At 37.1% G+C, this 267,076-nt stretch overlaps 2 long non-coding RNA genes across 6 annotated transcripts in view; both read right to left on the reverse strand.

The window, feature by feature from the left end:
- The window catches only part of LOC135289604 (uncharacterized), an 11,560-nt gene extending 9,942 nt beyond the window's left edge, over positions 1-1,618 (reverse strand). Inside the window, exon 1 of the long non-coding RNA XR_010352373.1 lies at positions 1,379-1,618. This is a non-coding gene — a long non-coding RNA (uncharacterized LOC135289604). The remainder of the gene's footprint in view (positions 1-1,378) is intronic.
- Positions 1,619-18,072: 16,454 nt separating this feature from the next.
- LOC135289428 (uncharacterized) lies at positions 18,073-166,190 on the reverse strand. 5 transcript variants are annotated; one of them, XR_010352176.1, is made up of 9 exons: positions 166,061-166,190; positions 161,777-161,937; positions 160,461-160,658; positions 95,465-95,698; positions 92,772-92,912; positions 92,450-92,496; positions 92,215-92,342; positions 52,063-52,213; positions 18,073-21,745 (listed from the first exon to the last, which is right to left on the reverse strand). It is a non-coding gene; the product is annotated as an uncharacterized LOC135289428 (long non-coding RNA). The 5 variants fall into 5 exon arrangements; XR_010352174.1 differs by lacking the exon at positions 18,073-21,745 and having other exon boundaries at positions 47,752-52,213; positions 92,772-92,908; XR_010352173.1 differs by lacking the exon at positions 18,073-21,745 and having other exon boundaries at positions 47,754-52,213.
- Positions 166,191-267,076: the final 100,886 nt, after the last annotated feature.

The following is a 267,076-nucleotide window of genomic DNA, read 5'->3' on the forward strand; positions in this document are numbered from 1 at the left end:
CGTGATTTATCTTAACACTGTTCATGCCAAATTTAGCATCTTAAATTTAAATTGGCTATATGTCAATATTCTAGGTATTTCTCAAGTAATATTTAAGAACACCTAATTCTTTGACGCAGTCAACCATTTTGTTTTGTTTTCCCAGCATTCAAAAGGCAAACATATCTGGATAAACATTTTTGAAATTATATTGTTAAATCTGGGCATACAGTGAAAGTTCCCTGACTACCTCGCAAGATCATAGGATTTTAAACAAAGAGCATGTTTTAGAAAGGTACTTCAAGATACTGCTATGATAACAAATTTCTAGCAAGAAATATATTGCTATCAGTTTCTTTTCAGACTTTAACAATGTCAGGTAGTTTATATATCTTCCAGAGAAGACCACAAATCACTCTGAGTCTAAACTCGTTACAGTTAAATTGAATTCCCCCAAAGCTTTAAAAGAGAATCACAGGACATACAAATGACAGAGAGAAAGAAACAGATTAACACTCCCCATACATGTATTATACAACCCACACTGACACAGAAAACAGTACTTCCAGATGGATACAGATACCATACCATAAAGATATCACAATTAGTCATGATTAGCCAAAGTATGCTGTAAATCTGAGCTGCTCATGTCCCTCAAAGAAAACTTAAATGAATTTAATGTTTAAACCATTTAAAAAGAGCAAGACAAGGTATTTTTATTTCTGTGTTTGGGTGATGGTTAGTGAAGGATAATATACAAATACTGAAACTCTGGTACCAGCTATCAGCAGCATCTATGTTGAGATTTCTTCACTAATATCCAGCACTACAGTGAGTGTGAGCAGAATTGGTATGCTATTCCTGTCTGAATAGCTTGCTGCTCTGCCTCTTTCTCTCAGCATTTGCTTTACACGCTAAAGCATGAATATTTTGTGCAATAGTCTTGGTGAAAGCTAAGTTGAAGAGCTTAGAAGCTAAGTGCTAATGGAGTGTGGAAAATATGTGGTAATTTGTTCTCTATGTTCCTTGTTATAGGAAGGACACAGGCAAGCGGTCTACACAGAAGGCTATGAATGGATTATGTAAGGCAAAAGTTAGTGCTTTCCCTTACCTTTGCACCTTCTCAAAATAGTACGGCTGCAGAATGACTGGTGGCCAGCAACACTAAAAGTTAGAGGGCTATACAACCACAATAACAAAAAAAAAACAAAACGCCCACCAAAAGTTAATTAGAAAGCACTTGAAAAAATCAACTTGTTAATCAGATGGGACTAATGATGTTCATGCTGGGAGAGGAAGGGAAATAAGTTAAATAAGCCAGAAAGCTATAGGTCAGGCTGCTTATATTTGATTGCTAGAAAGTCCAGAAATGTTAATCAAGCAAATCATTCATACTTACCTGAAAGGCAATGAGGTAGAAGAAATTATTGCTAAAGTCTGGTAAAAACAAAGTGTTTAACTTTTTCATGCAGGAGAAGATAGCTGTCTCACTCTCCACAGGACTGACTTGTCACCTTGCCCCCAATCTCTTTTGTCATTTTTGGAGGAACAACAAGAAAAAAATGGTTCTACAGACACATGTAAATTAAGCCAGAACTTAGTTGTTTTAACTTTGGAACAAAATGTCTAGATATGTTAGAGAAAAATTTGAAATAAATGGGCAGGAGATCTTTCTCCTTTTTAATGCCTTTATTAAAAAGAATCAGCTCAGGTGGGAGAAATCGACGGGTTGCGCCCACGTTGCTCCCAGGCGTGGCACCCAGGCGTGGCACGGGGGAGGAGGGTGATGCAGCTTTGTCCGCTGGTCTGCAGGCAGAGCTGAGGATTCCGTCCCCACGGGAGAGTAGCAGATTCCTGGCTTTTTTGTCTAACACCCCGGGGCGTCTCTTTAATCAGCATCTTTTCAGGTTAGGGTGAGAAGCAAAAAGGATCCAAGGCTCCCATCCTTAGACGTCACGTAGGTCACTTGTTGACTCGTAATTTTAGGGGTTTTTCCTGTAAAAACTGTAAAACTGTAAAAATTCGGGGCGCAATGCATTTCTCATCTGCATACTGGCTCTGATGTCACTGCTATTCTCTTTGTACTTGGAGGGTCTGTCCTGGTGTCTGTCCCTGGCAAGCGGCCAGCATCAGGGGAACAATGGTTAATCACCAGCCATTAACAGGTAATTGAAGAGCTCCTCTTTAGTAGTGAAACTAAAGAGGTCTGACTGGTCTGACTTGTTTTTAACTCTGCAACTAAAAAAAATACAACTTTCTATTCATAACAAATTTATCAATGCCTTCATGTCAAAGGAATGGAATACAGAATTTATTAAGAATTTTCTGGAGCTCTGTCAGAAATAGTACAAATAAAATTTAATTTTATTTTGGGCCAGGCTGTGGGATTTCTGCTTTCTAAAGTTCTTTCAGATATGTTTTTGATTCTGTAATTATTAATATTCTTATCTACATGAATGCCCACACATTTTGAAATAAATCCTTTTTAGGAATAATTTTCAGGGATATATTGTTGTATTTTCCTTCTAAATTTTAAAATAGAACATTCTCTTTAATTGATGCTAATTTTTTTTATAAAAGCAAAAAATGAAAAGTAGTAAATTTATTTGCTTGCTTTCCTGGCTATCATTCGATATCCAACTTGATTTTAAAAGGATATCACAAGGAAGAGTGTGCTATGCCAGGGGGTTTTGTTCTCTTAATGGTCTCTTTTTGCATTCTATTGTTGCTACATCAGTTAAGCAACAGAGAATTCAATTAACCATTCAAATAACAAAATAGAATAGATATAAACTCTATACAGAGTATCATAGATATATATTCTACAAATATACACCAGTCTTAGTGCATTTTAAGAATTGTCTGACATATTTTTCCAGATATTTTCATATTTTTCTTACTCCTTACAGGAAATAATTATACATTCTTTCTGAGTATTACTTTGATTTAGTTTGAAAATTTGGTGCTTTTTTTTTTGTCATTTCTTTAAAAAATATTTTCACATGACCTTACTATCATTACCACAACCTTTGGGAGTGAGAAAAAAATTTCTTACAGAAAACCCAGGCAGACAGGTGACTTGAGTTTGTTTCTGTTCTGTGCATGACCCCAGTCAAGGAAGTGAAGACTGTGCACGGTATGTAACAATGCATTTGAGACACAGTTAGCTCTGCAATATGCATCTGAATGCACACTGCATGTCTACCACATTCTGACTGCACAGAATTTAATGGCAGCATGTGGAGACACGTAATTTTCAACAGGATAAAGAATAATTTTGTATTGCTGTTCCATTTGTGCACCAGTATTAATGCATTCCATCTATACTGGAGCTCTGATGACATGGGTTTGGGTGTTTTTTTTGTTGCAATACCAAATAGAAAAATATAGTCCAGAAAAGAAATCCTTTAGTGTAGTATTAGCTAGACAGAAAGAAAAATCAATAAAGAGAAACACTTTGAACTTAAGTTATAGCTGTATGTGACCTAGAGTGATCTATGAAATAATGGCATCTGCAGTCAAAGTTACGCTGTAACAATCTAAATGTTTTGGTTGGTCCTTTTTGCCAAGGACACTCCTTTAAGGACCACCACCTTAAAAAGTAACAGCCAAACTAGCAATAAAAATGTTGGTTTCAGTCACGCTGTTTTTGACAGGTGTGAAATATAAGGAGAGATATCAGGAAGGTGGAAAGCTTGGAACAGAGAGGAAACCATGTCAGTGATGTCTGTACCTAAGCAGTCAAAGGCTATGATTAACTATTGACAGGTATGCAAATATGAAGATTTGAGAGAAGATAGTAAAAAATGAGATAAAATAACTGAACCATACCTGAAGTAACAGGGCAGGAAAACATCAGATATTAAAGCAAAAATTGGAAGATATTCATATCTGAATATTCGAACATTTTTGAAAATTTACCTTATGTAATGGAGTATCATGAGAAGGGAAGGGGAAGGGGAAGGGGAAGGGGAAGGGGAAGGGGAACAACAGCATGATGAGGATAAAATCTGTGTATAAATATGACTGTTGATTTAGATAAAGTAGAAACTTTGTATGTTTAATGTAGAGAGGGAAGTGAACTGGCAATTAAAGAAAAGGCATTGAGCATAATAGGCTCTTCTACAAAGGGCTATATTCCAGCATGAGGAACAAAAATTAATTAAATTAATAAAAATTAATAAATTTATTAATTTATTAAATTAATAAAAACCATCAGGTATTCTTGTCTTCTACATGTAACACAGAAAACTAAGTTTCCTATTGCAATCCTGCAAAAACTGATCTCTGTACTTTATGAATGTGCATGTGCATATATATTTGTGATTATCACTTCAAGTATTTACAAAAAATGCAGCATGATGCTGGTAGAGATTTCCTGGCTAGTTTGCAGAAGCCCACCTGTGAGATCAGGGCTTAATCACAAAGTCTGCTATCTGTCCATTGCCATCCATGCCATGTCACCAGTATAAATAAGGGATTTATTAAAAGAGTTAACAAAAGAGTAAGTGCAGAACCCATCACATAAGTATTACCAGTAACCAAGGGTATGAACAGTGCAATTTTGTTCAGTCATGAACCCACAGTATATCTGAAAAAGTGTTTTCCTGGATTGGTTCCCTCAAGGCTACAAGGGCCACTATCTATGAAAATACATCCTGCAGTGATATGTTTCATACCATGTGGATTTCTATACAGTTATTTGTGGTGTATGACACAGTCTCATCTAGTTATTGTCAATGAGTTTGGCGATTGCAATTCTGCAGGACCAACTGCTGCACTCAGTCAAGGTTTGCTGTTCCTGGACTAAGAATAATATTAACTTCACTGACCCCATTATATATATCTCAGGTCACAAAATCCAGGGGGTGGAAAATGAGACTGAAATTCAATCAAACACACAACACAGAGGAAAAGGCTGCAACTTTTGATCCCATGAGGTACAACCTTTAAAATAGAGATGAAGTACAATGTATTAACTTATAGCAAATAATTAACAAATAATAAATTAGACTGCAAGATTCATATATCAAGTATTACCTCATAAAATAGATACCAAAGTATTTCTGCATTATTCCATTGGAACCAGAATTACTAATTCAATCTTTGTATAGTATGTTCATGTCTGAGTGACACTGGTGGCTTGTTAAGTGGTTGTGACATTAGCAAAGACCTTATTAAACCATCCAAATTAAAATGAAAGGGGTATGATATTGTCTTGGTTTGGAAACACAGGTGCATGCTAAGGAAGGCAAGAGCTTCTCCTGAACTGGAGAATATAAACTCTACACCCACTCTGAATTACTATAAATTTTAAATTAAGGGGCTCTCACGCAAAAAAAAAAAAAAAAATGGGAGCAGGAAATAACAGTTATTTACTAGGGAAGAAAATAAAAGGACAAAATAAACAATGCAGTAAACTAAAACAACACTGACAGAGTCAAAATACAACTTGACGCCCTCTTGGTCAGGGTGCTGGAAGCAGTCCAATTGGAAATGTGGCTGCAGTCCTCCTGGAGTGTCAGGTGTGGTTCTGCTGGAGCAGGGATCCTGTACAAAAGAGTGTAGTCTTCTTCTGAAGATCCAGTGGAAGAAGAGGCAGCTGCTGTTCCTCTGGGAAATCCAGTGGAGAAGCTGTGCTGGTATTCCAGAGACTCCAGATTGTATCTGGATAGAGTGCTTGGCTCTTCCCCCTGGGCGGGGCATCCCAGGATGGGATGCTCTAGCTGTTATCAGTCAGGCAGTGACATTCCAAGGCCTGTTGTCAGCAGATGGGGCCCTCCCCTCCACCCCAGAGGGAGGAGTGGGTGTGGAAGAGATAAGGAAAATTGCTCACTTAACAGAAGACAATTGCCATACAGATGGCAAATAGAATACATCTTGCCATGCAATCTGGGACAGATATTAGCCATGGAAAAAAGCAGTTTGAGCTCAGCATGAATGGACAGTAAACGGAAGGGATAGAGAGGAAAGTCAGGTCCAAGAACAGATTTCCTTAGCAAGACTGTGCCACTTGGTTGCTTCATCCAGAACAGGCGAGTTTTAAATTTTAAAACCTGGATGAAAAAGAAGTACCGTAATCTGGACACTCCAGTTAATAAAAGAGACAGAATATAGATTCAGACATTAAGAGCCTGATTATGCACTGTGGTCCTCCATGATGAGTATGTAAATAGGGAAAAAGATCACTTGGGTTTCTGGACCAAATGTAGAAATGTAGACCAAAGACAGGAGTTCCCAAAACCCTTTTCACAACACTCATAACTGAAAAGTGTCTACCATTGTCAACATCATGTTTTCTTACTGGAAACATACAATTTCTGGTAAATGAAAATCCCACCTCAAAGTTCAGGATGACAAAAAATTTTCCATTCTCAATTTTAGGTTCAGAAATATATAAATTTTAAAATCTTTTTAGACACTCCACAGACACATACAAATACATATAAATTTTATGTTTATGACAAAATGAGTTAATACAAAAAAAAAAAAATCCTATGATGGATTTTTCAAGCTCTGAGAAATGCACATTGAAATGTGTTACCTCAGGCAATGTTTCCTGTTCTTGGTCTGTACAGGCATTCTTTAAAACATGTGTTTAAAACTGGAAGGACTCACACAGAAAAGTAATATATTCATTCTGCATTTGATGGAGTCTGACATAAAAATACATCAAGATAAAAAAGTTCTAAACCTGCAAATTTTTATGTCCATTTACAAAATAAAGTTTAAAAAAAAAGTTGAAAAATGTCTATTTCCTAATTTTCTTCCGAAAAATCTTGTACTCTTAGATTTTAATAACAACTTTCAAAGCATGCACATTTATTTTTCAACCATTTTGGTCAGGACAAAATACAGACACCCAGACACAGGATAGGAATTAAATTTTATTTCAAATTTCCATGAAATAAAAATTCAAAATTTTCTAAGACTTTACCCATGAGAGAAAAGACATCAAAATAAACTTTCTCTTCTAACAGCTGTATAAAGTTCCAACTCCCATTTTTGGACATGGCATCTTTCTGGGAGAAAAACAAATATGGGAAAATTGTTTATTATTTTAGATTCCACTGGCAATAGCCATAATACTCAGAGTTTTCCAAGGAAAAATCCACAGCAGAATCTGCAGCACTTTTGACTTAACATTTTTCTCATAAATGTTACTGAAATGTAACAAAATTTTAAATTACAGTAGGATATAGGACAAATGTCTTTTAAAAGAGAAAAAAAAGAAAACCATAACCTAGAAAAAATGTGCTTTGGTATGTGTTAGAATGACTAGACCACGAGATAGGAAAACACAAGAATGTATTTAAGGAGAAAACAAAACCAATTTTAGTAAATTATATATGTAAACAGTACTACACTTAGAGACAGGGCTCTTGATTCAGAACGGGTATTCATTTGTTATCGATGCTGAAAAAAACACCAGTGTATAAGTATCAAACTGTGGTGGCCCAAATCCTGCTTCTCTCATTTCAGACTGGAAAATAGCCTGTGGGGCTGTTCTGAAGTCATGCTTGCAGCTATGTGTGTGCTCAGGTTCTCAGTTCTGACAGGTGGAAAATTTCTGTTTTCTCTAAAAATATCACCATATTTCTTTTTAAAAGATTAGAGATAAATCTCGTTTATGTCAAACAAAGCCCTTCTTACATAACAAATTAAAGGTTAAAGGGTATAAGTGAAGATTCAAAGTGATATGTATCTGAAAGGTCACTTCTTAGCAGACCTCGTATTTTTTAAATTGCTTGGGCACTGTGCATCATTATCTAGTATCATAAATACGTAAGACACAAATAATATTGAGAGACTAAAAATCATACAAATCAGTGTAAGAGCTCTTTACTTACCTGTGTAAGACCTGTGTAGACATTTGCCCTGTAAAAATGTCATAAATTGACCTCCTCATTTAAGCCTTCTCCACTTTTACTTCCAACTGGCATTTCTGTTTCCTTGCTTTGTCCTTTTGGAATGAAGAAAAACCGCTGGAATGAAACTGGGCTATGAATAGTAGTTACACTAGTATGAGAACTTGTTTCATGACTTTTATCTGAATAGGGAAAAAGAAGAAACTAGCATATGAGAGTGCAAACAAGGAAGAGCCATTCATCTTCTCCTGTCACCCTGATTTTCTCCTTCCACATTTTATATAAATCTAGAAGCACATTTTCATGAGAAGACATTTTAATTTTCACCAGAAGATACCTTTGCAAAGAAGAATATGTAAAATTATAAATTGTTGGGGCTTGTGTCTCTTCATTTTCAACAATTTTACCCTAAGAAAATTACATCAAGGAAAAAGCTAGTCATGGACTAGATAATTTTTTTTGAGCAAAAGCTTTTATAACAGAAGAGTCATAAGCTTTTATTAATTCCATTAATAAAACAGAAGAGAAGCTCGTATGCCTGAAAGCTTTTTAGGTCATCTTAACAGGCCTTTAAGTTAAAGGAAGGGTACTTTAAAAGAAACTTTGGGGGAACTCATATAATCCCTGACACACCCTGCAGATTTTGTTAAATCTGTTTTTTTCAATCTGATTCATTTATTCCCATTTACTTTCAATGTCCTAACACTGTTTATTTACATGTAAATGAACTTATGTTGTACAATGCAAAAGTAGTAAATGCAAACATAAGGAGGCACCTAAGTGCTTACACCTTTCTCACCTCTTTACTGTCCTGATTTATCAAGCCAATTCTTGATGATTTATTATCATAGGTGGCTAGAGTTTTCAGAATATAAATTGGTGTGATGCTCCAGTTTTACTGTTCCCTAAAAAAAATATCTACATCTAATGTTGAGATCAAGTTGCAGACATCTTCAATCCTCTAATCTGCTGCTGTAATCAGTCAGAGTCCCAGCAAGATACAAAAGGCTGTTTCATGTTTTGGTGATGTAATAATTAGCTTTTTGAAAACAGCTTTAAATAATCAGGTTATGGAGGTATCCAAAATCAAAATAAATTACAGTTACATGGTGGCACTTCAGCAGAATTCTAGTTTATTATTGTGATTCTACATTTTGCATACTGAAAGGTAGCCTTTCTTATGACAAAAAATGGAAAATCCATATTTCAAAAAACTCTCAGGCCAAATGCAGTGGTGTAAACCAATCTATATTTCCTTACAGATTAACTGGTATATTAAAGAACCAGAATGGAAAGGTTGGTTCCATGCAAAGGTTTTCACAGACGGACATTAGATATTTTCTAAAGAAATCAGGAGTGGAACTTCAATGAAAGAGGATTCCTACTGAAAAACAGGGAAGACAGAGGTTTTTGTTGAAAAAAAAAAAAGTTTAAATGAGTGAGAAAAGTAGATGCAGAAATATCTTTGGGGGTTGTGGAGGTGATAGGTGCTTTTTCTCTCCTTTGTGTGCACATCATCTCATATGCCCATGGTCACTCATTCGCTGATTTTTTATGTCAAATCCTAGTAAAATATCTTGGTTAGGCAATAGTTTAAGGAAAAGAATTATTCCCAAGAACATTAGTAGAATAGTGTGTCCCATTTATTCATGGTGGGATATGAAGATTTTCCAAGCCAGAGGAGGAAAGAGACTTAATTGAATTGTCATTCATTTTAGATTGGAAAAGATTGAAAAAGGTTGAAAAGGAAAAATATAAATATTACATAAGAATCTCTAAAAGCAAGACTGATTTATGAGAATGAAAATTGTCTGTTCATGACAAACATGGCCATTTAGGTATAGGAAATTTAAATTCATTGACAAAATGATGTGATAAACAGAGGACATGCAATAGAAATGCATGTTTTGCAAATTTCCAACATTTTTTCACTGTACTTCTATACAGAATGCGGGTCACTTTGGTATTACTTCTTTAGTTTTATCACCACACCTTGTAATGCAAGTCAGTGAAATCAATAAAAGAAAGTTTAACACAGAAAATCTAATCATTTCCATGGTAATGGGGAATATCTCAAAATTTAGGAACGATGTTCAGATATACAAAACATTTTTCACTCTCTTTATTGTCTCTCACACTTTTATAAACATGAAACTGAACCTGTAACTTAAAAGCTCTCACACTTTTTTTTTTCTTCTGCTATTCAGATATTTTGTATGCTTGAAGAAGGAGGAGTAATTAAGTTGGAACACATTATTTAGATGCCACTAGGTGGAAGAAATCAAAGTTTTCTAAAATAACAGCAACTTCTGAACAGATTTTTATCAATTCGTATCATTTCTTGGATTGCTGTTGAAGAAAGAAATGATATATCAATTAAAATATATCATTTTAACGGCACAAAGAGCAGTTGTTTCAGGATGCCACCCACCTATCACTCTCAAGCACAATGAGAATGTCAGTCATGTTGAAGTTTTGTCATGATAGCCTACTGAAATAACCCAAAATGTTCAATTCTTAATGTAATTCATAATCACCTGCTTCTTCTTTGAAACCAAACATCAAACAGTCTTGTAAAGATTTCATTTTACCATGCATCCTGGCAAAAACCAAGAGCAAACAAAGGCAGCTTTCTGAATGTTTTCCCTGCCTGATAATACACAGGAGTGTTTTATCCCTCAAATAGTTGGAGGAAATACTTCTGAAGCCATCTGCAGAAAACAAGGAGAATACACCTATGAAATAGCAACAACTTTTAAACTATTCTTTTATGCTTCAGTAGCTCTCCCCTCTCATTAAAAGTACAGCCAAATTCAAGTGTTACATTCTCTCCATCTAATCTTCCATCCTTTTCTTCTCTGTCTTCATTGTTATCCTAACAATGCTCACACATCTAAAATGACTGTTAGGGTTTTAGAGCAGTTTGTCGAGTTTTCAAGAAGGTTGTTGAATGGTGAGAGTTGGCAAACTACTTCAGATTGAGTAAAACCGTATTCTTCAAAGAGATGATAAATAATTTTAGGTCATACGACTATTCTTAAATTGGTTATACATGAGACATGGTGATAGCAATATATTTCAAAGCACTCATGAGAATAAAAGAACTCCAATACCACCTAGTGTTAGCTAGGTACACTGCCCTTCACTGAGCAAAATGGTGGAAATTAAGGCAACCACAATGTGGAGTCCTAAAAAGACATCCTGGGGCTGAAAGAGAGGCTTATGCAAAAAGGAGTGCCATACAAGAAGTTAATCAAAAATAGTTTCTAGACTGAAGCTGGCTAAGAGAAATGGTTACTGTGAAAAGTAGCCATTTCTCTGTAGTAGCCATTACCTCTGTAGTAGCAGCTACAGATGTAGCTTTTGGGAACCTTGCTAAAAAAATGTAAGGTTTTCTACCTTTTCAGTAGTGAGATAACGCTGAAGGACAAAATCTTACAGAAGGCTAAAAGTGAGATACAATTGCCTCATTATTTTGGGATCCAAAATCCCTAGGCTGAATTTTCCAGTTCCAGAGCAGCCTAGCTGTGCAACTGACCCAATGAATTCTTCTAATGCATCAATCCAGTTCATGCTACTCAAATGGAAATACTTTTAAAATAAACTGCTTGAAATTTTTATTTCTTCTTCTTCTTTCCTGCTTTTAAACTGAAGTCTTGGTGGGAAAATGGATTTTTCCATATTCTTTGAGATTACATAATATGCTCTATAGACAATCAGGGGTTTAAGATCTCCTGGAATAAAACTAAAATACCTAGTTCTTTCTGAATATATTTTTCTGATATTAGTTATAATAAATTAGCATTTTGTGAAGAGGTATGTGGAGTTCTTGCTAACCAAAAACTTCATATCCAAATCCATTTTCTAATTATATATCTTCTATTATTCTCTACTTACTGTTCCCTCTTGTAAACAAATACATTGCACAGTTTGCTAAAATATTAAAATTTAATATTTTAAACACTCTAGTCCTTTATAAAGAAACACATCCAGGAACAGAAGATGTCACAAAAACATTCTTACAGGCTGACTGGTCTGCAACACAAGATAATCTGTGATGACTGGTGCTGTTTTGTTGGTCAGATCTCACATTGTCAGTGTCTCTCTCCTGGCTTCTTCCACCTTTCTCTTTGTTTCTTCTAATTCAGGACATACTTTTCCTTTAAACTGGAATCATGTCCTAACGCAACCCATGTTTAAAACTTCCTTAATAGCATTGAATTTTCCATGTTTGACAGTTGATAACTTGGTTTTGGTTTTTTTTAACCCACATTTTCCTACCATAAAAGTAACAAGTGACATGAAAATCAAACAAGCTTATGTGAATATCTAGGAGGTTTCTGTACAGGAGTGCAAGTCTCCCATCCGAGATATTTTCCTTTCCTCGGGTGTCTGCTAAGGCTAATCTCTCTGTCCTACACTAATCCCAAAACATAAATTGTAGGACTGGCTTGGATTCTAGATTCTGTGAGAAAGGCCATGCTGTGAGAGAAACAATTTCAACATGGAGAACAGAGGACAGTCAGGAAAGCAAATCCAAATTAAATGTAGTATTAAAAAGCACATAAATATATTTAAAAAAAAATTAAAAAAAAATAAACAAAACAGAACAAAAAAAAAAAAAAAGCAAAAACTTTTAAAAAGGACCAGAACAGTGTGTTTTTCATATTGATTTTGGACAGCATAAGAAAAAACAATTCACTGTCACAGCTGAAGTTTTAGAAATTTGGAAAACTTCCGTGCTCTCAGGGTTAGGCAAACTCCAAGGTCAGTTGCCTGGGGACATCATAGACTTGTCTGTCCTTGATATTTTTAAAAACAGTACTAAGAAAAAACCCTAGGAATAAATGTGGTGTGGGCACAATTATTCTTTCCTTTGAGCATGTCTTGAGTTTATAAGACTGATGAAAGAATAATTATCAATCTGATAATACCTCAACAACCTGGCAGCCATACAGGGAAGATTAACATCTAGATGATTCAAGCTTCATTAGAAACTAATCAAAATCAAGCCAGTTCAAAGTTATTTTAAGCTAAATGATCAAGGTTAATGACCTGCATAAAATATTCATATTTTAATGTATTAACAGTTCTTTGGATGATTTTAAGCAATCCATTGTGGCTCTTATTGTTTTCCAGACTAACAAATTTGAAACAGTAATAGCCATTACTGTAACAGAGTAACATTCATTCTCTCTTTTTGTATTACTGGATCCTTTTAAGTCAACAATTTTATTTAAACAGCTAATTTAAGGTAATAAAAATATTACAGCACAGTTTTCTCCTCAAATAAACAAAATCTCTTAATGACAGTAAGAGGCCTTTGTATTATTTGTACCAAGGAAAAAACAAAATTAAGATAACAAAAATGCAACCTGACAGTCACCCACAGCAAACATTAAATTATATCTACCAGAGTACTTTCTTACAAGTGAGTGGAAAACTGGATGAGATTTTAAAATCATATTTTCAGGGCAAATAGTGGAAAAGCAAATTCAGGTTGAAGAATTGACAGACCTCTAAATCCAGTGTCTTTTTGCCATAACCTTTTGGTCTTCATCCCTGGTGTCTCCAGCTGCAGCAAAATCCCATGGGCAAGCAGGTCCCTTTGCAGCTCTGCCTTTTACCCTCTGAACTTACCCCTTCATTGCTGTGGAAATTCAGACCAAACTCACCAGCAGAATGGAGTAACAGCTGCCTGTGGCTGTTGATGTCTGGAGATGAAGATGGAACAGGCTTTCATTTCTGCCACCCTACCAGGTGGTTGATGGGGGTCACCATGTGTTCAAGTGCTACTGTGAAAATTGACAGCACTCTTCTGCCAGAGGCCTCACCTAATGTCACTTCAAACTCTTTCAAGGTCAAAATGAAAAATATAATTACGTGTATCTTGTACAGCTGTTTGTCACACTTGTTTCTCAGGTACCTGTACAAAATGGTTTGTGTATAAAGAATAATTTTAATGATTTTCCAAGTAGAAAACATTAGAATGTCCTTTTTCTGAAATTTGATATGATGCCTCTGTAAGAGCAACAAACTGACTAAATGAGCATTAACTTGTGCAGGTGAGTTTCTAATCTCCACAGATTTACCAGCTGTTACAGGGCAAGATGAAATACTAGATTAAGAAGGTGCATACATCAACTTCAAAGTTACGTCAGGGATTAAAAAAACAAAACATCAACAGAGAATGGAGAGGAGAGGAGAGGAGAGGAGAGGAGAGGAGAGGAGAGGAGAGGAGAGGAGAGGAGAGGAGAGGAGAGGAGAGGAGAGGAGAGGAGAGGAGAGGAGAGGAGAGGAGAGGAGAGGAGAGGAGAGGAGAGGAGAGGAGAGGAGAGGAGAGGAGAGGAGAGGAGAGGAGAGGAGAGGAGAGGAGAGGAGAGGAGAGGAGAGGAGAGGAGAGGAGAGGAGAGGAGAGGAGAGGAGAGGGACAAGAAAAGGGAAAATAAAATAATAAATAAAATAAAATAAAATAAAATAAAATAAAATAAAATAAAATAAAATAAAATAAAATAAAATAAAATAAAATAAAATAAAATAAAATAAAATAAAATAAGCAAGATTTCCACACAGTGGCCTTCTGCCTAGAAACCAGCAGTGAGATCCTGTGAAAAGCATCCTCCTCTCCAGTAAAGAAGGTGTTGAGAGTGAGGAAAATAATAAAATTTAACTTTTGTTCATTCCTTCCTAGCATAATTACAGTTTGCATTGAGACTAACACAACACCTCAACTGGTAGTTTTCTTTCATGGCACTACTACTGTTGATATTAGCATTACTAATATTGTCTATCTCATTGGTTGTAAGATAAACATGTAACTGTTAGAGAATATTTACTAGAAACTAACATGATCCATTTCCTATCTACTAAGCACTATATTTTCTAATGTGAATTTATAGACTAAAAGCTATGAGGAAACAGGTAAAGGAAATTTAGTGTACAATTATGAATTACAACCTTGAAAGAAAAAAGATAAAAAGGCAGGGAAAGAGTGGGATTATTCAAACGTCAGTGGCAATCACTATCCGCAAGAAACAAGAGTCAGGAAGGTTCAGAGGACCAATGCCCAGGGAAGAGAGCAGCTGAGCAACAGAGTGAAAGCTCTGCCAGGAGTCCTGTGGGTGAGTAGATTAAAGACCGCAAAGTAAAAGAATGTGCTCTGGAGAGAGCAAAGGGAGGTCTCATAGGGTCACAAATGCTAAGGCACCACAAGTACTGTGAAGCAGTGCAGCAGCAAAATATACACTTTTACCAAGAAGAAAACAAAGCAAAAACAAAATCTCCAGAAAGATCACAAGGCCACTTTTTTATGTTTCTGTAAGAAATTAGACAGAAACCACTTGAGATCACCACTAGAAAAAACAAATGAAAGGGTGAAAACAAAGTTATAGTAATTTTACAGGAGCTTTGCTCAAAGCCAGCACACCATAAGAAAATCTGTGATGTGCTCAGACACTCAAGGACATTAGCCCTTAACCCAAGTGCCAGCATCCCAGTGTACCACCTAGCAGCAAAGACAGAAGGCCAGATGAGAAAGTTCATTCATATCAAGGCTGTCTATCATTGACAGATAGAAATTAAACTGCTGGTTTTGGCCTGATCCATATCACTCTGAATGTCCTCCTTTTACCTGACAGAAGCTTGCCCTTCAACTTCATTGCTGCCAAATGGGATGACATTTAAATTTGATGTTTCTTGATGTTAGAGAAAAGGAAGGTACCCGAAGCAAGCTTTTCCAGGACAGTCTTTTACTTTGAATGTCTCTCATTACCAAGGAGAGATAAAAAGGGGTATCTTTGTGGCAGCTTACTGCATGCAAGTCACAGAAGAGGGAGGGCTTTCTTAGAGATGCTTTTGGTGTCAGTCAGTCATTTTTCCTGTTACCACAGTCTCTCCCATTCCACTTCCCTTCCCCTTCCTATCTACAAAACTGGTCATGGTTCATTCACTTTTTTATTCTGATATGAGCAATTAAAGAAAGTTTATACATAAATCTCAAAATAATGTACACCTGTCTGTGTTAAATCGATTTAAATCAATAAGTACACTGGGCTTGTTTTTTGTTGTTGTTTTTGCTGTTTCTTGGCCTTACATTTTGTTAGGGTGTTACCTGCAGAAAAGAAAGAGAAGTATCAGATAACCAGGAATAATTAGTGACCAACCCCTCACACACACAAAAAACACAAAAAAAAACCCCCAAAATCTGTACTTGCTATCACTGGCTTACTGCTTTTCTTCTTTGTTAAAGTTGATCTTCATTTTAAAGAGAAGATTAAGTAATTAAAAGAGTTTGTAGCTGATCTATTGCCAGGTTATCTCAAAATGAAGCAGGATGCTCCCTTGTGCTCCTTAAAGCCATCGACCTCATATCTAGCTCCTGTTCAGGGACTCAGCAGTGACCACTTATATGTGTTGAAGATCCTCATGTTCAATGTTTGTTGCTTATAAGTAAAAGACTAGGGAAATAACAGATGAACTATAAACACTTGAACTTTCTTTCCTTCCATTTTGCATTAAGATATATATTTTTGTTCAATAACGCAGATGTTAAAACCACAGTTAGTATGTTGCCTTTAAATTTACAGAAAATTGTGCAATTCCCAACAATTAGAAAGCAGTGGTGCTGTAACTATTTAAAGGTCTACACTCACAGCAGCTATTTTTTCCCTAGATTTAGAATGTTCTTTTAATAATTCTGAAATTATAACCATTACCAAGCAATCTCTTTGCTGAGGTGTAGCTATGATATTTTATGGAAAATCCCTTCCTAGGATTTTTCCCCTCCTGAGAGCTGAGGGCCTCAGGAAAGAAATTTAAACAATGGCTATCTGCTGCTGTGGAATGCCACAGGTGCATCATCCATTGGTCCATGTGGATTGTTTTCAGTCAGTGACCAATCACAGCCACCTGTGCCAAGGCTGTGAGCAGTCACAGGATTTTGTTATGCATTCTATTCTGTTCTTGTTCTTTGTAGCCTTCTGATCACTTTTCTCTTTCTGTTCTTTTAGTATAGTTTTAATGTAATATTTTAATATAATATATAACATAATAAATCAGCCTTCTGAGAAAAATGGAGTCAAGACTCGTGTCCCCACACTTGGAGAATCCACCGCAACACTGAGTAATAAACTTGGATTCTGTTTCATCTTTACACCAGAGTTATGTAAATTCAGACAATGAGACATTACACACTGATACTAGAAAAGACCTAATGCAACCATCATCAGAGCTGTTACTGATGATTTAATCACATTCCATACAAAATAGGAATATCAAAAAGTCCCAGAGTGTGATTCTGCTTCTTTTGGCCATAGTTATTCTTACACCAAAAGATCATGAAATATTAAGGAAGTGTTCACAAACTTGAGTGACCATAAGATGCAGAGCTGCTTTCCTAATGGTTAAACTGCTTAGGAGACTGCCAGAGCTAGGCTGGCATAATCAGACATTGATAAACTCAGTTCAGCAGAGCATACTGTTGGCTTTGCACAAGTACTAGACATGAAATTTCCTCAGAATTAAATATGTCTTCTTTTGGATCTGGAAATGCATCAAGCCATTCAGCATGCATGTTTCAAAATTCTGAATAATGATAGAGCAGAAGAACCAAACATCAGCAAATAAATTATCTAAACATGCAATGAAGCTCTATTAAAAATGAGCTGAAACTCCAAGGAAGGAAAAATATCACAAAAACCATATGAGAATATTAAATGTGTATTACTTCAGTGTATGTAATTCTCTCGCACCAATTCAATCACCAGATTTCAGAAATATCAAATTTATCTGAAGACAACTTATCCCACCTTTACATTCTTTTGTCTGCCTGCATATGAGCGGTGTTATAGAGGAAAAATTGAGAAAGGACTGTTAGGGCCTAACCCAGGGTTATATTTCTTTTCCATCTGCATAATTAGCATCCCTGATATACTCAGCAAAACCAGAAAGCCATTAAAATTAGATTATAAACAGTCCTGAAACCTCCCTGGTCAGAAAGTGAGTTTATATGACTCACTTGGTCCCTCAGCCAAAGCTGATTCTTGTTGTATGATCAGGCAATGTTGTATACACAGTTAGATTTCCTGATCTTACAGGTATTTTCCAGTCGAAACAATACTACAGCTCTGTGATCACTGTTTATATCTAGGACTGATGCAGGCTCATTGCACTGATTTATGTACCTTTATCTTTGCACACAGGCAAAGTGCAACAGCACAAACACCTACGCAGACAGAACATGAAACGGACTGCTTATAGACTTTGGTTTGGCATCTTGGTCCCAGGACATACAGGCTGTGAAAATTTAGATGAAATCTCTAATACCTTTCCTCTTTGTGTGGGCCTAGTGATAGGACCAGGCATGCCTGGGCATGTGGAGATTATTTCTCTCAATTCCCACCCAATCTCTTCAGATCTGCCCAACTGGAGAAGTAGTTAGAGTTTGCTCTGTGCAATACAATCCAGTATAAATATGGAATCCAGTAAAGACAAAGAAAGAACTTCATATTATTGCATATTACAAATACTACTTATTTATTTGTATAGATATGTTGGCAAGTGACTGCTTGCCCTTTCAATATGCATAATACATAAAATTAAATTGAAAATATTCTCCAGAATTTTTCTACACAGATTCTCCAGAATATAATTAATTTACCAAAGCTTCAAGAGCAATGGATTATTTTTTTCTTTTTCCATGATAAAACTTCCAAATATAATGGGGTGCTCAGGTCTTATGATAAAACTTATAACACAGATGACAGGAGTATGGCTAATAGATGTCCTTTGTTGTACAGGTGTTTTTATAAACTTAGCAGGCAACAGAATTTTTAAATGAAGTCAGTCCTGTTGATTCAGAATTCCATTTAATCACTCATGTTTTGTTTTTGGAATCCTTGTTCTAGCAAAGTATAGAGCTGTTGTCTCCCAGTCCTGTCCTGAATGTTAACCTCTTGTATTTTGAGACACAGCTACATATGAATCTTCCACCTTAACTAATAAAGTGACCTAAACTGGTGAAACCAAATATTTCATGTTCTCTGATAAATGTAATAACAGTTTGTGATGTACAGGCTCAAATACAGATTACATCTCCTTTGCCAAATTTACCTGTATATGTCTCAGCAAATTAGATGGATTGTTTTAATCATTCACAGTTTTACTCCATCTTACATCCAGGTCAGTATGAAACAAGCAGTGACAAGCTCACCTTTGCAGCACATGAGCTACTCACCAATAAATTAATACCCACACATTGCCAGAAGGGATGTGTAGGAAGAGCACCAACTGACTTGTTCAACATTTTTTATTTTCTCCATTGTAAGATATGAAGGAATCAGCTTGGTTCTGCACTGAAAATGTAAGAGTCATGTGTTTGAATGACCACTGAAAATGCAGTTTTGCAATCATAGAGTCATAACTGGGAATAAGTTGATCCAGAGTGAAATCTCGCTGTTGAATCAACAGCTGTTACTGGTTTGCAAAAAGACCCATTTATTTTGTTCTGTTCCAAAGGATTTTGTGGTCTTAATGACAAGTTTTGAGACCATATTGACTTATATAGGAGTGGGGACTAGAAACATAAATGCTGCCTATCAGCAGGTCAATCTGTACATTTGTCTCTTTGAACGAAGCCCTGGTCCCACTTATGGTAACAATGTGGAGATTGTCTGGAACTGTCTACATTTTTCTTTGGACGAGCACTACCTAACATCTGGAGCAATCCATTTTGTAATCGCTGAATAATTCACTTCCATATGGTGGTTCTGGGTTAATTGTTGGTCTGCTGATCCTAGAGGTCTCTTCCAACCTTAATGATTCTGTGATTCTACAAAAGGAATTTTTTCCTGTCAACAAGTATGAGTGGGAGAAAGGTGAAACAACATTGAAATATACTAGACAAAAACAATCTGATCAACTTCAGTTTTTTCAAAGTATCTGAGGTAACAGCCTGTACCATCCATTGGTGCACAGAAAGTTCACAGCCATTGTTTTATATGCATAAAATCATGATCTCTGAAACCACCTTCTCATCCACTGTGTTCAACCCCACTGAAATTAACTGGATTTTGTACATAATGATTTTTGAAAAAGGGAAAAAACCCAAGAATCCTGTGAAGCTCACTTAAACTCTTTTAGGTCCAAATTGAAAATCTTCCTTTAAAAGACATGGATGTCCTTAAACTTGACATGCCTGTATTACTGAATCAGAAGCTTATCATGTCAAGTTTATGGCACACCTTTAGGAAAAAGTAGTTCCGACAGCATTCTGAGTACTTCTGTATATACAGCTGAGTGAGACATTATATATAAAAAGCAGAAATAAAGTGTAAATAATATCTCATTTTGCACAGTGAAAAACTGAAGAGATTTAGATTAGTAAACAAATAGTCCATCCATTATTCTTGTGTGGATACAGAAAATGCACTGTGATTTTCCAAAAAGTAAAGAAGAAAGTGCTTTAGATGAAAATACCTGCATGTACACAGAAGATATTTATAAACTTTTCTTTAATTTTAAACAGTTTTGTCATATACATTTCCTTTTTTCTTCCTTTTCTGTTTTTAATATTTATAAATTTCATTGTTTTGTTGGCCTATATGTTATTTTAGAAAGAGAATGAGATATCCTGATGGTGATACTTGGAATTTTGCTTTGTGAAAAAGGTCAGGTCCAAGATGTTCATTTGTTACAGGAACCAAAATGCCACTGATAAAATTTTGCAAGATGTAATGTATTTATGTACCAAAGGTCATCACTCCAGAGAGTACAAATTGGTCCAGCTCTACCGAAATAGATAAATTTATATCAATGTTTATCATTTGCCTTACAGGAACTTAGTTGTCATGTCAGATGGTATAAAATGAAGTGGAAAGACAGTAGCTTTACTAATAACAGAATACTAGAAGAGACCAAAATGCAAGAGAACATCATAACCTTACCATAGTCCACAGACATTTGCCCTTGACTCCAGCAAGGAGCAATAGATCCCCCCACAGCCTGAGTTCTTACAGCACTTCTCTCACATTTTATAAAAACTATTTTTTTTTTGCACATAAATCACCTGTCTTTCAGATTTTGATTCAGTAGTGGAAAAAAGTCATTGCTCCTACTACAAGGTTGTATTGTTTAAGTTTTTTCCTTGTGGTAACACTGCAATAAACTAGTTGATTAAACTTTTGTTGTTCAAAGGAAAAAGTGAAAATTAACTGTTAACATCTAGAAATAAAGTGTGGTATGGACCAATACCTGTATTCCAGTTGCATGACAAGATGTTCCTTCACTTGGTTCAGAATGAAGAAGGTTAAGTCCCTAATCTTCAAGGAGAAGTCTTACCAACCTGCTCCAAACCCTTCAGGTGGTGATCTACCAGCTGTGACTATCCAAAGACAGATGAAACAGATTTTCTGCAGTACACCAGAAGAAGTGGACAAACTAGGCCACCTTCTAGAATACTGTGAAATGAATGCTGGGGGAAAATAAATATCTACTGGTTTATTTGCAATGGGTCTAACTAAGCTGGATCTATATGAGCACAGTTAATGGTTTCTTATATGAGAGAAGAGCATCAGATCAAGAAAACAGAAAAGACAATATTTCAACCAATAAACAATGGTTTCAGGCAGAAACTGCAAGCAGTCAAGCTGAGAAATTGTATCAGATTCCCTCTAGGATAAGAAATTTCTTCTTAACCCTGCAGAATTGTATGGAATCAATGAGTCTTACAATGTCAGGAAGTCTACTCTTCAAGCATCTTCTTCACTGAGCAATCTTCCTCAAGAGAGCTGCTCTAAGATTCTTGAATTTTTCTAAAAATGGATCTTCAAGACAGTTGCTTCTCTGGGGCATATTCTCTACTCTTGCAAATGATCAGAACCATTCTCATGAGTGGCTTTTGCCTGTGAGAAGAAAAAAAAATAAAAATAAATAAAGAAACATTTTCTTATCAGTCATGTTGTTCTCCAGAAAGCTGAGAATTACAGTCCCATACTCTTGAAAAGTTCTATTCATAATTAATAAATTCAAGTTTAAAAAGTGTAGAACACCTAGCATACTCCTTTAACTATTTACACAAGTCTTTTACCTCTGCATTCATTAAACATAGACAGTAAAATCAGACCAATTCATTAAACAATGTTCTGCCACCATTGCAATTTAAATAGGAACAAAACCAAATCAGGTGAACAGAAATGCCGTACAGTTGAACAGAAATTATCTTTAAAAAGAGATAAACATATCTCCCCACTTCTAACTAACTTCAAAGCATGATGTGCCAAGTACACACCCATCACATTCTATATTTTTTCCAAGACCACATGTTAGGATTAATCCTTTTCTGTATTCATTATAGCTGGAAGTATTTAACAAAGAAGTCTCAGCAGATAAGCCAGCAGGTAGACTGTATAAGTCTAGAATCGTTCTTATATTTCTTCCCACATCTGCTGCCTAAAATCATTACACTCAACAATGGTGCCACTAATATGGAACAGTTTTTGTCCTAAACCCTTAATAGCATTTATTTTACAAAAAGTAGATGCCTTTCTACCACTGGAAAACATGAAACACCAGTTTCTGCCCTTTCAACATTTTTCAGTCAGTAGCAGCTTCAGTGTCTCCAGCATTTCACCCATTCAAAATGGACTGAAGGAAGAGTGACATTTATAGAATATTGAATTGATAGTTTTAAATTTATTTCCCACTGACATTTAGTATATATTTTGAACAATGAGTGCCAATAATTCTTACATTTTTTTCCTTACTGGACACATCATATATTCACATTATGTAAATGTATTCCTTTTCCTCCAATGTAGGCGTCTGTGCGGAAAAAAAATGTTTTAAAATATGCAGCAGCATTGTCTGCTTAGGAAATGATCAGTGGTTTACTAACAAAGGGCTGCAGCCAGCCTGCTCTGATGGCTGGGATGGTTTGCCAGGATGAGCTGTGACTTGGGCCAGTCTATCTTGTATGGCAGAAAAAGGCATGCAGTATTCCAAAGCTGTGTTCCTGTGGAGCAGTGCAACACTGTGCTGATGGAAATGATGGCCTAGCCCCTCTGAAGCACAATGTTGTGGCAGATCAGGGCTGTACCTTATCTTCCAAGCCCTGCCTTTCTCCAAGGTAAATTAGCCTCATAGTAGCACTTTTTACTTTTAAGCTGACTGCAGGTACCTCCCTACACTTGTATGGCATGAGGATGCTCTGGCAGTTCCAAGTCTCTCCTATGATGGGAAGATTAAGTACAAACTCCTCTGAAACAGGGTGAATTGCTTTAGGAATCATGAACACTAATACAAATGATCAGGAAGTTAATTAAAAGTTGTAAAGGCTCAACTTTGTAGCTTGGTGTTTGGTGCAAGCAAACCTTTCCACCCCCTCCACCTTCAGTACTTACACAGCAATTTGACAGATATGCATTTATTATATGCTGAAATTTTTCAAGCACACCCAGAAGAGCAGACTGGTGTGGTAAGGGAAATGCATTAAAGATTTTAGAGCAGAACCGTTATATTATACATTTGTAACAGCTTGCTGGTAATGCTTATTCTGTTCTCTACACACACTGCATGCATCGTTATCTTGACATACAGTCACTAGCAGGCAAGAAGAAAGGACACTGTCAGTTGTCACATGCTATTTTTTGCTGAGACTGAATTGTTGCAGAAATAAAGTTTATTATGCACCAGAATTTGTTCCAGACACAGCCTTAAACATTCCAGTGAAATGTACACTTCAGGATTTACCTTTGCATATTAGACCCCCAACAACACAGTAAGGGTTAAAAATTTGGGGCAGTTAATCTAGTCACCAGATCTAATACCATTTGTGATAAATCCATTGCTTCTATTGCCACAAGGCTGGACAAGCTCCTTGGGCAAATCACAGAAGAGCTAGGCTGCCCTGGAGCCAGGACAGAGAGCTGCCAAAACAAATATTTCACAATTGCTGTAGGTAGATGTTGCAGCTGGATTGTTCATCAAAGAAGTGTTTGTTTCTTCTGCTGTTCTTAGATAACTGTGGAGATATTTGGCACCTCGGGGGTGGGGGTGGGGGTGGGGGTGGGGGGGTGTGTGTGGTCTGAGATATTATTGTTGGTGTAATTACAGTAGAAAAGTAAGACAACAAAATTAAAAGATTCAAGGCACCAGTTTCCTATGCAGAGAAAGTCAGTGTACATTTTGACACTGACAGTTTACGCCATCTTCTTATGCCATCATCCTTGTCCTTACAATAGGGTACTCTGTCAGATTCTGTTATCAGCTCTATGACTCAAGAAAACAAATTTCTTTAACAATGTCTTTTTTTTCAGAGAATTGAGAATATTTTTCAACTGAGGAAAATTTCCTCAAATTCTTAATAAAAAGTCACATGAATATACTGCTGTACATAGCATCTTAAGCAAAATAAAAACAGTATTTATCCAAATTTTTAACCACCTCCTATGAATTTGTCTGATGTTATTTTCATCCTTGTTCATGGTTTTACTTCATCCTGAAAACTTGAAGAGCTACATAGCTATAAGAAATATTGCCATTATGGTATCAAATGCCTGATAAAACTGACAATATTTTTAGGTTTGGTACCAAATTTCAAAATTACTTTTGCAGAGTTGAAAAAGAGCAGCTTCTTCAGCGAAATGCTTTGAAAAGCACATGAATGTTAGGAAACTCCCATAAGTGTCATCATTTACCTTCTAAGTATACCGGAACGTGATTTGTCTGTCATTGGAAACAAAATGTTAATTACTGCCAGTATAGGCCTGCCATCAAAAGATTTTCAAAGACTGTTAATGAGATCCACTGACTCAAATTATTTGATTCAGTGATCACTAGATACAACTGAAAGTGTTAGACTGAAAGAAGATATTATCACAGAAACTCTCATGGACTCTTGCCCAAATCCTTACCTTATTCAGTTTTGCATAGAGGCAGGTAATTTGGTTTACTGCATTTTTTACTGCATTTGCAGAATTTGAAAGGAAATTGATGTTTTTCTGAAACATAGATCAATTTCTTAGAACACTATTTCCCAGGGGAAAAAAAACACCCACAAACACAAAAGGTGGAAGAGGAGAAGAGTAAACAACTAAAAATAAAAATAAAAAGTTTGAATAATTTCTGTATGAATAATATGTTTTGCTGCTACCACGGTGAAATATTTTCTTGGTGAAAAAAAAAGGCAAAGCCCTGCTGAAATAGTACTGAAGATACTAATTTTTTCATTTGCTGAGACAAAGACTTTAGCACCTGATCTGTAGCGAAGATGGAGAGATCCCTGAACTCTAGTCCAGCAGAAAATACACATTTCAGCTAAGCTATTTAAGTGCACAATGTGGTTTCCAGTGGAAGATGGAACTACAAAACATGCATGCTAATTGTCACTAATTTGTTCCCATGACTTGTGCTACCTCTTCAAGTTGCTTAAGCAAAACCTGTTTTCATGTTCCACTCTTCGCTTCAGATAAGAGAAACAGGTTAAAGTTATAAAACTCCCTTACTATTTGTAAGGAATTGCTGAGCATTTTACTTAAGATTATTTGATGTGGTAAAATCTATGAGATGAAAAACATGTTAATGGAAATATAAAACAAAAAACATGTGAATGGCAATATAAAACAAAATATGAAACAAAACATGAAACAAAATATTGGGTATTCATGTAAAACTACCAAACTTGCACTTAACAAATTCAATTCTAAATTACTGGTTTATAATTATTTGTAACTTGATTAGATGCCCAAGAAAATAACAATTCTTAGGTTAAAAAAAAAGTCACATTTATTTTGAGGAAAGGTCTTCTAGACATAAAAAAGTAGAGATTTTCTCATTATCTCAGTTACAATTCCTGCACAGGTTCTATTTCTCACTACAGTTAGAGACTGATAAGGTTCTTATAAGTCTGAAAGAAAATCTAAGACTGCATATTTTTTTTTTGTGGAGCAATTCATTCTGTTGTTTTGATTGGCAGAGACTATAACGTAGATATTTCAGGCCTGGCTTTTGCCTTCTGTAGTTTCATACTGCCAATCTTTGAGTGGACTGAAAGAGCCATAAAGTTTTTAAGGGAATTCCACAGATGTATTAATATTTGAATTATATTATTTATACCTTACTTTTATGTCAACAACTATAAAATAATGGTTTGCACTCAGATCACCAGAGTTAAATACAAAGTTGTACCGATAACTTTCTATAAAGGAAGTAATATCCAAATGATACTAAAATTTAGATCCATTAAAAACATAAATTAAGTAACATATACAGTCATTTTATGAAGCTAGAATAAGCTACAATATTTTTATTTTGAAGAAAATGATAGCAAAGTTTAGACTCCAGTCAGCAGCTCAGATAAATGCTAATGGCTTGGATTTAGACTGGATCAAAAAGACTCCAACAGACAAAACAGGTCCATCAACTAATATGGACTACAGCTTTATGACATACAGCACAATATATTGATCAATATTTTTTCACATATTACATTAAAGACTTGCAACTTTCCTCCCATAAACTTTGTTTTCACAGCCACCATATTTATTGTAACTGGCTGCACCTATCCTCAAAAAGTTTGGAATATCTTGTTCAGATCTTTTAAGAATCTGATAGATGCTGAAGTCTGACAGGTATGAACTTTCTATAACTTCATACCCTAAGAAGGCCCTAATTTATACACTGATGCCAAGCAGGGTATGATTTTAATACCAGTACATTTTGTCTAACATGTCTGTTGGCCAATAACTTGGTTATCTCAGGCCATTCATATCCTTTCTTAACCAGCAACAAAGAGGGAAAAAGAAATTTAAGGGATTATAATAGGTGATGTAGAGTCACCTGTACAAAAAAAAAGTTGTGCTATTTCAGCATCACAGAGGAAGAAAAGGAGTACTTCAGTGCTGAAAGCAGGAAGAAGAAGGGAACAGGGGTTGCCAATGCATAAAGAATTGAGATCAGTAAGGGATTAATAGTCATGAGGTACAGGTGGAACAATTTATTTTTATTCTTAACCATAAGGTAGGAAGCGGCAATAATATCCTTACATTTGCTTCCTTTTCAATAATACTTGTTTGTTATTTATTGAGGAAGTAATATTTTTTGCAGCCTTCCTAGGGGATATGTTTTAGAAAACACCTATAAATCCTTTTTAAAATTGTATATTCATAACTAGAAATACACATTTTATTAATAGGTCAATAGTAAATACATTTATTTAGGCAAGATTCATTGGTGGACTTGGAAATTTTTTATCCTGGCTATTTAAATGATGGATCATTTTACCTCATATATACTGTAAGGATGGAAACGCCTTTTTTGTATATTATGCAGAAACCTATTTTATAATCTGAAATTATACAGTCAAATTTCTCATAATAAAAGTTAGTACTGTAAAATTATTTTGCACATGGCATGAGTTTTTTGAAGTGTTTTTTTTTGTTTGGTTGGCTTTTGGAGGTGGAGGGAGTGGGGTGGGAATTGTTTGTTGCTTGTTTTGAAGAAATGGGCATAAAGCAGCAGTGAATTTCTGTGTGTCATTTGGTTTCATATTTTTTGAAGCCATTTACACTATGTCTTTCTGTTTCATCTCCAAGACAAACCATTTCTGAAAGTCTATGAAAGAAAGACATTGATGTCAGAATCAGTCGTGCTCAATGCATTCTGAATAAGAACGCATTTGTGCTTAATTCACCTGTTTCTTACTTGCATCTCTTAAATGAGTTTTCTGTGTCAGGAAATCAATATGTTATACAGTTTGTTGTGCATCAGTTATGATGTGCTTTAATCACCCTTGTGATCACCCTAGCACTTGCTGCCACAGTCTGCTGGGAAGTTTGTCTCCCATCCTTTGGGCATAAGGAGTTTTGTTAAATTAGCTCCAGTAGAAAGTGCTAGAAATACACTGCAGATTTACCAAAAGCAGTAAGATAGACAACTTACACTTGGAGTTACTATAGGAGTTCATCCAAGAAAGGGGAAAATGTTTTGTTCTATGTAGTATGTTGTGGTATATAAAAGGTTAATTCAGTGAACTGCAGAAACACACTGCTTTTTCAATCTCTGATGAAACACAAAAATTATGAGAAAAGCACATGTTAATTTATTCATCATGTGGCACAATTCTTGATTCAGCTTAAATCTGAAAACACTGATGAAATATACCATTACAATCACAATGAAGCCCTTACAGTATTTTATATTAATTTAAAATTAAGATTTATCCCTGAAAGTGGGAGTAGAACAAAAAGTGCTTGTTTGCTAGATAAATACTCTAACAAGTTAGGCAACAGACAGAAAGAACTGAAATTCCAGTGTGTACATTGGACACAACAAATTGGACCGTGCTTCTTCCATTCTGAGGGTTTCTGTGTCCTGTCCTGTGCTCCAGTTAGGATCACAATCCTACCAGGTCCAACTGTGCACATTGTATTTTCCAGTGCTTGTCTGATTCCTGGCTCCAGAGCTGTCAACAGAATGATAGAAACAGAGCATATCCACCACTGACTGGATTCAGTATTCAGTTTCTGGACTTGGGTATTTGCACAGATACATGTTAGAAGCATAGTTGTTTAGTTCTAGGTCTCCTCATCCTTTTTTTAACTTTGTTTCTTTTAGGAGACAATAAGTATCCACAGGTAAGCATGATGTTGAACAAGTATTATCTCCAAATCTCGCTGTTCTTTAGTGAAAATATTTCTACCAGACCCCCCTTACTACTCCAGAAAAAAAAAAATCTTTATTCTGAAACTTTTGCTAGCCTCCTTAGCTTCACTGAACAGATGGAAACACTTATAAATAAATTGCATTTCCTAGTTCAGCAGCATTTTGGGAATGGAAGCTCTTCCACTGCTGTCCCCATGCAGCACTCTGTCTAATTAAGTCCCAATAATTTAGTTTCCTTAGTGTAATAGAGGCAGGAGAGGAGAAGGGAAGGGTGTTGAGGAAGGGGAGGAGAGGGAAGCTAAGATAAGGCAAGGGAGTAGTCTGTTATCAATATGAATTCATGATTTTTCATTTTCTTCTTACTCCATCCTGTTACTATTTGGGGGTTTTAATAGAAATTCCACATTAGTCTTGAATTTCTTCTGTAAGCTTAAGCCACCATTCCTTTTCTTGCTCTCTCACAACAAACTTTTTTCCCATGACTGGACAGGATTTGAGGACAAAAAGGTAGAAGAAAGGAAGGTCTGAGGCTGTTGGGCTGTGGGCACTAAGCAGGATAACATCCTACACCACCATGAATGAAGAATCAGCACAAAACAAGGGGAGAAAAAGAGTTTCATCATGCTCAATGCAGTTGTCATCCTTCACCCCCAAAATCAGAAGTACTTCTCCCCACTGGGGAATCTAGTGGGGGGGGGGGAATCTAGGTGCCAGGTCTCATTTTCAAAAAAAAAATTGTGCCACTCTTCCTGGACCCTTCAAAAATTTACAGGCCCATAGATTACGGTGACATCCAGAAATCTTGAACATGGCACACTGTGCTATGTAGGAAATATATCCTGAACGAAACCTCCAAAAAAGTTGTGCAAAGTTTAATTAGTTTGGGATTTTAATGAGAGTGCTTCTGTCTCCCTACTGCATTTTTTCCCCCTCTCAGAAAATCTCTCTCATTTTGCCATCCTGTGACAGACAATAGCTACCTGATACCAAAAAGCTGCAACCTGCACAATGTCCAGCTGCTCATATCTGCTTCGTTGTATTAACATCAGTTTCACATACCAATACATATCACCCTTATTGGAAGCGCTGTTGGATTCTAGAAAATCAGCAGAAAATCTCAGAAAAATTAACATCAAGGAGAAGTTAATTTTTCTGAGATTTTAAAAGAGATGTTAAAAGAGATCACTTTGGAAAAAATGCCACACATTGAAACTGGGTTTTTACTAGCCTCTTTGAGTTGTCAAACACTCCTGATTTTCCATGATCCTGAAAATTGACAAAATGGATGAATGTTTCAAATATGGAGGGCACAAATCAAGATCTGGCAATGCAGCAGAAATAGTTACAGAAACAGGAAAAGCTGCTTTGAAAAAGGGTCACATTTGAAGAATGTTCCGCTGTCTCATATTCTGCAGGATTAAGGAGAATTTGAGTCTTCACAGAAACCAGTCAAAAGATTGCTGTCACATCCTGAAATGGAAGCAATCATTCATTCGCAAGTTTTCCTTCTAGACCTCCTCTCAATGAAATTCAGATAATTATTTCCCTGGAGCAATGCTGAGCTGCCTCCGAGAGATTCCTCTTCCAAAAGTAGAGTTAAACCCTATTAGATTAGATTTTCTTTTTCATGTATTTATTTTATTTTCTCTTACTGCTGCTACTGTTGATCTCACACACTTGCAGCTAGGAGACAGGCATAAAGTACAGAGGTTTTGCTTCCCTGCAGAAAGGGAAAATTTGATGCTGCTTCCACATGGGCTTATTCAAGCAAACCCTGATTTCCTAGAGGGCAGAGGAGTGCAGCAAGGAGCAAGAGATGAGAGTTGATCAATCACTGCTGCTATTTCTGCATATGAAAAGAGCCAAGAAGCAGCCTTTCCAAGACATTAGCCCTACTAGTGTTCCAATAGCTTAAATTCAAACAAACTCAAAGGGTCAAGGGCAAAGAAAGCTCAATCTTCATACCTCCTGGGTTTCTGCATCTGCTAGACATCACTGTGTCAAAAGATAGTAGGGATGGCTCTGGGCTAGCTGAGATAGCTAGATCTGATAAGGAAGGTCCCACAATACTCCTTGAAGAATCAGAGCAAGTACCATATGTAACTGCTCCAGCTACATCTCTAAGAGAACCCAGAGTTGGGTATTTATGTATTTATTAAAGGACAGAAATGATGTCTTGGAAAGACCAGTAAAGGCAGAGAAAAAATGAATTTATTTTCAGTACATAATACATCAGAGATAACAATGATCTTAGTGGCAGTGTTTAAAGCAAATAAATATTTCAGCTATATCATGTTTCCAGCATAAAAAAAAGAAAAATCACAGTTTCATTTATGAAATGACTAGGAATCAGACAGACCTTAAGCCACTGCAAGCTTTGACAGCTCCTAATTCTTCCCCTTATTAATTTTTTTTAAAAATAAATTAAGATTTGTATCAGAACAATTGTTTTCGCTCATCTATGATAGTGTGGGAAGGTGTGGTGTGTTGACCCTGGGTAGGTGCTAAGTCCCCACTGAACTTGCTCTATCAGCCTCTCTTCCTCAGCTGCAAAGGGGAAAGAAAATACAAGGAAAGCAAGTGAAATTAAGGAGAGGAAGAGACCCCTTGCCAATTACCCTTACTTTCACTGTCATATGCAAAACATACTTAACTCAGAGAAATTACCTTAGTTTGTTACCAGTCATGTCAGAGTGGAATAATAGGAAATAAACCCAAATCTTAAAACATCCTCTCCCCCTCTTCTCCCTTCTTCCTGAATAAAACTTCACCTTCAGATTCTCTCTCTCTCTCCTCCCTTCACAGTGGTGCTGGGGTATGGGGAATGGTGGCTATAGTCAGTTCATCACATATTGTCTCTGATGCTCCTTCTTTCTCAGAGGTGGGACCACTCACATTCTTTTTCTGCTGAAGCACATGGTCCCTCCCAATGGAAACAATCCATCACAAGCTTTTCCCATGCTGGTCCTTAACCGGGGGTGCAGTTCTTCATTATCTGATTCAGCATGGATGCCTTCCACATGGTTCATCCCTCAGGAACAGCCTGGTCCAGCATGGGCTCCCCATGGGGTCACAAATTCTGCCAGTAAAACTGCCCCAACATGGGCTCCTCTCTTCACGGGGCCACAGGTTCTGCCAGGACCCTGCTCCAGTGTGGGGTCTCCACACAGTCACAGCCTCCTTCATGTAATCTCTTACTCCAGAAGGGGGTCCTCCATAGGCTGCGGGTGGTTATCTGCTCCACCTTGGACCTTCATGGGTTAAGGGGAAACATCCTGCCTCACCTTGGTCTTCTCCAGGGCTGCAGGGGAATCTCTGGTTCAGTGCCTGGAGCACCTCCTCTCTCTCCTTGACTGGCCTTGGTGTCTATTGGTCTGTTTTTCTCACATGTTCTCACTTCTCTTCTGGCTGTTTTCCACAGCAGTTTGTCTCCTTCTTCAACAGGCTATCCCAGAAGATGCTAGTGCTCTCAGAGATGTCTTTCTCACAGACGGGCTCTACCTTGCCAAGTGAAATATCTGTCTTGGAACCTTCTGGCACTGGCTCCATCTGATAAGAGTGAAGTTTCTAGAAGCTTGGCACAGAAGCCACCCCTGTAGTCCCCCGCCTCACAAAAAAATATTGCCATGTAAATCCACTGGGTAGTTCCCACATAGGACTATCCTCCTTTTTAATAAGGCTTGATTCTGAACTGCTCCTCCCAAATTGAACAGCCTTGCACTTCTACAAGGCTCTGCTCTTCAAGGGACAAAAATCCCTCCAAGCATTTATAACAAGCACTTTTCCCCCTGCCATTTTCTCAAGCCTTCAATATAACATAAGTTCTATTTGAAGAATTTGAAGAATTCCTTACATGTAGAGCCATGTCTTCACAATCACAAAGCATCTTGTGTGGGCTTCTCCATATAATGTAACAGGACAATGTAATCCATTTTGCAAAAAGGACGAGGAGATTGACCTTTGTCAGCATTGCACTTAGCACTGGGAAATAGAAAAAGCAGGTAGCAGGAAACAGTGGAAACACAAATGTGCACTGAGGATGTTTTCTTTAGGTTACTCAAATTTTTTTCTATAGTAGAAAACCAAAATATTTCTTTTTATTGTACTCCAGCCAATATGAAACTGAAAAATATTGAACTATTCAGATAAATCAATCTAAACTCAGGCAAACAAACTACCTCCCTCCCAGACATGAGTTATGCTCTCTTTATTCCTTCTCCTTCTCTCTATTTGGCTAACTGAGAAATCAATTTCAAGCAAAAAGACTTAACCTCCTGGCAAAGGTCTACACAAGACTCATTAAGATAAAGGAAATGTGAGAATATTTCTCTGTTTATGAGATAACATCACAATCATACAATACAATTGTGATACACGTATGTCTTCAGAACTCAGGAATGTTCAGCCCTTGTTACTGAAAGATGTCTAGAATTATTTTACCTCTTCATATCTATTCTTTATCTAAATACTACACAAGAAAAGAACACATTGTCATGGAAAGGAACCTGCTGTCACCACTGCTTGTCACTTCATCTCCGCTTCCACATTTTAATGAATGACCTTGGCTAAGTCTGTGCAATCCTTTGCAACAGCAAGCCTAAATTAAAAATGAAAAAACACAGCCAGGAGAGCTGCACAGAGGGAAAGAAACAGAAAGGGTAGGAATCCAAGTAGGTATTCCTAGTTATCTGAATTATTCTCATCCACATGCTTGGAGATTAACATTGTCTGGGGTCTTTTGACTTCAAGCCAACCTAAGCTGTCTCCAAAATTCCCAGCCAAAAGCATTTTGGTCAGGTTTGTCAAGAGTATCATAAAAGCCAGTGACTTCTTAACTGGTGATACACTAGAAGCAATGACTCAAAATTGAATGACTAATAGACCTGAATATGAAAAAAATCAATCAGACACTAGAGGAAGAATGAATGATGACAAGGAAAAATTTAATTGTCCAGGAATAAAATGAAACAAAACCACCTCAAGATTTAGCTCCTGAAAATTACAACCACAAAGGTGCACTCTTTTTCTAGCTTTGATGCTGAATATTGTTTCACTTTTGTAAACTATAATGTTTGTCATTAAAAAGAAATCCATAATATGCTGATTTTTTCATAGGCCATAGACATTTAGAAGTGTTCAATCCAAAAATGTTAAACATACAGTAAATGCTGTCCCAGGAACAGCAGAACCCCACTGCTTTGGTGAAATCAAAACTTTGTCCACAGCTTGTTAAAGACCATATTAACTGAGCAAGGAAAAAAGATATGTTCACTGGCACTAGCCCTGTCTGGAATGGTAAAAATGGTAGATTTATTCTTGACTTACAAAAAAGCATCAAGGCTCAGTCCATGCTCAGAGACAACAGCAAGGATCTAACACCAAGATATTTGATTTGTTTATTATCCTGCCTAGTACTGATGGACCTCCCTTCCCATCTATCCTTGGACTGCAATCTTGCAGTGGAGAATATGACTGTGTGACAATAGAGTGCACATCTATTTGAATGATCAAGGTTCTTTGGTTTACTTATTATTCTTGAGGTAAGTAAAATAGTCAAAGTCAACACCTATAGCTAACTAGCTTACTTGCACACCTGATAGAATGAAACAAAATGGCTATACATTACCTGACTACTACTTTTTTTGCAGAAAAGAAGAGCTGAATTTGCAGTCTAGGTTCCCCACAAAAAACCACAACAGTGAAGGAATTTAAAGTACCACAGTAACACAACATGAGGCTTGAAGGCTACTATCCTTAAAGATGAGGAATTTGGAATTTTGAGAAATCATAAGAAAAAAAAAAATTGCAGAAAGGCTATTTAAGTTTAAATCACTACCTAAGCAAATTCTCAAAAATCAAAAAATCAGGATTGTTTCACTACAAGCACATATTTTTTTATTTCAAATCCAGAGTCAAAGTCACAAACCCATTTCTGTCTGGTGTATAAACATGAGATGCAGTATGCATGTAGCAGAAAATTAATAAAGGTATAAGGAGCATTTTTGTAGATTCCATATTTAATTAAATAGACATTGCCAATGAAGTTGTCAAAATAACCTTTTCCAGTCATTTCTATTATTTAAGCATCTCTACCATATTAAGAAAATGAAAAGCATTAACTTCATGCATCTTTTTTATATTTAGAAACAACAAAAAAGATGAGTTAAAGCATTTAGCTTAATTTTAAAATGCCCATGTTTTAATTAAAGCACTTATAAAAAACCTAGTTTTAAATCATATTTTAAGGCACACTAGGACACATTTTTTGATTACCAGCTGCAATGCCTTTATCTGACATTTGGCACTGAAATTGTGTTCTTATTTCGTGCTATGAATGTTGTATGCTAACACCTCTCTCTGCAATGTGATTTAGCTGTATAGTAAATACCACATATTAGCTAGTTCAGAAAGAGCAATCTCCCTTTACCTTCCAGTGGCACCTGGAAGACTGACTGGAAAAATATTCCTTATCTTTTCCCAAGCCACAATGAACCTTTTTTGTCTAATGGGTCAAGTCAACATTCACAGAGCGGAAATAGCTGGAATTAAACACCTGAACAAATTAGAGCAAAACAACAAACTCCATTGTGCCTAACCCCAAAACACAATATTTCTGACTTTGTTCTATTTTTTGGTGGGGTTTTTTTTGTTACTTTGTTTTTGGTTTTGTTTATTTGAGGGAGGTCACCTAAATACAAATTTTAAAAGGTTATTTCCTAACTACAGAATCATCATAGAATCTTAAAATGGTTTGGGTTGAAATAGGACACTGGAAAACACCAAGTTTCAACCCACTTGCCAAGGGCAAGTAAACTTTCAATCAAACCAATTTGCTGAGAGCCCTATCCAACCTCGGTCTGATCACCTCCATGGATGGGACATCCACAGACTCTCAGGGTCCTGTGCCACTGTCTCAGCACTCCTACAGGAAAAAAAATGTTTTCTAGCATCTAATCCAAACCTAGTCACTTTCTATTTGAACATGTTACCCTTTGTCCTGTCACTACATCCTCATGTAAATAATTTTGCCCTATATTTCCTGTAAATTCCCTTCAGGTACTGGAAGACCACAACTGGGTCACCTTGAAACCTTCTTTTCTCCAGCGGAACAATGCTAATTCTCTCACCTTGTCCCCATAGGTGAGGTGTTCCATCCATCTGATCATCTTGGTGTCCCTCCTCTGGACTCACTCCAACAGCTCCATGTCCTCCCTGTGCTGGGTGCAGGTTCCAGGTGGGCTTTCAGCAGAGCAGAGCAGAGGGGCAGAATCCCCTCCCTCCCCTGCTGTCCACGCTGCTTTGGATGCAGCCCAGGACATGTTTGGCTTTCTGGGCTGGGAGTGCCCATGGCCAGCTTCTCATCTCAGCAGGGCTGCTCTCAATCTGTTCATCCCTCAACCTGTATTGATGTTAGGGATTGTCCTGACCTAGGTGCAGCACCTTGAACTTGATCTTGTGTCTTGGTTTAAGACATTTTAAGAAGAAATACTCTGGAATGACCTGCTTCCTCTCATAAGTTTAGCTGGTTTATTGCCTTTCCACCAATAAGAAATGAATATGAGTAAATATAAGTGAAAAAGTGAGAGTATACAAGGTGAAAAGCAACAGACAAACAAAATCATCATAAATATCTGCTGGGTACAAAATTGCTAAATCACAGGAACACCATAGGAACTGTGAAACACCCAGAATGGCGAGATACTGTGTGTGCTCAAAGGACATAGGGAAGATTATTTTAGTCTTCCCCTTACCCCCTTGGCGCTGTTATCTTCCCAGCAGCTGGAGCTCTCACTGATATTTTCTGGGGCAAGGGACTAGAACTCACAGTGGGACTTCCTCACATCAGGAGATGACAGGAGGAGTGGGCTGGAGCATCTCCAACTTGATGCTTTTCACACTTCAGCCAGGCCTGGTTGCAGGACTGCAGGAACTGTGGTGTGGCAGCACACAGTCATTCCCAAAGCTGCTTCAGCTCCTTAATTACCAATAATCCATGAAGTAAATGAGGGAAGGGACATGAAAGCAAACCAAAAAACAAGAGAGATAGAGACTCCACATGAGTCAAAAGTCTACGAGTCCACGCATGCTCTGCTTCCATATTCCAACTCAATAACCTGGGCAGCCCATGCCCCTGTTCCCAGCCACAGCACTCAGCCTTAAGGAGACAGAAACAATTTTGGCACAGATAGATATGAAATACAATGGCATTTTGGGTTACCCATGGCAGTCTTTTTAAACTGTGTAAGATTCTTATAGGCCTGCTTCTCAAGCCTGTCTAGATCCCATCTAGATGGCATCCCATGATGTCATCCCATCCTTCAGGTGTGTCAAGTGAGACAAACTTTATATGTCCGTCAAAGCCATGATTCCATTCCTGCACTTAGGAATCAGATTTCCAGTCTGCAAAACGAGGTCTAGCACCTGTAAAAGTAATTCTTCAGATATGAAAACTATTTGTCCTATCTATATTGTTTTTTCTCCATTAATAATGTGACATGGAATTTAAGCTAGCTCATTTTTCTTATAGATAGTTGATCTCAAACTTGCTGCTTCAGTTCTTTCTGCAGCTCAAGTATTGGAAGTATTGGAAGCTCAAGTCAAATTACTCATGATACACAAGACAAAATGAATTAGGTACTCCAGTCTGTAAGGTAGCTGAAAATAGGAACAGAGTGTTTGTAAATTGTCAGGTACTAAAAGGAATACAAAACCTGTTCATCTCTGATGCAATATTTCCATCCTCTCTCCCTGATTTAATTAAGTACTGTTTTAGTGTTCTCATTAACCTCTTGAGTCCTGATAACACACTTGCTCAATACTCAGCAAAGCCACAGGAGCCGGTAAAAAGTCCTGCTCCAAGAGCTCTTCATGTTCACTTAACGTCAGCATTTCCAGCTGCATGTAAGGAAACTGAAGAATTAGATGTTATCCTCAAAACTGAGGCAAGGCTTACAGACCTCTTTTCCTATGGGGCTATGAAAGTATGCCTTAAAAATGAAGTATAATATTGCTCAGCCACACTTCATCCTGCTAGCATTTCCTCAGTCCTTAGAGAATCCAAATCTTTGTTGAAGCAATTCCTATGTTCTCAGCTATTCTTCACAGTTTAGGCTATTCAACTGAAGCAGGTTGCTACCAACCTTTATTCTAAATGATCTGCCGTTTTTACTGTTCATCATATTTTTGCAGCTGGAAGAAAATAGATCCAAGTTTTTCAGCTCTGCCCCCATAATTGTTTCCCAAGAAACTCAGTCAGCAGTTCTGCATTTACAACTGCTCTCCATCTAACTGTTGAAACTGCATTTTTTTATAATACTGAACATTTTCATAATGATATAATATTTTCTGATAATTCTAAATACTTTAAGAATCTTTAGTATTCTTTACTTTGCCCTTGTACACATTTTCATTATCCTAATGTGTCATCTGGGACACCCATTGCCTGTTACTTTAATCACATCATGAACTACCTCCTTTGGTCAATATAATCCCAACTGTTTTGATCTGATTTTACAAGTAGTCTTAATATTATTACAGAGCTTGGAAAACACCGCTGTGCTCAGTGGAGCTGATTAAAGGATAAGCCATCCAACATATTAGCAGACCTGTTTTAATGTAATGGTTGTCATATTCTCTGAGATTAATTTAGAGATCCCAATCCATAATTGAAATTTGGGGTTATAACATTTATTTAATTCAGAAGCAAGATTTGAGGCAAAACTGGTGTCTATAAATGCTCTTACTTGTGATGTATTTCAATCTTTTCCTCTTTAAAGGAACTTTCACGGTGAAAACCTCTTGAGGAGTTTCCTCAGAGGCCATTTGAGGCTCTCATCAATGCAAGTCAGGAGGAATCTGTTCTGCATTCAGGGAGACAGAACACTGCCAATTTGACATGAAAAAATGAAAATTCTCCCTCTATGAAAGTCTTTTAAAAACACATTTAAAGAGTAAGATGTGGCATCAACCACTCATCCAAGGTAAAGCCAGAGAGCATTTCAATTGTGAACTTGCTGAACTGAGGCTTCTTATGTCACATGGGGAGAGATTTTACATACAATTTCTAGTCATGTCCCCACAAGCCCTGAAACAACCATAAAATTCAATGTGCTAATTAAGAGCTATGAGATTAAATAATAAAGAAAATGATATATCACTGCAAATGGATATTACTGCAAGTGCTGCATATGAGTGGTCTGCAATTCATCATGCAGAGCATGACTGCTTGCATATTGTCACTCTCTTTCTAATATATATTAAAATTAATACCTCTCATGAATTTTGGTGGCTCATCTCCATCTCCAGTTTGGAATGTGCAATGCTTTTCCACAGACCATTTCAAAAGTGACTGTCAGGGCCCGTTGCAGTCCTGTCCTGTTTTTCCCAAGTACCCACCCAAGGATGCTGCCCCAGGCACACTGAGGGATGGTCCTGGTGCCCTAGGGCAACCCTGACCTCACAGTTACTCTGGTTGGGTTGTGCTCACAGCTCCTCTGACCAGCAAGCCAGGAGCTGAGCTGCCATTGCTGGGTCCCCTACATGATCTACCTCTCTTGTCTTAGGCTTCTCTGCAAATTGCTTGGGACCTTCTGCCCTGCAGTCTGTCATCACAGCCTGTACTGGCTGGGTAAGAGTTGCTGGAAGTTGTCTGAACAAATCCTGTACTTTTCTCCATTCAAACTCCATAGTAAATCTTATCACCATGCCAAGAAGGCTAGAAAAGGTGTTAGACCACAGGGCTTTTTGTGAGTAGAAGGCAGGTTGCTCCAGTAAAAGGCCATGTGCCAATCTCCTTGTGCCTTCTCCAAGCACAAGACAAGATATTCTGACAGCAGGGGTCCACCAGACCATGCAACCTCGGTACTCTCTGGTGAAAAGCTCCATTTAGGAGGAAAGATGTAAGAGTTTTTATAATGTGCCCATATTATCTTTTTAATTACCCTATAAAAAGTGTGAGCAGTGAGTGAATAGCATGACACAAGTTATGCCAGGTTTACAGATGGATGCTTGGCTGGGTGTAGACAGTTGGAGCAAGATGGACCTGATGTAAAGATACTTTTTGGTTGGTTTTTTTTGGGTTTTTTTGGGTTTTTTTGTTTGTTTGGTTTTGGGTGTTTTTGGTTTTGTTTTTGGTTTTTTGGGGTTTTTTTTGTTTTGTTTTGTTTTGTTTTGTTTGTTGTTGTTGTTGTTGTTGTTGTTGTTTTGGGGGTTTTGGGTTTTTTTTTTTTTTTTGTTTGTTTTTTTGTTGTTGTTGTCCTTCATTCTCTGACCAAAGGGATAGCTTTTGGTCATTAAAATCTTCAGATGTGGTTTCAATTGGAAAACCTGACAACCTGCTAAGCACCCGTCAGGCCTTTCCTGCTACCAGTTCAGTCATCCTAAATGATGGAAATAGTCACTTTTGAATGAACAAAGTCACTTTTAAATGAACAAAGAAAACCTAGAGAACCAGTTCACAGCAGAACTTATCTGTAAAGGGGCTTCCCAAAAACTGTTGAGATTTAGGTCAAGGGAACTGGCAGATGAATTTTCAGAGGAATCATAACCTCCAGTTTTAAAAAGGGCATCCTCTGGAGCATACCCTCTAAAATTCTATTAGTGGTCCTCTTTAAAAAAAGGATGCTAGTTTTGGAGAAGGCAAGCAGGGCAAATTAGAAGGAGTGAAGGAGTAAACTTTGCAATATTTCCCAGTGTTATGGAGTGACTGCTAGAGTATTGGAGTTTCCCTACAAATTGACAGTCTAATTTATAAACCTTTGTTTCTATCAGTTAGCTCTTGCAGCTAAGCAGTTCAATGTGGAAGGAAGGTGGCATAGTAAAGCATTTCTCTCTTCAGAACTCTTCTTTAAGGCCTTTAAGATAACTTCATAAAATTACTCTTATAAGAAGGGGGAAAAGGTTGCAATATCTTAATGAATGGAGTCATTCTGCTGTAGATCAGCCGTGGAAATGAGAAACACAGTGTTTCAGAATTGAAAAGACAGAGACTTGAAAACTGTCTTAGAATACCTTGGAAGCTGCACAATAAAACCTCAAGCTTTCAAGTGCCTTAGGAAACCCTCCAGTGAAATATCATAGAAATTATTAATGTTGTTGATCTACTCACTTATATAGCCTTCTGCAAAGCTGACCTGTTGGTCAGATCTGAAAATTAACTTCCTGCTGAGTTGTCTGTGGGGATTTTTGAATGGCATGCTCTGCTAGGCCACTGAGAAAAGTATGTGACTTTCTTTTTTGATAGTAGTATCATTTCTCTGAGTTAATGGAAATGCACTTCTATAAAAAAATAGCAGCCAATGAATTGATTGCACTGGAGACATATTACATTTGTGTTTCCATAACATGGCTGACAATTGCCTAAAGCAAATCTCTTACTCCTCAAGCCATTTCTTTCTCTGTTTCACCATATCAGACAAAACTTACTAACCAGTAGGAGGAATTCTGGCAATTTACCATCTCCATTGGGCCAAAGATGTTGAGTTCAGTCAAAGATAGCTCTCACTTGGAGTGGTGATGAAAACCAATGACAAGACACAATGAATTTACAAATTGCCTACATACTTCCAGGTCAATCAGAGCATTCCTATTGAGAGTTGTCTTGCTGTTTCCTCTGTTGAACCTCTATGGTGTAGTTTCATACTCTCTTCTCGTGTTTTAATACTGGAATATTTGTTACCCTCATTTCATCCTTGTTACACGGTATTTTCTATAGGAACCCATTTCTTTTGTTGGACTTCAGTCTTGTGGTTTGAAGTATTTGGATCAAGCTTTTAAGTGTCTATCTGATGATTCTGTAACCTCAATTCAACAATGATAGCTGAGTTTGCAAGACACTAGTAAGTTATTCCTTTTCTTTTAAATAAGAATCAAATTCCTCTTGGAAATGTGCCTAAATTTGGGATCCATCTGGAGCTTCTTTTTTACAGTTTGATTTTTTCATCTCTTTCAAGCTGCAATTTTTTCCAGACTCCCTCTTCCTTTTGGGCAGTACTCAGAGCCCTCTCAAATTCTTCAAAAGCAGCTCTCCAGATTTTTCTTTCTGGTGTTTTAATTCCTCACCTTTTTCACTTGTATGTTCAGTCTGAGAACACAGCTGTGCTCTCTCCTACTTTTTCTTTTCTAGTGTTTCACGGACTTGCCAATTTTTCTCAGCAATTGCAATTCCATTGTATTGTCTTGGTCAATTAGACTCCTTGCATCACACAGCTGCATAACCAGCAGTTTAGTCTTCTCAGCCTCATGAGCCTCTGTACAATAGGTATCAGGGTTGGTGGGTTGGTGGGGGTTCATGGCCAATCAATAGATAACAATGATGATCCATCTACATCAAAGGTGTTACCAGGATCAAAAAGACCTGCCCTTGATATCAAGGCCACCACCACAAGGGAAATAAATGAGTTATAGGTGATTCCCTCCTAAAAGGTACAAAGGATTCCTTATGCTGGACAGACCCTCTTTTAAAGAAGGTTTTTTTGCCTTCCTGGGCCCTGTGTTATGGACATCACTAGGAAATTTCCTAGTCAGATTATAGCCCATGGATTATTATCATTGCTGCTCTTTCATGTGCATGACATTGAAGTCACAACATTTAGTCCAAGGATGATGAAAGAGTTTAGGACCTTGGGATAAGTGTACTTGGAGCATAGGTTATTGTTTCCTCTATCCTTCCCAGTTCTAGGCAATGACTTTGGAAGAAATAGGTGCTCCCCATTAATTTGGGGAGCTTTTGATAATAGGATGACCCACAGGCTTTCTGCCATAAGATTGGGTTCACCTTTCTCAGAAGGGGAAGAGGATTTTTATTCATGGGCTGGTGACTAGTTGACTTTTAAATGTACCTTCCAGTTCAAACTGATATAAGATTATATGATTTTATAACTTTTCAGTCTATTGGTAACACTGACTCTAGCAGGTGCTCTAACCCAAGTTAGAGCAAGTGCCATGGTAGTGGCCAGGGAAAGTGAGGTGTGATACAGCCCTAAAGTCTCCTGGACAGAGACTCCTCTTCACTATGCTCTCCACAGTGCAAAGACTTTGCACCGTTTTCTTTTACCACTTTTGCACCTTCTTCTTTGCTCCCACTTGTTCTCTGCTGAAAGGCTGTGAGGATAAAGTCCAGTGCTGCACCACTCTTTCTGGTTTGATTTTTAAACTTCCTACTGCAATGAAATCAGGAGTTCATCTTTCTAAAGTATTACTAGAAATGGCCTCACTTCTACAAAAAGCTGTTTATACACATATCATTCACACCATATCAGGCAAGTACCAATTGCAACTTTCCTGCACATGTGACATGCAAAGCAAGACTGAAATACCTGATTTGGATTCTTCTCTGATGAGGTTTGGACTTTTCATTAGGCAAGGTTTCTGAGTAAATGCAATGTTGGGTACTCATTGTTGCAAAGTAAGGTAGACATTTTCATGTAACATACATGACTACAGAAATGCAATACTTTCTATCTTTTCAAAGTTAATGTTAAGAGAGACTGGGATGAAGATTCCTTTGTCACTGCTTTTCTGGCTCCCAATCTCAAATGTATTTCAATGTGGAAGACAAACTGATACTTGAGGTGTTGATTGCAGAACACTGAAGCTCTTTTAGAGGTCACTGAAGCAGAAGAGCTGGCCCAGCTGCAGGCAGATGAGGAACTGCCTCATGCAGAGTTACTGAGGCACAGTAAAAAGAAAATCATGGGAGGCAATGTGATTGGAGGGGAGAGGAGGTACGAGACTACAAGAGCAAAATAGACCTGTCTTATTGCTTCCCAGAAAAAAGATAAAAGCATTTCCAGCACTAGAGAGCAAGACCTGAAACAGTCTGACACTAACCTGAGAAGACCCTGTAGCATTTTGCATCCTTCAGAGCAGCCCAGTGCCTACATGCTGAAATATGCAGTAGACCACTGTGCTCCATCACAGGGCAGAAATGATTCTGGGTGTTCAGCCACCTGCTCAAGATAACAAACCTTACAGAACTTCCCTTTTTGATCTGATGCCATGAAAATTTTTTTTCAGGTAACTGAATTAGTTTGGTGCAATACTTAAATGAACGTTTATGGTACTCTAAAGCAAGAAAGGCACTCTCCTGTCTTTTAAAACAGCAACTTTTGATTATAGATGTATACCTCTCAGGATTTTGAAATATTTAATGCATTTTATTCACAGTACCCTTGAATAGTAAGAATAATGGATTAGTCTTTTGTCTTCCAAATTCTTAAAATTTATACATTTGTTTTTAAATATCTTGATGAATGTTATGGGATAGAAAACTGAGAGTGCTGAAACCTATGGATGGCTCTAGACCAGCACCACCTTACCCAAGGGCTAACCATCTAACTGTATCTGAAATCCCTATAAGGCAATGGGTCACTAAATCAGTAAGTGCTATGGTTACAGAGAGGTAGATTTATCATTTACAAGATGGTTAATCTGTAGACTTACGAGAAAAAGAAAAAAGGGGAATGACTCCCTTGCATATTTTTGGGGCTTGGTGCTACATGTGATTCCCACTATGACTTTAGACAAATCATTATTTTTTGTCTAATTTTGTTTATGCGAAAATAAATCACTAAAAGGAAATTGAGATGTGACTTGTGAGAATCCCAAATGTTTCAAATTCTTTAGTGGAATTATGGTATGTCAGTTTGAACCATTACCTGTAGGTGAAAAGGGAATTAGGTAATGTATTTACAAAAGAATTACCTAAGAAAAACAATGGCTGTGGATCACCAATCAAATGATGACTTGAGTTGGGTTTTTTTTGTTAGTTTAATTTTATTATCCTAGACAGAAGTGGTCAGCTGCAAAGTTTTATGTTTGGGGGTTTTTCCTTTTCTATATGATCATACATTTCCTGGATAACTTTGTTAGAAAGTATTGCATTTCTGTAGTCATGTATGTTACATGAAAATGTCTACCTTACTTTGCAACAATGAGTACCCAACATTGCATTTACTCAGAAACCTTGCCTAATGAAAAGTCCAAACCTCATCAGAGAAGAATCCAAATCAGGTATTTCAGTCTTGCTTTGCATGTCACATGTGCAGGAAAGTTGCAATTGGTACTTGCCTGATATGGTGTGAATGATATGTGTATAAACAGCTTTTTGTAGAAGTGAGGCCATTTCTAGTAATACTTTAGAAAGATGAACTCCTGATTTCATTGCAGTAGGAAGTTTAAAAATCAAACCAGAAAGAGTGGTGCAGCACTGGACCTTATCCTCACAGCCTTTCAGCAGAGAACAAGTGGGAGCAAAGAAGAAGGTGCAAAAGTGGTAAAAGAAAACGGTGCAAAGTCTTTGCACTGTGGAGAGCATAGTGAAGAGGAGTCTCTGTCAAGGGAGACTTTAGGGCTGTATCACACCTCACTTTCCCTGGCCACTACCATGGCACTTGCTCACAGAGCCTTGGGTTAGAGCACCTGCTAGAGTCAGTGCTACTAAGGATCTGTTAATTCCATGAGGATGCTCATAAGCAGCAGTGCATGCTGTGTGATGGGAGCCAGAGGATGGTTTGGAGACAATTTGAAGCCCTTGCTCATGGGTTTGGACCAATTAATCCCTCTCAACCTATGGTTTATCTGGGTCTTGTGCTGTCACCATGCACAGAGCACAATTGCATGAGGGGCTTTCCACTGCCCCAACAAAGCATTCAGAAATCCAAGTACAGAAACATCAATGAAAAATCCTTCCAGGCCCCAATACATTCTGCAAGGAAGACACGTCTTCCTTGACACTCTGTGTGCAGGGGACAGGCATTTACCACACCAGAGAATTCCATTTCAAGTAATCCCACTGCCAATGACACCAACAACACTCCAGCTCTCAAAAATGCACATTAAATAAAAATTGCCAACTTGTGTTTCCAGCAATATCAAAGGCAAAGAAGAGGTACTTCTAGGTAATGGTGAACACCTCTGTCACAACCCTTCTCACATGGGTCTTGGGGCTGCAGCACAGTTTTTGCACCCAAGTTATCCCATGGCAATGATTTGGGGGGGAAGAGGGAAAGTAAGAAAGGACAGCTTTTTGAACTGCAGTTCGTGTAGGAAACAGCCACAGTTCAGAGCACCGCCATAGCCATGGCTCACTACAGCATCCCTTTGGCAATGTGGTTAACCTATGTTAACCACAGAGTCTTGGAGGATGATGAGGCAGGAATAACTCCAGAGTGCAGCTCTGTCACAAACTTCAGTCCTGGACATTCATGTGCAACACAGGACCTAGAGAGAATTGTGAGACATGAGTGAGAAAAGACTGATCTTTTCTTCCTAGCCTCAACATTTTCTACAGGAAGAGTGGCAGAACACCCTCTGTTTTCCATCACGTGTGTGCCCCAGCTCTGCAAATTACACAAAGAGCTGCTGCCCTCGGAGCCTCTCTAGGCATGAGGGTCTAATGTCAAGGCAGTGCTGCTGGGGGTTCTTGGGTACAAAAACACAGTAATTTCATCAGGGATATTAGCAAAATTTACAGTGTGGGATTGCAATTGTGTGCAAAGAGTGCTCTGGAGATGGAGAGGCATGTTTTTTTTTCTGTAATGTGAGAGGTAGAGGAAGAGGAGGGCATGCTGGTTAAGGATCATCCTGGTGTATAACCTCCAGACCAGAGTAGTCCTTCAGGCCTAGTCATAGGAAAGGGCATGCCCTGAGCATTGCAAACAGCTCCGTTTTTCCCATTGAAAGCTCTGAAGCAGGCACTGCTGAGAGTTATCTCCAGGATCCCCTTCTTCTGAGTCAGATGCTTTAGCTGACAGAGACTCTCCCTCTGGCACAGGGATGTCTCTCACAGAATGAGTGGGGTAAAAGAGTTCTGTAGAAGACAGGCCAAGCCTTTCACTGCTTCCCCTAGTCTGTCTCCATAGCCCATTCTGCTTTCAACAACTTACTCCTCAGGAGGAATCAAAGACAGGCATAGTGCTCGTGGGCAACACTTCTGAGCTGGTGATTGCAGCATAAATTCAGGCTCAGGCTAACTGTGCAAATTCTGAGGTTCAAGTTTCATGCTGATTTTCAGGGTTTCATGTTTTGAGTGAAGTTGTATAGGTGCCATTTTCTTTCCAGGTCAATTCTTTTCCCTTCTTCCTTCCTGCCTTCCTGCCTTTCTCCCTCTCTCCCTCACTTCATTCTGGGGCTTTATCTGACCCTGGGTCTCCTCACTATACTGATCTTAAAACCATTCACAGCCTTATCTCAGCCGGAGCTCAGTCTTTCCCTGTCTTTAAGAAGACACCAGTTTCCTGAGACTGGGGTTGCCCCAGCTGCCCCTCCGCTGCCCTGATGCCTTGTGGAACAGTGGGACAGTCCTGGCTGCCAGGTCCCCACCTGCCATTCCAGGGTGACCCCCCTACACTTCCAGTCCTCAAAAGCCCTGGCCCCAGCCACACCCTGGTAACCTACTAGGAAAAGTATCTTTTTGTAGAAAACTGTTTACATCTCTGCCTGAATTTTTTTATAAATTAGGTTAGGATGCATACTTAAACTTTCTTTATTACACAGGCAAGATTTCAGCAACATGAGGTTATGAAGAACTAAGACGTAAGCTTTCGTTTAGACATAGTTCTGTCTGGCATTCCTCACTTCACACACTGATCAGACCTTCCGTATGGAAACAGTAGTCTCAAAGTCCAGTTAGGTGATCTAAAACAGCAACTAAAAAACAACAATCAAAATGCTAAGTCATGTCAAAATCACTAGTGCCAAGTTTTTTCAAGAGGATGGCATTCTAAGCTGAAGCTAGTGACTGGTTTACTTGATTTTTTTCACTGTAATGAGGATTTCATCAGGTATCTGAAGAGTGACCTTGGACTGGGGAAATTCCTAGAAGTTCTTGGATTGTCTCTCTTCCATTTTCCTTGATCCCTTCAATGCTCATGCAAACACAGACCCAAACTGAAGTCAGTGCTCATTGGTAAGCTACAGTCAGGAGAAAGGAGAACTCATCAGGGACGTGGTTTGTTCATTGAGGGGATGACTCATTTACCTCAATCTACTAGCACAGATGTTTTAGCATACCTGTCATCCCTTAGGTGATCCATCTACCTCAAGGCCTTAGCTGACTGAAACTTTCATTTCTGTGATTTGTAGTTTTCTGGATAATATGCTTGGAAGCAAAACCGCATTAAAAAGAAATATATAAAATGCCTGCATCCCCACAGAAGTAATTTCTCAAATATGCTATTTTCATGGCCATTTATTATGAAAAACCATGATAAAATTACATGGACACTAGAATACTAATAACAAATCTAGGGGACGTGATATCAATAGATGTGTATTTTTATTAAAGTTTCATCTCAAGTCAGTAATTATTTAAACAAGGCTAGTGCTAGCTGATTTTCATCCCCTCAACCCACAAAATATTTCAAGTGCTTTATTATAGTGTACCTATAAATCTAACCTCAAGTAGTCAAATGAAAGGTGCTATGGGTGAGAGGGACTTTTAAACAAAAAGAAAACTGGAAATGCTATAGTTAATCTAGTTTGGGGCCTTTTTTTTCTTGATGTAAGTGAGAATGATACATAGTAATGGAGATAATGAAGCCTTTATCAGACTGAAGATGAGGAAACATGATGTAATTTTAGAACTTCCCACAAGCCTCTCAAAACTTGGAAACAAGGGACTCAGATATTCAATAAAATATTTTTCTAATATTTTTGAGAAACCATGTGTTTGGATGAATATGGACTTTCAAGTTTTATTCATGTTAAGCAGTCTGACCTTAACCAAAATATTTTACATCTCAGTTAAAAATGGTGGTTGGGAAACCTGGGCATTTAATGAGATACTTTGAAACCCAATGTAAAACCTCAGTTGTTGTCAGACTCAGTCAGAGAGAAGCAGAACAGGAAGGATTCATCCCCTGTAATACTCCTGGACATTTCAGAATTCCTGTGGGAAATCTCAGTAAAGACTCCAAGATTATTTTTGTTTGCAGGATTTCTAACCCTATCTATTTTGATCTTCATTCCTTTGCAGAAGAAGAGCTTATATGACTCCAAGGCCAAGGGTTGTGCTGCATGCATATAAACATTTGATATGCATACATATAAAACCTTCCATTCTAAAGCACATCAATACATGCTTTTGGAAGAAATGTGCAGAAGTGTGAACTTGCCCCGATGTACATATACACTATGTAGAAATACAATTAAAGTTTGTGAATCACTAGTTTTTAATAATCTGTTCAAACATCCATTCAAAGCCATCAAAAATTGCTTCACAGATGTCAAAACTATTTTTGAAAGTATTTTAAATTCATGTGCCTCCTTAGCAAAAATGGATTTCTGAGCACTGGATATCTAGAAAGACTCTGGTCTTTTAGAAATTCTAAACCACTTCTTGGATGACTAATGAGTTTCTGGATGTAGTCAGTAAATTTCTTTTTTCCTAAAGTAGTACTTAGCTTATTGAAGATCTTGATTCTGAGATATTAGAATTTCCAGTATAGGAGTTCTTGGAAAAATCAATTAAGATTAGGATCTCTTGCACCAAGGTATTCTTTGCCGGAGAAATACGCTGAGATATTTTAACAATCCTGACAAGAAATTAAATTTATTTGTTTGTTCATAGTGTAACTTATGTAGTTCAAGAAATAGAAACTTTCATAGAAGCACATAAATGTCAGTTTAAGCAGTCCCAGTTGATGAAGCTTTGTATTTCAAAAACATGCATAAATTCCAGTTATCCTAGGAAAAAATATTACAATATTTAAGCCATTGGGAATATCAGCAAAATATGGTGAAATATGTATTCATTGAAAATCAAAAACCTTTGTTTGGTAGACCGATTAGTTCTGAGTAGTTCACACTTTCCTTAAGCTTAAAGTGTACAAGAAACTCAGAGATAAGAATTTTTTTTCTATTTTAAAAAAGGTAGAAAGCTAAATATAAATGCCCATATGAAAACAGATGAGTCTTTCCAAGAAGACAGCATGGGCTATATTAGCATGAACAGACAAGTAATTGGAAGCTCTCCAGAAGGCTTGCCAAACATAACAAGCAAATCATGACAGCTTTCTCACTCTCAGTATTTCATTTGAAGGAGGTCATGTTTATATGACCTTCTCTTCAGTCCAACATAAAACTGTTCTTCATATAGCATCATGGAATAAAAGCTCCAATTTTTCACCTGTGTTGGTTTTCATTACTTTTACCTTTTTTATTATTATTATTTATTTCTATTAGGTACTCTCTATGTTAAAATTACAAATATTATTTACAGATGACATTTAACATATGCTCACATGGGATTTCTCAGTTGCAGAGTTGTATTTTGCAATGACTATCTGCCTATGCATAATTTTTTTCTTTTGTCTATCTTAATTGACATTATGTTGACCAAACCCATTTATATCAGGAAAGGAGAAAATAAATTTGAAATTATTCCCCAGTGTAAGGAATAACCTTTTGTGTTCTTGAGGTATGCAAAGTTCACAATGCAATTAACTATGATAAAATATATCTCCTGACATTCTTAGCTGTAAATTAAACACTTGTTAGTTTCCTACATGCAAATAAACTATATTTTTTCTGTCCCTCTCTACAGGATTAATTATAAACTTTTACAAAAAAATCCTATCCTCCCCACTTAACATGTCTGACAGTCCTTCCAAAGTCTGAGAGTATTTAAAATACTCTGGCCTTCAAACAGCATACACACAAATTGGTGAATGGCTGGGGAAATGAGCAGGCAGAAGCAGCAGACTGACAGTGGCAGGGAGGAAGTGGGAAGGATTTGAAAGGAAATGTGGAAAACATTCTCTCATAATACCCAGGTAGGGGGATGAATAAAACCACAGCTAGTGAATCAATTGTTCAAAACACAAATGTGTCATACCTGTCTAAATAAGGCAGTTAAATGAGAAGGTCCAATTCTGCAGAATGCAGACAAAGGATTAAGTTGAGGCTAAGAAGAAGAAAACTTGGTTAATCACTACATTTACTAATGATGAGCCTTTATCTTGCTGAGCCAAAGGCTTCATAGAGTTCCTAATGACTAGGATGTGTGTATAGAAGCAAGATTTAGACATTTTAGACTAGATGTAGGAGCATTTATTTGGGTTCTCAAGGCAATTTAACATGGCAGTTTAGATCAGCTCAAAGTAAAAAATCCCTTACAGTGACAACTTTTGCAAATCTAAGCAAAGTATTCTATTTTCTATTTATAAGCTCAAAGGAAACATGCGCCTGGCACTTTTCTAAAAATAAAAAAAGTAAATCTTATATTAACCTTTTATGTGTTCACAACCAGAAAGTTTGTTCAAAGCCAGCTTGGGAATCTCCCCAATTCTTTCCAGTATAGATACACTGCTGGAACAACACTCATTTTTAATGAGCTCGTTGGCTTTGAAGCAATCTTCTCTGCTGTTGGAATTTCATTTATAACAAAGATCTCATGTGATAGAAGAAATATTTAACTGAAGCCAGATAGCACAGTGAGTCTACCTACAGGCAATGAAAAATGCAGACACACAACAAATACACACAAGCCAACACACCCACGCCTGTGCAGACATCTATAGATTCCAGTCCTGATATACATTCCATGAGCAGGTTTATGCCTTAGTTATCTAAAATCTAAAGGGGGCAAGCATAATGCAGACATCACTTGCTTTTTTTGGTGGTTTGTTTTCTTAAAAAAAAATGACCCATGAAAACCAAATCATCAATAAATGTTTCAGCATAGGAAAGACATAAGGACATTTGAAATAACATTGGGGAAGCCATTCACAATGATCCTGAGAGAAACAAACCAACACCTTTGGAAGTTTTGCAGTATGTACTTCCAGACCAACTGGTCTACAGATTCAGAACTTTAAGGCAGGATGTATGTAGGCTACAGACAGGAAAGACAACAATTTGCCAGAAGGAGATAATAGATGGACAATATAGTCTAAGATTCAGAAGGATTAAATAAAAAAGCCTAAGCGGAATTTTAAAGCTACCTGTTTTCGGACCATCTTTACAGCACTATTTAAAAGTATTTATTCTACTATCTTAGAAAAGGAAAAGAAACAAAGTAGAGGAGTATCTGCAATATTACATGTCTTTAATTGCAATTAGTAAATTTTAATAATAATTTATCACATTTATTTCCCTCTCAATATTCCTCTGTCTCAATTGCTGCACTGGAAAACTTCCACTATTTTTAGTTTTTCAGTTTCTTTGGACTTAGATCACAAAGAGGAGAAAGGATGTACCAAGCAGCTGGAAAACTATTTCTGGACAAATAGTGTGAAAGCTGGGGACCTAGAACTTATTAGCATTTTGGAATAAGGCTGATGCAACACAAAACCCAAGCAAAACAGTTTCCTGAAGAAGAATCTGGGGGAAAAAAGGAACAGAATTGCCAGTACCATCCTGTGGTTGTTTTATATCCTGGCAGAAAGGCAAGGACTGGCTCATAAAAAAAGTGATTGTAAATTAAGTGCCTTTGCAGAAAGGACTGGTGATATGGGCACTGGAGAATTCCTCACAAGGAAGGGCTGTTAGCTTTTGCAGGTCTTCTTAGTGGTAGGGAATATTTATACTCAGACCTTCACTGAAAGAGTCCTTAGCTTACATTTGTCAACTCTATGCAGCATTCTTCAGAGAGAGATTAAAGTCTGCTGACTTGAGCACCATGAATGATTACTCAGTTCCAAAACACATGAATGCAGACATCCAAACAGAATCATCAGGAGAAGACGCTGTACCACCATCTGCAGGGAAATCTGAAAGGCAATCAGAAAAACATAACTAAAAAGAGATAAAGTTGGATTGGGAATAGCCATATACCGAGAAGTTTAAAAAATGAAGTAGAGTGATACAAAATAGAAGCTCAATATGGTGCTTCAACATTAAAGGATAATTTATTTTTGCTACAGGACAGTATGAAATTTTCAGATTACTTATTTTACCCATAGACATAGAACTGGAACAATTCTCCCTTTTTCCCTTTGTTGTTTCCCAGTTTGAATCACAGAACCAGAGATAAATTTGTGTGGAATGGGACCTTTGGGGCTCTAGTCTGACCCATTGCTGTGGTACCTACAGTCATATCAGATGTTTCAGGGCCTTGCTGGGTTGATTTTTGAGTGTTGCTAGGGTTGGAGACTCCACAGCCACTCTAGACACCTATTTATCAGTTTGGCCAGTCTCACACTGAAAAAAAAAATATATATTTTCCTTATATGTTATTGGAAATTCCCATGTCATGACCTGAGTCCATTGGTCTTTTTCCTATCACTATGCTTCTCATTCAAGTGAAATGACCATGTGCTTTTTTAGATAAGGAGACTGCACATCAGAACTAATTCTGCAGGGGCCAGAGGCTGCTGATCTGTTTTACTGCAGAAGCAAAATCTTGGTTGGGTTTTTTTAATCCCAAACACAGAAAATTAAAAGGAGGGCATGAAATTTCTGGAATAGATGTATTTCTTCTTAGAACTTTGAGCCCTGTGTGGTCACCTGAAGATATCTTCAGTGGTCATCTCTACTTTTGTACATCTATGAACTGGTGAATAACGAAAGCTGCTTGATAATGCCACTGCAAGGATTTCACTAAGAGCTTTTGATTGAGCAATGTTTAAAAATTCTGATTTGATTAAAGTACAGGAAAATGCCATATGAAAGGGTGTGGGTATCTTTTCTTCCTAACAGGTTCTTTACAGCAGACATGCTGACTGGCAATTTAATCCTGATAAATATGTTTACACAGCAAACCACTACAGCTTAAATAGCTCATTTTACAGACTGTGTTTGGAATCATGTAGAATGCATATAAGTGGTTTTAATAAAATTACAAAACCACAAAATAAACTGTCAACACAAATGCAATTTCAGAGGAGCAGTTTATCTCCTGGATTTGTGTTTTTCCACATGCAAAGCACAGGAGATAAAGCTTGCTGATATTGATCTCAAGGCCTGATCATAAAAAATTAAAAGTAATCTGTCAGAAAAGAAAAAAAGAATGTTTTCCATTTTGCTTAGAGAGCTCTTGAGTGCTTGTGTGAATGTAATTTACAGCATTAATAAAACCCTCTTGCAAATATTATTTTATTTTTATTGTTTCTTTTTATTCTCTGATTAAATAAAATACTCTGTAGTGCTTGGTTGACTTTTCAGCCCTTAGCTGTGCTGGAATATTTAACTTCAAGTATGCATATCGGTGTCACCAAGTCCAGGACACCGGTAACCCAGGTGGTTTGGAGCTACAGGAAAGGGGACTCCATGGAAGTTTCTCTTTTTCTTCATTGTCTTTTGAAACAGGAAGAAGGGGAAATAATTCTCCATAAGTGCAGTGACTGGGACTTGGGCAGGTCTCTGAGGTAACAGGATTTACTTATCTGGGGTTTGTTTTAACATTTCAGTTTGAGAAATGTCCATTTTTAAGACTTCTTTGTGCATGGTGAAAACAGCTGTCCAGAAGGTGATGTTGTTTCGAAGGAAAACAGGCAGATATGCCATGATCTTCAGGAGGTTAATGCCTATATTTTATGCCGTATGACCCACAATAATCAACTCAGAAAACACCAACACTGAAGTTGGAAAAAAATTGTAGCAAATTCCTGATTGTAAAATAGTCTTTTTCAGGACTGCAGGTGGGTTTCAAATACCTTCAGGGAAGATTCGCAAAAAGTCCTCACAGTATGGATACACACATCACTTGCACAATACATACGAACAGACCAAGGAGGGAGATACACCCTTTGCAAATAAAAGTATTCTGATGTTGCATTGATGGTTATGTAAACCTCTTTTCATGTGGTGGTAGAAATAAAATAGGAGCTCCTTGGGAAACTCCCATCCCTCAAAAGCCTACTCTGACCTCAAATACTTACCTTCGCTTTTGGTGTCACTCAAGGGTGGTAGAGTCTATATCCTCTTTGAGGGTAATTTGAAAAGCAGAGCTTTTGAAATTTCTCTGCTTCTTCTTTGCTTCCCATTCTGGACTTACATGATGACAGCTTTCTCTCCTGTTAATTTTATTTTTTCTTTCTTCTCCAGTAAAATATTTCCAAGCAGCCTAAGAAGTCAGTGTTCAGTCAGATGTCACATCTATTTAATAAGGATTAGTTGTCCCCTTGCCACAATAATGTTGCCTCCAGAAATTTGACTGTAATGGCAATTCTACCCACCTCTCTGAATATAGAAACTGTTCTTAACCCTTGTTGGTGATGTTTTATTTCAGAAAGATTATTCAAAATTATATTTATTCACCAGAGCACTGCAATCTATTGCTAATCCCTAGAAAAGCTGTGTAACTGTAGAGGTTCGCATTGCTGAAGGCATGATGGGCAGACCATGTAAAAGCAAGTCACACCTACAGTCATAGCTGGAAGCTGAAAATTGGTTGATTTGATATAGGTAGAGATTGGAAGCCTTTGAGAGAAATAGAAAAATGTCTGCAGTACAGAACTGATGGCTTGATGAGAATGTGTATCAGCTATTGGTGTAAATGCATTTCTACTCCTGCCACATCACACAACCAACAGACATAACTGCAGCACAGAACTGTGCAAAGCACAGGTAATTTGCTTTAATGAGCATTAAAAATTGCCTGAGATTCTCTACCCTGACTCAGGGAGTGTTCATCCCACCATGAGCATTAATGAATCATGTTAGCTGTGCTGAGTTATTCAGACTAGTGCATTTTTTCAGCCTGTTGCAGATGCAAAGCAACCTTACTGCTATGCTCATGTAAACTCTGTGTCTCAGTGATCATGTTCCAACTCCTCCAGGTAGGATAATTTGTTCCTGCTAGCTTTGCCTTTTCAGACTCTCAAAGTTATCTTTTTTTCTTTAAATTAAATTAAACTTAACTTTGCTAAGAATGATGAATTTGCCAGATAATACCTTTGGCTGCCAATATATAGCAGATATGGTGTAGAAACACAGCTGATTGAAGCTTTTTGGGGAGACAGCTTATTAAAAGTAGGTTACAATGCAATTCTGATCTCCAGCACTAATTAAAATTTGACCTATGGTGTGACAGGGTCAAATAATCAGCTGATATAAACCTGTTGGAGAGTTCTTGATGTGCAATCTGACGAGTGACAGGGGAATATTGCAGAGTAAATAAGCAAACATGATGGCATAGCCTGGATATTATTTCACTGCCTTTAAGACAAGGCCATTTAGGCCCAAGAACCTTACATTGATGTATGTAATGACTTCCATTACAAATTTTTGCTGTCTTTTCAATGGTTCACCATTATGGTTTACCTCTTGTTTTTTTTTTTTAATAAACAATTTATTAAAGCAAAACATCTAGCATATAAAACACTAGATATATATTACTGCTTCAAAAATTTATCACCAAAGTCTTATTACACCTATAAAGCACCACACAGTTCAAGATGAAGTTCTAAAACCCCAGAAAATGGCATCTCAATTGGTTGGTGATTCCAGCTAAACTGATCTGCTTCTGACTGTTTGTGACAGCATCATCCATATTATCCAGCATGGTTATTTGAACAAGATCTAGTCTAATTTGTCAGACATTCACAACTATTTTGCAAAGTCAAAGAAAAGCTGTAAAAAGTGCTCTAAGTCAGCATTCTGATTCACTGACTAGGGACAAAAAGAAGAATTGCAATTGAAGAAGCTGTCAGATCATTGTTGGAAATTTTTTTTTTGGCAAAGGACCAAATATAGCACAGTGGCCTCTATTTAGGAACAGTGTTGATGATCCATGTTTGTTTTTTTTGTGTATTTGTATTATACAGACACGGAGTTTTATTGTTATGGTAAAATACTTTAATACATTAATCACCACAAAAACTTGAAAGAAAGCACACACAATATAGTTAAAATCTGGTAGAACACCAACTTTCTACTGTCTTTAAAGTCATTACCCTGGACATCTGTATGATGTACATGAACATTGAGACAGCTTGCTTTGAGGGAGGAAGGATTATTAAATCTTTCCATGGAAATTAAATGCAGCTCAGAGATTTACTTTGAATGGAGGGGCTTTGGTGGCTGTTTATGACATCCTTATGAGACTTGTAGTGGCAGTGGGTGGGAGACATGTGCTACCCTAGAAACAACTAGACATCGACAGAGTTTATCACATATCCCAAGAATAGCTGTGCTTAACAAGCTGAAAGCCACCACCGTGCAGTCCTTATGTCTCTGTGACCATTTAACTTCCTGCAGTAACTTCTAGATTACTGGCAAATTTACTGGGGATCAGCCACGTCCCACTAACAAAATAAAATTTATGTTGCTAACTTCTGCTTCCATGCTAGCATTATAGTTAACCAGCTTCCCTTGAAACTGTGCCAAGCTAGTGTCTTCAAAATGCTGTAAAGATAGACCTCTAATACCTAACAGGCACGGAGCCAGACTAATTTGGATTTCAGATGGATTATTTGCTGGGAGCCGTGGTAAATCAATGCTTATTTTTCTTTCACAGTACACTTGTCCTGAGTCCATATGACTTGATGCCATATCTGTTTGGGTTTCCTGTGTTTTCTCTTGTACCCCACTGGTACCTGGCAAGAGCTGTCAGCTTGGAGCAGTCTTAACACAATTTTGGTGGTAACTGTGGACAAAGCATTTCAGTGACAAAGTAATTCACTCTTTTTCTTGCTCCTTCTCACAAAATTTAAGTGCTCAAGGACACCCTTAGGCTATCTGTCTGCTGGGGCTTGCTTAAGGACTAGCAAATTCAGAGTTTTTGCCCTAATTGCTCAGCTCACACTCACTCAAGTCTCTGCCTCAGATACACAAACACACACAATAATCTGTTTCCAGCCAGCATTCACTACTTAATGATTTTTAGTTGTAGTTGCTTTGCCTAGCTCAGTTTGTTTTGTTTGCATCATGCAGTAAGCTCTAGAAATTCAGAGTAGGGTAGGACAGCTCTTAATGGTGTCTTGTTCTTTCCCCTCAAGAACTTGCGATGTAAATAGACTTATTGGAGGACTGGGAGAAACGAGTAGCTGAGCAGAGATTTAAGGGATGTGTCTGAACTCATATATAAAGCATGTGTTTTACAGGAAAACAAAACCATTTCCCATTTCATCACCTGGTTTACCTACAAGCAGCTTATCTGCTGTCTTTCTACATGCACAGTGAAGCTCACATTATATGTGAATGCATTTTTAATTGTCATCTAAATTCCCAGGTGGCACAAACAAGATTATACATATAGAAATTACTACCATGACAGACATTCAGACATTTGCCTTTTAAATTTTTTCTGCTCTCTTCACAGCTGTATTTCCTATTGTCAGGTAAAGAAGCATCATAGTTTAAACCATAGTTACATCAAAATGCATTTCAGCACGTTGTATTAGCCTCTCACAAAAGTAATGTGGGTTGAACAAGTTAGGATGTTCCCCAAATTTAGCTATTCCCCATCATCAGCAATAGTGACTCCTAAATTATGGTAGTTTGGAAAAGACTTTGAAGTGTATGACTGTGTAGAGCATACAGGGATGTAGCAAAGTTTTACAGTTAAAATTAATACAAAGAATTGCTCTTTCCTATATTGCAAGTTTCCTGAGTAACCTCAGGCAAGTTAGACATAGTTTTGACATTTGACAAGATAGTCCTTGACTTTTCAGTGCATTCAACTGGGAAAAATACAAATATGTGCATGCAAACTTCTTCTCTAAAAACGTCAACAGACATACAAAATAATCATCCACAAATTTACTCAGTAATATGACTTTTTGGTCTCGAAAAAACTGGTCATAATTTTTGGTCTACTGAGTCCCAAGGCCACTATATTTGAGTAGAAGTATTTATTTTGAGGAAAGCCCACCGTGTCTAAACAACAATTGTAAGTCTTTCCTTGTCTCTTAAACTCAATTGTAGATGACAGATCCCTTCTTCTTACAAAGCTGAGTAGGACCCAATGTCCCCAAATAAGTGTTAAACCCACAACATGTCTTCTAGCACATGAAGAGCACTACTTTTCAGAGCCTGTTTTGAGGGCTTCATTTTCTGACAACTGACAGCAAAGCCAAATAAAACAGAGACTGTGTAAAAATAACCTCTCAAATGGCATGCTCAGCCCTTACTGTGAAGTTAAACTGAGAGTAAACATGCAAAATGTGGGGTTATTTCTTCTGCATAATATATTTTTTTCTGCCCTACCTATGAAGTCTCCTTCTAAGAGACAGATTACCTATGCAAAACAAGCAAATTGCTTGAGTCCTAGAGACCTCTGCCTTGACCTGAGAGATATTAGTGGAAAGGAAGCTGATTATACTAGAGTGACAGGAGTATTTCTCATATGTCAGACCCCAGGGTGCAGAGAAAAATTACGTCAGTACCTTGTACATGATTAATGTATTTCCCCACAGAGTCATGGTTACAATAGTTTGGTCAAAGCCTGTCTGCTTACTGAGAAGGGGGGACTCTGTCTCCTAATTATCACATTTAACATGCATCCCAGTATCCGAAATATCCCAACATTTTATAAAATTTAATGTAATTATTTCAGAATTGCATTGATGTGGACAATTAGAATCTTGAATGGAGAGGGTAAATTCAGTCTGAGGAGTGGGCTTGAATATCAGGTTCCCGGTAAGTGTCCAGCACAGCAGCTGCTCTTTGCAAAAAGAGCTGCATTTTCCAAGCTTCTTTCACAGATTATCATAACCACTTTACAGAATAGACAAATGGGGAGAAAAGATCTTCCTTCAGAAAGGTCTTAGCAGTTCAGCTCTCTTTCTAACTTCTTCCACAAAGACATATATTGGAATTTTTTTTCATCCTATGGGTTGGAAGTATGCAATTCTATTTCATTTGCAAATTCTTGCTCTCTATTTCTGGGTCAATTTTTTTAGGATACAACAGCAATAAAGAATAATTAGGTTTCTAAAAATGCCTACATTTTCCATTGGATTGTAAACACCAAATTTTACTGCAGTATTCCTGTAGCATTTGGGTGAGAATCTGAATTTCCAAACCTATTCATTTGAAACTGTCATTGTCACATATGAACTGTAGAGGAGAAGTACAAGTTTTACATTTCAAGTCTTTCCTGTCTTCTATATGGGACCTAATAAAATTCTTTTTTTCTACACAGCAACCCCTGAATGATAAACTACTAATTAATAACCTTTGTATAATTGCAAGATATAGATTAGAAAGAGATTATGGAAATATTTGTTGTAGCATATCTCTCTACTTCTGGAAAAAATGATAGTTATGAGAGTGCACAGTGAATATTTTTCCTGTTTTAACTTCTGTTCTTCAGAATGTAATGGATTTATCCATCCTTTAGAGTATTTTTCTTCTTATAAATAACTTATGGTTAGGGGGTTTCTCCCTCTCTCCCAGGTTACATATTGGTATTCATTCAAATTTCATAAAGAGCGATTTTCCCCTGTAAACCTCTACTAAATGACTCATGCAGAAATCAACATGTATTTCTTATCCTGTAGACCTTAACTAGAGAAGGAATCACTGAACATCATTACTACATTATGGAGAGCTCCAAACTTGCCTACAGCTTCTCCCAGTAGGAGAAAACAGTACTTAGATCTATAATTTGACTAAAAAAGAAGAAAAAAGGATATGAACCTAAACTGAAACCAAACATAAACTAAAACAAAACAGAAAATAAAAACCCTAAAATATTTTATAATTTTACATTAAGTTCTATTATATTAGATGAAATTATCTTTCTGTATAGTATGAAACTAAAAGTTTACATATATATTTTGTCCAGATTTTGAAAGGACTCGAAGTAGAAACAGCATTTTTAAGACTGCATGTTTACGCTGAGTCTTGAATCCATCAGTTAAAGACTTAAAACTAGACTTACAAAAATGGTGTAAACTCTTACTTACATAAGAGAACACAAAATCTAGCTTCCTTGTGATGAACTATAAAATACATTTGTTGCCTGGATTCAGTTTTTATGCTGTCAATATGATTTGAATGACAATAAGCGCAACAACTCTATTATGCAACATCACTTTAGCACAGAAACAAAATGAATTTGGGTTTGAAGAAATTACAACCATTCTTAATGTAACATGAGACATCAAAACTAAGCAAGGAATGGTGGAGGAGCTGAGGATGATATTAAATGCTTGAAATCTGTGATGCTTCATTGATCAAGTAGCTCATCCATGCATTTGAAAGAGCTAGACAGCAGTCTGGCCTTTCATACCTGTAGATACACAGTGTTTGTTTTGTGATGGTGCTCTGTATCACTACAGAATTGCTCTTGTAAGACTATAAGTCTTTGTAATAGAAGAGAAAAAAAAAAAAGAAATGCCTTCTTAATGTTGCTAGAATAGCATCATTTGACTATCAACACAATTAGACTAATACAACTTAGTGATAAATGCAAAAAGGAAAACATAAGCACTGAGTGACAGAGTGCCCAAGAAACTCCAGAGGTAAAGATTAAAAGAAAAGACTTGAGTGGAGAACATTTTGGTGCAGTGGAAGAAACAAAGGAGAAATTGGGAAAAATGCCATAAGCAGGCCTGAAGCACAATTTTGCATGAATTGCATCTGAAAAACATTTCTTTGAGACTTTTAAATTGTGAAGTCCAAGTTTTCAGTTATAATAAGGTCTGTCTAGGACATTTCACTCTGTTTTAAATATTCTTGAGGTAAGAGATTTGGCTAGTGCAAGATAAAATGTGCCCCTTAGGATCTGGGGAGAAAAGGTCAGGACCTAGGAAAGCAAAAGTCAGTCAAGGGATCATTGTAGCCTCAAAGTGTTGTTCTTCACCTCAACACCCCATCAGCACATCAGCATAGTATTCCCTCAGCAGCTCAGCGTAGAGTTTGGACCAGTCTTCTAAAGTGAACAAAGTCAACTCTTCTTCAAAACTGTCCTTGGGAAAGTTGGTTTACAAGGAGTAAAAAGAAGGCAAAAAAAGTTTCAGGAACTCCATGCTATATGAACCTTCTTTGAAATGGCAGAAGTTAAATTTGGAAATTGTCCTGGAGATAACATGGGAAAGTTCAAAGAGTCGTGTAATGGTTTGATTTGGAAGGGACCATAAACATAGAATTAAGTATCATAGAAAATTAAAGATTTTCTAAAGGAAGGGATCATATAGATCATCCAACTCCAACCTTCCTGCCAAGGGCAGAGACACCTTCTACTACATCATGCTCCTCAGAGCTCCATCCGACCTGGCCATGAACTTCTCCAGTGATGGGGCCATCCACAAGTTCTCCTGGCACTCTGTGCCAGGGCCTCATTACCCTCATCAGTAAATAAATTCTTCCTAATATCTAATCTAAACATACTCTCCTTCAGTTTGAAGTCATTCTTGATTGTCCAGTTACTACCTGCCCTTTTAAAAAATTTCTCTCCATCTTTCTTGTAGGCTCCCTTCAAGTACTGGAAGGCCTTAAAACAGATCACCCTCAAGCCTCCTTTAAGGCTTCCTAAACATAAGTGAATCCACCTAGCAGCTGGACTCATATTGTGTTTATCCTGTAAGTACCCCTTGATCTCAGTCTTGAAAGACCTTAGGCCTGAATGATGGGGCTGAAACAGGTTGAGGCCCAGAACACATTCTCTTTCCTTTTGGTCCATATTTTGGGTTATTGGTAGCTGTTATGCTCCACTGTAGGTGTGCAAAGAGCTTTTATCACAACATAACAAGTGTGACATATTCAAAATAATACATCATTCACATCTAAAATACGTGACAGGTCTGGGTTTGTTTTCTTTTGTCTCCCCAGTAAGAAGCACAGGCAGTAATTTCAGAGTGAAGTCACAGAAACTGCAGAGTTTATTTTCTGTTGTTGCTGAATTGCTCAGTTTTGTTTAAACCTTTGGGTTTGCTTGCAAAATTAGCCATGTCCTATCTACTCATTGGGAATGCATTTTTAGAGTGAATAAGGTGGTATGGATTGCAAAAGCTTAGTTGTCCAGAGAGTGATTATAATCTTTTGTGCATCGAGGGCTGCTCCAAAGCTATTCCAGAATGATAACTGCTGATAGCAAGTCAATCAAAGCTCTCTGTGACAAAAAATGGAAGTCTCATTCTGTTTCTTGGCAGAAATGTACCTCAGGAGTTACCCAGCAGTAGCAGAGCTTGCTTTCACCTGTGTGGCTCACAGACGTGTGATCAGCCTCTTGTTTCTGCAGACGGAGGAGTCTCTGTGGGTGTTCACAAGCCTTGAAAAGAAGCAGCCTTGCAATAAATGACTGGAGCTCTCCAGGCTGTCATTACTGTGCCCAGCACATTCACAGTCATAAAAGCTGAAAATGCAGCAGAGTAAAAGCAACAGCACAAGTGCACTATTTGCTAAGCTCTGAAAGCATACTTATGACTTGGTAGATGAAACAGCAAAAGGAGCTGAGTGTTTGTGTATTTGCGGAAAAGAACAAGGATGAAATTCCAAGTAAATGAAGTTCTGGGAATGAAAGGGGAGTAATGTCACTGTACTGAGGGACTGAATAATGGAATAATGAATTCTTTGATTGTTCACTTACCTGAATGGTCAGAAAATATTTCCTGAATTACAAGAATAGATTGCAAAAGCCACCTTTCATCATGGCACAATATGGATAGGGGTTGTTGTGCTTTTTCAGGCTGATATTCCCTAACTCAAAAAAAAAAAAGTGGTAGTCTTGAACATTTTAACTTGTCTTTTAACCAATATGTCTCTTAACCAACAGTGCTGTAATTGTACTCCATTACCAAAGCAGCTGAGAAAAACCTGCCCTGTGCATAATCACATGAAAGATCATTTTGGCATATCTTTTCAGTTTGTCATTTTTTAGAGTAACTGTAAAACAGATGTCATTTAGTAGTAACTAATTCAAATAGCTGGTAGCTACCAGGGGGAATAATTCTTTGAATTAGCCATTATAATGGATTCAGCACAAAGAAAGAAAAATTGGAATTTTCTTCATCAGCCACCACTCCAGGTGAGCTTTCAGAATAGATATTTGTATTGTCATTTTTCTACTTTGGGCTGGAGTACAGTTAATTTCCCCTATAGTAGCTAATATAGAGCTATGTTTGTATTTATGCTGAGAAAGGTCTTGATAATATTGAGATGTTTATGCTACTGTTGAGCCTCACATATCCAGCATCAAGGCCTTTGCTGCTTGTTGTGCTACCCTGTCAGTGGTTAGGCTGGAGCTACACCAGGAGCTGGGAGGGGACCAAGCTGGAACTGACCCAAGGGCTATCCCACACTGCTGAGCATCGTGCTCAGCACATGAAGCTGGGAGGATAAAAAGGAATGCTGGACATTTGGAGTCATGGCTTTTGTCTGCCCAAGGCACCATTAGGTGATGGAACCCTGCTCTTCTGGGTGGGGTTCAACACCTGCCTGCCCATCTCCAGCAGCCAATTAATTCTTTGTTTTGCTTTGCTTGTGTGTCAGGTGTTTACCTATTAAACTGTCTTTATCTCAGCCTGTGAGATTTTTCACTTTTATTTTTGAAGTCTCCCCCCCAGTCTTGCTGGTGGGAGCACGAGCAAGTGGCTGTGCTTCGTTGCCAGCTGGGATTAAACCACATCATAGATAACAGCAGCTTTGAACTGCTTACCACAGCTCCTTGTGCAACTAAAGCCACATTGGCAAAAAAAAATTGTTCCAAATAAGCAAGGGAATGACATAAATTTTTTGTGTAGTCATGCAATTTCAAAAGAGGGAAAAATTATCAAGATACATCTTTGGGGTGTCAGGAGCTTGGCCATCCTCTCCAGCTGCTTCAGCTGCTCTAAGCTGGGGGACCCCTGACCAGATGCTGGAGTGCAGCCCAGTGTCCCAAGGACATGAGCTGCGATTTTCCTGCTGGCAGGCTCAAATTGTAACAAAGATGCAGAGCAAATTGTCAGGTTGATTTACTGGCAAGCACATGTTCCCTGTCTGTGTCTCTGTGTATTTTGTCTCCATCTTCCCAATTCTTACTATCCCTTGTTGTATTTAAAAGGGGCTTGTCCAGATAACCTTTAAGAAGCAGGAATTCTCCTCCCAGGTACGCCTCCAGCTTCCTCCTGAAAGAGGAAAAAGTACTGATGTACTCCATTCTTTTAAGAATTTGGTTCACTATGTGAAAAATTAATTTAATTTGCTTCTGTAATTCTTCTAAGTATATCCTTAGCACTGATAATCCCCCTTTTCTCTGTCAGCTCTAGTCTTTACCTATCAAAAAACCCCAAACCCATGTGATAGAACTTCTGTTAAACTAAATAATTACGAAAGATATCAGTTACTACAGCCTACAATGTAAATGCAGAATAGACATAAAAAGTCTACTTTTGTTTGGAGACGGGATAAGGGGCAGTCTTCCAATAGAGTCTTGCAATTATATAAATGATCACTTGGCAAGGTGTAAGTGCAGATGGGTATTTGGTTTTAACTACTTTTATTTTTGTTCAAGTAAGCACATCTCCTTTTTTCTTGTTTTTTCCTTGTTAGCACAGACTATTTTTGTGGTTTGTTTCCATCAGTTGAAGCTATGGTGGCAAAAAATATAACCAATAAATAAAAAGGAAGAGCTTTATATCAATGAAGTCTGATGCTTTTTTTTGGCTGGAGTTGTCATCATGCTGCCACCCAAGTATAATTTTCTCCCAGTCCCAGTGATCTAATGCCAGGTGGAGAAGTTCTGTCTTCTCCCTTACATTATCCAAAAACTGTGCATCAGCAGAACTATGCCTAAAGGTTCATACATGGAGTCAAAAAATCTTATAAAGTTGTGAAAATAGTAAGGAAAGTAAAGGTTCTCCCTGTCACACAAAGTAAATATTTTTATTATGGAGCAAATTCAGTATTTTATATGTTTTGCAAGTCTACCCACTGAATCAGGAGAGAAATATTGAGGAAGGTTGCTTATTTCTAGATTAAAGAGATGAGGAGAATAACAAAAACAAATAGATAACATATTGATGTAATTTCCATAAATTTCCTACTACACATTCATCTCTCTCCAATTAGCAAATTGAGAGTGAAAATACAGGAAGGTGACATCTGCTTTCTTATTAAAAAAAAAAAAAGGCAAACCAAAAAAACCCAAAAAAAAACTATGTTCCAGCTAAAGCAGCATAGAAGTTTATTGACAATTGTAAAGGCCACAATATTCATGGAATTGAAAGTATATCATCAGTGTGCTCTGTGATACTTTCTTTAATTCAAGGGCACTTTCTAATGCAAAGTAAGCAGATATTCAAAAAAACAAATTCAAAAGTCCTTCAGATTCAATTTAGAAAGTTCTTTATCACATCTGGCAAAAATAAGTCTTAAGTCTTCATTTTTTTAAACAAAATACATAAATATAGAAGCACAAAGCTGTCTCAGAAGTCAAAACCAGCTTGGTGTAATCCTGTCATAGCATGGTAGCTGCACCTGAAATATTCTAAGCAATAATGAAATAAAGTTTGTCAGGGGAGATAACAAACCAATTTCAATAGCTGAGGAATTAATTAATTAATTAATTAGCAACTTTTAAGAATAGGAACTTTTGAGGAGTAATTAACTGTATAGTTGCACAAAGCAGAGAGAACCAGTTCTGCTGGTAGATGAACCTTAACTACAGCAAAGCACTTACATCCCAAAGTATCCCCTCTGTGGGAACCAGCTGTGATACTTAAAAATTGATATCCTAGCTTATGTCTCACAAACATACCCATGTAGACAAGCCCTGGGGTTACTTTAACAAAGCCAGAGTAAATTCTCTGTTAGAAAAAGGCCTAAAGCCTAAAAATGAAAGACCAGATTTTCAAGCATCCAGCTGCTCCTGTTGTAAAAACAAATGCTGGTTTTTTTCCAAATCCAGTCAATGAGAATTTCAAAGACTTACAATAACTTTGTGTTCTCTAAGCAGCATCTGGTCTCATCTGATCTACATTAATCTTAACAAATACATCGCTTTCACTTGCCTGTGCAGCATGAAGTTATGACAATTTTTGTAAAATGTCCACAGGCCATGTACGTATGAAAACTGAACAGTAATAATCATATTAAGGAAAAATAACTTTCTCTTTTTTTTAAATAAAAATGCAGGAAATACAAATAGTCTTGAACATTAAATAGCAAATACTTCATTCTTAGTGTATTGTATTTAACCTAGCAGATTACAACTATGATTGTTATATTTGACATTAGAAGACAACTGCTTAGAGCAGATTGAAATACTGGGAATGAAAATGGGAGATAAGAAAAACATTCTGTGGTGGTTTTTTTCCAAAGTTTGTTCACATTTTTGCTATCAATAGAACTACAGAAGAAATTATTAGAAGCCTTATATAAAAGTTATTACAACTATTTGTGCTCCAGTAGTAAATAGAAGTGCAATGCAAAAAGTTGAATAGAGAAAGCTTGATGAAAAAATTTTATGAAAAATCTCACTAATGAAAGAACCATATACTTAGTTTCAAGGAATAAAGAGCAACTGAATTGGGCTTCACTATCCTGAAGCAGGCACCAGAGGAAAATATTCTGATCTAATCTGTTTTATTCTAGTCTAGGGTAAATGATAAACTATTCAATTCTTAACACTGTAGAGATTCTAATTTATGGGGGGGTTTTTTCCTTTCTTTTTCTTTTTTTTTTTTTTTGAGTTTTTTTAAAGAAATTAAGTCTACAATTTCTGCTAACGATAAACAGTGTGTTCTTCAGTACTTTACTTCTAAAATGCAAACTAGTGACTTCCATAGGAATTTTCTTCTTTCATAATGAAAGTCTGAAAAGGAATCCCAGAAAAAAGAATTTCAGAGCATGATACCACCAGTTCTTCAAATCTTTCTAGTGCTCGTAGCAGGTACGTAACACTGCAATATATTAAGACTTTATATAGCTTGAAACAGTAACATATTTTAGATGGTTTTATCATTTTCTGGTTTATGACTAAGAATTACCACCATATAGATGAAAAAGAAGGACTTAAACTTTAATCTCAAACCAAATAACCCTGCCTTTCTACACTGCAACAGTCCACCCTACACAACTATCCAAAAATGAATAAATTAATTGTGTTGGGAAAATAGATTTTTCTCCATAATCTCATAAACTGCCACTGCACAGGGAATATACTTTTCCCTATTAAAAACATGATCATCCTTTATGATATTTAATGCAGCATAATGACAAAATTGAAGGCATAATTTAGAGATCATCTAGCCTATCTCTTTGCATAAGGCAAACTCAGCAATATTGATTTGATTCCTGACTGATGTTTGTCCAAGTTACAGTTAGAGAAACTCCACATCATCCTCAGACAATGTGAGTGCTTTGTTATTGGCCACTAGGAAGGCTGTCTTAATGCAAAATTTAGAGTTGTCTCTTTTTTCTATGGCTGATAAATTTTACTTTGTCACCCACGTGTATAGAAGACAGACCATTTTTTTTCTACTTGTAGTGATTTTTCTATCAGTCAAATATCTATTTTTCCACAGTTCTTTAGATGCGAAGCAAAATGTTCAGGTTCTCCTTCTAGGAAATATTTAGTGTACTTCTGAAAATTATTTCTCTCATTTGGTTTGTTGCTTTCTTGGAAAGCAATACTTAAAATTGAGTGGTTTTTATCATACTGCAGTTTACTAATTCAGCTGCCTGTAGAGTAAGTATTTGAGCCTAAGGAATGAAGACTCCAGAAAAGAAAAAAATTAGTGGCAGTCAAAAAATCTCATTGTGAGTGAAAGCAATTGTATTCATAAGAATGATGTTACACAACAATACTGCACACTACTTTCATGGAAAAATAGAGAAAATTTCATATTATTTCAATGCCTTATAGTTTTCTGCCTGCAGTTTTGCTTACAGTATCCACAGCTGGGGTGGAAGGAGTGGGAATATGTAGAGGATTCCATTATTACGCTGAAAATAGCAGTTCCAGTGAAAATGCCAAATATTTCCAGTAATCTGGTAATCTTCTCAACATCAAGCAGTCACTAATATGAACATAATTTCATTCATTATCTTTGCCTACAAGAAAACTGTCTATTTTTAATATGTGTATTGCCATCAGGACTATATTATTTTGACATCTAAAATACATTATATTAAAATATGTTTTTAATAATTCAGGCTGTGGAATAGGTATTCATTGACATTTTACTTTGTTCTTTAACTGTTTAAAAGAAAAATAGAAAATGGTAAAATAAAACAAGACAAAGAAGATAAAATGAAAATTTCTACTCACATCCCCCAGTATCAGGAAGCTTAACTGAAATTTGAATAATAAGAAATTAATTCAGTGAGAGATCCCAGATATTGTTTTCTTGTCATTAACAGAGAGCTCATGTGAAATACACTGACTTTGTTAGCTGTTTAAAAAACTAGGAGGCTCACCTATAGAAATCAAGAGTGAAGGCTAAAGGAAATAAAAGTATTTATTTAAATTCATTCAGTGTTGCAAGGTTCATACAGAAGTGATTGGACTGGAACGTCCTCAAAGTTGGCATTAATAGAGATCATGCTCAACAGGTTTTTTTGGGATTTTTTATTTCAATCTGAATGGGGATAAAATTAGAAAATTATGAATCCTGGCAGAAAGTATCTTCTACACTTATTTATTTTGTATTATTTCTTAGACCATGAAAACATTAAAGATCCTACTTCTGTATTTATTTTTTGCTACATTAGCATACAGAGCAACTGACATCAGACTTAAGAATGCTTCAGAAACTCAGTTGTGCTCTTCACTTGACAAGAAACATCAATTAATTATTTCTTCACTTGTCTGAATACAAAAACACACACAAACACATATTTCAATAAAACATAGTAATACTTCACATAGAGATTTTTGAGTCAGCTGTCTTGTAGCAGGTGATTTTGGTGTAGAGGTCTGTGGTAGATGTCTTCCTAGTAGCAGAAACATATAGGGATGAGTTGACAGTACAATTCTGTTTTGTCACTATTAAAAGAATATCCTCAAAATAGTGTCTAACCCTCATCATCACTCGATAACTTAACCCTTAAGAATGCCTAATAGTTGTTTACAGCATGTGTAGTATCTGCTGTCACTGTATTTGTGCTTCTTCAGTGGGATTTGTAAGGTTTGGGGGAAGAAATTAAACCCTTTCAGCAGCAATCAAGAAGTGATCATTATCTGCTGTCCACAGTAAACAGCAGAATGCACTCTTGCATGTGATGGTAGGAAAATGCCTATCAAGGAGACAATTTGTCACAGATACACATTACCCAATGCTAACATGTATAATTCATGTGCATAAGTCAGATGCTTGTCAAAATTTAGATGCGAAAACCAACCCAAAAAATATATAAGTTTCTTCCACTTTGATAGGATATGGAACAGTTAAGCTCCCTATACCATTTTAAGGACTTGCCTGTACAGAACGTCAATAATGTATTTAAGATTGTTTAGCTTTTGCAGCCATTTGCTGCACACCCAGACACGAAAATGGGGATAGCTTTATGCCTTCTGAATGGAAAGCACCATATATGTTAAATTAATTAAATTTATTCTCTGATCTGCTTGCAAAACAAAGAGAGAAAGGCAGAATAACACTAGCTGATGGCTACATTTAGCCATCCAAGTGGAAAATGAAGGAGACATTGAATTTATTTATGTTTAAATTCACCTGTGCAGTGCTTGATTAATTTGCCTAAGCATTAATTTGCCTAAGCAAAAGAAAGAAGTGCCAGTCCTTGTCATGATTGCAAAGGATTTTCACTACACAATTGTTCTGAAGTCTTCTCCAACATTAGTTCCAGGTGTTTAATTTAAAAAAAATGCAATGTCTCAGACAAAATTCAAAGGAATAATTTCATTGCCAAGCATAAATTTGGTCAATATGACCTTCAAGAGTTAAAATATTCAGCATGTTTGGAACATGCACACAGACTAATTTTATATAACTTATGGTTTTCTCTTCTCCACTCCCACTCTTTCCTGCTAATCACAGGAGCTGCTCTGCTAGGCAACAGTACAGAAAGGCATTACCATTAGATGTCAAATGCATCTCTGAGAAATTATTCTTCCCCACTGTTCATGTATTCTTCAGGAAATAGTTCAGTGAAAGTTCAACAAAACAGTGAATTCATTAAACAAACTCTGCTACTGTGACATGGTGTAAATCAGTTTGTTCAAATTCTGCCATGCTCCCTCCCTGTTCTAAAACAGCTTCTTAGCTTTATTAATAAAATCAAATGTATTTTTAAATTATGCTAATAATTTTATTAATTTTGTACTGAATATTATTTAAATAATATTTTTCTCTCTAATTTAAGATTTTTAAAAACTCTGAAGTATAAATGTTACAAAACTAGCTTTCTTATCGGCTATAACCCCACCAATGTCACTAAAAGCCCAATGACATCAAGACACTTTTACATTTAACCAGAATGTTAACCAGAATTAGAATGTATTAGGCATCTGAATTAGAGTGAAAAGTGACAAAAGTTAGCAAAAGAGGGAAACAACAACAGGATAATGAACTGAAAGGAAGAACTTAGGTACTGAAACCTTACAGGACTCTTGGTGCTCTTAGAAAGGGTGGAGTTTTTGCTAGCTGGTATTCTTCTGATAGCCAGCCTAGAATATGCCTGCAGAGGTAGTCTACAAGGTAAATGGAATTATAGCTAAGATCTCAAAAGCTTACTGTTTTGTGCTTTTACATGGGTATTTCTTAATGGAATACAGCCAATTAAACTTTATTGTCTCGTAAACCTCCAAGCCTATCTCCTTTTTATGAGTTCCTGATACTGCTTTCACAACTATTGCAAGTAATTTATAGTGACCCATGGCAAGGAAATTCAAACGGTGTATTGCCTTATATAACTAAGCAATTCCTCAATTATTGATTAATCAACTAATTATGCTATGAAAAATTCTTCTTTTGTTTATAAGAGATTTAGCCCAATGGTGTCTGGATTCACCACTCCGAGGAAATATGCAGGCTATATCTACATGTTTTAATCATTTCCTTCCAATCCTAATGCCACCTGAGAGTAAATATCTAATTCTAGGAACATTTACCTGTATAAAACTGTCTTTATTTTCATTAGATTGTAAGACAAACAGTTCTTGTTTATTTATGTTCTTCTAGGTTATTTTTACATTTTAGTTTTCAGTGGAGCTTTATCTTGAAAAGCCCACTCAACTGATCTCTATTCAGTATTGCTCTTCATTTCAATTTTACACTACGTCTCAGTGACAAATTGAGCAGTATTATCTAAAAAGCAAAATCTGGCCCATCATTATTTATTTCCTGAGATCTCCAAAAAGTTTATTTCATGTAGATATTTTGGGTTTTCTGCATTTATTCGCATTTCTCCAAGTACTTTTCCAAGAAAGTCTTTCAGGGAGCCTTATTCTAGAGTTAGTCTATTATATTTAGTGCAATTATCTGGTCTCCCCATGGGCAGGGGAGCCACTGCTCTCCTTCCTACATGATCTCACCACCTCACAAACTGAGGTATGGTTTAAGTTAGTTATTCCAGCCAACACAAATCTCAGTTGAAGATATGATGTTTCACCTGATATGTACACAACTCTCAACGCCATCCAAAGCCTGTGACTGTTAGACACTTGGCTGCAATGCTAAGAAAATTAACCATGTAAATAGATGGACGTGTAGCAAACCTTTTAATGAGTCTGAAATAAAGGTCAAATTTGCAGCATGCTTGAGCTAATGTTTTCATTTTATTTCAGAAAAATAACTTCGGAGATGTAATTGCATCTCTTCAAAAATCTCATTTTATATTAGATGAAATGTTGGAGGTTGAAATTTGTTTACTTTGTAGAGATTAGCAGAACCATAAATTTCATGTGCTTTTTGTTATTCATGAGACTAACTATCAAACAGCTATGTAAAGAAAGCACAATGCAGTGCTTATAATTTTGAGAAAGTGACCACTGCAACTCACAACTGCTAGACTGTTCCACTGTTTTTTATGGGTGACACAATCCAGATTCAGACCCAGCATGTATTATTCCTAACTCCTGCTGTTGGCAAGAAACCAATGAACTCAGAGCACTCAATTGCTACAAAATTCTGGAGCTTTGTGTACTACACAGTCATTCTTTTGTCCTTCAAAAGTAACAAAGTTCCAAATGCTACCTATAGAGAAAGAGCTATTGCAACTAGAAAGCTTTGGAAAATCTCGTTAATATACATTAATGAGACTATTTTCTCTTAAGGATACAGAGAGATTTATAAAGCATAGCCCAGATACATGGCACATATGGATTTTACAAGACAGTCCTGAAAGTTCATTGTTTTGACAACAAACAATATGAAGTATACAAATATGGATTGATCTCAGAACTCAGAAAAATTCCAGTGATTGGAATATATTTTAAGAAATTATTTGTCTTTGTTCAGATGCCACTGTTAAAAACATACCATTCTGAAACTGTCAATACAATTTATACCCTGCCTTTCCATACTGCTTCAAAAGGGATGTGTTATAATATCACAAGTATTTTGGCACTTTTACATAAATAAGCAAAAGGCGTGGTCTATCGAAGCAGATTGCAACTGAAGTACCCCACCAGAATACTTATTTAGATGAAACAAGACAAATAGTCCCAAGTGAGATGAGATTAAACAAAACCAAGTGCCAGGGCCTGCCCTTTGACCACAACAACCCTCGGCAGCACTACAGGCAGAGGACAGAGTGGCTGGACAGTGGCCAGGCAGAAGGGACCTGGGGGCACTCATTGATGATAGCTAAACATGAATCAGCAGAGTGGCCATGTGGCCAAGAAGGCCCATGGCAACCTGGCCTGTATCAGGAGTGTGACCAGAGCCAGGGAGGTGTCTTCTGCTTGCATTTGGCACTGGTGAGGCCACACATTGTCTAATTCTGGGCCCCTCAGTTTCGGAAGGATGTTGAGATGCTCAAACATGTCCAGAGGAGGGCAACAAGGCTGGTGAATGGTCTGGGGCACAGGTCCTACGAGGAGCAGCTGAGGGAGCTGGGGTTATTTAGACTGAACAAGGCTCAGGGGTGACCTTGTCAACCTCTATAACTCCCTGACAGGAGGGTACAGCCTTGTGGGGGGTCGGTCTCTTCTCCCAGCAACCAGCAAGTCTTAAGCTGTACCAGGGAGGTTTAGGCTGGACATTAGGAAAAATTCTTCAGAGAAAAGGTGATTTTGGGCATTGGAATAGGCTTTCCTGGGAGATGGTAGAGTCACTGTCCCTGGAGGTGTTTAAGGAAAGACTGGACATGGCTCTTAGTGCTGTGGTCTGGTTGACAAGGTGGTGTTTGGTCACAGATTGGACTCAATGATCTCAAAGGTCTATTCCAACCTAGTTGATTCTGTGATGCTCTGGAACTTCTTTTGTTGTCTCATGATTCATAGCCTGTTTTGTAGGCTATAAGTGAATTGCATGCATCACGTCAAAGCATGACTTGGCAAAAATTAGAACTCATGTCCATATTTTAAGAATAAGTGTAGGTTTTGCCTTAGTCCCACAGGTGACTAAAATAAAGACTATAAGTACTTACACATAGGGATAAATTTCAGATCATATCAAGACAACATTTCAGTGCTGTTTCAGTCTCAGGACAAGAAAGTGCATTAATTTCAGTTAAAACACAGAGCCAGTAAGAAATTATTTCAAAACAGTATTATTAGAATATCAAATTTGCAGTCACAGCAAAATATTGAGGCAAAAAAAATCAGAAAAATGCAATGCTTTCCTGCAGATATCTCTTTCAAGTGATTGAGCTCATGTTATATTCAACCCAAAAATTCTAAAAGCATTGATGCCATTGATTTTTCAGTTCAGATTCCCACTGGCTGGATCCACTTTAACATCCTGTTATCTTCTTCTATATTCATGAGCATGGTCCCCACCTATGTTTTTCTCAAAAGATGTTATTTCTCCAGTAGCACAAGGGCTAGTTACAATTATACACTAGCTAATAATCTCTTGGTTTTGGCCCTCTCTTCACAGGACCAAATTTGTTTCATTACATTTGATGGAAGAAAATGCATTTCATGGCACTGGAAATTACATAGAAAAAAACCTGGCTTTTTTCCCAGATCTCTGTCTTTTGTGAACAGTCAACCTGTTTATAACCATTGCCCACAAAGTCTTGCTACTGACCAAAGTGCCTTGAATTCAGGTTTTATATGAAGTTTAGCCGTATATAACATCACAGATCACTTTGGTTATGTGTCATTAGGACTGATCTGTAACACAGCAAGTCTACTGTACATTTGCAGTAAGTTTGGTGAGCAAGCCAGACTGTTTTCAGTTGACAAGTTGACAGATAGGAAAACTTTCACTAGCTGTCAGTTCACACGTGAATTGTCTCAATTTTCTCAAAAGATAGGGCTTTATTTGAGTTTGCATCTTGGTTTTCTTAGGTTCCTAAAAAGACAAGACTGATACAACAAGGAACAGAAATCCAACAGTCCCAGGGCCTGTACAAACAAACACATTTAGATCAAACAAGCAGTGCAGTCCTGCCATCTGTATCAACACAGTGTTTGTCAATTGCCAAAGGGTAAAACAGATTATGAAGACACTTATTCATGCTGGTGTAGTAGACATAAAGTCTTCACAGTGCATTACAAATTCACATAATGTTGCTTTTTCATTTGGACTTCTGATTGATCTGAGCTGTATGAAAAGTCCATCTGCATTTAACCAAAGAGATGCTGAGCAAATACAGAGCTGCAGATGCTGAAGAACACTAATTATTCCAGCTGAGAATGACATTAAGCTACATTCAATCATTTACTCCTCATTGACCCTTTTCCTGAAGGCAAAATATGCCAGAACTTTGTATATTTATTAGATTACTTATGTTAGGTCTGAAAGCAGCTAAGAATCCTTGAATATAAATGTTTACCTACAAAACCAGAAACTTTGCCCAAATACAGATGAGTGGACAAGGATGTATGCATTAGCTTCAATCATCTATAATCACACAAAATAGATTCTCTGAACATCAGGATAGAATAGAAATAAAGATCAAAACTACTAAAAATAAGTTTGAAAAATAAAAAAAAAATAATAAAAATTAAAAATAAATTTAAAAAAACCAAAACACCTGTGTATGCACATGTAATCTGTAGCAAGTCAAAGTCCTGAGCCACTGTTCTATTTTAATTAGAAAATTTTTAAGAATCAAAGGGGTTTACTTTGGAGTTTTGTTTCTTTTTGCAATGTTGTCATAAAATTAGATGCCTTATTTTATTACCTGTCCACAGGCATTTGATAACCTATTTCTGGATGGCTGCTCTTGAGATATATGTTAGTTTTTCTGGCAAAAATCAATGGTGATTTTAACATAAATTATGCTTAAGCTATGTAATGTGTTGTAAGATAAATCCATCATCTATTAAAATGTCTCTTTTATCTTCAGTGTCTTACATGTCAATGTAGTGATCATTGATCTTACCAGCCCAGCTTAGGAACTGCAGCTCTAGGTTTTGATAATCTGAGCTTCTTGAAACCTTTATTTTTACTCAAGTACTCAGAGAAATATGCCTTTCTGTGAATGCCCTGACCAGCTTCTACTGAAGAAAACAGGAATCTGTCCAGTGAATTTGTTTAGATTTGAAGCACATCCTGAGAATTTTTAAAAAACTTTTCACAAGACCTCTAAGTCAGTGTATAATGAGCAGAGCAGTTGTGTTTGTCTGTATAGTTAGCCAAGATTATAAAAAAAGAAAAAAATTAAATTATTCTTTAATACAGTTCTGATGATTCTCCATCCACAGACCCCTATTAAAATCAACAAGAAAACAAGCAAGTATGCATGTGGTAAAACTCACTTTAAAGATCATATATTATCTGCCTGTTTGTGTGCAGATATATTTTTCTATATTAATTTCACTGAAAACAAGATAAATAAGAATCTGGCCCCCAGAGTATTATGGAAACAATTAAAATCATTAAGAACTGGCATTTTATTTTAACATAAACCAGAGCCTGATATCAAGTAGGTTATGGCTAAGTAAAAGAAGAGACTCAAAAACATCCACATGCTTGCTACACATGCCACTAACACTAACCTATAGCACTGAGAAGGCAGGTTGAAGACAGTCCATGAGTAACAATAGGACTCCCATGCTAAAAAAGAGGCCAAGAAACTCCTATAAGACTCTCAGATACATAGCTGCTAAACCAGGTATCTGTCACAATCAGAAGCAAAACACATCCCAAGGGGTCTACTTCTGCATCAACCATGCCTCCTTATGCTTTGGGAGTAACCTTAAAAAAATATTTTAGAAATTAAGACCATTGTTTTTTTCATTGGCCTAAATAGAGACTTTTCATTTTGTGTAGCAGACTGGACTGTATTAATGAAAAATCTCATTTATTCTTTCACACCCACTACAGCTTTTGTTAAGAAAGTTCCAGGAATCCTGCAGTTGTTTATGAATAAGAAAAATGTTTGAATCATTGTTCAGAACTTCTGGAAATTATGTCTTATTTCTATTGTCACAGGAACATCCTGTGGTGAAAAGGATTCTCCATGCCAAAAAAGTTAACATTTACTGGTATGAAAGATAGATTTCACAAGTCAAGAAAAAAGAAAAATCCAAGAGGTTTTTTCATAGATAAAGAAAAATAAACCAAACCCAGCTGCAAAGATTTTAAGCAGACCAAATGTTAATATTTCACAAATTCTAATGCCACATTTTTGCAGAGATGGTAAATTAGCAGATGAACTTCTATTCAAAGATTCATTTTCACTTGCCAGAGCTTGAAATGTGAAATGTGAAAACACATTCTGAAACAGCCTCAACCTCTTTTTAATGTGTTCCTTTTTATGTACTTCTAGTAAAATTGAAGGAGAGTTTGATTCACTTCTCACAGAGAAGCTACAGCAGTTTTTGAAAGGACTATATATTGAAACCTGAACAGAGGTGGGTGCTGGTAGACATTTCACTTCTCAGGAAGTTCTCTGGATATGAAGTTATCATTATATTCAGCACAAAGAAACAGAACACTGGAAGGAGAGATGAGAGGTGTGAAGGTCTGAATGTGGAGAAGACAACTTTTAGGGTGTGCAGCCTGGAGGTGAGGAGAAGTCTGTGGGCTCCAGGGGTCTCAGACTGAGGAAATGAAACGGCTTATTTCTTGTCCTTGGGGAATACTGACAACTTCCATAATTCATTTTTTCAACTTTAAAAATAAGAACATGCTGATTATATTTTTAATATTTCCAAGATAGTTAGCAATTTTTCTTTTTCTAGACAAATATATTCAGATTTGCAAATCCCTTCAGATACCTTACAGCTGTTGATTCCTTTGATAAATAGAAAATAATTTCATAGGAACAGGAGGAGTTAGATAAGACAAATTCTTGTGTATTGTCTTAAAGCTGTTGCCTAGAAATGTTTGAGCACATATTTAATGTGACTAATTCTGTTTATATTAACAGAATTATATGCTGTAGAAAGGTTGAGCACCAAGTGAGTAAATATGGGACTAAACCTAAAAATGGCCAGAGAAAGTATTTTGCAGTGGGAAACTTGGACAGCCTTCTATAAAGCATGAGGGAGCAAAAGAGCAAAGAGAATTCAATACATTTCCTAATGTTTGAAAATTTACCCTTTTTATAGGATTTTCCTCAAAAGTGTTCCCACTCACTCCAGGGAAACATCTGCATTGAAAAACTTTCAATCATTCTAAGGGGATGGATGAAGAAATTTGTGGGTGAATTAAATTTCTCCTTGAAAGCTAAATCCACACAGGCATATAACCAGCTTATTTGCCTCATGAATTAATTCAGCATATAACTATATCTGAATTACATGTGCTCTGGTTACACAGATACTTTTAACAGCATCCATTTTCTTCCTCTTCCACTAGAAGTATGTGGTACATTAGAAGGTTGTGTCCTGATGTCTGTAGTATCAGAAAACAGTGTTCTGTCCTGTAGAAAGACAGAAAATAAAGTATCTAAAAAAAACAATGATCTCATACCGGATATGGAGCTGACTAGATCATTTATTACATCTAGGGGTATTGAGGTAGCAGAAACAACTATATGGTTTTCTGGATGTATACACAGCTAGAATCATGAAGAAGTTTCATGAAATTGAAGAAAACAGCTGCAAGAAAGAGATAAAGACCATTTGAATCTGATATTACATACCCACCATCACAGTGTGGCAAAATTTTATGAGGCTATTGAAAAAAATAAGTCATCAGTCGTATGGAGCAATGGCTCCATATCTACACTGGTCCCTCAAGAGACACCCTTGCCAGATCAAGCTTACAAGGAGAAGAACAGGTCTTGTTTTTTTGTTGAAACACTGTGGAGATAAACAGATTTAAAACAGAAGCATAATTGGCAAAATATATGTGAGGTAGTTGAAATGGACTGAAGCATCCCTGTTTACTCTGTCACATCAGTCTGCACTAATCTTCTCCATTTTAAATAAAAAAATCACTCAAATGCCCAGATCTTTGTGATCTCTGATATTTTGCCATTTCCAAAAAAAAAGCAGTTGCTATTCTCAAACAAAAAGTAAAGGACATCCTCCAGACTATCGAAGGAAAATAAGTACCTGGATTGCAGTGTAAAGACTATCTGTGCCTCTCCAACTCCAAACATTGTCCAGAAATTTTAACAAGGAGTGATGGTAACTTTGAATGACCACTAGTTAAATTAATTTATTTAAGACAACTTTTACAGTCCAGACAAGGCAAAAAGCATACTGAGGCAAAATATTAATAACAACATCATATACAGCTTAAAGACTCAATGTACGGGGTTTGGCTTCACTGTTCCTACAGCAAAATCATTTAATCTAAAGAAGATCTTCACACTCCCCCAAGTATGTCCCAATGTGTCACCCAGCATTACACTCCATATATTCGAAGTTTGATTTTTTACAGGATTTGAATACTGGGCTTTTTAAACATTGTTTGAAATGCTTGGCGGTATGTGAGGAAGTACATTAAAAAGTTTTTGCTCTTAAACTCCATCCTTCAGAGGTATTTATATTAAAAAAAAATTATTAAGAGGGTCCGTCTGAACTGAAGACAGAAGGAAAACTTCAATGAAAGGTCCAGGAAGGAGAAAATTACTTGGACAAGGACAGATTTGTCTGCAAAGTGTTAATAAGTTCCGGCTGTACCTGAATGTTAAACCTCTGGGGATGGCATCAAAATCAGTGCAAGTTCATGTTGCCTCATATCCTCTCACAGCTGTTACACAATGGACAATAATGATTTCTGAGATTATTGTCCTCAATGCCCTGATTTTCCCATTAATTTTCAAATACCTAGGCTGGTCTAACCTGGGATAGGCTCTGGGCTTTGTCACATCATCAGCTCTGATTCAGCTTGTGGGTCCGATCCAAACCCAAGAATTTTCCAGGTAACATCTGAGCAATGAAGAAGCTGAGTTATGTTTTTGCCAAGAAATATCTGAACTAAGGTATGAATCAAGATTTCTTGGTACTCAGATGAGGTCTATCAAGGTTCTGAACAGTTGAGAGGTGAAATACTCTGCACTTTTCTGCGAAAGCATATTCACTTTAGGAGAAAATAGTACAAATAAGGAGTCCTATGACAACTTTGTTCTCTGTGTCTTTTAAATCCATTTTTGCTGCTGGCTGCATAGCAAGACTCACAGCTCCATGACAACCTATAGTGTTCCACAATGGAAATATCCTCCCACTCCTCCCATGTATTTCTGGAAGCTTGGAGCAGTATGCAGGGTTCATTACTCTAAGAGGTCATGTCCAGCATCATATAAGAACCTTTCATCTTGCATCCTGACCTGATTCATCTTCAAGGTAAGCTCTTTTCTTTGCAGATCTTTCATCCTACTTTGCAGCTAGTGAAACAAACTTCAAAAGTTGGCACCCAAACAAAGAACAAACCTGCATCTGCCTTCCTTAATTACTTTATGTAACCTCAGCTTATGCAAACTCAGAAAAGCCAGTCATTCAATTCCACTTTCTCTAAAATCTGACCTCTCCTATCCTCAGCAGCCAGGGTCCTGAAAGTTCCTCCTGTAGATTTCCACCAGGTGTTTGTCACAGAGCAAGGAGTGAAGGATGTGGAGTTTCTGACTGAGACCCTGGTGTTGGTTAGGTAGCACAGAAAAATGGCAAGATCCCCACAAAGGATGTAACATTTCTGACTAACTTGACTGAGTTAAGCAAGACCTTGAGTTTCAGTCAGGTTATTCACACTGAGAACCTAAGCACTTAGAAGCAAAACCACCTCCTGTTACCTCTGTCCATAGGTTTATTACCACTGAAATTTATCCAATCATTGATTTTGACCAGTGGCCAGTTACAGTTTATGAAATTGGAAACATGCTTTGTTCCCCTTCTCACTGCTGAAGAACTGATTCAGTGCTGAAGGGTCTCTCTCAAAAAGTTATGTATACCAGCTTCACTGAGGAGGAGCTAAAAATTGCTATCTGGTGGAAAGTGGAGTAAATTACTCAGGGCAAACTATTTGCAAGCTATTTGCAGAACATTGGGAAGTCATAGCCATAAAAGGCAGGCATATGCACAGAGACAGATGGCAACGAGGCTGTCTTGGAGGGGAGGCAGTTAGAGTTTGGGTGTAAGAAATTAGGAAACCATTGATAGAAAAGCTTAAAAGTGGATAAGGGATTGATGGTTGTTTTTATAAACCATGTAAGGAAATCTTGAATAGCAGCATGCAGAAAGTAACATGAGAAACAGGTGTATACGAAAAAGTCAGAAAAGGAAAAATATTAGCTAATAAAAAGCCTTCTCCTAGCATTATATAAAAACGGTCTGCATTATACAGAAAAAAAAAGGTGTTAATATCACGGCAAGCTACAGAGAACCCCTGTTTAATCCCTCTCCATATATTTCTTATCATTCTCTATACTCTTCACAGGTGATGGGTTTCTGCAATAAAATAGTTTCATGGGTAGCTTGTTTTGAAATAACTAAAAGAAGTATCTGAATGTGACAGTAAATTCTAAAAATGGAGAGGAGATATTTGTAATTTGGTATGTAATATCCTTATTTTAGAGAAAGAAAAAAAAAAGGCATAGAGAAATAAAAATTAGTTTCTGCATTCCCATATTGAGTCCATGATATAAACTGGAAAAAATACTATCTCTTAAATTTTTGAAGGCATTTGGGGTGGCTGAATAAGATGACTACCAAAATCAGATATTTTTTCAGATTTACTATTCCTTAAGACATACACTGTTAAATAGTTTCTCCATTAATTCATTTTCATATCCATTTGGAGTGACTGTCTGGAAAAAAAGGAACCTTAGCAACCAGAAGTGTCTCTCTGGTATATAAAAGCCTTTTTCAATTAAAGAAACTAAGGCTTTGCATCTGGGTACTTACTTTAAAAGCTGGCATTGAAAAGATAATATAGGCCTGCCCAGTCCTCCCCTTTACAAAGTCCTATTATTTGACATACATCTAGTAGCATGTACATTTGAGGTTACAGTGTCCTTAACCAAGGCTTCCTGCAGTTTACACCAGACCATTATTCTGTACACAATGAGACATAACATTAAAAATGCATAGCACACCTTGCCCAAATTATCTCATTGTTCTGCCAGGACAGAAAACATGAGGCATGCATGCTTCATGAAAGCAACTGTCTTCCTTCTTCTGGTATTGGTATCCTTAGTTCCTTTGTATGTTAGTTTGTTTAAAATGAGGATTTCTTCAGAAACACAAAACAGTATTCTGGATGCACATAAAGATTCTTTGGTGAAACCTGAACTCATTTTTTCGTTTCTAAAAGAAAATCCTTTGTTTTCCATCCCCATATTCTAGTAGGGGTTTTAAAGACACAAAATAAACCTAAATATACCATCATAAATTACTGCCAGATGATGAATGCTTTTTGAATGGAGAGAGTGGAGCTAGTATCCTAATCCTATTGAAAGTCAATGAGCACTGAGAGTCAAATTCCAGTCTGAGCACTTTCTCCAAATCACACACAATTACCACTTCCTAGGTTTTTCTTTCTGTGCTGGAGTAAAATATCAGCATCATTTTTTTTCTTTTCTCCCAAGATAGACTTGTTTGTATTTTCCAGCCTACAACCACATTTAATCTTCAATTCAGATATCTTATGTTATTAGGTTGTCTTCTTATTACTTCTCCATCCCTATTGGCGTTCGTAGACTTTCCCCATTTATTATGTCCTGTGGGTTTCATTATCATGTAGTTTGCCCCAAGTGAGAAAATAAGCTTGTGCAAATGAATGGTATTTCTCTCCTTTTTTCAGCTCAGCTATGCTTATCCACACCAGTGGAGACTCTATCTGACTGTCCCTAGAAGATTGTTAATTGAAACCAGAAGTAAGCAATTGACTGCATTATCCGGTGCACAGAATCCCTACAATTATACTCTGATGATAATCTTTCAAATCCAACTCTCAATCCCCATAAAACGCTCATGCACTGTCTCCTGAGAAATACAGTGAATTAGTATTTTCTGCAAGAAGTTATTTTGGGATAAATTGATACAATTGTAATACATTTCAGTGAAGCTGTATCAGAAGACAGTTCAGCTTGGTCAATCATATGCTATTCTAAACTGCATGTATTAGTGAATCACATCAAAGGGATCCTTTGTTTTAAGACTATAAATCTTTCGATGTACAGGAAAATAGAATTTTGTTATAAAAATGAAGTCTATTTTACGCATGAGATAAATGCACAGCTGAATCTGGATTAAAAGAAATAAAAAATAAAAAATAAAAAATAAAAAAAAAATTTAAAAAACAGCACACACAAATGAATAAAGAAAAACATTTTGATTTTTGATGCCTTGTTCACAGATTAAATCCTACATATCCTACATGTATAAGAATTGTGGGATTTCTTCCCCTCATATGATTCCCTAGATAAGCAGTTTTATACTTGTACATGCATATATGAGGACGTACAACACTAATATGGACTGTGGGGGAAAAAAAAAAGCTGAGGAACAGCAAAGACTTTTATTTATGTAAATACAGCAGACTTCTAAATAAGTTGTGTGTAAATATATAGCTAAGATATAGATATAGATATAAATATAGATAGATATAGATATATAGATAAAAAAATAGTATGAGGCTGCTTAGGATTCATAGACTGTGGAAGAACAACACTATTACAGAAACTTTGTTTCATCAACTGAGATTAGCCTCTAGATATATGTGGGTATAGGGAAAAAATTGTTCCAAGAGAAATTTTTAGAAATAATAATATTTCGAAATCATTGGTATTTTCTTTTATGTTTTTAATTAACACATCAGATTTCCACTGTAGTTGATCACACATCTAAAATAGAAAAAAATGAAAAATATATATATTTGTATTAGTTATATTTTCCCAAGTTTAAAATAGTTCATGTTAGAGATGTGATAGATATGAATGTAGAAATACTAGATTTTATGAGTATATTTGCTGTAAAAATTTACAAATATTATTAGTGACTGAAATAAGAAATATTTTATGTTCATCCATGGCCAAAACAACACGGAAAGACAAAAAGTGAGTGAAGCCATTTTCCAGTAGTCTTTACTAAAATAAACATATTTCTTTACAGCTCTGAACTGTGGGCATGAATAAATATGTTACTCTAAAACAAGTCACTTTTTCACAGGTTTTATTTAGATGAGATTTACTAGTTTTCAAGTATAGAAAAGAAAATTCTTTTCATGAGGGATTTCCATAACGCACATAGGATGAGTATGTTTACAAATGGAATTCTGCAGTACAGTGTGGAAACTATGGCAAAGGGTTAGCCTGTGTAGGCCAAGAAACTGCCCCTCCCTCTTTCTCCACCTGAAAGAAACTTCATTTCTTCTGATCAAAAAAATGTCTCCATTTTGCACAGAATCCTGTTAAAATTTATGTCAGCATGGAGTGGGGAAACAGAAATTAAGACATCTGTTTTGCACGTAGGAGTGCAATTTTTGAGATGCAAGAACATCCACAAAAGTTCTGTCTACAGTAGTTTACCCTGCAACCACAATAAAGTCAACTAAATTTCTCAGCTAAATAGTAGACACTGTTTTCACAGTGTCTACTATTTAGGAAATTTATTTTGGAGTCTGGACGTTGTTACAAAGAATAAGTATTTCTGTGTCTAAATATAGCAGGTATGGCAATTTGTGATTGAGAATAAAAGCTAAAATAGAAGAAAGTTGAGAAATTACAATCCAAATATCACATGCAGTTAAACCCCACTTCTCAGAAAGATTAAATTGCCATTCATTTCAGGCAGAGTTGTGGTGGTTCATGGTCCTTGTTACAAAAATTGCAAAGCTGAATCTGTTGGAGTTTCCAGTTGAATTCATGGCTCTGAATTAAGTCTTACTTAATGCCAGTTGTTTTGAGATTATTTGAAATGTCATGAAAGTATTCTCCAATTTAGCAAAGAGACTGACTTCTGCCATTTCCTAACTGAAATGGCAGAACAGAACAAATTAATTTAAACTAAACCTCACCTAATGAAGTCAGTTCAGAAAAGATTTTCTGACTTGATAAGTTATAGCACTAAGGTTGCCACTGTCAATAAGATATAATGATAATGCTTCGGTAGGAAATGCAGAAAGCTGTATCAAAATTTCAGCACATCTCTTTGTCAATATCCTGACCAAAAAGCTTTGTAGTGGCTTGTCCATTGCAGCTGTGTCATTGCAAATTACAGGATGAGACTGTGCTCAGTTACTGATCAGCCAGCAAAAACACAAGTGTTTTACTGTCTGTCAGCAGGTTAAAAGGATTCTGTTACTTAGGCAGCTTTTTAAGCAATTCAGTTGTCAAATAACTCATCTGGTTTTATTCCCTGGCAGTGTTGCGCTGAATTAATTTGCCTACTGCTTTTTGCTCAACATGTTGTTTGCAGGATTACAGCATGCACATCACACAGTATTTGGGCCTTTGCCTGTGAGGCAATGCATGTGGATACAAAAGACAAAATTCAAAACAAAGTGAAGCACAGGTTTTGCAGTAAAACTGACACCAATTAAGTTATTGCTCTCAATAGCAATCATGTTGTCTAACCATTTCCCTCATAGTGTAAGACAGAGAAATTTACTGTAAACAGCTACACAACTATTTCTGGGTCTGCATATGCAGATGTAAGGGATTGCAGAGAGTTCACAATGAGATGGAAAAATTAGGATATGGATACATAAAGAGGGAGACAAAATTTCAGTAGAGATAGATTGAAAATACAGATAACTGTGAAAGGCTGAGATGTGCAATGAATATTTTTTTCAAATTATCATGATTTTGTCAGTGCTTTTCATGCAAGGAAAAGCCTTCCAACTAAAATCACCAATGGTTGCCGCTGAGCTTTGGGCAACCAAGAGGGGCAGAATTTAAACTGTAAAGAACATACCAAAAATAAAACAAAATAAAAAAGCAAACAAAACAAAATAAACCAAAACAAAACAAAAAAAAAACCACCCAAAGAAACAAAAACACGAAACTAAACAACCCAAAAAAAACCTCAGCCCAAATAAACAAGGAAACCAATGAGGCAGACACCAGATGTCTATAACTTCTTTCCATCTTCACCAAATACAAATTACTAACTACCACTGAAAGAAATTATAAGGGTCCTAAATATATACAGGAGAAGCATTCACGTAGTGTAGAAATTAAGTCTGCATGTGCTTCTCTTTAAAAAGTTCATAAAGTTAAAGGTCACTAATTTACTGAATTAGTATAGAATTCAAGGTTCTTGAGACTTTATGACTTTCTCTAAACACATTCACATCACTGCTTTAGGTCTTGATTTTGAGTGAAACTGAAACCAACAAAATAATTTGTCTGGGGATTAATGAAAATACTTTCTACATAAGAGTCAACAAGTAAATATAAATATTTTTTAATAGAAAAGGACATAGGAAATCATTCCCATTGGACTGTGTCACATTGTGACTACTAACCTAATTCCCATTTATACAAGCCAGTAAGTCATTTATGCAAGCATCTTAATCCCTTTGAAACTAAAAGGAATTTTGATTTAGTAGACACAGCTCTTTATGTTCTCAAGACTATTTCTTGTCTTCTTGCTGAATCTCTCCCCAATCATCACTTCTTTTTTTCAGATTCCAAAAAATCAACCCTTGACTTGCTGTCTTGAAAATTCAGTAATGTCTATAAGACATTATAAGAAAGTCTAAATCTATAAGAAATCAATAAAATCACTTTCTACATTTAGCCCATATTTGTTATGGGCTAAAGACCTTTACCTGAACTTCATAATCCATCTTGCACATTGATTCTTCTTCTCTTGATCAGAAATACTGAAACAAGAGAAGCTTAAGAGAAAGGACATCAGAACCAGTAGAACATAACAGTTTAGAAAAAGCAGAATCCTATTTCCTCCCTTCTCCAAACTGTGACATTCCCAAAGTCAAATTTGACCGTATTTTGGCTTTTTTTAATGCATCCTTCAAAAGCTGTCATGAAAAATAAGTCATAAGCTCATTGCTATAGTAAAATGCATAATTAAAAATAGGAAAATTAAAGAAATAGAGAAATTAACCACAACTCCTAAACCAAGTATTCAACCTTGTGCTTACATAAATAGTTACCCGGAGAACAGAATTACCTGTGTAATTTAAGTTATACTCTTATGAAAGGAATTTTCTGAATCAGATTCCTGACATATATCAATATGTCGTCTTAGAACTAGAAACAGAAACCAAAGTTGGTGAGGTCCTTTAAATATCTTTTACCTAAGCCTTTTTTCACACTCTCTTAAGGTGCTGAAAAATTTATGTTGCAAAATATGATTGTAATTCTATCCTGCATGATGTCACAGAAATTAGGTGACATAGGCTTTTTTTTTGTTTTTTTTTAACAGTTTGAAATATTCAGAGAAAACTTTTGGTATTTTTATCCTAGTTGTCATACTAAGTTTAGGAGGTAATATTTTCTCAAGTTAATTGGCAGCAATGATCATCAAACATAAAACACAGTGCAAGTGCCTGAAGCATTATCTGGGACTTAGACTCACCTATTCCCTTATCCCAAAGTTATTCATTGTTTCCCCTTATCTGTCATGTGTCAGAGAAGACCTAGCATTTTTTGAATGAAACAGTAAAAATTCTTTCCAGGGACATGGCAAATACATAACGCTCTGTTTGACTTGTAATAATTAACCAATACATTTGTTTCAGCTTTTAACAAACTTAATTTTTTCAAATTTAAAAATCTGAATTGCGAGGTATAGAAAAACAAATTAACTTTTATGACAGGATTCAAATCACTATCGAGTCTTGGATTCATGTCAAAGTGAGATTCAAGTGGGCATCAGTCTTTCCTCCCTGCATGTTACCCTTTGGTGGAAGGGAGGCTGTGTTTTTTTGGGCAAGAAAAGAGCTGAGAAGTTAATCCTAGGACAGCACAAGGTCTGCCTTTTTTGGATAGCTGGTAATGTCCCAAAACTGCCTAACTCCTACAGTACTAGAGAGCCATAATGCAGTCAGTCTATGATGGGTTCCTGAAAATAGGACACTGTTTAACTTGAAGATTTATTTTTAAAGGATACAGGCAGTTATTTGGATAGACAGGTAAACTGAAGTACCATAAGATAATGTCAAATATGCCTTTACTTGTGCCATTGTTGGCTCAGAGCAAAAAAAGTCAAGATTACCCCACCCTGTAGACCCCACCATTCTTACCTAAGACCAACACAGGTCAAAAAAAATCTTCCTATTACTGTAAAATGACAAACACAGTAAAGATAGAGGCAGAATGCCTTCAGTTGCATTGTCTTTAGAGCAATTTGGATGCAGCAAACCCAAGTTACAGAAAAATTGCAGCTCACAGCTGTCATGCTATGCAATCTAGTAGGAAGAAAAGAGAATCATTATTACTAGTATCCCAAAAGTATCTCCAGTACTCTGGAGATACCATTTCTTGGCACAGAAATGCTAACTGCTCCCCACCAGCAACAGTTCCTTGCCATCATTAATACTAACCAATTATCAAGCTAGAAATGGGTTCAGTACAACACCAAACAAAAAAATCAGGGCAGCATTTAGTCTTCTCCCAGGCCTGTGTTTCATCAGACACTGTAAATAATATGAAAGTGGTACTGAAGTTCAAAAGGAATAGTTAATCTGAAATAATTTGCCTGTAATGAGCCCTCCCTTTCAAAAAGCTCTTAGATTTAGGCAGCCAAGTGGTGAGTCACCGGAAGCTGAGTGCCTTATTCCCTCAATTAATTTTTTTTTTCTTTATTTAAAACTTTAAAATGTTACGTGTTACCACCAGCTTTCAGCAAAGTTGTTTGTTTGTTTGTTTGTTCTTTACCATAGCTTACATTATTTTGTTTAATTAATTTCAAAACTATAATGGTTACATGTTTAGAAAGACATTTTGGCAGTCAATTTAACTAAAGAATAAAGGGAAAAAAAAGATTAAAAATTCCTAAATAAGTATAAAGTTAAACAGATGCAAATGGCACAAGTCCTGTTTATTAGCATAATAAAGTCATCATTACTTTAGCCACAAATGTTTTTTACCTAATAAAAATATACTATCTCAGAATAATTAAACAAATAATGTTTATTGTTCACATAGATAAGGTGAAATAAACAAATTAGTGGGTTTACAGAGAAAGTGCAGCTTCATTTATTGCCTAAGCAATGTTTTGTCATACATAATAATCCTAGCCTGGGTTGTATATTAAATTCTTTGTGATCTTTCTGCTTTTTATTTCTATGCATTACTAAAATGCAAGATTATCACTTCTTCTGTTTTGTATTAGATCTGAGCAGAAGAGAATACTAACAGGCCATATTATGTAAAAATTATGAACAAAAGTAGAAGTAAATAATGATATGACTTTTAAAAGTCATATAATTGGTTGTTAATAAAGTAGCTTCATGTGTTCTATACTCTAAACAATACAAAATTAGTATGAATAAATATTATGAGCTACCTAGATAATAAATAGAAACTGCTTTCTACTTCACTGCATGTCACTTTACTGTGATAAAGCTCAAGAGTTTGCACACAAACTTCTCATCCACTCGACAAATCTCAGGGGAAAAAAAAAAAAAAAAAAAAAACAAACCAAACCCAAAAAACCAAAAACCAACCAGCAACTCAAATCTCTTGATAAAGGTCATTTTGGAATGTGAGGTCATGTCACTAAATGTTAAATCTGAAGTAGCAAAGATCTTACAAAAGTATTCTGGTTTACTATTTCAGGTGAACACCCAAGAAAGGAAGCTATAGTGTTCCTGGGTCCTGTAGGAGGCCATAAAATTAAAAACTTCAGTTTATTTTTCCAACTTTCTTTTTAATTTAATAAGGGGAAGAATAGAAACTGTGATTTGTCCCCCCCAAAAATCCATAATTTACAAAGTTGTTTCAAATAGAAAAATCAAAAAATAGTAATAAATACACACAAAACTGTAATGTTGTAATGTTGACAGTCAGGTCCACCAATATCTGGTTTACTGTTTACACAGAGTAATGCAGACTCACCTGCAGTGGTATTTGAAGCTGCAGCAGTAGTGTGCAGGTGTGAAGGAAGTATAAGTGCCCCATTGTATCAAGGTGCCTAGGCTGGGGAAGCAGGTTTTTCCACAAGGATTTGATAGCCCCAGACGGAGAAAAGTGCTTTCACTGTTTACCTTTGTACTTGGTTTCCTAACTCAAGCCAATTTATTTCTTAGGATAACAGTTCATATAAATTATTTCAGCTTGGACATCCATATCCCAGCATACTTGAAATTAATCAATAGTTTTCTCAATCCATTTTGAAAGCATCATTCCACTCACTTTTACAATGAGACAATATATTTTAGCAAGGATAATAAAGTACACAGGTTTTCTTATGTCATGTAGATACCTAGTGTCTGTTTCTTGCATTTCCACACTTGAGTCAAAATCCTTTGTTTATTAAGATTCATGCTGCTGAGAAAAATAATTTCTTGTAATTATTAGGTATTTTTCTTTTAATCTTCAGAAGAGAGTTGAAATATACACGCATTTATGGGTGTATGTGTATCTAGGAATTAGAAAAGGAAAGGCAAAATATTTTGCAGTCCCTGTGTAAAAGTGATGAATGAATAGCTTACTTTATTTTTGCTTAAAGCATTATTTTGACATCTGCACTAATTATATCTCTATCCCTTGTAAAAACATCTTTTTCCAAAAAACCTAAACAGGCTGTCATTCTGATATACATTGGTTCCAAACCTGTTGCCACTGCTTTGCTGGGTTTCATCAAGGAAACAAAATATAACAGATAAAAATGGTTTCAGCTACTCATGGCTAGAAGAAATAATTTTCTGTGATTTTTCTGTTGTAATATAATTTCTATTGGAAAGAAAGTATTTGTTTTGAGGAGGCAAGTTTCTTTCATTTCTTTCTTATTTTCTTTGGGTCTACTTTCTTTCAAACCTACACACAGGATACTATTCAATGTAGAAATTTTGTTGGCATACATTCCTTGCTATTTATACAGCTTACAGAATGTGATCAAATTGGTGTTTATTCTGAATAAGAGTGGATGTATTCTTCATGTATGAGATTTTAGTGACTGCAAGTGCACACTTTGCTTCATCTTTTCCAGAGATGTAGAGTAATTTGCAAACTACTTCCATGTTAATAATCTTGTTTTGTAAGTTTCCCCCATTTCTGTTTATCAGACTGTATTGAAAAATATTACCTTCAAAAACCCAAATGGAAAAAGTTTTGTATTGGTAATTTATTTTCCACTTTGTAATATCTTAATATTGTCTTTTCATCTAAGCTCATCCCAATGTCAGCATTGTTTAGGGGGGTCAGCAGAGCAGTTCAGTAATACTGTACAATGGAAACATTAGTGTATTTCTGAACCAAAGTTCTCTGCATCAGTCCTCTAATGATAGAAGGGGAGAAATATGAGTTTTACTTTAAACTGTTTCTAATATCACTTTGGTCTTCCTTAGATCCACCAGAGCAAATCCTTCCTTGCCAGGTGCTTGAATCTTCAATAGAATCTAGTGTCCAAGACAATGGTGCTGTTATAAATTAATACGAAAATTAATTGAATGCCATCAGTGTCCAACTGTCTTTGAAATACAGCCTTTCCAGTATGTTGTATGGGTCTCTAGATTTCTAAACAAAATTTACAAGTTTCTGTTAAATCGTTTTGTCTAGACAATATCATATCATGGTTCCACATTCTAGGAACAGAAATAAGCCAATCTGATGGATCTTGAGGGAAATAGTTTCTTAAACATACACATTGAACACCAAAACTTAAATCTTACAAGTAGATTTTGCATAAAAATTTTCCATGGCAGAAAAAGAGTGTGAGCTATACAAAACAGTAGTATGAGAAAGACTTGAATCACCTCTATCCACTTTTTTTACTGCTTTAGGGTAAGTTACATTACATAATTTGGTTTTGCAGAAGGTCTTGTAAATGTTTAAGCCGTTTCTAGAAGTGGAATTATGTTAACTCTAAAACATCAGGTTTTATTATCATGCCTGAGGGGAATAGCAGTTCTTCTCAGCAGTATAAGTTGCCCCATCAAGCTTTTGCCACATTAAAAAGTTAGTTTGTCAACATATGTAGAAGTTTGAAACTACTCTTTCTATCAGAAATTAATTACCATGTACAAAAAAATAAAAACAAGGGAAAAAAAATCTATTTTCTTTTCATTTTAGATATAATTCATAAGCTGTTGTTAAAATGACAGGTCTGTGTTCCCTTGCTAAATCATCCACTAGGTAAACAAATGCTAAATCCTGTACCTAGGGAGGAACAAACCCCAGCACCAGCATATGGACTGGGGGTCACCCAGCTGGAAAGCAGCTTTGTAAAGGAAATGGGGTTTCTGATGGACAGAAATTCAAATATGAGCCAGCAATGTGTCCCTGTTGCAAAGACAGTTACCAATATTCTGGGATGCATCATGAGGCATGCATCCTGATATGCAGCCAGCAGCTTGAGGGAGGTGAACTTTCTCCTCTGCCAAGTCCTGGTGAGGCCACACTTGGAGTGACGGGTCCGGTTCTGATCTCCTGAGAACAGAGACATGAACATACTGGTCCAGTCAAGGTCCACAAAGATGCTGAAGGGACTAGGGTACCTCTCTCGAGAAGAGGCTGAGAGAGCTGGGACTGCTCACCTAGAGAATAGAAAGCCCAAGGGTATCTAGTTCACTGGTATAAGCACCTGATGAAAAAATGCAAAGAACATGAAATCAGACTTTCTTCTAAATGATGCTAAGTGACAGAACAGAAGGCAATGGACATAAATGGGAATTAAATTATAAATAAATAAATTATTTTTAAAGGCAAGAAAACCTGAGATTTTTTACTTTGTGATTGAACTCTGAAGCAGACAGCCCTACAAGGTTGGGGGGGGTCTACAGCCTCCAAAACCTGACTGGACATGGTCCCAATCATGTGATTTTGGTGATAATATTTTTGAAAAACATATGAATTTACCTGGAAAGAGTGAAAGTTTCAGACTGCTCTGCCAAGTACTGAGCAGCCTAAGAACCCAGGTTGTAGCCAAGAATCCTGTCTTAAAATTATGTCCTTAAAATGATGCAAAAACCTGTTGGGAAAAAAAATGCAAAGGCCTACCTAAAAAAAAAAAAAAAAGAAAAGAAAAGACAACACAAGGTACATATCAATATATAATTTTGCTATGGAGACAATGTGCTTTGTAGCTTATAGAGTGAGAACAAATATGTTTTCCAGGACATACAGCTACATTATAGGAGAGGAAGCATGCTCTTAGAGTTCTTTTCCTGCCTGGTTTGCAGAGCTGTACAACTTTTGAGAGCTTCCTCTATTTTTTTTTAAAAGTAAACCTCCAGACCCCTGAGGAAACATGGTGTACTTCCTACTAATTTGACTTTACACCACCAGAAAATGTCATTTGATATATCTTTGCTACATGATCTATATAACACTACTAATCTCTCAGGTCCCTGGGTAAAAAAAAGAAACTTTTAAGCATTATTTTATATAAATATATAAGGTACAACTCTTTTCTACTTTCAAAAAATACACTTCTTTTTCTGTAAAAATATGCAGTTTGTTCTATGTAAAGGCAGCAGGAAGATATGTTCTATGTTAGACTGCACTGGACTAACACATAGTGACAGCAAATATATAAAGTCCATTGATGTGAAATACACATTGAAGGCATTTTTGTCACTCAGAAATAAAAACATATAAAACTGGGAAAAGTTACATGCTAAAAAAATCTCACATTTTATTAATAGCTTATTATTAGCTTCCAAAACAAGACATCAGTTCTCATGAAAGTGACAACAACATCATTTGTTTCACTATGCCTCAGGTAAAAGTAGATGTAATCTGCCACATGCCTCTCAGGCTTGTGTTACAAACAAAGACATTTTGTTTTGTTAACTTTAGGGGTAATTTTTCTGGTTTGGAGTTGCTCTGCTTTTTCTTCCCAGAGAAAAATGAGGCAAAGCACGGTGAATGGAAATTTTCAGCTATAGATTTAGAAATTGATATAGCTAGAGTTTATAGACATCAAGTGCAAACTTGCATATCTTGGTCAGGTTTTCACAAAGCGTAAAGGGACATATATTACTACAGATTATAGGTGAAGATTTTGTAGCCCAGCTGCTAAGAGCTAACTCCTAGTCTTGTTCAAACTTCCAGAGGCTTCAAACAGCAGTTCTTGCTGGTTTTTGCATGGCCAATATGTTTTAAAAAGAGATTTTGGATTTTATGCCTTGCATGAGTATTTGACAATCTCATTTTAAGGGCTGAAGAAGGAGAAATCAGGACACTTTTTTCTTTTGCCCTCATGAGGGAAAATAAAATTCCACATGTGTGAAAATAAAACTCCACGTGTGAAAAAAAAAATTGGCTAGTTGTAACAGGATTACCCTTTATTGTTAATTTGGCCATGAAGTTTTCATGTGATTCTCTGAAGTTTTCAAACTGTAGCTGGACTCTCTAGGCATGTTTTGGTGTTCAAATTCACTTTAACGCCTTTGAGAATTTCCAATCTAGCTGCTCCTAATTTGTCAAACTACAAATATTTGTAGAGCTGGAGTCATATGACCCCAGAATAGTTGGAAATGACAGTAGAAGGTCATCTTATCAAACATTGTACTCAAGCAGGATTGATTACAGCTAGTTGGCTAGAGGCTTTTTCAGTTGGTTTCTGAGTATGTCTAAGGATGGACACTCTACAACCACTCTGGACAACCTGATACATTGAAAGTATTTTATAAAGAACTTGCAGATCAGTGGTGTCTGAAAAGAGAAGAAATTCTAAATATCACACGTAGAGTTTTTCCATCTGAAAAAATGGATGTTGGACTAAACTGTTGGACTAAACTGAACTGTGGTTCAGTTATGAAGTCTGCATGGAGAAATATAATCAGTCTGTTTGTTGTCACTAAACAGGGAAAGTTAACTATTAAAAAAGTTCTCCCTGTACCCTCTGTGACTCGCTGCCACCAGAAGCTGAAAGTTCTGAAAAAAACAAGTTTTACAAGTATGGATACCCTGGAGAAAATGCATAAAAACTGTTCTTCAAAGAATTTTTAAGCTGTTTTTCAGACACATTTTAACCATAGTATGTCAAATATATTTCACATAACTCAATTTCTTTAGATTCTTGAGATTACTCTAATTCCTTATTTGTCACTCATAGAGAGAAATAAAGATCCAAAATATCATGTTATAGATTTATTAATATAATTTTTCCAGTCTCCATTTCTACTGATGAAATAAACTATTAACTGTATAACCAAGACATCTCAAATAGGAAAGCTCAGTCATAGCTCCAGAGGGCAACCTTTGTGTACAATCAACAGATCAGTAAAGCTGTATGAAATCCTTTCAGTGAAGAATATGAACACAAAATCATGTTTGGGTATTTTTTTCAGAAAAAAAATCAAATAAGCCAGCAAACCTTTGACTTCTTTGAAAAATTTCTTCACTGTCTTGGGAAAAAGGAAAAAAACATTGCTTTATTTGAGTTTTTGTTTCAATTTTTTCTTTCAGTTGTGAGGCCAGAATTTTCCTTAGAAATATTCTCCACTGTAGTTCTAGAAGTGAGAGGCATAGGTTTCGCCAATGTAAAATATCTTGTCTTAGAAGGTAATATAGCCTACATTTTCATGTCTTTTCTAATTACTCACAGTTTGTCTTTCCTGGGAGGGTGCATCGTGTTAGAAAAATACTTTAATGAGAATGGTTTTTTACTTTATCATTAGAAAATCCTCATTGAAGAGAAGTGTTTGTAAATCCATCCTCTCTTTCTTATTCATGTCATTTAATGCATGTCGTTTTCTTCAAGGTAGCCAAAATTTATGAAGCAGCAGACATAGAAGTCCAGTTTGCCTGCAAAGCCTTTATTTGTAGTAGTGAAGTACCTGTCAAGAACATGTTTCTGGTCAGTCTCCCAAAATCAGAGGATCATCTTAAATATCCTTAGACAAGAAATTAGGATCTCCACAGAAACCTTGCATACCACAAACCACACAACCTCACATGTTGTGCATAAGGTGAGGTTATCCTTAAGTGTGGTTTATACTTTAGAGGAAGTAAAACTTCAGCTGAAGCATATTTACCACTTTCATATTTTACCTCTCTAAAATATATGTTTTTTCAGGTTGAAGGGCCACATTATTCTTTGCCAATGAAAATGAAACCTCTGAATTAGCAAAATTTTTTTATATTTTGGATTCTACCTTTAGGTATCAACAGTAAAACAAAACAATTATAAAATCAGTGAAGAATAAGCAGATTTTCCCCTCATAGGACTTCACACTCATCAATGTCTATCAGGACAGCAAAGTAATTGCTGCAGTTTTCTACCACTCCTTTGACAGCAGTGAGGCTATTAGTGTTATCCAGCTTGTACTGCAGGTCGAAGTATTTAGGTATTTTAGTGTCTGGTGGGTATTTTTAAGCAAAAATTGGAAGTTAAGAAGAATTTTTCACATTCTTTGGTACAGTCAGGTTTAGATGGTTGCTTGCAGGTTACCAATTCCCCAGCAGAACTAGAGGCCTTAAAGGAAAGATGTGTTTAGGGTAGAAAGGGATCAGCACTATATCCCAAGGTAGTAGAAGAGAAGCGATTACTGAAACTGTTGTAAGTATTATTTTAGTGCTGACACCACTGGAAAAGCAGACATCAATTTTTTTTTTTTTTTTTTTACATCTTTTTCCTTTGGTTTTTTCGGGTTTTTGTTTTGTTTTGTTTTGGGTTTTTTTGTTTTGGGGTGGTTTTTTGTTTGTTTGTTTGTTTGTTTGTTTTTGTTTGCAACCTGTGCATTTTTTAAATGACTGGTAGTTAGCAGAAATGCATAACCACACAAGATTACAAAGTTCTAGTTAGTGTTTTGGATTTCAAGGAATTCTGCACTGCCAGTCAGGGCAAGCCCCTGTAAACTTAAAAATGCTGGTAACTCTGCCTACTGCCGCATAGCTTCACATAAAAGTCTGAGATTTGCTCCAGAGCAAAACATAAGCTACAAACATTTTAGAATGCAAGATACTCTTGGCATGAACTTCAGTGGCAAGCAACTGAATCAGCTATGTTTTCCAGTGCTTCACTTGATCTCCAGTCTCACACTAGATTAAGCTACATAATATAACATTTATAGCTTAATACATTTTTGCCACTTTCCATTTATGATCACGTAGTGAAATTTTAGTGCTGCTGATTTCACTGTGGGAAGGGTGAACTGAGTTCAGATTAATGTTCCTATTTATCTGCAAAAAAAAAAAAAAAAAAAATTACTGCCCACAATTATTACCAGTAAGAAATACTGATGTTAAAAAATCAAATTCTAATGTAATCCTCCTATGTAAGAAGCCTCTCTTCATACAAAACACCCAGTAAAAATATTGTTCTTTTGCTTTAAAACGTGACACTTACAAAAGATAATCCATAATGGAACAGGAGATAATGAGATTTACTTCACCTAAAAAAGTGTCACATTACTTCCTGTTTCATAATGCTTTGGCAGATATAAAGCGTGTCTCTTTTATTGTGTAAAAAGTAAAGAAGAGAATATTGTACAATCTTTTCTTATGTTAAAATCTTAATGCCTTCAGTATTCTCAGTGAAAATCTTCTGGGCTATTTATTTATTTTTATAGTAAATAGGATTTTTTTATGTCTGTTCTGTTATCCAGACATAAACTAGCTTGGCTTAAAAAGCCGGATCTTTTTCTTAATACAGCTCTCTTTAAAAAAAATAAAAAGGAACCCAAACAATCTTAAAATGCTTAGATTCCTAGTTTTCTTCTTATATTTATTTTACTTTTCAGCCAGCCATCTGATTTAAAATACCCTCTTGAAAAATAAAAGGAAATTCACATTTGAATTAAATTTAAATTAACTCTCCTTTTGCTCTTAAAAATGAAGGACTAATGTAGGGGGTTTTTACATGGAAAATCCCTTTAAACTAGCAGACAGATAAGTGAATATTCATGAAGTTATTTGGTACATAGCACCCACCCTTTCCATTTCCGAAATATGGAGCCTGTACATTTTAGCACACGCACAACTCCATCAGCAGCTCCTGCAAATGGTACAAAGTCATAACCGCAAGCAAAAAGCAAGCCTTGGAAAAATATTTTATAAAGAGATCATTCACTGTCCACCCAAAGAAGAGAATTCTTATGATATTTTTAGTCACTAGGGGTAAAACGTCAGGTGGAACTGAATTAGACTAGAGCTCAATGGGACCCCAAATTCAAATTCTCTTTTTACCCTTTTACTAAAAGTCAAACATTCAAGATTATTTTAGATCAATTTGGTGCAGATGCATAATTTCTGTTAACTCAATTGTAATTCCTTTGGTAGATGTAGATTTTTGCAAACATTTTGCCATCCTCTCGCACCCATTTTTTTATATTATTGAACTTAACAGTTCCTTGTGAAATTTCACTTATGGGTTATTTTTATAAGCCTCTTTCTTCTATCATAGTGCAGGTCAAAGCATTCAGTTCAGAGTCCTTTTTTGTATGCTGGATTGTATCTGTATGAGAAAGGTACTGCTTCCTCTATGGAAAACAAAATGGATAGGTGCTGGGTCTCTTTTTTTTGAAAATCAGCTGTCTTTACTTAAGCAGGCCATTTCAGAAACACATACCCAAATTCTTTCATTCTTTGTCTTTGCAGCTCAGTATCTGAAGATCAAGTGGAATCTGTGAGTAGGAACTCTTTTAGATGACAGAGCACTGATGCTACTGTATCACTTCTTTTCTCTAAACAAACTGCTCCCAAAAACCAGGAAAAAATGCTACAACTCAACAAAAGAGGGCGAGTGTCCTTTTCAGGAAGTATTCCTACAAGCACAGGCATGGAGAGAAACTTTCTTACCAAATTATTTGTCCATAATCACTGGTTGCTACTTTAAAAATTTCACATGGCAGAGTCAGTAATATTTATTTCTTGAAAATATGTCTTAATAAGATGAAATATCCAAATGAGATTAAGGGTAATTAGGGGGAAAAATATTTTTAAAAAGAAGGGTTTCACTTGAAAAATCAATTAAAAAATGTCTTTCATATTGTGTTAATTTTTGAATTGATTTGCTTCTGAATCTGCCTTTCGGGGAAATGGACTCAAATCTGGACTCTCATTACAATGCAGTAGAACATGGGACCCCTATACTTTCTCTAAGTAATTATCCAAAATTACTAATGATATTCTCAGAACCATGAAGGTTTGCACTCTGCATAACAGCAGGTGGTGAGGAATTTTCTTTTGGGCTAAACACGACAGATTTTCTCTCCTTTAAACACAGATCAAAGACAGAAACCAAAGGAAGTACAAATAATGCTAGTCATGCTGGATAGGAAACATTATCTTTTCATAAGTCAGTCCCTGTTAATAATGGCTATCTCATACAACACTTACAAGGCAAAGTTGTCACACAATTTGCAAATTTGGGAACAGAATGTCGAGGAAGTCTCAGAGGAAATTTAATTAGCTGGACATCTCCCATAGCCTAGTTAGCTACAGCGCCATTAATCATTGCCATATACCTCATGACACTGCTTGTACATCTCCTGCCTTGCAGAATCCCTGGGGGGCATCTCCTAAGTCACACCCCATTGGCTCCTTCCCCTGTTCCTATGTTCCTGAGTCACCCCCTCCCATTTCCCTGATTGGTCCTTATCTTTGTACTGCCCTGAGACCAGGGTGAGCCCCTGGGTCCCTGGAGAGAGAAAGCTGGACTCTCCAGGTGTGTGTGCCGGGGACCCGAACACCTCACCGCGCGGCTGAATTAAACATCTGTGGATACCACACAGAGGCCCTTTTTGCTTCTTTACCTTGGACTTTACTAGCAGCTATTCAAGCTGAAACACTTCCTCTTTTGTGTGAAACATTAGTGTAAAGCAGAAGAATGAAGGAAATACCCTTAAACCTTCTGGCAGTGTGGAATGTTTTCATACTCAGTTTGGGAAGGGCTTGTGCAGTATATGGCTCTGAAATCCAGCAGCTTCACGCTTTGAAAGTTTACTAGATGTTCATGTTACCTTCTAAACAGAGCTAACAAGACACTCGTTAGAATGAAGACAAATTCAAAAGGATAAGAAATCAGGTCATGTTTGAGGGGAAACTGCCCTGTCTGTGAATATCTATAAAGCAAATGGACTGCTCAATATCACAATTTATATAATAAAAGACAACTGATTCCTCTTTTTACAACTGAAGATTTGCATTCCTGGTCCTCAGGTGAGCGCCTTAACCTACAGATATGCTCAGATTTTCCCATTTTTTTCATTCCTCTCCATAATGTGGTCATACAAGCTTACAGAGCTAGAACAGGATTTTTGAGGGTGAAAAATACAGTGATTTGACACAACATTAATTCTGCTGGGATATGAATCTCAGCTTTGCTTTCTTGCCATAGGATAAAATTACATGCAGTTTTGAGAGGCAAACAATTAAAAATGTATTATTTATTAGAAATTCAATAAAGAGGGCTATAGGCTCTAGATCACGAAAAGGAATGTTGCAGAAAGACTTTGACAGAATATTTTACAAGTGTTTGGGCTTTTGGAGAAAAAAGCCTAAGGTCTGGGGAACAGATTTATTAGACGACTATAAAGATTTCGCAACTCCTGCAAAGCCAAAATCCATTTTAAATCAGAACTACATGTAAGAGCTCTTTATGCCCTAATGTCATGTCAGACACAGGTCATACTCAAATCTATTTAATTAGCTTTGGAAATCTCTGCTTTTGGGGTTTTTTGTTGGTTTTTTTTTTTTTTTGTTTTTGTTTTTGTTTGGTTTTTTTTTTGCCTATACATAATGCAGCAGGGTCGAAGCTGTAGACCTCTGGCTGTTTTTAAGCTGCACACCTTTGTGTCAGAGACCTCAGCCGCTGTGGCAGGCTGATCACTGATCACTGCCTTCAAACTTCTGCTCCCTGAAACCTTCCTGCAAACTGTACAATGTGGGATGTGGCTTGGATGGGAAGGAGTGGTCAGGGTCATTGGAGTGGAAGCCTGACTTAACTGCAAACCAGATCTAGAAGAAAAGCATGATGCAAGCCCCCTTTTCTGATGGCCATTAAGTACAAAGGCAAATTATCACACCTCCAGGCTACCCCACCAGGAAAGGAAATTCTACCATAAACTGAGCTAGTTCTTGGAAGACAACTAGCTGCTGAGGTTGGAAGACACAGAGATGGGGCTGGTGTTTGGAGCAAAGTCATTCCAAGCAACATGAAGGAGTGCACTTATTGGGAGCTTTGAATGCTTGGCAGCTTGGCTGTCCCCAGTCTACCTTCAGCCCGGGGCAGTGTGCCAAGAGCTGCAGTCCCCAAGGAAAGTTTGGGGGCACAAAAGCTGTCAGCACCCAGCTGTGAGTGGCTTGATTGACTGTGCCCAGACACCCAAATCCTGTGTGACCCCACTTACTTGGAGCCAGACAGTCTGCTTTTAATCCTGACAGTAACAGAGTTGGCCATATTCTCAGGGAAGAAATCACAAAAATTTCAAAACATCCCTGATGGAACACAACCTTTACCTGCTTTTTGTTGAAAAAGTCTATGTTCATTTATTTTTACTGTCTCCAAAGTGGGAGGTCTGAGTCTTCTGCTAGTGAGATTGTAAGGTATGAAAGACTTTTATTTCCTGGCAAACCCACTATAGGGCAGGCGACACTTTAGCTGGCAACATTTTAGCTTATAACGAGGTTGAGTTTATTAGGCTCAATGGTGAAGTGGTCCATATATACATATGTTACATCTGCACAGACAAACTTATTCATTCTGGAGGGAAAAGAATATTAAATATATATGTGAATACAGATCCAGAATGAGGCTGACATTGTGTTCCAGAAATACATAGGTGTTAAGAAATATAAAATTTATATAAAGGAATAGAACTAAATATTCCAGGTGTTTATGATGTTTAATTCTCCAGAGCTGTTTAAGCTTCTAGAAAATTAACTGTGGTACTCTATCGCAGTTTTGTACCTTATTTTTGAACCTAGCAATGGCAAGAAAAATGCCATGGTATGTAAAGTCCATGGCATTCTTCCCAGTCCACTTCTACATATCCAAGGAAAACATGAAAGAGAAAACATAAAACTGGATTTTTAACCTTCAAATTATGCAGTCATAACTAGTATAAAGAATATACTTACTACTATCACACATTAGGATAATATGGATAAAGTAAGTTTAGGTTCATAGGGCTTCATTTGAATCAGTGCTGGGGTTTTCTTTCTTCTTTTTCTTGCCTGTCTGCTTGGCAAAGGATTACAGATTCTATATAAACACTGGCTTCAGTAGTGATTGAGCTAACATTTTATTGGCTAACACTCATTCAAACCTGATGCACCCACATGAATTTGACTATCCTTCACTGAAAGAAATCCATGAAGAGCAATAAGTTTGCAGCTGTCTTTAAGGTCCAGAGCTCAGCTATTTCAGCAGGTGTTAAGAATTTTTAGGAACTGACTACCGTCTTTATTTATTATTTCAATAGGACTACACATGATTTTGTGCTAACCACATTTGTCAGTACAAAAATCTTCTGAATTACACGCTAGATGAATAATGTATAAAAAAAGATACCCTGTTTCTAGCCTGAAAAATCTGTTTTAAAAATACTTCTGCTGTCTGCATGTATGTGTGCATGTATACAGGGAAGTTTTTGCATGTAAAATGTACTTTGAAACATCATACATTTATCATACTGCACTGATTAAACCCCTTTAGCATCAACTATTAGCTTGACAGAAAGTGCCTTGTCCTATGAGAGAAATATGTTGTAAAGTCCCTCATCAGTTGGTGGATTCTGATGTTCTAAATACATAATTTAAAAAATTATTTTTTTTCTCTTCTCTGTGGGAATCAGGAGAGACTAATTTAAAAAAACAGTGGGAGTGTCAATAAGGAGCTATCCCTGCCCTGAAAAAGAGGTGTTTTCTCCTGAATTCTGTCAAATAATTTATCTATCAAAGAAGTGATTGATTCTGTTAATTAAATACTCTGCAGGGTATCAGCAGGTTTGTTCTACATTGTCTTTTCTGCTTCTGTTTCAAAAGTGGTTTTTCCTCCTCCAAATTCTACATGATTGTGCTACATAGCAATGATGCAGTTGTGTGGGAAAGCTCAGGTATGGGTAGTAATGTCACAGCAACAAACACAAAGAGCTTTGCAGCACTGGAAAATTATCAATAACAGAAATAGTTGGTGGTGTTCTATTTTATAAAGCAACATTAGAAAACATAAAGTGAGCTTCCAGAACAAACAGCAGGATGCATAAGTTTCAGAATGGGAGGTTAGTAATGAGAGTAATTTGTTTAGCTATTCCTAAAATCTTAATCAGAGTTATATATCAGCACTGATAATGTAGATAATGTATTTACTTTCCCAGCATCTCTCCTTCTCAGAGGAGAAGCAAAGTTTCTTGGACACTGAGGACTCTAGAAGAAAGCAATCTTTGCTTCAAATCCTCATTACTTCCAGACTTATCATTGAAAATAATGAAAGGACAATCAGAACAATTTTTTTTTTTCTATCACTTATTCTCTGGGCTCTATCCTTTAAAAGTACTTTGACAAATATGTCAAAGTTGTGGTGTTTGAGTTTAGGAAGTCATAATTGGTGAATTCTCTCAGTAAATCTCCCTGGAGCAGGGGAGTTGCTCTTCTCCCTCCAGTTCTGGTTAACCACTGGAAGGAAGGAGCCCGTGGTTTCTGTTTCACAAGGCACTTGCCATTTGTAAGAATCTCAAGAGTAGGTGTGACCTCCTGAGAAGAATGTTAACTGAGCTTATATGCCAGGAGGATGTTTGCTACCCCTGCCTCAACCCCCTACTGTAAAAATAACAAGTAACAACATTTATCTTCTTTTGTCTTTTTTCTTTCTGTAAAGCTGAAGCCAATAAACCTCTCAGGACCTGACTGTTTCTTCATCGGCATGTGCTCTGTTCCAGAAACATGGTCCCCTGGAGACTTCCTAAAAAGCAAATACACGTCATCTGGCTGTTTACAAGCAGGCTGGACAGCCTAAAGATATTAATTCAATTCTGTAAGTTGTAACAGCTCATAATCCCTGGAGCCTGGCAAGGGATAAGTTATTGCTATCCTTAAATGTTTCCTAAGTAAACAGAAGTTTACAGCTATTTTCTCTTTCAAGGGGATCATCTGTAATATCTATCTAGACAGACTCATCTGAAAGGTTACGAAAACTATTTTACAGAGGGTTTATTGGATACCTTCAAAATATTTCCCGAATGCTAGTTTTCATATCAAAATTAATTTAAAAGTAAATAAATAAACATAAAAATTTATTATAAGAAATCTGTGGTAGTTACCAGCATTTCTCTAGGGGATAAGGCAGCAGTTTCTCTCTTCAAACTGACACAAAGTAACAAAGATATGATTATGGGTTTTGAGGCTGGCCCTCAAAAGAAAAAGAGTTACAAGATGAAAGCAGACCACTATTCGCAGCTATAACCAAAAAAATAGAGTAAATAAAGGCTTTTTCTCCTGACAATTGCTACTGATAAAAGAGACAGCAGGCACAGTCCTAACAAAAAATAAAAGTGGGGGGGGGGAGGAAGAGAGAAAAGAAGGGAAAAAAAAGGAAGGGGAAGGGGAAGGGGAAGGGGAAGGGGAAGGGGAAGGGGAAGGGGAAGGGGAAGGGGAAGGGGAAGGGGAAGGGGAAGGGGAAGGGGAAGGGGAAGGGGAAGGGGAAGGGGAAGGGATTGTAAAAAATAAAAGAAGAATAGAAAGGTATTTTTCTCTCTCTGAACAACACATTGGTTCCTATACTTTCTCAGGGGAGTTGGAAACACATGGAATCAATATTTTTTTAATCAGACACCACTTTCACTTTACAACAAGGTAGAGTGAGGTAGAAGAGACCTGCATTTCCCTTGTGAGCATGTTGACACTGACACACAATTTTCAGTGTTTGTAGCAGGAAATGTCACCAGTACCATTCAGAGATGGAAAGCAGACCTCAGAGACTGACTTGACAAGTGTTGTCTTCTTGCAGATTTTCACTATTTGTTCAACATGTTTTAATTAAACAAATTCTCCATAAAATGTTGATGGTAAATATCCTGAATTAAATTCTCCAAGAATCAGCAGCACTTTCCAGTTATGAAGGAAATTTTTCAGCCCAACTACATCTACAGTGGATGGAAATGGATTTTAAAATCAAACAAAGCCCATGAACAATTTAAAAGCAGGCTTTACAGTGACCCCTGCCTGGTCTGTTTTCAATAGATGCGCCTCATTAAAGGCCCAGATGACAGGTTTAGTTAGTAAAGTCAATACCTTCAGAGTTGCCCTCAAAATCTTTCTAAGACTTTAAGCTACCACCATTAGCAAAGTGTCTGAGATTCTCCCCTAAAAAATCAATACCAAAATGACCATCAGAGTTCTATGACTTACCATATTTTCTGGTGTCTTTGTCTGAATATGTATTTAATCTGTCTGTTATGGGTGTGCAATTTTATCACAAGTGGAAGACCAGCTTTCCTAGTTACTGCTAATGATATTGCTGTTTTTAATAAGTTCCTCAAATGACACATGTATGTACATACCTTGGTAATATGCTCAAATCTCAATAGTACAAACACAGCAAGTAAATTACTCAGAGATGCCTATTTTCCTGAAAGATGGGGAAAAATCCTCAAAGTATCAAAGCAAACCATGAAACATAAATCAAAATCATCACCCTCTCTGGAAAACAGCCCTCCTCACAAAAAGACTGCTCACTTCACTAAAACACAAACTGTGAGCAAAATAAATAAAACAAATAAAGTTTTTTGTTGTTTTGTTTTGTTTTGTTTTGTTTTGTTTTGTTTTGTTTTGTTTTAATAAATAAAGAAAGGAAAGAAAAGAAAATCCCTGGCCATATCCATGGGGTTGACATGTACACAGTGAACACGGGCAAGATTTACTAATTCTTCCGTCTAATGTTTTCTCTGGAGGAATTATCCTGGTTTTAAAAAATTAGGTAAATAACTTTCTTTCAAGTTTTCACATGCCATTCTCAATTCTAACATTTTTGTCTATTAAGCAAAATTACTAATATCATCTCTGTCTTTTTGTAAGTAAAGTCCTTGCTTAATTTACTATGTTAACTCTGACCTACCAGGCTTTAGACAACTCCAAACTATTTTGTTCTTCTTCAATAACTTGTTTATGCCTGGAAAGGCTTGATTATATTTTCTCTTGAACCTCAAAGTCCTGGTTTGGCACAAGCCACAGTGCTAGCGAGAACTATTGCAGTGATTTAAACCTACACACTGTCCCACCAAAGCCTTTTACCTCAGAACAGAGCAAAACACTGTTCCAAGTGACTCTTCAATACTGCTGTTGCTGTGCTTCTGAAATGCCCATGGTTAACAGGACATAATGAAAACACAGGTCAAGTTGCAAAAACTGTGGTATCTTCTCCTCAACCAGACTGAATTTTTTTTCCATACTGATGTACAGTTCAGTATAGTACAGAACTATACACTCTTTGGTGATAATGAAGCAGATTTTTATTTTCCCAGTACAGGGGGCATGAAAGTATCATGGAAAAAATGGCAGAGTTTTCAGAAATGAATGATGGTTTTCTAAGCTGAATTTAGAACTACTAAATGTGTATGACTAGAACATCTTCTTTCTTGATTTTTTTTTTTTCTCAACCACTGAACTGAGTAATTCCAGTCTCAGCTGGTGTCCTTCAAGACAGCTGTCAGCTATTTCCAACATCTTCTGAAGTCCTGACCCCTGCAGCTGTGTAACTGACTGTTCAGACTTCCCAGTGCTAAGGTTACAACTGCCTAAATACTGATAAGACACGAGCATGGAGAATAGCTGCTGAGTAATCCCGGGAAAAGTTCAAACACATAAATAGTCTTCAAAACAGAGAAACACACAGTAAGAACCTGTATAGATAAGGTCCCCATGCAGAAAAGCCTAGCTGATGTACTGCACAGCTGGAATTTCAGTGTGGGTTTCAATTGCACAGCTATTTTTTTTCATGTAATATATTGGTGTTGGAGCTTTTTCCTTTCATCAGTTCTAGTCTTATTCAAGAACATTCAATTAGAGATGTGAAAAACTATAATGTTCTCCAGAAAGCAAACTATCCTCTACTTGACTTCTAAATGAGCTCCTGCAGCCAATATAAAATTTTCTCTCTTGTATTTATAAAATCTGATTTCTTACCTGATTTACAGACAGCTGCACTGATTTCCAGAGTCAGGATACATACCTATTCTCCTTGCTTATGCACCTCTTTGCAGCAATTATGTTCTTCAGCACTGTGTAGAAGCCAGATTTTTGAATGAATAAACAATATCCTGTTGCTACTTTTGTCTACTCCATAAGGGAGCTGTTACCTCTTAAGAGGGCCAAAACTCCTTGGTGTGTTCTTGAATTCTCTCAGTAAAGGTAAAAGATTCATCTGAGTAAAGTTCTTCCATAATATGTGACTAGAATATCTTAAGGTATTCCACATTAGGATGCTGGTAATACTATCCGTAAATTTCTTATGCTTTAGAAAAATGCTGACAGTAGTAAAGTTTTCAGTGAGAAGACTGAATGTTTGATATGTCCTCAAATACAATTATTTATAAAGACATTGCTCCAGTCAAAGAAAATTTAGTTTTCAATCAAAGCAAATTAAAGAATCTGCTAGAAAATAAAGTACTTGGAAAAAAAGGTAATTTCTCTGACTGAATGAGAGAAATTAGGATGGCACATTACAAGTCTAGAATGTATGAAAAATAGGAAATTGGTACTGTAGAAAATGGAAGTTGGGCTTGAGCCCACTAAGGTTAAGAGTGAGAAAAGAGCAAAGCTTCACCATTCTTCTCCCTGTCTCTTGAATACTCCCCAAGTCTGCAGGGGACATGCTGTAGTGCAGTGATGAATCTAAGGCAAAGGATGAAGTGGGCTAAACTAGATCAGCAAACTTAATAACACACAGGCTTTCCTTCTGGGAAATCTCCAGCCACTTCATAAATCACCATATGAAACTGCAAACTGGCACTCTGGTATGGATTGTCCCGGGACCAGCAGAAGATAAGACATGAGAATGATACAGAAGCCCAAAAGATAAGGGGCTAGTGTGTAAGTATCACACACCAATAGCCAGCTGTCCAGCCAACAGAAGATTATTATCAAAAACACAGAGAGATTGATGGTAATAACAAGTTGTGAGAAAGAATAGGATGTAGGAGAAGGGACCAAGCATACGCAGGGCAGCACCTTCCTGAGACAAACACATTTGTGCAGGCTGGAGAGCTCATGAGTTGGATCTATGCTGGAACCAGAACTGTTGTTCTCTTTTTCTCTTTTTTGTATTTTTCTCTCTCCCCTTTTTTAATTCCTCTCTCTCTCTCTCTGCCTCTCTTACTTCTCACCCTAGTCCTTGATCCAAAACATACTGGTGTGTGATTATATTAGGATCAGGGACCAACATGCCAATTTCCATGCCAAGTGTGTTATTTACTAATAAAACTTTGCAAGCTTTTTCATACCCTCTGATTTTTGTCATTCATTTCAACCCTGAGCATCTCTGAACCTCAGGTGCTGGCTTCCCCTTAGGGGTGGGACACCACAGGTGTGGATGCAGCTTGTCACCTCATCTACATAAAAATGGCCTGTCAGGATTATTTCTTCCTCTCTTTTCATTTCAGTTGTTTAGCATCTAATCCTTATTACAGGATTATTTTTCTAATCCTCAGTAAATCACATATGGAAAAATAACAGCATGCTCTCCAGCTGACAGCACCTTTGCAAACTTTGAAATCCCCTTGACATGCTTGTTTACTCACTTCCTTCTTCAAATTACATTTCTCTTTCCCACCTATTTTGTGCCTATATCTGTGTGTTTATATGCATATGTGTGTACATATATATGTTTAAGCACACACCCATATATTTATACAACCCCTCCAGGGGTTATCCATTCCTGATGTAAGGTGAGGCTATTATGACTGTTAAAAAAAATCACCATTTCAGTTTAATGAGAAAGAAAATAAATAAGCCTTTTAAATACAACAGTCTGCCAGTTTCTTTCCACTGATGGAAAGTATATGGTACCTCACAGAGAATGAATTATCTCATGGCATTTTGAAAGCATTTTCATTTCACTAAAAGTGCAAATGTTTTCACTTGATACATCCTTTGTTTATACTTGATGTTCTTTAAATCCATGATTGATGCAAATGTTGCCATGGATGCTGTCACAAACTGGAGAACCAGAAGATGGCTGGTGTGGATCTTGTGTCAGTGCCTTTATTATTTTTCAGTTCTGTATTTCTCCCTTTAAGATGCTGTAAACTAACCAAATCGCTAAGAATACAATTAGTAAGATTATCACACTCTCAGTGATAGATTTAATCCATGAACTCATGCTTCACCTTAACCATTTGAAGATTTTGCCTAACCAGCTCATTGTCAAATCCTTTTGCTCTTCTTGTGCTTCATGCTCTATTTGTTTCAACAGATTGATGTCATATTCTACATCTGCAGTTACATTTGGAATGTGGATGCAGCAATGATCAATCTGTCCCTTTAAAAACCCATACACTCCAAGCTCTTTCAGGAGTAACAAATCTAAGGCAAATTAATTTTGTAGAGTCATTTTTGTGGTGGCTTGTAATTGTATGTTTAGTTCTTTAAATCCTTCCCGGGTGACTCTTGCCAGTTTATCTACCTGACCTGTAAGTTTGTATAGCATTTCTCTACTCTGATAGTTTGCTATAGGACCGAGCAAAGACTCTAGGGCCCACCCAATTTTCACTCTGCTAGAGGGTTCTTATCAAGTGTCTTGATTTTCATTGTCTAGAACTTCTCGTCTTGCTCTTATCTGCAGAAGTTCATGTTTTCCATTAAATGGGGACTTTTTCCAAATTGGACATAAAGTAGGGAGGCCTAAAGTAATTTCTTTTATTTTCCCATCTACAGGCAGATGTGTTGTCCAGGTACCATCACTTGTTGCCCATACAAATTGTCCTGGACTTCGGATTGTACTCTTAGTACATCCTACAATTATTTTGTAATCCACTTTACCTTGCCTATGTTTGATCCCTCTGCAGGCACAACCAGTTTGTAGGGCTATTACCAGGGGTGGCATCTGTTTTATCTCTATATCATCAGAAGTGCAGTCGTAAGTTTTATTACATGCCCACCAACTTACTTTGTCTGCCCTCATTCTGCTACTAGTGGCAGTGTTAGTTTCTGCTGGATCTGTTTCATTCTCAGAGCCTTCCCATTTAATACACCAAGGGGGTTTGCCATATATTGGAATTTTTGAAGTATGCTCACAGACTACACAAGGCTCTATCTGACATTTCTGATCTTTGGCCTCACACTTTCATACCAGAGTGGTTTCTGTAACATTCTCTGTAATCTTTTTATAGTGTCAAATAGCATCGCCATTTTGCAATGCCTCCCAACCATCCTAAAGGAGATTGTGCCATTATTTAGAATACAGTCTTGTTGGCTCATAGGTTTCATCCATGTTCCTATTTCCTTCCAGGTTTTCTTGACTACTTGTCTCAGCTCAGGTACCTGTTCACATGCAGTTGTTTTGTTCTTTTGTATTTCAGGTAGTTTTGATGTTACGATTCTTCAGTTTATTGGGTCTCCTGTTGCTTTCGGTATCGGCAGATAGGCAGTTATTCTGCTGGTGTTTTGCATTTTGGCAAAGTCTTTGACTAATCCAATAATTACATTCTCAGCCAAAATTGCATTAGAAACTTTTATCACCTGTGTTTCTGCTTGTACCTCTCTCTTCATTCTAGAATGAAGAGTGGTTAGTTGATCTTTTTGCATTTCACATCCTAAAAACCTCAATAACCATAAAATGAGCATTGGCACAATTACTGATAACATTCTTGAAGCAATTAAACACGTCTTGTCTGCAGCTTTGTTGGTTTCAGTTTACACAGTCCATGATCTGGGATGGATTTTCTTCACTCAGGTATAGTGAATCCAGGGGTCCACACCGGCTACTTTGACTGCTGTAAAGGTGGTCAACAGTACCTGATAGGGTCCAGTGCACTTTTCTTTAAGCGATTCTTTGTTCCAATTTTTAAGGTAGACCTCATCTCCCAGATGTATGTTGTGAACTAGATTCTTCTATTCCACATGAGGGCATTCTGAAGCCAAGCCAAAGTTTTCCCAAGAGATAGAACATAATTATATACTTCCTGCTTTCCCGTGACATGTACATTTGGGTTAGGCTCAGGAGATTCATATGGTTTCCCATACAATATCTCATAAGGACTGACTGACATCCCACTCCTAGGCTTTATCCAAATCTTCAACAGTGCTATTGGCAAAGCCTACGGCCACTGCAATTTGGCTTCTTCACATATTTTACTGATTTTCCTCTTTAGTGTCTGATTCATCCTCTTTATTTGTCCACTTGACAGGGGTCTCCATGGTGTGTGGACATCCCAAGTTACTCCCGGCAATCTACTTACTTCCCTTACTACTGTAGCTATAAAATGGGGCCCCCTGTCTGATGATACCCCTAGGGGTACCCCGAACCTGGGAATAATCTCTTGTACTAACCACTTAACTATTTCCTTTGCTTGGTTTCTGCGATAGGCAAGGGCTTTTGGCCATTCAGAAAATGTATCGACATCCACTGACAGATATTTGTATCCTTGAGTTCTTGGCAATTCTACAAAATCTACCTGCCAATACTCTCCTGACTCTATTCCTATGCTAATCCTTCCTACCTGTGCTTGCCGTCTAGCCACTGGCTTGCTTTTCAAGCAGATCTCACATTTTGGCATTACTGATTTTGCCATTGTTAACATCCATACCGAGATTAAACTTTGCTTAAGCAATTTTACCAATGCCTCTGCACCTCAATGACATTCATTATGTTTAGTTTGTAGAACTTGTCTCATTATTAAGGGGGATACTACTATCTGTCCTTGTGCAGTCACAAGGAATTCTGAATCCTTTTGTGCATTTAGCAAACATCCCAGTCGCTCTTCTTCCATATTTTTGTTCTGGAGGCAAATTGAATTGAGATACATTAATTTTTAAGGGTATCAATGCCATTGTTGTTTGCACTTCTTGAGCAACCTATCAGGCTGTCCAGTCTGCCTTTCAGTTTCCTTCACAAATTTTGGAGTTTTCTGATTGATGTGCTTTACAGTGTATAATTGCCACTTGTTCAGGTTTTTGTACTGTTTTTATCAATTGCAGGACTACATCTTGATGTTTAACATGTGTACCTTAAGAAGACAGTAGTCGTCTTTCTTTCCACAGTGCTCCGTGTACAAGTACCACTCTAAAAGCATACTTTGAGTCAGTCCATATGTTTATCCTTTTTCCTTCACTTAATTCTAGTGCTCTGGTTAAGGTAATCAGTTCTGCCATCTGGGTAGTATTTGGTGGTAATACTTTTGCCTCCACTACTGTACTGAGTGTTGTTACCACATATGCAGCATATCTGGCTCCGTACTCCACGAAGCTGCTTCCATCTAGCTGGACATCTTTAAGGTCTTCTCTTGCTGAATAGGTGTACTCTATTACTTCTACACAGTCACGCTCTAATGGGCTTCTTCAGTTGTAGTACCTAGAAACAAAGCTGGATTCAAAAGTTTAGATGTCTTTAATGTGACATCATCCTGCTCAATCAGGATTACCTGGAATTTCACCATCCTGCTTGGAGATAGCCAATGGCCCCCCTTCTCCTCTAAGACAGTGGTTATCATGTGTGGTATATACATATCTATGTGCCTTCCCATAGTGAGCTTCCTGGCTTTTTGTATCAGTATCACAGTGGCTGTGACTGCTCACAGACATGAAGGTATCTGGCACTTACATTGTCAAGTTGTTTGGAAAAATAGCCCACCGGCCTTTTCCAGCTTCCCAGACGTTGTGTCAGGACTCCCAGTGCTAGGCACAGCCTTTCATGTACAAACAGCTGAAAATCTTTAGACAGATCAGGTAACCCTAATGCTGGAGCAGTTGTCAGTGCTTCTTTTTAATTTCAGGAAGGCTTCTTTCTGTGGTTTGCCCCAGGTGAACGGCTGTGTCTTCTGGGCTTCGTACTGGAGTTTTGTAATCAGTCCATATTCCGTGATCCACAAGAAACACTACCCTGCCATCCCGGGGAAGACTTGCAGCTCGGGTAAATTCTGGGGCTCTGGAATAACACAAACAGCTTGGATACAGTTAGTACCTAGTTTTCATTGCCTTTGTGAAATTTCACATTCCAGATAGATCACAATCTGTTGGGCAATTTTTGCCTTTTCTCTGGATATTTTATAACCTCCCATTCCCAATGAATCTAAAATCTCAATTGTTACCTTTATGCAGTTGCTTTTTCTTCTGTAGCTATTAGTATATCAACTACATACTGCAACAACAGGTATTGGTCTCTCGGTACTTGCCCATTCTCAGGCCAAATCTCCAGCTCCTTCACCAGTTTGTTTCTGAATGGGGTCAGCGAGTTCTTTTATCCTTGTGGAAGCCATGTTCAGGTGAGCTGGATTTTTCTTCCATTCCCTGGATTTTCCCACTCAAAGGCAAACAGTTTCTTAATTTCTTTGTCAAGGGGTGTGCAGAAAAAGGCATATTTTAGATGAATTATGGTAAACCATTTTTATATCTCTTTTATGGATGTCAGCAATTTGCAGAGATTTGCTACCACTGGATAAATGTCCTTTATTTTTTCATTTATTGCTCTGAAATCCTGCGCTGATCTATACTCACCATTTTGTTTCTTCACTGGAAATATTGGTGTATTAAATTCTGATTCACATTCCTCTAGGATTTCGTATTTCAAGAATTTTTCAATAATCTTTACTATTCCTTGCCATGCTTGTGGTTTTATGGGATACTCTTTGACCCATACAGCCCTCACCCCTTCTTTTAATTCTACATGCATTAGATTTTCCTAATACATCTTTTCCCATACAGAGGGAATCACTGCATCTTCTATCCCCTAGGAATACAGGGGACTGGTTTTTCTTTGATCATTAAAATTTGTCCCATTTTTGATTCAGGTATTTTCATTACAAGTTCTCCATTCTCAAAGGTTAATACCACATCAAGTTTCGCCAGCAAATCCTTCCCTAAAAGCAGAATTGGACACTCAGGTACATATAAGAATTCATGCGTTAAAACCTTGTTCCCAAAACACAAATCTAAGGGTTGTAAGAATGGCTGATTTTCCTCCTTCCCTGTGGACCTAACTATTGTTATTTGCTTGTCCCCAGTTTGCCCTTGCAAACCATTTAGTACAGAATATGTGGCCCCCGTATCCACCATGAATTTTACTTCTTTATCCCCTAATTGAATGGTTACCACAGGTTCCTGTACTGATTCCGGTCCTAGTCACCAGTACCATCGCCTTGGCAACATTTTCCTGCTGGAACTTATTGCCCTGGTTAAACTGGTTGTTTGGGTTGCTTGGGCATTCTCTCTTCCAATGCCCCTCTTGCTTGCAATACATGCATTGATTTAGGTTTAACCCTTGCATGACTGGTCCTCCACAGTCCAGTCCACGACCACCTCTGCCACCTCCCCTGGGGTTCCCTTTTCCTTGTATTACTGCCAAAAGATTTTGCTGCTGCCTTTTACTAGGCTCCTTTTCCCCATTATTGTATACTTTCCAGGCTACCTCAAGTAGTTTATCCAGATTGCTTAATTATTCCCCTTCTAATTTTTGCAATTTCCTCCTGATATCATCCTGGGACTGCCCCAGGAATATGAGAGTGAGTTGAACCTTTGCTTGTTCTGTGTCTATTTGGAGATCTGTAAGCTTCCTTGCTGCCTCCTTAAACCTTTCCAAAAACGGAGTAGGGGATTCTTTCTTTTCTTGTCAGATCTCATACAGTTTAGACTAATTCATAGTTTGTCACAGCATTCTGACCTCCTATCTGGACCCACTTCTGATATTTCTTCAGCCTCTGCATATGCCCAGTGCATTAAGATCTCACCCTGGATCCTCAGTTGGAAAATTATCATCTAGAGTTCCGAGTCCATTTCTGGTGTCCTCCCTTACCCTCTCTTTGGCTGCCCTAAGTACCATCTCTTTCTCAGTAGAATCCATTAAAGTATCTAATATTACTTGTATATCATTCCAATCTGGATTCTGAGTTTTCATAACCGTTTTTACCACCCATGCCATCTTATCAGGATTTTCCCTATAAGTCCCAGACGATTGTTTCCAAATTACCAAATCTGCAGAACAAAAAGGCACTTTTACCCACACTGGCCCCTCCACTCCTACTCCTTGTTGCAAGGGAGCAAGGAGTCTGCTTTTGTCAGGTCTTTTCTAGCCAAGACCTCTGACTTCGAGTCCTGTGAGATACTGGTGTAGCTGATTCACCTCCACTATCATTATCTCCTTCACTTATATCCCCCCTCCTTCTCTGTATCACAGATTTTGATCATCTCCCGAGGAAAAGAGATCAGGCGATGGCGGGAGAGGAGGATAAAAAGAGAGGGGTGAAGAAGGAGTAGGCAAGATAGAATTAGGTGAAGTAGGAGCAGACGGTAGAATAGGGGCAGGTGAAGCAGGCAGGATAGGATTAGGTTCCCTTGGTTTTGTTGGATCTACCTGTAAATCAACATCCGTATAGTTTTTCCTATTCAGACTTTCTTTCAATGCCAAGTGTTCTAGACAACGTTTCTCTTTTACACAAACCTCACACTTATCACTTGCAGATGCTCTAACCACCATTAGTCCACATTCAGCCTGCCATTCTGCCTTACCTCGCAAATAGAAAAACAAATCGACATATGGAACTTTGTCACATTTTCCTTCTTGCTTACAAAATGACATCAACTGCAAAATGGTGTTACATTGCAAAGACCCATTCTTTGGCCACTTTTCCCCATTCTCCCGGACATATTCTGGCCGCCATGTATTACAATAATCAATCAACTTAGCCTTACCTAATTCTTCCCCAAAATTACCCTGGTTCCAATGTGCTAATAAGCACTCCAAAGGAGAAGTTCGCGGAGTGGAGGCATTGCTGCCCAAAATCCCTTTAAGCCTCTCCATGTTACAATGGCGATACACCACAAATGCCGAGCCTGCAATGCTTTCACCATTGTCTAATAGATGTTGCCTAGGCAATACAACCAGGAATTCCTTAGCCCGAACAAGCGTAGCTTTCGCTGCATCTTATTGGCAGACAACCAAACCAAAGTAAAAGCACCTTAACTCTCCCGGGGACACTGTGAGCAGCAGAGACAGTTGCTGCTGATGGGCTCCCCGAGAATCCCTTGGTGCCAGCTAGAGCATGATCAGGTCACAAACTCACTCAGCAGTACTCACAGGGTTCCATCTGGGTCACCAAAAATGTTAGCATTTAGGAACACATAATCACAGAATGATTATATGCAGGTGCTTTTATTGACGAGCTCTGGGTGTCAGGTGTACAGACCCAAATCTGACTCTGACATGGTTTTGAACTGAACAGGTTTTATATTCTGTTGTTATATAACTTACATATTAATTATTAAAGATACATTGTTCTGTTGTATACATTGATTTCATCCAAGCATGGGTTTCTTGTGATCCCCCCTCAAACCCTTGAACATAGTTTCTCGTGATTCTTCTTATGATTGAACAATAATTGTATCTAATTACTAAACAATCATCACATCTAACAATTATATCATTTATCATATACTGATTATGGAGGTGTAGTTTCACATGATCCAGCAAGAACAAGGCCTAACACTTCCCAGGGCTTACTTTTAACATTTTCCCAGGGCCTACTAAGCCTAGCTTTCTTTCTAACTGCCCAAACTTTCTATGATTTTAAAATCTTTTACTATCAGCATGACCATCAGAAAATTATGTTTGACTCCTTAAGAAAGAAAGACCATTGCACTGTACTCATAAGTTCAGAAAGCAAAAAGCAGCTCTTATACTTATTTGCTTGCATTATGGTCTCAGACAAGTGCAACCAAAACAGGCTTTCTGGATGATGAAAAAAAATCGGGTAACCAGGAAACCAGGCCAATCTAACCAAAGCAAAATATTCACTGAAATATTCAGCAAGAGGGCCATAGTAATGCTCTGATATGCCCCTCCCTGCTGTCCTCTTCCCCAAGGAAATAGTGGATTTAACATAGCTTTTGGCTCTTGAGGTTTTTCCACATTTTTTTTTGGTGAGAGGGAAGGGGTTAGTCAATGTATTAATGGATTCCAAAAAAAATCAGATTTTAATGATATTTAGCTCTTCAGCTGAAAACCACACTTCTTATCATCACTAAAATTACCTTGAAAAAAGTCCTTCTTTGTTGAGAAAACATACAATGAATAGAATTTTCCTGTGAATATTTGTACTTTGGAGTCCTTCCAAAAGGATAGTAGGTCTCATATGTTGTAAGTAGTCTTTGCTGTCATTTGAATGACTTTAGCTACTCTGTGGTGACCTGAGGAGGCCTGTTGCCTCCCCCATTTCATCACAAGTCCTTTTTTACAATTAAAGAACATAAATGATGTGAAAGCTTAATCTGTGTACTTACCTAAAATGAAAAGCAGTACATCAGCAGAACAAAGTGTCACCATCACTTATGTCAGAGTAATGGAGTTGTTGAAAACCATCGAACTCAGATGAGAGCAAAGTGCAGCCTGGATTTCTGCAGTAATGTGTGGAGAAAACAAGTTGTGCTTGATGAAGTGTGGCAGTTTCCAACATCTGCTGCTAGGAACTTGTTGCATGTGGGGACCGTGGCATCCCTGAACTACAGCTGCACAAGTTGTCAACTGTTGGCAGCACAATGTCTGCCTTTACAATTCAACACAAAGGTATTATTAAGAGATTTAATTTTAGCCCCTTGGAAATGTGTCCCTTACTTTCACACCTTACTCTGCCAGAAACCACATATTCAGAACAGTAGTGCAAAGGAAAAGTCACACACACTCAGGAGTAAAAGTAATGAAACAAAAACAAACAAACAAACAAAAAAATCTCAGCACTTCTTTTTTCTTTTTGAATCTTTCAATAAACTTGCTTTCTTTCCTTTTATATTTGAAGTGTTTTATTTGCGCAAAAATAAAGGAATGAGCAAAATAACAGGATTTATCTCCCCATTGTAGTGGTAAATAATTGTCATTGCATGTTGCTCTCTTGTTAGGACACAATGATTTTTTAAAAAGAAAATAAAAATAAATTTTTTAAAAATCATAAAAATAAAATTCTATCCCGTGGCCATTTAATTTCCTCACAGTTTATAGGATTTGACTAAGAGAGCCCATAAGATCATCCAGCACCTCATTCAGCACACCTCTCTTTGCGAAAGATGCTGAGATGTGAGACATATGGAGGAGAACCTGCTTTTCATGTTTGGAAAGTCTTCAGCCCTCATGACAATTCCACAGAATTCTCAGCTGTGCACAGCTCTACAGCAACAGTCTGGTAGCACAAGCCAGACTTGCTTATCAGCTCTGTGATAGCAGGCCTTTGACTCTACATATTTCCCAGCAGCTTACAGATCTATCTGCAAAATATTTCAGCACATGAAAAAGCAAGCAAGCAAGAAAATAAATAAATCTTTCTTTGATATAAATGGGCTCTAACTCTTGTATGTTTTCTTTTATTTAGCCCAATTTTAACAACTAAAACAATCTTACACATTGTCTCCAGTCCAACAATGCATGTCGTTCCCTGATAGCAAATTGGAAAAAATTCTGCAAAAACTAAAAGGTAGCAAAGTGGGAAAATATAGGATACCTCAATATTTTATATTTCATTTTATTTTTTATAGAACCTGTTGCTGGGAGAAGAGAGGACTAAAAGCTTAGCAGATCAAAGGATGCACAGTCTGGATATAGATTCTACATTAGTTCTTCCCAGTGCACTCAGAAGCACAGCCAGAGTAGCTGCAGAATGAGGCCACAAATTATGGTGAGTCTGCTAACCAAAAATTGCATGCAAATACTTTTTTTTTTTTTTTAATCCAACAGTTTTGTCATCTGTAATAGCCAGTCCATTTCTGGGAAGCTGAAAGATATGTATGACAGATATATATGTTACAAGCCACATAACATTGATTCACCAAGAATTTTTTATTTTAAATGGGTTTGCTAAACCCTTCTAATGAGTATATGGTATTTTCTTAAGCACTAATATCTGAATAATTTATATTTAATGAAGCATCTGAATACAGCATTTTGAAATTCCATGCAGAGTCCCATTGAAACATTTGTAAAATATATAGGCAGTTATATCAAGATGTGTAAGTGTGGGAAGTAAATGTGAAAAAGCTTTCATGAATTCTAAATAAATCAGTGAAGCAAATCATGTGGGAAGTGTTTATATCCCAGAAATCCAAGAATAAGTTTCTGTATATGTTCATCAATAGCTTTTTACATTTCCTACATGTACCTTCATTCACTTGCAAAAATGAATACCTTGAGAAACAGTATTCCTGTTGAGTGATTTCAAAGAGAAAGAAACAAGAAACATGGATTTTAACTTCAAAAATGGATTTAGAAAACATAACTTTTTGTTTAAACAAACAATTGTCAGAGCAGCCACTGAAATCATGCCAATATTTTGATTAGGCAGCAGAAACAAAATGTAGTTATGGTCATTAAAACTATGTCATTGGTTAAATTATGGTTCAAATTGGTTAAATACATAAACTACATATGAAAAAGTGATACAGAGTCCTTTTGTTCTGCTTTCTGAGCTTTTCTCTTCTGTAAGGTTAGGTCAAGGGAGGTGGGCACTGGGGTGGCCTCAGCTCAAGTACTGGGGGAAGTTCTGGGTGACAGAGTATAATGAAGATACTAAGATCTTAGAGAGTGTCCAAAGGAGGGCTAAGAAGATAGTGGAGGGCCTCAAGGGGAAACTGTATGAAGAGGGGCTGAGGTCATCTGGTCTGATCAGTCTGGAGAGAAGGAGGCTGATGGGGGACCACATTGCAGTTACAGCTTCCTGGCAAGGGGAAGAGGAGCAGCAGACACAGATCTCTCCTCTGGGGTGACAGTGATAGGACTTGAGGAAATGGCCTGAAGCTGTGTCAGGAGACTTTTAGGTTGGATATCATAAAAAGGTTTTTCACCCAGAAGGTGGCTGGACACTGGAACAGGCCCACCAGAGAAGTGGTCACAGCACCAGCCCTGGGTTTGAAAAGCTCTTGGACAATGCTCTCAGGCACATGGTGTGACCGCTGGGGCTGTCCTGGGCAGGGCCAGGAATTTGTCTCAATGATCCTTGTGAGTCTCTTCTAATACAGCTTGGTCTTTGATGTATGATGTTTGAGGGAAGATTTCTTCACTATTCTCTTTTAACACTGCTTTCTGCTCCAACAGAGGCCTTCCCCACATGCACACAGAGCCTTCTCTTAGGCAGAAACTGCTGTAAAACAAGAGAAACAGGAAAATGTGTTCCAGAAAGTCTGTAAAAATGGTTATGAACAGTGTAGACAAGAGAACAGAAAAGCTGTTAATGAAAAAATAAGCATAGTGTCTGCTAACTATGTAAAACATTGACAGCCTGGCTTTCAGAGTTCATTCTTGCTCCTATATCAGCTAAGACAATGAACCATGTAATCAATACATCTAAGTTGTCAAAGAGAACAAAAAAGAGAGACTTGGTTTAGATGGCAGAAAGGACAAGCATAAATTAGATCTTATAGAACACAAGTTAGTGATAAAGGGAAAAACTCTCAACAAAATCTAGTATGTGTTTTAAAATATGACTGAAATGTAAACTCTGCTATGCAGAATTTCTATGTATGTTTAAGTGTGGACAATGAAACACCCAAGAGAAAAGTTTCCACTGAATTCAATTGAGATTATATGTAACTATAGATTTTTTTTAAAAAGCAACCTCTCATTAAAAAAAAATAAATAACTGGCACCTGAATTGCAAATAGTACTTTTACTTTCTTTCAAGCACTGCAAATTCTTTCTCTGGGTTTATGCAGCTGAGTTATGAATCTCTTTTGAACTTCTACTAAATCATTGAGGAAAGATACAATTCAAATTTTGTGGACTAGTCTATAATGCAAAAAGGAAAAAGTGTCAGTTGAAGGTATATTAGTGCAAGAAAAGAAAACACATACAGAAACAGTGGGGAAAAAGAGAAGAAAACTTAGAAGGTTCTAATGAAAATAAACCTAATGTATCAAAACTTCAACTCTCCCAGCTTAGCTGTTGGCATATAGGTTAGCAAGTTTTTCAACTAGATTTTTTTTTAAATGAACACATTTATATACCTAAAATTAACACATTTCATATAACTAAAGAAGGATTAAGGAATTTATGAATTTAAGTTTATTAATCTAAATGAGATAAGCAGTGGGAATTTGGGTTTTGACATTGAATGTCAAGAAATTTCAAGGGAATGCCAGGGGCCATTTTTATTATTAATGTTATTTGGTAGTTACAAAAAGAGCTGAGAAGAAAAGGAAGCATATTTGTAAAATATTAAAAGCTATGTTTGAAGACTTGGAATTTATTCTGTAGAGGGAAAGAAATTAAAATGGACCTTAATAGGAGGAATTCTGTTTTAGGAAGAAAAATATTGCCAACCATATTTAGCATAGTTCTGCAGAAAGAATTTAAACCTGTACCATAAATGTTGCTCAGAAGTGGCTTGTGGGTATATCTGTGGGTGCTTGGCACAAAATTCAAATGTGTCTCTTCCTATAAGAGTGTACCTCTAGTCCTAAGAAAACAACCCAGTCAAAAGGAGCAAGGATATACAGTAGCATACTAAACATACGCAATTATAAGGGAGAACCATTAACATTTTTGTCTGTGATTTGGCATTCTGAAAAAAAGGATACTTTAGGATCAGCATGTCTTTAATTTTAGGTATTTTAGTCTTCATACCATATAGATGTTATTTATAATATTAATAAAGTTTATGAGGTTTTGGAACTTTTTTGCTTTTATAAGCTTATAGGAAACAGCTATAAGCTTATAAAACAGCTATTTGGCTATTAAGAACAATATCATAAGAAAGATTATGTTTATACATACCAGAATTTTTTTACAGTGCTTCTTCCCTTTTTATCTCATGCATGTTCAATACTTAAAATATTTTGTTATCTTAACTGCTTTGGTTAAAAGAATAATATGAAATTATGTGCCTTCCCATACTGCAGTTCAAGACAGTAGTAACATCATAGAGATTTGCTTACTGATTTTTTATTTATTTCTGACAAACATAGCTGATTTTCTTTGAAAAGCTATAGCAGCATAAAAGGATTTTTAAGCATGCAGAGAGAATGGCATTTGACACCTCTCAGATGTTACAGTCAAGAAGGTTGTAATAGGATGACTCTGCATTACTCTCATTTTGCCTGATTAGTATGCTAAAGTCATTTTCACTGTGCGGTGTAGCAGTTTGACACCTAGAAAAATTAACTAAAGCTATATTTATTATGGTTACAGGGATAGTCGAGTGAAGTTTGGCATTACCAGCCTGCATAAGTGACTTCTCTGGGACCCGTGAAACACTAAGAGTGAAATTCAGTGCTCTGAGAAGACTAACACAGGACCTGTCCTTCATTCAGTGTTCAACATAGCACTTGCAGACACTTTAAGCTTGGGTCAGTGATGTGAACAAGATTAAATTTTATCCCTTTGTGTAGAAAACTACAGATCAGAAACCTAATCATCTCAATAATGAGAAAGGATATTTTCTGTGATTGCGAGAACAAAAAGGTAGAGCAATTTCAGGAATACATGAGAGGGGGAGAAATATAGCCTCAGATTATGCCACATTTTGGGTGAAGAGCTTTTTTAAAAATATAATAAGAAGAATGCTCTCAACCTTTCAGCATGTAAGCATGTAAGCAGAGCAAATAGCAAGCCACCTGCATTATGTCTTGTGCAAGACCGTGAGGTGTGCTGGATATTTGTCTTCACTCTTGCTAGCAGTAACTACAGGAAACAAAGACAGTACTATACTTAAGTGTCTAGGACTATTGTTCTTGTTCTTACTACTATTAGTGATTAATCATGATGTTTTGCAGTACCTGTTATGGGTAAGAATGAACAGAATTTTCTTTATTTGCATACTGAGTCAGCACTTCCAGCATTTATTATGGTGCATATTTGGTGTCTAAACATTTTTCAGTGTAGGGATAATTTACTGCATAATCTGGTGTAAACCCAGAGAATTTTCCGAGAGTTGAAATTTAATTGACTCTGAGAAAAAATGAACATGAATGAACAGTCTTCATGTTAATCAAAGCAGAATCACTCTCAGATGCCTCATTTGCATCCTCTGAGTACAAACAAATGAAGACAATTTTAGTACTATAAGGTCTATAAATTAGACATGAATTGAGTGGGTGTATTCTTGTCACAAAATTGAATTTTCCTTGAAAACAGTGAGGTTCACTGGAAACAGAGGGGCCAAGTTCCCTATGACAAGCTCAGAGGAAAACACCCAGGTGAACATCACCAGCTTAGTCATCAGACCCAATGACTAAGCTGGGTCTGAAAGGCCCACGGTGGTACCCAAGGAAAATGTCAGGTATCTTGAAACACTATACCTCATTTCCTTACTGTCCTTTTGTCAACTTTTTTCCCCTTTTTCTCAGTTCTGCCGTCAAGAACTCAAAACCACAGAATTTTACTGAAGTGTGTATTATTTACTCAAGCACTCTTGCTTGCAACACAGATGAATCAAGAGAAATTATTTTTTTCTCCAGAAGCAATGACACAATAAAGGTACAGTGGGCAGATGAGTGAGGTGTTTGTGCAAGTATGTGTCCTGACATTTAGAGCTATGCCCCTATTCAAAAGCTTAAAATGATGGTTTTTTATGTAACAGCAGTGCAGCAGGCTAAGCTTGCTCCAGAATTTCCAAGCATTGCAAAGACTTAGAACAATACTTGCCCAGAAAATTCTTCTTTTTCTGTACTTGTAAAGAGGTTTGTAGAAAAAAAATAAAGAGGAGAAGAGTGTTTAGAAATTTTAGAAACCAGAGATGGACAAAATAACACAGATCACAGCAGGATGCCAAAACCTTGTGCATGAAACACAGGGCTCCATTGCTTTACAGATTTGGAAGACAGTAGTCACAGAAGCACAAATTCACAGATTAAGCTGAGTTGGAAGAAACTCACAAGGGTCACTCTCTAATGGCTTAATGCCTTCTAATATTGTGGTTACCAAAACTGCATACAATATTTTTAATAGATCAGCCGCTTTCCTATTCAAGTCGAGCAATACTGGTTAGCACCTTCATTTTGATTGGAAGAAAAAAACCCACCAAACAGCCTGTCTACCTTTTTAGCTAGATACCACATACTGAAAAGAAAGTCCTCTCCAGTGTCGGTTCCCAAGAAAAATGTTGTTAGAAAAGTGTTTGAATGCAAAATCCCTTTAAACTCAAACAATGCTGCAATAAATTTAGTTGAAAGAGAACACAAATGATAGGAAAGAATTTGCTGTATATTACAGAAATGCAGCTTCTACTGAGATTTGTGACATTTCATACTGGAGAGCAATACACCCATGTGTATTACATGGTGTACACAAACTGTGAGAGAACACCACTGCTAAGAGCTTGCATAATGCTAGAGGAGGTAAAATTTTCTGTGGATATTGATAGAAGAGTCCTGTACTGACTAAAATGGATGAAGGATCACATGTGCCAAATGAGCATCTGAAAGTAAAATGAGAAAAATAAGCTAAGATTAAATCAGAGCCAGACAAATCTGGAATACCATGATGCCTCTAGCAAGTCTGGAGTACAGTCTTGTTTACATAGGATGGAAGAAGAATAAACACTCACAAGGCTATTTCAAAATAGCATCTAAGTACTACTTCTAAATTGTTCCCTATATGAAGTCAGGAGGTGGCAAAACACAGAAAGAGAAAAGATTATGATTCTAATAAAAATATCATGTCCAGACCTGAGGAACTTAAGCTGGAAATGAGATACAGGTATGAAAAATCAAGCCGAACATTTAGTGATATGTGTGGTGCAGTTTGTGCACATGGTACATCCAAGTACACCTGAGTTAATTTGAGGGTGGCACAGGACCTCTGCAGGAAGTGATCAACAGAGGAGGGAAAACTATCTGGATGAAGACAATGGATGCACTTGAAACAGTGACTCCCTGGACTGCTGGCCATCTTCACAATTCACAACCTGACCAGGTCGTGCAGAAGTCCTACTGATGGAAATTTGACATGATACTGGAGTCTACTGCTGAGTATATCACTCAACATGAAGAATGACTTCCAGAGACTACCCTCAGTAGTTCCTGCAGTTGAACAGTAATAAAATATTTTTCAAAAGTATTTTGAAAATGTTTCTGATACAGAAGTGATCACATAGGAGAGTCTTTTGTACAGAGGCAGTTAATGTGGGTTTTGCATGTGGATGAGATTCACTACATTGAGGGATATCAATAAGGAAGAAACATGCTTGTCTTGGGGTCCTTATACAGAACAGCAATCAGCTAGAGTATAAGAACTTAAGCAATAAATGTTTTGGGAAGTATCTCCTGGTCCAACAGAGGGCAGCCCTGAAGGTGGGCTTACAGCAGAGGCTCCAGTTGCCATCCTTGTAATTGCTGGTCACATTGTTTGTGAGATCTCATTTCTCATATTACCATTATGCTGCGTCCAAATCTCAATAAAATAAGTTTATGATATAAAAATAATACTGTCCAGAGTCTGTGTAACAAGGGAGTTCCATATTTTGGACTGTGGATTTCAAAGTATAATGGGCTTCATTTCTAACACATTAGCCACCTTGGTTTAGACTGACAACTGGAGATATTTGAAAGAAGGTTATTTTATAGGAATGGGCATTTTTTGCTTGTGAAAAGAAAGTCTCTTAAATATGACAAAGCGGTGATAAAAAATACAGTAACTGCTGTGGAGTGTGTAGAGTCCCTCGGCATACACAGGTAGAAAAATCTTAAGAAGACATTGAGGTCAGCCTATCTACTGGCAGGAATCTAAAGTGGGGAATTTATAGCATTATCATGTAATAGCAAAAAATGTTATAATAATGCCTTTAGACAGGCATGCTGGAATAAGGTACAAACAACAAGAATAACCAAGCTGTATTACAGATACATAAGATTTCACTATACATACATAATAAATTAAAGGTGACACAGCTTGAAGACAAATACAGAACTGGTAAAGTTCTATCAGGAGAAAGTATAAAGTAGAATTCTTTGTCCTTTTACAGAGCTGAACAGGAAAATGGAGGTCCAATATATCTCTTCCTTGCATAATTCATACATCTCTCAGTAAAATACCCAAATACATTTAACAAGCAATACATCAATAAAGAGGAGAGAGAAACAGAAAAAAAGAAAGAAGCAACGGACAAAAACCACCATGAGGGTCTTGCACATAAGAATGTATATGCACTAAATAATCTGCTTCCTGGAGAAAAGGTTTAAATAAATTTGGGTATCTCCCAGACTTGGAATAAAGCCCACTGCAGCAAAGATAGGATGTAAGAGCAGGTATTAAAACCAGGTTCTGGTGTCCAAGTCTGTCACTGAGCTGCTATTTAAGCTCAGGTGATTTCATTTCAGTTGTATTTTTTTCTCCTCTTCCCTTTTCTCTGTCCCATCTTTAGAGATCCACGGGTTAAGCTGAGTTGGAAGAGACCTGCAAGGATCATTGAGACAGAATCCTGACCCTGCACAGGACAGCCCCAAAAGTCACCCATGTCCCTGAGAGCATTGTCCAAGCACTTTTCAAGCTCTGTCAGGCTGGTGCTGTGACCACTGCCATGGGAGGCCTCTCCTAAGATTTTTTAAAGCTCTGTCAACAAGCCCTGCTAGCTCCTGTGCTAGAATTCATTCTTTCCTCTGAGATAGGTTCATCCCATCAGGTGTCAGTAGACCAGGGGCTGAGTAGATCATCCCATGGACAAAACCCCAATATTTTTCTGATTACTCCAATCTCAGAGCCATGTATTGACCTTATGGATCTGCCTGTTCCTATCAATATTACTCCTTGTTACCAGAAGGATAGAATAAATCACTCCTTGTAATCCTGATCCTACTACAAATCATCTCCAGGCTCTGAAGTCCCTTTTGATTGCTGTCACATTTCTCTTTGTCAGTTCCTCACTGCCAGCTTGAATAATAAATAGAGGGTAATCAGAGGGCATTACTAGACTGGAGAGTTTTCCAGGAATGTCCTTTATCCAAGTCCCTGGGAGACAGCAGATTTCCCTGTGATTTGTCTCCAGTCTGCATATTAGGTACTCCTTTCCCCTTAAAAAGGAGTCTCCTATTACAACTATCCTTTTTTTCCTCTTTAGGGTGGTGCTTTAGGATACCACTCTCTCCCAGAAGGACTCTCCCCACCTCATCAGTTGTCTGGCCTTCTAGGTCCAGAGCCTCATACCTGTAGTAACAGGTGCCAGTTATTCTTGTCAGATTCTGAAGTGGAGGAGGAGGAGGATTGCAAATCTTACTGACTTACAAGCCAGTCAGGCTGCTGGCTCCATATTCAACACCCAACATGGTGCATACCTGGGAACTGAGAAATGCCTAAACACATTTGTTATGTCAAATGAACAATCCATTCTTGTACAATATAAATGGTGTTCAGTGCAATATCTATTCTGACATGCATAAAGAAACAGATCTCTGCACTGAAATCTGTGCAGCAGAGGTATCATCAGGAAGTTTGCAGGAGAACAGTTTCCCTCACAACCCCCTTGAAAGATGGGCATGAATCAGCTTGAAAGCAGCATCTGTTCTGAACAGACCAAAAAATATTTTGTACCATGTGGGGAATATGAAACAAATGGAGTCACAGAAGAAACAGACAAATACAAGCAAGTTCCAGGGAACACAGGGATTGACGAACTTCTGAGAGAGCACAGAACTCATATTTCAGTATTGACATTATTTTCTTTTTAAATTATCTCAGAAAATTGAACATTAAATTATTTGTTTGGCAATAAACATTTAAGTATTTTGCTTGAAGGGGATAAAAATAAACTAATTTTAAAAAAAACAAAACCACAAAGTCTTCTGAATAGATCTAAAGGAAGAGCAGTTGATGTAATTTATCTGGACTTCCAACAGACTTTGATAAACTTTCTTGTGCAATGGAATTCTTAAAGTGCTGCAATGGAGTAGAAAGAGGTGGTGAAATTTGAATGGTACTGAGGTGAGAGGAACTCTGTCATTGAATTCATTGGGGTTATGCATTTAGCCAGAAAATCTTTGTGGGAATGAATGGTCACTTTCCAACTTGGCAAAAATATCAGAATGCAGTAATCCATGCATCCCTGCTATGATTGGTTTGGTAGAGGGTAGTTATACAAATATAAATTAAACTCTGTAAGCAGGGATAAGACTGAGATGCCAGAAACAGCAACATGAAGCAAGTTAGTCAATATTTAATAAGAATTTGCAGAAGCTACCCAGGATAGCAGAACAAATTTCAGTAATAAATGCAAGGTCATCTTTTTCTGAGAACCCGTCTGAACCAGTGATCAATGCTGTTTGACTCTATATTTACTAGAAAAATTTAGAAGAAAACCCAAGGTCTGTCACGTAACATAAATGTTTATGAAATTTTTTGCAAAAGAGAAACCACTCAATTTCTGTTTGAACAGATGTCTGATTCATAAGCATCTCTTTGCTCAGGTTCCTCCTCCAGTTTAGCAGAAATGACACATCTGCCATCTCTCTCCTCCCAAGCCCAATTTTAGACACTGAAATTGCAAAGCCAGAAGTCAAACCAACAGAAACATATCTGTGAACAGACTTGCAGCACAGCTTGTAACATTTACCTACTCAGAAAACATAATTTTTTCAGAGATTTGTTATTCAACCTCCTACATAGGTCAGGATTAGGGGGCAGAGCAACATAGGTGATGTTGTGGAAATCGGTTGTAGACCTCTTGACTAGTAATACGAGGTAGAAAAGGCCTTCAGGCATAGGGAAGAAGTCCTACGGTCACATGCCCAGATTTTCGTGGAAATATGGCTGCCCCAATATCTGCAAGAAGGGCAACATAGAACATGAACAAGGTTCTAGCATGAAGCATGAACAATCCAGCAGGTTTCTGTAGTGCATTGTTGATGACTTCCTGTGGAGCTAAGGTGAGGAAGAACAATATTAGCCTCCTACTGACAGCAAGGACTGGCTGGGAATGTTGGGGGGACCACAACACAGAGAAATACAGAAACATGAGAGAGTAGAATAGAGCAAAAAGCAGCCTTGGCCTTCAGGATGGTAGATGTAAGCCTGTTCAGAGATCACTTTGGAAGAAGGCATGTAATTACAAACAGGCTCCATGTGGCTGTCTCCAGATTCAGAGGCTCAGTGTCACCGTTTTCTGTATTGCAGTGTCGGGCTGTTGAGTATAAAATTGCCTGAATGCATTAAATGACGTTTTACTTCCACTAAAATTATAAAATCATCTTTCAGCATGACAGCAAAAAAGGGGGTTAATTAAATCATTCAGGGGGAAAAACTCAACACAGCCAGGTTTCCTTTTTATTTTATTTTTATTTTTATACATACACCTTTTTATTTTTGTCTGGGGAGTGTCAGGTATGGTGGAAGTGTAGGTGTATTGGGAAAAGCTGTGTCAGTTGCAAAACTCTAATTTAAAGTACTTCATTTCTAGGGTGAGAGGAAGCAGTTGTTCACCTCTCCTGATAGTTCAGGAGACAATACTCTCTGTAGCACAAGGGATGTTTTGTTGGTTGTTTTTCTTTCCAAACAGATCCTTACACTACCAACTCTTGTCTGTATTGGAGGCATGCACTGAAATCAGGCTACCTCAGCCATGATGCATTCTTCTGGAAAAATTATGGTAGAGTTGAGAAAAGTGGTAACAGAATACTTAAAGTGACTGAAAGGGTATAGCTCTGATACAAAGGCTGTAACATGGCCCAGACATGTTGAAGGCAGAAGGAATGTGCAGACAGTAAGTGAGTTACATGAATCTTGTAAAAGCCCTGAAAATCTACTTCCAAAAGTATCACATTTGTGTTGATGCACAGTACCCTCAATTATCAGAGATGTAATTATAAATTGTATTATTAATACAGAAGCTAAGGGAATACCTTAACATATTGGGAATGTTTCTTGGAAAATTTAAGTCATGTGGTTGCATGGCAGATATTGATAAGTGTCTAACAAGATACGATGCATTTTTAAATAGACAAATTGAGGAAGAAATGTTTTAAAGTATCTTCAAGGCACCTAATGTGTTGATGTCTGGCCTGCCAATTGGAGAACTGAAAGGTGCCACAAAATTAAAACATTCTGGCACTTCATTTCTCATCTGAGTGTTGGTGTCATGGAGAACAAGGAAGGCGGAAAATGAAAGTATTGCAGAGGTTCTTTCTCCTAATGGCCAGTTTGAGAGTGTTGCAGGCAATTAACAGGCAGTCTGCTGATTCAGGGACATATGAAAAATTGTTATACACAATATGTTATTTTGTGATACTGAAAAAAGTCTCCAAGTTATTAAATTAGATCATTTATGTGGAGAAACAATAAATACAGTGCTGTCAACTAGTCTCCTGGACAGAAGGTTTCATTGAATGAAAATTCTGTTCTAGTTTTAAGGCTTTCAGAGTACAGAACTGAGGTGAGTGACATATTTCAGCCCTATAAGAACTGCGAGTCCAGAACAGAGAAAAAGTTCATTACAGACACCTTCCTTTTTTAGCAAGACTGGCAACACCTTGAAACATAAAGGAGTCCCCTACCCAGGTCTTTGCTGATAAAAAAGAAAATCACAGCATAAAAATTATATTTATCTGTTAATTTTGATAAGTGGTTTTGCTTTATACTTTAAAATTACTGACCTTTTTTTTCAACACAATGTTTATTTTGGAGTGGGATATATCTTAGCACACCAGATAGGAAACCTAGAACATCTGAATACATTTAGCTGCTGGATGACTACTGTCTCATTTGTAGGGAAGCAACCATATGTTCTCACTGATTTTAATATTCTGAAATTTATATCACCAATTATAGGCTCATCATTAATAAGACCAAATCTCTCCTTTTCTTTTTTTCATTTCTCCCATAATACTAAGGTAATATGAAATGCCAATTTATATCTTTCTTTATATTATTTTGCTTTGAGAAAACAGAAGATTTAAATGTCCAGCTTCTGAAACAGTCCCATTTCTTCTTCCATGCAATCAGTTGTTCTGTGTTAGTACACTAGAACTTTATCATGGTTGCATTAGAGATTCGTATTGTAATGTATTTTCATGAATAAGATACATTTTTTGTAAAATGTATCCTGGTTTTTAATCACCTTTATCTCACAGCCTTTAATGTCTTATTATTCAAAAAATCTGTTTGAGCATGGCAAAAGCCTTTTCAAGTATTGAACTCTGTCAAAAAGACAAAATTAGGAACATATATTCCATTTCCCAAAGTTTATATGCCAGTTAGCCACTAGCAAATATTAGTCCTGCAACTCACACAAGAGAATCCAAAAGCACTTAGTTTTACTAGGGAGCTTAAGTTAAAAAGGAAAGACTTTTCCCTTGAAAAACAATATACATAGAATAAAGAAAGATTGGAAGTTCAAAAGAATAAAGAATGTTCAGAATATATTCTCTTCTGATCCAGGAATTTGAAGCAATGAATTTATTTACTTTTTAAATTGTTGTATCCACTTGTGCTGAACCTGACTTTATTACCATCTACAATACAAAGAAAATAATTTACTTAAGAAGTAAGGCTATATAAATTGTTTTATGCTGGTCTAACTACTCATGGAGAGGATCATACGGCCATGGAAACCAAGTTGAACTGCAGTAATAAAACACTTGTGTTATATTGAACTGCATTGTTTTATAAGGCAGTACAACTGTTTTGATAACTGTTATGCTTTTTATTTAAGTTTTCAAGATGGTGAACCACAGTTGTTAGTAGATTTCTTCACTTCAAAGCTACTTCCTGAGCTGCAAGGATCTTATTCAGTTTGAAGGCTGCATTTTACAGCATGTTGATTCCCCACAGAGCAAAAGACTTGTTAATATAGCAAAAATTTGCTATTCTTCAGAGCTCACAAAACCAAGTGAATAAAAAATTATAAGGAACATTCCATCTCCATTTGAAAGATGAGAAACTGAAGCAGAAATTAAGTTTTTTCTGAGCCCCAAGAACTAAAGAACAGGCCTTATAGACTGCTGTAATTGAGCTGTAAGGCATCTCTCCTCAAGTCTGTATGTCACGGTTATAGCTATTTACAAAGAAAAAATAAAAAACCCTCCCAAAGGTTCAAGAAATATGGCCCTACAAAACTGTCATCAATGTCTTCTTCTACATCCTGAATATACAATCAGGGTTTCATTTCAATTATTTTATTTAAAGTTGTGACATTTCTGAAGCCCATTGACCTATGAAATGCAAATGGATTTCCCTGTAAAATGTCCTTGGAAAATTGTCACTCTCCAAATAAAAGCCAGTTATTTAATTTATGGCTTACTTATTTCTGCATGGTAACCCAAAAGTTCTTGCAACAGAGGGAAATAAGAGATAACATTTTATCTGTAGGAAGCATGATGCCCTGTTCATGTTTTATCACTTTAAGTGATAGTTAGCAGGAGGATTCATTCCATGCCATTATTTTCTGTTTACAATATGAGAAGAGTGGATTTTGGCTCACACAGGTGAGTGCAGGTGAAAGTATCATGCTCTTTACTAGGAAAACAGCAACTATTCCAGTTTTAATCAGAAGTTATTTATGCTGGAATTGAAAGGTCCTCTGTTACCTCAGCAGTGTACATGCAGGCAGGACGTACTGTTTGCCACCACTCTCCCTTTCATCATAAATTCTGTCTAAATATGTCAGTGCTACAACTCAGCAGAGTTCAAGTTTTCTGAGGGGGAGTTCAGCAGGCACATTATGAACATGTATCGCAAATGAGTAAGTGACAGGTACATTTCTGTACTGTGCTCCAGAGAATTGTACTTGAAGGAACACTCTGCTGGTTCCAGGGAATTCTGAGGTGCAATTAAATAAATGTTAGCTAAACAGGAGAATGATAGCTCTGTACTGAATTCAACCAGACCTCCTACAGAGCTCACCAAACATTTCAAACAGCTTCTACTGTTATTTTGACATCAGAGAAATTAGGGTAGTGCTAATGATGAGACTTAATTTTGCACAAGGCCTTACAGTATACATTACTGCGTTTAAAACAACACATCACTATAAGGACCTGTTTATACTATGCTGTTAAAAACATTTTTTTTTTCCAAGAATCTAACTGGGATAATGATTGAAAAATGCATGCTACCCACAGGGCTCTGCTGAAAGACCAATGGCATGCAAAAATGTTGCTGGTCTGGAGCTCAGGCATTTGTAGTGCTATCAGCTCAGACTGAGGCATGACAGGTTTATCCACGTTACTGAATTAGGAACTTGTAAAGCAAGCTTTGATATCTGATTGCAAAGGCCAATTTGTGTTTCTTTCAAAAATTTTTATTAAGCTATATAATGCCTGCAGGGGTAGGCAATTTCCACACAGAAATGTTTTGAGATTGAAATTTACTCTTACATATATTCCTTTCTTAATAACATTCGCTGGAAATTCTAACTTGAAATTTATTGGTCTTTCAATAAAAAATAATAATTCCCATATTAATTTTCCTTAGATATATTATGGGGGGGGTTATATATTTAGAACTAGATCTGAGATAAGCATTGCAATTTTAAACTGTAGGAAAACAGATGCCAGTGATTTTATATCTGCATGTTAAACATTCATAAAAAGTGTTTTAGCAGCTGAGTGTTAATTTCTTCCATGCTTTCTGTTGCATTTCACGGAAGATTTTGCAAAACTTCTATGAAACTCACTTTTTAGGCACTAAGATCTCATTTGATTTTGTCTTCAGCTCAGTATTCATAAAATAATGAGTAAATCTCCTTTCAGCACTAAATAGTGTTGTCTTTTCCTCTCAGAGATTATCTCCACTAAATTATAAATGTAATCCCTCCACATATCTTTTAAGCAAAATATCTGCCTTAATTGCTTTGATAAACAATGTGTTTTTAAGATAATCTACAAGCATTTAAACATGGTTAAAACCATGAATATTTTAAAGAGGAAATGAGAAATATTCAGGAAGAGTAAATGTTCTGCAACAAAATGAAAGTATAAAAGAGTGCAGCTTAAAGATTAGTAATTTATTTGCTCAAAAAATCAAGATGGTTTGTATTATATACAATCATAAAAACTAAATGTCACATTAGACACTTGCTTCCCATCTGTGACTCCCAATAACTGACCAATTGTTTCTTTTGACACCAATAATCTGAGTTTTCTGAAGTTTATAGGAAAGTTTCTAAGAATAAAGTAGGTAAATTTCAGATTGACAAAATTAATTCTTATTTATTGTAATACTCTCTTTCAATGGCAGATTTTGCTTTTCTGTCAGAACTATTCTCCCTTCAGATGAGATCAGTTTCCAGTCTCTCTGTAAGGTTCTCCGACTGCTTTGCAGTCTTCAGAACAAAAGCACATCTTTTCAGCACCCATACCACAGCTTGATTTTTCAGATGGAATTTCACAATGCAAATTAGAGCTGAGGTCCCTGAGATCACTGAAAGGACAGACCCACACCACCCACCAACCGAAATTTTGCAATTTATTTGAGTGGGAGTGCTGCAGTGGGAAGATAGAAATTTCAATCTAGAGCTTTACACATCTATTCCATGATGTTTACTGACTTCATGGTCACCCTAGTCTAGGCTGGTGCCCCACCTTCCCCTCTCTGCAGTGGTCTCAGGTGCCCCCAGTCCTTGCTGTGACCATCCCACATCCTGGGGACACAGGGAGTTTTTTTTTCCATAGAGGCACAATTTTGCATCCCTCTGTGTGTAGATGGTCACCAAGAGATGGGCAAATGCTGACAAAGTCTCACTCACTTAAGTGTTACTTCTGTCTGGTCTTCACCCAACAACAAAAGCATTTTGAATAATCCCCATCTGATATGCTAAAGTACAGTTCACCAGCTGTTACAGAGCAGGAAAACAGACATGATGCATTGCAAACAAAATGCTTTTTTCTCCCCCAGTCCACACCCATTTTCCATGCCCACCCAGTTCCTCTCCAAGCATCTTTGCCTTACAAGACTAAGTTATCCTGTTATAGTTGCTAAATCTTTGTTTTGTAATTTTTTTCAATTGTGAGAGAATCTGCCCTTTAGGAGCTCTAGCAGAAACATCATAATGAGACAGTAGCCTGCCAGACTAAAGATTTCTTAGTGTTTACCTGATCTCTCACACTCTAAAGCTTCATCCATGCATAAGTTAGTATATGAGGTACCCCAGCTTCTCTTTTTTTCTAAACCATTTAATTTCAATCAACAGTCTACAAAGAGGGCTCACAGTTCCACAAGGCTTTAAAAATATGTATATTTAAGCTATTCCTGCCCTTCATGGAAACTATCTGCTGCCCTCTAACCCAATATAAATGGAAAGGATTATTAGAATCACTTTTTAACTGGTTTTTTCTGGCCTCACTGACAAAATAATTTTACTGTTTTGCTGAAACAGTGTGTTTTTCCCTGACAATGCAACTCCATGAACCACAGACGGTTTTACAGTTGTCGTGCAGATACAGTGTTTTCTCTACCACATCATCACTTTGGTGGAGAGACTGTCACAAACCTGCCAGGGTGTGTGCTGCATTCACATGTGCAGTGGCATTGGTACACAGAAAACACCAGCACCCCACCCTTCACATCATGTAAGTGAAAGAAGATTTTCTATAATGCTGCTTGCAGTCCCTTGCATCTGCATCCCAAGTGTCTCTGAAGGTAAGACCTCCAAATGCTTCTGCATCAACACTGATTTGGGAGACAAAATTTTTCCCTTTTTTCTGTTTGAAATGTCCTCTTAAATGGTGATTCTTTCCCCAGCCTACCTGGTGCAATCAAGGGTTCAGTGATGGAAAGACTATGACTATGTCTTAATTCCTGCTCCTACCATACAAACATCTTCATCATTTGGATTTGCGGTTTCTTTCTGGACTTTTTGTAGTTTGTTTGTTTTGTATTTCTTTCTATAGCTATCACATGACTACTCTGATCTACTTTCCAAATGTAAATACCTCAAGAGGGAATTAAAAGGACAAGGTGCTATGAACATGCTACATATTTATTCTGCTTTTTTTCTCCTTTTGATTTTTCTGTGTTATTCAAGCACCAAGTGCAGAAGGCTTTTTGGGTACATTAATTAGCTATTATGAGTTTGTAGAGGAGAGCCACAGGAAGATTATCCAGTCTCCAAAGAGAATTCAAACCTCTGCATGGAATACGTCTAATATTTCTGCCTTTCTCTTACTATCTTTGACTTTATCTAATGTTCTTTGACTTTTGGTAACAGAGAAAAAGTTAGATAAAATTACTTTCATTAGGCAGTATAGTATCACTTATCTTAAGTTACAAAAGGAATAAAGCAATCAAAACCCTCAAGGATGCATTAGCGTGGATTACTATAATATGTTGAAGGGTCAAGATAAACTTTAAATATCTTATCCCTTCCATCTCAGGAGCGAGGCTGAGGCATTCTCTCTTACTCAGAAAACAATTTAAATTATTGAGAGAAAGAGTGTATTCATTTTGCTTAGCCTGGTTTTTGATAGCAGGGGGCCACAGAGCTGGTTTCTGTGAGAAGCTGCTGGAAACTTCCATCATGTCCAGCAGAGCCAATCCCTGATGGCTCTGAGGATGGACATGCTGCTGGCCAAGGCTGGGCCAGTTAGAGAGATTAGTAATGCTTCTGATAACACATTTAATAAGAAAATCAAAACAAAGTGGCACATGTTTTTTTCTTCTAGCCAAAGAGGAGGAGGTGAGAACATGTGAGAAGAACAACTCTGCAGACACCAAGGTCAGTGCAGAAGGAGGGGCAGGAGGTGCTCCAGGCACCGGAGCTGAGATTCCCCTGCAGCCCGTGGAGCAGCCCATGGTGAAGCAGCTGTGCCCCTGCAGCCCATGGGGACCCACAGGGATGCAGAGATCCACCTGCACCCCATGCAGGTGCCCACACTGGAGCAGGTGGATGCCTGGAGGAGGCTGTGACCCTGTGGGACACCTGTGGAGAGAGGGGCCCTGCCCCCAGGCTGGAGCAGCCTGTCCTTGGAGGACTGCAGCCCGTGGGAAGAGAGACACATCACAGCAGTTTTGGGAGCACTGTTTGCCCTTGGGAGGGACTCACATTGCAGCAATTTAGAGAGAACTGCTGTTCATGAGATTGGAGCCACACTGGAGAAATTCAGAGAGAACTGTCTCCTGTGGGAAGGGACCCCAGAGTCTCACAGGGAAAGGGCTCCTCTCCCTGAGCAACAGAAAAAAATCTCAGGTGATGAACTGACCAAAACCCCCGTGCCCTCTCTCCCTCACAGTCAGGGAGAGGGAGGGAGGGGCTGGGGGGCCAAAAAGGTGGTTTTTATAAGGAGGCTTTTTGCTTTTCATTTGCTTTTCTGACTCTGTTAGTCATAAATTCACTTTGCAGCTTTGAGCCTGTTTTGTCCTTGTAGTGTTTTCTCCTGGTCCTTATCTCAACTCATGACCCTTTTTTTGTTTTTCCCTCTCCTCTGCCCAGCTGTACTGCTCAGCATGAGTGAGAGACTTTTGTGGGTGCCTGGTGTTGGGCCAGTGTCAAACCATGACAAAGAGGTAGGCAGAAAACTCCAATAAACATGGGTAATTGGAAGAATAGTTCTTCACCCTTTTGACTAAAGAGATACAAAATAGTGTAGTCAGGGAATTAAAGCTAAAACACCAGAACATATTTCTCATTATGTGAGTAACAAGCATTTATATCCAGCTTCATCAAAATCTTCTTCTGAGCTACACCTCAGATAATTAAAGGGCATAAACTCCATTCTCCAGGCACTCTCTTTGCCCAAAGTACAAATTTCTCCATTTTGCAAAGGAGTCTGAAAGCATTTCCATCTGTTGTACAGGCAAAGTCCCACCTATGCCTTTGTCTCTGATTTTAGACCCTGTACAAGATAAAAAATGCAGCTCCTTTGCTCCTTTGAGTTTTATGTTTTATATTTCAAGTTTGCTGTGTCAGATCTGAATATTTCATTTAGATGGTCATGATTTATATGAAACCCTGTGTTCCAAAACCTATGGACACCTTAAGTCATCAAACCATTTTGGAAATCCTCCTTGTGATATGGTAAGCTTCATTATGGTGCATGTGTACACACGTGTTAGGAGACACAGACACAAAGACACGGCTGTGTATGACAGGCGTTAACCTGTGAAATTGAAACTTGGCATTTGCAATGTATAATAGTACTATTTGAAACTCTCACAAAGACTTTCTGTCACAGATTGATTGTAGAGGGAAAAACTCAAGGCCTCCATCGCATTCAAATCCCATTCACCTTTTTTAACAGGATTTGAATGTCAGCACCTGGATTAATCATCTACTTTGGACAGATAAGATTTTAGTATATCTTCATATATTGAAACATGAAGTGATTGAAATTTATATGACAACTTTAGATACTGTTTATCATGATCCTTATAATGAAGAATTTTTGCCATGGGATTATTGATACAATTTTGAGAATAATTTCCTTTTACACATAAGTCTTTTGGATAATTCATTTAGTTGTGTCCTAAATAAAATCCAATACTAAAAAAAACTCAGTAAAGCTGTACTTTGTGAAATCACTGCTAGCCACTTAAATAAAGACATATTATTTAGGTACATGCAATACCAAGTCTCCCTAAAAACAACACCACCCCTAGGGGTGAAAGATATTGACTGCTTTTCTTTGAGGCAATTCTGTGTAATATTTGCTGGTTGATTTAAGATGGTAGTGTGACACTTACTGACTATAGCAAAATGAAATTAATGGAAGAAATTTTGTGAAACATTTCTGACTGTGGAATTTTCTACCCTATCAATGATTGCACTCTGAAGCATTTTAGAATTAAATCTACAGCTCCATTGTCCAAATAATTTCTACATTTTCTTTCATCAAATGATATTTCTAAGAGTAAAATAAAAAGAAAGTAAAAGTGGTTGCTCATCAAGGTGAGATTTTAGTGCCATGAAATCAATGGCAAAAGTCTCACTAGTGTCAGAGAAGCCAGGCCTTGTCTTCAGGGCATTTTTCTCTTGTGTGTACTGAATCGTTAGAGAAAAAAAAACTCTCTCAGTACATTAGAGGGATACTTTAAAAGGCAGAAAGTAATTTTACCTGGTTTATTTTAGCTCCTACTCTTCTTTCCTACTTCCTTCTGCGGGAAAATACAGCCAGTGCTCCTGATGACAGTGTTTTGTAGATGAGGTGAATATTTAAGTGAATACTGAGCCTGCAGTTCCACAGGACAGAAGCTTCATCTGCTAATTTCAGAAAATCTCATTATTTCTCATTTGGGATCGGCCACTAGAAGACTTAACTGACTTCAGATTCAATTAACTTGTTTTTTAAGTAGTTGGAATTTTAACAAGGCTTCCAGAGAGCCATGAGGCACTAGGCAGTCTCCAAAGCAGATTTGGAAGGGATTTCTGCATGAGAGAATTCCTTGCTAATTCTTGCACAAGAGATGGGATGACTGAGTTATTGCACATTTCTTCATGAAGATGAAATACTTTCACCTTTCAGTAACAAATTCCTCCCTCATTTTTCCTGGCTGTCTGCACCCAAACAGAGACCATCAAATTATATGATTATATGGTGATATTATGTGTCTTTATAGCTCTGCTAAGATCTGTTCTGGTGCAACACATGCAGCCATTATGTTTTTGTAAAAAGAAGCCTACTTACAAATCCAAACATTAGACTAAAGACTGAAAGAAAGAAAAAGCTGGTTAAATTAAGGAACTCAGTCTTTTTAACAGCTTAGAAGACGAAATCATGTAGCATGACGGTGATGTAGCTATTGAAAGATCTGCAATCCATTGAAAGATACACAATAACAAATCTCGGTTAAGTATTAAATATGAAAACTTTGAATTTAAGAAAGTCACCAAGTTGTATCATTATAGCTTTGTGAACTCAGCAGATATTTACTTTTATGTTTAACCTTTTCCTTTATTTCACAAGTTAAACAAGTTATAATTTGAAGCAAAGACTAAATAGAAATACAATTAATGTTTGGTTACATAAAAAACTATGCTAGATTATCCAATCATCCACACATGCTTAAGAGACAAAATAATCCATATACAATGTCAGCATTCATCAGCAATGAAATATTCTGCATGAAGAGGGATCTCTAGGTATTGCATATTAATGGTTTAATGACATTCACATGGACATACGGTCCTCTAGAATACCTGAGGAGATAACTTGAGTTATGTTATCAACCAAAAAAAAGGAAAAAAAAAAAAAAAGAAACAAGGAAACAAGGAAAACCTTGCATATTTAGAACAATCAGGAGTGGATTTTTATGCATAGTTCTTTAGTTGCTGGAAAACCAAATTAAAGTTTAAAGTAAATTTCTTTTTAGTAAAACAAGTAAATTCTCAATTTCTGAAAATAACAGTTCACCGAGTTCTTGTGAGCAACGGAATTGAGTTCCTAATTTATTGAAATGGTCTACTAATTAAATATAATGTGGTTAATTAATTCAATTTTTATTCTTTTTACCTTTTAATTATTTTAAGTTATTAAAAAATGGTAGCATTAGAAAATTTTCTTGTCACACTCTACTCTTTTTTGGTCCACTCTCATTTGCCTCATTTTGGCTGCAAAATTCAGTTCTGCTGTTTCTAGCTATTTCTTAATGAGCATACCTAATTATACAGGTAACTAAAACCCATGGTCAGAAGAGCTGTATTTACATTTCCAAATATTTGGGGAAGTTTTACCTGCAAGAGTAACAGAAATTCTCTGCCTTGGTTGGGTTTCTGATGCAGGACATAGCTGGTACTCACAGACTTATCAAAGCCTGCCCATACACTCAATTTGTCAGTCTGTCAACTTGTGTCAGTCAGTCTTAGCATCTTCTTCCTTGAGTCCAAATCTTGTGCAGGGAAAGGATGACAGATCACTCTAATGTGCTGAGAACACAGCATCAGGGCTTATTTTATTCTCTCCACACTCTTCCAATTATTCTTATTTCTGTAGCTTTCCTTCGAGACAGATCTTTGTTATGTGTCAATAAGTAAAGTTATGAAGTGTTTATCTCCTGCATTGCAACTGGACAGAGGCTGATTTTATACAGTGAAACTGAATCATAAACTGTGCTGAGATGCGTTAGCTTTTTTGTTCACAGCCTGTGAAGCTACCAGTGATCTAAGAAACTGGCACTTGCAGAATTCATTAATAATTTGGGATGCCATTTTTTAAGAAAATCAGCTTAAACATGTGACAGGGAAGCAGGTAAGGGTCTGACAAATGAAAGAGAGAGAGAAAAGGCAGAAAGAGAAAAAAAACCCTGGTGCCAATACATCATCTAGGGGGGGAAAATGGAAATAAAGCCAAAGCAAATAAAACTAAACCAAAACTGAAAAAAGCAAACCCAATCATTAGATGACAATCTGACATGGCTAAAGATTATGAGCAGACAGATATGCACCCTCAAGCAGTTCAGCTATCAAGAAAGCCCTCTCAAAAGTGTCCATATTGTGGGCTGTGTCTCATTCATGCAGGGCCAACTACCTTTAAGTTCCCCAGGGGCAAAGGAGCCCAGAGGGTGAGGGAAGGCTGGGGATTCATCTGCTCTGAGGAGTGACTGTAATGTCAAAAGGTACCACTTGGGAGGTACAACCAAGGCAGGATTCAGCCCACAGCAGGACCCAAGACCCTGCTGCTGCTTTGGAGGATGCTTTATGAATGGACAGGCAAAGCCCTCAGTTAAGGTGCTTGAAATATCTCTGCATATTGGACCAACACAGGATAACATTTGTGGTAAAAAACATTATAGCACAGTAAGGCGGCAGGTGGATAAACCAGGGCTACAAATCACAAGCAGGTTGCTGAACTGTCCATTACACTGGATGTGTATCCTCTGCTGTCTCCTTACTTGTGACTGACTCATGGCACAAAAGTGACTTCAGACCTTTGCATCTCAGCTAAGGGCTTTCTGTAAACTGCTTTTGTTTCACTTTCTGGGTCACAGTGTTGAATTTGTCCTTGCTGTTTCAACTCCAGTACCTCTTCTGAAGATCTGAAGAGTTTCACCATTGGCACACTTAATCACATTAGCATATGACAGTGAGCACACTTACAATTTGTGGAAACTGATAAAACTCTTTGGGTATTGCTTCTGCCTGGGATTTGTCCTTGCATGTTTTTGAATCTCCTTCTGACTACTGAGGATTTTCATATCATAGAGCCCAGGGAAGCACCAACTTTGAAGTCTTTTGAGTACCTCAGTCACATTTCAGCTGTAAATAATTGCCTTCCCATCAGTACTTACATCTGCCTGGGGTTTTAGCCACAGAGGTCATATTTTGCAGTCAGCAAACAAATATTACTTGTCTTACACAGATTTTCTTCTCTCTCTGGTAGGCAGAATCCTCCACAGAACTTCTAGCATACAGATAGACAGGTAGGGAACAGGGCTGAAGGAATTTGGGTATAAAAAACATGTATTGGAGAATGGGATTTTTAGTAGGAAATCTATACATAATAAAGAGTTGCTCACATACAGTGCTTATGCAGATATTTTCATATATAAATTCAGACAGTCCTTGTGTGCCAAACTAGAATTCCCCACCAGAATATGCAGAACCACCTAATTTATTTCTGAAGGCTTTTTTATTTACCAGAACCTTGATGATGGTGGACTTGCTAATAAGCAGAAAGCACTGCTGATCATTTCAGCATATGTTGCCACACCTTTTTCTTTTCTTTGCTTTTTTTTCTCTATTATTATCTGCATGTTTTTTGCAAGTTATCATCCATTGTCTTATACTGGGCTTATAAAGTTTGAGGGTTCAGGGATTAGTAAGGCATTTTCAAATCCTGGATTACTCAAGTAGCCAGTAAAGCACAAATGACCAACATTAATGAAGGAGGCATGTGAGACGATGACATGTTCTCTCTGAAATAGCTTTCTAGACTGAAAAAAATAATCAATCTGTATTTAGTGTAATTATTGTCTTTCTTCATTAAACCTTGGCAGTGCTTTACAGGTGCAAACTTACTGTGCATGCTAAAACATCTAATACCTAAATATACCAGGGCCTCGATTTTCAGCATATGTTGAATTTTAATCTGTTTTCATCCCACTTTCTAAGTCAAAATCTGATCCAGAGCACATTTTTATTTCTGTAAAGTTAATTTATTTTGGCAGCTAGAGAATGTAATTTCTTTTAAAAATTATAGAGGGTCATGATTTAACCCCTATTCCCCTCTGTTCCCATCTCCTGTACACTCAAAATGTTCCAATTTTTTTCCACAATTCTTTCTATAGAGAATGTTGTATTGGTGCTCTTTACCAGTGGTGTAGTCAAAATATGCATTTAAATAGAGATAGTAAAGTAAAAGTACATAGAAGTTGGAGTTATTGAATTTTTTTTTCTTTTTAAATGATTTATACAACTCAAAGAACTTTGAACTTATATATTAGCTAGGTAAAGTAGCAGTGGAATTCTTGGGGGACCAAAACACAATACTAAATTAATCTTTTCTGTTCCTGTCTTCCTTCCAAATGGTAAATGTTGTTTTGTATTTGACATCAAGGTGACAGTCTTTTCCTTTGTAGTCACCCTTCACTTTTTAATCCTAGAATCTTGAAGAGAGTCTCACTTTTGGCTGATATTAACACTGTCTGTAATTCAGAACCAGATGGGATCTCTCCAGAGGGAGTGTAAATCCGAATTCCTGTGGATGTTACAGGAGCTGGCAAGCCTCACAACTCCCAGGACCCGTGAGTCTGTGTGTTTGTCAACCACTTGCATGGAATTTGGTTTTTTTTTTTTACATTTTCACCACGTTTTATTCCTGAGACAAATAACAATGAAACAGCTCTTTTCAGGGATCTTATAGCTCTATATAAACAGCTCTATATAAAAAAGGAGGGCACTAGCAAAAGAAAAGTATTAAGTTTATTCAGCTCTCTTATACTTTTACCAGTACTTCATGATTTGTTACATTTCAAACTATTTTAAGGAAACAAGCAAGCAAACACAGGCTACAAAAAAGGCAGAACACTTTGATTTTTAAACTGATACTAAATCTTTTGTGTCAGGGCAGCTCAATACTAAGATCCCTGGGGCTATTGTGTCACAGTGTCTGATGAGACCTGCATTTTTGTTTGATTATGCTAATCACTGTGAGCCACAATCTTCTGCTTCCCATTTTGCCTTCTGTGGCTTACAGACCCCAGAGGAGGCACAGTTCATACAGGAAATTTGGGACCTGCAAAATGTCAGCACATCAGACTGACTGCATGACCAAAGCTTTCAAGGGGACAGTGCAGCATTGCAGTAAAAGACAGCTTAGTGCTGCTTCAGAGTAGAAAGTCTTGGGTAAGGAAAATTTGCAACCCTTTTCAAGCAGTTCTCAATTAGGTAGTTAAATAGTTCATCAGTGTTTTCCTGTTGTAAAAATAATTTATTCTTGATAAAATAAAACTTTTAGATAACACAATAAGAAATTCTGTTATGAGGTAAAGATATTGAAGGCTAGGACAGAAAAATAAGCAAAACATCATGTTTGTGGTGAAAGAAGATATGCTTTTTGGTAAATGTGACAGACTCCAACTTTCAAGTGAGGACAGCACTAAATTTACAAAATCTGGGATGCCATCATAGCTCAAACCTGCTGCCAGTTCAGCTGGATGGAGGTGTCATGAAAGCTTCTACTTCAAATCCACCAGCAGTTTCCTGCAGACCTCTGAACTGGAAGCAGAGAAGGAGAACTGGGAACAGAGAAGGTAAACTTCCCCAGTTTTCTTTTGGATAACAAGCATAGCCAGATATATCCACTGAAGGCAATATCTGCCTCCCATAATGACTTGTGGTGTCAATACACAAGATGTGGAATTTTACTTCTGGAGAGGGTGTTTCCCTTGTAAACAGCTTGTCAAAGCACAGTTTTGTTTCCTTCTTATGTATTTATTCTTACCTGTTCTGTGCTTTTCATCTCCTTTTGCATCATGGTTCAATCTGCCTGCATCAGGGCAGAAGGGATCAAACTGAAGAAGCAGTAATCCACCCAGCTGTCTGCACAGGCAGAGGTGGCAGGGGAAACACATGGCAGGAAGGTGTGCATATTCAGAGAAACTCATGGTTTTCATCAATTAATCTGCCAAGCATCTCTGGGTGCTAAAGTTAGAACCAGCAAATGAGTGGCAAATCTAAGGGAATCAAATTGTCACTGGCTGAATTTCCAGGGTGGTTTGAAGAAAAGGATGAAAAAATAAAAACACTCAACAAAAGGAAAAGCATAATTCTTCTTATAGTATTAGAGAATGAATTTTTACACACTCTGTTGAGCTCTTCATCTAATGTAGATCAGTGACTGCACTGACTTTAGCAGAACTGCAGTATTTCGTAGGTGAAGTTTACTGTAACGTACAACCTCCTAAATCGGATATTTGTGGTAGTTGAACTTTGTGACACTTTTTACTTTATCTTTAATGATAGAATTTTTATTTATTTTTTTACAGTGTTTTACTTTAAACAGCCAATTTTTTTTACATTTAAAATCCATAAACATTAAAATAATGCCATTAAGCAGAATACAGAGAGCTCCCACCACTCAGTTGCTTACTCTCAAACAGCACAAGCAAGTCCGGAAGATATTCTAAGAATCTTTGCATCTTTTTCATATACCCTGCATTCAACAACAACAAACATAAATTGCCCCACACATCCAAAATTGTGCTGGGGTAGAAGAGGACCAGGAGGAGAAATGGAAAAATAAAGTGAGTAGAAAAAGTAATGAAAATGTAATAAGGGGAGTTTGAGTTTCAAAACAGAATAAGGCTCATAGCTATTCCTCTTCCTGGGAATACTGGATATTGAACATCTAATTATCTTAAAATGTACATACAGCAGTGTGGTATGCAATGTTCAATTTTCTTATTATCCCAAAATGGTTTCGCAAATTAAAAAAAATTAAACTGATTGTTTTGCTTAATAACAAGGCTGGTACACAGATGAGTTCTTTAACGAACTATATTATTTCTTTGTTCAAGTTCAATTTCACAAAGTGCTTTTTAAAATAAGTCTCACAGTGAGAGTGATCTGGATTGCATTCACATGTGTCCAATGAATAAAAGGGATCCAAAAACTTGTGTGGACTAAAAGATTGCAGAACAGGCTTTCTGTGCTGATTATCTGTAATAATTTTGCTGTTCATCAAGCTCTTCCATTATTTTCAAAATCTGATCATAAATATAAAACCTGAAGACATTCTGACACTTCTTTTTGGTAAAATAAAATTTTAAAAAAAATTTAAAGAACAGTTTATTGTTTCAGCTTTTGTGACGTTTTCAACATTGTATTGCTGTGCTACATTAGAAGCAGCCAGTCAAATCTGAATTTTAGTATTTGCTAAAACGTGTTCTGTGTTCATACCTTTCATGTCTGAACTGCAGTTTTTTGCAGGTATATTTTCTTTCTTGCTTTGTCTCATTTTTGTTTATTGTAGCCTAGAAATAAGTTATCCATGATGGAAAAGTAACTCCCAATATTATCTCCTCTAACCTTGACTAGGTACAAGAAATTAAATACATTTTATTTTTAACCAAGGGTGAAAATTGTTAGAAATTTCTTTTGCATCAAGCTAATAAGGAATATTCACCTACATTATTATAACAAAAACTCTGATCTAACTGTGTCCAGACAGCTGAATTCATAATGAGTTGGGAAACTGAGAAATTTAAAATAAAGTAATAGATATTATTCTCTTAAAATAAGGAGGGATATTTTAAAGGGGGAAAAAAAAGAGAGGTAGAAAAGGCAGGATGTTGATTTCTGGGGTTTTAAAAATATTATTTTCATTTTCCTGTCTTGTTGAAAAGAATTCATCAAATACTGTACAGATTTGGCAATCCTCAAATTAGATTTTTCTAATTAAAAAGGTCGTTCAAGAAAAAAAAAATGTTCATGTCTCTGTTAGTGAGGCAATCATCCTTCCTTTTGAGAAGTGTTGGTTTTGCTTCAGGTTTTAATGAGCTTTGGCTAAGGATTTCAGGTTACGAATTCATATGGAATAATTTATGCCCTCTCCTTTGACTTAATATGGTCTCCAGATAGTAATTCCATTATAAAATAGTTTTCTTACTGGAAAAGGTACCACCAAAACTCACTGTTTGAACAAAAAAAGACTTTACTGAAAATCATTAACTTTAAGACATTTTTCTCAGCTTCATTGTTGTTTAGGTCTGACAAGTGCAGTGTAAGCAATAGTACAGATACAGCTCTCAGGTGCTGATGACTTTCTTCATATGAAATTGTTTATGAGGAGAAAACATAAAGAAGACTTCTGCTGTCTTACGAGATGATCTCTGGTGTGAAAAAAAAAAAAAAAAAAACAGTAAAATAAATCTATTCTAAATAAGTTAGGCCACTTGATCTCTGCTATGAAAAAAAGGAACTCACTTGTGAAGTTTAGATCCCTCCAATATGTTCCCAGAAGCAATTTGCAAAAATTCCTCCAGCCTCTAACAGAATGAGTGGAGCAGGCAAGAGCTGTATGATTTTTCTGCATCTCCCTAAACACTAACATTCAAAACATTATTTGTTTAGTAATATTTTGCTCTGCTTTCTGCCATCTGTGTGTTCCAAGTCGGCATTAGTGCCTGATAGTAATTTTTCCAAGCTATGTTGACTAAATGGATTGTAAAGCCTCTTCGGCACAGGGTAGGCTATTCAAGGCTGGTGGAGAAAGCTGACCTCACTTATGTCCCTATTTGAGAGCCCATCAGTATGCTTAGACAAAAAAGGAAGACATTGGGAGGAATGAATTAACCAAGCAAAATCGTGAATAAGCACTTTTTTCCTCTCTCCCTATGCTTACTGGGGGTGGGGCAGGGAAAGCAAGATATTTCTAATAGGAACCACAGACATAAAATATAAGATTGCTTTCATTGAATGTCCACTGAGAGTTTTCCTGAACAAGAGGCTCACAGATGAAGAGGGCAGGAATTTTTATAATACAGCCTCAGAGCTCATGCTGCTAGGATCTCACTGGCTCAGAGGAGTAAGGGAGTGCATGTAATGAATATAGACTGGCCTTCTGAAGCAAAATCCTGCACAATTTTTTGCTAACGTTTCAGTCTAATAGAAAAAGCTGCTTAGTGTGGCTGTTTACTGCTTAATTATGTCTGTTCCTAAAACAAAACTTTTTCTCCATAGAATGTAGTCTGACAGTGGAAAAATGGCTTCTTAATAAGAGGAGCTCAAAGAGCTTCAGTTTCTGAGGCCTGAACAAAATTTTCAAGACCAGAAGTCCTTTGCAATTTTACCCTCATTTTCTTTATGCTACAATCTCAAATGCCAGGTATGGACAGGTAAAGAAGTTTTTTATTCACACAATTCTCAGAACGCTATAATTCACAGTCTGCACAGCCTGAGAAATAGGGTCTGAAATGAAAGAAGGCTGCTTATGTCATGATGAAATAAGCAGGCTGGTGTAATTTATCTTCTGCATAGATAAGTAAGTTTCAGAGCCAATAAGTGACAAAGCTCCAGCTTCAATGATTTTGCTCATAACCCCTCAGAGAGTCATAGAAATGAAAGCAGAGCATTCAGTCCCTGAAATTTAGATAGGTGGGCTAGAGCACAAAAAAACAGGGCAAGTGGCATTATATGCATACTACAATATTTTTCAGCAGTGCCCTGAAATACTATAGAGCAGCATATGTGCAGCCATGTTCAATCATCTTACTACCAATTGTTATCCCAGTTAAGAATACCATCATAAAACCTACTCTCTAAAGTAAATGAGACTTGTTTGATTGAGTAGCTCATTCCAGTTTCACGCTTTCTCTCATCTTCCTCTGAAAGTTTCGAACTTACTGGTGAATTTCAATCACATTTGCTAGAGAGGAGTAGAACTCAAAGAAAACATTGGAAATTACTGGCAAATGAAGTAAAATATTCAGGTGACTATTCTCTACAGAAGGTTGACATTGGTATCATGTATTCACATGTATTACCTAGCTGGAACCTATATGAGATAGCAAACTATGCTCTGCAAAATCTCTGCTTACTGTAGAAGTAAGAATTTTTGTGTTTTGGGTTGTGAGTTTTCTCCCACTAATAAAGAGGTATCTTATTGGTAAAACTGATAGAATAAATTTTAGAATAATTTTGTTTTCCTGGATGTTTTGAAGTAGATTATAATAATTACTATGACTGATTCTTCTTGTTGCTTGCTAAAGGTTGTCTCCCAAACTCACTCTTGCCCCTTCAAAAGCTGTTATACACAGTTGCTCTTCTCTTGGACTTCTCTCTGTATGCAGTTAACAATTACCTAGGTTCTTATATGAAGACAAATGGAAATGTAAACACAATACTCCAATTAATAGACTGGAGGTCTTTCAGAAAAAAAGTGCCAGGGAAATTAATTTACTTCATCCATTTGACTGCATTCAGAGTATAGTGTGCAATTTCCCATTCAAAGGGTCTTTCTTTTTTATCAGCTAAGCCAATCTGAAAATCATCTGTTGTTTTCTGATGCTATAAAGCCACACAAGCACGTGTGATCAAATTGTTGATATCTTAGAAATAGAGAAAAAAAAATAATTAGAGTGTATATTAACATTCCACTTATGAATATCTAAATGAAAGTAAGTAAAGTAAAAAAATTTAATCAATAGTTAAGTATACCCAACAGGAAAGTAAGCAGAAACAACAGGAAACATAAGTAAATATTTTATTCACAAAAAAAAAAAAGGAAGTTTCCATTTAGACATGCTGTCAGCCTTTACTTCATTAAAAAAATAAAGCATGAAAATATCAATATTTGCAATCACATGCATCTATATATATGATACATGTCTGACTGAAGCAAAGGTCAGCAAACATTTAAAACCTCCTGTAAGACAGCACACTGTTTATGACTCTTCAGTTAATTCATCCATCATGCTTTATTTATGCCTATAGTAGTTAATAACAGCTATGATTGCTATATAACAAGCAGGACAAAATGCAAGCTGCTAGAAGACAACATCAGCAACAGAATCAAATCAACCAACCACTGAAGGAAAGATACTTCAAGAGATGCAACTTCCAGAAGGCAGGACAAATACTCCTTTCTGTGAAATTTGGCCAATGGCCAAACAAGTTTTAAACTGTGCACACATGTATATGCAGAATCAATCTAATCTCTTTAATTTGTATGCAATTTTTTTTCATTTTAATCACCTTCAATATCCTCACTTATTTATTTTCAATCATTAACCTCTCTTCCTCACTGCACTCTTCAAAAATCCTTTTTTTTTCTTGGCTGTGTCACTTAAACAGAATGCTGCAGTGCCCTACAGCAGGATGCTTGGCAGGTCCCTCCAGCAGTTCTCCAAGGAAGCAGCCAGCCTTGTGATCATTACTCTGCAGCCAGTGAGGTGGGACTTCTGTCCTGGTTCAGCACAGTGGCTTTGGTTTGCTGCTCCCCTTTATTCTACTGTGACAAAACAGAGGACTACTTAAGTGGAAAATCAAGACAGCACCACCTGCAACATTTACATATTATTTCTTTCCCTATTTCATGATCTTCCTTTTTGCTTTGTTGTACCTCTCTTTGCTCTCCCAGATCCCTTCCAAATAACCAACCTGTCCAGAATTATTCTTTACCTTTTGGTCACAGATCTGCTATCTCCATACCCAAATTTGCTACTTCCTATACCATTATATGACATGAATTGGCACTGCTGCCCTGTAAGCTTTCACTCCCTGGAGGGTTCCCTCAGTTACCTCTCTGAAATACGGCAGTAATTCCCCTTAACCATCTGAAAAATCTAGCCATCTCATAGCATTCTGGGTAACTTTTGTCAGCTCTGACTGTTATCATCACAACCAGCAATTTTTCATCTCGTGTCCTGTGGCATCTCATGCTCTGTTCAGTCATGTAGACCTTAGGTCAGCACCTATTCATTTTCTTGCAACACTAACAGCATACATAACCCTAAAGACAGATGTCTACCAATGCCTATCAGTACAGATACAAATCTATCATCACATCAAGGAAGAGGAGCTAAAAGCATCCATCACTGAAGCCTGCACTTTGATGATTTGTTCATCTGACAGCACTGTGAACTGGCATGGTGTGCAGCAGAATCTAATCGACATCTAAGAACTGGCCTTTTATTGCTCAGCAAAATGCAGAATCAAAAGGCTCCCTCAAGATTTTTCAGAGCCTTTATACTTCCACAGCTATTTTTTTTTACCTTGAAGAAAAGTAGACATTCCCAGCTATTTCTGTCAAAGAACATCTGTATGAATGTTCTCCCAGGTCACAGCACAGGGTTCACAAGTGTCTGTTTTGTACAAGCTCTGTGCTGGATTGATATATAGGCCCATGTGTGGGGCTATAACATGCAGGAAGCCTGAATGACTTCTTAGAGATGGATTACAGTCAGCATTAAGTTAAATTAGCTCAAAGCTCTAGCACAAGATAGATAAAAAATTCTCCCATACTTATATCAACTCAAATTATTTTATACCCAAACACACTTCCATTTTCTTCTTTAATCCTTCATCTTGTCCAAATTCAGTGCTAACACCACTAAAGAATAATTTAACATTGTTGAACAGGTATTCAAGATAGTTAGGAAGGGGAAGATCCCTTCTCATATGGTCAAAAGTTTGCATGAAAGCTGAGGCTTATTGGATCTAATTGGTGCTACTAGGCATCCTGCCAGTTCTCTCACAGTAGGCTATGCTGCATGTTCTATATAGAGCAACAAGGAGGAGGAATGGGAAAAACTTGATCTCACTCTGTGTCAGTTCCTTAGCTGATATGAATCAACGCAAAGCCACTGACACATAAGTGTCAAGCTTCCAGCCTTCCTGAACCTCAAAATAAGTTGTTTTCTGTAATTTTCAAGTACTCCCAAGCAGCATAGCTCATGGGGAGAAGCTTATCTGACTTACATTAAGAAAATTATTGAGGAGAATATTTAACATCTGTTTTGAGAGGATTCAATACTTTGATGAGACTTGAGCTCTTCTCAAGAGGTTTTTTTGGTTTTTTTATAAGCACAAGAATATTAATTGTTGGGAGTCTTCGATCCTGTGTTAAGCATCAAAATTTTTGCCTTGTCATGGTTCCAGCGTAAAGACCTGGGAGCTGAGTAGGTTGCAGAAGAAACTAAGATGCATTTAACACCAACCCTTTGACACCTATTATCTCCACTTCACAGATGGTAAGCCATTGCTGAAACATCATAAAATGTACTGGGATATCTGAAATCAATGGGTTGAAGAACTACCTGAAATAAACATGAAATTTATTCTTAGGTAGAACAGGGTAATTTGTGCCTTCCCAAAGGCAAAGATCGCTTCAGAAAAGTTGTTACCTTCTTTCCAAGGTGAGAAAAGAACCCCTAGGATATCTCTAGTGATTTATTTTGTCTCTCATACTCTCCTATCTCCATTAAAACAAGGATCTGCTGGTTTGTTTTCCGCTCAATATGTCAAAGGAAGTGAATTTATAGTGTAAGTGACCTTATAAGTTTTAAATTATACAACTTCTTTCCCTACTTTGACTAATCAAAGTGATCTCTTTTAGTCCAGCTCACAACCTGGAGTTATTCTACTCCCTCCTATTTGTCTAATTCATTAGTATCCACCTTGGAACTAGAATAGAAACTATATTGCTACTGCAGAAAAATCAACAAATAAATTTAAAAGTGAACCAGATTTTAGACCAGTCAGAATTGGGAACATGCCAGCAAAATCAAGAGTTTGAAATAGACTGGCTATGCTGGGCTATAAATTAATAATTTTAGAAACTGTGTCATAAACTATTACTGTTTGGAAAGAATGTGGCACATATAGAGTTATAGGCAGGGCAGGTGTAAAATTTGTTTCCAGCTGCTATGAGGTGTTTTCCTGAGAGCTCTTCTCCCTTCTGTTTGAGAGGCAATCCTGTCAGGACTGTGTCTCTGGAATGTGTGCCATGTGGCAAAGTAGAACACACCCATTTTTTACATTGACAGTTTCCTCACCTTCTACAAGCAGCAAATTAATCATGAGGACTTAATTGGATTTGGCCATATGACTATGTGAAGATAGTTCTGGCCCCAGCAATAAAGAAATGGCAGACCAATTCATTAGATACACTGCTGATATTTCAGTCACAATTTAAGTCAATGTTGAGCTCCGTATCTTCCTTTTCTTATTATCCCAACAGCCATTTGTGTCAGCAGTATCCAAGGATACCTATATTTGCATGGAATTATGAGCTTCATTACTTTCCTTCATTCACCATCACACAGTGGGAAACTTATATTTAGCATAATCTGCACTAAATTCTGCCACTCAGAATCAGAACAGTTGTATGCACATGAATAATGTGATTATGTATATATACATGAATATACTTTGCCACAGTACTCCAGTGTAGTCTCCTAGATTGTTGTGTGAAGGGCAGGCATTGGCATAGTTAGTGCTTATGGGGCTTATATGGGGCTTATGGGGGTTTTTGTGAATTTAGTGAATTTAGAAAAAGCATCTTTGGAGCAGGAAGGCTAAGAGAAAGGGAAACAGGTGAGTCCCAGCGAGGTGTCAGCAGAGCACATCACCTGTTTGCATCAAGCAATTATTGCTAATTGTATGCACCTGTAATGCTAAATGTATGCACCCGGGACCCAGGTGTCATTGGAGCCTGAGGAAGGAGCAGCATAGTTCATTGCATAGGAGCAGAGGACAGCACTGTGATATATTGACTAGCATAAAATTATTTCCCCCTGCTACTGCCTCATTTCTCATGGTTGGGACCGAGACCCATGATGTAAAGTGAGATCACAGCTATTTGTTACTTCCTTGAACTGGAGGGGGCAGAATGTCTTGATTTGCACCACCAGTGAAAAAAAGCAAGCGAATTGAGAAATAAATTTACTGTAGGTTGAGAAGAGCAAAAATTTCTAACACAGTGGTTTTAGTTCATATTACATCTTCTCCCTACATGTTTAACTACATACTAGAACGGTTCTCAGGCTCACCGCATTTCTGCTTTTCAGCAGTGCATCCAGGGATTCTTCTCTTTGGGCTCCAGTGCTTTTCCTCTTTATACGTCACACAGAATCCAGGCACCTATGTGAGGTCTCCCAGAGGTGGTACCTGGTGTCTAAGGTCTTCACATGGACCTGCTCCCAACCCCAAATCTTCTGTCCTTTCTTCCTTTCTCTTTTCCTCTCTGTCCCTTGGCAACTTTTTATTACTGACCTTAGGGAAACTATTCCCTCCTGTCTCAGTCTGGTTTCACAAGTCGTTCAGTGGAACCCATGCCACAGTTAATGAATACCCCAATTAGGCAAGTCAAGGCATGAAGAGTCCCCAAGGTCTAGTGCCTTATCTAGACCTTGAGTCATTTCTCTTTGTCTTCATTGCCTGACCTCTGAAGGATGCTCTTCTGTGAGTTCTGCAAACTGAAGCAGACTGCTAGCACTTGAGCTTTCTTTGATGGTCCTGCACTGGTAGCTGTTAACATCAAGTGGTGCACACCACTAGTGTCATCTTCTCAGCAGCCTTCCTCAGCACCCACCAAACATGTGACCATACGTTCCTGAGCTTCCTATCCCTCAAAGAATTTGCCCAAGGACAGCAGCTGCTGCAGTGTTATCTTTCAGGAAAGTAAGTCCACAAGGGCTTTCAAACACTAAAAAAGTCTCAAGAGAGACAAGGAGTAAGACTCTGTGAATCACAAATGCATCTCTTCCACTGAAGTTTTTAGTTTTTTAAGACTATTCTAACTTTAGTGATTTTCTTAATCTGTTATGTGATTCACTTTTCTTTATTCAGATGTGTTCGCCAATAGTACTTTAGAGTCAAATAGATGTCTTCTGGGTTTTCTGTATGCAACAGTTTCATTATAAAAGCAGCAGAGAGACATTGAGGCTAATTATTAAGAAAGAAGCAACTCTGTGCAATATGCACTAGAGCACTGGATTCAGATACAGAAATTCAGGACTTCCACCTTTTTATTATGAGGGTGCTGATGTTATCTTGTAGAATTTGAAAGTTGAAGAGAAAATTTAGCAAGAGTTAAGTGCCATTATTCACTGGATTTACTTACTTCATAGCAGAGAATTCTGTACAAATATTTTACTTAAAGCATCTGTATCAAATTTGATGGGAAAGAAGAAAAAAATAAGAAAGAAACCAAAACATTTTAGTGCTTTAACTGCATGCTATTAAACTGTGGTGAGCCAGAGAGCAGGTATTAGAAAATTGGACTAACAATTATTTAACAGAACAGGGGCTTGATTTTTCCATATTGGAAAACTCAGATACCAAAGACAAGAGATCACCAAAGACAAGTGCATTAAATATTTAAATGAGAAATATATTTTAAATATCCTTAAACTCCCACTACTTATTTACATATAAAACTCAGCTAAGAAAGTAACTAGGCAACAGTGAAGAACTGCAATGGTGATATTCTCTTCATCTTTTATTTCAACTACAGAGCAAACTAAATGTTTTGCCTTTTATATATCGCTTTCAGTTAGATTTTTTTTTTCCAGACTAGAAAATGTCATAGGAATATTTCCCAGCAGTCATTCTATCCCACTTAGTATTGGAGCATTCATATTGAAATCTCTTGTTTATATTTTTATATACACTACATATCAGTATCAGAAAAATAAAGCTAGCCGCAAGGGATCCAAGAAGCAACAAAGTGATGAACTTTCAATATCTGCCTTTAATAGCACATACGGGTTTTGGTGATGATTCCTTTTTTCTTCCTGGTTGAAAGAAGTAGGATGAAAAAGTCTTTTTTGGCAGAAAAATAAGGCTAAACATTAGAACAGAAAGTATAACCCACATAGCTGTAGACCACCAAAATAAAGTTAAACTTCATAGATAGCTGCTTGTTTTAAGCCACACTTAGTAGTAATGAGAAAATAATTTGGGAATTCTAGTCAAACAATGAAATACATAGTAGTGCTTTAACTTTTTTTTTATATAGTGGTATTTATTTCATCTGAATATCTTTGTAAAAATGCTTGTATTATTTTTAACCCATTTCTAAGAGCCCCATTTTTGATCCCAATTGTTTATTTTTTCTGTTCTTTCACTGTTCCTATTAATCTAAAAGCTTCTTTTCTTCCAATTTTCTTCCGCCTACGACAGGAATGTGAAACATCCTTGGAAGACGTAACTTAATGGTACTTGAAAGACACATTTTTTTAAAACCTGGACAAATAAAAGTACGCAGTGCACATATCATTTTTATGATTTAGTGATTACTCATCTTCTTTTATTCAACCTTATCCTGTCACAAAAAACACTACACTCCTTTTTGAAGGTACATATTTTTATGGGAACATTGTGAAATTAGATATCAGGAAAATAGTGTCTGCATGAATTCAAAGAGACTTAAATGCATTTGAGTTTTACAGACCACATAAGAAATGGTTGGGAAAGGCACACAGACCTTTCAGAATATTGTAGGCCAAAAGATGCAGGTTCTAGAAATTTTTGCAAAAGTAGTTATAAGTCTTGTCAAGATCAGATATGCCTGCAGTTCTGATAATGGTGGTGTCCCTATTCATTTTATAAACACTAAACTGTGAAGAGTGATCAAAATCCTGGTGTCGTAGAAGGCAGTAGTAACCCCATGATTTGTTTCACAGACAATTAGTATTTTGTCCAGAGATGCTGGCTGTCCATAAGACAGACAGAAAATAAATTTTTTTAAAATGTTACCTTTGCCTAGAAGGTATCCTGTCTTTCAGAAGTCAGAAGAACACTATGAAAACTTTCAAATTTCTGTCAAAATCTTATTGCTTCAAAATTCTAAAGTTCTTTGATCTATAACTGTAAAGGAGGGGCCACGAAATCTCCTTGCACTTCTTTCATCATTCTTGTCTAATTTATGTTTTAGGAGGTTTAGAGAAAATTCTATTGCCTTTTGGTTTTGTTGATTTCACGTTGCAGCCTGAAAAATATTGTTTAATGTTAAGGATGAGTCACATTTGCTTGGATTTTTAAACATACTGTGGTCAGCAGGATGCATATGTCTTTGTAAATAACAATGTTTTCAGAAGTTCTTGAATTTATTGTCATCTGATATATATACTAATTTCATTAATTAACCAGTTTTATTGCCTTCACAAAATGTATTTATGAAAAGATTAGTTGGTTACCTAAGAGGTTTATCAATTTAGGGTATCAGATTCTTTCTTTTAGCTCAATAAAATCTCATTTACTTAGCTCTTGTAGCTTTACATCATGATAAACAGACAGTATATATATGCCTACAGAAAACCAAATTTACAGGCTAATCTTTAAATAGCCTCCTACTGAAGTAGCCATGAAGAACAAGTCAAGGCTAAAGTCTCTGCTGGTGTTTAAATCTGGCTTCAAACAAAAAAAGTATTGATCTTTAAATTAGCAGAGGCAACTTCCTAAATTCTGCTTTCTGTGTTAAGCTCTAAAATATTCAATACACAGGATGTCTTGTGGTTTTAGGACATGATCCATGGAAGAAAGAAAGTCTGTAAAAAAGCAACTTACTTCAAGCTCCCTACTCTGTCTGGAGCTCTTGATATCAGTGAAATTGTAGAAGTCTATGGCAAGAAATGCCTGGCAGCTGCCGGACGAAAAGCAGTTATGATGATTCACTTACTCCCCTGGGTAAACTTCAGTGATGCAGCTATGATATGCAGTGTAGGTGTTCCTGATATTGAAATCCCCTATCACAAAAATGGACAGTAAATTATTACTTCTAACACTGGTGAGTGCAATATCTTTTCTTGATGAGCAACATTGCAATTAAAATTTTGTATGGAAGGTTGATCGTGAGCAACATAAACTATCACTTCACAGTTAATTGACAGAGATGCAACTCTGTGAATTCAATTTCTGAATTTTATTTAGAGAAAAAAGAAAAATGGCTTTTCTAAAATTTCTCTTGTGGTAGTCAAAAAGAGTTGCTTTAAAAAGTGAAAGTAATAAAATAGTGGTTTCATATCTTGTTGAGATCTGTTTCTATATCTGATGGAGTTTTGTTCTGTATCCTACAAAATCTAGCAGAGTCCAAGCTAAGAAATACATGTCATGTATTTATAGAAATGTCATGTGTTTATAGAAATACAACATATCATGTACATGTCATTACATGTATCATGAAATTTATGTAACTAGATCAAAAAGCAGTGAACATACAGATTTTCACCCTGATTTTAGGAAAGAGGGGGAAAGTGTAAGGTTGTAGAGTGCAGTCTGAGACAAGAAAATACAAAGAAATTGGTCTCCAAAGAAATCTAGGGAAAGAATGAGAAGGATTGGAAATTGGAGATTAATGAATGCAGAGATGAGAGAGATTTTCCAAAAATCAGACTGTTATCACTAACAGGAACTAAGGAAATGGAGAGGAATTAAGTTGGTACAAAACCAGGGCATTTGTCTTTTTTTTCTTCCTTTCTTAAGGAAACATTGGCCCCTTTCTGTTTTTATTGATGGCTGCTGTGTGATGTGTCTGACCAACAAAGTCATAGGGCTAAAAGGCAAAGGTCACTTGGTGCTGAGGATGATAACAGTAAGATGGGAGGCAGGTTCACTGACAAGTGCCAGCTCTTCCGTGCAGAACACATAATTATTTCTCCTGTTGATCCTTATTATTGCAATTTGAATATCAGAAGACCATGTTGCCCCCTGACCCTGAAGCATTGCGTGAGCTGTGAAGTCACAGAAGAGGGAAGCACCACAAAAACCAGTAGGGAAACTGGACTTACTGTGTAAACTGCTAACTTGAGACAAGGCCTTTGTACCCTGTCTGACCTACCATGCAAGAAGGCTCCAGAGGAAATGGGCAAGGCTGAGGTTCTCACAAAATTTTGAGAAGTCTACAGAGAGTAAATAACCACAACATTACAATGAATCAAAGGGGACTGGAGGATGAGAATAGAATAGAATAGAATAGAATAGAATAGAATAGAATAGAATAGAATAGAATAGAATAGAATAGAATAGAATAGAATAGAATAGAATAGAATAGAATAGAATAGAATAGAATAGAATAGAATAGAATAGAATAACTCCTTCAACTGGGAAAGACCTACAACAATCATGTAGTCCAGTTGCCTGATCAATTCAGGACTGAAAAGGTTAAAACCTGTTATTAAAGGCATTGTCAAGTGTTTTAAATTCTGAATAGACTGAAGTGTTGACCACCTCTCTAGAAACTCCATTCCAGTGTTTGACCACCCTCTCTGTAAAGGAATGGTTCCTAATGTCCAGTTTTAACCACCACTGGTGCAGGTTTGAATCACTCCCACATGTCATCACTGGACCACAGAGAGAAGAGCTCTGCACCTCCCTCTCCACTTCTTCCAGTCCTTTCACCAGCCACTCCTCTGAGCACAGTCAGGTCCTTTCATGTTTTCCTTAGTTTGTGGGGCCAGTACTGCACACTGCTCACAAGATTAGGTGGCACCAAAGCCATATACAGCAGGATCACCACCTCTTCTGTCTGTGCTGTGTTTGATGACCCCAGGATGCAGTTTGCCCTCTTGGCTGGCTGTGCACCCTGCTGGCTCACAGTGAGCCTGCTGCCAAACAGTAACCCCAGACTCTGTTCTGCAGGGCTCACCTCCAGCCGCTCCTCTCCCAGTTCGTACCTGTGTACTTAGTGACTCTGTCACAGGCACTTGGACTTGTTAAATTTCACTCCATTAATAATTGTCCACTACTTCAAACTATCTATATCCCTCTGCAAGGCCTCTCAATCCCCGAGAGTCAAGAGCACCTCCCAGTTTGCTATCAACAGCAACATTGTTAATGGTACATTCAATTCCTTCACCTACACTGCTGGTAAATATATTGAGCAGAACTGGTCCTAAAATCAGCCATGAGGATCATTCCTGTTGGCTGGTCACCAGCCACGTGTAGCCCCATTCACTACAACCCTTTGAGCCCTGCCCTTCAGCCAGATCTTCACCCAGCATCATGAACCTGCTCATTCCACAAGTGAAAAACTTGTTCAGAAGGTTGTATATCAAAGTACTTACTAAAATCAAGAAAAACTATATCCACCACCTTCCCTTCATCCACCAAGTGGGTGACCTTATCGTAGTAAATCAGATTTTACTTAAATAGGACTTTAGCTTTCTGAACATGAATTAACTGTGTCTGATGATTGCATTGTTCTTTAAATACCTTTCAATAATATCCAGTATAACTTCTCCATAATGTTTCAGGAACTGAGGTTAGACTTACAGGTCTGTAAGTCTTTGGGAACCCACACAATTATTTTGTGGATTGCAGTAACTTTGGTAGCTCAGTTAGCAGGGACCTCCCCAGACTCCCAAGAACTTGATTAAGATGATCAAGACGTGTGATAAAATCCTAGAATCATTAAGGCCGGAAAAGATCATAAAGATTATTTAATCCCACTCCGAAAAATCACCAGCACGTCAGCTAAACCATAGCATGAAGTGCCACATCCAATCATCTTCTGAACACTTCCAGGGATGGTGACTCCACTACAACCACAGGCATCTGGTTCCAATGTCTGACATCCCTTTCAGTCAAGAAATTCTCCCTGCTCTCCAGCCTGAACTTCTCCTTCTCCTGGCACAGCTTGAGATCATGTCTCTCCCCCCATCAGTGGTTCCCTGGGAGTAGAACCCACCTGGCTACAACCTCCTTCCAGGTAGCTGTAGAGAATGTTTACTTCTCCATTGAGCCTCCTTTTCTCCAAGCCAAACAACCCGAGCTCTCTCAGGTGCTCCTCATAGAATTTATTCTCTGGACCCTTCACCATCTCCATCGCCCCTCTCTGGACTTTTTCCAGCACCTCAATATCCTTCTTGCAGTGAAGGACCTAGAACTGGACACAGAACTCAAGGTGTGAGCTTATCTGTGCTGAGTAGAGTCCCATTATAACATCCAGTAATTCCTTCAGTACTCTGGAAGGAAAGTATTTGTTTGGTTTTGTGTTTATTCCCTTGAACTTTGTTGGCTGAGCATATCAGCCATTTGAATCTGCTGAAAGAACCAAGTGGCTATTATCAGCTGAGTGTACACCAACCCGGTGTATAACTGCTTGTCTCTTGAGTTTGCCAAAAGAGTGTGAATGTCTTCCTGTGAGCATATTACACAAACCAGTAATGAAAATCATGTTTCATGTGAGACAACTGTATATCACAATTGTTACTAATTTCTAAGTGTACTTTATAAATGTACACTGATTTAAATCCATTGCTGCATCACCCTGCTAAATTAATATGCCACCTTATATGTATGTTTAAGACCCAGTCTTATTTATGTCCCATTAACTGAATCATGTTCTTTTGATATCCTGGACATGTTGCAAGACCAAAGGATACCCTTATTTGAGTGGACTAAATATGTATTTAGGAGACTGGAATTTCATTAGTAGTATAGAAATATATTCAGAATACATTCATATGTGGCCTTTCTAAGTTCTCAGCAGAGTCAAATGGACTCTAAAGCACACATTTGTTCCTATTCTAGTTTCTCACAGAGTACAAATAATACATTCTTTTAATTTAGAGGTGAATTCCCTCCCTCCAGCCATTTCTTATTGTTTTCTCTAATTGCTGCCAAAAAGGTTCAGATTTTCTAGAGGTATTACAAGATGTTTTAATTTAAGGCTAAAAAAAAATGCCTCTTATAATTTTGTTCTGGCATTCAAGGAATATCACAATATTAACATTTTTATATTTATTAATTAGAATGGTTTAGTAGGAATGCTACAATTTCTAAGGCTTATTGAAAGAAATTAGAAAGTCATCTAATGAGAAGAAATTCACAGTAGTGTCTAATTTTAAACTTACTGCAATCTTGGGCAAGAAAATAAGTCACTATAAAAACATTTTTTAATGCTGTTTAATTCTATAAATTAAGAATATAAAAATATATTAAATTGAATGAAAGGTTACTTCTACAGAGGAATGGAAAAATTAAAAAGGTATTTCTACTCACAGAAGAGATCCTGTTCACCCATCTTCTTTGGGCTTTTTCCCATTTCCCCTTTCTTCGTATTCCCCCATGCAGACAAGTCGGATATGTGGAAGCCCTTGGATCATCGCCTGCTGATGGAGGTGGCATAATTCCCCTTCCGATCACAGATGAAAGACTGGAGCCTATACATGTCATTAAGATGAAGCAGAATAATTAGGCAACAAAAACAAAAAGGAAGATTTCTTTGTTTAGGCACAAGTGAAATAGTTTTTTTGCACAGTTTACCTGCTTTGCCAGCCTGCCAGCTTTACACAGCCTGCCAGAGGCTTAAGACACCTTCACTGTCACTTCTGCAAAAAAAGACAGTGTAAAGCCTGGCTGAGAAGGGGGAATGAAAACAGCATAGTGCTGATTTTATTTCTGGGTACATGAATATGATGTGCTGACCCAGTCCCCAGCACAACAAAAAGGATTTTTTTAAATGAATAACATGTTGGGAAGTACTTCCAAAATTGATAGAACTTGACCAGTGTCCACAGATTTGAGAAAAACTTGATGAAGGCAACTGTTTTTATTTTTCTTATAATGATAAGGGGAGACTGCAATGAAAACCATCCCACTAGAGAAAAATTTGTAGCAGTAATGCAACTCCAGGACCAAAATGAGCAGACGTGCACAGAGATAACTCCTGGCTTGCTTCTCAGGCTGGTTGCTATGAATCCCATAAACCTAGCTCCTAGAGAAGTGTGGGGGAGGAAAAGATGACAGCTGGTTACATTGAATGACATATGCTATTTCTGCTTAAGCTTTTTGCACAAGGGGTTTTAGGGCTGGCCATCTGCACAAAAAGAAAGGTTGCTCATAGTAAACTTATGTATCTAACATGTGTCACTCCTGTACTACCTAAACAATTGGCAGGACCAAGGTGACTGAGTAACTTCTGATAAAGGAAGAAAATAACAACTGCATGAAATATGACAAGAGTAAAGACCAGGAAAAATAATTTACCTTGCTAAAAACAAATGTAGTACTGTGGATTTCTCTATTTTAAGTGGAATGTCAACTTAATAGTTTAGAACACAGAATTAGGTGTTTTGCTTATAAACAGTAGAGGGATAGAATGTAAATGTACTATGATTGTATCATGTAACACATATATGTAGTAGTAAATGTACTATGATTTGTATCATGTGCAGATTCATGGTGTGCGGAAGATATGGGGATTAAGGGCCTGAAACAAATGTCAGCTCCTACTGTGAAAAAATAAATATAACTCTATCTGAATAAGTTGCAAATCTCCATCTTCAAGGAATAAGTTACTGCCATGCCTCTAAATTTAATGTTGATGTTTGGTAAATGTAGTGAAGAATAATCTGAGAACAGCCTCCATCAGGTAGATGTGAAATCCATTTTCTTCCTGTCAATTGTTTGCTTGCTTATGTAGGTCTTGTTTCTCCTCTCTGCCTCTTCTAAAAGTTATTTCCTATTTTCCTTTCTCATGTCAGTTCCAGTGGCCACCAACCAAGATTGAACAGGACTGTGAGCCTACTCACTTATCTTTTTCAAAACCCCAGTACTTTTACTGCATGCAATATAAATGCCATCTTGGAATCATAAACTCGTGGAACAATTACGGTTGGAAAAGACCTGTAAGATCATCAGATCCTGCACTGCCAAGTCTGCTGCGTCCCACACTTCATTTGTTTTGAATGCTTCCAGGAATGGCAATTCCAACAATTCCCAAGGTATCCTGTTCCAATGCCTGACCACTCTTTCAGTGAAGAAATTTTTTCTAATATCCAAACTAAAACTCCCCTAACGCAGCTTGAGTCCGTGTCCTCTCTCCCTGTCACTGGCTCCCTGGGACAAGACACCAACCCTCACATGATTACATCCTTCTTTCACAGGCACTTGTAGAGAGTGATAAGGTCACCGCTGAGCCTTCTTTTCTCCAGCCTAAATAACCCCAGCTGCTTCCATATGACTTATTCTCTGGGCCCTTCACCAGCAACTTTGTCTTTCTCAGGAATTGCTGCAGCCCCTTAATGTGTTTCTTATTGTGAGGGGCTCAGAACTGGACACAGGACTCAAGGTTCTGTCTCACCAGTGCCCAGTAGAGGGGAAAAATCACTGCCCTGGTCCCTCTGGCCTCACTATTGCTGATGCAGGCCAGGGTGCCATTGGCCTTCTTTGCCATCTGGGCACACACTGGCTCATGTTCAGGTATTGTTGACCAGTACCCTCAGGTCGTTTTCCACTGAGCCAGTCTGTCCCAGCCTGTAGCACTGCACAGGGTTGTTGTGACCCAAGTGGTCAGCACTAGCTTTGATCTTGGTGAACCTCACACCATTGCCCCTGGCTCATCAATGCAGCCTATCCAGATCCCTCTGCAGAGCCTCCAACACAGCAACACTGACCAAAATTTCCCCCTTTGCAAACTAACTGAGGGTGTATTCAATCCTCTCATGCAGATCATTGATAAAGCTATTAAACAGAACTGGTCCCAAATGGAAGGGCATCTTCATACATAATCCTGTGTTGCTATGAGCAGATATGCAAATTTTCTTTGTTTTAAAATTACCATTTTACAGATCAATTCCGCTCTTCTTTCTTTTTTGACCTGTTTTCTCCACTGTACTCAAAGCACTTCGTATTGTGGATATTGCTTTCTTTTTTTCCCTGATGGCTTATTTCTTCCTTTCACAGTCCAGGAGCAGACATTTGAAATACTGGCAAACTGTGGAAATCTTTTATACTAAAGCTGAGAGGTCTTTCTGCATTCAGTGAGATTAGACTGTAGCAATTTTAAATACTAAATAATTGATTTTGGAGGTTACTAAAGGCAGAAAAAGCAGCTTCTCAAATGTAGCATCTTCAAAAGAAATTATATTCAAAAAGGTAATGCTACCATTACCTCAGACTGATCACTGTATTGTTGCTATACTGCTATCATATTAAAAAGACTTTTTAAAAATCACATTCAACAACCTCCCCCCCCAAAAAAAGAAAAGAGTTTGGATTTCAAACCACAATTACTAAAATTATGCATGGACTAATTGACTCCACTTTAAAATTGAACAGCTTTTTGAACAAGAAAGCTTCTTCTTTATTTAACTATTTATCTCATCATTTTATGAAAATGAAAAATATTTTATCCACAAAAATAATTTTATTAATAATGCTTGAAATTTTCTGAGTTTTACAAAGCTATTTGAAAATTCTCTTCCAGAGTTTTAAGAAACATTATTGTGCTGACAGTTACAACAGAAAAATTCAGAAAGGGGTTTTTTTGTGTTTTTAGCAAAAATCCTAAGTTTAAACAGTAAAACAGACATGTTCCTGAGTTATCCAAAGTCCCTGGGACCTTATTTTATGTTTTTTTAAAACTATGATTTTCATTTGTTTAATTACAATAATAACTTCTTTTTAAAATCGGGTCCTTAGATAATGGGAAACTGTAAATGTTTAAAATATTTATTTGTTGCTAATGTAGTTCAGGAGTGGTATGTACTTGTACAGCAAAGCTGAACATGATCATATTAAATGAATATATTTTTCAGTTGATTATTCTTCTGTGTTTGTCATATAAATTGGAAAGAGGAAAATAACTTTCTCTGTTGGAGCATAAAACAAATTAGACATAATGGCACATAAAAAGCAAACCATAATCACACTCTTGAAAATGAATGCATTTTACAGGATATGTAGCCATTAAGGCAGTCACAACATTTTAAACCTACTCAGTTCAACACACCTGCAATCTATTCACTTTCCGTTGGCAGCATTTTGTGAAGCTGGCACCGATAATTAAATAAATTGTAGGTGGAAATCCTAAACTCATCTCGCATGGCAATGCACCGGATTTTTCTTCCTTTATCTTCTTCAGTATTTCACTGAACATTTTTGGTTCATTCTATAGCTTTTTGATGGCATTTCCTTTAGAGATTGGGAGCATTTTTAGTTTTTGTTCTGAACACAATATTAGCAGATGAATTTAGAAATAGTCCATGGATGTAATAGACATTATACTGTAGTTTAGCATAACCAAAGGGACCAGGTGGCAAAGGTGAGAATGACCAATATAAGCTGCTATGGTTGAATGCCAAAGAAAATATTGCTTCATGTCATTCTTCCAGAAATACTCATTTTGTTAGATCAATTCACAGAAAAATACTGGAAAACCTTTCCCTGAAAATTTCTCTACAGCCTTCCAGCTTTATTTAAACAGTTTAAGGGAAAAATCTTGTTCCTTTCCCCCTTTTACCTCCCAATACCAAAGAGCACACACAGCATCTCTAGACTTACCAGGATAGATCTTAACCACCATAAATGACTTCTCATTCAGCTGTTGACCGTCTGGGAGCAAAGAGATTTCCATTAATGCTCATTCTGCAAAATCAAAGATAAAATTCTGTTTCTGAAAGACCATGGTCACCTTTATGTCCTGGAGCTCACAGATTCATTTTCACTTCTTAAGCCGATGTCCAAGTAATTTGCAAAATAAGCAATGTTAGTAAATGTGCCCCCAGGAGTGAAAATAGAGAACTACAGGAATCTTTCCACTTGAGTCAGATTCCACTTAAGAAGAGTCAGACTGCACTCCAGCTAAACAGATATAAAGTTTTAGAATAAAACTCTTACATTTTGGAAACTCTGCTGAGCATGACCACGCTTATTGTTTCAATGTCTGAAAATCCTGGGGCTTTTTAAGAGGTTTAACTACTGTATATGACTTCAGTGGAATCTGTATTTAGTTCTTGGCATATTGGTCTCTACACACAATAATCCCAGTAATTGAAGAATTCCTCTAACAAAATGTTCACCTAAATTCAGAAAGGATAAAAGAGCACCACTAGATAGAATGGTGGCTAATATTTAGTGGGATATTTGTTATGTTGCACACTAAAATGAAAAAAAAAAAAAAAAAAAAAAAAGAGAGAGAGACAAAGTGACCTGGGAGCATAGAACATGCATCAACCATGCATAGCAAAGAACAGGGAAATCAAAATTGTAGTCTAAATCATAGTCAAACCCTCTGGTCTCAGCACACTGGAAGTGGCATACCAACAAAGAACGGATCCAAAATCCTTCTGATGTTATGGTTAACAGGTATTTTTCATGTTATTTAGTTTAAAGGTGACCACCTCCAGATAAAGAGATGTTACAAAACCTCTGCTGGTGGTGCAAATGGCTCAGACTCTCTATATGGGATTTTAGTAATCTCCTTATCTGATAAGAGATACAGAGAAAATCCTTTAAGACTAAATAAAAAGGAAATTCAGAAATATGAAGATAAAGTGCTTTCTATCTTTCTCTATCTCAACTCAGGGAAACATTATTTGATAAAGAAGGGTTTTTGTCTGAAAAGGGAGATGGAACTGCCCTTTATTTATTTTCTCATAAGTTTACCATGAAATGTCAGGACAAAATCAGCCTTTTTCAGGATGTAAAATTCGCAGGTCTTCTTGAGGAGAAGATTAAAAATGAGAATGAGTAGAACTCACTGACAACTTTGGCTCAAGCATCAGTAATGATTGACTGTGAAATTTTTGCTTGTCTGATGTTACTGAATCATCAAGGGTGAGTTTTTAAAAAAAAAAACACATCTCAGTGGTGGGTGCACAGAGAATGAAATTTAAGACAAGTAATCTGTAGGCTACACATTGCCAATGGTTCTTTAGAGTTTTTAAGTGTGCCAGCCATTTTGAATAATCTACCATGAACATTTTCATTCTGACCTCTCTTTCAAAAACAGAGAGACAGACTACAAAAGGGCTAAGCAGCAGGGCTGGAACCATGAGGTGTGTGACTGGCATTATTTCCCGTTGCACATGGAGATGTGTTCCTGAAACCCAGCTCACAAACCCTGAAGGTTGGCTCAGCCAGCAGGACCTTGGTGTGACTCTGATGAGCACTCCTGGACCACATGGATTGTCCAAAAAAATGGGCAGTCATCTCCTGCAGAGTGCCCTTGGGGCCTGCTTAGCTTCTAGTATTTGGTACCACTGAAGCCAGCAGAAATTTGATCACAAATACCAACGTAGTCTGAGTATCAGACTTTAAGTATTAGTGGCAGAAAAATGTCTTGCAAGCACAGCTGTTGCTCATTCTTGAAGATATTCTGTAAGCAATTTTTCTGAATCACTTGTCAGAAGGAAAAAGATTGATAAACCTGTAAGTCAGTCTGTCATTGCAAAAAAAGAGATTTCTGCTGATATGTTTTCTCATTAAGAATTATTCATCTTTTTTTGATAAATCGGCACTTACTGTTTTTTACAGTCATTTGGCTACAAAGGTTTATTTTATTTCCTTTCTCTATTTTGTACCTTTATCAGCCTAAAACTCCTTCAATGGTTGTATTTGTTCAACTATTTTAATGAACAATTGCAGGCAGTGCTCAGGTTATCACTCAATCTTCTGCAAAGATATCCAGCTATAGCCCAGTTCCCCCACTGCACTTAAATACAGCACGGACAATAGGATGTTTTACAATGGATTTTCTACTTAATACTCTGTTGCATTTTCGGGTCTCTATTGATTCTCCTTTTCAGCCTGACCAAGGAGATATTAAAATGTTCCAACAGTGACTCCCATTCCTGAGTGGAAGCACATTTCACCTGCACCCTTGAAACCTACCCATGAACCTAGGTTTCCCAGGGCAGCAGCCAAACACCAAAACAACGACTTTGCTTTCAGAAGTGACATTTTTAAAGTGGCATTCTGTTAGAGATGTATTAACTTTTAAATTCTTATATAGCTTGAAATAACAAGTTTTCTTTATAGCTAAACATGTTTCCTTTGCTGTTAGCTTAGTTCCTTTATGATTAGTATTGCAATATCAAAAGTAGCTGGCATTTCTTGGGAAAAAACCTTCCATAAACTCAGAGAGAGATGACCTTAAGCCTCCTGTGGGATCAGCAGAAGACAGTCACCTCCAGACCATACTTCAAAATCAGTCCTAAAGTCTGGCTGAATTTAACTAAAAAAAGCATTATGAGACTGCTTTCCAAGTTTGGGCAGTAAAAATTCAGGATAAAGTAGTGAAATGTGATTTTAAAGTTGTAGTTTTACCCCAGAAAAAAAGGCTAAACAAAAATCTACCCAGCTGGCAACTGACAATGCTAGATAGAGGAAAACAAGTTTAGATTTCAGAATATACTTTCGTCTAGACAAAGGAAAATAAACACAACATAATTTCTGCATCATAAGGATACTAAAGAAGTTATTCTAACTCAAGTCCAGACAGCCTAGTAAAGTCAACACAGTAAAGTTTTGAGCTCTCTTTTATCAAAGCCTATTGTTATTACTGGTCTAAGCTCCAGTGGAACACCTTTCATTTCCAAAATGAAGAAGATGGGGGTGACCATATGTCCACATTTCTATTGACCTGACAGAGGACACTATTTAGGCTTCACACTTTGTGTTAGCTGCAGAAATATAGGCAACACTTGGTCCATTACAAACATCTCCAGAACAAAGCCACACTTTTTAACAAATATCCAAAGGCAGCATATTACAGTATTTTCACTTTGTGTGGTCTGCAAAATAGTATTTTTCATCCTGCACTTGAAGGATGTGGCCTTTGTGACCAAATCACAGTCTAACAATTCTAAACTATTTCTATCTATCACGTGTTAGCACACATCAACAGCGTCCCATGATTTTAATATACCAATAAAACTTCAATTTCAGACAAACATGAAAAAAATGTCCACAGCATTTTCTCTAAGCCTGCAAGACATCTGAAAAAGAGTCTATAATATTAACTCTATTTTGCTCTATGTCCTATGGAGAAGAAAAGCACAGCTTTGTTGAAGAGGGATGACAACTCCTTGGGAAGTGGCTGGTGCTCAGTCTTGGCTCAGCACCAGGAGCCAGCCCATGATGAGAACAGTCAGCCATTGGAACAACCTCTCCAGGGAAGTGGTAGATTTGCCAATCCTGTGAGCAGAGACATGGTCTCCAATAGCCCACATACAGGGTTTATGTGTCTGCACACAGCTTCAGAGAAGGGCACAGGAAAAACATAACACAGGCTTATTTTTGAGCAGAGCTCTGTCTTTAGATGCTACAGCAGGTCAGATCAGATTCACTGAAAGAAAAAGAAACTGACTCAGGTATATAATAAAACAAATATATAATAATATATGTAATATAATAAAAATATAATAAAAGGCAACTTCATTACTACCATTAGTGGAGTTAAATTTCTCACAGAATTTTATCACATCTCGTGCCAAAGAAGCATGCATTCGCAGTTGGAGCTCTTTTTCCAGCACTTTTGCTTATAATTTTCCTCTGTCATTTGCAAATTTAGGTAAACAAGGGACCTACTAGGGGCCCGCTCACATAGAAATGCCTGGAGCAAAAATTCCTAGAATATTTATTCTGTTTGCAAAAGACAGTTCCCCCCAAACTTAACTCATTTTGCAGGTATCTCTTCCTTTCAACAGCTAGATTGAAAGGACATGGGTAGGAAAACACAACATTGGTTTCAGAAGCCCAAGAGCAATTTTTGTGATGTCTCACTTCAGATAAGCAGCTGCCCATACCTGTGGTCTGGCCCCGCGCAGAGTGACCTTCAGCCAAATTGCTTCAGTATTTCTGATATGATTCTGCTGCTAGAAAAGCACCCGCAATCACAATAGTGCTGTTGGACAATGTTCATCTAACTCAGGAAACAGCCAGACTCCCATTCTGCACACGTATTGCTAGATTAGATGGAAAGATACACTCGGGATATGATATACTGAGATCTGACATCTCTGTTTTTTTCTTACAGCTGCAGCAAGAACACATAAAACTCCACATTATAACAGAAAATTAAATAGGGGCACTGTCCTTTAAAGTAATAAAAGCCTTGTTTACTTGGGTTTTTTTAACAGACCTTTAGGAGAAACTGGCAAATTAATTTCTACAAAATTATTTGCTAAGAAATAAACACCTGAAAATGGAAGGATATTCTTTATCTGAACAGCTATGCAAGATGTTAAAAAAACCCTCATGCAATCTCAGGAAAAAAAAATTCTGGGGATTTGGGATTTTTTGTTTTATTCCATAATCCTCCCCAACACATAAAATTTTTGGCTAAATTCTTTATATATATTTATATTTATCTCTATATACACACACATATATACCTAGCAATATAAAAACAACCTATTCAAATGTTTACATGCCTTCTGAGTTGTAGATGCATGTATATTTATTTGGTATATAATTTTGACATGTTTTACAAAATCTCTTCACAGGAGTCAGTTTACCTATTTATTATTTTATTACTTGTATGTCAGGAAGTGAAACCAAAAAAAACCAAAACCAGAAATTTGTGGGTGTGGCTTTTGGTTGGTTTTATTGTGAACAGTTCATGTTACTTTAAGGGAGTCTAAAGTGAAAGACTGTGTACTTTTCTGAATTATGAACCTTCACATTCTGATTCTGTAACTGAATTCAGGTTTTGTCTCCCTTGCAGCAACTGGTGTCAGCCTTTTCCTACAATGGGAAGGTGGGAAGTAGGGATCCTTATTATGAATCACCAAACCTTTGAAATTAAGCTGAAGTAATTTTCTGTTGGATTCATTAATCTCCCTCTGGGATTCTTCCCTACCGCTTCTATCTTAAAGAATATTTTGACTTTGCAGAAGCTGTCCAGTTGAGTAAGGGTAGCTGGATTTTCTTCCCTGTTTGCATTACAAGTCTAATGCCATGATATATCATAAGAACAGAGGGGTTTATGAGACATTTAGTGCTGTCCTTTAACTCTCTAGTTCCTTCAAAACCAGAAATATGTCAGCATCTTTATTGCTTTGGCACATTCTTTTCATTTCTTAGACATACACTTCATGGCTATTTCCTAAATCACCTGTTCTGGTTTCTCATACCATTTCAAAGCTGAATGATTTAGGGGATTTGGGAGTTTTTGTTTGGGGCTTTTTTTTTTCCCCTGGGCTGTGGCAAATTATATTCAATTGGCATAAAAATCAAACACTCCTCTACAGACATCTAATTAAGCTCATTGTAAAATCAACATAATGCGGCAGCTCCCATATGGAGAAAAAATACTCCCCAGTTTTTCTACTTTTGCTATAGTTGCTGTGTAATAATAGATTCCCTATGTATCATAAGCATAAAGGTCTTTGTGCATCCCTTAAATTGTCTTATATCAATGACACATTGTGGGTATAACATTGTTGCTTCTGTTCAGGACAAAAATGTGAGTATTTCACATGCACTGAGCATTTTCACATTTACTTGTGTCTGTGCAACAATCCCCTTCAATTAAGTGCAATACTCAAAGGAACAGCAGAATGCAAAGGTAATAGTTACTGAAGTACTCAAAATGCAGAAGTAGCACATGAGTCACGTGATATCTACATTCAGACTTACAAAGGAGATTTTTAAGTCCGAATTTTCTTTATACAAACTAAAGAATATTAAAGAACTTTTGGGTTCGGTGCTGATGTCAGAATTCAGTCAGCACTCACTCTGGTGAGATTCAGGAAGTCTTGTATTCAAAGGAATTTTTTTCAACAAGACACTGATAGACTTTAAAATACATTAAAAAAAAAGATTAAAAAATCTTTCATACTAAGAACAGCATTTAAGATCACCTTAACTTACACATAACTTCAGAAATATCTAATGAACTTACACCCTAAACATAAATCTTGGAAACAGGAAACTGGGGCACACTAAAATATGTAAATTTAACAATATTTTGACTGTACATAGCTTAATTCCAAAACTCAGAGATAGAGATTTTATCATGCAAAAGAAAACAGATTAGTCCTTGGAAATACAGATCTGTAAATAAAGAATGTACAGAGCAAAGAAAAAGTCAAGAGGCAACAACTCATGAGCCTTTCCGATAGTATATTGACTTTTTTTTTAAATAAGTGTTAGATGACATATTGTGGCAAAAAAAATGTGCCATGGGGCCTGGACATGGTCAAATTCTCAAGGGAAATCTGCCCTCTTCACCAGTGACTCAGTCCTGGTATGCAGCTGAGAGCTCTGGAAGATGTGCCTGTATTTGGCCTGCAATAGTGCAAGCACACAAGGAAAGTCAATTGCTTTTAATCAATACATGTGCTCTCTGTAGCTGCTCTTTCATGACTGATGACAGTCAGATAGGATAGGGTTTTCCCTTTCCTTGGCATGGCATGGCTATTAGGAGGAACAAAACCTTCCTTTATGGTACTAGAACCAGTTATACTTGACCTTCCATGTCTTAAATCAGAAAAAAAATCAAGAATTGTGCAAGGTTGTCTGGTAATTCTTTGCCTAACATAGTAATAGAGGAAAAACTGATGTGGGTGATTCACAGGAAGGTCTCCTGCTGGATTCTGGGAATGTGGAGGGGACCGAGCCACCACAGCAGTTGGGGGGCTGCAGCCTGGGATATACAAGGAGAACCTGAGGGAAATGGGCTGGTTCAGCTTGGGGAAGAAAGAGGGAAGGAGAGATCTCATCTGTGTTTCCAAAAAGCTGATGGCAGTTACAAAGAAGGTGAAGGTGCATGAAGGCAAAATGAAACGCATTAGACATGAATTGAAATACAATAATTTACTTTATTATTTTTAGAAAAATATTTTAGAGTGAGGATGGATCAGCAAAAAGTGGCAGGATATGGTGAAAACAATGTATTAAATATTCCTCTCTGTCTCTCAAATCTTCAGCAGAACACCAAGATGGATTTCTGCCCATTGTTTTCCACACAGTTTCTAATTCACTAGTGGTGTTAGTGGTGAGCTCAGGTTGAAATATTTTATTTATTTGTTTAAGGACTTCTACCATCTCTTGCTTTCATTATTTTCTAAGTTAAATGAATAAATTACATTTTCCTAAAGTGCTCTTGAGCTTCTTCCAGATTTTCTTAATGCATACAGTTCTTGCACTTTGAGTCCTTTTGAGCAGAGCTTCTATGATGCTTGCTACTACCAGGCAGATTTCACTTTCTATCAGCTCTAAATTGAGCAGTCTAAATTTTCCTTTTCACCAGTTTTGGTGTTCCTCAGATCTCTTACTGAGGAATTTCAGCTCACTGATGTGGTAGTAAATGATTATCCATTATATTGTTTTGGCCATGCATACAGATTAGTGAGCAAACTCACAAAGAGACCAGCAGGCTCCAACAGGTGAGCTATTAGGCCTGTTTCTGCCTTCTTTCATGCACACATATTTTAAAAAAGAATAGGCTAGGTGAATCTTGCCATAACTACTTGTGGTTTCATGCCTTCTGCCACCACCTGCACATTTGCTCTTTCCACTCACAGTTTGGTTTAAGACAGACATTTTGTGTTGCTTGTTTTCACTGTCCTGCTGAATCTGTTACAAGGCCTTTAGTGTTCACTGTGGTTCAACATCAACAAGACAGTCAGAAAACATGAACTGCTTGGATTGAGGTGAGGCTGGCAGCAGTGGAGCTTGGCAGTGCTCTTTGGGCCTGGATAAACATTTCTCACCTCCTGGTGATCCTTTCATAACTTGGCAAAGCCACCATTGCAACATCCTCGTGTCAATCTTTTTGTACTCAGTAGCTGTATGTACAGATATCACCTGCTGGCAATAGAAGGAAAGAAGCAAGATTAAGACCAGTGGCTAAAAATTTTGAGTAGAGAGGACATGCCTAATTTGACTCCGGTGATGAAAGATTGACAGAGTACACTCAGGGATATAAAGTTCCCTTTATCCTGAAACCCTCTTTTCAGAAGGTATATATAGTCATCTTGTTTAGTAGAAAGTTCTATGTAAAACAAAATGGTTTACTTTCTTAGGCTGACTTCAAAATTGAAAATTCATAATATCACCCTAGAATTTTGGTATAAAACCATATATTGACAAAATAGGTTCTACCTAAGTAATGAAATCCAATCTTCAACTGCAAGGTACAATTAGTGGGGTTTTCATCTACCATTTCTTACGACAAATTCAACTATTCATGATTCCCAGAGTATGACTAGTTTATTCTACACATTTACATCTATGTAGGCATGGCTATTCCAAATTTTTACTGTAGAGAATAAAACCATTCAGACTACCTAAGGTCAGCTTCCTATCAGCAAGCCCAGCATGGAAAGATATCCACAGCAGTAAGGAAGTTTCATGGCTGGAATTGAAATTTAGAGAAAGGAAAGGACACACATAGCAGGAGGAACTCAAGGTTGTGACTTCACATTTATTAATACAGCAATCAGCAGTGGAACTTTAATCCAAATCAGGTAAGAACGCAAGACTGCATTTCTGACCAATATGCTCCAAGATGCAGTATGAGTTTCTTCTGGAGAAGAAGACAGATGAAAGGTATCTGGCAAAAATCCTGAGGGAATACAACAAACTAGATTTTTGTTGCTCTTGTTACTTTTCTTTAGGTTCTTTGAAGGCTCTTTGCTTCAGAGGCATTAAGGATGTTGAAGCAAAGAGAAGGAGGGGAAATTAACCTGTATCAGTTTGCGCTGTATCATCCTTTTGCATTGTGCATTTCATTGATTTTGGCATCTGAAAGCTGGATTTGCTGAAAGATCAATCCATGACTTCAAAGCACAAATACCACCTGGTGAAAAAGGGACTGTGCCTTTAGTTTATTAAAGAATTCCCACCTAGACCCTCAGCAGAGAGAACTACAGCAAGACCATCATAAAACTGCCTGGTTCTGTACCACTGGAATAGGCATTCTTTGTATCCTGATTTAATTTTTAAAACATGCTGTTGTGGTCTCCAATATCCTGATTCTGCACCCATGAGCAGGTGGCAAATTCTCATCCATTCCAGGTGGAAATAACTCTAATTTCCTGGTTCTTTGTAGAAGTCATTTCTCCCAATGATGTGATTTTAAAACTTTCTCACCAATGAACCTCTAAGCTTTGCTTCTACACTGCACTGTAAATATTGAAAATGTGAAAATATGTAACAGAAGCACCAAAATTTGCAGTGTGTCACAATTCTCTTGCAAAAATGGAATAGTTCCTCACCAGGGTATCCCAATCAAAACCCACTCAAATATTAGTCAATGGGTATGGCTAAGGAATACAAATTTACCAGATACCAAGAGCATTCTGCAATTTCAAGGATTTGCCAATGCTCTAAGAACAGGAGCAAGAATAGTGTCCTTCACTGGCAGGAAGGCCCAGCATCTTGAAACTAAGTATGATTTTTGGTGTGTGAGAAATTGCAGTTTAAAAAAAAATCTTAAATGCAGTCTGTTTCAAACAAGTGGAAGCACTAGGAAAAATGTTTTAAATTCATGTCTCCAAGGATTGTACAGTCTCTAAAGCACTAGCAGGGTACCCTTGTTAAAGGGTGGGGAGTGGGGGATGAGAAAGGTGTTTGAAGCAGAAGAAACAGTAGCAGATAACAGAAACTTGGATGTCAATGCAAAAAGAGATAAAGAACAAAGAAAATTCTGTGAAGCTTAACATATTATACATGTTTTGGAAAATTCTGTTGGGTATAAGCACCAATATCCAGGGTCACAGAAAAAAAAAATGATATAGCTGTTTATTTGGATTTTAGCTTTGTGCCCTAATTAAGGTTTTGATTGGTAAAAATTTCCCTTTCCTCCTGTGATAGGTTTACATAAGTTTAATGGACTACTACAGCAATTCTGAAGTACTGACACTGCATGAAAGTGTCTCTTGCCCTTGTTAAAAAACTCTTTTCTCAGTTTTCCTGCCAGCCCTGCAGCCACTGTGAATTTTTGTGGAAGCCTTGAGCATTCAGTTGAAAAAACTAAATTTCTTCCTCTGGACAGACTTCCCCCACCTGCGTATATGCACATAGACTGAGATTATCTTGAAACAAACAAAAAAAAATTATTATAGGACTGGGAATTACTTTCAGAAAGTATTTGGCCTTTGCTTGCATTACTTCAAATAAAGTTCAGAAGAGTAACATATCATTACAGATGTCTACCATTAAATGAAGAGAATAGCAGGGTATTTTTAAAGTGGATGGTGAATCCTAGAGTGCCTACACATTATAATTTCATAAACTTCACATAAAATATTTAAATCCAGTCATTAACGGAGACAGACTATCAAACAAGAACAACTCTGCTATAGCTATAAGGATACATGGAATTATCCAGGGATAAAAGAATTACAAAACCAGCCGTAACCACCTTTTAGCCCTTCTCATAATTTGTTTCATTTCATCTACCACTGCATTTCCAAGGTTCTGCTGAAACTCTAAGCAGAGATATTTATATATTATCACCATTAAAAAGCAAAAGAAATATGCCTTCAAAAGAGAAATGCAAGTATTTTTCTTGAGAGGTTCTGTCAGGCTTCAGTAAGCAGATAAAACCTTTGTTTTGAATAAGGTTTTCTTATTTGAAACAAAGGCTGAAAACACCCACAATAAAGACCCTCAGACATTGGTAGTTTATCATCCATAAATGCAGAAATCTCAACTGGAAAGAGTATGAATAAATGTCTTTAATAAATGGCTGCCTAAATTTAGTTCTCTAAGCATGTGCAGAATATTTAATTAAGTGCTGTATTTTCTTAGCTGAGTGACAATCACATGCTCTTAACTCCCGCATAAACCATTTAGACCAGGAATAAAAATGTAATAATATTTTTTGTTTCTCAGAAAGTCTTGGTGGTTGTACATATATTTCAAGTCTCTATAAAAACATTTAAAAATATGGCAATAAATACTTTTAACTGGTGTGACTTGCTGCGTTACCTAAAACTCACTTGTTGTTTTTACACTGTGCAAGAGTGAGAGAAACAGATCAAACAGCAGAAGGAAGCTCAGCTGTATCTTGCTTGAGGCTTTTGCCTAGTTTTCACCTGCTCACTGATGTTTTTTTTCAGAGCTTCACCTATTAATGTCTTCCAGATAGAGGCCAGGTTCCAGGGTTTGGATTTTTTCTAAATGTATACAGACCAGAAGAATCCCACCTACTTAGACTTCATGGAGTCAGACCCACTCAGATGATTTACTGTTGTCATTGGTCTGTGATTAAAATATTCCTTAAAATTGTTTCTTTTGTCTTGTTTCCGTCCCAAACACTGAGTTTTGAAGGAAAAATTATATGCCTTACTGGTGACTTTTTTGTCTCAATGGGAATAGAATGCCCACTCAGTAAGTACTTTCACATACAACAGATGTATATCTGTTTAGATACATTTGTTGGGCTCAGGAGTTGACAATCCCCATTACCAGTTAGCAAGATTTACAAAGCAGAAAATGTAGCAGGACTGCTGTGTAAATTTGCAGCTAAATCTCTGGTGACAAGAACAACCCTGGGAAGAACTATATTGTGATTTAATACAGAGTATCATCATTCCTGGCTGGTTTATTTTCTAATTATTATTCATATATACATTATGTGACATTATTTTAAAAGGATACATCTATGGTCTAATACTCAAGAAATTTACACTTCACTATGCAGAAGTCAGTATTCTTCATAATGTCTGACTAGTGGCAAATACTGAGGGGAACACGGCACAGAGCACACACTGTGGAAGGAAAACAGCCTCAGAGCCTCTGGAGAACTAAGGCTGGTAGCATTAGAAAAGAAAATTCCATCTGTTAATGGCTACTGTGACTTCCTTCATGAATGATTCAACTGCATTTGTCCTTGATAGTATAAATTTTGTTGTGCATTCACAGAGATCAATGCAAAGTACAAGTTATGTAAGTTATTAAAAAAAAAATCACTTTTTGAGATTATTGGGAGTGGAAATGAAATTCAGCAGAAAAGTTCCAAAAATTTATTAACGCACCTGCATTTTCTTGCTTCTCCTAATTTTTCCCATACCCCTTTCCCTTCTCCTTACCCTCCCCCATCTCTCCCATTTCCTTTTTCTTGCCTTTCTCCCTCTCTTCTACCTTTTACTTCTCCCTTCCACTCTTTCCTTTTCCTTTTCCTTTTCCTTTTCCTTTTCCTTTTCCTTTTCCTTTTCCTTTTCCTTTTCCTTTTCCTTTTCCTGAAAGTACTTTCTACAGAACAAGTGAAACATCAGTGAGCTCTCAGGAAAGGGCATTTCCAAAATGACTGAACTAAAAATGTAGACACAAATAAGAAAAAAGTAAGGGAAAGGAAAGGAGAGACCAGCAGCAAATGAGTGATGTTAGACATTAGAAACTTTGATATTGTCTTGCTTTGTCATGAGAAGAATTTGAGTACTTAAATTCACTTTTGGCATGCCTGTAGGTTCATGAATTTCTAAGCAGGTACTCTTTTCCCAGCTTTCCCTTTCTTCTCAGCATTTTTGCTCACAAGTATTTAAAAGGGAGAAAAGCAGCACTGCAACATATTTAATGTCTGAAACTTACAGAAAAGCTTAAAGTAATATTAAAAATATATTAACATCCATGGTCACTAATAATCCACAGAGAACACTACAGGATAAACATCATATTTTCAAGGTTTCAGTACATATCATGATTCTTAACACAAAAAATTTGTGCTTGTAGGTCAGCCTCTCCTATCTATTTCAACTCCTTCTATCTAGATTTGTCAATTAAGCTTTAAGATGACATTTAGGAATAGTCAGTCATTTGGAGTAGCACATCTGCCATATAGATATTCACAGGATGCTTGTACTTTTGCAGAAAATTTCAATTAAGTGGATTTGGAATTGCAGGAAGAGCTGTGGCTTACAAACATATTTTATGACATGTATGGGGTCCTTGTCCCCATATGCACCAGCAACTGAAAAAGCTGTGTAAATAGAAGTTAACTAGAAATTAAAAATTACAGGAGTTCAGTGTATTTTTCAATTATTTTATGAGTTCCCAAATCTCATGTACGGTAAAACAAGCAGTCATTCAGCACAGCTGTGCAAGCTGAAGCTGGTTATTAGCATCCAAATGGCTATGATAGATCCATTTTACTTCTGAAAATATTTTATTCAGCACTGCTCCAATGAGTATTTTATTGATTTATTTATTTATAACTACATAAATAATTTAACTAATAATTGTTAGTCTCCATTTTCCCTTCTAAACCTCAAGTACAATAAGTTCCATGGCTAATCTTAGATAATTCTTCTATCCTACAGAATATAATTACTATTCCTAGCATTATTCCTGTTTAATCAGTTTCTAAACATTTCCAAAAAAGAGGAGAGTGAATGAAAATTCAAATTAATATAATGCCATAGATCACAGCAAAATTATATTGATATAGAGAGAAATGTGTTTGTACATCCCAGGCTAAAATTGGTTTCTTACTGTTTGTTTAGAAAAAGGGTAAGGACTACATGACAGGAAAACTAAGGACATTTAACTTTCATTAATTTATTTTCTGTATGTTTTGAATCAGGCTATAAAAGATATTACAAAAAGGAACAGAAATGCAACATGCCATTCCAAACGTCTCTAGATGATAGGCAGACCATTTACAAGATTACTGTGCCTACAACAAGTTTTTTGAGTTACCATCACAAAACATTTTCACTTACCATCACAAAACTCTTCATTTCAAATCTTGTTTCAAATGATTAGAGCTCTGCAATAAAACATTAACTTTACTTCAAGAATCTTCCCAGCATTTTCTTTCCCTAGAAAAAAAATTCCTGTAACCTACATGTATGCTTTAAGTCTGACTCTAGTTTTCTAGTCCTCTGAAGGAGGACACCAGTAAATGAAGTAAATGGCAGTACACTCATGTCATTACTGTTAGTGGAGAAAGGACCACTCAGTACAATGTCGAGCAAAGAGATAGTGAAATGTGGAATTCACTTCTCAATCTGCCCCACCAGTGTACACAATCCAAACACACAAGACGACCACAAGATCAGGCAGCCTGGCTCATTCGGGGCACATTCCTGATACTGTGGTGCCAGAGCTGGAGACAGCAAGGGAGTGGGTACAGGTCTCGCTACCCCCCACCAGCCTCACACCCTGTATCACTCATTTTTTCCAAGAAGCAAGTGTGTTTCAACCACCCCTTGCACAGGCCAGCTCCAAAAATTCAGGACACAGAAAACTATTGTGCTGCTTGAAAAGAAATGTGTACCTGATAATTACTTGTTAATTACCCTGATAACTGCTGGTTGTTAAGGGAGGTTTCCAAAAAAAAAAAAAAAAAAAAAAAAAAAAAAAAAAAAAAAACCAAAAAAAAAAACCAAAAAAAAAAACCCAACTAGTAATTGTCAGGGAGGTGGACAGGTGGACAACAAATGACCTGAAATGTGGTTACATGCAAGAGTGAAAGTGCTGTATTAACCCTGTCCCATACAGAAGAACAGCATACACCATAGGAGTTCTTATTATGGCAGCCAGAGCAAAACATTCACTCATCTAATGGAAAGTTCTGCTGAATTCATAAGGCAAATGCAAGATTTCAAACAAAACTGTTAAATCTTACCCATTCTGTGCAGTTTTGTGTCCAGAGTGTGGACATAGGGAAATTTTAAATCACCTCTGGCATTGCAATGGCAGACCCCTCAAGCTTCTTGAGAAAAGTAAATCTTGCGGAAACACCCAGCATGTTATCTAAAGGCATAACATGCACTTAACAGTGGCTAGGAATGAATTTTAAAACTATCAATTTGCATTTTATACTCAAAGGCAGAGCTGAAAGTACACTTTTTCTCATTAAAGAAAAAAAAATCACAGAATTTAACACATAACAAAATATGTGGTTGTATCAACCAGTTGAACTATCTTCCCAGTCTGGTCATCTGTCAAAAGCAAAATACCATGAAAACCATGATCAACTAAAATGAAGTAAAAGCATTTTTTAAAAAAATTATGATTAAGAACACGGACAAGTAACAATACAAAATTCACAGTAAACAGATTACACGGGGATTTCTCCTTTTAGTAGAGGAACAGATCCAAGATACCATCATAGCAGACAAATGTAAACATTGTGAAATTGAAGAAAAACAAAGAATGTTCAGAGTTAGTATGACTCAAACCACTGCAGGCACAGCTGGACACCAACAGACTCAGAACAAGAATCAGATAAGCCTGGAGACCTTGGGAAGCAAAAGCTGTGACAGGACAAATCCCCATACTGAGGCCAGGCAGGTAGTATCAGACAAAACAGAAGACACATATGAGCAAGCACTGAATTCAAGGAGTGACTGGAAGATGAGATAAATGGATCTACATTGGAAACAGAAATTGAAGCAAGCACTGCAGTGATAAGAAAGTACCATATTTGGAAGAAATGAAACTCTGTGTGGAAATTTCAAACGAAGAAATGGACCAGTCAAAAGCAGTGAGGGAAAAACTCTTACAAATGTGTGCAATCAAAAAGCCTCAAACCTCAGCCTGTCAATAAAGCAGATAAGGCACAGCATTCTTGAGAAGCCTTCAACAAACACCACTCAGCATCAGACTCTGAGAAAATAAGGAACAGACTGTAGTTAACTTAATGATAACATGAATCCAGGAAAAAATCAGAAAGCACAGACTGCAAATGAACTGCTGAAAACAGAAAAGCAATAGACAGAAATGCTCCAACAGCAGACATAGCAAAAAGCTTTTTCTGTACCTCACTCATGCTGAAAAGCTGTTCAAAGAAGGGAAAAGAAATCCCTCCAAATGGTACTAGCTTTGACTCATTACCAGAATATTCCAAAAAGAACTTTGCAATTACTGCAGCAACTGCAGATGTGGGTCCATCTTATAAAGTCTTTTGTAAGGCAAAACTGCAAGGAAAAGCAGAAAAGGTAGATGCAAAGCTGAAACAGGATACGCAGGTAACAGATAGGCCAGTTAGTCACCCCGAGGTGAATACAGCAGAATTCTGGAACACAGTTCCCCCTACATATCCTCAAGGATACTGACCTCAAAACAAATCTCCAAATCTCTTTTTGGAATATCAAATACCACAAAACCAGAAAATTCCTGAAGTTAAACATTTTCATTACCATATGAATTAAATACATTTAATAAGCACAAGAAATAAAAAACAATTGCAGGAAATTTTGAATTTTAAATTTGTACAACATAATAAATGCCTGTGAGAAGAATCATCTCTCTGACTTGTCTCTGAAATTCTTTCACGCAAATTAAATACCTTTACTTCCATCCTAGACAGCAAACATGCTAAATCAACTTTTTACAAAAACTTTTCTTAGGCAGCTCAGAAGTAGTGACAGGAAGGGTCTAATGAGACCCTGCTCCCCGGTTTCCTAATCCATCCAATTTTGATAGCCTAATTTGCATCCAGTTTGTCATGACAGTCATTCTCAGCCCACCAGCTGAGCTGGCATATTTTAAGTGTGTAGTTACCTGCTTCATCACCAAAGGAAAAGAAAAAAAAATCCTATAAAATAGGCAAAGATTGGCTATCACATGTATCAAACTTTGTTGTAAAACTCTGAATATTCAGCAGTTAAGTGACTTTGATTCTTACAATTTCTATCACAGGCTGCTAGTATTGGATATCAGAACCCAACACATCCCTCTGGATGCCCTGGGTGGCTCAAAGCCCGGGCAGGGGCTCAGAGACCCTGGCAGGAAGCCAAAGACACTTGGGAATTTGATCTCAACCCATGGAGAAAATTACCAACCTTACAGGAAGAATTACAAGTCACAAAAGTTTAAGTAGCATAACAGTAGTTGTCACAGGGTGAAAGGTGGAATTTTGAAGAATTTGACTATGGGGGTCTAGGGACAAGATGGAGGAATTTGGGCATTGTCCTGTTCTTCCTTCTTCTTCCTAGCCTCCATCTCCTTGATGATGCTTTTTTGGATTGATTTAGGGTAGAAAGTCACTGTCTAACATAGGTGATAAGTATTGGAAAATAACTGTAAATATCAAATACCTAGGTCATAGTATAAAAGACAATGCCAGCCCAGGGGGAGGGCAGTGTGTCTCAAACTGACCTGCAGAACAGACCTTGGTAGGCCAGACAGAAAATGTTTTAGATAAGAAATAATAAACAATACCTTGAGAACAACAGCCAAAGACTTCTGACTCCTTCTTCAACAGCTGGGTTGGGGAAAAGAGACTTTTAATACATCTCGGGGTCATTTTGACCAGAGGAGATCCCAAGATTAGGGAAGATCTTAAAGAGAAGTACAGATCACAACACAGAGAAAACCACTGTGTGAACAATTTCAATATATCCAGATACATCTCATAGTGCACTTCTGCATTTTTGTAAAATAGAGAGAGACAAAAAGAATGGTGAATTATTGAGCTGAAATCTATTGATGATATTTGATGACCACTGAAAATTTCCATCCAGTCTCCATACATATTATATTATCCTTTAATCATATTCATCATCAAGGGGAAGTGGAAAATAAAAGTTAATGTAAAATAACCTGATCCCATCCTTTCAGGAAAATAGGTACCTGTTTTGAGTTTGCCAAACTAATACTGTAGAAAGATCTTCTCTGTCTTTTCTAAGTATAATAACCACGTGTACAATTTCTCTCTGGAACTCTCATCTATACATTGTAAGGTACTCACAATGAGTATCGCAGTGGCTTGGAACAGAAAAAAAAAAATCAGTGAACCTTTTACAAGCAAAGAAACACTAACATGACCAAGCTGCAAGTCAGGAAATGAAGCAAAGAAATATAAAATTACTGGTCCTTAGGCAGCTGAAGAAGTAACAACACGCAAAGGATCTACGTCTAGCTCCTTCAAGCATAAGACTATCAGTCTGGCTTCTAACTGCCCCAGCCTTCTCTTTTTTTTTAAGCACCTGACAGAAAACTGCTATCTTTGTTAGGTGATTTGTTGTTCTCCTCATGCCTGACATCTGCTTAGAAAACTTAAATAAGGACAACTCAGCTCACAGAGTCCACATAAATGACCAGCAGCTGTCAGAGGTTCCCAGCAAGTACCAAAGAGGGATAGATGTAGCAATGCAGGACAATGACAAGTCTCTATATTGTGTTAGGAGTTTCCTTATCAGCTGTTACCTGCATCCAAGTGCTGTGCTCTGCAGTACCATACCGCTGCATTTTACCTAGCTGCATTTTTCCTTCATGCAAGCATATCTGGGAGCATCTTTTGCCCAGTATTCAAAAATACTATAACACTTTGAGAAACCGTATATAAGAACATTTGTAATTAACATCATACTTAACAGCACAGTATTAAGGGTGCACTTACTTAAGGGTGCAAGGTGTTATATTTACTTAGTGCACATTATTAGAGGTGTAGCAAAATTCTAGGTGCATTAAAGATCAGGACAACTTTCCCTCACTCTGTATTTACTTGGTGCAGTGGTATTCTGGTTAAATTATCCTTTATGGCATTTTTGAGTCTGACAAGAATATGAGCTTTTGCTTACATGTGTGCAGGAATTATGTTTATGATAAGTGTTTCCTTTTCTCACAAAATTGGCAACTAATTGAAAACTAATACTCATTAGAATGTAATAGGAACAAATAGCACAAAATATTTTAGAATGCTAGTTTAATACACAGCTGCATATATGCTGCAATTTTTTGTCCCTGAGTGGTTCTTTTTTTCAAGTTCCAAATTCTTTGAAATAGAAACGTACAGTTCCACAACAGCAGTAATATTCACTTTGCCTATTGAAAGACCATGATTTGTGCCATCCTGTCAACATGGAACTTGTTGAAAGAAATAGAACACAACAGACCTTGATGGAAGCTCAGAAAGAGCTTTATCAAGATAAAATGAGCAAATGTACCATAATCTCTGACTACATTTTTTATTGTTATTAAATAGTGATTAATACCCCATCTTTTTGAAGGCAATGAATTTTCCTAAGACATTCTATGTTATATAAATTAAGGTTCATCAGGGAACCCCTAGCTAATGAAAATATGAAAAAAAAAGGGAAAAATAGATTTATTTTATAATAGCAGACATGCACACACACACACTAGTTTCATGACCTGTTTTTATTTTCCTGAGCACTTGACAAGCATCATAATACAAAGAAAGTAAAAGTCATAGGAACCCGAGGCTTTTATTTTGAGGGAAAAAATCACTCACATAAATTTTACAAAAGAGGTGCTATTTATAGTCTTTTCCTCCTTTATTATTTTATAAATCAATTATATTTTATAACTGATGCTCGGGTTAAAATTTTTGGTGCAGAGCTGAAGCAGGCATACTGATCAGAAACAAGAGAGCTTTGACTAGGCATAGTCATCACTGTGGTTTTGGTGCATTATCAAGGAGAAACAAGCTATGAATGCCATCTGCTGGAGAAGGGCTTGCCAGACTAAACATCAATGATGCCTCACAACAGCTTTGTGCTGGGTAATAAATATCTGAGGCTGCATATCACAACAATTTTTCCCATCAGCTCTGTCAGCAGAAGAAAGTGTCAGTGATTATTTTGAGGGAATTGGTCCGTTGTATCAACCAATTCTTTTTCAGTGCTTTTCTTCAAATTCAGTATTATGCAATGAAATTTCAACATCTCTGCTTTTGTAAAATGGGAGTAGACTGGGTAAGTAATAAGAAGGAAAAAGAAAATGCAAAAAATATATTCTTTTGATCGTGGTTGGGGTATGAAGATATGAACAACTCCTCTGTTCAATTTTTTTGGCATAGGTCTGTTATCACACTGAGGTGAGACCCCTGAGGAGAACAAGCCTCTCTGCAGCAGCTGTATTAGAGCTGGTCCAGGATGCAATGAGTTCAGTACTCTGTGAAAGCCACTTTAGGACTTGCTGCTTTCTTTATGACTGGAAGGAAGGGCACCATGCTGAAAATCTCCAGGAGTTATGAATTAGTTTTCTCTAGTCAGACAGAGTTCTTTCAAATTAGTAGAGAAATCAGGCTTTTGCAGAGAACAATAAATTCAAATATGTCATAGGATGGGACAAACAGCCCTGTAGGATATTGACTACAGAGAATAAGTGTCTGCTATGTAAGTTGCTTAACTGATTTCAGCTATCTAGTTAGTACTTTAAAACAAATCCTACTCTACCAATAATTCTCTCATTGAAATCAACATTAATTTTTTGGACCTGACTGTAAGTCATACAGCATTGTTTGACTAGCCTGAAAGGTAATGTTAAGTATTACTGGATAAATGACTTTATTACTTTCATCTTTATAAAGATACTCTGCTGTCTCAAAGAATGAGGACAAAGGACTCAGCAGTGAGTGCTCCACAGCTTATCACAGTTAATGGAGGAATTTGAGGTCCCTGCTTACCCTTACTGCCTTGGTGATAGAACAGTAGATTTGGATATGGATCCAATCTCTACCAGCAAATTCATATTCATTCAGTGAGAGGAAAGAGACAGAAATCCAGGCACTTTGCTGAATTAAGAAAGATTCAGGCTCACATCTCATCTTTGAACTTGACAGACCTGGGCCTTAGTGCTTCTGCCATTTTCAAGCCAGAGCAGCTCCCTCTTCCTTTTCTGCATTTAATTGGATTAATTACCTGGAGCTCCCCCCACCGTAAATCCAGTCTGGATCATACAAATCTTTCCAGCTAACTAATATGATTCAGCAAAAAGTCATTGAAACATTCCTCTTTTCCTTCATATAACTACAGACAAAAGGCTAACTAGCCCAAAGTAGCTAAGCTTTGGGGATTTCAGCACTGGTCCTATTCAGGGATTTGAAAACAGGAACATAAAGGACTCTCTCAATCTGAGCACAGAGTGAGAGATGAGAGGAAGGAGTGATCAGTACGTTTCAGCTGTTTTCTGAAGAGCAGCAGTGTCTGAATCTCGTCCTGATTTGCTGTGGTGATTGCTTCCCCAGCAGGAGGTCTCAAGAGCTGTACAAGATACAATGAAGTCCCCAGACAGAGGCGAAAGTTAAACTCCCTTGAATTAAAAGTGGAAAAATAGTGGGTTATAACAGCTCTACCAATAATGGGGGAAAAAAAAAAAAAAAAAAAAAACAAAAAAAAAAAAAAAAAAAAAAAACAACCTCCAAAGGACCAAGACAAGAAGACATAAGAAAAATGAGAGGAAAGGTGAGATTATTTATCTGTCTTGGGGATATGAAGCAGTATATTAATCTTAGCTAAGCTAAGTCAACTTCTTCAGCTTCTAAGACAAATTAGCTTCAGGTTTGGTCTGGTGATTGATGCAGCTCTGCTGCTATCCCAATCAACAATCCAACATCTTCCTCTCATCTCCCATTTAGGTTAGTTTGAGTTTTCTGGTACAGATATTGTTATGCAGCAAGATGTCTTAAAATGAATCTATGCAAGGATAAAAGTGGCTTATTGAAGGTTTTTTCAGACATACAGATTCACTAAAAGAAACTAATTATGTTTCCTTATATATTTAAGAGAGCTAAAAACAGAGAAGCTGCCTAAGACTGATATCAGATCAGAGCTAGGTCATGCAGAGGTAGATTTCATTTATTGTAAGAAGACACACCAACCTTTGAATTTTATGGCATATGTATTTTACCCAAGAAAAAGGATGATACAAGAGTTCCAAATCCAGTACTTGAAGAAATTGTTTACTTCCTATTGGACAACCATTTGGATTAAAGGGCAAAGATGTTATTTGCTTATGCTGTGACAAAAAAAAATCGTCATACGTGATTTAGTAATTACACAGAAATAAAAAGATATTCTGTACACAATTTATATATGACTGTCGTAGTAGAGGCAAAGAGCTCTGTGAGGTTTTCTCCTTTTATTATCAAAAATTGCATTAAGAATTTTTAAAATCATATGAGATCAAGTGCACACTATGTACTAATATCATTCATTTAGAGCAGTTCTTGTTACAAGAGTCCACATTTTTTATTACCTCTACAGCTGAGTGAAAAACAGACATATCATTGAAGGATAAATTTAAAGTATTTTTATGAGCAATTTTTTTTTCTTCTGCTTTAAAAACTCCATCATTTTTGACCTAGAAACACAGAAAAGACCTCCAAAATTTTACAGAGCTTTGTGACAACAAATGTGAAGAGACCCTTTATATCTTCTTACTGCACATATGATTAAATGGTTAGCATTCTCCACCAGCCACTACTTCTTAACTGATCTATAGTTTATAAAAGAAGCCACAAAATGTCCAATTAACTACCATGACATTGTGAATCAATACATATGTTTGTGTGCAAATACTCATGCTTCAATTTTTGTGCCAGCTTATTTTGCTATTGCTGTTCAATGATTATGACTCGCAGTTTAGATCTTTTTATTCCCTCCTCTATAAAAGACATGCATAAACTTAAAGTGTAAATTTTTATTTTTCTGTCACTACCTTGACTTATTCCTTTCCCACTGAGATATTTCTGTCAGCATGCCATTAGCTCTCATCAGAGGATTGGCACAAGGTTTGGCTGTAAAACTTTGCAATGAGATGTGGCTGGATTACAGCCTATGAGAAACCAAGGTATCTAAAAACTACAAACAGCAGAGGCTAGAGCAGAATATAAGTCTGAATGTACATGTGCTTACCTGAGGATGCTGCTGCTAATGATGCAGCATTTTGGTGATTTTTTGGCCAGTCATGCCTTTTTTCTAACTGCATGCAAGTCATTAAAAGTATCCAAAAGTAAGGCATAAACATGCCTTCAAATCAATATGAGCATTTACTTATTAATTTCAATGTAAGTAATATTAACAGAAGATTCTTCATGCAGCAAGTTAGGTATCATAACACCATAATCCAAGAGCATCTAGTAGAAAGGAAATTATGGGCAGCCAGACTATGATAAATACAGCTTCACTTCTTGTCCAAGTAATTCTCATTATTCTGTCTTCCCTGTCATTGTAGCATCTTTTGTTCTCTTTATAAACCTCTTAAAAATTGAAAGTCTTTAAGAGTATATTAAGTTCTTTAAAAGATTACAAATGTTTTTAAAGAATTTCAAATTAATCCTTGTTTGTAAAAGAAAAAATGTCTTTAAAAGCAGAAGAAAAAAAAACCTTGACTGAAGCATTTAACAGAGATAATAGTGCAATTTATTATTTGTGAAATAATTTTAACACAGAAGCAGCATAATTGAGACTGTGAGGAGTGTAAGAAAGTATGTAAAAACCATAACGTGTTTTCTCCTGACTAATAAAAATGAGAAAAAGCCATGTGAAGTCAGAAGAGCCACTTCCACCAAGTCTCCCATGCTAGCCACAGTTATGAAAGTCTCCATGCGCTAATCATCATTAAAGTAGTTGATACAAGAGTCCCTAGAATAAAGTAGCATCTGATCTTGAATAAAATGTTGCAAAATGTTGCCTGAGGAACAAGAAACAACTGGGGTTTTGTTTGTGTGTTGCCTTGCGTGACAGCTAACATTCACTCCCAAATGCATCATTAGCTGAAGTTTGCTAATGGCAAAAAGACATCTTCACTTTAAGAGCAGCACCAATTTTTAAAATGTTAAAATGAAGGCTTGGTCTTACTTGTATATATTAGGTTATACTTGTCCCTGACTGTGGAAGACAAGTGGGGGGTACCACAGAGAAGACAGATCTCATCAAATGATGATTGCTCTGAGAGACACTTATGGTCTTCCAGAGTGATATACATTAAGCCCTTGAAAGACAGCATCCTTTCCAACACCACTTTGCAGCCACAGTACCACACTCCCACAGCTAAATCAGAGCCCAGCTGATTAAGATGTTTATTTACTAATGAGAAAACCATTAGGAAATTGGTAGAGAAGTAAAAGAATAAATTATCTTGGCAATATAACAATTATATAATAATGCAGCCTATTATGTTTGACTATAAAGCTATTAATTACAGCTTTTAGATCTAATGAATCACATACCTGAGCACTACTCAATCCCAGTTCTGTTAGTATAGAAACACAAATCTATTTCCCTCTGCAACTCAGGGCAGCATGTCTGTGGAGCAGGATGACCCTTCAGCATTGTGATGAGCCAAGGCATGCAAGCCAGCATTACTGCTGTCTGTTGGCATCCACACTCCTGCTGAGCAAAGATCCACTTTTTATTCTTTTTTCCCCATGTGTAGTTTTAAAATTTATTCCCTATTCTTTTTGAGTTCAGACTCACATTTTTGCCATACTTCCATATTTGATCTTCCTCCAAGTTCTTCCCAACAGCATATTCCTATCTGTCCTTCCTTTATTTCCTACAGATTTGCTACAGTACCAAAAGCTGTTATTACTATCATCTTTTCCCAGACAATGTTTGCCTCATGGAGAGGATTACTTCAGTATGAGTAGATTTGTGCTCAAAGTTCTCCAATCATTGTCCATCCCAGACTGACCAAATTTTGTTTGTCTTGTTGAGTTATTGAACAAATATTTTAGCTTTAGTTTTAGCCCAGCTCAGAATGAGCAAGTTCTCCTCATACACACCAAGTGTTTACATATCAGGCCAGTAGAGTTACTTGGTTTTCCCACTTCTGCCTTGGGCACATTTCTGTGTTGGTCCTTGGGAGGACCTTGTTGCTGTAACCTCCCAGCCTTTAAAAGAAGCAAAAATCTTAGCATATTTCAGTCACTGCTACCAAGAAAAACTATCACCATGGAAAAAGCTGTGCACCTAACTCACATCTGAATTGTCATCTTCTTCAAGGCAAACTCAGGGGCTTTCCAGGATGTGAAGGTAATCTTGAAAGACTGAAAATATTGTTTTCACTTTGAAGCCTGTTCACATCACAGGACTTTTCTCTCAAATCAGTCTTTCTTCTGCTATGTATTTTAAGTTTTTACCTGGACCAGTAGCTCACCAATTAATTCTTTATAGGATTCCTTTATGTGAAGTTAGATGGTCAAATTTTTCTTTGTTTGGTTGAGACTTTTATTTTCTGTTGAACTTATATTTCTTAAGCATGCAAGCTTCTTTTTATTAAGATTTAAAGTGCTCATTTCCCTAAGCCATCAGTAAATAACACTACATTTCTCCATGGTCTGGTTTGCACAGATTGAGTTTTGTAGTTTGAAACTCCCTTATGCCTAAACAGTCCCGAATTTCACTTAACAGGCTATTAAAACTATTGCATAATTGTATAGAAGGGAACTTTTTTTTTTTAAAGAAAACAAACATCATTTGGCACTGTTTTTCTTTAAATTCAAGAGAACCTCTTGGTGGATGGAACAAAACAGTATAATTAAAGCAGCCCCTTTTCTTGTGCAAACTTGGTTTAGGGCTGGAACAAATATTCATCTTGGAAGTATGCACTATGTATTAGATATTCTAACACACAGCACTACTTCTTTTGTCCTAAGTAATTGCATCACACATGTAATCTCTGGCAAATTTCTGGTTTTTTGTGTTTTTCAAGTCTGCTATAGAAGTAAGATATCCCACAGGTTTTGTATTGTTGAAATCAGTTATCTGCCCTTCTCCCTAAAATCCTGAATAACAGAGCAGGGATTCATCTTTCTCTTCCAGAGAAGAGCTGTGTGAAATGGACCATATCTTCATGCCACTGCCCATCTCTGCTCAGGCAGGGGATGTTGCTGTTGGCACTGACTGCATCTAAACAAGAGGAAAAAGGTTTTCCAGAGCCCAGATCCAGAATCATGCATCATCTGTGTCCAAGATATGAGGTGGGAGCACTTCAGTTCTGTATACCACTAGTTTCTATGGAAGAGATGCAGAGGCTGCCTGGGAGCCTGTACATGCTTTAGCAGGTCTTCGGTCTGAATCACTGGCAAAACCAAACTTGCGGGCACATACAGTAAAAAGTTAGTAGAAACTGAGTTTCTGGTTCTTGTATATCAATTAGAAACAAGTCAGCATGACAGGTCAGCCAGGGCTTTGAGATCAATCCAGCTAAATTACTTCCCCCCAGATACAGAAGATTTTCCAGTTCATCCAGATTCTGTTAAAAAATTATTTAGGAAAATTTACCTTCTGAGGAAAATCAAAATCATAAGGTGAGACAGTAGAAATAGAAATTGTTCACACAGAATTCTTCTGCCAGCATTATCTTTGTGAGAAGATAATGCTTCTTCAGTAGATTTATTGCAGGTTTGAGCTGGATCTCAATGGTCACTTTACTCTGGGGCCTGGGATGTCCCTAGTTTTCCTGGCTGAGACCTCCATGGCCTTTAATCCTCTTCTAATCTCCAATAACCTGCGACCATCAGAAATTCCCCTTGTCTGGACAGGTTCAATTTGTTTCCTCTTCGGGGCAAGGTGTCCTTGGTAGGAAGGGAATGAATTACAAAAGAGTTCCTCTTTATTCAATTGCATATACTAACTAACTTCCAAAGCAGTCAAGAAGCAGACTTGACATAGCACTGTTCAGACAGGAACCCATTTCAGGAACATTACTCTGCATGTGTGCATTGCACTCTGTCATTTCCAAAAGAACTTTCTGTATGATCCAAAAATAAAAATCATGGTGAAGATTAGGTTCAGAGTGAAAAAAAACCACAGCTAAAATCAGTTATTTAATTTATGGAGACCTCTATATTAACCCAGCAATTTCGGTGGTTTGCCCACCATAAATATGTGTGTGTTCCACAAGGAATTCTTCCGTTATCCAGGGACAGTGCCGTAACGCAGCCTAATCTCTACTAACAATTCCCTTTTCCTAGGCAGTTCAGAATCACAAGGTCACAGAATGACTAAGGAAAGAGAAAGTTTGTTTCCTGGAGTAACAATTCCATGAAGTACAAGGAAAATTAAAAATATACCTTCTTTTATGTACTCTGGAGGCATAATCCACTTCTAATTATCCGAAGATTTAAGCTTACTCAAAGACAGAGATTAGGAAAAAATAAATATTTAGCTTCTGGCCTAATGGAATTAAGGTATGAAAGGCACAGAGATGCAAAATCAATTGAAGAAAACCTATTTCACAGATTTATTAGAGTTAAGTCACCATCCCTGGAGATATTTAAAAGACATGCAAATATGGCACCTAGGAGAATGCTTCAGTGGTGGACTTGGCAGTGTTCCAGTAAAGATTTCTGGAGGAATACATCTGGTGCAGGTAGCTTGGTCTGTAAGCTGCAGCAGCCACTGGGTGTAAGTCTGAGACAAGAAGACATGAACCTTTCCATAACAAAGGGCCTGAAGACCAATGTCACTGGCCAGGGATTAGACAGGTGAAGAATGGAAGGAACTGAAGACTCAGGAAGAAGAGGAAGACTGAGCTTGCTTAGACTGTGAGAGTATAAAAGCCCAGGTGTTTCTTTGTTGGGGGTCCCTCCTTGGAGGAACCAACTCGAGCTGTTTCTGTGTTATTGCACCCTGAATATATTGCTTTATGGAACAAGATAACCAAGACTCTTCAAAGGGAAACCTGGTGTCAAACCAGTAAGGAAACCTTGTCTGATCATATGAGTGTGGGGGGTGTAAGGAGTCAAGCAGAGATCCTTTGGCTCACTTGAGCTGCCTGCTGCAAAGGGGCTTTGGTCCCAGCAAATAAAATCTCTGGTAGTGGAATTGTGACTGCCAAGAGTCTTCAGGATGGCCGGAATGCAATTTCTTTAACAAACTGAGCTCAATTATCTTAACGGCCTTTTCCATTATTCTGTTATTCTAAATACTGTGAAGACTTCCAGATAAGGGGCAGGAAGAGCCTCACTCATGTCTTAGAATAAAGACGGCTATCCCTCTTGCAAACATTGCAGTGAATGGGAATTTGTTAAGTTTTTCTCAGACTTGACGCCAGGAAAAGTTATTCTCCAAAAAGCAATTCATTTAGAATTTTAGAGTTTATGAGGTTTAGTTTTAGGGGGCTGGAGGGCATTGTTGTTTTATTGTTTGGGGATTTTTTCCCCAGACATAAGAATACACATATGACTGAGAATACATGGAGACAAATGGATAACACCAGGAATTCTGTGCACAGTAGTAGCTATATTTACTCTGTCATTGGAGAAGCTACCTGAGTCCACAGCAGCTACAAGAGCACATTTTCAACTTTCTTGTGCTCTTATTTATGCTCTGAGTTTTATTCATTTATTGGTCCCCACTGTGGAAGTGAGGAACAGATATGAAGGGACAGTATAGCCTCAGGGCACCGTGGAGAACTACAGACAGATGGAGACATAACTTCTCAAGTTTTACCCTAACACCTGCTCAGCTTTCCAGCAGAGATGGAATAATTGGCCAGTCAGGAATTCAAGAGAACTGACATTACAATGAACAAAAAGCCAGCACTGTTCTTCCATCCCTAAAGCGGCCTACAAAATATTATTCTTATTAAAATATTTTCTATACCCATCCTAACACATTGCAGCTGACATGAAAAGAAAGTGATCTCAGATAACACAAAGACAAAATACTGCAATCACCAGCTGTAATAGCACCTGTAATGGCACAATTTTGAAGAACAATTCTATAGAAAGACATTGTATTTCCCTCTAATGTTGGCTTTCCTCTTCAGACAATATATACCTTCTGCATGTTAAGTATGAATAGAGGAGCTATTGAGAAACATAAGGGTAGGTGACATGAATTGTTAATATCCAGTTTTGTTCATCTGCCAGGAAAAACTAATCTCTAAAAGTTTGAGAGAAAACCCTGGGTGCTAGTAATGGCTTTTCCAGCACATACTTTTGGGATTTATTCCTTTGCTTTTTTATTAAGTCTGTAAAAGAGAAAGAATAGGGTTCTTTACATACTTATTAAGTTTTTCAGCAACAGTGTAATTTCCAGAGGGAGGCTAAGCTGATTATAGACAAATATATTTGGTTACTACCAATCCAAGCTAAACAAACAAGGGGGAAACTGGCAGAAACTGATGCACAGAAGTTCCTCCTGAATATGACAAAGAATTTCATAATTGTGCAGGTGACCAGGAAGTGGAACAGGTGACCCAGAGCGATTGTGGAGTCTCCATCACTGGAAATATTCAAGAACCATCTGCATGCAATCCTGCACCGTGTGCCCTAGGAGCAGGGAGTTTGTACCAGATGACCTACTGCAGTCTCTTCCAACCTCACCCATTCCATCATGCTGTGACAGTGTTCCCAATGTCATAGAAAACACTTTAATTGCACTCTTTTACTACATCTAGCCCCCCAGTTGTAGAATAGCTTCTCAGATAGAAAAAATTTCCAGTGTTTTCTAAGTTTTAAGGCACACATTGTAAATGGAAATTTTGAAATAAGAAGTTACAAAGGCAGATGATAATATAATAGTTTGAAGAAAAGCATTTGTGTTCCTATTAGAGTTAATGATCAAAACAGGATTGAATTCACAGGTGCGGCATAAAAAAGAGAGCTCATCTTCTGAAAGAGGAGATGATGCTAGAAATGTGGCCATACTGTGATACAAAATAAAAAAGTAGCTAGGTGGATCAAGTCTAGTGGACCCAAATATTCTGATCTCTTTAGGCTTTTTACTTGCTTTTCTTCTGGGAAAAAATACAAAGTCATGGACTGGATGATACTTAAATTTTCAAATACTCTCTAGTAGTTTTGGAAACAACAAAACTTTCCTTAGAAAAAAATTAAGTTTATTTAAGCAATAATTTAATACAAAATACAAATACAAAGTACAGATTTTGACTAAAATGTCTGTAAAGACAAAATTTATAAGAAAAACTGAGCCATTTTATTTCTAAGTGAGATGAATCAAGAGAAAGCAAGAGAAGGGAATAGGACCTGCATGTTCTTTGCTAAAGGACAGAACTCCAGCCTCTTAAACTTTAAATCTCCTTGGTTAAATATCAACAAAGCTTCAGTAAGAAAAAAAAAAATTAAATTTAGATAAATAAATAAATATTTTTTTTAGAAAGGTATCTTAGAAGGTTTTGGTCTTTTTCCAATGAAAAATTGGGGGAAACTGTCTGTGGGATGCAGATCTGGTTGTATGGAGTTCTACCTTCCACTCTGAAAAGATAAAATTACAAAGCATAAACCCAGAAATTTCTCCTTTCCCATTCACTATATTCTTGTCCTCCTGTCCAGTATTTCCTGATTTCCTCTGTTCCAATTTTCTGTCACTTCTTCTACTCTGTTCACTACTTCCTCTTGCCAGTTTGAGAGGAGCAGGGAGAGTATAACGTTTTTTTGTGTCTCCCATGCTTTCTCCAGAAATAAAAAAATCTCTGATCTCTTAGTCCCCTCCTGGGCTAGATTCATCATTATGGGAGACAGTAGAGAGGTGAAATTGTAGCATTGACTTTCAGTCTTTGCAGCTCTTAACATAATCCATAAATAATGGATAGATTAATTAATATTGGGGGAAAATTCAGATAGTGCAGTGATAAATGCTTGCGGAAAATCTCATTCATTAGGATGCATTCAGAACCATTAATCTAACTTTGGAGAGCAAAGTCTGCCCTGAAAGACAAACAGGAAACAGAATAAATCTCCACTGGAGTAAGACACGGAGACAAAAAAAAAATAAAGGTTAATTTTTTATCCTTTAAGCTTGCCTAAAAATAAATTAGGTCAAGCATTAAGAATTATTATATTATTATTTTAATACATTTGTTAAAAAATAGTAACCTTATCACCATCAGAATTGTGATGGTTAAAAAAAGGGAGAGAAGTGTGCTTCCAGTAGAATATTTTGAGCTATTTGCAGTTAGCTGATAGTGTACCTTTTTATTTATTGGATAGAATGCTAATCAGATTCATTGTACTTAAAGTCTAAGGATAACATAATTCATTGTGAGGATGCATAAAATATATAAAATACAATTGAAAGATTTATTATGAAATGTTCTCAGCTGCTGATTTTACAGTGAAATTTCTGAAACATCTTAGGAATACTGGGAGAAAGCTGTCATTTTTGAAATATATGGTGAAGATGTAACTACAAGGCAAAGATTAACCACCTATAGAAGCTATAAATCAGCACATGGATATATATTTCTGAAGAAAGAACAGTCTGGGCATAATTAATGATCAAGCTGGTAAAATGACAAAAATTTTTATGGGTCTAGATTCGGAATTTGTGACCTTCATATTCTTCTGTATTCCTCTACGCTTCTTCTAGATCCATGTTTTTAAGTATAAAAAATGTCTATTACAGCTGATATAAGAGAAATTATTATACAGTGATAGAAACATATGTATTTGTGTTATTAGAGTGTGCATGTGACTGGTTAATGAAGTGCAGCTTGTAAAAAAATTATGCTTAAGGATACAATTTTAAAACATCTACAAATTTCTCAGCCTTACATTATAGAATTATAGCACACTCTCAGTTTTATCTAACGTGGCAAAAGTTATATAAGTTCAAAACCAGAGAAGGGTAATTTTGAGTGCCTTATCGAGACAGTTGTTCTTTGCCATATCAACATGGAAAGAGACCTGCTTAAACAGGTATACAACTGGATAATGAACAGTGTCCTTTTTCATGGCTACCCCTGCAGTGATACATGAAAAGTTAGAGAAATAAGAATGTAATAACTCTACCTGTGTATGACTTAGTGAAACAGAAATGCATTGTGATATGAGTTGTTATGGAAGGATTTATCTTGTATGGGATTTCCTCACAAACCATAATTTGTTATCAATACACAGTAGCTCACAGAGTACAGCCAAGTAATTGGAAAATCCTTCTTGAAAAGGTAAGGATTTGGGAGTGTTAGTGGAAATGGTGATTCCAAGATAATCTTTTCTTTTTTTCCAAGGCAAAAGCACAGAAAAAAAGCATTCTTCAAGAAAAACTGCCTTCTAATTCTATGTAGTGTCATTGATCTCCTTCAAAATAAACTGAGAAACAGTTTACTGCCAAAAGTTGCTCTCTTTTCCTAAAAAGCAGATTTCTAGCCACTGAAACACAAAAAGCTGGGAGTGGGAAAAGTCCCAGCTGACTACAGGATAAACATTTTGGGAGCCATAGAAATATGATAATGCAAATACAGGAGAAGGTCCCAGCCAGTATCTGTCTGCACCCTATGCAAGGAAACTGAGGTTTTAGCCTTTCTGCTGACTCATACAGATACATGTTGGGTGTGTGTATCCTGCCAGGAGATTGGTGACAAACACTTTTTCCTCTTCATGCTTTCCAGTTCTTTCTCAAAATGTGTGCTTGAGAAAGTGCACAGGGTGGGGGACAGAGGTGAAGAGGAAGAGCTGCGTGGGAAAGCTGTGTTGCAGAAAGGTCATACTGCACAATCTGAGGGGGATGAACCCTGCATCTGTGGTTGTGCCAAGCATTTCACTCTTTAGTTCACATTTGCTATACACAACTGAAATGTATTAGATAATAGAAAGCAAAATTTCCCCACAAAGCCAACAATTTTTCTTCTGAAAAAGAGATCACAGTGAAGGACAAGAGTTAAAAAACCCTTTCTAAGCATCATGGCTTTTGCTTTCTTCTTGCTTATTCTCTGTGTCATGCTTCATGGCTTGCCTTCATGGTTCACACTTTCTCTACATCTGAGGATGTATCAGGGAAATGTGAAGATTTAAGTATCATCCCCATATCTCTCTTCCAAACTGAGTACTCCCCTTGATGCAGACCCCTTGGTGTGATCTCTCATAACCACTGAAACCCCTGTGTTTAATATTTTTCATCTGCTTGAATTTGTCTTTTGCTATTACAAGTCTAAGTTTCAAATTTTCGGTTGAGGGAGATCTTTTTGTTTGTTCTTATTGGCAATGCTACTATTTTGCTTCAATGTAAGCATGAAAACAGCCTTCCTGCCAGCTTCCATGCTTTAAGTGAGAAGATTTTGCAACACTTGGGGGCTCACAGGGAGATTTCTTGGCATACTGCTGCTGGCTGTGAGAGATGGGGGCGGGGGAAAAAAGTGTGATGCAGGAGATTATTCCTTCATTGTCCCTCTTTGTTCACCAATAACCCTTTCTGTGACAATGTGCAGTAATACTCTTACTGACTGGTTCAAGCTCCCAGAGCACTCATGTTTCTGCCAAATATGAATAAATCTCCCCTTTCTTACTCAGCATTTTTATCCACCTTGTAACAATAGCAAGTCTTTTTTCTCTGCAACTCCTTTTCTTTGGCTCCTTTTTTCCCCTAATTGCTCAAGTCCATGGGGCCACCCAAGCACCAGGAGAAGAGCCCTTTGCATTATGCTCCTCTGGTCTTTGTCTCAAAGGGTTTCAGGTTTTATGGATCAGGCACTGCATGGTTTTTGTGGTGTCACAGTCTGACATGCCAGACTGTCATATCCCAGGAACACCTGGTCATTGCTGCAAAGCAAATGCCCTCAAGTAATAGAACAAATTTTGCTCTCTCACACGTCTGCCTGGGTTCTTAGTCAGGACAGCACAGGTTTTGGTCCACTTTGAGGCCACTGTCTGGTTTCATTATTTGTACAACAATTCTAGGGTCTGAAGGTAGTGCTAATTTATTTAATATATAAAATTCCTGATAAAACATAAATGCACTACTTTAGTGTAAAAAAATCTTATCTTTATACATTAAATTAATTAATTCATTGAAACAAAACAAAGCCAAAAGCCTGACTATGTAACCATGGAAACAATAATTAAGAATATTAGTAACTTCTTTTTTAATTTCAAAATGAAGACTGCTTTCTGAAGGATCTAGTACAAATATAGAGCTGAATATATAAGTAATATAAATATATATAAGTAATTTGGTTCTCTACATAGACTATATGAAGATTAAAGACTCTTAAGAATTAATTGATGGCATGGATTTTCAGAAGGACTTTAGCAAATATACTTTATGAGGTAGAAAATTAATAGTTTATGTGTGGTACATTGCCTTTAATAGTGTTCAAGGTCTCAAAACAGCCAAATACCTGTAATAAAGCAGAGAGTTTTGGCTCAGATTTACCTCAGACTTAAGCTAAAGCTTAAAATTTTATTTAAAGGCTTCAGGAACTTACACTCAATTCTTTGCAAAACCAGCTCAGCTTTTGGCAGTTTGTATGTCACTGCCCACACTTACACAAATGGTCAGGTACATACTACTTGAAGCAGTGCTGCTCCTGACCATGATCCAGACTCAGACTACTTCCCTCTTCTACAACAGAATGCAGCCTAGCCAAGGACCATCATCTGCAGCCTGACACAATTTCATGGAAAAGCAAACTGGAATGCACAGGGAAGGCAAAAGACATAATATTTGCCATCAGGTTCCAGCTACAGGCAGCTGAAAACAAGAAATAATGACATATCATACAATGTATCTGCCCCATTAAGCAAATCCAAAAGCATCTGTGGGTAAGCTCCTCAGTGGCAAGAGTCTAAACTGTAAAACTCATTTAAATATTTAAGAACATTTGACAATGATATTCTAATTTAATTTTGAAAATAGTCCATTGCTATCCAACAACGTGCATACACCAAAAAACCAACTCACATTAAAAGTCCCTTTCTTCTTTCACACTTTTTGGTGCATGCTTGAAAAAAATCTGGAAACCACTGTTATCTCCCCTTCATGTTAACTGATCCACATGTGTGTTTTGGGGAATTAATAATTCCGCTTCCTTAATAATTTTTTAAAATACATTTAGAATTAACCAATGAATTTTAAAGCACTATCAGCCAGAGGTGTACATGTGTATGCACGCGTTTGTGGACGTGTATGTTAAGGGAGCTTAATCAATTTAGGAAAAAAGTCTAAACTTTTTTTTAATAAACTGAAGACTTCAGGAACAGGCAGTTGGCTGTGCAATGTGAAGTTTTTCCATACGATATTTAATCACAAAATTTAATTAATTTTAAATTTAAGTGAATTTTAAGTATTTGTGACATGTTTATTTAAAAGGAGACAAATAGCCACTTATCACCTAGCACTTGCATCCCTCCCTGCCTTTAGTTTGCAAAGTTCATTTTAAAGTGAGAGGTTAGATAGATCCCATTCCTTATTTTAGTTCTTGTTCCTCTTATGTTCTTGGCAGACAAATAGAAATCAGCATATTTGGAGGAGCAGCTGCAAGATACTGCTGTGGGAAATATCTGCTTAATTTGTTGCTGCAAGCAGATTCCATTATTTGATTAAAAATAAAGTGGTTATTCTTCATCCCCATGATTGACAGTTCTCTATAGACATCATTTTGGCCCAACTTGAGGAAGCTGAAAGCACTCTCATAGTGGAAACAAGTGTGGGATACATTTACAAACACTGCTTCTGTTTTAGCAGGGGGTTTGGGGGTGTTTGTTTGTGTGTTTGTATAGATTATCTTAGCTTTTCCTATGGCACAGTTAGGTCACTGAATCTGCTTGAACTTATATTTTTGAATCATAAAGCCTTATGGAAAAGGCTGCAGGGGATGGAGCAGAAGCTGGGTTGGGGTGGGGCTGGTGCTTTAATCTGGGCATTTCTCAGACAGAGCATCTTAGCAGGTGTGGGGATGATACCTTCATTTCTTAGTGATCAATCACACTCCAGGCAGCCAGCACCAAGTCAGAACTCATGATATTCCTTCATAGCATATTGTTCTCTGCAGCAAAACAGAACTCATTTTTAAATTCTCCTCTTCTTTTCATCCATCAGAAGACAAAAAACGGCAGCTCAGGAAGAAGTATAGCCCAAGTAATTTTTACAGCTCAGCAGACATCAATACTTATAGACCTACTCATGGTTTACAAACACTGCACAGTAGGGCATCTCAAACAGGATTGGCTAAGGTTCAAAACAGGTTATAAGACATAATTAGCCAGGAAAACCAACGTGTCTGGCAATATGGAATTACTCATAACACTGATCATTTTGAACACCGAGGGGGTACACAGGTCAGCTTTGGAAATAGAGACAGAAACAAAGTCTCAGGAAGCAGCATGTATGTATAAACAGCCTCCTCTTCCCACATCACCTGCACTTGCTGGACAGTAATTCTGGCTACAAGTGCATGTCCATACACCTGTCATTTTGTTGCATTGGCTTTGCAAACCTTCCTGCATCAGCTCTCCCTCATCCTGGTAAAACCCAGGCAGCCTTCAAAAAAGCCCAGACACTGGTGCCCAGCCTACACACACAGGCAGGATGAAGAGTGTAGACAAGAATGTGTCACATCAGCATTTATGCCACAGACCTTCTGCTTTGAGAAAATCTCCCTTTGTAGTTCTGTTTATACAGTAACTAATGGCAATAAATATGCAGTCTGATACCACAACACTATACTACTAAACCCACATGAGTGAGCAAAATTGTGCACAGCTCGCCTTCTCAAGTCTTGTGGTTAACCAGAGGTATAGGCACTGGTGGAACACTACACTGCATGTACTCCTGTATCTCCTGTTTCTCCTACTCTTTTTGAGCTATTAGACCTCATTTTATCCTTGAATAGCAGCATAAAGCCCACATATATGTTATTGTAGGACTCCTACAAGGCGGTGCCTTCTTTGGACCCACTATCAGTCTTCCCATGCTTGGCAGTGTCTTCGGATAGTGAGATCTGAAGACTGACACCAAAAGTCATAGTGAGGCTACACTTATTTTAAATGCCAGTAATCACTGAATGGATTGCAGTTTTATGTCTTTATATCTCTTTTCTTTAAGGGTTGTAGCACTGATTGACTAATAGAAGATAGTCTATAATGGTAAAAGTAGCTATTGTAACTGAAGCAACAGCATATTTTATTGGAGCAGATGTTCTGCGAATGAGCAGGGAATAAGAAGAGCAGTCATTTTTTTGATGTTGTTTAAAGGGCAAGAGTGATGCCAATCATAATTACCATCTGCTATAGTACATAAAGTATCCATATGGTCTTTAGATGGCCCCAAAATTGATTTGAACTGCCATACTGAAATTTCTCATTTGAGGACACGATGGCTTTATACACCCTTATTAGCTCCTGACTGACAAGAGTCTTCAGAGTAGTTAAGAAAAATGTTTCAAAATCCTGGCTCAAGTAGTCACAGATTAAATTTAGAGCAGACCAACCTCTGTCATTCTTTCTTGGATCTTCTGCCATGATAACATTTACCATCTGAAGCCTAAGCATGCCAGGCAGCTGTTCAAAAACATAAACCAAATTTACAAATCCTCACTGCTATACTCTGCAAGGCTTGCAATGTTTCTCATTGTTCTAAAAATGTCATGTTAGAGCCCACTAGGCATTGGCTCAGAAACCAACTCTGTAGTTAACCTCCTGTCCCTCAGCTTCCAACTGAAAAGTGTGTTCTTTCAGCTGAGTGCATTTCCAGCAATATTTCACATAGATAAAAGAAAGACCTCTCACATTTATCCAACATGCAGAGCAAAAATTATTTCTAACCTTGCAAATCCATTGATCTCTTCATACTTTGCAACTAGATTGTACATGAGCTTTCTAGCAAAATTTTTTATTAACTGAGTTAACAGATGTTACTACAAATCCAAGAAAGAAGTTTCAATTTGTTTATAATAGGATACTAAAATACTGTCTTAACTCAGACTTCATCTTAAATTTAGGATTATTTTCACTTGCACAGAAAATAACAAAACATATCATCTATGGAGATACAGTGATCATCCATTCATTCACACATTTTTCCTACAGCAGTCCTAATAACAGACACCTGAAAAAGTGGTGACGTACTCTATGTAAAATAACTGTAATTCAAATGACATTTTGTTGCAAAGCCCAGTCAGTTAGCAACAGGCTTATTCTACAAATGAGTTTAGTTTATATTCCTCCTCCTTTCCTTTTTTTACCAGACTTATTTTCATTATCATGTGATTGTCTGGTTTTGGAACCCACCTGTGATTTAGTTGGCAGCAAAACTTATGGAATGAGGTTTAAGACATTTCACATCACTGAATTTAAACATCTCATCACAGATCAGGGTATCTCCTTGCTGCTGTGTTCATGATAATGCGTGAAAAGGAAAATTTTGAGAGTGGGGGGAGGGGGGAGGTGTCATTGTAAGAGGGTTTCTTCTTCTTGTTGTTGTTATTTATAATTTCTTCTTTTGAGGCTGAAAGCAACTTATGATGTTTAGCTATTTCTGAGATGCCTTAACTTATTCTCAAGGTTTTAAGTTTAATGGCCAGCAAGAAAGTGTCTGGGTAGTGTTCCTCCAATCTCTAATGACATCTGAGAGAATCCATTCAGGTTTCCCTGGCACAGACACAGCTCTCCGGGGGCTAATACTGAAAAGCCTTGGGGGGGGAAAAAAAAAGAAAAGGAAAAAAAAAACCCCACAGTTTCCTGGGTTTTCCTGGGTTTCCTTCTTTTCCTTTAATCCTTTATATGGGATTATCACAATTACCCTTTAATATTTTTTTTTAGTTATTTTCCTCTTAGGCATAAGGATGGACATTTCAAAGGGAAACTACTCTCTTTAAATCAGGGATAAAAGACATGCCAATATCTTCTAGAAATAGCAGCAGAGTTACCACACAACCTTCCACATTCTGCTCCAGTAGCAAAATGACACAACTCTTTTAACATGAACATGCAGAAAAAATGTGTGTGCTAATAGAGATTGTGAGAGAGGAAATCTTACAAATATAACAGTATTATAAACACAATTACTCTCCTACAGGAGAGGATGAGATAGAAAATTGTTCTCAGGTTGTTAGTCACATTACATAATGCTAGAGGGCATTCAGCGGCAACAGTGGTCCAGTGATGAAGCTGAAAAAGAACTATTGCAGAGAGAGTGATAGTGTTGTATGTATGCTATTCATTGAAAGTAATAAAATCCTAAACAGAAAATGTCAAGATAACTGCTACTACAACTTTTGCAATGTGCAGCTCCTTTGTATGATTATTACACTTTGAAGGCACTCCATTTACTTTCATTTATTTTGCTTTACTAATCTGTGAGTAACAACCTATACATTTATGTGTGAGAAGTTTTATAGAATCCATTTCATTTTGTCTTAACATGTATGTCTACTATTAGGATATTGCTCATTGCTAATTTTTATCTGCAATATGGTTCACCAAAAGCTTAATTAAAATTCTTTGCTTGGCTGGAATACTACACTGTATTGTTCTTTATGCTAAATGCACGGAATTTTATTTATAGCATAACTGTGACATAGAGGTTGTCTGTAAGAAATAAAAGATAGTAAGAATACATTGATGATTTACATCAACATTCATTATCATTCTAAAAAGCAGCATAAAGGGAGTTACAGGGTTCATATAATTTCACTCTAATAATTTTAATTTACTGTAATTAAGATACTAAAAAAAAAAAAAATCCAGTGAAAGAAAGCCATAACATCCTTTCTATACCAGTAAAAGAACCACACTCTTGCATTTATAAGCTGTTATTAACCCTGTCCTGGGTGAGCAGGACAAAGGCACAAAAGACACTCTGATATTAAAAAAATCATTTCCGTATTTGCATAGGTGTTTAGAGGAGCAATTTTTAAAATCCATTTGTGTCCCTGCATTTTGTCTTTCTTCAAAGAAAGACCAATCACCAACACTAAAAGCGATGGTGTCAGAGACTGAATTGTCATGATGAATGGCTTAAACATTGCTATGAAGGACTTTTGCCCATTATGGCAAAGCTCTATGAAGAAGCTGCAACCACCAAAGCCCACCCAACCCTGAATACGCCTCCTGCAGGGAGCTTTGGTGAGTTAAGCTACCTAAAGGAACTCAAAGTAAGACAAAGGTGATGCTATTGTCCAATAACCTCAGGTCTAGAAAGAAGTGAGCAAGACTGAGGGAGAATATATCCACAAGAAAGTCAAACCCAGCAGCTCTCCTGCATATCATCTCTGGCTGGGTTTGTTGTGGGGAGGGCATAGCCCACAGTCCTGTCTGCTGACGGATTCCCCCAGCTGATGGGGGAAGGAGGAGGCTTTGGGTAATGTGGCATAACATCTGGAGGGAACAGAGGGAGTGGACACCCGTCCTCCTTTACACAGACTGGCTCAGTTGTAAACACCCCCTCATTTCAGGAAGGCCTCATCCACAGGACATTCACATGAGGGGCAGCTGAGGAGATGTCATAATCCATAAAGACCCCCCTAGACTCATTCCCGAGGCCTTGCACCATGCAACTGCATGTGATGCAAAGTGATGCAACAGATGCAGAGTTTTTGCAAGAGACAGTGTCAAACTTGCCCTGCCCAGGGAAAGTACCTGGGCATTCCCACCCGGCCCAAATGTATATTAATCCATTGAACTCTCTGTTTGGTGGAACCCTTAGCACCAAGACGACTAGATGGAGAGGATCAACAGGATGCCGTCAGGATCCACTGAGTGGTGATATTTTCTGCTTAATCTGTCTCTGTCGCTCTTCTTCTCCCTCCCTCCCTCCCTCCCTCCCTCCCTCCCTCCCTCCCTCCCTCCCTCCCTCCCTCCCTCCCTCCACTCCCTCCCTCTTTTTCTATTTATTTCTCTTTCTGCCTCTCCCTCTCTCTCTCTTAGTCACATTTACTGTTAAGTAAAATGCATACTATTGACTTTGGCATACAGTCTCATGTGCACCTTCATTCAGGCTGACGAGTCCCTCTAAAAATTTTAACAACTGGATCTTAAAACAGAGGCAAAACCCTAGATGAGATCTCAAGGGCCCTAGCTGTGTTTACAGTCACAAGCAAGTGACTGTAACCAAGTTGATTCACAATTACTTTCAACTGTGCAATTGGGAGACCATCCTGACCTCTTCTTCAGACTCTTAACATTCACCTGAACATTCATCAACCAGCCAACACCTGGTGTGTATACCCATTTTTTCTTGCATGTTTTTCTATAGGAAAAACATGGCATTCAGCCATCTTTGCACGTGATGCAGCTCAATACCAGAATGACTCCTGCGTTTAGCTGGAAACTAATCACTTAAAACAGTGGTAATAGGCTCACAAAGTTACTTTTGATGTGTATTCAAAAGTTTAACTGTCAAATGTAGAGAGAGGAAGAAAAAGAGAAAAAGCTTTTTTTTTTAATGCATAAAGAACAATTAAATACATGGCTCTGATAGAACCATTTCACATTGACTGACACCACTGTTCGAAGTGCAGGATGGTGCTTGACCTTCTTGCCTCATATCAACAGGCCAGGAGAGAGGTGAGGTTGGAAAGGTCAGGAATTATCAGTTTCTTGTTTTGAGAGGTGAATGTGCACATGAGGAACTCAAGAGAGAGGACAGGAAAGGATGGTGCCAGGATAACACCTTCATTACTCAAAACTGGACGCTGCAAACCAGCTGCCTGAATTCTTTTGTCAAAAATAGCTCATGCGTTTCTGAATACCCTTTGATCAAGTCCCTTCTGCTACTGTACAAAATCCTTGGCAATTTGCCCCTGCTCATGGCTTAAATTATTTCCAGCCTATTTGTATCAGATGTTACATAACAAGTATTATGAATTTCTATATGCTTCCAAAGTGCTATATGATCTTCAGTTAAAAACCACTAAATGCAAACTATCATTCAATATAGTAAAGAAAGTAATATGTGAAATAGGGCTGAAAAAAACTTTCATCATATAAAACAGGATAAGGAAAAGAGAATGTAATTTTCTTGACAGGCCATGATTCCTTTTTAATGTACAATCACTGGTTTAGACATAGAGTTCCCTTTTTATGAATGTCAAAGAATGATAGGACATATCATTCTTTTTCCTCTTTTTCAAGAGGAAAATATCTAAAAGAACAGGTCAGAAAGAGCCAGTAATTCAGGGTCTAAGCAGCTGAGTGGCAGGGAAAAAATCCACTGAATTTAGAAATGTTCTCAGCACTTAAAAGTCCTTCTGAAAATATCAAGTCTGGCATGTTCCAAGACTTATATTATGATAAATTTTGCATTCTGTGACCAGGACACTTTAGGTTTCTAAATATTCACTGTAATCATTATATTTATCTGTACATAATATTGCATGTATAGATGCCTAGGTAAATTTTATACAATATTTTTTATAATTTTATACAGTGTTTTATACCATTTTATACAATATTTTATGCAATTTTATACAAATTTTAATACAATATTTTATACAACAGTAGTTTTTATACAAATTTTATACAGTGTAGCACCGGGAAGTTGACTATATATTGGTAGGAAAGAAATCCAGATTTAGCTGGTTGGGTGCCGAGATCAACTGGTTCTCTAGGATTCAGGACATGTCCACCTCAAGCAAAAGCCATCAGGCTGAAAGCAATATCAGGGACAGGTGTGTGCTTTGGACAGGTGGATAAATCTCTCTAAGTCAAACCTTTTCATGTGTACAGATATTTTCTCCCATTTTACTTGTCTATCCTGTTGACAATATAAAACAACTCATATTAAGCACAGTGGGAATCCTTACTTTAAGAGGATCGTGAAGCACTGAAACAACACAAATGAAGGAAAATTATAAAATGTGTTACCTATGTTTTACAGAAGCTTCCAGCTTGCTAAGAATGTGTATGTGCACCGCAGCCTGGCATGCTTCATGCTGTCAGCATGAGCCAATGTGCACCATGCAGGCCAGGAAAAGGCACTCACAGAGTTGTGAGACGGCCTGGGAAGTGCCAGCCCTGCACAGGTGGCTGGAACAGGTCTTCACCACAAACTCCTAGTAGTGAAGCAGGTCTCTCATTCAATACCTTTGTGGGTCAGACCCCAGTAATTATCACATCAAATGGGACCCTGGAAACCTGTTTTACAGCACTGAGGCTCATAAATCTCAGGGCCTGGATCTTTGGTAAGTCTACTTTCCAGTCATCTCCAGGGAAGCCAAAACAATTGATAAGAAGATAAAATACAGATCACTAATAAAAATAAGCATGTTAAGACTATTTAAAGTAGTTCATACCTTAATGTAAGGCATATGCACACCTGGATAGATGTACCTTTCTTGAAGTAACAAGTAAATAGTCACTTAAGCCTAGGCAACATTGCAGAAAATCTTCCTACAGACTCCTGCTGCAGACCACTGTAAGCTCATGTGAAATTTCTTAAGACAGAATGGACAAATGTCTGCAAAATCATTATTTGTTCTTTACAATTTAAACTTTTATTTCCAGAATTTCTAATTCCAATTAAAAACAGATTTTAGAAAGCGAAAAAAATTATCTGCAGATTTTCATTCTCCTTGAAGAAAAATCTGTTTCATGTGTATAATCTTCCATTCATTAAAAAGTTATTAAATAATGCAATACAAAGGATGGCATATCTAGTTTCTTATTCAAGTGGATTATCTCTTCTCCCAGTCTTTCTACCCACATGCATATGTTTTGTCAGCAACTAGTTCAAGAGTATTGAACATGCACATTCCCACCCAAATTAGCCTGAAATAATGGCCACGGAATTTTAAAAGTCCCTCACATTCCTATTGAAAGAAAAGCCTTGGAGATTGAGCAGGATGAAGTTCAAAAAAAAAGGGATGCTCAAACTAACATATAAGGATGTCTCTGATATGTACATCCCAAATCCAGGCTCAAAGTCACCTAAACACACATTCCCAACTGCCAGCACGCAGTAGGTTTGGCATCAGCTGTTGTATAGCTGTCCTTCACCTCTCCAGCAATACCAATACTTTGGCTATGTTTTATAAACATTGACAAACTTAGCCCACTTGTGATCCCTTGCTCGACATGATGTGCCTCCTGAATTATTTAAACCCATCATCTGGGACACAGGTTTTACTTGAATACTATGCAGGTAGAAAAAAATATGTCCACGATGTTTGATAGCTATCAGCAATACAGAAAAATATTGCAAAAAAGAAATAAAAAGTGACATAATGAGGGGTCTGCATCTTTTCTCTGACAGGGTTTATGCCCTGTAATTACAGGAAAATGCTTTCCCTCTCTCTGCTATCTCCCCTTTTTAATACCAGGAAGCTAATATTTCACATGTGAAAGAAATGAAAAAGATTTAATTAAATAGCAACTTATCTTGGGAGGAAATATACCCTGAGATACTGATATCTTATCTTTAGGCAGGCCAAACGGACTTTTGTTGGGGGAAATTGTTTGCAAACTGTAATCCATCAGACAGTGCTTATAGGGTTTAACACCACAGACCTGCATATAAAAACTCATCACAAAATAGCAAACACCACAAAGCATGTTTTGAAGAGTGAATGGGACACAAAAATAAGATGCAGCCTGCTGAGTCTCTGGCAATATATTTTAATAAGCTGAAGTCAATCTCCATGTGATTGTTGAAATGCTTGGGAAAAGAAGTCTTTTTTTTTATTCATTCCAAATTACTTTTCTTCCCGTTTCTTGTATCTACTGAACTTAAGGTCTGAGATCTGGGAAGAGAGTGAGAGACCATGTTCTACTCTGTGTTTCACTTAGTTTAAAACCAAAAGGTTGGCTATTACTATTCTTAGGGAAATAGAATGGATTCACCTTTTATGCTAGAATCAGAAGTCCCAAATACAGACTTTTTTTTTGTTCTTTGAGACAGATTCTAGTTGTAAGTAATACTTCATGAGGCACTACTACGAAGCAACTACCACAAACTTTTATTAATCTCACATACAGACAAGGTGATGAATGGATGTGTTTACAAACATGCATGTGCTCAGAGAGGACAAGGAAACTGATTATCTGGCACCCTAATAGAAAGTCATTTGTGGTAAAAACTAATAATCCAAAAAACAACTCTGACCCTGATGAGACCATGGTCAGAATTTCCACCTACCCCAGGAGCCATGATGATGCTGCTAAACTCTGCATGAAACTCTATGCAAACTAGTTGAAATATTTGACAAACTTCTTTTAAATTTATAAGATTGCTTTGGAGTATTTCCAATTGACATTAATTTTTTATGCTATTCTTGGGTTTCTTTGAGGTGAGAGTTTCATTTGCCACAATGAAATTGTGTTTTATTTGTAGCAGAATTTTTTTAAAATATAACAAAACATATTGCTTCAACTTGATGAAAAGTCAATGAAAAAATTATTTATTGAAAATTGTTTTTTAAACACATGTTTATTAAGAATGGAATATAGAAATATCTGCATATTTCTAAATCCTAAGAGAAAAATATACTGCTTTGATATGAAAGGCTTAACAATGCATTTCCCAATATACATGCTAAATATATTCTAATTTATACTGAATTCTGTTATAATTTGAAGCAATTTAAACCTTGGTTATGGTACATTTATACAAATACATAACATTTGAAAAGTTGTAGCTGTGAGGGGAAATCCCAGGTGACTGGAAAAGGGAAAGCATTTTAGTCATCTTTAAAAAGGTAGAAAGGAGGACTCCTGGAACAAGTGACCTGTGAGTGTCACCTCTGTGCCTGGGAAGATCATGGAACAGATCCTGCTGGAAGCTGTGCTAAGGCACATGGAGGACAGGGAGGTGAATTGGAACAGCCAGCATGGCTTTACCAAGGGCAAGTCCTGCCTGACCAACCTGCAGGCCTTCTGTGATGGAGTGACTCCACTTGTGGACAAGGGAAGGGCAGCAGATTTCGGGACTTTGACATGATCCTCCATGACATAATTCTCTCTGAATTTATGTCTTGGTTTACAATAAAAAACAGGTTAGAAACTCAAAAATTTGTTACTTCCTCTTAGTTTTAACCACTGCCTTTACACCAATAAGAAGAGACGAGTCATTCCTCATAGGAGTGATGCTTTATCCCTCTGATTGATTTGGTGGCTTCTTCTGGACTCACTCGACGAGGTCCATGCCCTTCCTGTGCTGGGACCCCAGAGCTGGGTGCAGGTTCCAGGTGGGCTCTCAGCAGAGCAGAGCAGAGGGGCAGAATCTACTCTCTTGCCATTCTGCCCACTCTGCACTGAAAAACTTGTGGAGAGAGGGTCATACTTTGGGGATTGATGTAGAGGAAATATGGAATATACAATTTTTTTTCTTTTTTTGAGTCACCTGGTTTACCTAGGCCAATTGAATAGGGATTGATTTGCTTAGAAGACTGTCAGGTGAATAAGGAATTGGCTGCACTGTCACATCCAGAAGGTAGTGGCCAACAGACTGCTAGTTGTGTCCTCACCTGCGGCAAAGCAGCATGGGAGGGAGGGGATTCTGCCCCTCTGCTCTGCTCTGCTCTGCTCTGCTGAGAGCCCACCTGGAACCTGCACCCAGTTCTGGGGTCCCAGCACAGGGAGGACATGGACCTGTTGGAGTGAGTCCACTAGGGAGGTCACCAAGTCAATGAGAGAGTTGAAGCACCCCTCCTATGAGGAACAACTGAGACAACTGGGATCGTTAAGTTTGTAGAAAGGAAAGCTTCAGAGTGACCCAACTGTGGCCTTCCAGTACCTAAAGAGAGCCATTAAAAAAGACAGTGAGGGGCTTTTTACAAGGGCATGCAGTGATGTGACAAGAAGGAATGGCTTCACACAAACAGAGTATGTTTAGATTAGGTATTAGGAAGAAGCTGTGAGGGTGGTGAGGCACAGGAACATATTGTCCAGAGAAGCTGTGGATTAAATCAGCAGTTATATACCAAGGGCTACATTTTCCAGTTATACAGATATAATTTTTAAAATATCCTGCATGCTCTAAGGTTTTTAATTGAGCATAAATTACATTTGTAGTCCCTTCAGGATACCTTTAGCCTTCTGGAACGATGATAGTTGATTTTGCATAAATGAAAACCCAGCCGCCAAACTCATTATTGTACTTGGATTGAAGCCTTCTCAGAAAAGCCAGTTTGCTATACAATATACCAGTTCACAGTCTGTTACTCCTGGTCTCTGCATCTCTTTTCCTCTGTATTTCCACAAAATTTCAGCGCAGCCTCTGACAACTTGACCATCCACACACCAACACTGTATCGCAGCAAATGAAATCTATGGGGTCATGGAAGAGGAAGTTGCACAGAATCAAAACATAAGACAGAGATAATGCAGAAAAACATTTATTTAAAAAGAGTTCCTTCCCCTTGAGTAAATTTTGAGCTAAGGAAAGGTAGCCCAAGTGTTATTAAGTGTTCTAAAAGTTTCATTATTAGAAATTGGAAATAAGTTAATGAGCTGAACATTTACATTGACTATTTGTGTGGCTCATTTTTTCAACTATGCTGCTGTCTCCCTTCCATGCAACTGACACTACAGTGGCCTTAGATAACCTTCTCTTTCCACATGCATATATATATATATATATATACACACACACACACATATATATATATGTATTTCACTGATTTGTGTGTATACGTCCGGAATGTGACCACTTGTGAGCATTTTTTCTCTTTGAATTAGAAACCCCAGGCTAATATCTTCTGTATGTCAGAAGAATTTCATACATGTGACCCACTAACCAATGTCTGCATGAAATTCCTGCAAAATCCTATTATTAAAACTGAAAATATTTAACATGCAAGACTCATTCTTTTCTCCTCTTTTACTTTATGTATCAAAATAATTGCTGAGCCTCAACACAGTAGGCATTGTCACTATTCCACCTTCATTTGCATTCTTCCTACATTTTGCTGCACAAAAATTAGAGTTAACAGGAAGTAAAGCATTTATTAATAACAAACACTTACATGTGTAGTTATTTTGCCTATGATTACATAAGCCAGGCTGTTTAACTTGTGAAATGGCCCAAAACTATATTTATATAGTAATGATCCTGTTTCTGTCCACATACCCCACATTCTAAGCATAATTTGAATTACTGTGCTTACCCTGGAATAAACAAAGAATGTATGGTCTTTTGTTTAAATTGAATAAAATTAATAGTTTATGCTATCTCTTTTAAAAACACAGATACACACTGCTGTGTGTTGATTCATTCTCTAAAGTTCTCCTTCCTAACTTATAAAAGGTAGAATTTGCATAAGAATTGGTCTGAAGCAATACTCCACAGAGTCCTGGTGGGAAGGCAGTTGTTTTTAGGTAATACCTAGGACTAACCATAACTGTTGAGCAGGGGTATATATGTAGAAAATTGATTTAAACTGCCTTTTGCACCTTTCAGAAAAATTGAATTCATTGCTTATTTTATATAGATTTTTAACAAAACTATGCTTAAAGTGATGGAGAATTTCTGCTGGCTACAATATGGGATGTACAAAAATCCAGTATTAAAGAAAATTTTCACTAAAATACTTTAAAAAGTGGTTGTTTGACTTTTTATAAGAGTAGAATATATTTCTTCCCTTTTGCTGTGGAAAAAATATACACATTTTTTGTTGGTTAATCATATATATCATTTGCGACAGTCCAAAAACTTCCCAATAATTCTATCATTTATTTCTAATTTGAACTTCTAGTCACAAGAATTCATTTTGCTTTTGTCTGAGAAATTAGATTCCTCAAGTACTATTAATCTTCTCCCTGAAGATATACTTCTCTATTGATGATGCTTATCCAGCCCTCATTATCCAAGAAAGAGAAGAATGTGCTCAAGATCACAAAGATAACTTTGATAAAGAAGGCAACTGCCAATTGCTTCCACATAAAACCTTAACTTCTGGACCACTCTTCATCTCTGGAGATCACGATTTTGCAACCAAATAAAACTATCTCAAGACGTAAAAATAGAAAAAAAAATCATAACATTCTTCCTGTATCATGTTTTATGCTGATTTTCCCAAAGGTACAGAATTAGGCTGGACCTTACTGTCTCTCCTGTCCTGGACAGACACACACAGACAGAAACTTTGTAGAAAAGATTAATTTCTTAAGGTTTTTTGAGTAGGGTAGTATTTACATGGTAAACTAGAGCTCTCAAATACATGGGGCATTTGCTGTCCAGATGTTGGTGAGAGGTTTCATTGCAAGAATCTGTGTGGCGTCTTCAGCAGACTTAAACAGGATGTACCAAATCACACTTCTGGATCATTGTTATGACCCAGCTCACCTATGGCCCTAAGCCCTCAAACATACACGGTTTATTATTGATCATCTCCAGTTGCATGTAAAAAACTGTCTTAGGGGACCCTGTCTGCATAAGCAGGGACAGTTTCTACTGAGTATTTAAAATCTGCACACGACTTGTTCACAGCCTTCTTCCACAGCATGAACAGCCTGGGGATATCCCTGCTGTAGACTGTCACAGATATTCCCACTGAGATGACTAATCAATGCATATGAAAAGTGCCTAACAGGGAGCCTGAGCACAGTGCAGGTCCCCCAGGGTAGGGAGTGATTCAGGACTCTCCACAAGCTCCTTTACCATGTTTTCTGTTCCTCTTCTCTGAAGGTGCCTGTGAAGGTGTCCTTTGCCTCTTGTTGGCCTATATGTCTGGAACCAGCCTGGTGTGCAAACCACACAGAGAAGGAAGTGAGGACTGACTGCAGGACAGGGATGCAGGCAGAGCCCTGGTACACAGATACACCACAGCTTTCACTGTCGATCAAACTTAAATTTCAGTCATATCACAGTTGTAGCTTCAATAGCACAGACCTGTCAAAATTCTTGTGATTTATTGCAAAAGAGGCTTTTTGCCTCTTACACCAACACTTGCCATAGATTAGCAAATATGTTCTATTTTCACCTTAAGAAAATATCAACAATTGATAAAATTCTTAAGACAAGTATTGCAATTGGAAAAATATTAATTATATGAAGGTAAAATGAGGCATCATCTGCCCAGTTTCCCTCACTCTGATATCCATCTGCCTAAAGTATGAAGTTCTCCTCTTTTCTGCTCATCATCCACAGAGTCTAATTTCAAGGAAAGCCAGCACCAAGAAACTAAGTAAGGATATTATAGTAAACAATATGATGCAAAGCAGGAGTTGAATAACAAGGAACAAAGCAAATGTTTTCTCTATCACTGCAAGAATTGACAAGACTAAAAAAAAGGACTTCTCAAGACTACTGGAGTGGCAGGGTTACAGGAGAACAACCAGTCAGCCAGGGAAAGTAAAAATGGGAAGTAAAAATGAGACTATTTCAGCTGAGTGATTGAATAAAATATTGGAAGGAGTTGTATTGTCAATGTGAGTGCGTGACAAACAGTTCAAAAGTGATATATCTCCTCTGACTTTAGGAATATAAAATACTGTCCAATTCATCTTCCTTTACTTGTAACAAAAAGAATTGTGCAGTTCCATGGTGTGATGCATCTTGCCTATTTCAGGTATTTTTTAGCATGTGATGAATTCTCACAGTATGTGTCATTTCCCATCAGCAAGACATGTAGCACAGCAAGCAACAGTGCTGTAGAGGACTACAGGCAACTATTCCAACTTGGCAAGGTAAACTCAATCCTCTGGAGCCAAGAATGTTTCTTCTGAGGGAGACATTATGGAGGAAAAAAACTGCTTAGTCCTTTCTGTAAAAATTGGATTCTTTAGTGGAATGCTTTAATTACAGCAGACTGATCTAATTCCTAATCTGCAGAAGTAGAAATTCAAGGCCAAGGACTTTAATCTTCACTCACCATAGTACTGTTATAAATAGTCACTGATTAAAAATGTGCAGCTCTACCTGTAGGTAATTAAACCATATCTTCTCTTCTGCTGGGTTTCCTTTATGCAAGTGAAATCTGCTGATTTACTTAGACTGATTTACAGCAGTCAGACTTTCCCATTCTCAATAAGAGCTTTAGCCAACGTCATTGGCAAGCTGTTATTTTAAATAGACAGCTGCTTCTTCCAGTATAATACTTTCATACTAGAATCAAATAGCCTTTGAAGGAAAAACCCATTCTCCTAATTCTAGCAGACTGAAAATTCTCACTTTCTTACTCATATTGTTGGTCATCACATCTTTCATAGCACAATAATTCTTCAAAAGGTCAATTGTATTTCTTATAAGTCCTTTGAACTGTATTCCGTTATTTATTCATGCTGAGAATTGCTTTTCTTACGAACTTCAAACTGATGAGCTAAACAAATTCATGCAACTTTACTTTGCACAAGGTACTGCCTAATATCTGTATCCAAGACAATATAGTAGTCTGGGAAGAGATGCAACTGAAGCCATTAGTTTGAAGGTGGTAATTCTGCTAGAGAATAAAACTTTTTAAGCCCTTGTAAGCCTAACACATGAGGTAATAAAGGGTCTCTTTGATGTTATTTTCATATGAAAGCTTGTGCTATCATGCTTGATTTGAGTCCTGCGGAGTTTTCTGCCTATTGTTAATATTCAGCTTCCTTTGTTGGTTGAAAGTTTCTCTCACATTGCACTCTCTGTAGCTGACAGTTATATTCAGCACACTGTTATGAAATATGCTTTACCTGCTGCAGTACAGTTGTATTGAGGAGGCTTGTCATGAAAATGTTGTGCCATCAAACAGGATAACAGCTGTCTGTTTGCCCTCATTTTTCAGAGCACAACACAACATAGTTTTAGCCTTGTAAAAAGTTTCCTAGGCATGGCAACCAACTGCAGCAGTCAGACCTTCTTATTCTTTGCAAGACTTCAGCCTTCAGCTGACAAGTCATAGCATTACTTAAAACTACAGGCTTGCAGTCAACAGAATTAACTGTTTATTTCTAATTGGGCCACAACAAGAATGCTGGCACATTCAATTCTTTCTAGTAGGAAGGCGAAAGAAGTTGTTCTGAGAGAAAAGGGTAAGACTACATCCATCAAACTGCTGCCAGCAGTCCCACTTTTAAATTGCACCATCAAGGAGCAATGGTACAACACTTTTATATCTTTCTTTTGTCATCTCACCCGTGAAATCTTCAAGTGCTCTGTTCTATTATTTTTAAGGCAAGAAGGTCACTAGAAGAAAGATAAACATTTATGCAACCTACATCTAGCTAACCTATTGTGCTGCCTTGTATCTTGCTGAACCTGAGCTTAAAAACAGCTCTTAAAACAGCTCTTAAAAGCTGTTATGCAAAAAACACCAAACAAATACAGATAAAAATGATGAAATAAGGAAAGACAGAAAATTTTAATCTGTTAAATTGAGAGCAGCTTTTTACCAGGTTGGAGGTTGTTATGAACATTAAGTCTTTCAGTCTATTAATAAAAAGGAATCCCTCCTCTCAACTAAACTATTTGGCTGGCAAAGCATGGAAGAGTATAAACAAAAAAAAAAAAAAGACTCAATATCAACAGTAATTCTACAGTGCTTCTGCTGCAAACTATGCACTACCCTAGTTAATTTCAGACGGGTCTGGCACAAAGTAGCTGAAGGACTGTCTTTCTCCCCACAAATCCGGACACTTTTTGCACTATATTCTCTATTTTTAAGTGTTTTTAAAGCAACCAGTTTATCTGTGGATTTAGGTATTGATCTAGGCTCAGTGGTGCTGAGACATCAATTTACTAATCAGTGTCTGCTATGCTTTATATTACTTTTCATTGCTCCCTCTATGCAGCAAAAATAGCTCAATTATTCCAGAAGCAGTACAGAAGGTGATGTTATTCTGTATGGTGGCAGAATGAATTGCTGCCTCCAAGGTGTTTAACAGCAATCATTTTCCCAGGCATTTTATTAAATGCAAGTTTTTCCTTTTCAGCAAGATTTTGAAAGTGGGAATATGTTGAGTACAGAGGAAGGAGGGACTAGTTAGAACTGCTTGCCAGACCTCTGGGGACAGGAAGAGCTGAGAGATAAAGCTTGGAAAATTCAGACACATCTCTAAATTAGCAAAACATTTTTGGATGGCTGCCCCTCTCTGCTTACCTGGTCTTCATCTGGCACTCCTCCAGCAGCACTGCAGCACTTCTCTGCAGAGCTGCGGCTGAGGGTTACTGCTTTGGGCTTCTACAGTAGGGCTGTAGCAGGAACAAAAAGAGAAAGATAGATACAGCAAGAAGGAAGAGAAGGAAAGGTTTCACAATGGTGGGATTTGTCTGAGATTTTGCTGATCTAAGTAGCAGGACAAGCCCTCTGAAGAGCCTGCTGTGATGTTGAATAAGTCACCAGTCCCAAGGTTTCCCTCTTTGTTATGCAGACCAAGCTGTGAGAGTAACTCACATTGAAATTTACTGAATCCCCTCATAAACTTCTCCCAAAAGCAAATCTATTTTGAATTTACTCTAAAACCCTCTTATTCCTCTCCCTCTTCTTCCTTTTCTATATCTTAATGTGAAGCATATACTAACCAAAATTCAATACAGATAGAAAAAGCTGGAGATTTCAAGATAATTTTTCTCAATGTTTTATGAAAGTAGAATTAACATGTTTATTTCAAAAATGTAAAAATTAAACAAAGACTTTTTGTTTCTTATTTTTCTCTTAGCTACTATCATTGAAACCATTCAAAGAAAAAAACTGTTTCAGAAGCTCAAGAGAAATTCAGTCCTATGCATAAGTTAAGCACCTCAGCCTGTCACATGGCTTAAACTAACTGGTTTCTATCTCTCCTGAGGGATGTGAATGAGAAAAAGGAGAGACAGAAAAGTGTGGTTAAAGCATTCATTATTTCAGAGGAAGAAGTACTTTTATTGAACACAAAGGAAGTGATGCTATGTCTCTTGGCATATGAGAACTGGAGGAATAAAAGTCAAACTGTAAATTACCACAGGTAGAAGTTTAGTAGATGTAGGGTGAATTTGTTTTCCCCTCTAGTAATTCTAATTTCACCATGTGCTGAAGAAGCATGTCAAAACCTAATATGCACCTGTTAAAGGTTGTCTGCATCTTGTTCTAAACTGGCATAGATTTCCTATGAGAATACAATGCTTCAAATAATTGCCTTCACCAGCTGTACCTTGGAACACCAGCATAGCAGTGCCCCAGATACAGGCTATGCTCAGTCATCTGAAATGGGAACAAAAAGCTGGGAATGGTAAAATGAAGAACCTGTTGATGACAGGATAAAATCTTCTGCATATAGAGGATTTTCTTCTTTCTGAGCACTCAAGGAACAGACAAGAAAGAGGACCTCCACCCAATCCTATTTAGATTCAGCAGCTTCATAAAAACAGCTCAGCTTTTTTAAGGAATCGTTTCTTACTTTTATATGCTAATGTTGAAAATTAATGGCAAAAGATCATATTCTGAGGAATCACAACCCACCTCCAAATATTCACTCACTAGAATACCTGAAAGAGGAGTCAAACAGACCTCTGTGTGCCTAACACAGGCCTACATGAGAAATTCTCAAAAACAGAAATATGGATATCTATTAACAAAATTTTTTAAAAAGTACAGTGTATCTGTTTGAAAATATACAGAAAAGGCAAAACATTGCCCCACCTCAAGTTGTACCCAATAATAACAGTACAACCCACTGAGTTTCCCTATCATCTCCAGCTCATATTGAGGTACATATTCAGTGCAGACAGCTCAGGTGCAGCTGTGCTGGGAGTTGCAGGTTCAGGTCTGGGTGGGAGCCCAAAGCATAATGTCAGGAACTGCCAACCCTTGGCCCAGCAAAGGGACCTGTAACACCAGCCAGGGGACCAGACACTGAGGCACAGCACAAGCTGATGGCTCAAGAGGAGCAGAGATAGTTTTGCTCTTGGATTGTGAAGGTATAAAAGCCCAGGGGTTCCTTTCTTGGGGGTCCTTCCTTGGAGGAGCCAGCTCGAGCTGTTTCTGTGTTACTGCACCCTGAATAAACTGCTCTATGGAACAAGACATCTGAGGCTCTCTAAAGGGAAACCTGGAGTTGAGCTGGTAAGGAAACCTTGTCTGTCCATGTGAGACTGGGGTATGTGGGGTGCCTTTTTCAAAGGGACTTCAGTCTCAGCCTTTGAAGTCTTTCATAATGGAAGTGTGACTGCCAGAGTCCTCCTGAATGGTCAGATGGGGAAGTTTCTTTAACACTGGCACCTGGTAAGTGTCCCTTGTATTTGATGAGACCCATGAAACTCTACGTTACATGTAACTTACATGTCATTTACCAAGCTGGATGCTCTATGCTTCCAAATTTTAATTCAAATTCAACAGATTTAGAGCTACTGTACCAGCAGGTTGGTCCTTAAATCAGAGGGGAAACTGCACTTCAGATTGCTGAGGACCTTGAAGAATAATTTTCTCATTTGTTTTGGGTTTCAGTAAGACTCTTACAGCAGATTTGTTTCCCAGCTCTCATGACATGTTAAGCAAACAAAAACCAGATATTTAAACTAGACCAGGTAATAAGGAGTGATGACTTGCACACTGGACAGTAATATTGATCTTTCTACCATTTACATACCAGCTACCTGAAGTATTATTTAGCTGAATTCAGAAGATCTTTAAAGGTCAGAAGTAACAGAAATACAGCAAAAGACAACAAGAATCTGTAGTGAAGATTTCTGACAAAAGCCATCAGCCACACCAGACGCTTGCACAACCTTTTACTTTTCATTGCTCTGATACACACACACACAAAAGAAGACTCAGTTGTCATTGCTGAATTCAAGAATAATAAGATTCAGGAGAGGTCCTCTGTGTTTAGCATGCTGTTCTATATCTGTGAAACACTCAGAAGCAACAGGAGTTTCCCCCGAATTTTTCAAGACTGCATTGTAGTGAGCTTTCTGTCTTTTTTTTTCTAACTCTGAAACCATTGGAAAAATATGAGAAAGCTTTCTCCAAAGCATATATTATCTTGGACTTTTTCATCATGTGTCTCCAATTCTGCCTTAATAAAGTGTACAAGAAGTGCATGAAGAGCTACAAATTTCTGTAATGCACCAGCTGATCATCTACAACATTAAAAGACTTCTTTTGTACCTCACACATTTAAACACAAATCTTCTAGAAGGCTAAAGTGTACTATTTCCCATAATAACTGTAAGAAGTAGCATGACATAAATATCATGACATGCAAGTTTGTGAGGCCATCCATACATTTTTTTCTAGAATGTCTGTTGTCAGCCCCATTTAATAAATATTATTGATCTGAACAAGACCATCCAGTGCACCCTCACTCAATCTGTGGAGGATACCAAGATGGGCAGGGGTCACTGATGTGCTGAACAAACAAGATTGATCCACTGAGGTCAGTTCTATGATGTTCAACAAGGCAAAGTGCCAAATCCTGTCCTCCGGTCACAACAACCCCATGCAGTGCTACAGGCTTGAGGAAAAGTGTCTGGAAATCTGCCCAGCAGAAAAGGACCTTGGCGTGCTGGTGGACAGCACCTGAACAAGAGCCATGAGTGTGTCTAGGAAGGCCAATGGCATCCTCAGCAATAACATTATTGCTGAGGTCAGCAGGACCAGGGGGGTGATTGTCCCTCTGTACTCATCTCTGTAGAGGTCACACCTTTAATCCTTTGTTTAGTTCTGGACCCCTCAGTACAAGAAGGAAGTAGGGGGCCTTGGAGCATGTCCAGAGAAGGGCAACAGAGCTGGGAAAGGATCTGGAGCATAAGACTAATGAGAATAGGATGAGGGAGCTTGGGGTGTTTATCCTGGGGAAAAAGAGGGTCAGGGATGACCTTGTCAATCTCTACAGTTATATTTGGGTGGAAGGAGGATGTAGCCCGGTGGGGATTGGTGGTGTACCCAGGTTACACATAACAACTCAAGGAGAAATGGGATCAAGTTGAGCTAGGGGAGTGGTACATTGGATATAAGGAATTATTCCTTTACAAAAAGGTTTGCCAAGTTCTGAAATGAGCTGTCAAGTAAAGTGGAGGAGTCATGATCCCTGGAGGTATCTGAAAGACATATAGATATGGTGCTTAAGGATATGCTTTGGTGGGGGACAGGGTAGAATATGATGATTCTAAATGTCTTTTCCAACCTAACTGATCCTATGATTTTAATGGTTAATAAGAAATGTAGATATTATCTAGGACTTCCCATTGGCAAATGTGAAAAAAAAAATAGATGGGGTGATAAGCAGCCAATAAACCACATTAATTTTTATTTATTACATTGCAGTCTTCAACATCTTCACAAGGGAGGCACAGGAGCAGGTACCAATCTCTTCAGCCTTGGGACTATTTCTAACACTCGAGAAAACAGCATGAAGCTGAGTCAGAGAAGGTTTAGGTCAGATGTCAGAAAAGGGTTTTACATCAACAGGGTGGCTGGGCACCAAAACAGAATCTCCAGGTTCACCAAACCTGACAGAGCTCAAGAAAGCATTTGGACAATGCTCTCAGGCACATGGAGTGTTCCATAGAGCTGTCCAGTGCAGGGCCAGGAGCTGACCCTATAATCCTGGGTGCCTTCCAACTCAGCACATTCTATGATTCTATGTAGTAAGAGGTAACATCATATAAAGATTTCCAATTAACACATATGATTTTGTTACAGGGATTATATCATCTGTATTATCCATTTGGTCACATTGACTATGCTATTGAACCTATTCTGTTACATAATCTGCTGTTATTTTCTACATGAACACAGCAAAAGAAGCACCCCATCCCACAATTTTGCTGTTTTGCACTTGAAACTATGTGTATACATTAATTCCTATCAAGAAGAACCTGAAATCTTCTTCATAGTCATGGACTTTGGAATAGTTAACAAAGTCTCCTATCATAATGTATGGATTTGTTAGAGAGAACCACTCTTTCCTTTGGAAAGAAACACTCTTGATTTTACAAATCTATTTGCCTGCTTTTTTCACATTTATTTTCTGTTTTCATTCTGTGACTAGTCATCAAATGTTTGAATGTTTCCTGCATATGCCATGTTCTGTAGAATTTCTGTGAAATTCTGCGAATTCTGTGAAAATTGTTTCATTTTTTACTTACTCAGTATGTTGTATGATCAAACTGATGGCTAAATTATTCAGATTCTGGTGGATTTGTAAAACTCTTGTAATTTTCCAAGTAATTTCTATGAAGCAGTACTTGCATCAAAAGCATTCATTCTCCCCTCAGCTGAAATCAAAGCTCAGAGGAAGGCTTTTGTGTGAAAATATTTATTCCGATTTCCTATCTGGTGAGTTATTGTTATGCTCTTATGAGGAATAACTCAGATGAGATCATTTGAAGTTGCTGACTACAAATCCAACCACAAGTAGTGGGCCTTTTGCCTCAAAACATACTGGTAAATTCAGTTTGGATTATACTTGCGTGAGAATGATGTATCCAAGTATTTTCTAGTGTGGGAAAAATGGTGGCATTATCCACAAAATCTAGATAAAATGTTTGAAAAATAGTGATGTAATAATCAAGATTAACATATTCTAAATCAAGTAGAGCCAGATACTAGATATTAACTTAGCTCACAGTATATTTTCTATATGCAGAACATTTAGTTTAAAACTAGAACATACTGGTTAAATATAGCTTCAACTAAATTTCAAACAAGGAAATTAAAGAGCAAAATAGAAGCTCCATGCAACAGAACAGAGGATATTGTCCTGTTCCATCCAGCACAGGTGAGATTCCACCCAAACTGTCATGTCTTCACAGTCTGTATCCACCCAAATACAAAAGTCTTCTGAACTGCACACACAGGCATGAAGCTTACAAATGTGATTGTCTGGCAAATATATCCTGCTCAGCATCAGACTGCTGCAAAGAATACAAGTATTATAGTTTCATTTAAAAATCTTGGAAAAGGGTACAGGAAAGGTCACATTGGAAGGAAGATTTTACTTATCTTTCACTGTGGGATATTTTTTCTCTTTTCTTGCTTCTGCCCAATGCTAGCACTCAGATCTACATATTGGTGACAAAAAACAAGCCCACTTCTTTTTAGCCTTGGCAAGCCATTAAAACAGACTGGTTTGAAATAACAAGAGTTATTACGCTTTCTGAACCTCCTAGACAGAATCACTTATTGCTGTAATTAAGGCCAAGAATAAAAGCCATAACCCTGCTTATAGTTGTGTTAGACTGTGGACTGACTGAAATTTTAAAAGGCACTTGATGAACTACAGTTCAGACAGTGACTGTGAGGAACACTTTTTTAGCCACCTGCATTCCTGCATTTGTTTTCCTAAGTTTGAAAACACTTCTTCCAAATTTGGAGTTTTGGCTGTCATGGCTGCAACATAGTCCTGACAACTACCTTTGTTAGGGTAAACCCCACCACCACCTTCTGAAATGCTTCAATTTAGAATGTGGAAATAAAATAGAAATATATATCTTCCTACTCAGGGCACTACCTACATGATGACAAAATATTTCCTATACCAAAGCAGTCAGAATATTCTCTGTTAAATATACTGTTAAGCACCATTTCTTGAGAGGAATGCCATCATTAAAATGATGGCATGAATGCAGACTGGTTGTGAAGAGAAAAAAGTGTTGTTTCATTGTGTCTTTTTTTAAATAGGCAATATTCACTATTTTGACACACGTCACAAAATATCTGAGCAAAAAAAGTTCAGAAAACAGGATCATTTGCTTTGAGTAGTTTGTATTGACTGTTTTGAATTAAATTAAGCCTATCCAGTCACTATGAATATCTAGGGTTCCTTCTCTCAGTCCCCAAAGACACACATATCACAACCTAGAAGATATTGCTCAAAATAGAGTTTCTCCCAGAAAGTCTTGGGTCTTGGGGTGCTTCTTATTTGCAATCCATAAAACAAGAATTACATATTTATCGAGTTCAGACACCAGTAAAACTTTCTCTCAACACTCTTTATCAAAGAGCTCTGCCTTGGGACTTTGCCTTGTCCGAAAAGCTAATTGAAACAGTAGTGACTTTTTTTTGTCACTGCACCTTCTTAGACACAAATCAGATTACCATGCATCTGTCTTCTAGCTCTGAGACAGATCATTAGCCAAATTCTTTTTCCAGAAACTTTCATCATATCCAGACTGAACTATTCATAAGCTACTCATTGCACCACGGACTTCTTCATTAACAGTAATTATGCAAACCAGCATGCCACATAAGAGACTGAGACTACCAGGTGGGTAGCCTGCAATGCAGGGATGATTCTCCTAATTTCTGGAAACTGATTAACATTCTGTTTCTGGCTTAGAAAGAATAATAGATGTACAGTTATCCTTGCCTTAATTATTATATTGTCTATTTTCATAATAAAAAAATCTCATTAGGCCTACAGCAGATATTTCCAGGTTCAGATCTCCCTATATTTCTATAAAGTATTCCAGAACACACTGTAGCTCAGTTTCCCTTTTTCAATTACTTGTGTCCAATTGCACTATATGATATTATTAATTGTATATAAGAACTAAACAAGCTAGATTCCGGAGACAGATAATCATGCTGGCCCTTTCATTGTGACAGGCAGCAATTCATAAATACCTATTCCATCTATGTGTGGAAACACACTCTTCATTAAACTCTGACACACTTCTGAAAGCCTTAATCAGCGCCCTGTGCTTACACAAGTAAACCACTGGTGTGGCTGGGTTCTTTGGTGTTCCTGATTACATTCCAGGGGCTGAGCACAACATCTCCAGGTCAGCTTCCAAACACATTTGTCAACAGCATGACTTATTCGTCTGTGCTGCTTTTGGACCAAGAATTCAGCACCACTGTGAGCAGCTCTGCATTCTACCCAGTGGAAAGCCTAGGCTCTCTCATAAATGGTTCTGATCTGGATTTAGAAAGTATTAGGTCCACCTCTCCATGGAAATTTCCCCTTCTCAGGGAAGGGGGAAAAGAAACTACCACTATGAAAAATTTAGAAAATAAATGCATGCACACAGCTTATAAAAACTACCTTTATTAAGTCATCAGGAATCAGTTTAGCAAATGAGCAAAGATCCAAATAGTCTCCTAGAGATTTCAAGTTGGTAGTAGTCTTTGTTGAAAACAGAGTTTAATTTTACAAAATGTTACCTGGCACAGCTACCCCACTTCTCTGCAGAGCAACATGTGGTGCAAAGGCGTCTCAGCTTGATCTAAATTAATTTTACAAAAGCAAAAAATCATACCTTTTCATTCTCTTTCAAGACACAGCAGTCAAAAAGAAATATGTAGAAAAGGGAGATATGTAAAAAATATCATAGGCATGTTGTTCAGATGTATTTTTGAGCTTTGCTTCTACCTGAGGAAAACAGGAGCAAGAGTGACAAGAAGGATAGAAACAGTGCTATCAGTGATAAAAATAAGAAGAAGAAGAATAAGAAGTATCTGTAGGCAGAAGTTGAATAAAATGTTAATAGCAATTTTTTCCCTCCCTCAGGTAACAATGTTACTACACTGAAGTAATGATTCTGCCACCGACTTACTGAAAACTGAATTTTATTTTTTACATTGATTGTTTCAGAAACTGGATCTTGGGTCCAGACCTCAAGCTGTATAATCTGCTCAAGAATATCACATTACAAAAGTTACAGTGAATTTATGATTTCTGAATTCAACAGGAAATGTAAATAAGCCATAAAGATCACTTTTAAGAATAGCTTTAAGAGGTAGCAAAGTAAATGCAATTATGACAGCTTGTGAGAGAGTATTTCAGTGTTTCTACAACAGTCAGTGCCATAAATCTTCCACCATGAATAGTTTTGTTCAAAAACACACTTAAGTCAGGTGCTGATAAGGTAAGATATCCTTATATTTCATTTGCCTTTTTATAATGTGAAACATTTTGGTAGATGGAACTACTTGCCAAGATAAACAGAAGTTTCCAAAATTTTTCCCCTCTTAGGACATTAAGAACTTGTGTTATCTATTTTAAAAGCGAGAATAGTTTTAATTCAATGTTCCAATCAAGGTCATGGATGTAATGCCATATTCTGGACAAAGTTTGCTGAAAAGCTTGTGTTTCATTCTGTGCTCTCATTGAATGTAATCTCATTGTTCAGAAGCCCAATGTCAACACAACCACAAGAAAAGGCTTTTTCCAATCTGGAAATAACAACAGATACAATTGCTAGTGTAAATGTTTACAGATTGTTTGCAAGCCATTAACATATAATTTTTAATTTCATTACCTCTAGACAGATTAAATATATATCCCAGCCAAATGGATAAAAACCTACCTGGTATAACATACATTGAGAAATAACCAAGAAAATAGTGAATTTCAGCACCTGCTGCCTTATCTTTTTCTCTGATTTATCTGCCTCTTTATACACAGCAGTGGATTACAACTGGGAGCTTTTCACCTCTATCAATCCTACATTCCCAAGGCCTTCCAGATATGTAGATAGGTAGATAGACTGAAAAAATTAGTGTAAATTTTTAAGAGAGAAGGATTCCTAATGCATATTTCCAAATCATTCTTGAAATCCAAAGTCATACCAATGCTTCCAGAAATGTTGCCTAAGGTTATAACAGAATTATTAATAAATTTTATTTAGGCTCTTTTATTACATATCCAAATTTCAAAGAATTATGTTTAACTGAAAAATGAAATGTGAAGACTTTTTTTGAGAGCACAATGAACATGAAAAACAAACAATGCTGCTATTAACTTTCTCTGCTATGACAAGCTAGCTAGTTGTTTGCTGAAAGTATCACCAATGAAAAAATTTGCACTATGCAATTATTGTTGATGTCAGTGTAACATTGTGTTGCATCAGATTCATAAAAATGTAGCCTTTTTTCTGCAGCTTTGTACAGAATTCCCAGAAACAAAATACTGGAAAACAAACCAGCTGGTGATGGATGATGGTCTCTTACTCACTCAAGAAGCTGAATTCAATAAATGTCTCTTAAATTGGTATTCTTATACAGCCATGTTAATTCTCCCCACCACAAAACACTAAAATAATCACAAACCAGAACATAACTTCCACCTCTGGGTCTCTCACTTGGTCTAGCTGTTGATGCTGTTTCAAAGTCCAGGGCCTATAACAAGAAAATTTTGTTCTCACATATTTTGATATCATGATATCTCTCCCAGACAGCCTGTCTGGTTGTGTTAACTGAACTCAAGTGCTGTAAAACCACATCTGGAGACATTCAGCACCATAAAAAGCAGCTCTAAACTGCTTAGAGTCTGCTGTGCAGACCTCATGCCTTAGCATCTTTAATGATGGCAAACAGCACACAGCAAGATGAAAATACAAAACTAAATAAAGCAGCAGTAAAAGTGACTGTTGAAAATAGGAGGCAAGGGAAGTGAACACAACTGGAAAAAAAAAACACTGATAACTTCACTGGGAGGTTTTCCAATCACATATTAGTCCACTGAGTTGCATTAAAAGGGTAGGATGGTTTGGTATCTCCATGGGTACAAGTCTTTCCTCATTCTTCACCATCAAGTAATTCTCCACTGGTCTCCAGTATATTGAACTCTCCCTGTTCACCCTGAAACACTGAACTTAAAAAAGATATCCTTAAATTTCCCTTTTATTTTCTGCATATTTAAGTTTTTTCCCATATCATTTACATAAAAATGCCACAGGTTAGTGGTGGTGCGGCTAATTTTCCACTTACATTGCCTCAGAACTAGCTACTGCTTCATTGTCTCTGTTCTTTCTGTTAATTAAATCATTTTGTTGTCTTGTCTCTTTTTCTTTTTAAGTAGATCTACTTCAAATATTTTGTAAACAAATTCTGTGATTAAACAGTTGAGATTTTTTTCATGTAGATAGAATTCATATAATATTCATAATGCATTACCTATTGCTCATGTGTAACACAGCACTGTAATTAAATTATTTTCCAAAATTAACTTTGGTTATGTAGTAGCTGGAATGCAAGATCTAATTTAATATTAGATTAGTGAAACATCTCCTCCAGGGATAGATGTTAGAGAGCTAACAGTACTCCTTCACTGTACTTACAAATACTGTGAGGATTGGCATGCTCCGCTGACTGCAGCAGGCAGCAGTCAAACTACTTGGTTCCTTTTCACAGACCCAGAAATTGAAAAGAAACAAGGAAAAGAGATATCCTCTGGAGCAAGAAGTGTGAAAATGTATCTTTATGTACCAAATAAAACAGGAAAGACACACGTCATGGCTTTTTTGCACAGGTGTAAATCCAAGCTCTGTGGCAAGTGCCCAAGTATTTTCACAGCCAATGCATTTGAAGCAGTTCTCCCTGTTTTCTTCACCCTCATATCCATCACATTTGGGTCAGAGCATAAAATCCAAAAGATGCTGGGAGCATCACAAGAGTAAATCAAGCTGGAAAAAGCACCAGTGCCTGGCTGCAAGGGAATGAAGACGCGGGAGCTGGCTGGTGACCAGCTGTAGGGTGGTGACTGGCGTGAGTGCAAACCTGCCATTGAACACAGGTGGGCATCCACAGAGAGAGAGAAATTGCTATGAAACTATGGATGTCTTCCACTAGGACAGACAACACCAAAAATTTTAAAAGCCCACAAATACGTCTCCACAGTAATAAAAGTTGCCACTTAATGTTCTGCATATTTGTATCCAGCCAATGAAAATACTAGCACAATACTGAAGTGATAAGGATTTCCATGAGCCACTTTTATACTGAGGTAAAATTGCAAGAAAATGTTCATGTCTAAGCAGTTAATATTGCAAACCAAAATGACTTGCCAATTTCCAAGTGCTGCACACATACTAAAAAGAAAAGAAATTATTTTTTTTAAAAAAGTTAAGCTCTTTAAACTTTACAGATGACAAAATCTAGTTAGAAGATAATGTCTTATTGAGACAGGCACTTCCCTTGTGCTTACAGTGTGAATATGACAAATATGACTCTTACTGAAGTGTATAAAAAAGGAAGACTCAGGACAAAAGGGGAAAGGCATGTTGCTTCCCTTTTAAACTTTCAGCATGATTTATGGAAACCCTTCCTGCCAAAGTTTCATTCCCTCTTATACATTTTTGTGTTGTTAAGCATGGAAAGCTGTCTCTAAACTTCTGTCCCATGTCACATCATTTCTGTGCTCCACATCACTGTATTATGTCTCATTAAAGGACTCTCACAATATATATTATTATAATAGCTTTTGTGCTTTTCTTTCAGGGTAAATTTTAAGATGTCAGATGTTCATACTTCTGTTTACTCTTATGATGAAAATATTTTATCAATACTCACACAGTACTGAAATCCAGAGTATGAGAATAATTCTGGCTGCTGTGCTAAAGTAAATTACACAGGAGTCAGTGTCTATTTTGAATAGCAGTTTAACATCCAGGATCTGCATTTATAATGGTTTTTCAACTCATTCCGGTTCATTCTCAAGAAAAATAAATAACAATTTTTGAAGTAATTGTTTTAGTTGCATAACTCGTCAAGTATCTTCATTGAGTGCCAGATAATTGTTGCAAGTGTCAGAATGCCTTGTCTCCATAGTGCTAGTCATCCCTCCAGGAAAGAGATGGACTGTCCTTTATGGAATTGTGCACATGAATTTATGTGCATACATATTTGCACACGGATCTGCTGTTGCAATCTGCAGAGATGCTCCCTTTCAGCTGCGCAAAAGCAGAAATCTTAAAAAAGGATGCAAATTGCCTTTCTGCTAAATGAAGGTTCAGTGTATGACTTGGAGTGTTTCATGTTCCTTGATGCATGGAAAATTTCTTCTGTGAGCTATCAGCTGAACAGCTGAGCAAAATTCCCTCTGGATGCACAAACCAGATAATACTACAGCTCCACTCTGGGGCAACAAACATGTCTGGTGGACCCCACCGGATTATTAGGATTGCTAATGGGTATGACAAAATAGAGGTAAGTATATGTTCTGAAATTTAGGTCCAGAAGGCACACACGTAATGTGCTGTGTCAGACCTTTCAGTTAATACGGTTGCTTTCCTGTATTTTGAGGTGCACCAACATTTAGAACAATTTCTGGACTTACAGGTATAGATATACTTCCAAGATGTATAGACATGTTGATCTGATAGGCATCACCACTCTGAGCTGTCTATCTAATGTTCAGAGTAGAAATAAAAGTAGAGCTGATGGCATTACTTGGAATATAATGAGGCAGAAGTTCATTTTTACCTCCATCTCCAGCTATGAGAAGAAAATAGATCTTTACAGAATAGTCCATTCTTATAAATTGAATTATAATATAACTCAGAAAATTCAGTTTCAGCATTCTCTGCTTTTTAATAGCTGGCTGCCTAATTTTCTGGTTTGACATCTGGAGAAAATGATGACACACTATACATAGTGAATTAAAAGTAATAAAATCTTTGCTGAAAGACACAACTGCACTGACAACTTGCTGTTCAGGGTGTCATTTGAACAGCAGAAAAAATTCAGGATGCTCAGAAACCATGCAAAGGGGTACTGTAAGATAAAAAGATTTTTATCCTCTGGGAAGACTTCTGGTCCTACTATTGAGAAAGACCCAAACAGATTGTGTCCAATGGTTATTGTAAAGTGATGAAATGCCTATAGCTAAAAGCCCAGGACCTTGCAATTGTTTTGACCCACAAAGCCAAAGAAGCATTACTTGTGATTTATCACCTAAGGTACACCATGCTAGGCACAAAGAACTATCCTGTGTGTATAAAGCTACCACTACCTGTTTAAAAAAGAGTCAGTCTTCAAATAAGGTGAAAAATAAACAATTTCAAGAAACATGCATTATTTCTTCTCTGCAGTGCCTATTACTTTATTTTGTACTACTTCTAACAGACACAAAATGCTGAAAATGTGGCATACTGGGACATTTTATTGCCTAGAATACCATACCAATACATGCACAGTAGCAAACTTCAATTCCAATTTTTCACATGCATTTAGTTTCATTCCTTGGTGCTGCTTGTATGTAGGGAATTTATTTTGCACTCAAACTGTGCAATCCATTGCTTAAGGTGCTTCAGACCCTTTGAAATCTCTGAATCCATGACAGTCTAACAGCCTCACGAAGATCCATCTCCATTTCTGTAACTGTAGATAGGGAGTCTGAATTTACATACAGGTTTGGTTTCTTCTGCTTCCTGCTGTAGGTACTCAAGATTTCTTTTAAAACATTATCATTCTTGCTCTTCTTTCTTATTAATCAGCCATGTTGCCTCAGATTTACAGAGATTTGGTGCTACAAAGCAGTTTTCACTTCAGAGACCAAAGGACATTTCAGAAGCTACAGAGTTTTATATTTACCTCTGTAAAAGGAGTTATTGGCATTCTTCCAATGTGTGCTGCTCAAAGCTTCTTGTTCGGGCTTTCCAATTAACACATCCTTTCTCAGTGTCTGACATAGGCATGTGGAAGCAGATACATTGCTTAAGGGGTTCACAAACAGTTACCAATAAAATAAGTTATAGTAGGATATATATGTGTCCAGTATAATTCATGTAATGCACCACTGGCCATGTTGCTTACATGTGGAACCTGAGACAGCCAAAGTATTGTGCCAAAATTCAAGGTCCCAAAATTAAGGGAACTAACAATAATTTTTCTTGAAGGGAGAAAAAAGCAGTGAGGTAGCCATGCAATAACACAAGGAAAGAATTGAGCTGAAATTATTCTAATGCCACCTTAATTCTTGCCTCTTCTACAGCCTTTTGTCAACAGCACTTATCAGAACAACAGAGTTGTATTACAACCAGAGAAATGGAAGCTCATTAGCCACCCCAGATCATCAGCAGCAAACTCTCCATTTTCCCAGTTTTCCTACTTAATATCCTAACTATGGAAAGAAACAAAATGCGTAAACTCTGAGCAACACATGAAAACAAAGACACATTTTAATTTCCTGAAACCACACACCAAAAAAAAACATTTGCATAATCAGAAGCAGGAAATATCTAACACATACACATCACTCAGGAGCAGGTTGCTTTGCTAATGATTGTTGAAGATCCTTGGAGTGGTTCACACTGACAGAAAATACAGATGGTAGAAGACCACAGGTACTTAGAATTGACTGCTCAGGGTACAACCAAACTTTGTACAGTCTCAGGAGTCATTTCTTCACAGTGGCCTTCAGTGATCTTCAAACACAGTGCTTACCAACACCAAAAATTCTTCCAAAAGAACTTAAAAGTTTGAGGATTTCCAGAGCCAGATGTAATTTCGTAGTAGTACATAGTAGCCTTAGCAGAGATTTCTTGCATGAACTTGTCCTGCCTCCCTCTATACTATGAAAGCCCAGGAAATCCCATAACAGGATATACACAGCTCCATATCCACAGCAAGAAATCTACTTACATATCAAAAAGTCACCTCCTTTTCTTTCTTTTGAACCTGTCTCCTACTGACTTCACATGATGCCTGCTATAATGTGACAGTGATGGGCCAAGAGACCATGTGGAGGCAAACATGCCACTGGGAACTAGTTCTGTGATTATCTATTTTTTATTTTCTGAGTATTTTCTCCACAATTTTTATTCCTGGTCATTATCACTCAAACACAGTAAAAAAGACTTTCATAAAAGCAGCTTGACTGAACACTAAGAAACCAGGAGATAAATTGGTAAGTTTATAAAGTCCTTCCAAAAATAATAGCAGAAGCGTATTCATCTTAGAATTGCCAAAGGTCATTTTCCAAAATAACAAATTCATGTCTAACATGCAAGGTGTTAAAGTAAAGTAAGGTGCCACAAATACCATTCATCCCTTAACCAAGCTCAAGACCAAAGCTTAACTGGGGCTTCAGCTGCAATGTGTCTTGAGTTTCCTTCTGTATTAGATATTAATTTGCATTAGTTTATGCAATTGCCCAAAAAGAAGTAAAAATATTTAGTACCTAAATACAACATGAGTACATCAGATTCCTGACTGGGTGGTGACATGGTAAAACACAGTCTCAAGTAGATTAAAGTTATACAAGACAACACTTAACTGGGTACTCTAATACTCCCAATCCTTGAAGGTTGCCCTCCTTTCAGCCCACAAAATGTAGGCATTGCTCACTTAAACAGTTAATTATTTTACTGGAGAATAATTACATAGCTCACAATTAAACCTTTAACATTTTGTGCCAGTTTAGCTTGAAGTAGAATCAGCTAGTTAGCTACTTACTAGTGGCTGGTATGGGGCTGATTCGAATTTGTGCTGAACCCAGGGTTGATAATATAGTGATGTTTTAATTATTGCTGATCATGGCTTACCAAGAGCCAAGGCCTTTCCTGCCTTTAATGCTGCCAAGCTGGCAAGGGTGTTGAGGGTGCATGGAAAGCTGGGAGGAGACACAGCCAGAACAGGTGACCTAAACAGGCCAAAGGGATTTTCCAGATCATTTGATATCATGCTCAGTATTTAAAGTAGAGGGAAGAGGGAGGAAGAGGAGGGCAGTTGGAGTGATGGCGCTGGTCTTCCCAAATAACTGTTCTACATGATGGAGCCCTGCTTTCTTGAGGATGGCTGGACACCTGCTCGTGCACGGCAAGTGGTGAGAGATTTCCTTGCCTTGTTTTGCTGTGGGCATGGTTTTTGCTTTTCTCAGTAAACTGTATCTCAACCCACCTGCTTCCTACCTTTTACTCTGCCAATTCATTTCCCTATCCTGCTGGTGCAGAAGTGAATGAGTGGCTGTGTGGTACTTGGTTTCTGGCTGGGGCTAAACCATGACACATATAACAGAAAAGGTGGCCTTACTGAAATCCCAAAGCAAAAGGCAATAAAAGATAATTATTAGGACATTAACCAAGGCAATACTGGTTTTTACCTTTAAAAATTGCTGGAGGCTATTCACTTTCTTTCTAGATTTATTTAAGATTAATGTCTGGACCCTGTATAATGCTTCTGTGAGGATCTGCACATTCAGTTGAATTAAATTATATCTACGTTTCAAATAGGCTGTTATAATACCATGTTTTTCTACTGTTAATTTTGTTTGTTTGCCTACATATGCATTGTGTAAATTTATACATACATTACATTTTCCAATTCTTCTGCCATATTACGGAACCGATAAAAAACTAGAGAAAAAACACCAGACTTCAAACACATTCATATCTTAGTCTCCTGGGATACCTGTGTACTTTTGCTGATTGTTCTGTGTTCAGAGCTCCAGAAATTATATTATTTGTGTGTGTATATATATAGTATGCATTTAATTCTTATTTGCAAAAAGGAAACAAAGATGCACATTTAAAAAATCATTAGATAGAAAGGTCAGCTGAAAAGAAACAACAGTGTCATGTTGACTCACCCATGATTACAAAATATCACCATCGTTTTCCAATTTTATCTGATACTCTTTTAGGAAAAATAAATTGATATAAGATTATGACTATTTTTGTATTTTTTTAAATATTAATGCCATACAATGGCAATGTTGCACTTTTAAATCTCCCCAGGGAGAAACAAAAAACAGTCTTTTTATCGAGTAACAAAGGCATGAAGTCAAAATTACGATGGATAAGTGCAGCCCAATATGAATTAGGAACATTCCAAAAGCTCCAATTTTTGTATGTATGGTAAGTAACATCCATTTAAAAATGTTTCATTAAATATAAAAAGTAGCTAAGAATACTTCCTTTTGACTCAACACACACACCCATTACTATGACAAAGTCTGAAAAACAGTTAAAATAAAAATAAAACAACATAGATGTCCTTCAGAGACAGTATTTCAAACTTATTGTCCAGACTCCACCAATTCAATTAGATTATTTGAAGTGATAGCTCATAAATTGTTAATATATTGCTCTGAAAGTGAAGAAAAATACTTATCTCATTTTTGCAGCCTGCTGGCTCAGTTTCTGCACTTTACAATAATTTGTTACAAAATTTTCATTTTTCCATTACTTTTTATTGTTAGTTCAGAAATAAAATCCTATTAACAGAGGATTTATGATGACATGATAACTATAGTGTGGATAACTACAGGACTGGAGAGAGTGTGATATTAATGACACACAAATAAAGTTTAATGAAATATTATGAAATGGAAATAACACAGAGTCTGAATAAATTTCACTGGTAACTATGTATTATAAATGTAGGAAAAGAAAATTCATAAAAGAAAAAGGCTGTAAATATAAAGAAAAACAATACACTAAGCAAACAGAAGAACTATCCAATATGGTAGCACTATTCAGACTTCAATTTACAAAGATTTCCTCAAAAAATTCTTGAACCCTGTATTTCTATCCCAGCCTCCATTTTTTTCTCTCAGTTTGCAGAAGGACATCTGCCAATTAAAATGAAATTAATTAATAAAATATCAATACACCTAAATTATAGAGATTACATATTCAAACTTATTCAGAATGGAAACTCAAGGAGATGGGATATTACAATGAACCATGCAATAAAGGAATGTGGATCAAATGCTCATTTCAAAAAGTTGATTTATTTTAAACCATCACTAAAATTTTCATCACTAAAATATGTGAAAAAAATCCCACACATTTTTAAAGTAATGAACATAAAACATGCATTGGAAGGAGGAATTATCAGCACATCTAACATAAATCACAAGCTATATGGTAATTTACAACTTAAGGAGGAGAGGACATGAAACCCAAACATTGGGAAAGATAAAGGGAAGTTTAAAAGCAGCATAAAATATTGTTAGAGGAGAATTTCCAATTAAAGGTCAGTTAATAACCTTCATTTTCTTTTTTTTTTTTTTTATACAGTCCTCCAAAGGAATATTTCTAGAAAGCTGTACTGTTCTGTAACCTGCATATCTTCTTTCTCTTTCTATGAATGTCTCTGCAAGATCAATTGTTCCAAGTCATCCAAAGACAGGGATTCAAGAAGTACAAGCCTATTGCCAAATTTGGCTCCATTTGGGGTTTGGAGGGAGCTGCAGCTGTTTTTCATGTATTCATATCTCTGTCCTACCATTGTAGTGTCATTTGTTACATTGTGTTGTTGCAAATCATTTTCTACTCTGCAGAGAAATTACCCCTAAGATGTCTCTCCTGACCATGTTAAAACTCAGACTTTGCATAAGGATTAAATCAGATACAATATTTGAGTCATAGAAAATTGTATACAAGCTCTGCTAATTATAAATTCCTAGATGACCAGAATTATTTGCAAATTCTTCAACTAGATAATTTACAGAGAAGAGACAATTCACATAATAATTAGTTCAATTATTCACTGTAAACTTTTAACAATGTACAATGTAACCACATGTTACATATACATCTCACTTTGGAGGTAGTAAGTTTTCTTTGAATTTGGGAAAACAAAACAATTTCTATAGATAAAAAATTAGGTAATCATACCTCAATTCACTGAGAAGGCTTCATACAAAGAACATTACCAAGTATAATTATAGATCAGTGTGCCCATTTTTATAGAAATTTTTTGTTGCATTGAATTCCCTATTCCTTAGGGAAATTACAAGTTTACTTATAATATCTATCAATAAAATTTTCAAAACTGATCTATTGTTTCTGTTTGTCGAAGAAGGAATATCTTTCTTCCGTTAGAAGTGTGGCAGTGCTGCTAAATATTAGTGTTGATCAGTATTGGTTAATAAGATCAAACCAGTATGGTTTTGAGCATGTTACTCGAGTAGTAATACTATCATCTCTCTTAATAGAATAAAATTTTAAACTATTTATACCATTTAGCAAAAATATTTCTGAAGATAACAAGGCTCATAAGTTTTGGAAGAATGGCATTTAGGTTTTTCCTAGATCTTTTGCAGCTAACCTTATTATTTTTGAAACACAATGAAAGATTCATGAGAGTCTTACATCAAGAAAACTGTGGCTTCCTACTGCCCTTCCACTTCCTCTAAGGCTTTCTAATTTTCTAATCCAAAAAGGCCTCTGATCTAAAGCCCTGATATAATCTCTATAATTTAAAAAATTTTTTCGTATTTATTTAACTTTTGGGTTGCAGCCTAGAAGGAGTCTTGCAACAGAAACAAACTGCACTGGGACAAAACCAGGACCTTTTTTTTTTTTTATTTTGTCATAAACTCACACAAAATGAGAAAAACTTATATTAATCAATTAAATTCAATATATTGGAAAGGTGTGAACACATGGGAAGATCTTTGAAACAGTCTATGGTCAAGTTCATAAGGGTGATGCTACTGATAACACATATTTCACTGTCCTGGAAGCTTTGGACAAGACTACGCATTGAAAGGCATTCTAGAAAGAGAAGGATTAATATCTAGAAAAATAAAGGAAAATTATTGACAATTACCAAGGAGACAAAACAAAAAGTGAAAAAATGTTTCTCTTTCTACTACATGGAATCAGAGTATGAAACTACATCACCTGATAGAATAGGTGTCAAAAGTAAATATGTTCAAAAAAGAAAACAGAAGAGTTTGCAGAAGAAAATCCCTTTCAGCGTTCAAATCACAAAGGTATCCCCCAGTTTTGAAAGCAATTTGTTTGTTATATGTTAAAAGTAAGATCTGGAAGGGAAGTTAATTCTACCACATCTTTTCTATCTTTTCTGTCTTTCCACCCCCTCTTTTTCTATCAAGAATAAATTGTATACCCTTACCCTTAAAAATTACTAATATTTTTTAAATTTTCTTTGGTACATTTTTGCATTATGTCAGGGTTTAGAAATGGTATTCCGCAATTTAGCAATTTCTCTAAAAAGAAACTACAAACCACTCCCCTCCCCCCTCCAGCAGGAGACACAAAAGGTAGAGATTAAAGATTGACATAAAAGCAATTTACTGGAAACAGCAATAAAATAAGAAAACAAGTAGTAACAGCAACAATGTCGGTAACAACAGTGTACAAGAGAGGGTGATTTATATGCAAAATGCTCAGGAAGCCCAGGAAAATGAAAAACAATGGCAGACAGACCCTCAATGCCGCCATGGTTTTTTTCCAGATCGCAAGCCACACCCACCTTCTTCCCAGAAGCGGGAATCCCTTACTCTTGCCCCTGGTGGTGACATAAGTGGTATAGAATAGCAACCTTGACAAGCTTACATGGCTCCAGGCTCCACTTTCTCATGGCTGCTGTGAAAAAAATAATTCTGTCCTGGCCAAAACCAGGAAAATTGCCTATGTTCTTATACTGAAAATATCTTTATTTTGCTGATTTAATTCTATGGGAGCAGTTCAAAATATTTTCTGGTCAATACTTTTGCTTGATAGAATGTTTTAATTGCCAGTTAAGTGCTTTTTCTTTTTCTTCCACTGTACCTGATGTTTTTCCCCTCTAAATCAGTGAGAAAATGCCACTCTACAATCCATTAAGAAGCCCCTGTTAATCAAGAGATACTTTTTGTAAGTTTCTTCCCCAACCAACATTCATTATGGTACCAGCCTATCTAAGAAAGCTTTGTCTAAACTCCTGCTACTTCTGAGTCTCAATTGTCCACTGAAAAGTCTACCCCTCAGAGAGAGAATGCTAAAGCTTAGGAGTTCACAGAGAAGACTCATTTCAAACAGCTTTTAATTCACTCAGGCCCTTGAGCATCTGCCAATGTGTGCAGCGAGTTAATCCTCTTTGGCAGGCAGCTGGGCTATGAAGCAATCATTTTTTGCCATGGAGGGCTGCTCATTTTGTGGTACTGTAAGGGTTTCCCCTTAAGCTGAAGGACCTGTCATCATGCAAAAATAAAATTTAATAAAAACAGTGCTAATTCTTCCACTGTTATAAAGTGTTTCTGCATTTCTGCATATCTTTTATGTTAAAATGTATGCAAAATTTTATGGAGTCTGTGGTCATCCCTGTGCCAATTAGTATTTTATTACCTGCCACGTAAGAAATGCAGAACTAGGAAATCTAGTTCCTGTTTGAATCAGCAGATTCCAAACCTCAGCTGAAATAAATAATTCTTATTGTGCCTTTACAGAGCTGGTTTGGGGTAAGAAGATGGATAGGGGAACTGAGTCTTATTTTGACATGGGCAAATACAGTGTCACACTGTTAATGATTATGACACTTTGAAGAAAAAAGGGAGAAGCTTATTTTCAGATTCAGTCTTGAATACAGTTTTTACTTTGTTCAAGTTGTCGTTTGAGGGTGAGTACAAAGAAGAAAGGATAAAAAGAAAAAGAGGAATTATGAAAGAGTGACATAGCTAATTACAAATCTGCATGTGTAGATCCTAACTTCAGTGTGTACCTGTTTAAAACAGAAGTGCCCATATTTTATTTGGCTTTTTCTATTGTAATTAAAAGTGAATCTTATCACCCTCAAAAGTTCTATTGCAATGATAAAAGTACCTTGAATAGAAAGAATCTTTACTCAAATTTGAATTAACCTATTCATGACTTTTTAAAACCTGTTGAAAGAAGAAGAGTGGAGTGTGCAGGGAGATTTCTATACTTTTGTGTAACTTCTAGCATTTTCTTCTATTACACTTTTCAGGAATATCTTCCTTTCCTGTTAAAAAAAAATATTTGGAATTAGAAATACCAATTGACTGATGGTCATACGTTTTATACAGCTAATGAGTATGAACTTCATATTAGTCTGTATTCTATGATACTCAGTCCTCTGAACTCTCATCTTCTTAGTCACCTGTTTTCAGCAACCATGAGTGAAAACTATTATACAAATTCTTTTACATGCAATATAAGCTGTGAAGTAAGGTACTATTCATGCTGCACAGTAAACATGGGAATACTTCTTTAACAGGGTACAATAAAAAAATAAAAGGGCTTTGCAGAAGTACCTTTCTGCTCCTTGAGAGCGGATATCTTTAAGTTCTCTGACTTCAGTGTCTTTGTGGCTAGTCAAACATTTCCCTTGGACTCACACAATCAATCTTTTATCAAGAACATTTAGAAAGAGGCTTGAGATATTTCTAGAGTCTAAAATCAGCTACTGTACATTTATCAAAATCTCTGCAAGTTTGGAAGATCTAATAGCAAAACCCAGATTTCAGCTGTTACTGTTAAAGTTGTCTTATTTGAGATTATGTCATTACCCACATTTTCAGAAAGAAATTGCAATCATTATGTGCTTGTTGCATGCAAAGTTGTCAGTTTCAGCTTTCTGAGGCACCCTTTGGTCTTCAAGACAAAATTTTCCTTTATATCTTCATCTTGCTAATGTTCTGCTGCAAATTTCATATGTGAGCTTCATACTCGCCTTGCAAAAGGTCAAGCCAGAACAGCTCAAGCAAGAAAATCTGCTGCTTTACAGAATTTCACAACTAAACACTAACTAACATTTTGCAGCAGAGGCTTCAATTTGTTTTTCTTTTTTACTATTATATTTCTTTCTTAGACCACTTATGACATTAGTCTTTCTAAGATGTCACTAGGAGCTCTCTCCATTGGAAGAGCAAGTCAGTCCAAAAATGCAAAATAGATGTATGAGAAAAGGAGTGCATGTATAATGTGTTCCTGTTTCACCTATTCCTACATTTCCAAGGCCAGCTGGCATCTGCTGCATGTCTGTTAGTCCTATTGACAAACACACACTCACTCCTCACTGACAGCCGGCCACTCAGACAGAAGCATAAATGTGCTTCTGCTATATGTGTACTGTAAGTATGCTATTTAAGTATATTCAAGTATAATAACCATCATTTAAAGTGCTGATTAAGTGTAATGACAATAAATTGTCTTTTCACAGTTCTGTGCTTACTTTCTATTGCATTAAACAGATGTTTGGCAATTCAAAACAGTTTTTTTAAAAGAATCCATACTGAAAGGCTGAGACTTTTCAAATAAAAAATAAAAAATTAAAAAAAAAAAAAAAACACATAATCCAAAATTTGAAAACGATGGGCTTCTTTGAAAGTGTTATATGTGAATACCTACTGCCTTTGCACTTCTAGAAATGTCCAAGAGAAACATACTGTAATTCAGACACAGGATTTACTGAGATACATCCAATACCAATCTGGTTTATACAAAGGAATGATTCATGACACCCAGATCAAGATTCATATTTTTTTTTCAAATAATGTTCTGTAGTCTCTGCTTCAAAAGCACTGCTAAGCATTTCAGCAGGAAGCATCTCATCCCTGTAGCATTCCACAGGGTTTTGGCTTTGATACAACTGTTCTCAAGCTCATTGACTGTGTGTGACATAAATTTTCCTTAAGTTTGGCTATTAACATATATTTAAAATCTGGGAGGTTTTAGTTATATGTCAGCCTCCACAATTTACAGCACCCAAAGTGAAGACTAATTGTGTTAAATACTTGGGGATATCCTCTTCCAAAATTGTCCTACTTACAAGTATTCTGGTAGGAAATCACACTTCCCAAGGGTAAGCCTTCAAGGCTTCAAGATCAGAAATTACATACAGCTGCCTTCATTCAAATTTTCTGCATAGCTGCTACAAAGCCAATATATCTTATTATTTGTGCTCCAGCAGCATCTGGATAACCCAGAAATTTCATTAACAAGTTATGAATCTTTAGGAAATTTAGGATTTATCTTGATTCAGCAGGAGATTTAAAAATACCTATCTCTACAGTGACAGAGCATAGAGAGATGTAGGCAGGTTGCTTGGTTTTTTGCTATTTTGACACTGGATTTACAGTTCTGTACTGAGAGTGGGCACTCTCTCTAATCAGTCATTGTAAACCCCAGGAAAGGACAGCACATACACTTAGCCTTACAGGTCTGATACCTGCTGTACAGGTCACTGGTTTTCCGACCTGCTGGTGCTAAGGCTCAGCTTAGAAAGTATTTGACACTGCTGTGGCCATGTCTCTAGAAAAGATATATTCTGCATGGCACAGGCAGACCCAGACTCAGTCACCCTTTGTGTGCCTCTGCCATGAGCCTTTGTGGGGGTCCCTGATAGCTCACGGCCTCTTCTTAGGGTGTCATGTTACTCCTGCTCTCCTACCTCATCGTTTTGTCCCCCACAGTTCACTCTCTTCACCTTTCCCCCAGTGTAATAGCCCTGTTACCCCAGCCACAAGGAAGAGATTCCACTCATCCCACTCCCAGATCAGGCTTCCCTCTTGTTTTCATGGGTCTGACCATGAGAAAATTATAGTCATTAATCAGAAAACACGCGTGAGAATCCTGGTTCATGTAACACATAAAATCTTAGCTAACATAAAACATTTACGGCTGATTTTTTTCTTTTTTTTTATAAAAACTTGCCATTTTCCAGCAATGCAGAGAACAGCAACATTTTCATCAAATGTTCTTTAGCTATAAAATGAATGAACTTCAGCAGCATGGTCATTGGTCAGGTTTGTTTCACTCCTGACTCATCCAGACTTTGGTTACAGCATTTTAACACATGCTTTATCACACATATTGATCTGACAATCAAATGAATATGTTATTAGTGCAACTGCCCTCTTTTCTGATTAGAGTCCATGCATACAGTCCAACATACACTGCCTATCAATCTGCTACATGAACAAGTATAAAATCTCATTCATCTGAATTGCATGAAAATGGCTTTCTCTTCTATTTTTGCAAATAATTTGATTACACATTCATGGAAGTATGAGTGTAAACAAGCCTCTGTGGTACCAGAAATAAGGAAAATATATCCTTATGATGAGTCAAATGAGTCAAGAAATAGGGTTTAAGTGAAAAAACCTCAAAACTAACTAAAGATTAAAAAAAGAAAATAAAAAAGTTATGGAAAAACCATGCAGAAAAGGGCAAACTTTGAGGTTTGAGAAAAAGCAGAGAAATATAATGGCACAAACTATCTGGACTAAAAAAAAAAAAAAAAAAGAAAAGAAAAAATCAAAAATAAGAAATAAATTTAAAATACCCTTTGTAATAGACTTAAATTGAGGAGTCAAGTCATCCCTTACCTTATAAAAATTCATCCTCGGGAATACAAATATTCAGGGACAAGAATAACAGGCGCAGGTGCAATTTCTATCCATATCTAAACAAATGTCTCAAACGTAAGAGACCAGTTACTCTCTGAAAGTTTTCTGAAGAGATTGTAAGGCTTAATACATTCTTATAAGTATAGTTTTTCAAAAGCAGAGGCTTCATTTATATTCCTAACACAAATACTTAAGAACTGATGGGAACATTCTTGCAGGCTTTGGTGAGTTTGGAGTCAGCCTTCACAAAGGAAAGGTGCTTGAAGATCAATTGTACCCAGTAGAGTATGCAAAGTTCAGGTTTTTGTACATGACTGTAGTTTTGTACAGAGGGGAATGCAGAATGCAAGTGTAGGTCACAATACTCGGTTTGGTTAGCTCTATAAATCTTTAATCCTCACCTGAGTTCAGAGGAAGCCCAGCTGCACCATCTAAAGGAACACCATTAGATTTTGCTGTACAAGGTGTGAATTCTTTGCTCTCTTTAAAATATAACTGCTCTCCAAACCTTAACATGAATGAAGTGTATATGTCTGTATAACTGGAACAAGAGGATATTATCAAGTTATATGACATTTTAAGCAGTGACTTTATGACATAACAATGATAAATGCAATGTGCAAAACTATCTCAATATGTTATGATTACAGTTAACATCATCTCCTCTATTTGATTTCTTAGGTGTAATTCATGTAGAGGTAGTCTTCACCCATGTGCAACTTAAAATCATCAAATGGATTGCAAAGATCATCTGCTTCCAAACCCACTGACATGGGCAGGGAACTTTCCACTAGACCTGGTTTTTCACTGGATCACTGACAAAAGGCTTCACTTCATCAAAAACTAAACAAACCAAACTTGTTGTCCTGATTAACAAGTCCTTTTTTTTTTTCCCTATTTCTAACTATTGGACACGTGTAGCTCCATTTCATGTACTTCAACTGACTAGTAAACTGACCAGTCTTACTTCTGTGTTACTGAAAATTATAGAGGCAATTCTAAATAAATCACAAATATTTAGAATTTATAATTAACTGTTTTAATGTGTTAGTTATGCTGATACCTTCGTATGAAAGTATTCTTATTTTATTAATTTTTCCTCAGAAAAATATTTCAGATTCAGTACTAAGATGAAAAATAAGGTAACCTTATGAATAGGCACTCTATCTTGCATTGATAGTGCAGAAGCTAAAAGTATTCAGGAGAGCTGGCAGATTATAAAGGGTACTGTAAGAAAGCATGACATGAAAGTCTCCCTCAAAAAGTGAAAAAAACCCAAAAAATTACAAGATACAGCTATTACCAAATTTTAAAAGACATCTCTGAAAATCAAAATATAACAAAAAAAAAAAAAACAAGGGTAACACAAAAGAATAGTGCAGCAATATATGAATAGAAACAATAAGGATGGAGGTACAAGTTAAAACTGGCCAAAGATACTCAGCATATGAACAAAAACACTGTTCTGCATTTACAGAATCAGAAAAGAGTAAATGAAAAGTATAGGCTCATTGATTGTAGAGCAAGAGAGAAAATAGGCATTGAAAGAGAAAGTTATGAAGCATTAGAATGCTTTATTACTAGTGTTTTGAAAACAGAACTAATTACACAACTGATTTTAACATGGAGATAGGAGCGTGAAAAAGGAGTGCTGAGCAGAGTCCAACTCAGTTAAAAATGCAAGACAATTAATTATCTTATTACAAGAATATTCAAATGCATTCAGAATAGTGGAGTTAACTGAGAACAAGCTCATAAAAATATATGGAAAAGAGGTAGCTGTTAATCATTGTGTACTGGTTTCCTGCTGGTCAAGCCCATAAGGTCAAACTGTTAATTCCATCAGGGAGAACTGAGAAACTGGAGATAATTTCATAACCAATTAAACTCTTTAAGCATAGTTATCAGTAGTTTTCTATCACCTTTAAAGGACACACAGGTGGCTTTCTGAGACATAATCAATCTTTTTGCTTATTGTCTTTTTGCTAACTTTTGAATTATACAATACTTTAAACAGTACTATTAGGAAGCTTTATATGTTTCACAGCTAATGCAGAAAACAGTCATAAAAAATCCTAATATGTCAAGCAGAAAGTGTCAAGTGGCAAAAAGGAAATTCAAAATATGTAGATATAAAAAGGATAACTCTTGGCAATAATAATGCTATGAAATAAACACTTCCAGTTTATACTAGCCAGCAAACTCATTTTAAGTAAATGAAGCTTCTTCATGAAAAACAGGTCTCAGTCAAGACAGTCTTAGTCAAGAAAATCTTACTGTCAGCTGTATTTTCTGGAAGGCATGGGAGATAACCATTCAGCCATACAGAGCAGTGTCAAAGCACTGGATGAGGTGTTGCCTCAGGTTTTGTTTCTGTACTTAAAAGAGGGCGAAAATCCAGCAAAGAAATTACAACAAAGGTCTTGAACTATGGGAAAATATTAAAATATCAACTTTATTTTGCCTGGAAAGGAGAACTATTATATTGGAAATGCTAACTATGTTACAGTTCTGGTGTAGTAAAGGGATGATAAATCATTATTTATCATTTGGACTGGATAGCTGAACAGTTAGTTCCAACTTCAAAAACAACAGGTTGGGTAAGGGGAAAAAAATAAAAATAACAAAAAAAAATAGCACTATATATATGGCCAAAAGATCAATTAATTTAGCAGTCTCTTTTCATTATTGATTATTCTGTTCAGAAAGCAAACTGCAGTTCCAGAATTACTCTGCTATTTCTATAGACTCCAAAGTTTTGATAAAAATCTGAACATATAAGGGGGAAAGTATATTCTTAATTCACAACTGCTTTAGCAATATAACTTCTTATTTGTAATGATTAAAATAAATAATTATAACCTGCCTTTTGCAAGGTAAAAATTACCTCCTGTAATCAGTGTATAATCCTTAATCTGAAATTAAAATACTAACACCTTTTTGTTTTGTGTCCATTTTACCAACACACTTTAATATCGCTTATTATGTAAAAATATGCATTTTGGGTTTCTAGATTATTCACTTTAGAGAAACACTTTAGCAACAAACATTGTACCACTTCAATTTATGCCTAATTGAGTAAAACATTGCACACACTTCCAACAAGTGAGGAACACTTATGTCAGGGGCAGCAATTCTCTAAGACAAACCAACAGCAAAAGCAGAATAAATTAGGAACAATTATCATCCCAAAGACAAATATTATATATGAAATATTTCTATTATTAAACTAACTCTGTTCTATTTTCTACCAAAGTCTACAGCCTTCCCACCAAAAGTGATAAATTTACCCATAATGAGATAATACATGAAAGTAATCTCCTGATGCAAAATTTTTTATTAATACAGTAATTCTTTCTAAAGTCATTAGAGCTGGTGTTTCCACTGCACAATTAAAGAACAGCTTCTTGTATATTTAATACACTCATACAATTTTCTGCTTAGCCCAGCTAAGCAAAAGTGTTGCTCAAGCAAACTTCAAGCTCATTGATCATGATGGAGAAAATAATACAGTCTCTCCCAACTGCATTTCTTGCTATAGACAACATTTTGCTTGAAAGCATAGCTCTGTTGCAGCACAAAATGCATTAAAGTAGCAATGGATGCCTGTTAAAAGAATAACAAAAAAGGAAAGATGATCTGGCATAACTCTAAAAAAGAATGCAAACTCCACTTATTGAGCATATTAATTAAGTTTCAAAGATCCAGCAAAGGGCAGATACAACCTGCTAAAGTTGCTGTGCCTTTGGCAGACATACTTTAGTGAGTTATAGAATAGCAAATATCAAAGCAGGCTCTGAATTAGCTAAGTAGTGGGCTTTTTTTGTTATGTCAGAGCTTTCTAAATTAATTATTTGAGAGTTCTTTATATAAATTCACACAATTTGGGGAAGAAAAGTAAAAAATGGGTCATTTAGCTTGTAAAGGATAGAGTCTTAAGTGGAGGTAGAGTGGAGGGAGTGAGACAGGAAGGAGAAGGAGAAAGAAACCCAATCCCCAAACCGTTTAGTGGTTTACCCAAAGGAGACTACAGTAATCCCAGCCCTGTTCTTCTGGTGTAAGTGAAGAAATTCTAAGGTACTCTTAGTGACTGAGGATAACTGGCCTGACTTGTGTAAAATCCCTAGCTATATTTAGATTTCAGACTAGTCTGAGGAGTAAATTAGACAAATAAAGAGACAAAATTCCTGTAAATTTTCTGCTTTTGCTCAAAAAAGACAAATAAGGTTGTCCACCAACAGTTTTGGTGACATGATGAGTCTTTAAATAACAAAAAAAAAAGTTTCTATGTGTGATGTATATTAGAATTAAAATGTCTCCATTCAGTTCTATTGAAGGAGCAGCAAATGCAGAATTTTCTGCTTTCAAATGTTATTTTCTTAATCAAAACAAGACTCCACTCAGCAATATGGGCCATCTCTACAGGACCAAACAAATGAAATTTGGATAAAGGTGGATATATATAGATCGATAGATATTTTATATATATATATATATCTTATACATATATATTTGTGTGTGTCACATATATTGTCTCTGGGTGTGGGTGTGGTGCATGGGTGTGGGTGTGTATATATATAAAAGTAACAAAGGAATTAATTATGCAGATTGGCATAATTTTAAAATCTCAAATATTTAAAAATTTTGTATTCACTACAAAAATAATTGTAATTTTCTTCTGAAGCATACTTCACAGAGCATCTTCTCAATTCTGGAAGACATAATATGACTATAGGGGTTTGGCTAGATTTTGGTTCAGGTATTATGACATTCCAAATGAAGGTACAAACAATGTCCTGGCACATACATATCAGTATATTTTGGGTTTCAGCTCCCTTCAAAGACAGCTTTCTGTCAAATAATAATAATAAGGGACAAATAACAATCCAAGCTTGCAAAAATATCTCTGTGGATCAGGATCTCATTCAACTTCAATAAGAAATGGCACATAAAGTTTGCTTAAGTAGTAAGGGTGGCAGACTTTCTGGTATCATTAAAAAAAATAAACCATTGAGTGAAAAAAAGAACAATATGCACAATGTTGGGAAGCTATCTGGATTACAACTTTGAATAATGTCCCATGATTAGGGCTTAATATCCTTTTAACAAGAAAAAATATTAATGGAGCATGTGATGTACATGATGAGATTAATTTACTCAGTAAAAGATTATAATGGTTAAGAGAATCATTCTGGGAGGCTGGGTGATGCTCAAGCTCTATAAAAACACTTGAGGGGATTAAAAACTGAGATCTGTTACTGAAGTTATAGAACCTGTAAAAAGACCACTTAAACATTTGGTGGTAATATATATGAGGGATTTTGCATTCAAATCCTAAAGAGATTTTGTGTTGTCATAGTATTGTAGGATTATTTAGGTTAGAAAAGACCTTTAAAATCCTCAAGTCCAACCATTAACCCAGAATCCCAAGTCTACCACTGAAGCAACTACTACTTTTTTAAATATATCTAGGGATGGTGACTCAACCACTTCCCAGGACAGCCATTCTAAAGCTGAACAACATTTTCAGTGAAGAAATTTCCTAATACCTGATCTAAACCTCCTCTGGGTGTGCCTTGAGGCCATTTTGTCTTGTTGTACGACCTGTTACCTGGAAGAGATTGACATCCACCTCAACACAACTCCTTTGAGGTAGCAGTAGAGAGCAATGAGCCCTCCTGTTCTCCAGGATAAACAATCCCAGTTTCCTCAGCTTCTCCTTATACAACTTGTGCTGCAGACACTTCAGCAGCATCATTGTTGTTCTTTTAACATGTTCTTTAACAGCACCTCAGTACCCCACGGTCCTTTTTAACTGAGTTTCCAGCCACTCTGCCCCAAACCTTTAGCGATGCATGGGGTGACTGTTGAACTTCATTCAATTCACCTTGGCTCATCAATCCAGCCTGTCCAGATCTCTCTGTAGAGCCTTCCTACTCCCGAGCAGATCAACAATCCTGCCCAATTTAATGTCACTGCAAAGTGGTTGAGGACGCATTCAATTCTCTCATCCAGATCACTGATAAGGATATTAAACAGGAGGGCTCCAATATTGAGCCCTGGGGAACCCCACTAATGACCAGTAAAAAACTGGTTGTGACAAGATTCACCACCTCTTTCTGGGCCCACCCATCCAGCCAAGTTTTAACCCAGAGCATAACTGCCCAAGCCATTAGCACCCATTTGTAATACAATAGCTACTGCAGCACTCAACCAAGACCACTGTTCTCTGACCTTTCTACTGGACAAGATTTATTGCCTCCTCCAAGATATTGTCAACTCGGAATAAAACCTGTTTTGTGACTAGATAATTCATACACATCATCAGAGCCGTCAAGATATCCACTCTCCTGGGACTCCTATAGGTATTTTTGTATTCTTCAGCTTTCTCATATCCACACTTCCTGAACAATAAGACCTTTCATTTTATAGACATTCTTGCTGCACTACAATTATTTCTTGCTTCCCTCCGTCAGTTCACTGATGTAGGAATAAATTAAGCAGGTGTTTATTAAAACATATATGAACCAGCAACATATGTTAAACACTGTAGGACCACATTGATAGAATTGGCATATGCTGTTCTAGAGAGTAGTGGGACATAATGCAAATTCCTCTGCTCCTGCTATGCCAATACAAAATGTTACCATAGAAAAGTAATTAATCAATAGTCCTTTGTACACTTCAGTGTGTCCTGACGACCAGAAGGGTCACCCATGTCCTGGAGTGCATCAGGCACAGCATCACAGCCAGGCAAGGGAGGGGATTGTCCTGCTCTGCTCTGCACTGGGGCAGCCTCACCTCCAGGGCTGGGGGCAGTTCTGGTGACACAGTATAAGAAAGACATTGAGGTGTTAGAGAGTGTCCAAAATGGGGCAACAAACATGGTGAAGAGCTTTGAAGTGAAGCCATATGAGGAGTGGCTGAGGTCACTTTGTCTGTTCAGCCTGGAGAAGACTGAGGAGAGAACTCGCTGCAGCTACAACTTCCTTCTGGGGGAAGAGGAGGGGCAGGCACTTCTCTTCTCTGTGGTGACAGTGACAGAACTGAGGGAATGGCCTGAAGATGAGTCAGGGGAGGTTTAGGCTGGATATCAAGAAAAGGTTCTTCGCCTAGAGGGTGGCTGGGCCCTGGAACAGACTGCTCACAGAAGGAGGAGCACCCCCGGTCACAGCACCACCTCTGACAGAGCTCAAGAAGCATTTGGACAATGCTTTCAGGTACACATGTGATTTCTGGGGATGTCCTGTGCAGGGTGAGGAGTTGGACTTTGATGATCCTCATGGGTCCCTTCCAACCCAACATATTCTCTGATTCTGTGAAAACAATAATTTCTGCCAAATTATTCCTGTTTCTAATTCATGAACTGCCAATTTCTCCTTAATGATAACATTTATATATAGTGGTCAATGAACCATACGCAAATAAAGAGAAATTATATGTTCTTCGAGAACAATTTCTTTCATTCTGTCCACTAAATGTTTTAAAGCACATAAACATTACAAATGAACTGTTGATTCCTGAAACATTAAATTCTCAATTACAGTGGGACAAAAATCACTCTGTCTTCTCACTGCAAGTCAGGCATTTAGGTACCTTTGTTTAAACTGAGCCACTACTATCTCAGCTTTATGGCATCCTTTCAGTAAGGGGAGCAGTGATGTATATTAACAAAAGATGTTGATGTAAAAAAAAAAAAAAAAGGTCAGTTAAAGGATGATAGAAATAAAATTCCACTCATTTTTATTTCTCAGCAGATTCTTCCAAACCTGAATAACGGTATTATATAATATAATATAATAAATAAGTCGTCCTAAGATTTTACTCATTTAAATCTAATGACAAATAATTAGTTATGCATGAACCTTCCAGGCTGAGCATGCTTTAAGGTCACAGTCTAAGTATTACAATTCTGGTACAGGGTACACTAGCTACTCTGCTATCCCAGACTACTGTAAGAAATAGAAGGGCAAAAATCTAGTGAAAAACTGTGCTTATAGCAACTGCACTTAGTCTAGGAATTACTGACTTTAATGTTGTAGATGTCCAATTACTATTTTATATTTCTCTGTAGCAGTTTAGAACAACCCTGGCACACCCATATGGCTTCAACCTCTGCTGCTTCACAACTACTGAAAAAAAAATTAACTCTGTCCTGGCCAAAACCACAGGACACTAATATTATGATTTTAATTATAATTAGTCAAGATGCTTATCTTCAGCATATCAGTAGCTGCTTTCAGCATAGCAGTATCTGTACATCCATACAGATTACAAATATAAATTTGCAGATGAGACAAGCAACATCACTTGCTTGAGGGAAAACACAACTATGGGACCACTGCTTGCTCTAAGATAACATCTGAGAGTTTAGATAATAGACCTTCACAGCTTTCTGAGTCAGGCTTTGCAACTGGTTTGTAATGTCCAATAGCTACCAATGCATCTATCTTTCAGTCTCTCTTCCATTAACCTTTTGAAGAACAACTAGAAAGTAATGACATGAAGTAAAATAATATTAATTTTCTTATTTTAAACTAGCTATTCTATAAGTTTATCAGATATTTTATGAAGGTGCAGTATCACAAGGAATAATAGATAATTGCCTCTTTTATTAGGAGACTCAAAGCCTTTAAAATTTTTAACTGAATAAAAGAAAGGTGTTATGTGTTTGAATAAACAAACAGGAAAAATTTTGTGAGAGGAGAAGTGCAACTCCAGCATGTTACACCATATCTCAGAATAGATTTTCAACTTATTTTTGGACATTTTATACATTCCTAAATCTAATGTGCAGTGGCAGCTTACAAAAAAAAATTGCCTTCAAGAAAGCAGCTACTGAAAACAAGACAAGGGTTATAGTTTTTCTGTTATATCCACATATTTATAATAGTCATATATTGTGCTTGGATATTGTCAAGAGAAAGAAGCAGTTGTCTTAAAATTAATGCCATGAAAGGATGATATCATTTACTTTAGCAACAAGTCTGATAGAGATGATAAGTTTTCTAAAAAAGAAAAGTGAGGAAAAATTGAGGAACCATAATTGACTGTATTCCTTTTTCCTCAAATAAACAAAAATACAAGAAAAGAGCGAGGTATTCACTGAAAATAGCAGCTCATCTCTAAATGCACAAAAATGTTCCTTTCTACAGCGGATTGCAAAATTTTAGAATGCAGCACCACAAGATCTCTGTAGAGGAAGTCAGCATTTGAAGGTTCAGATAGGGGTTTAGACAGTTTTATTAATTTCCTCTTAAATGCATACTTAAAAGAAAGACAGATAGAGATCTGTTACACAACATCTTTGTACCCAACATCCTTTATGCAAAAACTGTAAACACAGAATGGCAAGTGTACAGACAAGGGAAATTGGCTATTTTGTCCCTTTTCTTGAAGCCATTTTTCATCTACACACACTACTGCTCTGATTCAACAGATATCCCTTGGGCAATGGTCTTTTTTAGGTGCACAAGGAACATCTCTTGCACCTCTCTTTTAGTGTGAGCTGTCATGAGATAATTGTAAAATGAAGAGGTGTCCACAAGTGGATAAAAGCCAGGGGGAAAATAAAGTAGGAGACAGAAGATTATTTCATCACCAGTCATGCAGAGGTAAATTGGAATTTATTTTTTTTAATAGAAAAAAAATAAATTGAAAAGAGACACAGAAAGGAGGAGGAGTTAGTGGAAAGATTTACTGTTTTCAAAATTGAAGCAGTCCAGTCATAATCAGCGAGGCTTTGGGGTTTGGAGTTTTTTGGGGGAGGGGATGGATAATGTGAAAAAAGAAACATTCAAAATTAGTCACAATTATACTAAGAAAAATGTACTTTGGACGAAAACAATGTCATCCTTGTCAAAAGTATCTCATATGCAGAATTGCTGCTTTCAGCTGGGTCTACAAAAGTAAAACTGTCAAAACATGACAAATCTCACTTTTTCTTGTCAGTTTTCATTTCCAGTTACAGGGCTATTATGAGTTTAAACTCCAGGAGAGGAGAAAATACTGTTGATAGAACACCTATTGGCTTTGATATATATTGTATCATTTCATTGTTACAAATATATTCTCCATTCCTTAGTTTTGTAATAAAAAAATCTTTTTCCAAAAATAAAAGTTTTCAGCCAAATTTACTTGTGTCCGCAAAGTTCTAGGCTCATTCCTTTAAGTTGACCGAGTTCATTCAATGAATGTTAAATGAGAGACCGTCAAAGTAAACAGTCTGTGAATTGACTATTAAATAACCTCTGCTAGTTGGCGAATACATAGCAGTAGTAAAACACATTTCCAGAAATTAATGCCCTTCCCTCATGGATTTAATGGGGCTTGACATTGTTCATGTGGGCAAAGCTTGTGAATCACTAGGAGCAGAGAACAAGGAGTTGGCTCCTTCATGAGTATTGTCTGCAATGAATTATTCTGTCAACTATATTTATGACCACCTGTGAAGAAAATTTGTGACTAACTCCAATCAGCAGTAAATTGCCTTCCCTCCCTATCCACACTGATGGTCAGAGGATATTGATGAAAACATCTACTGCAGCATTTAATGTTTATTTAATTAACAAATGTTCCACTTACTAATTGCAGGGTTCCCTTCATGAATCAAGGTAAGAACACTCACTGTTTAAATTCCAGGAAGGTTATGTGATTTCTCAGGTTCATTTCCAATGCACATTCACCAAAATGAGCAAACTCCATTCCAACAGTGCAACTATTCTCTTTAAAAACTCAGTTAAATGAAGAATGTGGTAAGCAATTAAAAGAGTCCATTGAGCATTTGAGTGTATTTACGAACAAGCGATCATGGAGAAAAATGGGATTCAGTAAACAGGCAGTATTTTGGCCTTAAACTTATAACTCATGCACTCAGTGGGCACAGACATACTCAAAAGAGGAAAGACTACTATGGTAGCTATCAGTAAGAAAATATTATTTTGACAAGCCCACAATGGGTAGGATTTTATACACATATAGTAATAGTAATATGTGATGTATATGCATACATATATAGTAATAGTCCAAGAGTATAGTAGTGGCTTTTGAGGAGGAGAATCAGGAAAAAAAAATCAAAGATCTTAAACTTTGCAATTTAGACATCTAAAGAAACCCCTGGGAAGTCGCTAAATCAAAATGTGAGACACTTAATTGTAAAAACATTTGCACTTTTTAGTTTATTTTTATAGGAGTTTCTTTTCTTATTATTAGATTTTTGAAGACTGTAAAAAGTATTTGCTTAGATTTGCTATTAGAAACTTCAGCTTTTCTGAGTTTTCCAGTGGATATGATATTGGCCAATTAAGAGAAAAGCCCCAGGAGGCCACTACATGTAGGCGTAGGGAGACAAGATTGCAATGTTCCTTTGACCTTGTTGCAGATATCTCAGAAGGGTTAGTCAGCCGACCACTCACCCAGCATGTACTTTGTTCTCCGATCAGAAAAACATAAAGAAAGTAACAGTGGTTGAGATGAGGGAAAGAAATCAGGTGAAACCAAAGTCCTCAGCTCAGTCCCATGTCAGAGACTCTTTCCACATTTTGCCAAAGTGAAGTGCAGGAGCTGTAATAAGGGCATAAAACCAATTGGACAGCAAAGCATAAACAGAAAGTCACAATCTGGAAACCACCAGCTGGAGACCACTTCAGCTGATGGCTTAAGGTGGAAAGTTTCAGAGTTAATTAAATCCCTTATATTTCAATTGCACTGCAGAGCCACAAGAACTGTCATCAATTGTCATAGCCACCACATAAGACCAATTCTCTACTGAGTACAGTTCAGACAAATAGATATTTTGGAGTTATAAACTGAGGGTTAGGGTCTGACCAGGTGAACACAGAATGTAATAAAAAGACTCATTAGATTTCCCTGGAGTGTATAAACAGCAGGATGGACGGAATCCAGAGCTGGCGCTTTTGCCTGCCCCTCTGCAACAGGAAACCTTCTCTTCAGAGTACAAGAGGTAATAAAGTAATCCAGGATCAAAACAGCTCCACATTACAGATAAACTACTCTAATTGTTGTCTGGAGAGCTAAGTTGCAGAGTAGTGGGTCCTTCTATTTAATTTTTCTGTCATCACACAGTAGAAATCTGTATTGCAGTTAGAAGAACCAGGATAGCAACCTCTATGTGCAAGCCTGCATAAATAAAGGCAGCAAAGAATTATATGGTACATCAAAGTATTTCAAGCCCATGAAGACAAAAGCCATTAGCCTGGGAGGAAAATACGTGATGTTGTAAACTTTCTTCTACTGCGCAAAAAGGCTGTGAGGGGTGACTAAAGGCCAGGATGTCTTATAAATAGTATGCCACAGACTCATACGCCAGAATTTTTTAATGCAGACTGCAAGATAAACAAGGTTTGTACCAAGAGTTTTAAATTTGTTTTGACTAATGAGGCATACAGTTTCAGATTGGCTGGATTGCCTGAGAATCTAAAACAAATTCCCAATGCATTTGCTGAGAAGATTTCAGTAATTTCTTTCATGCACAATCAAATCTAGAGACTCCCTTCAACTAGTCGCTCAAAACAAAAAAGAATAAGAAGCAGGCAAGTGAAGCAATGTTGCCATTAACATTGCACCACGATGCACCACAGTCTGTCCACAATGACATCCAGGTCAGCTGCACACAAGCATATCATTTGAGCATTTGAATCTGTTCCACTGATTACTTCAGCTTTGGCAAAGGCAGAAAGAAAACTGATGTTGTGTAACTCCACAAATCAAGGAAAGCCATTGTTTTTGCTCTTTGGTGATGCTTAATATCTGCAGTAAACAAACCAGAAAAATAACAAATGGGACTATCACATTTTTTCTTCTGGGCAGAAGAAACAGACATCTTCCATTTATTAAGAGACATTTTACCAATATTAGGTGAATTAAAAAGAAACACAACAAATTTGAAATAATAAATTGCATTCTGTGTACCTTATGCATGCATTTGGCTGCAAAGCATTTCTTGGTCTCTTTTCTCCCACATGGAAAGTACCCATCTCCCAAAACAGAAGGGTAGTAGGTGCATACATCTACATTTTCTAAGAGAAGAGCTTAAATTACATCACACTTGCAGTAAATGTTTGTCCAGAGGTATTCAAATTACATTCATCATGGAGTCCTCATGCAACATGATGGCCCTGCATATCCAATCAACACCAGGACATGGTCAATGGCTGCCTGATCTCCTTTGGCTGCAGAACTGCACAAGGAATCAGACTTGAGACCAGCACACAGACATCTTCATCTCTTCTCTCCTTCCATGGAGGTACCCTTTTCAAACTGACAGGATGAACTAGGTAAGCTTACAAGGCAAGAAGGCGTCTACAGAGACTAACAGAAAATTGCATTTAACACAGAAAAATTAAGATACTGAATAAATTCTCTCTCTAAACATTATTCTTACGAGAGTTTTGTATGTTTACTTCCAGCCATCCATCTATAAGAAGGAAATAGATAAACAGGGGAGTTGGTGTTTGAAGAAACAAGCAGAACACTGGTAACTCCTTTAGAAGAGTAATCTTTACATAAGCGGCACCAGACTTGCAAGTCAGGAAATAATTGTGGACTTTATGTGATTAAGAGGTATAAGTCACAAATAAAATCAGAAATTATACTCACGTACACATTATAAGGATGAACAGTTCAACTCACAAACCCTAAACTACATTAATATACTCAAATCAGAATGCACCTATTTGTTAGCAACACATAAATAGCCAGCAACTAGTGAAATACACTTTCAGGACCAATACCAGCAACCCTAGACACTTTTAATGTTGTGAAACACCTATAAACCAGCAGACACCCCTCCACACTCTCTCATAGAGGCTCTCATGGAGGTCTGGATCCCTTCTCAATGCTCCCCCAAAGATGCACCGTTACAACTGATAGTTTTACCCCAGACTATTCAGTAGCCTGTCTTTATGCATTGAGAATTTATAGCTGTCATTCAGGTAAAGCAGTTTTTGTCCCATCATAAAAATGTCTGGGCCTCCCAAAATAATGCAAACAGTCAAGCTGCTCCATAGATGTGACAGCTGTCATGCTTGGGACATGCATTTGGATAGCCACACAATCTGTGCAAGATTAGCCCTGGCACACCACTGACTGGCTCCTGAGGAAAAGCTCCTCTCCTGTTACTAGGAATCTAAGTTGCAAAATAACTGTTTTAGTACTAAAGATTTAAATTAGATTACTATTTCTGTCTTCCTAATGACTGTATATTTTAAGCTCTAATTTTCTGTAAAATGTTTTGATGTCAAAACCAACAAGCCAGCAAAAAGCCATATGCTATGTACCCTACACTGGATTCTCCTGAAGCTCCCTGCTATTTGCTGATACTGTGACACTTGTGTTCTCCATAGTACTGGGCAGACCTAGGATTTGGTAATTTGGTCAAGAGTTATTGCAACCTTACAATGTTGTTTGGTCTTTCACAAGGGAAATGTATTAAAACAAAATTATAAATTATAAACAAAAGGAATTTTCCCTCATGGCAACTTTTTATCCCACTACCACACTGTTTCTTTGCAGCTGAGTGCTGTAGCTCATAAATCCTCTCCCAAGACCACCAAAATTTAAGTGTCTTGAAAACTGTTTGATTAAAGTACATAGATATATTGGCCAAGTCTGACATGCATTATTATTGTTCTCAATTTATTAGACGCAAGAAGAAATTCTGAAGTGAATAAATACCCTGATTTCTGCTGAAATGTTCACAGTTCATGACAGCTTCTGTTATTAACAGGATACCTATAACTGACCAAAAATGAAATAATCATTAATCAGATCAAAAAACTTCAGCACTCATAAATCACTGAAAAGTGCTATTCAACTTAAGACAGTTCCTCTATTCACACTTAACCCAATGTGTGTGTGTGTGTGTGTGGGATTTAAACCAACTGCTTTGCAAGAAAAGACTGTAATACTAAATACTTCAATTTCTAAATGCTTCAATTTCTTTTTGGAATTGCTCTTCTTCACAAAGATGAGATTATGAATATGATAAAAAGATATTCCACTTTGTGGCTTCAAATAAAATATTGGAGAATTGCATTTCATCTCGTACCTGTCAATACAACAATATTTACTTGGGGAAATCTGGCTGGCAGGTATAAAACCATCCTTAGCAAACCATACAGACATTTGTGAAGAAATAGTGGGTGGCACCGGGGTGGGAGCAGAGGAATGCACAAAGGCTTTTAGTCCAACTCCTTCACTTCTTATACCTGTCAAACTATCCCCTCTCTCCAGCCTTGCCAATGTTAAACCACAAGCATTTCATAGTTGTATGCTTCCACTGTACACAGGCTAGCTCAGTCATAACCAAAATCTGCCACATTTTAATGCTGTCTTCTGAAATGTTTCCAGTATTTTTCTTCCAGATGAAAAAACATTTCTTTATTAGCGCTTGTTCAAAGAAACAAGATATTTCAGATGAGAAGGGCATCAACTGGAAATAAATGAAAGTAAATTATTGCTATTTGATTTGCTGACAGGAAAGATTAAAATGGAAACCGAGGGGTTCACAGAACAAGTGCATTTTATTTCAGTTTGAAATTATGTCTAACCCTGATTAAATATGGCTCGAGGTAGGAACAGGAAATGTAACCCACTGTGATGTTCTGGAAGAAGGTTAAACATTACAAAGGAAAACTCCTTTACTGGCTTTCCTTAAAACCTGTTCTGCCTTAACAGGTACAATTTTGGGAATACAACTTTATGTCAAATAAAGCTATTTCTGGCTTACATACTTGTAACATTTGCACAGAAAAGTGTACTTTTAAAGGACAGAAAAGAACTGTACTTTTAAAGGACAGAAAATAAAGTATAGAAAGAGAATTCTTCCCTTAAGGCAAAGCACCTTTCAGAAGGATAAATTAACTAAAAATGTCACCCCTGCCTATGCATTGTCTCCAGTTAAAGCAGTATTCAAGACCAAAGCAAAATGAGGGAAGCTATTTTGTTCCTTATTATTTATTCTTTTGGAAGGACAGGATGAAATATCTTCTTATATCTGTAGTGTTACCACACCACAGCATAGCTCCAGAAGTCTCCATCCTACAATGCAGACCACAGGTTTATGCACCCCAGCATAGGCTCAGGAATTACAATGAAACTTTGAAAGGTTTAAATCAGACACACTGAGAGAACATTTGGATAACTGGGACAGGTCATTTTTTCTACATCTTGTATGAAATTTTTCTGTGGGAATGAGAAAATATTTTGCAAAGAAGGAGCAAACTGTATGCTCACATGAAAAAAAAAAAAAAAAAACACTAAGTGAGGAAGCTAAGACCAATTGTAATAGCTGAAACCTCTTCTTTTTTTTTTTCAATAGGCCAGATGTCAGTTTTGGAAATGTTTCAACTGTAAAGAAAGCATATTTAAAAAGGAATAAAAACCCCCCTCCCAAAAAAAAGGTTCAGTTGCATGAATTCTTAAAGATTGTGCAAAGAACTATCTGACAAGTAATTGCAGTGCTCAAGAGCAGAACAGCTGGTATGGACTGATCACAGAGCCTGAACTCTCTCAGTTTCCTCACAATGTACTTGAGTCACTTTCTGCAGTTTAGCATGGGACTTCAGGTAGAGTGCAAAACATCACCTGTCATTGTGACAACCAAAGATTTTCATGGATTTCTACAGCATCCAAACACTCCAAAAATTGCAGAAAGTTTGGTCATCCCCTAAGACACCTCCCAGATCTCTCCCTAAATGCTGCTGCCAGTAAAATATTTGCATATTGAGGTTTCTCATCTGTGCTCTAAAAAAGAGCATCAGGGGAGAAGGGGGTGATACTCTCTCCTTTTGCATCACCATTCAGTGATGATACTTTCATTGTTAATTTGCATTTCCTTAACATTAACACTACTCCCTATCTCTTGCACTGCCTGTTTAAAATATAAGACACTTAATGTATATCTATCTGAGATAATATAAAACCAGTTACCAAGTTAGAGCTCCTGACATTTGCAGATATCAGTCTTTCTAAACAAGCTCTCTGTCATCTGCCACACAGCTCATGTTCCTTTGCTTCCCAGTAAAATCTCATCATAATTACCTTTTCATAAATCAAATGCCATCATTAGCAGAATGTAATAAGTAGCTAAATATCTCATAATGCTCTCATTGGCAGTTTAAGGAACAGAAATGACAAAAACTTTGATATTTAGACCAGTTTAAAGGTCTAATATCCATGAAAGTGAAGTGCAACTGAAGGTACAAGTATTCTATAAGTATTCTCTCTCTCTCCCCTGCCCCTTTCATATATATATATATAATGTATATCTTACATATGATTTAAAAGTTATATGTACATATATTTTATAAATATTTGTGTATTTATGCATTATACGTATATGTATGTATGTATGTATGTATGTGTATATATTTATAAAGTTTTCTTTAACAGTTCCTTTCTCAGGGATCTATATAACCAGTCAATTACTGTAAGCTGACATGAAACCTAATTTGTTTAGAGATTACCTAGAACATGCAGTGTCCTTGTATGTTTCACTGGGTCATTGTGTGAAGTTTTCTGTACATTTTTATCTTATATGGCAACCCTGGGCATTTATCCATTCCAAGGATGACAAGGGGCACAAAAGAGAAGACTCACCAGGATCCAACCCAGTCTAACAGTGCAGAGAGCATCTGATGTGATTCAGCATCGGGGGCACATTGCCTCAAGGTCAGTCATCTGACCTGCCTGAGTGACTAATTTGGGCACCCACATTTGCCGTTTCTTTGGTCAGGTCCCCAGCCTGCAAATACTCCCTGTAATGCAGGGAACTTCCACTGTTCTCTTTAGGAGGAGCATTCCCTTTTAGAGGGTGCCTCAGGCATTTGTCTCTGGGCTGGCCCATGGTGTCACAGCTCCCTGTGCTCAGTGCAGGTCCATAGCAGTGCAAGGCACACAGCTCACTGGCTCACACCAGGCTTAGCCATCACCAGTTTTTGCCCAGAGAGCTGCAGCAAAAGCAAGGATCTTATGAGGTCTGGAGCAAATACATGTCCAGTGACACACTTTCCCTGACAAGAAAAAAGAAAATTGTCACTTAAATTTTCTCTCCTTTGGCTTAAAGCAGTATCCATCATGTTCAGTGAAATTGCTTTCAGCATCACCACATAGCTAGGCTCTGGGTACAGCTATCACATTCACTAACTAGCACATGGCTCAAAATATTTGAGAAATTGTTTACTTTTTCCGCAGATCAGTGTCTTAACACAGCTGTCATGACATTAATTTCTCATGGTAACTGCAGGGAAAACTGGTGACCACTAGCTGTGGGGTATCCTGAACAACCTGCTGTAAATAAAAGTGAAAATGGCTTCCTATCCACACGTAAAACCCAGAGATTGCTTTCCAAAGATAGCATTTGACCCATATTGTACTAGAGGCATTTTCACAAAATGTCAGGTGTCAAGTAGCCATCAGCTGGAAATCCCCGAGTTAAACCCATCATGCCCAGCCCGTTTGGAGGAGAGTTGTGAGTCCTCAGCACAGGCCTGACCCCATGTCCATTGCAGCAACCTCTGCATAGATGCCTCCTGTCCACAGAAAATGCCCAACACAACAGAGCTGGAAGCCTAAAGCAGCTAAATGCCATCACTCACAAGAATAATTAATCTCATAATCACCAGCTCAGCTGGCTGTAATTGTCAATATATTGTTTTATGAGCTTCCATTGGCAGGAAATGAATGATTTCTACCTCACAAAAATGAAACAACTCCCCGAGTATGGTAGAGGGATAATTTATATAGAAAAGAATAAATCATAATGAAAGTGTCAGGAAATAAATAAAAGAGCAATTCTGCTGGCTGAGTGTCTGGAGTTGAAATTTCTATCTGAGGCAGGTTCCAGGGATTTTCTATATTGCTTTAGATATTTAATCCTAGCTCCATTTTTAATGGATGCTGATTTCTGTTTTGTTCAGCTATATTAAGTGTCAGGCCATTTGTGCCTTCAGAATGTAACTATATATCTAATTTGGAGGGGCAAAAAATAAAATAATCTGGGAACAGCTACAGTCTTCCAGTAAAATATACAGTTATGGAGAAAACTTCTAGTTATGCTGCACTGTCAAATTGCCCATTAGCTGCACCCCTCTGCCAGGGATGCAGGTACAAAGTCAAAAGTAAAGCTAAATATCTTCAGGAAAAAAATATTTATCTGCTACTGAGCATGGTATTGACTTGTCTTAGGCTACAGAGTAAGATGTAACCAAAAGTATGTTTTCTATCACCATCTGTTAAAACCAGGTGGATCAGTTCTCTTTATCTCTTCCACAACCAATCCTCCCAACCAGGAGATATCTTCTGTTAATGGGCCATTGAGTCTCACTGCATGACTGATAAAATTACAGCATCCCACTGGGAGGTGCTATGCCTAGAAGGAGGAGCCAAGCATTCCTACATGGATATATGTTTGGAACACCACAAGAAGCCTTAAACACTGAATTCTCAGGGGACAAGAGCTCCATAACCACCACTGGACCTTCAGAGGAAGACCAAACCCTCTACAGGATCACTGCTTCAACAGAACTACATACATCATTTCAACAGGACTGCTGCCACCACCCTGACCAACAGGGTGTCAGGTTATATCCTGACTCTGTCAGTGTTTCTGTCTTATTGCATTTATTTCTATTTTCCTATTAAATTGTAGCTGTGACTTGGGATCTCACAGTGGTTTGCTTTCAAACTAGCACCTCACTTTAAAAAAATTAAATGATCAGGTGAAGTGGCACAATGAAACATGATTCACCATAGGAGAAAAGATAAGATTTGAAGCTGAAACCTTCAAGAGTTCTGAATGAGGAAACACCTGTGGAAGAGCAAAAATTTTACCATTTGCCTCCTTTTACATCTCACAGATAAAAGCAACTGCACCATCACATTCCATACACGTTTCTTATTTTGATACAGTGTCCATTTTAGCAGATATAGTGAAAATAGAACACAATATGACTGGCCACAAACTTGGCATGCCAGCTTTCCCTTAACCAACAGAACCGGCATTTGTTTTTCTTCTGACTTTCTCACATGCAAATAGATTGATTCAATATTTTGACAGGAAACGCTGAATATATTTAAGTCCTTTTTTGCCTTAATTTTGTTGCCTACCGAGTTCATTCCACCACTTTTTTAGTGTTGCTTAAAGATGTCAATTTCATATTATCTCAGAGCAATTAGAGTTTTTTCTATGATTTTGAGTTGCAATAGCCATTTTGCCAATACAGAGACAGTAGCTGGAGAACAAATGTCAAAACAGCTTCAAGGTTTGTCTCATAAAGGGAGGATTTAGAAAATCAACTTGTATGAACCAATAAACCTGTAGATGGGTCATGTACACCTACTAGATAACTATAGATAACTTAGGAAGTTCTGCAGGCTTCTTTGTCTGTGTACGTACTTTGCACTGTCTCTAAGAGTCCACATGGATTTCACCAGAAGAAAGCAGGCTAAACCAAGAATTCAGTCAGTAAAATGTTGCTGCATACACTAACCAAAAACAAAAAAATTTCATTGATTTTACTTTAAAGTGGTGAAAAAAAGGTTTTACTGGTAGGTAAAAACACTGTCAAAAGCAAGGCAGAGACAATGGCCAGAAACCCAGAAAAACAGTTTCCTGCCCTGGTAGAGCAACTGAAGACTAGGTTTCCTTTTGCCCTGTTTCTATGCAAGTGTTGAAACTCATCTCCAGAAATACACACTCCTAACCTACCACACATACTTGAGGAGCAACCATATGGTCTAGAAGGGAAAAAACAGTCTGCATGGTGCATACTGCATAACTATTCAGAGATGAACGTGGTGGTTTGATGACTGGTACAGCCTGCCTGCTCTCCTCTGTTTTTATAATTAAAGCATTCTTATAAACTATATAGCATGAATTCATCCTCTTGTGTCCCCAGTTCCTCCTTATAGCCTTCCCCGCTTTTAAATTTAATATATTTTCCCTTTTCTTTTTCCCTCTACAGACAAGAACTGCAGCAATTCATTTCACAGCAATCCCTTCTTGCTGCTTTCCTAATACCCATGTGCATTAAAACCTCATCCATCATTGTTTTCAGAGAGTCAGCTTTTTAATCAGATCTGTATGTATATTGGTTTGAGCATGTGGCAGTTTAATTACCCTCTTGAATATGTGAAACACATCTTTGTCATATCTACTTATATCTGAAGAGAGCCATCCTATAACACTAATTAAAGAGGGATGATGACAATTTTTCCATACTCAAATTATGTCCCATCTGTCTAGTCATCCTCCTGTTCACTCTCTGGATTAATTAAGGGTGGGGAAAGGTTGTTTCCCTGGAGTTTTGCCTAATGCAGGATGAAAAGTCTGTTTTAATGAAGAAACATACCAAATTCCTTTCTTCTTATCCCAGAGTAAAACACATAGCAGAGTAGAACAGAGTCCTTTGTTTTGCTGGACTCTTATCAGCTAGTCATATCTTGCATGGCATCATGAGCCCAGTTCATGCAAGTTTACTGAATCTAGCAGTTGGTCTGAAGAGAGACAGAGCAAGACCAACAAGTCACAGCTAAATACTGTCCTCTGATACCTGGAGGCACAGTTGAAGCCAATTTCATGTTGGTATGATTAAAGGAGACCATAGTACCAAAGGGGTATGGTGTGAAGGCACAGCAGCTTTTCAGCACTGCCGGTTATCAGCATGAAAGTATAATAAGTCCATATCATTTTCTTTAGGTATTTGAGACATCTAGGTAAATTGCAAAATCTTCTCATCTTACTTAGTCAAAAAAGTTTCAAATAATTTATTCTTATTAACAAGACTAGGTGTGCTTCTTCCTAAACATACCTGCAGAGATCCTGTTGTACATTTCAATCAGACCTCCCAGATGCCTAAGCCATTAATCTTCATGTAAACAGCAGCCAGAAAAGCTTTTAATGCAGGGAAAGTTGAAAAGCCCTAAGGAGTCAGGACTGTTTATCAGGAAGGAAGGGATGCTACTTGTACTAGATGTGGTCATACTCCCACATCACCCTCAGAGGGCATGTGCCAGCTGATATCACATGCCAAAAAGTGAAAAATGAGGCAGGAGAAGAGGTGTCAGCAAGGCCTGGGCTTCCCAAGCCCTCATTACACTGGTGGGCTGAGTGAGAGGATCGTTTTGATCCACTCCTGCTTTAAAAACTTTTCCACTGCTTTTTCTTGTTGCTGTTGGTGTTTTGGGGTTTTCTGGGCTTTGGCTTTTGCTCTGTTTGTTTTCGATTTTGATTGCGTTTTTCTTCTTCCCTTACTGATGCCAATTTCCTCCACTCATAAGAATGCACTGTCACCAGAGATTTTATTAGTTCAGAGAGTGACAGTGCTTTTACTACCGTGATTCTCCAGTTTATACAAGGCTCTGCAAATATACTGTATGAAATTAATTTATAGAAATTACTACATGGTATTAATTTAGGGTCATCAATTGATTAGTCTATTCTGATCTTTAGTTAGGTCAGGAGATGATGGCTATAAATTTGGTTAAAACAGGGCTACTAAATATTAAAACTGCTAAAAGAAATGTCTTCAATAGCCGTTATATTTCATTGTCATTTTCCA

The sequence above is a fragment of the Passer domesticus genome, chromosome Z, assembly GCF_036417665.1.
Source record: "Passer domesticus isolate bPasDom1 chromosome Z, bPasDom1.hap1, whole genome shotgun sequence".
In the NCBI taxonomy this organism is placed as follows: domain Eukaryota; kingdom Metazoa; phylum Chordata; class Aves; order Passeriformes; family Passeridae; genus Passer; species Passer domesticus.